Source organism: Thermobia domestica, chromosome 5 (assembly GCF_964235325.1).
Source record: "Thermobia domestica chromosome 5, izTheDome1.hap1.1, whole genome shotgun sequence".
Classification (NCBI taxonomy): domain Eukaryota; kingdom Metazoa; phylum Arthropoda; class Insecta; order Zygentoma; family Lepismatidae; genus Thermobia; species Thermobia domestica.
In genome coordinates, this window is record NC_137458.1 from 294180215 (window position 1) to 294468572 (window position 288358).

The following is a 288358-nucleotide window of genomic DNA, read 5'->3' on the forward strand; positions in this document are numbered from 1 at the left end:
GGAGAAGAACAATTGTTTAACTGAAAAATTAAAGTGACTTCATTAAGTTATATCTTAATTCATAAATGACTGGTAGATTGACTCAGTCCTAGCTATTGAAGTAGACAAAGTATCTTTCCCTCCCGAATCTCAAACCTTTTCAGACGCAGTCCGCTATATGAATCCGCCATTTTGAATTTTTAAATATTAATGTCAAATTAGTAAGTGTGTAATCAACAAAGTCAAATGCACCAATGTACCAAGTCCAGTTCGCGAATTTTACTTTTTCAAAATTTGGTCCTCCATTTTTTTAATTTGATGTCAAATTGATAATTAACAAGATCAAAAGCCTCATTATAGCAATTTTTTGTCCATTTTTACTGATTTTGAATTATGACCACGTTTCAAGCATTTGATCCATAGTTTATCGATCTCTGTGCGTCGCCCTTTTGGACCGTCGCTCTCCTGGCTGTCGCTTTCTTTGTGCGTCGCCTTTTGACCCGTCGATCTCTTGGCTAACGCTCTTCTGGTCGTCGCTCTTTTGCCATCACTCTCTTTGCTGGCGCTCTACTGTCGGTACACCCATGTTTATTACAAAACTCGATCCTGACGTTATTAACTATCTTCTCTTCAATATGTATGATGATCAGGGCCCGGATCTTGTTGACAAGTCAACTTTTTTCTGTTACGCATAGGACAAGGCAAGTTCACGTAGAAACGTTATCCCATCAACTCTAGGTTCTAAAAATATAGTTTTTTAGGGTCAACTTTTGGTCACTTTTTGCCGTTTTGAAATTTCAGGTCATTTTTTAATATTTTAAGGTGACTTTTAGGTCACTTATGTTTTTTTTATTCTCTTTCTTCTTCATAAGGAAATCTTTAAATGAACACGGTTTACGGATGTGGAAAAGACAAAGTTGAATAATCTCTTTTCTTTCTTCCTGACTATTGGAAGGAAAAACTGCATTCTTAACAAGCTAATGAAAACTAAGCTGTAGCTGGTTAACGAAAAGTGGGGGTTAGTAGGTGTCCAAACAGATAGTTTTGGGTTGTTGACCACAAAGGATGTGATCACGTGAATAACTAAAAATGGATTAGAAGGCGTACACAGATTTTAAACAGGTTTTTATCTATTATTCTCATGTAGTGTACATTTGGGAACTTTTATTGTTTAAGAGTGCTTCTTAGTTTCAGCTCGGGAGTGAATTGACGCTTTCAATACTTAGGACCTACAATGCCGCGCAATGGACTGATCAATAGAAATAAATGATCAATGGAGTGCAACTAACTGAAACAAAATTTTTTGAATATGAGTAGAAATGTTAATTAAAAATCCAATGGATATTAAAAATGTCAATGTTTAATGAAATAAACGCAATTTTAATTTAAGAAAACGCAAGTTTTAAGGTCAATTTTTGTGATTTAGGGCCATTTTACAGGAATTTTAGTGTCATTTTATAGGTTACTTTTTAGAAAATTTTAGGTCAACAAGATCCGGGCCCTGATGATGATACTTGCAAAAGAATACCATATCAATATCACAAATGTAAACTATGCGAGACCGCGAGAAGTCTCGCGAGACTTCTCGCGCGAGACTTGCTGAGGTCTCGTCTCGCGTTCTCGTCTCGCAAAAAATATCAGGTCTCGTCTCGCGTTCTCGTCTCGCAAAATATTATGTCTCGTCTCGCGTTCTCGTCTCGTTTGCGAGACGAGACGAGACGAGACTTCTCGCGTTCTCGCGTCTCGCGCCCATGCCTATTTGTGTCCGACTGCCCCAAAGGAATGTAAGATGAAATTGATTTCTCTTGGCTTTTCCATTAAAAAAAAAGAATCGTATTGTGTAGTATTTCAAACTGAACTTCGTGCTGTAGTGAGTTTAGTAGTCTCATCAATATGTATTAATTCCACTTCCGCTATTTGGGCACAAATTGCAATACATGCTAGAGGAGGATATGCCCCTCTCCTCATGCTGGAAAGTTGTCTCAGCTGTAGGTACGGGCACAAATTCCGGGGAAATGGGGAGACCTGTCCCCCCCAAGATTGGAACTGGAGGCTCTCCCAATAATCCGATTTGAAAAGTGCTTTTTGCAGATAACTGTGATGAGTTGTGTCCGACTGCCACAAAGGAAAGTGAGATGAAATTTGTTTCTTTTGGCTTTTCCATTATTAATGAAAATGAAGGCGTGCGACTGTGCGTGACGTAACCTGATATGAAATCTTATCTCCTCCTCTCCCCTAGGCCCTAGCACACGAAGAGTATATAGACTATCCAATGTCAGTAGAACCCATCTTTTCAGTAAATGTGCATTTAATCTATTTGTAGTATCAGCCTAGGCATCTACTCATGCTTCGTAAGCTAACTAACTCTATAGCCTATGGAACCCGGAGGTTCAATGCCGCGTTCACAAAAGCTTTCTACTGACTTCTATTCTTAGCCAACTGGATCCAGTTTCTACTTTGTATTCCTATCTCTGCGAGATCCATCTTAATATTGTCTTCCCATCTGCGCCTAGGTCTTCTTAATAGTCGTTTTCCGATTGGTCTTACCGCTAACACTTTGAAAGCGTTCCTACTTTCTTCCATCCTGGCTACATGTCCTGCCCACCTAAGCCTCCTAGACTTGATGACTTTAACAATGTTTGGTAAGCCGTATAATTTACGTAGTTCGTCGTTATGAAGTTTCCACCATTCTCCATTCCCGTTCCTCTTGGTCCGAATATTTCTCTCGGGATCTTGTTCTCAAATACTTTCAGTCTATGCTCTGCACTCAGTAAGAGACCATGTCTCGAAGCCATACAGAACTACAGGTATGATTATCGTTTTATACATTTTAAGCTTCAAATCCCTCGACAGAATTCGCGACGACAAGAGGTTTTGAACTGAATAATAACACGAATTCCCTGTTTTTAGTCGACATTTAATTTCTTCGTGAATATGATTTTCGTCTGTTAATATTGATCCTAGATATGAAAGTATCCACTTTATCAAAAGTATTATTTAATATTTTAACACATACATAATTTGCCGTATTACGGTCCCGACGCACTTCCATGTATTTAGTTTTCTCTGTATTTACTTCTAAACCCATGTCCATGCAAGCGCGTCTAATAAGACCTCTGCATTTCTTTCTATTTTTCTCCTATCATCCCCTACTAAATTTACATAATAAGCGTACGCATAACCTGGTGAACACCGTTCAGCTCTAGGCCCTGGTTGCTATCTTTGATTTTCCTTATAGCGTATTCCAGGACAAAGTTGAATAATAATGGCGACAACGCATCTTATTGTTTCAGGCCATTCTTAACGTGAAAGCTCGTGGCCAAAAATTTTCCTACCCGGACTTTACTTTGGGATTCATTTAAACATACCTTAATTGATCTAATTAGCTTTTTCGGTATTCCAAATTCTGTAAGAACGTTGTACAATGTTTCTCTCCTAACCGAGTTATAAGCCTTTCTAAAATCAATAAATAGTTGATGTACCGGACTACTGTATTCCCGCTTGTTTTCGAGTATTTGGCGAATGGTAAATATTTGGTCGATAGTTGATCGATTTCGTCTAAATCCACACTGATAATCTCCAAAAATTTCATCTGCGTATGTTGCCAATCTTGCTAATAGAATGTTTGAAAGGATTTTATAGGATGTTAACAGGAGAGAGAGATGCCCCGATAATTATTACAGTCAGTTTTGTCGCCTTTCGTGTGGATTGGAACAATGATTGATTCTTCCCACTCTTGTGGCAATTCTTCCTTGTTGTAGATAAGGAGAATGAGTTTGTGTATCTTGTTCCATAATTTTTTGCCTCCAGCTAAAATTAACTCAGCCAGAATTTCGTTTACACCCGAGATTTGTGTTTTTTTTAATTTCTTTATAGCGATTTTTACTTCTATTCGATTGGGTTCTGGAATATATGGTTCTGCGGTGTGTATCTTCCTTTCTCCACGCACATTAGTTTTTGGCTGCGTGTTAAGCAAATCGTCAAAGAAATCTTTCCATCTATTTAAAATGCTATCTGTATCAGTGAGAACTGTTCCATCAGCTTCCTTTCATATATAAGAACGAGGTTGATAGCCTTTCTTAAATTTGTTGATCCCTGTATACATATCCCGAATGTGTTTATTTTTACTATGATCTTCAAGTTCCTAAATTTTAGCTTTCAAAATATCGCGTTTCTTTGTTCTAAAAGTTTTGGAAGTTCCTCGCCTGATGTCTACGAAATTTTGTGTAGTTATTTCATTCGGATTTTGTAGCCAACGTAATTTTGCCTGTTTTCTCTTCTCTGCTAGTTCGAACCATGGCTTGTTCCTACGTATTTCCGCGTGACCCAATTTTTCTTTTGAGAGAGGATGTTTCGTAAGCAAAGAAAAGAATTCAATTGCTGGAATATTTTTCTCTATAATCTTAAGGTTACATCTGTTAAGTAAAGAGTATGACATGCATCAGATTTCTGAAACGATTCCTGTAATGTTATTGAGATTATAATCATTTTGCTCAAAGAGTATTGTTGCGTCATACATAATTGATATTCTTTCTTCATAGTTTTGGGGAAGTCGTCATTTATATTATTATATTACTATAAAACAATTTTAACGTGGATCTTTGTGGATGCCTAATTAGAAACATACCAATTATAAATATGCATGTATTCAGATTTCAGAATGTTTTCACGGCAGTGATTTGTAATACTGATATGTACTACTACTTCATCTACATCACCTAATATATAATATACTCTACAACAGTTGATCAGATTCATCTACCGTAATATGAGTTTCATCTCCCTTATCTAGAATAAGCCTCAAATCTGCCCTCCTTCCAATGTTGAAGCCACCCAATGGCGTATTTAGGATTTTCTTTCGAGGGCTATGCCCAACACAAGGAAGGAAGTGGGCAGTTGCCCACCTGAGTTTGAGAATTAAATATATTTTAATTTATGCATAAATTGAAGTTATAATGGCAAGAATTACAGATCGATAAATCCTATATGATATGATACAAAAATTTAGAAGTGAATCTAACCCTTTATTCTATTCATACAAGAAAAAGAAAGCATCCTCTTGGCCGTCCTAATTTCCCGGGCTAATTATTCCCTCGTTTTGATTTTCTTTAATTCAAACATTTCCTTCTTTTAAAAATAACTAAACGATATAATTGTTCCTTTGTTATAATAACTAAAGTCCTGTCATGTTGATATCCGCGCATGTTGGTGTGGAACACTAGTTTCGCTTATCAACTCCTCTTAGTTTTGGTGTTACTGATGACGGCCAACTTGAATCACAACTGACAACGGTCGATAAAGTATGATAGGCGAAATGAAAGTAGTAACGTCAAGAAAAAGAAACAGAAAAATAGAAAGGATGACAGAAAGAACAATTAAGGACGCAGTTCTTACATGGAATGAAATTTGACAAATACAGTATTATTTCTGAACAAAAAGCATAAGAAAATGAAAAGTCAATGACATTCTTAGAAATGGTAAGAAGGATTATTGTTGTACGTGGAATGCGTAAAACTAACAAATTATTTGGAGGGGAGAATGAGCCCGACAGCTTCCTAAATACGTCACTGAAGACAATTCTGCTCCCCTGATCCTTCACAGCATTGTTTTTCAACTTCATAAATATTTTGAACATTGCTTATATATATATATATGGGAACGTCTTACCTGTCCCCCCCAATGTTGAAGACAGATTTGCGCCTATGGACACTACCATTAGCGATGACTTTCAAATTCATCCACCGTTGTATGCGGGCCTTGGGTCACCAGAGGAAGGAATTCCGAGACATGTAAAAATAATCGAAAATGACCGATATTAATGTCAAATCCATAATTTTCGGGATAGTTGAGCTCAATGGTGAAACTCAAGACCGCGTTTACTTTCATATTTAGCCCCCATCAGCTAAGAAAGGGGGGCATTATAAAGGGGATCACGAGACATGTAAAAATAATCCACAATGACCGATGTCAAATCCGTAGTTTTCGCGGTGGCTGAGATCAATGGTGATACTTTCATTAGGAATGATTTTCAAATTTAGCCACCATTGTATGCGAGCCGGGAGTTACCGGGGGTGGAGAATTGCGAGACATGTAAAAATAATGGAAAATGACCGATATTAGTGTGAAATCCATAGTTTTCGCTGTCGCTGAGATGAATGGTGATACTTCCACAGGCGTTGACTTCCAAATACAGACCCCATCAGTTGTGGGCCAGAGGCATTGTTTTTTCAAAATTGGAACCTGAGGATTATAGGGACTTTTACCGGCATATGTAAAAAGTAGTAGAAAATGGCAGACGTTAGTGTCACATTCATAGTTTTCGCGGTATTGGTTGGGGGTTGGTGAGGGCCAGAGGAGATTTTTTCACAATACGAACCAAAGGGGTCTGAGGGGGGGGGGTTCACCGGGACATGTAAAAGTAGTAGAATTTGTGTCGAATCCATATTTATTGGGTTGCTCAGACGTATAATGACACCCCCGATAGTTTTTACATTGAAATTCAGCCCCCATCGGCCTTCCCAATGAAAACACATGTACGTTGTTGGATATATATTCACAAAAAATATATCAAATTTTAGAAATGTTTCTTAATTGTTCTCTCGTTGTTCAGTTTGTTTACATTGATATTTTATCTGATCCGTGCGAAGAACGGGCATAACAGCTAGTAGGAAATGGTAAAGTGTTTGTTATGGAACAAATTACAATGAATTCAATTATATAGATAATAATTATAATTATAATTAATAATTATTTCCTTGTTGAATTATAGATACTTTTCAGTGGAAAACTGAATAAAATTTAAAAGTCCCAAATCAACGCCCAGACAGCACAATGCACGTACAGTATCCGTATAGTACATGTACAATTGCACGGATGCAACATGTTCATCATCTGTATAAATGCACGCCTGTACATGTGATGCACATATACATGCCAGGTCCTATTCAACATCTTCACGTGCACAGAACATGTGCAATGCACACGTACACATCCTGCACAAGTGATTTACACCTACCGCGCAGGTGATTTACAAGTAGCACGTATTCGATTTACATGTAGTTCACAGGTGATTTACATGTAGGACAGCGGTGATTTACACGTAGCACACAGGTGATTTACATGTAGGACAGAGATGATTTACACGTAGCACGCAGGTGATTTACATGTAGGACAGAGATGATTTACACGTAACACACAGGTGATTTACATGTAGGACAGAGATGATTTTCATGTAACACACAGTTGATTTACACGCAGTACCCAGATGATTTATATGTACGATAGAGGTGATTTGAAGGAGTACCCAGATGACTTACATGTAGTGCACAGGTGATTTCCTCGTAATACAGAGGTGATATAAAAGCATATTCGAGATGCAACGAAAAAAAGGAGTTTATATATTTGGTGTCTTATGCAGTAACACCATCTATAACTGCAAAGACGTCACCTTCAGAGTATATAACAAGTAACTCATAATTGTCAGTGAAAATTTTAGTTATGGAGGTTATTATTTGCAACGAGCAAAGCTTTAGGTAGTATCTTTGACATGTTTGCCAAGTAACAAATAACGCAACATATTCTGCTGTAATAGGTCACGAAAATAATTTTGTAAACCCATGAACTGTCTGACTGTAGTTACGTCAGTACAATGCTGCCACCTGTTGATCTTGTATCCTAGCTCAGCGGACGTTATGGAGTTTTTACAATCATTCAGCTGTTATTCGTCGAAAAGTGTCTATAACACCGCCTGAAGGAAAAACGACACCTACTAAAAATGGAGGTTACTTTCTGTTGATGAGAATGAGTAAAAGAATGAAAGTAAAAGTATACACTTGCACGGTATTATGGACGTCTCATACACACGTGCAGTAGCCGTGCAAATACCCATGTGCACACAACGGCTTAAGCACCGGTAATTTAAATGTGCTTCATCCACGCAAATGCACATGTGCACATGCACGGCTCAAGCATGGGTTATGTACATGCGCTACATCCACGCAAAAGCACATGTGTACATAACGGTTACAGCACGGCTTATATAAATGTGTGCTTCATCCATGCAAATGCACATGTCCATATAACGGCTTAAGCACGGGTTACGTACGTGCGCTGCATCCATGCAAATGCACATGCGTACATAACGGCTTAAGCACGGGTTATATAAATATGTGCTTCATCCATGCAAATGCATATGTGCACATAACGGCTTCAGTACGGGTTCTATACGTGCGCTGCATCCACGCAAATGCACATGTTTATGTAACGGCTTAAGCACGGGTTATGTAAATGTGTACTTTATCCATGCAAATGCACATGTGCACATGCACGACTTAGTCACTGGTTATGTACGTGTGCATAACCCACGTAAATGCACATGTGCACATACACGGGTTATGTATGTGTGCTTCATCCACGCAAACTCACGTGTACGGCTTATGCACAGGTTATGTATGTGTTCATCATCCCCACAAATGCACATGTGCACATGTACGGCTTATGCATGGATAGTGCACATGTGTCGTACACGTACGTGTTGTCTGGGCGTAAAGTAGACCAACGTAAAGGAAAAATGATTAAATTTTCCATATAATTAAGCTTACAAACTTAAATGGAAATTTATCCCAGCCCCCGCCAAGTGAACTTTGTGGTGGACAAACACCGTGCTCGTGGGTTTTCTCGGGGTTCTCCCGTTTCCTCCCACTTTCTTCATTCCACCATTTCACTCATCTCTCATAATCACCGTCTCCTTTAGCCTAACTGGCATAACCGTGGGACGTAAAACTCAAAGATTTTAAATGGAAATTTAGCTTAATTACATGGACATTTTTTGTGTCGTTTTGTGCGCCTATTTCCTCGTTTTCTGCGTCACCGGAAATGGGTCAATGTTATCCTACAAATATGGCGGAACAAGTTAATGCTGTTCCGTCAGGAACGATTTCAAGGTCGTTTCCTTCACATCGTCTTGTGCGTGTTTTCTACCGTTTAGTAAGCCTATTTCCACGTTTTGTGAATCAATGGTAGTGGGTCAAAATGGGCATTCAATGTGGGAAGAAAAATGATCCACTTTCCCACCAGTATCGAATTTCAAGGTCGCTTTTTCGCATTGTTTAGTGCATGTTTTTACCGTTTCTGCGCATATTTTTACGTTGTGTAGGCCAACGAAAGTGGTTCAAAGACGACCTACAAATATAGCAGAAAAAGACATATTCATTCCACTTTCAAGGTCCATTTTGATCCTCTCCTACTGATGCACAAAGCGACACAAATCATGCATAAAAAATGTGAAGGAAACGACCTCGACATTCGATGGTGACGGAACAGCATTAAGTTATTCCGCTATACTTGTAGGCTATTTTGACCCATTTTCGTTGTCGCACTAAAGTGGAAATAGGAGCACAAAACAGTACAAAGCAGGCACTATACGATGCGAAAGAAACGACCTCCAAATCGATAGTGGCGGAACAATGGCTCTATTTCCTCATACACTGATGGACCATTTTGACGCATTTCTGGTGATGCTCAAAACGTGGAAGTAGGCGAACAGAACGGTACAAAATCCACACTAAACGATGCGAAAAAAACAACCCCGAAATTCGATAGTGGCGGAACAGTGAGCCATTTAACTCCCACTTTAGAGCCCCGTTTAACTCACCTCGAGTGATGCACAACACGAGAAATAGGTGCAGAAAACTTTTTAAAAAAGGCACTAAACGATGCGAAAGTAACGATCTAGAAATTCGATAGTGTCGGAACAGTGGGTCATTTAACTCCCACTTTAAAGGCCTGTTTAACTCACTTCCGGTGACGCAGAAGAGGAGGAAGTAGGTACAGACAACATTTTAAAAAATAGGCACGAAACGATGCGAAAGAAACGACCTAGAAATTCGATAGTGTCGGAACAATGGGTCATTTTGGTTACACTTTGAAGGCCCATTTTGACATACTTCTGTTGACGAACAAAACGTGGAAATAGGGGCACAAAACGTAACAAAACAGGCACTAGTCAATGCGAAAGGAAGGACCTTGAAATTCGGTAGTGGCGGAGGAGTGAGTCATTTTCGTCACACTTTGGAGGCCCATTTTGACACACTTCTGGTGACGCGCAACACGTGGAAATAAGGGCACGAAACGGCACGAAACATTCACTAGTCGATGCGAAAGGAAGGACCACGAAATTTGGTAGTGGCGGAGCAGTGGGTCATTTTCGTCCCACATTCGAGGCCCATTTTGACCGTCTTCCAGTGACGCACAAAACGTCGAAATACGTGCACAAAAGGGTACGCGATGTGAAATTAACGACCTCGAAATTCGATAGTGGCGGAACAGTGGTCATTTTCGTCCCATCTTGGAAGCCCATTTTGACCCACTTCCGGTGACGCACAAAACGTGGAAATAAGGGCACGAAACGGCACGAAACATTCACTAGTCGATGCGAAAGGAAGAACCTCAAAATTCGGTAGTGGCGGAGCAGTGGGTCATTTTCGTCCCACATTCGAGGCCCATTTTGACCGTCTTCCAGTGACGCACAAAACGTTGAAATAGACGCACAAAAGGGTAAGCGATGTGAAATTAACGACCTTGAGATTCAATAGTGGCGGAACTCTTGGTCATTTTCATCCCACCTTGGGGACTCATTTTAGTAGTAGAAAATGGATCGATCTGGCTCAGCGTTTAACAACTCACAAGCCACTGGGAAAATGACCACCGTGCACCGTGAGCCCACGGTCTTTTACGACCTCCATTTTAGGGGTGAATTTATTCCCTTTTATGACCACTTTTTAGGGGGTGTACTCGTTCTCTTTTACGAGCATATTTTAGGGGGTGAACTCATTCCCTTTTATGAGCATATTTTCCAACCCCTACGAACACAGCGAAGAGAAGATAACACACAGCAGAACAGATAACAGATAAGAATATGAAACATAGAAGGGGTGTATTCGTTCTCTTTTATGAGCATATTTTCCAATTCTTACGAACACATAGCAGATCAGATAATACATAAGACTACGTAACATTTCAAGGGTGAACTCGTTCCCTTTTCCAACCCCTATTTTAACATAGCAGATAGCACAGCTAATAAAAGAGCATGGCATATTTTTCAACCCTTATTTTAACATAGCAGAAATTACACTGAGACTATGAACACACAGCAGAGCATAAGAGTACGTAACACACAAGGGTGTATTCATTCTCTTTTATGAGCATATTTTCCAACCCCTATTTCAACATGACAGAGACTACGAAACATGGCGGACATAGCACAGGGGGTGTATTCATTTTCCCCACCCCTAATTGAACATAGCAGAAATTACACTGAGAGTACGTAACACACAAAAGCTCCATTTTAGGGGTGGACTCGTTCTCTTTTATAATTACTTTTCCAACCCCTATTTTACCATAGCAGAAATTACATAATTTTTTTTCAACCCCTATTTTAAGACAATGAATACCTATGTAACATAGCGATTCGATACGCTCTTTGAACCGATTTGGATGAAACTCGGCATAAGGGGGTTTTCGACCATGCTGAGTACGAATATCATACTTATTTTTACCTGGGTCCTATAGTTTATGTGGCATACGCCCTTTCTAGGACAATTTTAGCCGATTTGGGTGAAACTCGGTATATGGGGGTTTTCGGACATGCTGATTACGAATATCATACTTATTTTTACCTAGGTATTATAGTTTATGTGGGATACGCCCTTTGTATAACACTTAAAACCTAATAACTCAAAAACGAAGCCACATATTGAAGTGCTGTTTCCAAATCTAGTAACTGGTCATCAACTACTAAAAGTTTCAAAAATAATGGTCATCGAGGTCAAAGGTCAAACTCGAAAACTGAGCCACATACTCAGGTGCTGTTTCCACATTGAGTAATAGGTCATCAACTACTACTACAAGTTCCAAAATAATGATCATCGAGGTCAAAGGTCAACATACTTAAAACCCAATAACTTGAAAACGAAACCACATATTGAAGTGCTGTTTTCAAATCTAGTAACTGGTCATCAACTACTACAAGTTCCAAAATAATGGCCATCGAGGTCAAAGGTCAAACACGAAAACTGAGCCACATATTGAGGTGCTGTTTCCACATTTAGTAATCGGTCACAAACTACTACAAGTTCCAAAATAATGATCATCGAGGTCAAAGGTCAACATACTTAAAATCTAATAACTCGAAAACGGATCCAAGTATTGAGGTGCTGTTTTCCAAATTTGGTAATTGGTCATCAACTAGTACAAGTTCCAAAATAATGACCATCGAGGTTAAAGGTCAACATACTTAAAACCTAATAACTCAAAACCAGAGCCACATATTGAGGTGCTGTTTCCACATTTAGTAATCGGTCACAAACTACTACAAGTTCCAAAATAATGATCATCGAGGTCAAAGGTCAACATACTTAAAATCTAATAACTCGAAAACGGATCCAAGTATTGAGGTGCTGTTTTCCAAATTTGGTAATTGGTCATCAACTAGCACAAGTTTCAAAAATAATGGTCATCGAGAATGGTCATCGAGGTCAAAGGTCAAAACTCGAAAATGGTTCGAAATATTGAGGTGCTGTTTCCACATTTAGCAAGAGGTCATCAACTACTACAAGTTCCAAAATAATGACCATCGAGGTCAAAGGTCAAAACTCGAAAACGGATCCAAGTATTGAGATGCTCTTTCCACATTTAGTAATTGGTCATCAACCACTACGCCCTTTCTATGACAATTTTAACCAATTTGGGTGAAACTCGGTATATGGGGGTTTTCGAACATGCTGATTACAAATATCATACTTATTTTTACCTGGGTCCTATAGTTTATGTGGCATACGCCCTTTGTATAACACTTAAAACCTAATAACTCAAAAACGAAGCCACATATTGAAGTGCTGTTTCCAAATCTAGTAACTGGTCATCAACTACTACAAGTTTCAAAAATAATGGTCATCGAGGTCAAAGGTCAAACTCGAAAACTGAGCCACATACTCAGGTGCTGTTTCCACATTGAGTAATAGGTCATCAACTACTACTACAAGTTCCAAAATAATGATCATCGAGGTCAAAGGTCAACATACTTAAAACCCAATAACTTGAAAACGAAACCACATATTGAAGTGCTGTTTTCAAATCTAGTAACTGGTCATCAACTACTACAAGTTCCAAAATAATGGCCATCGAGGTCAAAGGTCAAACACGAAAACTGAGCCACATATTGAGGTGCTGTTTCCACATTTAGTAATCGGTCACAAACTACTACAAGTTCCAAAATAATGATCATCGAGGTCAAAGGTCAACATACTTAAAATCTAATAACTCGAAAACGGATCCAAGTATTGAGGTGCTGTTTTCCAAATTTGGTAATTGGTCATCAACTAGCACAAGTTTCAAAAATAATGGTCATCGAGAATGGTCATCGAGGTCAAAGGTCAAAACTCGAAAATGGTTCGAAATATTGAGGTGCTGTTTCCACATTTAGCAAGAGGTCATCAACTACTACAAGTTCCAAAATAATGACCATCGAGGTCAAAGGTCAAAACTCGAAAACGGATCCAAGTATTGAGATGCTCTTTCCACATTTAGTAATTGGTCATCAACCACTACAAGTTCCAAAAATAATGACCATCGAGGTCAAAGGTCAATCTCGTAAATGAAACCACATATTGAGATAACGTTTCCTCATTTAGTAAATTTGTGTGATCTATTCAATTTTGTACAAAGCAGAAAAAAAGTGAAGAAGGAATAAATTTGAGAACATAATTTTAACTAGCGCAGAATTTCTGTACCTTTTTGGGCTATTCAAAAGAAAGCAAAGATGCCATATTAACTAGCTGAGAATTATTTAAGCAAAACGAAGAAAGCGAACATGGACCATTTTTCTCAAATTTGGATGGAGTATTTATATTTGTATGAACCAGAAAAAAAATGAAGAAGGTTCAATATTTCTGTACAATTTTGTACTACCCAAATAATCACAAGAAAATCAAAGAAGGGTCATTTTAACTAGATCAGCATTTTATACCTTTTTGTGCTATTCAAATAATAGAGGGAACAAATTTCAGTGGTCTATTTTATTTTTGTACCAATCAGAAGAAAAGCAAAGATATGCCATTCTCAGACTTTTATACCATTTTGTACTACTCCAATAAACGAAGGAATACCAATCAGAAAAAAAAGAAGTGAAGATCAGGTGGATTATTTTCTTTTGTACCAACTGGAAAAGAGAAGAAGAGCTACTTTAACTAGCCCATTATGTACTGTTTAAACAAACGAAAATTGACCATTATGTAACTTTTGAAATACTGAAATGTTCTATTTTTGTATCAATTAGAAAAAACCGAAGAAGGGTCATTTTAACAAGTTCATAATTTCTGTAACGAAAGAATAATTTCGATGTTCTACTTTTTATACCAACGAGAAAAAAATGAACTAGCTGAATATACGAAATAATAAATTTAAGTGACCTATTCAATTTTGTACTACTCAAATAAACAATGGAGTATTTAGTTTTGCACCATTTTGGAGTATTCAAATAAACAAAGGAATTATAACTTGTGTCAACTCTAAAATTAATTAAACGAAGTAATGCATTTGAAAAACCGAAGTTGAGTATTTTATACCATTTTGTATTATTTCAACAAACAAAGGAATAAGCAAAAACAAAGGATCATTTTATATCATTTTAAACTAGTCTAATAAACGAAGGCATAAATATGAGTGAGCTATTTAATTTTGTAGCTGAGTATTTTAACGAAAGAACAAAATTGTACTAACCAGAAAAAACCGAAGAAGGCCCATTTTAACTAACTGAGAATTTCTGTACCTTTTTGTAAATTTGAGTGGCCTGTTTTTTGTACTAACCAGAAAAATCGAAGGAGGTCCAATTTAGCTAACTCAGAATTTTATACCATTTTGTACTACTCAAATAAACGAAAGAAAAAACGAAAAAAGACAAATTTAACTAGCAGCTCAGAATTTATATACGTTTTGTTTACGTGTCCTACTTTTTGTACCAGCGTGAAATGCCTTTCTAACCAGCTCAGTAGTATTCAAATAAACAAAAAACCGAAGAAGGATCATTTTAACTAGCTCAGAATTTCTGTACTTTTGTGCCATTCAAACAAATGAAAAAACTAAATTTGAATGGAGTATTACTTTTTGTGCCAAGCAGAAAAAGGAAAGAATTTGTACTGACCAGAAAAGGTGAAGAAGGATCATTTTATACCTTTATGTGCTATTTAAATAAACGAAGGAATAAATTTGAGTGATCTATTCAATTTTATACCAATCGGAAGAAAAGCAAAGAAGAGCCATTTTAACTAGCTGAGTATTTTTGTGATACACAAATCAACAAATGAATAAATTTGAGTGACCTATTCAATTTGGTATCAATAAGAAATACCATTTTAAATACCTCAGCATCTTATACCTTTTTGTGCTATTTAAATAAACGAAGAAAGCGAAGGAGGTTCAATTTAGCTAACTCAGAATTTTATACCATTTTGTACTAATCAAATAAACGAAGGAATAAATTTTTATGACCTATTCAGTTTTGAAAACAAGCAGGAAAAGAAAAGAATTAACATTTTGTACTAATCAAATAACCATATTAACTAACTCAAAGAAACGAAAGAATAAATTTTGAGTGGCTAAAGCAAAGAAGGTCAATTTGTACCTTTTGTGCTATTAAAACTGAGTGATCTATTCAATTTTATACCAAGTAGAAAAAATTTTGTTTGCAATTAAAAAAACGGAGAAGGTCTATTTTATGTACATGTTGTACTACTCAAATTCTACTTTCTGTACCAACCAGAGAAAAACAAAGAAATACCATATTCTGCTACTCAAACAAACGACGGAATAAATTTGTGTGACCTATTCACTTTTATACCAACCATGAAGGTCCATTATAACAAGCTCGGTATGTTTATATCATTTTGTATTACTCTATTTCATTTTTGTAACAATCAGAAGAAAACAGCTCAGAATTTTATACCTTTGTGGTGTTACATTTTGTATATTTTTGTGTCATCCAGAAAACAATTTAAATTGACTCACCCTGACAATTCAGTTGCCAGAGTCCAATGTTAGTTATCTATTAAATTCTTAATATTACAGTACTACAAATTGATCCAGTTAACAGTTCAAGTTCTTCTATTCTTACACAATCAAATGCATATGCTACAGTGGGCTCAGTGTTCATTTACAGAATTAAATAATTGTTTATCTTTCTCTAAAAAGATTTCTACTATTTTGTTGATATAATAATCACAATCTGTAATGTATTCATATACCAGATTAAATTTTTTCTCCAAAGTATGTGTTCTTAATATTACAACCCTTAAAATGCTTCTTTATATAAAGTTTATAGATTTTCTCTCTCATTTCACATTTAATTAAGATCGTCCACACCTTTTGCAATAATTCGTAATCATACTGCAGCAAACAGTTGTGATCTTTTTCATTCTCATTATGTTTAGAACATGCTTCACATAATAATACTGAATTTGGTGTATACTCATTAAATAATTGTATAACACATGTATGACTAATACTTTCACTAGTACACTCGCACTCATTAGCTTCCAGTTCAAAACAGGTTATATTTGAAACACTGTCATCATCACTTTCCGGGAGTATTTCATCATTATATCTATTATAGCGTCTAAAATAATACACTTCTTCCATTTCTTGTGTTGGATATATGATTCTCACTTTATCACGTAATTCATCTGGCAAATCGGGGTCACACGGGTGAATTAACAGTATAGGTTTTTCGTTTTCACGCTGAATTTCTTTTTCTCTAGGTGAAACATAAACATTCTCCATGCTCTTCAGCAAAAACAAATCAAATAAATAATTTTATACACATACAATAAAAGCATTCTATGCATTCTCCGTGTTTAATAATATGTTTCAAGCAATATAAAACATCATGATGTATGTTCTATTATTTTCCAAATATACTCTATAAACTTATATTCCATTATAATAAAATACATAAATGCAAAAATATATATTTGAAGTTTCATATAATTTACCTTAGACGAGGAAAATGTTTAAAAAAATAATTGAATCGTTGAGCAATACGCAGTACCTTAGGACTCTCATTATACTATCAATACAAACGTTAGGTAACGCATTTGTAACGTTGTTTAAATATCTGCAGCACTCTTTATAGATGGTATGAAACATGGAACTTTGAAAACTTCTCTTACTTTGATATAATCTCTTCTTCTGCTGTGATTCAAAATTTTCAAGTATGCTGTATCTTCTTTTTTTCTTTAGTACGCAAATTACTATGTAGTCTGTTCTACACAATTATGACTCAACTCTGGTTTGTTAAATCTCACGTTCAATATTTTATGAGCCTTTCTTATTGACGGGAGAGTCAATTTAAATTGTTCTCTGGATGACACAAAAATATACAAAATGTAACACCACAAAGGTATAAAATTCTGAGCTGTTTTCTTCTGATTGTTACAAAAATGAAATAGAGTAATACAAAATGATATAAACATACCGAGCTTGTTATAATGGACCTTCATGGTTGGTATAAAAGTGAATAGGTCACACAAATTTATTCCGTCGTTTGTTTGAGTAGCAGAATATGGTATTTCTTTGTTTTTCTCTGGTTGGTACAGAAAGTAGAATTTGAGTAGTACAACATGTACATAAAATAGACCTTCTCCGTTTTTTTAATTGCAAACAAAATTTTTTCTACTTGGTATAAAATTGAATAGATCACTCAGTTTTAATAGCACAAAAGGTACAAATTGACCTTCTTTGCTTTAGCCACTCAAAATTTATTCTTTCGTTTCTTTGAGTTAGTTAATATGGTTATTTGATTAGTACAAAATGTTAATTCTTTTCTTTTCCTGCTTGTTTTCAAAACTGAATAGGTCATAAAAATTTATTCCTTCGTTTATTTGATTAGTACAAAATGGTATAAAATTCTGAGTTAGCTAAATTGAACCTCCTTCGCTTTCTTCGTTTATTTAAATAGCACAAAAAGGTATAAGATGCTGAGTTATTTAAAATGGTATTTCTTATTGATACCAAATTGAATAGGTCACTCAAATTTATTCATTTGTTGATTTGTGTATCACAAAAATACTCAGCTAGTTAAAATGGCTCTTCTTTGCTTTTCTTCCGATTGGTATAAAATTGAATAGATCACTCAAATTTATTCCTTCGTTTATTTAAATAGCACATAAAGGTATAAAATGATCCTTCTTCACCTTTTCTGGTCAGTACAAATTCTTTCCTTTTTCTGCTTGGCACAAAAAGTAATACTCCATTCAAATTTAGTTTTTTCATTTGTTTGAATGGCACAAAAGTACAGAAATTCTGAGCTAGTTAAAATGATCCTTCTTCGGTTTTTTTGTTTATTTGAATACTACTGAGCTGGTTAGAAAGGCATTTCACGCTGGTACAAAAAGTAGGACACGTAAACAAAACGTATATAAATTCTGAGCTGCTAGTTAAATTTGTCTTTTTTCGTTTTTTCTTTCGTTTATTTGAGTAGTACAAAATGGTATAAAATTCTGAGTTAGCTAAATTGGACCTCCTTCGATTTTTCTGGTTAGTACAAAAAACAGGCCACTCAAATTTACAAAAAGGTACAGAAATTCTCAGTTAGTTAAAATGGGCCTTCTTCGGTTTTTTCTGGTTAGTACAATTTTGTTCTTTCGTTAAAATACTCAGCTACAAAATTAAATAGCTCACTCATATTTATGCCTTCGTTTATTAGACTAGTTTAAAATGATATAAAATGATCCTTTGTTTTTGCTTATTCCTTTGTTTGTTGAAATAATACAAAATGGTATAAAATACTCAACTTCGGTTTTTCAAATGCATTACTTCGTTTAATTAATTTTAGAGTTGACACAAGTTATAATTCCTTTGTTTATTTGAATACTCCAAAATGGTGCAAAACTAAATACTCCATTGTTTATTTGAGTAGTACAAAATTGAATAGGTCACTTAAATTTATTATTTCGTATATTCAGCTAGTTCATTTTTTTCTCGTTGGTATAAAAAGTAGAACATCGAAATTATTCTTTCGTTACAGAAATTATGAACTTGTTAAAATGACCCTTCTTCGGTTTTTTCTAATTGATACAAAAATAGAACATTTCAGTATTTCAAAAGTTACATAATGGTCAATTTTCGTTTGTTTAAACAGTACATAATGGGCTAGTTAAAGTAGCTCTTCTTCTCTTTTCCAGTTGGTACAAAAGAAAATAATCCACCTGATCTTCACTTCTTTTTTTTCTGATTGGTATTCCTTCGTTTATTGGAGTAGTACAAAATGGTATAAAAGTCTGAGAATGGCATATCTTTGCTTTTCTTCTGATTGGTACAAAAATAAAATAGACCACTGAAATTTGTTCCCTCTATTATTTGAATAGCACAAAAAGGTATAAAATGCTGATCTAGTTAAAATGACCCTTCTTTGATTTTCTTGTGATTATTTGGGTAGTACAAAATTGTACAGAAATATTGAACCTTCTTCATTTTTTTCTGGTTCATACAAATATAAATACTCCATCCAAATTTGAGAAAAATGGTCCATGTTCGCTTTCTTCGTTTTGCTTAAATAATTCTCAGCTAGTTAATATGGCATATCTTTGCTTTCTTTTGAATAGCCCAAAAAGGTACAGAAATTCTGCGCTAGCTAAAATTATGTTCTCAAATTTATTCCTTCTTCACTTTTTTCTGCTTTGTACAAAATTGAATAGATCACACAAATTTACTAAATGAGGAAACGTTATCTCAATATGTGGTTTCATTTACGAGATTGACCTTTGACCTCGATGGTCATTATTTTTGGAACTTGTAGTGGTTGATGACCAATTACTAAATGTGGAAAGAGCATCTCAATACTTGGATCCGTTTTCGAGTTTTGACCTTTGACCTCGATGGTCATTATTTTGGAACTTGTAGTAGTTGATGACCTCTTGCTAAATGTGGAAACAGCACCTCAATATTTCGATCCATTTTCGAGTTTTGACCTTTGACCTCGATGACCATTCTCGATGACCATTATTTTTGAAACTTGTGCTAGTTGATGACCAATTACCAAATTTGGAAAACAGCACCTCAATACTTGGATCCGTTTTCGAGTTATTAGATTTTAAGTATGTTGACCTTTGACCTCGATGATCATTATTTTGGAACTTGTAGTAGTTTGTGACCGATTACTAAATGTGGAAACAGCACCTCAATATGTGGCTCAGTTTTCGTGTTTGACCTTTGACCTCGATGGCCATTATTTTGGAACTTGTAGTAGTTGATGACCAGTTACTAGATTTGAAAACAGCACTTCAATATGTGGTTTCGTTTTCAAGTTATTGGGTTTTAAGTATGTTGACCTTTGACCTCGATGATCATTATTTTGGAACTTGTAGTAGTAGTTGATGACCTATTACTCAATGTGGAAACAGCACCTGAGTATGTGGCTCAGTTTTCGAGTTTGACCTTTGACCTCGATGACCATTATTTTTGAAACTTGTAGTAGTTGATGACCAGTTACTAGATTTGGAAACAGCACTTCAATATGTGGCTTCGTTTTTGAGTTATTAGGTTTTAAGTGTTATACAAAGGGCGTATGCCACATAAACTAGAGGACCCAGGTAAAAATAAGTATGATATTTGTAATCAGCATGTTCGAAAACCCCCATATACCGAGTTTCACCCAAATTGGTTAAAATTGTCATAGAAAGGGCGTATGCCACATAAACTATAGGACCCAGGTAAAAATAAGTATGATATTCGTACTCAGAATGGTCGAAAACCCCCATATGCCGAGTTTCATCCAAATCGGTTCAAAGAGCGTATCGAATCGCTATGTTACATAGGTATCCATTGTCTTAAAATAGGGGTTGAAAAAAAAATTATGTAATTTCTGCTATGGTAAAATAGGGGTTGGAAAAGTAATTATAAAAGAGAACGAGTCCACCCCTAAAATGGAGCTTTTGTGTGTTACGTACTCTCAGTGTAATTTCTGCTATGTTCAATTAGGGGTGGGGAAAATGAATACACCCCCTGTGCTATGTCCGCCATGTTTCGTAGTCTCTGTCATGTTGAAATAGGGGTTGGAAAATATGCTCATAAAAGAGAATGAATACACCCTTGTGTGTTACGTACTCTTATGCTCTGCTGTGTGTTCATAGTCTCAGTGTAATTTCTGCTGTTAAAATAAGGGTTGAAAAATATGCCATGCTCTTTTATTAGCTGTGCTATCTGCTATGTTAAAATAGGGGTTGGAAAAGGGAACGAGTTCACCCTTGAAATGTTACGTAGTCTTATGTATTATCTGATCTGCTATGTGTTCGTAAGAATTGGAAAATATGCTCATAAAAGAGAACGAATACACCCCTTCTATGTTTCATATTCTTATCTGTTATCTGTTCTGCTGTGTGTTATCTTCTCTTCGCTGTGTTCGTAGGGGTTGGAAAATATGCTCATAAAAGGGAATGAGTTCACCCCCTAAAATGTGCTCGTAAAAGAGAACGAGTACACCCCCTAAAAAGTGGTCATAAAAGGGAATAAATTCACCCCTAAAATGGAGGTCGTAAAAGACCGTGGGCTCACGGTGCACGGTGGTCATTTTCCCAGTGGCTTGTGAGTTGTTAAACGCTGAGCCAGATCGATCCATTTTCTACTACTCATTTTAACCCACTTCCCATGACGCACAAAACGGAAGTAGACGCACAAAACGGCACAAAACGATGTGAACGAAACGACCTCGAAATTCATTGGTGGCGGAAGAGCAATAATTTGTTCCGCCATATTTGTAGGCCCATTTTGACCCACTTCCGGTGATGCACAAAATGTGGGAATAGGCGCAAAAAGCGACACAAAACACGCACAAAAGATGCGAAACAAACTACCTCGAAATTCGTTGGTGGTGGAACAAGTTAATGACGCCGTGAGCACCAATATAAGTATATACTATAGTTCTTACCAGGGGGCGCGGTGGGTCAGTGGTAGAGCGTTCACCTCCAGTGCTTGAGGTTCCTGGTTCGATCCCAGCTCGCGCAGTTTGGACTCTGTGGTGGACAAACACCGTGCTCGTGGATTTTCTCGGGGTTCTCTCGTTTCCTCCCACTTCATTTTATTCATTTCCCATTATCACCGGCTCTGTAAAGACGAGTTATCGACTCGGCTCGATTGGAGCCAATGGCTCGAACCAGCTCCGTTGAAACGCGTCCATAGGCTGGGTTCGAGTCACCTTAACTGAGCCAATGGCTCGAACCGGCTCGGTTGGGGTAAGCAATCAGCTCGGTTCGGTTCGGCTCGTGTGAGCCACCGACTCGAGCTGGCTCGGTTGGATGAGCTGTTGGCTCGGCACACTTCTCGGTTCGGCTCGATAAGTGAATGAGCTGTGAGCGAGCCGCTTGAGTCGTTGACAACCCTAAACCCGGGTCGAGCAGTTTTAAACATGTTTGGCTGGAGTCCCATAACTTCTAACAATTTTTGGCTCGAGCAGCTTGAATACTTGCTCCTCCTGAACTCAAACCAAGAACCTCGTGACCGATGTCCTTGCCTCCTGAAAATTTCTTGACTACCGAGATCGACAGTCAACTAATTTTTAGTATTCCGATACAAACCACCTATATTCCATGTTTATACAAGTACACGGTGTTATAATAATAATTAGTTATAGTAGTAGTAGTAGTATCATTGATAATTATATTGTCTATGTAGGATACTTGAAGATAGTAGTACTTGGAACTACACAAAGGATTTAGCTAGAATTGGCTCGACTCGACTGGAAACTCGATCCGAATTCGAGTCGAGTTGGGGGAAATTTTTCGAGCCGAGGTCTCGAGTCGAACTCAAAGATGTCTGCTTCGAGTCGAGTCGAGTTTTAAAGAAAACTCGCTCGAACTCCCTCGTGCTCATTCCTATTGTATGCATGACGGGCATATAGAGTTCTTTCGAGGGGGATAGATCCATAAACATAATATATTTAAAAAATACTAATTTCACGGCTTTCTTCCCAGGGGGGAAAGGGATGGTAGGTATCCAGCATTTCTTATAAGTACCTTATTTGAAATATGTAAAACAGTAACAAATGGACAATACAATATACACAAATCTTCTTATCTTCAGTTTTAATTGCTGATTTCAATTGCAATTAACAATTACAATTAACAATTACAAGTTTCAATTGTCAATTGCAATTAACAATTGAATGTTTCAATTGCACCTTTTGCAATTGACAATTAACAATTAAAAGTTTCAATTGCCTGGTGACCAATTAACAATTAACAATTGACGAAAATTTATTTGCAAATTTTATGATTGAATTCAATTGCAATTGAAATTAATTGTCAATAACAAATTGAAATCAATTGCAATTGATTTTCAGAGCAATTACTTTCAATTGATTGATCAATTGCAATTGATTTCAATTGATTTTGCCCAACACTGCTTACAATTAATATTTTCAGATTGGGTACGATTTTTAAAGATCCCTCGTTACCAAAATTTCAAATTGGATGACACGTTACTTTTGGGCTGCTTTTAATTATCTGCATGTTATAACTTTGTAACTCTTGTGAGTGCACTATTTTGTTATTTTCATATATATATATATATATATATATATATATATATATATATATATATATATATATATATATATATATATATATATATTTTAAATACTAGTTTTAATGTAATACAATAAAAGTTTTCTTCATTGAGTATTCTGTTCCTAATGAACTATAGTTTTACTAAAACTAACATATTCGAAACTAGTTTAATTCTTGGTTTATTACTATTCAGTTTCAAGAGGACTAAACTTTTATTAAGTTTACAGTGTTACATTATCGCTGAGCGTCTTGCTGTTGCAACCACTGATTTATTTGTGGATTTTGTAGAAGGGGGGAATTTTTAGAAAGGATTGCTACTAAAACGTGAAGTTGAATTATTGTACTTTATAACAGATTATATAGCCTATGAAAGGGGTATTTACCCTGGGAATACTGAACTAAGAGACAAGGAAGTCAAACTTAGAAGGGGGGAAATTCCCAGGCTTCCCTGGCTACAAATAAATCCCTACTTAGGACTAATGGTTGTATTGAGCCTGTGTACACGTGAACATCACAGATTTAGAATAAGTGTTTAGTGTATTATCCATATTAATATAATGAGTGAGTGGAATGACAATGAAAAACTTCCAAAATTCATGGCTCCCAATTAAAGAATTTAGCAAATGACTTAAGAATTGATTAACAACAGTTAAAAATCACACTGAAACGTTGTAAAGTGTATTTAAGATCTCACAAAACTGACTGAAGCAAACATGTCTACTTGGAAATCAGAAAGATCGACCATTTTATATTATCACCGTTTGCCCAGTTCATTGCAGTTCTACTATTTCTTTCGTAATATAGAGTTTGGCGTAACACCAACGCCAACAGTTCAAAACCCTGATCGCCGACAACCGGCAACCATGACATCTCACGTATTTTCAACTCTAGGTACTTTCGTTAAATCGATATATAATTATCATTGTACATTAGGCCTACCTATAGGTGTAATTATTAAAAGTGTGGAGCTGCTAAATAATTCATTTTTATGTATGGGCTATAAATAGTTTAAATCCGATACTTTTAAAGCATAACCTGGGGAGCAAGAAATACTGGAGGATAAGCATCCATAGGAGTAGAGATGGGAGGTGTGACATTTTAAAATTGTCGGAAAGATCGATATTAGTGTTGAATTCATAAATTTCGGATCGCTAAGATGAATAGTGACAGTTTTCATCGAGTTCAAATTTATTCCTGGGGTGGAAATGGGAGTGTGAGCTTCTAACAGTAATCGAAAGTGATCAATACTAATGTCGAATCCATAGTTTTCAGGGACGCTAAAATGAATTGTGGCACTCTCGGCACTGTTTAAGAAGAAGAAGAAGAAGAAGAAAAGTGTGAAGATCCCTTTTGAGTTTAATCAATTTGAACTCATACACTAAATCCAAACTATAGGTGAGAATATAGAGTTTTTTAAAATGTGTTTTAAAAACATAACATTTCAACATTTTTTAGCAGCACAATGATATAGGCGCGCGCGAGAGAAATTTCCAGTGTTTTTTCAACATATTCTTAAACTTTTATAAGGATTTTGTTATGATTTACTTACAATTTTAATTTGTTCTGTACACATAACTTTGTAAACCCATGAACTTCAAAAGTAGGCCTATATTTCGGGCTGCGGTGGTTCATTTGTAAAGCGCTCACCTTCGGTGCTTGGGATTCCCGGTTCGACTTCTGCTCGCATCATGGGGCATTGTGGGGTACAAACAACGTGTGTATGGGTTACCTCGGGGTTCTCTCGTTGCCTCCCATTTTCTTCATTCCATCAATCATTCCATCATCATTCGTCAGGCTGAGTCAATGAGTCAAAGTTGCCGAAAGAGCTTTAAGTTCGAATTGAAAACTATATTCAATATAAGTGAATAATATAAAGTGAACATAAGATAGAGACATAAATGGAAACAGTAGACTGATCCAAAGTTGCGTGAAAGCAGTTTCAAGCTTCTCTTTACTTTTACCATACCACTGTTACCACATTGTTCCTCCAGAGGAAGATAATGTAGCTATAACAGTCTATTTCTTTCGTGAGCTCACTGATAACAAATTAAGAAGTAAACTAAATGTTTGCGTTAGGTCCAGGAAAATACCTTTGTTATATATAACAAAATAGGATGATTTGAAGCAACGACAGGTTAAGGAAAGTAAGAAATTGCTGCGCTCAACCAAGCAAATGAAGAGATACTCTTCAACATCTATTGCTATAGGAACGCAACTCAAACTTAACAATGGATAGGAGAGCACAGGTCGAGTAACTCAGCGTAGAAATCAAGGATGTTATAAAATAGAGGATCTGCCCATACGTATCTTCATCATATGAACTCAGTAAAGTCAAAAAACAACCGAGCATCGTCTAAGCCGGCACGTCTGATTGGCTACTCTCGTTTACGCCATGATTGTTGGCTCGAAACATTGCGGAGTGGGCAGAGTAGGTGTGGTGAAGCTGTGACGTATGGTTTCATGATTTTGTTGTATGGGCAGATCCTGTACTTTATAACATCCTTGGTAGAATCATTCCTTCCTGCCACATTTACTTGAACACTTGCTTAATCATGTATTTTTTCTGTTTGCGTGTAGCATTCGGATCATTCGTATGAACCGGGAAATTCCCAATCATGCGCTTTTCGGAGAATCCCTGATTATGCTGTCCCTGAGGGCAGACCCCTGGCAGGAGTTAAAAGGACTTTAGATTTCACACAGTTCAGTTATCGCTTGTTGAGATGTCGTAAGGTAATAGTCATACGTAAAAAATGAGGAAGGCGAACATTTGGAAGCATTTCAAACGTGAGAAGAATGCTTTAACTTCAAAATGTGTATACTGTTTTTCTGTAATTAAGTCTGGAAACAATACTGGTGGTCTATGGTACCACATGAGAGCAAGACATCCAACTACAATAGACGAAAATACAGGGACGACCAGAGTTTCTCAAGTTGAAAATGTTGATGATGTAACAGAAGTTGCTGAAGTGCGAAGAGCTTCAGATTAGGGATGACCACATTTTCCGGAAAAAACGGAAAACGCAATATATATCTTCCGGAAACCGAAAAATTTTCCGGAAAAGCGGATAACGGAAAATGTGATTTCCGGACACCGGAAAATCATTTTTCCGCAAATGGCCATCCATAATAATTACATATCCTCGCAATTACATGATTTAAGTAGTGTTGCCAACTTCAGCAATGTTTATAATATCTCCGGAATCGAAGTACTGTAAACGGCAAAATAATTTACACATCCATTGCAAATCACACAAGTAACTAGGTATGATACTTATCTAATAAAGCCTTTCGAAAAAAATCACCATATATATATTGTGTGTGTATCTAGAGAGAAAGGGGTTGGATAAGGAACTAACAATATTTTTGCAAGATTTCACCCAAAATTGAGCTTCTATCTACTTTTCTCTCACTATTTCTCACTGCAAGACTCTTCAGTAAAAGTTGATAACAGCCTTTTTTTTTTTTTTTTTTTTAGGCAATTCTGGACTATATTTCGTGGAAATCACTATATTTATGTACATTATGTTACCCCGCCCTCAAAGAAATCTGTATTGCATTAAGGAACAGAACTTTGCATATAAAATACTACTTTTAGTTTTGAATGTGCTAAGGACCCCATTCCGTAATGATTTGTGTCAACCTAACGCAAAATTAGAGTTTTGTTTGTGGTAATAGACAACAGACTGTGGACCTTATACAGAGTCGTTCTGACGGGTGATTAGTGTCCTAGTAAAGAGTTCGACTAACATATCTTTCCTGTAGTAGTCATAGCTTTAGTATGAAGCTATTATACATCAAAACGACTTTGCATAAGGCGGAGTAATTTATTACCGTTTTTAAACATTTTGCGTTGTTTCGCTCCTCGTAATTTGTGCGACGGCTGATACGAAATGAGTAGTAATGGTTCATCTTATCTAAAAGGCAGCGCACCCTAGTTATATTTTTATTGATATGCCTGCAAATTATATGATCGTTCCAAACAGTGGCGTATTTAGGAGGGTGGCTTCCGGGCTTAAGCCCCCCCCCGAAATCTTACTTAGTATAGTAAAGTAAATGAAATATCTTGCAGAATTTTCACATTTCCAGGCAAAGCCCCCCCCGAAAGTTAGCAAAGCCCCTCCCGAAACAAAATCGTAAATACGCCACTGGTTCCAAATATATATTCAGTTACTGAAAATGATTGAAAGGTCATTCAGTACTAATCTTCGCAAAATTGTGCGTAAAGCAATACAACGCAACGCAAAATATGCAAAAGTCAATTTCACTGCTATGTCTATTGTTCCTAATTTTGCGTTTAATTGACGCTTACGGAATTTGGCGGAATTTGTCCGTCAGATTCTGTATAATAATTATCTGGTTGAAATATCTGGGAGAAATATCTGGTTGAATTTACTGTAACAAAGGTGGGGCACTCAGAATTGGCCTGGTACCACTGCCCACGGGTGGTGTTTATTTTGTTATTTGTGAGGCGTTATTTTCAAAAGTTAATTGGATATAATAGAGAAGAAATATCAAGAAAAAAGTAATATTTATATTTTTAAAGAATGGATCCGTTCACTCAAGTAAGTTAGATGTTATATTTGTTCTTTTATATTATCAGTATGAATTAGTAGCAACTATAAGCTTAAAAAATTTCTAATTGTGTGTGTGCAAAAATTTTTCATCCACCTATGTATAGGCAGTTGTGATATACTCGAGCACAATGAAGAATGTTGGAATATATTATCGTCCTAATTAATTGACTATATTGTTTCTAAACCAGAAAAATTGTTTTCATGTAGGTTTACTTTGCCAGAGCAAAACAAGTTGCTTTCGTATGGTTTAATTTTGCAGGAACTTCCCTGTCGTTAGCATTCTCTGCGGTTACTTCCTAACGTAAATTTGTTAAAGGGCTAATCGAAGATTCAAATATTGCAATACGTTCCCAGTGTTTACTTGCCTTACACAGACTTGAGCAAACATAATGTAGAGATCTATTTTAAGAGTACCATTATGAATGTAACCTTATATCCGTATACATTAGGGTGACCAAACCGTCAACTAGAAAAAGGGCATTTATTCCAAAGTTGGGCGTCCGCTTTTCGCTGTTATCTCCTCTGCACACTTTGTGTAATTTGTCATTAGGTTCAGTAATCCGTGCTCTTCACAAACTTTTAAAAGATTTTGCTCGTTATCAACGTATTGCTTCACAAATGTTAAAACTGTTAGTTCATTTCCCTTGTACATTCGCCATGTTGATAACATAAATGCTCATTTCTTTCCCACAATGCAACTGTTTGGTTACCTTGCGCCAAGTAGTTCCCTCCGCTCGCCGTATAGTCCCATGTTTATAGCCGCATATATATAACAAATAAACAGATTTTTCGAGACTCTTATATACTATCAAGCACACAAACGATCAAATTATCCATATCTTTCCTGTAAATTTTAAAAATTTTGCTGGAAACGGACGCCCAACTTTGGAATTTAACCCAGAAAAAACGGGACACCTTTTATTTCTGAATAGATTCCTCCCCTAAATATATTTTTTACCCTCTCAGTTCTCTCTCTATATGTCTTTCTTTGTATCTCACAAAAAGGGCAAATTTACACTTTTTCGTTTTAAAACCTATTAAAAAGGTTGTGGAATTAATTAGATAACAAGTAACTATCAGCAGCTAACAAAAAATGAAATATTTGAAAACATTACTAAAAATATATGAGCGCTCAAATCTGTCACGACAGGATTTATAATTACTCTCAGCATCGGATTCCAACTCCTTTTATTTGCATTTTCTTACTTTTAAACATTATTTCACGTACAACTGATTTTCTTTTTACTTTCATAGTTCTATACCTTTGTTTCCCTTTCGTAGTGTGTTACATCTTACTCAAATCACGGAAACACTGTACTCGACAGAGCCTCAATGCGCCCAGGGAGTAAAAACAGGTTACATTGTTCTTCATAAGACTTTCAGCCCCTTGCACAGTCGTCTGCGGAGGAGGGGGGGTGGCTAGGAGGGAAAACAGTGCAGCCACTACATGCAATATCGCAAACGTCGTAATGACGTTGCTCAGTAATTAGACATATTCCAATATAATCACATAGCTTAGAAAAAATAATATAAATTAGGAAATTCTAGCGATTCGAAAGGTTTTTTGTACGAATGTAAGTATATACGGGACATTTTGGCGTTCCGAAAAATTCTTTCGGTACACCGAGAATGGTAGTGAAAAAACGGGACAATCCCGTTTTTATGGGACGGTTGGTCACCCCAGTATACACCCACAAAATATGATACTCTTGAATTGTGGAACAGGCAAGGTTTGAGAAATTTTTGTCCCAAACCAATTACAGATTAATTGTTATTGCGGGGGGCCAATACATACCATGAAGGTAAATACGGCCTTCAGAATCGAGTACCTTGTTTTTCTCTAAATTGTGATGAAGATAGAAAACAACGAGCCCTGCGGGGCTTCTAACCCCCTTCGCTTGCTCAGCTATATTTTGTGAAGTAATTCTGGTCCCCTATAATTAGAATTTATTCCTAATTACGGTAAGTCTTTACTTTGACTCCAACTGTGACTTTAATCGGTTCTTATAGGTTCAGTTACTTCCTGGAACTGTTTGTGCGTGAGTCACTTGTTAGAACTGTTCATGCCTTTGGTGTGACGTCTTAGTTCATATTTTTCCCACTAGGTGTCTGTGTAGTCATATGGTAGTTGGTTAGTAGTCACATGTTCTGTGTGCATGTATGTGTGCTGCTGTTTGTGGCATTCGAGAAGCGCGTAATTGAATTGGTTGAATTGAGTTAGAGAAAACCTATCATAGTTGTGGTCTAAACTGAAGATATTTTCGACGTATTCTAAAAGTGGACGTTTATTGGTTTCTTGTTTGTAATAATAGCAAGTGTGCTCGGTTTAATAAAACGACGTGTGTGCGGAAAGGAACATTTTTCAGTAATGTTGAGTATTGTGCATGTGCTCTTGGTATCTTATTTTTTCGTGTGTGGAATCAGCAGTTATGAGTTCATTATTCATGAGATTTCTCCTATGGCGAAATGGTGAGTGTTTTCTTTTTTTAATTCATATTATTTTTATTCTTGATTTGTTTTGCATTTGAGTATTAGGCAAAGTATTTGGTTTGCTGCTGCTTGTCCTATTGTCTTGTTGAGATGTAATTTTTTTTTCTCTGTCATGCACTGATTTATGATTAGAGACGAGTGTTTTTTTTAAATTTTTCCCTTCTTATCTTAGCTTTATAGTAGTGGTGTGATTATTTATTATTATTTTGGATGTTTTTATGGTACTTAAGCGGGGGGGGGGGCGGTAGCCCCCCATTTAGATCTCAAAATTCATAGTCACCGCTTCACCTGAATTGATGTTTAGTAACATTGTGGCCCTTGTACTTATAGTATAATTCTTAACTTCGTATAGTAACATTGTGGCCCTTGTACTTACAGTATAATTCTTAACATCGTATAGTAACATTGTGGCCCTTGTACTTATAGTATAATTCTTAACATCGTACATTACTTTCACTGTGTTAGTAATTGTAATCGATTCATGTGATCCGGTTCCGGGAGCAGTTTAGGAATGATTCCTAAACTGCTCCGGGAACCGGATCACATGAATCGGTTGAAGTCACAGTTGGAGTCAAAGTAAAAATTTGCCCTAATTACTTCTGGGAGAAAGGCTATTGTGTAAGTAACTTATTTATGCAGAAGATATATCTCTAACTGAAGTAGTAAATAATATAAGCCTTACCGTTACATAATTCTCCGTAAGGAATGCGTACTCGAACACTTTAAATTCACTTCCTTCACGATGAGCTCTCGCTCTTGCGCCTCGTGTTCATTATCTTCTCCATGGAAGTATACCCAGTAAAAATGACACTTGTAAACATGAAACACTGGTTTCCTACATTGTCAAAAAAATCCTCTGATAGTGTAGTTGGTCGGGTATGGACATTTGGGTTTCGGGTAGAATAACGATGGCTTTCGAAAAGGTAGTTATTGAGGGTTAACAATAACTGAAAATGTATTATTACGCAAAAGTAGGTGGATACCCCAGTTGGGTTCGGGGGTACCATGTGGTACCTGATTTCTGCATTTTTAAAATATTTCGAAACACATGTCTCTGAAATGTTGTAAAGTACGTTACAGATATCTGTTTAAGAAAACCGCAAATCGCTACATCTTATGGTTACCGAAATATGGGGAAATAAAGGGGTACAAAGGTGTGTGGTTTACGTACTAGATGGTACAACTTCGAAAAATTAATTGCTAAGGCCAACAACAAGCTCAAAAGTAGTTTCAATCCAAATCAAACACACATCCGTTTGGGGTTTGGGCTCGAAAGTCATCGTTATTTTACCCGAAGCCCAAAAGTCCATACCCGACCGTGTAGTTTACTATCCTATACAATCCTCTTTCATATGCATTCACTCATTTTAACCGTAAAATTACAATTTTTTATGACGGATATTCTTAATCAGTACCAAAACGAGTACTCACTACTGTAATAGAACAATTGTTTCTAAAGCATTAAGACAAGTTGTATAAACACAGTTTGGTAGTCATTATGTCGTGAAACTCATTCTTTATCTGTGGCAGCACGATGAAAGCAGTAGGTGATTTCCGTAAATGATATTTATTAATTACCTGGTAGGCCTAGATAGTTCGTGGTTGCTCAACTGCACAGGAAATAATTCTTTATTTTGGGTGTTTTAAGTAGTCTTGGTCATTGTTCTTTCACTCCAACAATTATTCTTAAATAAATTCATCATCAACAATAGAAATATTAGCAGAGCTACTTTACCCTTTCCATTTACTAGATATTTGTTTATTTATTTAACAATCACCAGGTAGCCCTACAGCTCAAGGGCCATTTTAATATTGGATATCTAACAACAATAATAATAATGGAAAGGATTTGGGAAAGTATTTGTCAGGGCCTGTTTAGTAGGTATCATCTCGGCATACACCTGGAAGGACAGAGGAAAATTGTGGAAAACCCCAGTCAGGATGGTTGGCAGCGGGAATCGGACCCGTGACCTCCCAAATGCGAAACCAACGCTTTACTACTTGAGCTACTTTGCTTTTTGTGGATCTCTGTGCTATGTACGTGAGTGTTGACCACCTCTACTTGTTATACAATGGATACTTAGAATAACGAATCCAATGAGGACTTTAAGTGTCCTAATTTTTATTTTTAAAAGTACTGTTATATATATATTATGAAAACTACGCCGCTCATGTTAATTAATTAGTTGCTTTGTAATAATGTCCTTGGACTAAATTCCGTTAAGCCCCACCACAGTTACTTAGAGCATGGTAAATCGAGCAGAACCTAATCTAATCTAACCTAAAGTAACAAAACGTAACCTAATATGTGTGCTCCTTCGTGGCTAAGCGGTTAGCGTACGCGCCTTTGGTGTGGAGATCCGGGTTCAATTCTCGGTGGGAGCACATGTGTTTCGAATTCCACGTTAATCAGTAGGTCCCCTCTCATATAGCTTCGCTGCTGAAAGCAATGTAAAACTCAAAATCAATTCAACTCAAGTAATCTAACGTGTGTTTTATAAGCTGGTGGGAGTTAATGGAATTTAGCCACGCCCTTCTGGCAGCAGTAAGGTTACGTATGACACGCCTGAACCACGGTAGCGTTCGAAGATCTCCCACCGGAAATGACCCGCTAGTCACTTGACCAGGAAGACTCGCTCATATTAATTTGCACTTTACATATGTCTTTCATCTCTGAGCAAGGAATTTTTTCTGTATATATTTCCAAATTGTTGTTCCGCTAAAATAAACCTGCATTTTTCTGAATAACACTTAGTGTTTTCAGTTGTGAATATTACAAAAGAATTTTCATCTTAAATGTACATGGTGATTTCCGCGTTGGAATAGTTAACGATTTAAAAACCCTATGTTACGAAGAGAAGGAAGCAGGATTCTCCCGTTACCCGTTCAAAACGGGATTTCCCTTAATCATCCTCTCCATGACACTCGTTTTCATAGCGTGCTGTACATACATTTGAGTCTTATATTGTATTATGATAATTATCTTCCGTAATCGAAATAACAAAAGAGAAACGTTATTTCACTTATTTTCACTTTAAATAAATTTATTTCGGAATTTGATTTAAATCAACTATTTTTATTTTAAAAAATTAAGTGATTTTAAATCTTAAATCTTGATTTAAATTAGACTGATTTAAGTCAATCCGCCGTGAATATTTAACTTAGAAGAATGATGGAATAACAATAAAAATCTGGACTGACAGAAACACGAATTTTGATTTTCGTCTGTCAAAATCTGATAATGCTTAAGTAGTGAAACGTCAAAAATTACAGAAAACGAGGTATTGTTTAGTATGTTCTCAGCAAGTGAGGAACTGGAGTTCGAATTGTCGCTTCTTCAACAGTCAGTTTTTAATATTATTCCGTGATTCACTTCTCAGTAGAATTAATAAATCTAAGACGTACAACAGTACTATCTAGCAGAGTTGGCTGGTTTAAACCAGCTGGTAATTAAAAATAAAAAAAAAAATGTTCGTAAAATCTTGATGAACACTCATTTGTGGGTCATCACGTTTCACTCTCGTATATTATTCGTATTATATTCAGTCCTAGATTCCCCATTCATTACTCAGAGAGATTATACTACAAAATCAACGTTTCTTTATAAGTTTACGAATGTTTCTTTTGTGATTTTTTATAGTTTATTATTATTGTTATGCAATTGCAATCAAAAAATAAATCTAAATATTGTTTCATTTTAATAATGTTTACTATTGAGAAAGTACATCGAAATGCCGTACTTGGAGGGGGGGGGGTCATACAAACCCCGCGAAAGGCATTTATTGAAATCAAAAGTATCTTTGGTATCTATCTATATATAAATGGGCCAGAGCCAAAACGGACTCAAATAATTCGTATCTTTATTTACTTTTCTGACTGATATGCAATTTAAGTCGTTGTATTTCTTTAATTTGGACTAATAAAAGTTGAAGTGAACTAACTTGGACTAAATTAGTGCTTCTATACTCTGCAATATTTTGAAATTGTCTATATGTAATAATGTATAATGGTTTCACTTGTGAAGCTGTTTACCTTTTTGTCCTTCTTAAATGACCCTTGACAATTATATTAACTTGTATGTAAAGATCAGTACAATGTATTTTTATCTGGAGTACTTCGTGAGTGAGTCGGCAGACTTATAGCATTTGTGGCCAATTAGTTCTGGTTTCGAGTTCAAATGGAGGACAATTTCTCTCGGTTGTAAGCCGAGATTCGGTTTGGATTCCGCTTTAAGGTTATGTGACCCTTTCCAGCATAACCCGGATGTTGCATAATAACACCAAGGCGAAACAAACTTATTTCTGTCGATATGTGATACAAATACATAGAGCAAATTATTTAAATTAAAAAAAAAAAAAAAAAAACTGGTTTAAACCTAAAAATCGAGTTTAAACATAAAAACCAATAAAAAACATGTTTTTTGCCAACCCTGCTATCTAGTCCTTACTGTTTTCTGAGTCTTTCTCTGTAAGGAAAAGCAAAGATTTAAAACTAAATTCATTAAAAGATTATTTAATATTAATTCGTTTTATAATTAAGAACTAGAATTCTGAGTTAGTGGAAAAACTTTAAAGCAAGGTCATTGTAATAAACTTAGTATTTTCCAAAATGGTATAAACTTGAACAGTTTGTTAGATTGTCTTTATTTTCCTACTCAGAGTAATTACTACTGATTAATTGTGTTTTGAAATCTGTGGAGATAAGCAGAGCTGATAAAGAATTTTACTTGATTAACGCATGACGAAGCAGCTGATGAATCATTTGAAAAATACGTTAAATGAAGCAAGGAAAAGTTAAACAACAACAGCCAAAATGTTTACTAATACATTCTTGAGTTTTGTTCCCATCAGTCGTGTTATTTTCTAGTGGGATAATTGTAGAGGCTCTGAGTAGCAAAATAATTGGCTTTCTGTGGAAAGCGTTTTTCCAATGTTTTTTAAAAGGAAAATTTTGTATTTAAGAAATATCAATTTAGTTGTAGATATATACAAAAAGTTATTTCGCCTCTCTTTTCGAATTATAAGACAAAAATGATATTTAATTACTAGATTTTGGAGACAAGAGACGAAATAACTTCAAGTATTAAAGAGAATTAGTATTCCCAATTTTTACTTGCCAGTAGTTCTGATTTTTATGTGCTTGGATGGATTAAAAACCAATTAAATATAGATGCAGATAGATATTGATATATTTATAAATAGTTATCAGGTTCAAACTCCTTTGAACTTTAAATATAGACCTATTTAATTAATTTAAATCAGTATCTACCTAGTACTGCCATAAGTTCTCTTCCAAATGTCATCTATATAGATACTATAAATAATTCTAGATGTTGCAATATTAGTCTGAGTACTAATATTCAACTTTATTTTGCAAGTAGAAAAGATTCAGTAGCATCAATAAATAAATTGAGTTTGGGAGCAAACGAAAACAGAACAACTACCGAACGTGACAGACCATCGATATTCAAGCTTCTGAGAGAGCCTGGACCTACTAAAGTTTTGTCCAGAGGACTATTGCGAGATTTGATGAAGTTGACAACCAACGGTGGGCCATTGTCTGGCAGACCATGCATTATGCAAAATCAGAAATGGAAAATGAACTGGTTCTTGTGAAAACGCTCCGGACCGGTTCTGGGTTGTAGCTGTTGTAGTGTTGTAAAGTCCTGAAAAAAAAAAAAAAACCGGAAAAATTGTGAAAAACTGAAATTTTCGAATATTTTACTACATTATGCTTTTGAAAAGAAAACTATTTTATATTTACTAGTTTACAGTTAAGATAATTGAATAGTTATGTTTCTTGTATTAGAATAGGGAAATTTTGTGGCAACAAATATATTTGCACCACTCCTTTAAAGTTATAGTGCGTCCAGTAAGAGAACGTCTCTGACAACTCGCAGTGACATTGCCACTACTCGCGTGTCAAGGTTTTTTTCGGTGCAACTGTAGTGGCAATTTAATTAATGGTATAAGACAGAGTGATCGTGGTTGGTAACACTGGTGTCAAAGTAGGGGCTGCAATGTCCCACCGCATGTGGTAAGAAACGTCAGAGACCATCTCTTGTTGGCCGTGCTATAACACCGTGATAGAATAGAGTTATGGCTACAAAACATACTAAAATATAATCCTAGTTAGATTAATTAATATAGAAGCATTTAAATTATCTTAAGTAATCGTATAAAATTACCGTTTTATAGCAGGGAAGTGTTAAATAACAGGACCAGAATCATTTTAGTTAAATACCAGTATGTTAAAATCAAATACATATTTTATGGGTACATATTGTCCTTGTGTTGTGTAAAATTTCCGGAAATTCTGAACCCATTAGAAGAAATCTTTTGTTCGGAAATATTGGCAAATTCGCCTAGTACTAATCTTATTAGCTGTAACGTGTCTGCGACATATATATGTATACAACGTATTTCGTTAGCAGGAAAAATACTTAAAGCAACAGCTTTTAATTTTACATTTTAGCTTTCTGATTTCTGATAAAGATCCCTCTTTATTATTTGTAATTATATTTTTCGAACAACTCAAAAAGAGAGATGATCTTATTTACATATACACACATACACAGCACAAGTGCGTAAATTTGAGTAGCGACAAATATATTAAAGAATTTAACATGTGAAATTTCCGTTCGTTATTATTAAATACTAACCAAATACCCGTTCTTCGCACGGGGAGAATGTTTCATTTTGGGTATAAAGGGCACCAAAACTATCACCAATGAAGTTAGGGACCCCAAAAACTATGAATTCGATACTAGTATCTGTCATTTTCAATTACTTTTACATGTCACTTTCCCCTCTTTAAGAGTAACTAATGGGGGCTGAATTTGGATTTAAACGGCATCGGAAGTGTCACTGTTCATTTCAGCCACCCCAAAAACTACAGATTCGACACGAATATCGGGCATTTTCGATCATTTTTATATATAACCACCCCTTCTCCCTCCCCTAAGTTGCGGCGCTGAATTTGGATTTCAACAGCATCGGAAGTGTTAATGTTCATCTCAGGACCCCAAAACCATGGATTCGCCACTAATATCGGTCATTTTCGATCATTTATATACATATATATTTCCCCTCTCTCCCGCCTCCAAATTACGAGGATGAATTTTGATTTAAACGACATCGGAAGTGTTACTATTCATTTCAGCGACCCCAAAAACTAACTATGAATTATATACTATCAGTCATTTTCGATCATATTTATATATCTCCCCTCCCCCAAGTTGCGTGGATGAATTTGGATTTAAACAGCATCGGAAATGTCACTGCTCATCTCAGCGACCCCGGAAACTATGGATTTGACACTAATATCGGCCATTTTCAGTCATTTTTATATATCTCTTCCTACCCAACTTGCTGGCCTAAATTTGGATTTAAACGGCATCGGGAGTGTTACTTTTCATCACAGCAACCCCAACAACTATGGATTCGACACTAATATTGGTCATTTTCGATCATTTGTATACCTCCCCTCTCCCATGCCCCCAGGTCACAGCGCTGAATTTGGATTTAAACAGCATTAGAAGTGTCACAGTTAATCTAGCAGCCCTGAGAACTATGGATTCGACACTAATATCGGCTATTTTCAATCATTTGTATATATATATATGTATATACCCTTTCCCCTCCCCTAAGTTGGGGGCCTGAATTTTTATTTAAACAGCATCGGAAGTGTTACTGTTTATCTCAGCAAACAGGAAAACTATGAATTTCACACTAATATCGATCATTTTGATCATTTTATGTATTTCCCTCCCCTTTCCCCAAGTTGCAGTGCTGAATTTGAATTTAAGCTTCATCAGAAATGTCACTGTTGATCTCAGCAACTCCGAAAACTATGAGTTCAACACTAAGATAGGTAATTTTCAATATATATCCGCCCTTTCAAAGTGAAATGGTAAAATCCATTTCAAGCCCGAACCTCATCTATGTTGAATTTTTTTTTTACCGAGATCAGTCTGTTTTTTCAAGAGTTGTTAAGTTGCAAATATAGTTACTTTCATTTTATATATGTAGATAATTTGTCGCATTAAAAAACAGGTATTTGCTTATACAAAATTTGTACATAAATTTTATATTAAAGTTTGTATTTGAATATTAAATAATAGTAATTATATGTCTTAGTGCATGAGTATTAGTGAAATTTGCCTACTGCTCTTTTTTTTAAGAAGTGATTTGGTTAAAATTAACAACATTTGATCTAATCAAAGAACAGATTAAGAACTCAGTTTCATTCAAGAGCCCTATATGTTGCAACAGAAACGCTTAATGATGGTAGATGTGTATGCAATTGTAAAATTTCTGTAATTAATGCACAACCAAGAGTAAACGACTAGAAGGCACATAAAGGAAATGAGTGCAAAGTCATTCTTATTAATTTTCAAGAATAATTAGAACAGTTTTATTTTCAAATGCTTCTTTTTTAAATATTCACAATATTGAAATTTCTCAATTTACATTTTTCACAAGTTCGAAAAAAAAAAGTCTAACCTAATGCAAAGATTTTTGTTATTTTCCCAATTTTTCCAACCTTTCCGGAGAGAAACCGGAAAAGCGGTTTTTTCACTAGCCGGTTCAAAATTTCCGGAAACTTTATAACACTAGTCTGTTGTTCAGGAACCATTCTGTTTTTTCTGGAAGTGGTTTTCGAACCAGTTGTAAGAGCAGAGAGGATCGGTTCTTGAACCGGTTCTGAGACATGAAGAAAATGAAGCCGGATCTAAGATGTTAGGAAAAAGTTCAAACCTCCTCTGGGAGCAGTTCTGAGTTTCGGCTGTCGTTCAAATACCGATTCACGAACCGTTTTCATATGAAGTGATTCTCGGCCCAGCTGTGAGAGTTAAGACAGGAGCGTTTCTTGATAGAATAGGATAGGTTCTGATAGAATAGGAAAACGTCAGACGGGTTCTGAGAGCTCTTACATGTTTGTCAAATATATATCGAAAAAGAATATGAGCCCTGTGATACTGATACTAGATTTCGGTATGTACCGTATACATTTATTGAGTGATAGCCCTTATTTTTAATATTTCACTGAATGTAATTTGTCTTCTATTGATATTATGCATCTGAAAATCAATTCTTTGCTTTATTACATTTTCCTTCTTTCTTTTCTTTTTTTTTCTTTTTGTACTATACATTCATGTGTTATCTCGACATGATCTTATATTGGAGCTTTATCACAAATTTACCTTTCTCAAATTACTGTACTTTTCTTTTTCAATAGTATTGCGAATCTAATATTTGTTTATTATTTCATCTATTTTCCACTAATCTTAGTTTGTTCTATTCTATAACGTTCATTCTATATATTCATTCACATATAACGTTCATTCACATATAATAATGTATAGTTAACTAATGCATGTATTTTAATTACAAACATTGTACGAGTATTATCCTATTGTACACAAATATCTCATATATTTATTTGTATGTAAACGTAAACTGTATGCCTTCTATAACTGGAGTTACATAGTCGACTTAGAGAATAATTAAAAAACTAAATAATGGAGGAATGAATAAATAAATAAATCAGTCCATCATTGCCTACAGAGGAACAACATCTGGTTGAAAAAGCAACGCAAGGTAGCACTAACTGTGATTGATTACCTCTGATGACAAGCATGTTTGAAAAATATGTGCGGTCAATTGATCAAACTGTTTGGTTGCATATAAAACAAATATCATTCACCGCCAATAAAAGTAACAGAAAGACTTGGTAAGCGATTAGATCTTGTAGGCTACAAAACGTAAGATGTCGTTTAGTCCTTTTGTTGGAAAGTGCGCTTGCACCATACAAACACCTGCCCTTTCTTCTGACTTCTCAGAAAGAGCATCAGAACCGGTTCTAGATTTTTCTTACATTTAAAAACCGGATCCACTTTTACCTTACATAAAAGACTAATACAAGAACCGGTCTCTGTAGTTTCTTGACATCTCAGGATCGATTCTGGTCTTTTCTTCATATTCCAGATCCGGATCCACAACCACTTCCTAGTAAACCAAACAGATTCTTGAGCCAGTTCCTGAACCATGGTCAAAACGCAGAACCGGTTTTGAGAGCGGTTCTTAAATGTAGGAAATATGTTGAACCGGTTCTGGTACATGGGCGTCATTTAGGGGGGGGCAGGAAGGGGCAATTGCCCCCCAAGAGTTTGAGGAATACATGTACTTTAATAGATTGTCTATTAATATACTAGTACGAAACGTGGTGCTTTTCCCCCCTCCCCTCAAGCGAAGTATGAAATGACGCTCCTGATCCTCCTCAACAATGCTTTATTTCAACGAATGAGTTTTTAAACTATCTTCGTAGTGCACAAGTTTCCTGTTTATAGTCAGTACTATTCTTCTGACAACGTTTGCAAATAATCTTGCACAACGGTGTAGAGAATATCACTGTTCTTAGGGAACTTTTTTACGGTGTACAAGAATGCTGTTTACCTACTTCAAACGATATTTTCAACGCATCACATTATTGCTTGAAAAACGGTGCTGCTACCTACGAAACACTTTTTATCAGTGTTGCTAACGTACAAAACTAATGATTTCATGAATACCTTATTTTTTTTTTTTTACCACATCGAGAACAAACTGGGTCGTTTCTCACAAACTGTAGTTGACGCATGAAGATGTGACTATACGTGTATTTGTTTCCAAGAGGTTTTGCCCTCTGCCACAAATCTAGGTAACAAGATCTTCCCATTCCGAAAGTGAGATTTTCTGAACAATTCTAGACAAAATGTTAGAGCACTTAGTTCTGCTAGTGTCTTTCCCTGGTGTATCTGTTTTTGAACCATTGTTTCGTATTATGTTTGTTGTTTCTTTCAACCATCCGGAGCTTTATTGTAGTACATGTTAGTATTTTTTTCTTTGTTTACGGGTCTCCTCAGAAAAGTTATGAGCATAGTAACAACTAATTTCATGTAGTGACTTCCAAATAAGTATATTTTCATTGTGCAACAGAGGTTTGCTATATGCAGTTGTCGTAACATCTACAACTAATATCTGGTTAAAATATCTCTGGACTTCTTGTACACCTGCAAAGAAAAGAACAAGATATTTTTCATTCATAACAAATTAGGAAGTTTGGTGAAGGCAGATGTCGGTTTAAAGCCCCACAACCTCGTCAAGGTCTTTACCTCTGTGAGGGCCTACTTTTGACTGGAGAGGGACGTAAGATCATATGCACCATACGATCTTACGCCGGAGAACCAGATTCTAGCAAATTCCTTGATATTTCACTTAGCAAACCCTTTGAAATTCTTTTAATGGTAAAGATTTTGCTGCGATACTTTATCAAGTAACTTGCTAGTGGATGATGATGAGATGAAAGATGAGGGAATTCTAACAAATTCTTTGGTATTTCACGACGTAAACCCCTTGGTATTCTTTCAATCCCAAAGATTTTGCTGCGATACTTTACCAAAGAATTTGTTATTATCAGAAAAAAAGGGGAACAGAGAATGATGAAGTAGAAGAATGCTAATGTGTGTGTGTAGAGGATTGTTAAGGATGAGAAAATAAGGAAATTTGAAAGAAAGTGTTAAGTGTAAGCTCGAAGAAAATGGAAATAAAAGAATGAAGTGCTGCTATGGTTATAAAAGAATATTGTTACAACAATACTTTTATTTTTTATTAAATTGTCTTTATCCAAAATTGCTTATCCACTTTTTTCTTCATTATTACCGTTAAACATTCTATGATGTAATTATCTTGGGAAGTTATAGTAATTGTCTGTTTATCTTGCTGTTAAGAACTGTCAAGAAGAAGAAAAAAGAAAAAAAAATCTTCCGAGCTATACCAAACATCCTCATTTCTAACGAAAGTGATTTAGATTTTGTTCTTCATGTTCTTTCTTATAAAGGATGTACCATTAAGAACAAACTTTTAAAATGCCCGTCATTTTTGTTCTAGTAAGTTGGCACCACTGAATATTATATGATTTTCATCTGTTGTCTTTTGTGGTTAATAGTCACGGAGCTCCGAATAGCACATGATCGTCATTTGTTTTTTGTACGAATGGAGCGCTTCACGACGGAACAACGCATTGTCATAATGAAAAACTTATTACAAATGTGATGAATGTTGTGACAGGGGCGTCATCTAGGTGTGGCAGGAGGGGGAAAATTCTCCCCCGTTCCCAAGAATTTGAGGAATACGTATACTTTAATCGATTGTCTACTAATATACTAGTACAAACTGTGAAAGTCTTATGTCGGTGATGCTCTTGCCCCCCTCAAGCAAAGTCGGAAATGACGCCCCTGTTCTGGTAGCTGTTTTTAAAGTTAAGAGTCTTCATCCCGGCGAAATTAAAATACCGCTAATTTTACAGTAATTATGTGATATCTTCAAATAGATAAAAGATAATTGAAATATGGAACAAGAGCGCCCTAGACAATATTATTTTACGTGAGGTACCGTTATTACAAGTCACCTAGTGGCTTTCCGTTTTCAGCTGTTTAGAAACGCGAAAATAAATGCCGATTTTCAAAATGGCTCGAAATCGAAAGCAGATAAGTGAGTCGTGATAACGGTTTCTCAGGTAAAATAATATTGTCTAGGGCGCTCTTGTTCCACATTTCGATTATCTTTTATCTATTTGAAGGTATCACATAATTACTGTAAAATTAGCGGTATTTTAATTTCGCCGGGATGAAGACTCTTAACAGAACAATAGAACCGGTTCTGAGAGCAGTTCTTAAATTCAACAAGACAATGATAGCGATTCTGGAACAAACAGTGAGGTTCTTTTTTCATCCCTGTGCAAAATTCACTTGCTGTTACAACCTTCAAGGCTAGAATCTCTCGAGATTCTGTGCGAAATCAAATATCTTTGCCAAACGAATGGATAAAAATGTTCCAAAAACAATGTCTTATTTTACCATATTCAGCTGATTTTAGAATGCGTGTCTATGATCGTAGAAGAATAGTTTCTAATTACAGCTTCAAGGCTCATAAGAGTAAAAAAGAAAATCTTGTTTGTCCGTTACGCTACGAACCTCTTTTGCCAGATCCTTTCACAGACAAAAATATTTTTTCGATGCTGAATCTTACAAATACCAAAATGATAAAATTTTTGCACCAGTTTCTAATGTTGCTCGAAGGATTCGAAAAGGCCATCATGAGGCTTCAGTGACGGAATAGTAGATTGTAGGTTATGAAAAAGTTACAAATCTCCATTTTTGTAAACAAATTATAAAAATATCGGCATATGTATATCAGTAAAATGTGTTTAAACGATGTACTGAAACCCCTTAGTTGTGCTCTTAAAAAATAATTGTTGGATGTTTCAACAGGACTCTGCTGCCGTGCACAAGGCCAAATCAACGTAACAGTAACTTGTGAACATGTTCTCCGAATTCTCCAGCTATGTGGATTGATCGGCTGGGATAATATTGTGAAGAGTCGGGGGAAAAGAAAGAGAAGGAAATTTGGGTATATTGTTTTTTCTATTTTTTACCGAGGTCTAAAAAAATTGGAAAAGACGAAAATTTTTAGCTTGTACGAGGGTCACTACGAAAGTTTTGAGATACGCATTGTTTTGGCACAGTATTTGAATTCCAACAACTGCGTTCGGTAGTGGTATCCAGAGCGAAGAAACGAAGCAAGTTTCAACTCGCCTCGCTCATCGGCGTGGCCGTATCGCCTTCACTTGTTTGTTGATGTGAGCAGTATCCGGCTGTCTAGAATGGAGCTCGAAAGGGAACATTTTCGGGCAATGATCCTTTACGATTTCAAAAGTGGTTTGAACGAGACACAAAGCCTTGACCGTTTGCAGGGGGCATTTGGGGACCTTCCTCCTTCCCGTGCGACAATTTTTCGGTGGTTTGGTGAATTCAGAAGAGGCCGGACATCGCTTAAAGATGAAGAGAGAGCTCGACGTTCGGCAACAGCTGTGTCAGATGAAAACATTGTCGCTGTGGAACAAATGATTCGAGAAAATCCTCGAACAACTTTCAAGGACATTCAATCTACAGTGAACATTGGATCGCCAGCAGTAACAAAAATTCTTCATGATCATCTTCGGCTCAGGAAGGTTTCATCTCGTTGGGTGCCTTACACTTCGAACACAAGCATTTCTTCACGCGTGGAATGGTGTGAAGAAATGCTTGCAAGATTTGATGGAGACAATTCTCGACGCGTCTCTGACATTGTTACTGGTGATGAGACTTGAATCTACCAATTTGACCCTGAAAATAAACGCCAGTCTACAGTTTGGATCTTTCCAGACGAAAATCCACCCACGAAAGTGAAGCGACCGCGAAGTGTGGGAAAAAGATGGTGGCAACTTTCTTTTCCAAATCTGGCCATGTTGCAACTGTTCCACATGAAGAACAAAGAACTGTTACTGCTCAGTGGTACACCACTGTTTGTCTAACAAAAGTGTTCCAGAAGCTTCGGGAACGGCGTCCAAGAACTGGATTGCGTGGGACCTTGCTTCATCATGACAACGCGTCCGCACACATGGCCAACATCACAAATCAGTTTTTAAAATCTACCGAGGTCAAACTTATGACTCATCCGCCGTATAGCCCTGACCTGGCCCCGTGTGAGTTTTTCTGTTCCCCAGGATTAAAAATCGCATGCGTGGGAAGAGATTTTACAGCCCTGAAGAAGCTGTAGTGGCTTACGAGAATGAACTTTCAACACTTGAAGAAAAAGACTGGCAACACTGCTTCCAAAAGTGGTTTTCGAGGATGCAAAAGTGTGTACAGTGTAATGGTGAATACTTTGAGAAAATGTAAGTGTTAAATTGATTTTAAGTATGTAAGTTATTTCACATCTCAAAACTTTCGTAGTGACCCTCGTATATATATATTTTAGCAGTACTTCGTGACATACAGGGCCGTCCGGATTCACGATTTTCTAACGTTAATATACCAATAACTACCACTAATTTGAACTAAATATAATTTTTTAAATACCTTTAGGCATCTCTGGTGTGAATGAGGAATATTGCTTTGCTTGGTGAATCCTTTCTCTTCAGCCTTCAGGAAATCGACATAAACCAGGGTTGGCAAAAACAGTTTTTTTTTTTCGAAAAAAAAAACAACAACAAAAAACCTGTTTTTTATTTAAACCATTTGCTCTATGTATTTATATTACATATGGACAGAAATAAATTTGTTTCGCCTTGAATGGGGTTATGCTGGAAGAAGTCACATAAGCTTAAAGCGGAATCCAAACCGCTTCTCGGCTTACATCCGAGAGAAATTGTCCTCCATTTGGATTCGACACTGGGACTAATTGGTCACAAATATGATGAGTCTGCAAACTCACTCACGAAGCACTCCTGATAAAAATACGTTGTACTGATCTTTACATACTTGTAATATAATCGTCAAGAGTCTCTTCACAAGGACAAAAAGATAAACAGTTGCACAAGTGGAACCATTATAATTTTATCGAGAAACAGCAAGTCCGCCACCATACGTTGAGTAGGTGAAGTCTGAATATTGAGTTTGTTTAGGAGCTCTGTTTTATTAAGAGTACGCACTGAAGGAACTCTGTTTGACAATGGCAAGAAAAAAGTTTTTTGGGTTGAATCAAAACGGGATAAGTTTGAAGCACAGGCCATATTCTATATCAGTGAGCAATATTCGATTTTAGGAGATACAAAAGCTTTGAAGAAAATTCTGAGTGATTTGAGATCGCGAATTTCAGTATCTCATGAGTCCGTCAAGTTAGGAAGATGAAACTCGGTATACAAACTTCCCATTAAAAATACGGGGATCAGTTGTTTCAAATTATCGTTTTAAGGGAAGAAGAAGAGCATTTTCTATGTATATTTCCTTCTCCACATTCAAATCGACATTGCCTATTGTTTGTGGTCTCGTCAGTGAAAAATGGTTAAGTAGTTTGAAATGAGTTTTTAAACATAGTATCATCTTCAACTGTTCCATCGGGCCTTGTTTCCATTTTGTACTAATACACAATAACACACTGAGCAAGGATATGTGATAATATGTATATAAAAAAAAAACACTGGAAGGCTGATGAAGACACAGTTATTGTGTTGAAACTGTTACGTGATAGTGGTATTTACATATTATCACATAGCCTTGCTCAGTGTGTTATTGTGTATTAGTATCTTCTTTAATCTGGGATTGTATCATGTGAATTTGCTTAAAGAGCATATCCTAAGGGAATTCAAAATTCATGCCAAAAGTGGAATATCTTATAGAATTTTTGTTATTGCACTTCATTGATATGCGTATCAGGGGGAGACGAGACTAAAATATTTTCTATAAACCTAGTTAATGTTGTACAAGGAACGGACATTTCGGCTATTTTGGAATAAAAATCAATGCGACTACATCACCTTTGTTTTTGTAGTATGTACATACTGCCTACCTAAACTATTGCTTTTGGAAAACGACGCTTTTTTTTCTTTTTTTTTAGCCTCAAGCGGAAACAAGACGGCAGAAAGTTTCGAAAAGTTACTATTTTCACTGCTAGCTTCTCATTTTAGATATAGGACGTGAGGTGCACTTGCACCATTGTACCTCCCCTAAATCCGGCCCTGGTGACATAGTCGTTGAAAAAAGTTAGAGCAGCAAATTTTGTTCCTGCATATAGTTGTATATCTACTCTTATTGCTGCCAGGGGCGAACATACACTCACATGCATGTGTTATTTGTAATTATAACAATTTCGTGTTCCCTGCTGTATAAAAACTTCAAGAGTTTCAATTTTTTTATTCTAGTGGTTGAATGTCGTGCTTTTTTGATGTTTAGAGTTTGTTTGGTTCGTTGAAGTTTAGCCTCCCTTTTTAGCACCGAGGCTATATGAGACGTGGACCTGTGGCTTCAAGTGGAATCCGAACCACCGTAATGCGTTCAAATTTCAATGCACTACTACTAGAAATCAAACTATAGTACGGCCGCTGTATTTCTGTCTCTGACAGCTATGCGAAAAAGAAAGCGAGGGTTGATACACTGATACACCCCTATAAGGTCCAATGAGTGGCCGAGCTGTCATCGCACTGGCATAGAAACCAGACGTTGTTGCCTTTCCGTATTCTTCCTTTTGTTTGTGCATAAAAGTGGTTTGAGATCGTGTTTGGTTATTGCAACTTTTTGTTTTTTTCTTTTCTTTTTGTGTGTTAAGAATAGTGTTGTTATTAATTGTATACAGACAGTATACAATTAATATAAACTATTAATATAAATTGTAATTAGTATAAACAGATAGTAAAATGTCTTTCTCCATCTATTGGTTAATTACAAATTGAGTACGCTTCACTTCTAAAAAGAAAATTACTAAAGATATACTTTCTCAACACTAACGACAATCAAATCGTGAAACTCCAAGATTCTTCTTGCGTACTTGGTGGAGTATGTGATGTATAGTACCATTGTCTTATGTTACAAAGGCCCTTTAATCGTAAAAACTAATGTAAGAAAGAAAATTGCAACTGAAGATGGGAAAGAAAAACCCATTTCCAACATTTCAGTTCTTTTTTTTTTTTTTAAACTTTTTTAAAAAAATAACGTCCATTCAATAGTTCTTTTATCTCTGCCTCTTGAACTTGACGGGGCCACTACCAAAAGGGCAACCCAACCTTTGTTAGGACGGTGGTTCGTGGATGTTGCCAGATTTTCGATGTCATTAGGTGAAAGAAGAAACAATTAGAAACAAATGAAAATCTTTGTTTTACGTCCAACGATTATGCCGACTAGGCTAAAGGAGACGGGGATGATGAGAAATGAATGAAATGATGGCATGAAGAGAGTGGGAGGAAACGGGAGAACCCCGAGAAAACCCACGCACACGGTGCTTGTCCATCGCAAAATTCACTTAGCGCGAGCTGGGATCCGAAGCAAGGACCCCATTCACCAGAGATGAACTCTCTACCACTGAGTCATCGAAGAAAACAAGTGAGAAAGACATAATGTTATTACTTTTTGTGATAAATTAAGTAAAAAAAAATCTGGAGAAGCATTTGGGAACTTCTTTTCCCCTTTCAAACCGAGGGTCTTCTATTGTTTTGTTAGATATATAGTCTGTTGGCAAGGGACAGGGCCATGACGGTGTCCTGTGGATTTCTAGGAATTGAGGTTTCCTTGTTCTGAAACCTAGCACACTAACCCAGTATTTGCCTGGCATGTTTTGAGAGAGACTAAATGAATTTTCAGTCACCGCGACTGGCTCAGGGGTTTGAATCTTGAGTCTAATACGGAACTTTATTCCTATTTTATTACCCACCTCTTTGTTACTCTACAAAATTGTCTACTTCCTCCTTTCTGAAAATCGAAATATAAGCGAGTGTCAGTGGTGCAAAGTGTGTCACAAAGCGCGGAGAGAGTTCCACTTATCTCCCCCTTTTTTTGTAATTTTTAAGTTTATTTCGATGTCTCACGATTATGCACCAAGACTAAGGGAGACAGTGATGATGAGATAGATGATAATGGTGGCCTAAGGGAAGTGAGAGGAAACGGGAGAATCCCGAGATAACCCATGCATACAGTATTTGTCCATGACAAAACCCACTTAGTGGGAACCAGGAACCCACGTCAGAGGTGAGCCATCAAGGTCTCACAAGAGAATCCAATTTTATGTGTACAATGAATGTTTAAATGGTATTTTAAGTAGAAATGTGGCTTTAAATATGCGTACAAACTTTAATAAAACCCAATTTTACCAAAAAAAACCCACTGGACTGTTTTTTTAAAGTTAGGTTTTTCCCCAGCGCTGGTATTATGAGAGGATTCGAATCCCGCTTAGGATATGAGTGTTATGTGTGATCATTAAACCATTCTTTTTTTTATCATTGCTCTCCTCGCTGACCTACTGGCTAAATCGCGTGCTTTTGGTGCACAAAGGCCTGTATGAAAACATCACACACATTACAATGATTCATATCCCACTTTAAGTTGCCAATCTTGTTCCATATAGCTTTGCAGCTGACAAAGGACGTGAATACCAGGCAGGGTTGGCAAAAACCATGGTTTTTATTTAAAAAACCAAAAAACCAGGTTTTTTTTGGTTTAAACCAGTTTTTTTTTTTTTTTTTTTTTGGTTTAAATAATTTGCTCTACGTATTTACATCACATATGGACAGAAGTAAGCTTGTTTTGCCTTAGTGTTAGTATGCAACAACCGGGTTATGCTGGAAAGGGCCACATAAGCTTAAAGCGAAATCCAAACCGCTTCTCGGCTTACACCCAAGAGAAATTGTCCTCCATTTGAACTCGAAACCGGGACTAATTGGCCACAAATACGATACGTCTGCCGACTCACTCACGAAGGACTCCTGGTAAAAATACGTTGACTGATCTTTACATATTTGTTAATATAATCGTCAAGAGTCATTAGTACAGAAGGACAAAAAGATAAACAATTGCACAAGTGGATCCATTGTACAGAATTACATATGGACAATTTGAAGTACTACAGAGTACAGAAGAACTAATTTAGTCCAAGTCAGTTCACTACGACTTTTATTAGTCCAAGTAAAAGAAATGTAACGACTTACTTTGCATATCAGTAAGAAAAGTGAATAAAGATACGAATTATTTGAGTCCACTTTGGCTCTGACCCATTTATACATAAATAGATACCAAAGATTCTTGTTATTTCAATAATTGGCTCTCGTGGGGTTTGTATGACCCCCCTCCCCAAATGGTACGGCTTTCGATGTATTTTATCAATAGTAAACATTATTAAAACGAAACAATGTTTATAATTTTCCTTTGGTTGCATAACAATAATAACAAACTATAAAAAAATCACATAAGAAACATCTATAAAGTTACATAAAAAAAGTTGCTTTAGTAATGTAATCTCTTTGAGTAAAGAATAGGGAATTTAGGTCTGAATATAGTACGAATAATATATGGGAGTGAAACGTGATAACCCACAAATGTGTGTTCATCAAGATTTTACGATATTAGTTACACTTTTACGGACATTTTTCGTTTTTTTGGTTTAAACCACCTTGGTTTAAACCAGCCAACTCTGATACCAGGCATTGAATCATCGTGTCATTTGACCTAATGGCCACACTTGTGAGACGGTAAAACTGAAAAGTAAATAAACATTGGAAGTATACAGTCCCAAATTGCGGGAGAAATTATTGGTGCTGCTAGTTAAGTTTTCGTGTAATAATGCAATGTGAGCGTTGTCCATGTGAGTTTTTTGCTATTGTATCAACTATGAGTCCGTTCCATCACTAAATAGGTTCCGTAAGTGACTGGTACGAATCGTTGATCCAGTCGTTAAAGCGTTAAAGTATTGTCAGTTCCGAAGGAATTTCAGCAGTATAGTTGGAGAAACTGTTGTAGTAGGCCAAAAGAGAATTGAAATATAACGTTTTTCTTCTGTAGTTTTCGGCTAAATTAAGTTGTGTTCATTTTCAATTGCGTGCTTTAATGTAGAATGTGTGAGTCTAAATATAGCACTTTTTTATATATATACATATTAGAATCATATTGATAATGTAATCAATATTCTTTCTTGTATTTAGTTATTGTTGATGTCATTTCACCTATAATTTCTGTATGTACACTTTTTAATAATTTTTATTTTTTACATTATACAGCGTATGCTTGAAAGAGCCCAAGCGAGAAGAGAGCAGCTTAAAGCCAACCTAATGAATATAGAATCACCAGAGGTTAAAAAAATGCGTAGTCCTCTGAAAGAAACTGCTTCAAATGAAGAATCTAAGAACACTACAGAGCCAGTTGAGCTTTTGCGTAGTGCTTCCAAGGAAGATAATACGTCGGTCGTGAGTGACAAAATAAATGCGGTTCAGTTTAAAGGTGAGATGAAAACTTATTTTATATTTCCGATTATTTATTTATTTTTTGTTATAATTGTATTTTAAGTGCATTTTGTAAATGTATTTTACTCAAGACGATTTGGTTGATTACCAGGGGTTAGCCGTATATTTCGCCGTGTTCTGTATACTTACTTCTCTAACTGATGTTTTGCTATAACGAAATAACGCCTTTAGAGGAAACATGCATAACAAAGGAAAATAATGTTTATTTGTGGTTAGCATTGTGTTCTGTGATTAAAATTAAAAATGCAAACAGTTATTTGTTTGATTCGGTTTATTTTTTGTAAAGAATTGTCTTTTTTGTTTGTTTGTTTAATTGATTTTAATTAGAGGTTGTGTATATAAGAAAATAACTGAGTTAATGAAAGGATTAAAGATAATAGATATCGAGGCTTTAATTAAGTTAGTAAATTAAAAAGGAAGAAAAAATTGGAGCATGGTAGGAATCCTCGATATCCTTATTATCTTTGATCCTGTCATTAACTGAGTTATTTTCCTAGTGAACAGTATTAAAATTTTAGATAGTTGATGGATAAGCTATGCCACAATGCCCTTCATATAGCGCAGAAACTGAGTCCCCGGCAGTTACAGCTAGGGGCTACGATATTTGGTGAAGAAACAGTACTGGAATTGGTAGGTGGAACAAACACCGTTTTTGGTGGAAATATGTTGCACAATCTTAATATTTTTGCACCAAATTCCATGCGTCTAGAGCAGGGGTGTCACGGTGACTCATTGGAAGAGCGCTTACCTTTGGTGTGTGGGGGTTCTTGGTTCGATCCCCGGCCAAGTAAGTTTGTGGTGGACAGCATCCTGTTCTCGGGGTACCCCCTTTCCTCCCACATCCTCATTCCACCAATTCTTCCATCCTTCTCTTGTCTTAATCATAATATTCCTCAGCTTGAAGGGCATAATCGCTGGACGTTAAACTGAAGTATTTCATTTTTTCCCATGCGTGTTGATATTTGATCACTTGAGAAATAAAATGTGTCTTTAATTGAAAATCGAAAAATGAAATGAATATCATAATTTGACATTCGATTTGTTGACATTTCAAGGCGTGGAAGAATGAAATAGAAATAAATTGAGTTTGACAACATTCATTGTCTCAATGTTGAAAAATTTCAAACTTTTTGTTTGCCAGGACTACTTTATACTGCGAGAAAGAGCGTTCAACACCTATAGACACCAAAGGAGATACCTTGTTTTCCGTCAAACTCAGGCCCGTTACTTAGTTTGATGTCTCGGTTTTTTTTTTTTTTTTTTTTTTTTTTAAACTTCTTTCAAACGTAGTTTTGCTGATTGCTGCAATCTATATTTGCAGCTTGAAATATATTCCATTGTTCCTGCTTGTAAACTCACTGTGTCTCCGACCAGTGAGGATTTCATATTTTCTGGGAGATGGAGGATTTCAGTATGTTGGGGTGAAAATAGTATTACGAAAATACTAGGAATCCACATTGAACACAATAGGATATATAGTCCTGGAGGGGGCATTTCGTGACTTCGGGCCACCCCTTGAAATCATCACTGCCTCCTACTTCGTTTTACAGTCGAAAAGTATTTTATAACCACGAACTTCATGCAGGTTCTTACTGGTGTTTTCTCCAGTTATAAGTTTCTAAGCATTGATCATTGACTGCTTCTGACAGATCAAGGTTTCTAAGAAAGCCCTTTATTTTATTAGAATTTCCACAATTGAATACTAATCGTCCCATCTTGTAATAACTAGACCTGGAGGATAGGTCCCCGTTGTTTCCTCATACATTCTCTTAACGGTGTAATGCGCATGGTATTCATGTAATATATCGCATTTTGCTGTACAGATAATTCCGCGATTGAACGTAGGCAGCATATATACTGCCTGGTCGGTTAGGTAAAGCAGACTTTGTCACTTTAATACTTTCTGGCCATAAAAATGTTGCAAGTGTCGTTCAACCCCTGCATCATTTGTACGGTTAGTTTTATCTATGCAATATATCAAAAACATTGGCTTCACCGGATCATCAGTTAAGGGAGCAACCAGAATACTTAGTACATATTTTTTCTTAGTCTGTCGTTTCGTCCAGAATAAAACATAGTGGATAGTCCCCAAGAATTGACTTGACCGATCACTTATTGTTATTATTTTCATTTTCGAGAAAAAAAATTCTCAGTAGTATGGTACACTTTATTTGATGGTATACAGCTTGCAGAATGGCAAAAGCTATATTTGTAGCAAAATTCAAAATTTTCACCTTGAACACTAGCAGAAGAAGTCAAACATTTATGTATGAAGACTTGTTTTCTAAATATAAAACTTGAAACATGCTTCGTACTTCGTATATGGCTACTACTAATCCTTGAGGCTTGGTAGTTCTCGCTCATATGAATCACTTCATTATATGGTTCATATTGCATTATTTCACAATCTGTAACAATTCCCTCTTTTTCAGCTCCTTTAAAAATCAATCTTAACTTGGCAGCCAATAGCTGAGGCATTTTAGAACGACAAAAATGCACCAGTAATAAAACAAAACACTCAACACTCTTAAATATATGCACATGATACTGCACTAGAGAACAATTCTTTCAAGGATGTAAAAATGAAATTTTGTGGCTGTACGTTCTCTAATTTTTTTTTTTTTTTTTTTTAATGTGAATACATTTTACTATACTGGATCTAGAACTATAAATGAAGAATATAAGAGATGTTAAAGAATATGTTTGTAGAGAACGTACAAATAAGTAAAAATACAAATTCATATTTAAGTCGATAGCTTTCACTTGTTTTTCTATGCTATAAAGGTTTCTGCTCGCCATTGATTCATTTGTTATGGATGAGATTTTTTCTAACATTGACTCTAGCTTTTTTTAAATATATATTTTTATCAAAGATAATTCGTGATTTTACTTGCTTTAATCTTGATTAACAAAATTTCATAGTTTCAGCAAGTTTTTACATTGTCGCATTAATATTTACATTCTTTTCATTGTGTTCTTACGTTTCGATATCTTTTCTACTATGCTTTTACATTTTAAAGAAAATTACGTGCTCTGTCGTAGATAATGTAAAAACGAAATAAATGAACATTAATGCTGTCAGGGAACGAGAAAGAACTGATACCTACGTTGGTACAATTTGTAAAGATAACAGGAGGGGGAGCACAGTGGCTCAGGGGTGGGGTGAGGTAGAGTGCTTACCTCTGGTGTGTGGGAATCCCTGATTGTCGATTCTCATACAAGTAAGTTTATGGTGGACAACATCGTGTCCGTGTTTGTTTGTTTGTTTGTTTGTTTGTGTGTGTGTGTGTGTGTGTGTGTGTACACACACACACAAACAAACACGGACACGATGTTGTCTACTGTAAACTTACTAGTATATATATATATATATATATATATATATATATATATATATATATACGTACGTACGTACGTACAACTGAAAGATTTCATTTCATTTTGTGTAAGGATAATGAATGAAAACCTTAAAAATTTGGTGCTTATTTAGTGAGAATTTCTTGATTGGGTAGATTTGGTTCATTTTGGTGGACACAGATTTCTAGCGTGGAACTTAAAAGTAATGTGCAAACTTGAAAACATTGTTCAGCCTATCGAAAAAGGTATCTGAAAATTACATGCTGCAGCAAAAGTCAAAGGAAATTACAAGTATATTCAGTAAAAAAAACTCTGGATACTAGCAGAACAGCCGTTCTTTGTATAGAAGTGGATAAAATTAGTGGAAAATATTTAAAAAATACACAATATTTTGGTTTTCTGGTCGAAAGTCGCAAATTCACAACAATAACGTTTCTAAAAGCGGGATTTAGTTAAATTGCTTTCTAGCGCCCGTAAAAGGAAAATCAATCAAGCTTTATGGAAGCTGCAGAGGAAAATCGGTATAATCCCTAAAGATTTTTCAGCAATTCTCCATTAACGTATCTATTCTGAACTCGAGGATGTAATTTATGTATCGAAAGGAACAAGAATGAAATACAATGTGGTAGAGGATTTCAATGCTTCCCACACATGAGGGTTTTCGGAATGAAATTAGGAACAGATTGGTTCCGAAATTAGAACGAGGTTCGAAAACCGGCACTTCTCCACAAGATTTCTAACGTTTTGAGCATATGAGACGAAAATACGATGATTCTGGGAACATTTGAAACATAAGTAAATTTTATAAGAGCTTAACTTATTCATTTTCGTTTGCGTACTTGTATGTTATTATGCTATTATACATTAATAAGTAAAATTATCATTTTTAGCCCACGCTTTATTTAATGAAATTTTAGAAATTCTTTTAACATGTTTACATCTTGTATCATTATAATTGTACAGTCTATCCAGTGGAAAAGGTGACCGACTTCTTTGCTACGTAACTACCAGCGCCATATACGAAGAAGTATATATACTACGTGCTGCAAATCGGTCAGAAAAGGAGCAATGGAGCAACATGCCAACGTTAAACTCTGTTTGAAATTGGGTGAAAGTGCAACAGAGACGCTTCAAGTAATTCAAACTATTTACGATATGATTAATTGAGCCGTAAGAACGTGTATAAGTAGTATGCAAGACTTCGTGATGGTTGGGAGAGCATTAAGACGATCTAAGACCAGAACCAGCGGTGACTGTACAAACTGATGCAAATGTCCAAACAACGGCGGAGATTATATACAATCATCCTTGTGTATCTGTAAGGCTTATTGATCTAACCGAAAATTTGATTTCGGTTTTTACATTGTCGCGTTGTTATTTACTGCAATCTAAGAGAAGATGGGGAACTTCATTATTTTTCCACTTTGTGCTTTCTTGAGCTTATGTTTCGATATCTTTTCTACTATGCTCTGACATTTTACAATTACATGCACTGTCGTAGATAATGTAAGGACGAAATAAATGAACATTAATGCCATCGGAAACGAGATAGAACTGATACCCACATTGGTACAATTTGTAAGGATAACAAGGAGAGCAGTTGTGCAGTGGTAGAGCTCTTACCTTTAGTGTGTGAGGTTCCTGGTTCGATCTCCAGCCAAGTAAGTCTGTGTTGGACAACATCGTGTTCGTAGGTTTTCTCGGAATACTCCCATTTTCTCCCACATTCTCATTTCACCGATTCTTCCATCGTCATACACTTACCTTAATCATCGGTCTCCCTTAGGCTAAGGGTCATAAACGTGAGACGTTAAACTGAAATATTTGATTTTTTTCTACAATATTGTTAGTCTTTAACGGTAAAACATGTCCAAAGAAGAGGCATATACAAATCAGTAGAGCGCATCAATTTAAACAAAATGATGTAGGTAATGTAATCTTCATGCGTAGTTTTGGAGATAAACAGTTGTTTGTAATCCTAAAAATTGATACTGTACGGCAATTACGCTACCTAGTAACGTGAACTAATACTGAAGTATAGTGTCATCAGAGTCTTGAGTATGGCACTAGCCAAGCGACAGTATACAGCTTGGCTAATGAGATATAACCCCAAATTATGATTTATTATAAGCAGGACCCGGATCTTGTTGAGTAGTCAACTTTTTTCTGTTACGCATAGAACAAGGCAAGTTTAAATAAAAACGTTATCCATCAACTCTAGGTTCAAAAAATATTTTTTTAGGATCAACTTTTGGTCACTTTTTGCTGTTTTGAAGTTTCAGGTCATTTTTTAAAAAATATAATTTAAGGTAACTTTTAGGTCACTTATGGTATTTTTATTCTTTTTCTTCTAAATAAGGAAATCTTAAAATTAACACTTTACAGATTTGAAACACACGAAGTTAAATAATCTCTTTTTCTGCTTCTTGACTATTGGGGTGGAAAAACTGCATTCTTAACAGGTTAATGAACACTAAGCTCTAGCTGGTTGACGAGGGTGGGGGTTGGTAGGAGCCAAAGCAGATGGTTTTGGGTTGTTGACCACATAGGATGTGATTATGTGAATAACTAAAAATAGATTAGAAGCCGTACAAAATTTTAAACAGAGTTTTTATCTGTTATTCTCGTGTATACTGTCTCCACTTGCGAACTTTTATTCTTTAAGTGTGTTTTCTAGTTTCAACTCGGGAGTGAATTGACGCTTTCAGTACGTACAATGCTGTACAATAGACTGATCAGTGGACCCAAATGATCAATGGGCTGCAACTAATTGAAACAAAACTTTTGAAAATGAGTGGGGTATGGTGACTAAAATTGTTTAACGAAATAAACGCTTTAAAAAACCTAAGTTTTAAGGTCAATTTTTGTGAATTTTAGGGCCATTTTACAGGAATTTTAGTGTCATTTTATAGGCCGCTTTTTAGAAAATTTTAGGACAACAAGATCCGGGCCCTGTTTAATATGGCGTTAATTTCTGTTCAACTATAACATTGTCAAAATATAACATATCACACAATAGATCATATCGAACTAAACAAAGTGACACTTAAAGGTAAATTCTCATGCGTAGTTTTCGAAAAATGGAGCAAAACCAATTTTTATGGCGCTAAAAGGTATGTCATTCATTGCTGTAATAATTTGATAGGTTTAATCCTGCTGGAATAGATTGTCTAATGTTGTTAGTCTTCTTGTAGTAGTGCGTACATACATATGAGACAAACACAGATACTTCTAACACTTAAGCACGTGCTACTTGTAATATATAAAGAACCAAAGTTCAGAAGATGTAATTAGGGAGACGGAAAATTAAGATGCCTTTCCCCTGGGATGTTTGATTTTTTCTTATTAAATGAATATCTTTCATGTAGGCGCATGAGATGATTCAGATTAACAAAAATTGGTTACTTAGCAACACATCCTCCCATGAGGAAGCTAAATATTCTCTAGATGTATCGGAACAACGAGCTAGCTCAGTCTCCAATAGTAAGGTAACAAGGGTGAAAGCGGGTGAGAGAAATATGGTATGGGAACAAAATACATACCACCAAAGAGCGTAACGTAAAAATAGGTACTAAAAAGAACAAGCACGTTTTATCAGATTTTATTGATAAAATCTGGCTACCTACCTTAGATGTGTGTTTGGTTCTGGCAACAGTGACATAGCATAGAGACCGCTTCTTTCAATCTCAACTTTTTCTTTCTTCCACTGTACTCTGCTCGTTCTTTTTAATACCCATTTTTTACGTTACGTTCATTTGGTAATTGCACGTTACGTTTATATTGCTAATTAATATTTTTTTGTTAATGTTGCTTTTTGTTTTAATTTATTTTTCTAAATAAAGATGTGTTAATTTTGTTGCAGATACCACAGTGGATAAAGTTTTCAGTGATGCGCAGGTAAACCAAAGCAAAGTCAATGAAACGGGTAAAGAAAATATGGGCGAGGAAAAGAAGAAGTTAATGTCAAGTGGAATCGTTCCTCTGGGCAAGACCCAAGTTACAAAGTCTATTCAAGGTAGACTTAAAAGACTTGCTGCGTTATATTCGGATACAGATTCTAATTCATATTCAGGTGGGTAAAGTAAAAGTACATTTTCTAAACACTTCTATTTTCTTTTCAATTCTTGTATTGTAAATAGTGCTGGCCCATTTAATGGACATAAAGCTTTTACTTTTTTTATATATTTTACCTCTCAACATTATCAGTATCAGTGTTACAGTGTTAGTAACGTCTAGGATGCAGAAGATTGAGGTTCGAGTCCCCAACCAGTGGTCAGATTTTTCTGCTTCCCTCCAAAACTTTGGAAAAAACATTACCCAATTTAAGAGTTATTATACGGATCCCAATGAAAAATCGGGTATTTATGAAATAAAATACAGTTGCCAAGAATGTTACATAGGCAAAACGAAAAGAAATCTAAAAGTCCGAGTAAAGGAGCATATTAGAAATTCAAAAGCGAAAAATCCGGTGTTAGGTTATTCGAAACATATAAAAGAAACTCACCACAGGGGAGAAGATTATAAAATTTTATTTGGAGCTAGAAATAAAGTAGAGAGACTGGTTTTTGAAAATTTACTTATTCGTTTAAAGAGAAAGACGAAATTAAATTTAGACAAGGGATGGTTGAGTGACGAATGGAAAGCGGTAATTGCAAAATTTTCACAGCATTGGCATGACAATAAAAATAATAACATGAATTGGCACCCTTCCAACAAGGAACAAGAAAGGTGCACAAATTGACTCTGCCATATTTTAGTCTGCATCATCTTCGTCTGGAGATTACTGACGTACTTGACATCGTGTTTCCATACAACACAGCTCTTTCCTTGGTAAGTCCGTTCCATTTTTATTCCGTGATGTTTCTGTTCTTTTTCTTCCTGTTTTTAACCTTCGTGACCAAGACTCCAAGGGAAAGTCGAAAGCTTGGATGTTTAAAAGAAAATTCAGGAATTACAGAAATCTGTAAGTAGGGTTATATTTTTATATATTTAATTATTTTCTAATGAAAGCTCTCTGGTTATTTACAATGCACGAAACAATATTTTAAATCTTTAAAAATTTGAAAAAGACAATCCTTTAATGTAGTTCTGTATAAAGATTTTTAAAAGCAAGGTGGCTAAGGGGGCCACGGTGGCTCAGTGGTAGAGCGTTCACCTCTGGTGCTTGGGGTCCTGGGTTCGATCCCAGCCCCCGCCAAGTGAACTTTGTGGTGGACAAACACCGTGTGCGTGGGTTTTCTCAGGGTTCTCCCGTTTCCTCCCACTTTCTTCATTCCACCATTTCATTCATTACTCATCACCACCGTCTCCTTTAGCCTAACCGGCATAACCGTGGGACGTAAAATTCAAAGATTTCATTTCATTTTTTTTAAGGTGGCTAAATAGATTTTTCTAATTGGAAAGCATATTTGGCAAAAGTTTTTGTTCTTGGTGAGAAGTGCGTGTTGTTCGGATCACATATTAAACTGTAGATCCACGTCTAATAAAGCTTTCAGTGTTGGAAGAAGCATTGAATATTAAGCAAACAGCGAGTTTTGTTGTTTATATGTACTTACCATATAACAACGTAAGCATTATCACATATAGTAAAGAAGTGGACTATAAACATTTTCGTTAAAATGCTTCATTAGGTAAGAAAGGAGAAGAGTTAAAGAAAGAGGAAACAATTAAAGAACAAAAATAAATAAATAAATAAATAAAAAATAAAATAAAATAAAATAAAAAGCTGTTTTCTGCTTTATGTCTTCCAGTCTGAAAATAAGTTCCTTCAGTGTGAATTTCACCATCAGTAAAGGATTCCTTCAATGTGAATTTCACCATCAGTAAAGGAAAAGACAGTCGCACAGCGTTGAACATTTTGCCACAGTTCGAATTATTACAATAGTGCAGTCGTACCTATATAATGACGAATTATTTTTCACTACTAAAATTATTTTCAATCACTACTATCGCATATATGAGAACTCATCGGTTCTACTAATGTAATTTTTTAGTTTTGAAGATAATTATCAACGCACAAATTAGAGAGCTTATTTTCCTCGCAACTTGTGGTGAGTACAACCGAAAAAATTATTCATCCATCTTTAATAATTTAAAGTCACAAGATTAAACATACATACATATATATATATATATATATATATATATATATATATATATATATATATATATATACACGCATTAAGAAGTTGCTGAAAAAAAATTCTTACATAACATACCATACTACTCTTTCATACTCCACTCTCACCAATTGTGCACTGCACAAAAATTTTGCTCCGAATATTAGGTAACTGTAAGCATTTGAAATGAAAACTAGAACAAAAGTTAAATTTTCCAGGATTTTAATTTCAATTAATTGATTAACAAATACGTAGGAGAAGAGATAAACTACGTTTATACTTTCATTCATGAATAATATATACTCTTTTAATAGAAGTTCAGTCAAATGAAAAAAGATCAATTTGTAAGTTACCAAATTTAACGCTATGACAAATTTTGTAATCCACGAGAAATCAAATGTGAAAGTCAAGGAATTAATATTATTTTTATTCTTTGAAAAAAAGAATTTAATTTAATAAGTTCGACTTAACTTTAGTATTAATTTCCCCTTTTAGAATGTAATTTATATTCACACTCACTCACAATAGTGCAGTGTACATAAATTCCAATTCAGCTACTTAAGAATTGAAAATAGAGTACTTACCAATTCTCCAAGGACACTTACTTCATTTATCTGAAGACAATAGAGGACTACTTGACTGACTCTACTCACAACACACATTCCTTTTAAGAATTTAATACAACCATTTAACAAGTTTTAGGTTTTAATTGAAAATTCGCAGATTTTAATTTTAAATCAAAATTAATTAGCAAACTTCTACTTTACGTTTATGCAGCTTTAAATACATTTTAGCTGAAGCAGTTACTAGAAACCATAATAACTGATTAATAACCACTTAATTGTAAAATCCTAAATTGTGATTTAGCGTCTCTCTTTTATGTCATTTTTAATTTCTTAGTTTTAGTGCCATTTACTCTAACCTTTACTTCAAAATTATTATCACCTCAAGTTAAACCTTTAATTTCACGACATTTAATGTCCCAACTCCAAAACGATAAACGTCCCCGTTTAACTCTGTGGCGATTAACGTCCCCGTTTTATGCAAGGCTTAAAGCACATTAAACCCAACAGAAAAATACAAGTTATAACATGCATCGATTAATTTGTTAAATGCGACTTAGATTTTCGTTTTCTCTAATCAATTTCCTTAAACAATTAATGTAAAAAACATTCAATTTAATTAAGAAGTTAAAGTGATTAATTTAATTTATATTAATTTTTAAGACATTTAGAGAATCTACTAATATAAGTTAAATAGGATTAAATTCTAACTACATAATTTAACTTCAAAGATCAAATGAAATTTAATTCCAAAGTTCAGAATTTTAAAGTAATCCACTAATCCCATAGAAGTACTAGCAAGGCGCTATTCATTAACTCCATTTTCTTTCCTGTTAAATTTCAGTCAAGAATCCATCCTACGGAAATGTATAACTCTTCACGTTCGATCACACAAAAGACACTCTTCTCCCTCCTGTTAAAGCAGCTGTTCCCATGCCGTAAAACTTCGGTCCAAGAATGAAGCTACCGTAGCGATCTTCACACACCACGGCAAAAGAGGGGAGGGGCGTGGTCGCACAACGACACACTATGCAGCGGAAACACTGCCATCTATTATCCGCAAAGCGAAATATTTGTAACTTACAACTTGATTTACAAAGATTTACAGAACTTCCCATAATTTTTGTCTTTTTAATAATTTTTGTGACATGCCACACTACACATTTATTTCACTTAAATAAGACACTATATTTCGCATTAATATCAAGTAATTTTACATTTGCACTACATACGTCTGTACTGGATAATGGCTGACTTAGGTATCATCATAATTAGCTATAAACACTTACATGACAACCAACCCATTACCATAACAACAGATCAGTAAGCAATTGCACATAGTAACGCAAAGATAAGACATCATCAAATCAACATTATTCATGACGTTAAAAATGACATTTCTTCTCCTTCTTCTTCTAATATAAAGCTTGTGCTTGATAGTATTGCACTTGTCCTCTAAATGATAAATAAAAATGAACAAAATAAATACATGATATACACATTATCGTTGTAAGTTAGACGTCTTCATTGTGCGCATTTTGAGATTATTGTAAAATACTCTTTTAGGGTAGAGGAGCCATTCCATGTCAAATCAACACACCCAATTTACCTCACCATTTTAGATTTTGTTAAAATTTGGTATAGTTATAGTGGGTGCTGAGACCAAGGAAAATACCAAATTTCAATGTTTTATCTCAAACATTTTCTGAAATATGGGGATGTAAAATTTGCAAATACTAGCCAAAAAAACGTGAACAGACTTTCTTTAAATCGCTCTAGGAACTGTAATAGTTGAGCTAGAGAGCTGGAAAAGGTGTCGTTTTGCAGCATTTCGTATGCTCTTTCCAGTGATATACAACACAACATAGGTTCTAATAAAAAATTTTTTTTCAAAATACGAATTAAAATTTTGATTTAAATTTTTTCCAAAAAGTACATAATTTAAAATTTTGAAAATATTTCCATAAATACTTGGTACTGTTGTAAATCAAATGGCAAAGTATAAATATGGGATGATGATGGGTTCATTGTTAAAAAAAAAAAAAAAATATTTCTGAAACCTGTTTTCCACTAATAGCCTATATTTGGGTATTTGGACCAAACATATCTTCAACAAATATGAATTTAACATAATAGGTACTAACGCTAATTTTTAAACAACTACATATAAAATATAAAGTAACAATAACTAACCTGAGGAAGTTTTGAGTTGAAAGCAGTTTCCCAAAAAAAATATCTCGGACCTTTACAGATTATATTTTGAAAAAGCCAATTGGGTTTGGCTTACATCACTTTCAACAAGAGTGTATGTTCTCCCAGTCGGAGTAAACGGATTTACATTTGTGAGAATATCCACAACTGACACCCACAGGACGTCCGCGTGTGTTGGGTAGAAGAATGATGTAGCTGGTCCACACGGATAAAGAAAAGTTATTTTCACTCCATCAAGTTCTTCTTTTTTGTCTAAAATGTACCCAAGCCACCAGTTGTTGTCATACACAGTGGTAACATAGCCTGATATATCTTGTAGCTTCAGTTTGTCCGGCGATGTAGTTACCTCCCTCTCCCAACCTTGCACATCATCTGAAAAGTGTTTCACTAATAATTTCGATGTAGTTTTGGGAATGAATGCATGAAATTGCTGTGTTCCTTTGATTGTTAACGCTGCTTCAAGCCGGCTTTTTAAGAACATTTCTGAAGCAACATAATCTTCTTGAGTGGAATAGGCAAAATCTATGTTTGTTATGTTATCTACTGCCCAATCAAATAGATCTCGTGGGGTTTGGATCTGGTTGTGGTACGGCCTTTGCAAACTTGCACGAGTTGCCAGTCTCTTCACGGAACCCCCTACTCCGTTGCAAGGCCCCTTCCCATGTGCTGTGGCTGAAAAGTGCCACTCGGCTTTGATGTTGAAGTCTTCCTCATGAAGGCAAAGGTTCAGAAAGTTTTTCTTATTTTTGTATTGAGCAGCAGAACCGTCTGAAAAATAGTAAATCTTTTTTGGAAGTGTCTGAAATTTGTTTGTTAGATATGAAATTAGCTTCTTTTGAAAGGTGTACACAGCAGTAGTATTGTGCTCTAGGCAATCAGAAACTATGACAAAGCTCACATGTTCAATTTTGTCTTCCTCTTTGTAATATATAACAAAGGGATGTATAGTAACCTGTTGGCTTGTCCAGTGGTAACTCTGAGCTTCATCCTGTAGAACTATACTATAATTTTCTGAAAAATCACATGTAACAACAAATTCCGATCCATTAAGATTTTCTTTTGTGGAGTTTAGAAACGCTCTTTGTTGCTTGGCAATAAAGTCATGCCGAACCAAAGAGGACATCTGACTGCAGAATAAATCTATAAATTCTTCGGACGTTTTCTGTACGATTTCCAGGTTACAACGGTCAACTGACACCCACTGGCGAAATTGAACTCGTTCAATTAAATTTTCATCAAGAGAGTCTTGTAAAAGTTTACGTATTACACTTTCTCCTGGGCAATATTCGCAGTTTCTTATGTTGCAATCAATTGATGATGGGTTGCAAAGCATTTTTGCAATGCATTGCTTGTAATTGCTTAAGTTGCAATTGGTTACTCTATTTAGTTTGGCGTTTTCTATCATTAATTTTATGTTTTGGTGAGTTGTGCACACACAAACTGAGTGTGTGCCACTCTGTCCTGCTAATACACAATGTTTTGGTCTCAACTCAGCAAATTTAGAGAAACCTATTTTTATGTTACGATACATGTCTTTAAAATGTTTGTAAGCTTCTTTAAGGTTACACAAAATAAGTCTTTTTGATACTTTTGTTTTACTTCCATTTGGTTCTGTAACCGTTACGCAATCTTTAATACCTGGCATTACCCGGCTAACTTCATCGTTTTCATAAAATGAACGTACATTTGTGACAGTTTCTATTGGTAAACACTTCCCTGGTTTTGGGTTTGGGCCTTCCATAAATCCTTTTTCTTTCAAAATTTGTTTGGATTATCGAACAAGGTAATTAGGAGCATTAAATTCGCGCATTATTTTCCTGATACCCCACTTTTCAGGTAAACTTGTTAGAATCATTAGTTTTTTTGCCCTACTTGTAGAATTAACAAAGTTAGTTTTGAGATTTTGGAGAACAGATTCGTCACAGTCTGTATCACTATCTGATGAAGTTTCAGCAGCAACAAACAGGTTACGTGTCATCGCCACGGAGATTTTTTTCACTTTTGATTTGGCATAGTGCTTTGATGTTAATTTTTTCTTATCAATAGGGGACTCACCTAGTTTTTGAAGTGATGTGTTAAGTGTTTCAACAACTATTGAATTTGTAGTGAAGTTTGGGTCTTTATCCGGAATGATTACATCCGACCCAGAAGAATCATCATCTTCAGCCTCACCGATTGGCCCTGTATTTTTTAATTTGCCTACATCTTTCCTACATCTATCACAAATCATGGAGCCATTTGGTATTTGTAGAAATAACTCAGTCATCCACGTTGTAACCTTTCTCAGTTTTTTTCTGTCTCTAATACAATGATTTGATTTCTTCAATGGATTACAACACTGCACTCTTATAGCACTGCACTTTTTAGTAGTTTCCACTTCCATATTGATACAAAACTCACACTCTCTTCTTCAATCAATTTATAGTTTTACTTGTAAATGAACTACTCAAAAATACCAAGTTCCGCTAAATTATATTAGATACAAAACTGTTCCATGTAAGGGTAATAACTGCTTTCCACTTATACGATGGTGTACTATAATGGCTTAGGAACACTAACAAGAACGTGTTTAACTATCCACCTTAGAAGGAAAACAATACAGCACACATCCTCTTAGCAAAGGCTCTAGACACTGAATGATTGTACAGCGGTGGACACTTCTAAATGGTACACCTTAGCCGTAAATCTCCATATGGCTGTACCATTTAGAAGTGTTCACCGCTGTACAGACAGCAACTGCATGGTGGATGCAGACTGTGCTTGTTTAAACTTGTTCCTGCATGCATAGACAAGCTAATTTGCTCACCTTGCATATACTGGCTCAAGTCACTGAGGAAAGGGAAGATACATTTAATATTACAAATGAGAAAGCCAGTAAGGTTGATATAGTAATAAAAGACAGCCATAAGTTTAAGCAATAGCATTATGTGAAACGTCAATACACTTGGTTTAACTTCAATTTCCAAATGCTGAAATGATTGACTGCGCAAATGAACTGACATAGCAATGTACATTTTGAATAATCTGTTTGGATTAGAAGTATTACATCAATACTTACACTTTTGTCATACCTTATTTCAATTTGTATTTATAGGTCCAATGTTCAATATTTTGTTTTACCAATTTATAGGCTATTAGTATAAAATTAAACTTGATCAACTTAATTTAATTATAGCATGTGCTGATTGGTTTCATTTTAAGATGATATTTCATATATATTGTTAGTTACCTGTCTGTATGTTTTAATTAAATTCTTATTTGTTGAAGATATGTTTGGTCCAAATTCCCAAATCTAGGCTATTAGTGGAAAACAGGTGTCAGAAATATTTTTTTTTAACAATGAACCCATCATCATCCCATATTTATACTTTGCCATTTGATTTACAACAGTACCAAGTATTTATGGAAATATTTTCAAAATTTTAAATTATGTACTTTTTGGAAAAAATTTAAATCAAAATTTTAATTCGTATTTTGAAAAATTTTTTTTTTATTAGAACCTATGTTGTGTTGTATATCACTGGAAAGAGCATACGAAATGCTGCAAAACGACACCTTTTCCAGCTCTCTAGCTCAACTATTACAGTTCCTAGAGCGATTTAAAGAAAGTCTGTTCACGTTTTTTTGGCTAGTATTTGCAAATTTTACATCCCCATATTTCAGAAACTGTTTGAGATAAAACATTGAAATTTGGTATTTTCCTTAGTCTTAGCACCCACTATAACTACCAAATTTTAACAAAATCTAAAATGGTGCGGTAAAATTTTTATTTAAAGTGTGTTGATTTGACATGGAATGGCTCAGAGCTTAAAATGGATCACGGGATTTTTTGGTCTTTCCCAATCACCTTTTATTATAGAAATCCCTCCTATGTACAATAATAACAATTATAGTCTCAAATACTAAGTCTTTCTTAAATGTTTTTGGAGATTCGTTTGGAGACCGAGCGTCATAGGATGATAGCATCCAAGACTCTTGTGGCCAAGGAGTGAATATAAAATACCTCTCACAGACCGGACGTCCTCGAGAGAAGGATAAAACTCAAAGACCAGGCGTGTTAGAGAATGGTGAGGTTATTGCGAGGACCAGGTGTCCAAGCGAGGGGAAACTCTCGAAGATTAGCGTCCTAGAGTGTGGTGGTGATGATCAGTCGGTGAAGATTGTTACCTTTTGCGGTGCTGTGTCTTCTTTCATCCTAAAATGTTAACTGGCTTCTTTGATTTTCATTATTTGAAGATTGTTGACATCTTCGTGGTTGTCGTCTGAAGTTGTTTACAGCTAGCTAGGGTGGATTGATTTAAATCAGTCTGATTTAAATTGCTAGATTTTTTAAATAAAAGTCCTTGATTTAAATCAAATTCCGAAATAAATTAATTTAAAGTGAAACAAGTAAAATCTCGTTTCTGTTCTGTTATTTCGATTATGGAAAATAATAATCATAATACAATGAGACTCAAATATATGTATAGCACAATATCATGTCATGCAGAGGATGAAAACTAGTGTCATGCAGAGGATGATTAAGGAAAATCCCGTTTTGAACGGGTAAGGGGGAAATCCTGCTTTCTTCCCTTCGTAACATATAGTTGGTAAATTGTTAACTATTCCACCGGAGAAGTCATCATCGACATTTAAGATAAAAATTCTTTTGTGTGCGCGTGTGTTTGTTCCCAGGTAATAGGGGGCGTATTTAGAGGAGTCCGATGCCGGCTCCGAAACTTAACATTTAAAAAAAAAGAAAAAAATATAACTTTAGGTAAAAATTATGTATTTCGTGCCGTTACGATCTTTGAAAAATATACACCCCTGCCAAATATTAGTAACTTTTGTTTAAAAAAAAAAGTGTTATGTTGATAAACATTGCTGTACTTTTTCTTTAATCCTTAAGAAACATTGTTTGGTATTGAAATAGGTTAACAATTGGGATTAAATAAAAATTTAATCTTAATACTTTCACTTAAATGGCATAATTAACATTTAATATTAATTCCTAATGTTTTTTTTACAGTTTGCGACTTATACGAGGAGAAAGATTTGATTTAAATAAAAATAAAAAATCAACAAAAATGATTTAAAAAAAAAATCATGATTTTCCACCCTGCAGCTAGCACGTGCTGTTGGGAGCACGTGTAAAACTTTGCATTATTATCCTGTAATGCAGCTATCTTGGAGGGGAGATAGTGTGGTGGAGAACGGCCTATGTTGTGTAAATTGATTTTACGTTATGGTTTGTGCGTCCACCATTTGCATCGGATTCAAGCCCCCAGTAATGATTCAGAGCCGATGTTAATAATAGTCTCTGATCTTCATAACTTGGTATTGCATAATGACGTAAACCACTAAAGCTTAAAACGTTTTCAGATTGGCAGAACCTGCAAACAATGCTGCTGGTTCATTGGCTGACCCAATGATGCTCCTTATTCAATCAGAAACACCATTCCATTGATATGAAAGAAAACAATGAGCATGATCTTCGCTTTAGATTTGCTCTCTGTGTCTTTTTTATTCGTAGTGATGAGAGTTTTCCGATGCGTGCCTTTGTGTCTTGCCACTAGTGATGATTCGGACTAAGGAAGTCCGGTTCAGCTGCCGGGACCATTGTGGCACTGAGTTCATGTTTCTGGAAGTCCTTCTGCTGCTGTGCGTGGTGTTTCGGTATCATTTGTACGCCAATCAGGGTGTCTATCAATCATGAAAGTCATGAAATTAGAAAACGGTGATGAAAGTCAAGAAATTTAACTTTTTGGGTCACGATTTTTAAAAATCTTTACAAATATAAATATGGACTGTAAAATTTTGTTCTATAAAAGATCAAAATTCACCACCAAAAATGTCTATGGTCGGCTTTAGACGCTACCAAATCGCAAGCAAAGCACGTTTTTATCGTAGGCATGAAAATTCGACCCAATCGGCTTTTGGAAAAGTTACTAAGTTTTATGTTTTGGGAGGAAAAAAATAGTCACAAAAAATCACGAAATTTAATTTTGGAATTTTAGTAGACACCCTGCCAATGTTCGGCTGACTGCTTAATGACAGGTTTACAACTTTCGCTCTGACGTGTCTCACTTTTAACTTTCTCCATGTTATAAATAACATAAAAGTCAAGTTTGTCAATCTCTGGTGAGAGTAGATGTTTTGATCTCATGTTAAACTGTAGATCGATGCCTTATATAGCCTCAATAATGATGAGAGACGTTGAAGTCCAAATAAACGAGTAGATATTTTATACTATTTCGCCTCTAATTATCCAGTTTGATCGTAATTCTTCTGTTATATTTTGATATTACAGAATTGATCGATACGTCTTCACCAGAGAAACGTCCTCTGACTGTATTGCCTACAAGAACTGAAGTTGAGGAGTGTGGTCCCGGGAAGCCTCAACCACCTGAAAGAATTGCTAAGTTTAAGGCTCTTGCATCTAGAATCAATCAATGGGAGGATTTCATTGAAAATTCCGGCGCGCAGAAGGTAAGCTGCTATTGTAAAATATATTTCAAATTGCAAATAAATCCTTACATTGTTCCAATAAATGTTTTGATTCCGTGGTAAGTCCAATTTTATTTATAAGATTTCAGTTATTTACATAAGTTATTCCCGACCTATAATGACAAAACACGAAATGATTGACGTCATCGGTCATTTAATTACGTTTGACCTGTTTACCTATAGGAGGTGTGTAATGGGAAGGCTACACAACGGCGTTTCCCGATGCCAAATGTAGTTACAGTGTCATAATCAAGATGTGCAGAGACCGTGAATTTATTGAATCGAGAAGTGGCGTAGTACGTATGGACAGGAAAGGCATCGAGTGGGGTGATTCGTGTGTGTCAGAAAAAAGATAATTTCCGTCGTGCTACGAGCTGTGCACCAGCTATAGGTTAACATTTAAAAACAAGACAACCTCCGAACCTGAGGAATGTAGAATTTTGGATGGTTATATATATATATATATATATATACACTGTGTATACTTTAACAGAAAATGGCTACTTGTAGTGTCCTTCAAAGGAAGAGAAGTAAACCTCAAATGAAAAGCAAATGAAATTTTAATGTTTAGCGACTAAATAAAAAAAAGTTCTACAGAATTTTTGTTCAGCTGGATAAAACAATTTCTCAGAGCTGCAGCGCCTCCAGAAAGCAGTGGCACGTCAACGTGGTAAATTTGAAAATGGATTCTATAATCCATGCCGAAAATCCAATGCAACGAATTATCGTAGACACTGACAAGAAAAAGAGTAAACATAGCATACATCTAGGAGACTACATGGAAGGGTTCAAAAGCAAAGGAAATAGGAAATGGATACAAACTTATACACACGGGGAACAACAGAAGACTGGCGTTGGAATTGTCTTGGATAAGAATAAAGAAGGAGAAATTGGTGGACGTGAAGAGAGTAAGCGACAGAATATAATCAGCGCCTGTACCCTACAAGTGTGATGAAGAGACAAAGCAAGAATTTTGTATGCAGCTAGATACTACTCTGCAGAGTTGTTCATTACATGAGAACCTTGTCCTAGCAGGAGGTCTAAATTGACATGTAGGACGATCAAGATCAGGATGTGGAAGAATACATGGAGGATATGGATTGGAAAACAGAAATAAAGAAGACGAGAGCATACTACAAGTGGCGGAACCATACGATCTGGCTATCCTGAATACCTTGTACAAGAAGAAAGAAGAACATATTATTACATATAAGAGTGGCACCGCAAGGTCTTAGATCGACTTCATCTTGTGGAAGAGACAAAACCTACATGATTCAAAGGACTGCAAAGTAATACCAGGTGAGAGTCTAATGGAGCAGCACCACCTCGTAGTAACCGATATCTACGTCGTGAAATTGAAAATAGGAAGGAAGGCGACAAAATTTTACTATTCGAACAAAGTGGTAGAAATTAGATGGAACATGTGTGCTGAAGAGTTTGCAAAGGAAATTACCACAGCCCAGGTACTGCAAATGAAGGAAGAGTTGTTCATGGAAAAAGAGTGGACCGTAGTATCAGTAGTACTTAGGGAAATAGCAAGAAAAGTTGTAGGAGAAACAAAGGGAAGAGGCCTCATTGATAAGTACCCCATCGTCAAAATATTTAGTTGTAGTGTTCAGCCAGGAAAAGGCGCGGCTCGGGTGGTATGTAGTACTTTATTTTTCGGTAACTACTGGCCGTATCTGAGCGAAATTTGCTAAGATAGTAGCCCCGGCAACAGAGGTTATGTTCCACACAGCTTTGCATGTCAAAAGTTCGGTTCATGGACTATGCTCCGCGTGTTAATGAACGTTTTACTATATCCATGTTCAAGACTTTTGTGTAGACGATTAATTTCTCAGTATAGATTAAATTTATCCGTTATCTAGAGCGTAAACTACCGCTCTTTAATTTGGTAGATTATGATGAGAATTCGCAATCGGTTGTAAACTTGTATGTGTTAGTTTCCTAAACACCTTGGTCTTAATAATATATTATATTGTGTATAAATTAACGTACCTACCTTTTCAGTTCTCATGGTAAGTTGAATTTACCGTTGAGAGTTGCCAATTAAAATTTGTAGGACCAGTGCCAGAAAGACAATAAAATGGTCATTGGCACTCAAAAAAGGTCAGTACAAACGGGAATTGGTATTTTAGTATTAGCCATCCAGCAGTATTTTTGTTCTATTCGATCTAATTTTGATCGGTATTTGTGACATGATTGTTCAATTTAGTTACCTTACAGGCGAAATAGGGTGGCAGGGAAGGATCATTTCTGTGTAAAATAACCTTGTATGATGATCTGTGCTCGCTCCTACTGCACCAGATTCATTTCCCGTCTTTCTTGTTAGGTATCCATGCAGGGGCGGATCCAGGGGGGGGAGATCGGGGCGATCCCCCTCAGAAGAGGAAACTTTCTTATTTTATATATATAAATAAAACACATCCCAAAGTTTGGAGCCCTTAAAAGTAGCATATGACAACCCCCTCCCCCCCAGAAGTCGGTCCTGGATCCGCCCTGTATCCATGTAAACTAGATCCCATCCTTGATATTATCTGTGTTGTATAAGGACTAAAGTAAAGACGTCAATCAAACAATCGATCTCATTTTATTTTACTTTAAAATTAAAAAATTGGAATTAGTACTCCAATACTCAAACCTATCGTAATGAACGATATTGAGGCACTCCATTGTGCTTGTTATCGTACAACAGGCTTACCCTTCATTTATCTTGGGTATCTCGATATAGAACTTACGTGGTTTCTGGTCAAAAATTGTGATACGTGGTTTTCACAGGCCTTTGAAACTAACTTAATACCATTTAGGGAGTTCTGCAGAGACCGAAACAAATCGTAGTCTGACAATGCCTGATTCGGGCTATACGGTAGATACACTAAAACCTCATACCCAAGTTTCCAAATTTTTGATAGGTCGTTAAAGATGTATGCGGTCTGGGGTTGTCAGCGTGGTATACAACTTCTTTTCTGTTGACCAGTTCCGGTCGTTTCTCTTAAATTGCAGATGCACTCGCGTTAATTGTCGACAGTACAGATCCGACTTTACCCTTCTGCCCAGCGACAGCAGCTCGTGGTACATGATGTCCTTGCAATCACACCAAACGCACAGCATAGTGGGCTTTGTCACAGACTGTGCAGATTGTCTTCGCTTCGCCTATGACCTTTTTCGCATATTGTTGTTAGATTTTATCATTCGTGGTCAACCGCTTTTGAAATGGCGCGATTTCTTCACATTTCAGTAGAAATTCTTAGATGGAAATTTGATCAAATAAATATTTTTGAGTTAGATCATGTGGCACCTAAACGTAGCCACCTTTCTCCATATAAGTTCCACACTGATGATAGATGTTTAGGTCATTGGTCATGTCATGACTGCTTACATGCCGGTCTTGCTCGAATTTTGCCAGAATATCATCGCGCCTCAAGTCAACATACCATGACTACCCGCAATACTCCACCAAATCGTAAGAGTTTCAAATTTACTATTACTTCCGGTTTCACTACTGATTTCGTTTTCCATAGAGGAAAAACGGTAAAAATATCAAGTTTTTTTTTTTCCCCAATGGATTCAGGATGCTAAAATAGGTTCCATCTGCGTTAACACTCTATACAAGCCGAAAGTGTTTCAAATTACCATTTCTGGTTTCCTCATATGTCCCCATAGAACAGAAGTGATCATAGATAGCGATAAGCCGTTTTCTGCAATCGATTTAGGATCTCAAGAGAATATATCATAACCTGCAACACTCTATCGAATCCGAAAGTGGTTGTAATTTACTCCTATTTGTGGTTTCAATACTGGTTTCCACAAAGAAGAAACGGTAAGAGGTATCGAGATGCAGTTTTTTTTGCAATCGATTCAGCTTCTTAAGAGCAGGTTCTATCTCCTCCCTTAACCATCTATTCAAACCGGAAGGTATTCAAATGACCAATTTCCGGTTTCAATGCTTGTTGCCCTATAACAAGAATGGTAGTAGATACCGACAAGCGGTCTTCTGCATTTGATTCAGGGTCTCAAGTGAAGCTTACTGTCACAACCCCCAACACACTACCGAAACCGGAAGTAGTTAAATTTACTACTATTTTCGGTTTCAATATTGATTTCCATAGAGCAAAAACGGTAAGAGAAGTTTTTTTGCAATAGAATCATCGTCTTAACAATAGGTTCCATGCCCTCCGGTTAACTCTATATTCAAACCGGAAGAAGTTGAAATCAGCGATATTCGTTTTCAACATTTATTTACCACCATAAAACAGAAACGTTAATAGATATCAACAAATAGTTTTTCCAATCGGTTCAGCGTCACAAGAGAATATATTATTGCATCCGCAGCACTTTGCCGACACCGGAAGTGGTTGAAATTTACTATTATTTTCGATTTCGATACTAATTTGCATAGACCAAAAATAGTGAGAGATCCGAGATGCGGTTTTTTACAAGCGATTCAGCGTGCCAAAAATATGCTGCATGCCCTCCGTTAACCCTCTATGTAAACCGGAAGTGATTCAAATTAATCATTTCCGGTTTCGTTTATCGTCATAGTACAGAAACGGTAATCGATACGAACAAACTGTTTTCTGCAATCGATGCAGTGTCTCTAAAGTATATATATCATCACAACAACTGTGATTAAAATTTACTAGTACTTCCGGTTTGAAATCCGATTTCTAGAGAAAAACTGAGAGATATGGAGAAGCGTTTTTTTTTTTCAATCGATTCAGCGTCCCAAGAACAGATTATGTTTCCTCCCTCAACCCTATGTTAAAACCAGAAATGGTTCAAATTAACGATTTCCTGTTTCAATATTTATCACCATAGAACAAAAATAATAAGGGATAGAGAAGAATCCTAGTGAGTTTTTGATATTGATTCAGCATGCGAGGAATTCGTTCTATCTTTGATCTAATTAATCTATTGCAACCAGTTGTTATAGATGTACTACTTCAAGTTTGAGTATTGGATTCGTATAGATAGAAGTCTACCTTAGTTTTACACTGTAAAACGAAACTCACTTGTTACGTTTGTTTTTGATTTTAAAGTCCCTTTTCAGTATTGTGGCTATATGAAATATGAACTTACAGTTTAAGGTAGAATTTGGTTCATGTGGACTTCCACTGGGATCCGAATCTTTCCTATCAAATGCAAGAACTCTTAATCTCTGATGCAAGGTGTCCTTGATTCGATCCCACACCATTTGTAGTGGACAACATCGTGTCTAATGCTTTTCTCGGGGTTTTCCTGTTTCCTGTCACATTTTTGTTTTACTAATTCTTTGATAATCATCCACTGTCATTAATGACCAGTCTCCTGGACTAAAACAAGATATAATGGGCCACCGTGACTCAGTGGTAGACGTTCAGCTCTGGTGCGTGGAGTTCCTTGTTCGGTCTCAGCTCGCGTCAAGTGAACTTTGTGTTGGACAAACACTGTGTGTAGCTTTTCTCGGAGTTCTCCCGTTTTCCCCCACTTTATTCATTCCATCATTTCATTCATTTCTCCTCATCACCCTTCTCCTTTATCCTAGCCGGCATATTCATGGGAAGTAAAACTAGAAAGATTTAATTTCCTTTTAAAACTAGATATTTAATTTTATTTCAGAAGCTTCATTGAAAAATGAGAAGCTGTTTTCCGCGTAACTTCCATAGTTCATATTTTCCTACGAGATTTATAACTTTTTAAACCCATTATATATATATTCTATAAATTGTGAAGTGTGTTGTATAAAAATTTATTTATTTATTTTTTCAATATAATCTTTCAGGGTACATCACCACCCACAAAACGCCAAATTACTACACAGAAGACACAAAGTCCAGTTCGTACAGATGTGAATCAGAACACACCACCATGGAAAGTAGCGGACTTGAAAAAGAATGTAGTAAATTCACAGTCAACTACTAATGCAAGTTGGGTTAAGTCACCTCAGAAGACCACCAATGCAAGTTGGATTAAGTCACCTCAGAAGACCACCAATGCAAGTTGGATCAAGTCACCAAAGAAGACCAGTGACTCACAAAATTTACAAACCAAAGAAAAAACACAACAGTCAATGGTGTGTAGATCGGAACTTAAACTTGAGCTGAAGAGTGACACTGCAACTGTAGTTACTTCAGCGAGGAGCGCCGAGTCTGACCCTCCTAGAGAAGAATCGAAATCGAAGTCTGGTGAATCCTTAGAAAAGCCTAACTTTGTGTCAAAACCACATATTGCAAGTACTCTTGCTGAGAGTATAAAGGGTGCTGATACAAAAGATGTATCACCTAGAAAACGACCATGGGCAGAGTTTGGATCACCGAAAAAGACACATACAGTTCAGCTTGACTTGCAACGTGAGCGCATAATAAATTCCAATGCAGTAGATAATAGCAAAATGTCAAATGTAAAAACCCCTCCAAGGAAAGACACTACTGTAAGCATGATAGCACCGAAACCATTCACGTCGAAAGTTGATTCTGGACCAGGGCCCAAACACTCCCCCGTAAAGATGACAACAGCCAGTTTAATTCGTGCCAAAGCATTAGAGCTGCTTCCTTCAACTGCGCAGCTTGATTCTTCTATTTCTGAACCTTCGACATCCTCAGAAGATTCTCCTCGTCGCTTGTATCCTGTCTTACCCAAAGAAGAAAATTCGCCTACGAAAGACCAAATTTTTGCCCGTCAAGAGAGGCTAAAGTTGGAAGAGCGTGTTTCTGCAAGATCTAGTACTGAAAGGTAAGATTATATGTATGCAGAGGTTTTCGCGGATGCTGGTATCCGCATCAACATAGGTTTCTTTGCGGATAAAATAGGGGATATTCGTGAAAAGACAGGAATATCGTGACAATTCTTCTTAGCACTACGTCTTTTAAAGATTCTTACTCTTAAAGTGATTTCCCTTTTGAGTAGGGTGACCATAAAATTTTCAGCTGGAAACGGGACAAGTTCCGGCTTTTTAAAAATCATGAGAAATGAGAAACAGGTCAGTGCGTACATTAGTTCCAGTTTACCTTAACAATACCTAATACATTTAGATTGTAATGTAACAGTGTATATAAGATATAAAATTAAAACAGCATTTAACTTACAACATAGTAGGACATGATGCTGCTATATGTAGGGAATTTCAATTCAATTCTTGCCTTTTTGTTATTATTAATAATTAATACCTTTACAAGGAGTAAAGGAACTGGGTTTGTTATTTACGTCTTTCACTTTCATAAAACGGGACAAATACTACTTTTTTCCATCTACTGACGGGACGGCAGGGCACGCTTCTAAAACTGCACTATCCGGTCAAAACGGGACGTATGGTCGCCCTACTTTTGATCACCAGAACAAAATTGTGTTTCGCTGGATTTACTTTTAATACCCTTTCAAATATTTAGTGCTAATATGGTTTTATGCCAATTTATTTTAGATGTCTTATTCTTCTTTCTCAAAAGCGTTTCATCATTTCACCTTTGCGTTCTCGATAAAGACACTCATGTCATATGAGTAATTGGATTAAAAAAAAAAAAAAAATGAATTAAAACTGCATCTAAGGGGACATTAAGTTAGAACTGTTTTTCCCATTCATTTCGTAATTTGTGTCTGCTCGAATTTTAATTTGTTGATTGCTTGATTTGAAGTTTCGCGTCTCGTTCAGCACCGAGGCTACTATATGAGATGTGGACATACTGCTTGATGTGGAATCCAAACCATGAGCTCCGGCGGAAATGTGTCTCTCCGTACCGAAGGCGCATGTGCTAACCACGAGGGAAAAATGAAATAATCCTTAAGTTTCACTTCCAACTTTTATGCTGGTTAGGCTAAAGAAGACGGTGATGATGAGAAATGAATGAAATGGTGGAGTGAAGAAAATGGGAGGAAACGGAAGAACCCCGAGGAAATCCACATGCAGGGTGTTTGTTCACCGCAAAACCTGGGATCGAACCAAGGACCCCATGCACCAGAGGTGAACACATTACACTGAGCCATCGCGGCCCCTTAACCACAAGGAGTTGTGCTTCAATTTTGTTCGTTTTGTTTGTTTATTCATTTATTTAATTTTTGAGTGTAATTAACTTACAATAGGAGAGATTGTATTTGATGTTTTGCTTGATTTTACAATTGGTATGTTCCTAACTATTTTTAAAAGAATACTTGTAACAGACAACTTGTATGTATTTGTTATCTTATTATCTGCAATGCGTATGCGGATGTGAATAAAGTATTGTGGATTCAGATGCGAAATAGAGGTTATACGAATGCAATAGTTTATATCCGCGCACACCTTTAATTATAGTATTTTAAACGATTGATCTTGCGTTCCATTATAATGTCTACCTGGACGCTTCTAAACCGGGAGCTCCTTCGTGGCTATGCGGTTAGCGTACGTGCCTTTCACGTGGGAGACCCGGTTTCTTTTCCCGACGGGAGCTCAGGAGATTCGGATTCCACGTTAATCAGTAGATCCCGTCTCATATAACCTCACTACTGAAAGGGACGTTAAACTCGAAATAAACTCAACTCACCTCAGCTTCTCAACCTTTTCTCTTCTGTATTTTTTCCTCCTCCTTCTTCTGTTACCAATTTGATGAAGCAATTATAATATACTTTGGTAGTGGGGTGTGATTGTTTTCACTATTGTCTGGTAAGTACTTCATTATATTTCAGAACAATTTACGGGAAAATGTAGGGTATACAATTCGATGTAGGGTTACAAAGGAAAAAAAGAAGTAAATAATGTTGATAAGCGTATCGACCATCTGCACGTAAGTGTCGTCTTTGATTATAGCTCCTAGAGTACAACGACTTAATGGTTTGATTTCAATTCAGTATGTGGTGGTAAATAATTCTGTACTAAGGTACAGGGTTCCATTCGCTCCCGTCCCTGGTTGTAATATACTTGTCGCTATACGTATTTGTACTAATATCAATTTTGTTCAATTTATTAGGTTATATTGAGAATTTGTAATTGTCTGATGTGATTCTCTTGTTTTTATGTATGAGATACATACATATACAGTATATATATATAATACATCTTTAATAATTCGTAAATATCTCGTATTTATGCGATTCTAAGACGCTCTTTTTCTGTCTATTTTTTGGTTCCAAAATCAAGGTGCGTTTTAGATTTAAGTTATACAAATTTAGGGCAGATTAGATGGAGTTTTGCCAAAAATTGCTAATCCCATTAGTCACGATTCTGTAAAGAATGTGTATTATGTGTGTATTTGTCCATCATAAGTGGAAAAGTTGAAAACGATAGTGATACCGATAAGGAAACAGATGATGAACAGTAACGTGTCAGTGTTGTTTTTGCGAGTGTGAATGCAAAACAAGAAAAGAAACAAGTTTAAATAATTGCAGAATAATTTTCTTTGTGTGTGTGTTACACATACTGGTATAATGTTATACATACTGGTGTAATATACTAATATAATATAATAATATGATACCGATAATTGATTGCTATAAAACTGACGCAAGCAAGTGTTGTACTGTAATTACATTAGGAAAAAAGTTCCAGCAGATGCACATGAATATACCGTAAATTTCAGCAATAAGTTCAATGTTTCTTTATTTTCCCATAACATTATTTGTTTCCCCATGTTTATTATTTTTTCATTAAAATTAATGTATTATTATTTTTTTTTTTTTTTCATTAAAATTAATGTAGTGTAGTTCTTTTCCATTTTCGCCAAGGGTGCGTCTTACATTCAAAGATTTTCCCTTCAAAAATTGGGGGTGCGTCTTAGATTCGCGTAAATACGGTAATTTTTTTGTTTACTGTGTAATATTTAATGTACGATTAACTGTACTGTTTCAGTGTTACCTGACACCTTCCTCAGCAAATTTGGGCAACTCATGCGCATCTATCACTTTTCAGAATTTCCTCTTGCACTATTTTGTTAATACGATAATGTAAATTCTTTGCAGTGAAGTCTTCTTCTTTTAAAAGTGTCATTGCTGTGAGAAAACTTACGCTGAAGATTTTAAGGAAGACTTGTGTAGATTTGCACTAGTTTGTAGAAATTTTGTAGTTAGTAGACTTTAAACAGGTACTTTGTGAAGGTGTTGTTACAATCTTAGATCTATGTCAAACGTTAATCATACATTAAACTTCGATGATTACCCACTGCTTTAATGTGTCATATTACTATTCAAACCTAATAGTAAATACCTTGCCAAATTATAAGTGGTAATACAACAGCATAGCCATAATAATGCACGATGATAAGCAGAATCGTGCTGTTTTACAACCTGGGGCAAAAGTAAATTGCGGTGCCAGTGTTAAAGCTGAGAATTCCGTATCTAACATGAGCAAATTATTTTAGATCTTTTTAGAATTTTTGATGACTATGATAGTAATATTTCTCTGTAATGATGCCATTTCATGACATCAATCGTATACATTGGTAAAGTGCTGGTTACAAGGCGTTGTAACACCAATGGTAGGCTCTAATAGATACCAAAAAAAAGGTGATCCGTCTATATGTGTCCGATTACACTGGTCAGCATTTTGAAAAAAAGTTCCGGTTGTTTACAAACTAATTGGTGATCCTAAATCATTTTTGGGTACTAATTACAGAAATGACATCCATTTACGCCTATCACGTCAGGTTTTCTTACAATTTGCAATCTTTATTTCGAACACTTTCATCATTTCAATATACGTATATAGTATTATATAATTTCGGAAGGCACGAATAATACTGCAGAACAATTCAATAAAACAATTTAAACAAATAAACTAGATTGCTTTGGTTACACTAAACAATGCTATACACACATAATACTATCATAAACCTTATTTCCTACAGTATAATGTTGAATACACTTATTTGCGCTGGCTCTCAAGTTCACTGAGAAGCCATTTATTCTTTTTTAAATGCACACCTCTTTGTTTTCCTACAATTTCTGTCGTAACTGTCACGATCCCTCTTCATCATCCAACAATAGTCTGCCAACATTGTGATATTCCATCTGCTTTGATATCTGCTCTCTATTTCAGAAATATCTTTGTGAAATCTTTCCTTTTGCTCTTCGCTGATCTCTCCAAGATTGGCAGGAAAAAAGTCGAAATGAGAATGTAGAAAATGTTTCTTGAGGTTCATGTTACACCCAAGTGCGCGAAATTGGGTCAACATATCTTCTACAATTGTTACATAGTCAGGGTGTTTCTTGTTTCCGAGAAAGTTACCTACAACATTTTTGAAACTTAACTAGGCGTTCTTTTCCAATTCGGTCATTGAATTTTCAAATGTGTCATCTACTAGCAGCTTTCTAATTTGTGGCCCTGTAAAAATACCTTTCGAAAGTTTTGCTGCACTCAGTGATGGAAAAGTTTTAGCTATATATTGAAAGCATTGCCCATTCTTGTCCACAGATTTCACAAATTGCTTCGTAAGTCCCAGTTTCAGATGAAGTGGTGGAAGTAGCACTTTATTGCGATCAATTAGTGGAGTGTGCATTACACTTTTCTTACCTGCAGACAAATCACAGCGCTGAGGCCACTCTCTCACATTCCAGTGCTTGTCTCTGGCCCTGCTACCCCATTCACATAAAAAGTATGAGTATTTTGTATATTCTGGCTGCATTCCTATTAGAAGATCTATGACTTTCAAGTCCCCGCAAACAGACCAGCCGTGTTCTTCACATTTTAACTTAGAAAGTATTAATTTCAAGGTATTGTACGTTTCTTTCCATGTAACAGAGTATGCTATAGGAATTGATTTAAGTTTGTTTCCGTTATGAAGAATAACTCCTTTTAGGCTGGATTTCGAAGCATCTATAAAGAGTCTCCAGTCGGATGCGTTATAAGAAGCACCCAATGCATCCACGACAGCTGGAATGTTGTTGCAGAACACTAACCGGTCTTCTTCAGAGAATAAGGAAGAAATTCTCTCTCTCGGTGTCTATACCATGAGTAAGTGTCCCACTGGCCAAAAGGTTTTACGAACGAAGTCTAGACTCAAGAACTTCTGCACTCTCCTTTGGTAGATTTAAATCTCGAACAAGATCATTAAGTTCTGATTGTGTAAACGGCTTCGGAATCGTGCTAGGGTAGTTGCTATCATCCTCGCATGGAACATCTGCTTCACTACTACTAGATTATGATAAAACATCCACAGAGGCTGGTGGATTGGGAATCGGTAGATTTTCACCATGAGAAACGGACCAAATTGCTGAAGCTATGTTATCCGGATACAGAATACCCTTTTTGTTCATTGCATTGTATCCTTTAACATTTATTGCACAGAAATAACAGTCATCATGATGGTTTCGAGGTTCCCTCGACACCATAGGTATTCCGAAATACATTCTTTTCTTTTTACCGTTTGCCCAGGATCTCAGTGTCTCTACACATATTCTGCACACACTTTGAGGTGGCCACGATTTATCTTGATGCCAATTAATACCAAAATTGCCTAATTTGATACCAAAATAAGCCAAGTACACTTTCTTTATGAAACTTGTAATAGAGAGTCTGTTTGAGCAGTGTAACTGCCACACACATAACAGAAAATATCAGAGTTATTCAAACATTTACGCGATGTGATTTTCGAACAATTAAGTCACCGCACTAATCAGGAAGACACAACACTACCAAAATAAGTACCAGCACATTAAAATATTTTTAAATAGCTAACTTGAGTCACCGCATGTTATCCAAAGAGGCACAGCATTGCTGAAATAAGAACATTAAAACATATTTGTTAACTAGTTTAAGTCACTACACATTAACTAGAACAATACAATACTGGCAAAATAAGCACAATAGGAAATTCTTTTCAAATTAGCTAGCTTCAGTCAATGCCCATCATCCAGAAACACCAAACACTGCTCAAATACGTACTTTTTATTTTTTCAGCCCATCAAAGAACAACACAGTACTCGCAAAATAACTATACATACCACGATAACTCATATAAAATAACACCCTTTCAATACTACTATGGATATTTATAAATAAATAGGCGTATAAACACCCAAAGTCAAAGTAGTTTAACAACAGCATGTCATCACAATACAAAATGAGTGTTTATATTATTTTTATTCACAATCAGTTACAAAATGAAAAGGTTTGTAACGTAAAAGTACATGTATTTTGTACATGTTTACATGGCGCCATCTATTGACAATATCTGAAATAACACTTTCTTTTCTTAAATTAAGGAAAGTAATATACTGTAGTTTTGTGTAAAAAATGTACGTGATAGAAACAAACAGTCTTCATTTTCGGAATGAGCATGTCAAAATTATTAAGAAACAGCTATTACCTTCGAGACAACCGAACTCATGCTGACCAGTGTTACATGCATATCTCTGCTCACAGAATCGACCGATTCGAATGATGCTAACAGCAAGAGAAGGCCAAAGGCCTCTAGTATCAAGTTCGCATGTGTGTGTGTGTGTGTGTGTGTGCATCATGGCTCCCAAGGTGAACAGATTTTAGGAAGGCTAGGACGTAATACTTTTCCACACCAAGTTTTCTGTGGCTCAGATTCAAAAACAGTGCAGGGAAAATGGATGTGCACTAAGGTCAACGATCATGAAGAGCATAATTAATCGACATGAACACCACAATGATCCAGCATTTCGTTCACTCAGTCAGGGGAAGTAGAAAGAGATCGTGTACTGCTGTGTACTACCTGTAGCTCTGAAGTTGTGGCGAATGACCCTACAGGAAAACCTTCCTACACAACGTGTTACAGCAAGACGATTGCACGTGGCACAGTCAACTGTGAACTGCAAACTACGTGGCAAATTACAATTCCAAATGGTGTTTAAAAGTCGTGGACATGTCCTTACTGCGGCCCATCGGAGGGAGAGAAAAACCCATTGCAAGCGCCTTTACGAATGCCAACTATCCGAGGGAAAGTGTAAGTTTGTTGCCACACTTCATGAAACATGGATTTATTTATCAGATTGTGGAACAATTCGAGCCGTAGCGTATATCTTACGACACACAAAAACTTGTCCTTATTTCATCCATCAGTGCAAAGCAAGTTTCTCGAAGAAATTTCTGGTTGTCGTAGAATACTGCTATGAAGGCAAGTTAACAAATCGTCAGGTACCTAAAAACTGGAAACTCAACTCCGCATTGTATCAGCAACATATCCTCACACCACTTTATGCATAAGATCTACCCCGTTTGTATAGAAATGCAATAAATCAAGTCCATATGCATATGGACAAGGCCTCATCATATACATCCCGTTCAATAAAGAAATTTCTGCAACAGATGGCGGTAGACACTGGCATCCAGGTTGTTCCTTTCCAGGACGTACCAGTGAAGTCACCTGATGTTAGTCCCTTGGTTTATTGTGGGTTTAGCCTATTGAAAAGAGCAGTTGCTTCTCGTCGTGTCACCACTGTCCGTGACCTCTGGAAAGCCTGCCAGGAGGAGTGGCTTAAGATTCCTGTTCCTATCCATCAACGGAGCCTCCTACAATGGAAGTTACGGTTAAGAGCTATTGCCAAGATATATGGTCCTCACATCGAGGGCAGCCAATGGTGGTTCCCCGTTTTTCCTAAGATAGGTGAGACGTCAAAATCTTAAACATAGGCGTATCAACCTTCTGTATGGCAGTTTAATTATTTATAAAAATGTTAAAAGTTTATTATCCAAAGACGATAGCTTTTGTAATATCAATGTACTTATAAAATACGACATTTATATTGCCGATGGTACATTGATACGATTAAGGGCGGATAGTAAGCGGATTTCCCTAAGGAAACGAGGGAAGGGAGAACTGCCATATAGTACTATTTGGGATACCACTAGTTTTATCAGAAACTTATTTAAATATTATCAGAAACATAAATAAAACTATATTATATTACAAATTTTTTGCTGACTATCAAACAGGAAGGAAAGTAGGAAGAAAGGAAATATTGAAGAAAAGAACAGTAATTGAGGAACATCTACTCTGGTGCTATATGTCCGAAGTTTTATAGTTTTGTCACATTGAAATTAAAGAGAGTTCAGTGGCGGAAGATAAAAGTCGTTGGTTGATTGGTAAGGAAAAATTAGAACAGTCAATGAAGAGAGAAAGGAACATATATATTAAATCGTAATAGAAATAAAAATATAGCCATCATCACATTCATGGCTTCAGAAGTTAAATGTCTGGAAAAACTTTTTTAGGATAGCTCTTTTACTTTCAGACCTCCCTGAGGATCTCCTTAAGGAAATTCAATATTTATTACAAAACAGGTACAACAGAAGATCGTGGGCACCCACCATCAACCAACAACAGATGCCACAACTGACAAATGGATTGGTGTTCCTTTGGTTCCACATTCTTTGGCAAAAAATCAAAATGATTCTGCAAAGACACATCATCAAAATTTGAGAAGTCCCTCCTAAATCCATAGACAAATACATAACAAATTTTAAGGTATCTTTTACTGACCCTCTACAAAGCAGTGGCGTCTATCGGGTGAAATTTCAGTGTGATAAAGTGTATATAGGTCAAACAAAAAGGAATATTTGCACTGGAATAACTGAACATGTTCGTACTTCGAAGTCTCAGAACCCGTAACAGCTGTCTGAACTAGCAATGCATCTTAGAGATTATAATCATAACATCACGGAGTAATGTTTAATTGAGAAAGCAAAAACAGCAACGGAATGAAAAATCAAAGAATCATATTACATCCATAAAGAGAAACCCATACTTAATTTGGATAAGGGACACATAAATATGATTTGGAGTAAACTTTTCACTACATACTTTCGCCATCTGGAAAGCAAGAAAAGAAAACAGTGAACAGCAGTATACAATGATAGTGAGTACCTATTACCATGTGTTTAATTTTTGACAGATTTTTTTTAAACATTTCTTAATCCTTTTAACCATTTTTTTACCTTTCCATATTCTCCGTCATGTTTTAAATCTTTTTTGAATTTTCAGTAAGCTGTTGAAGGAAGAAGGTTCTTCCGAAAGCGCTATTTGTTATATGTAGAAGAAAATTCTGATATATTGCGGTGAGTATTAGACTTTTTGCTTGTTTTTCAAAAATTAAGCCGTTGAAATATAAATATAAGTTATCAGAAATAATAAAAAAAAGTGCAGATACTTGTTATAATTGACATTTATTTATTTATAATATAGCTCAGAGGATGCAGAATCTGATACAGATCCAAAAGAGATCGGTTTGAAGGCTGCAGATGATTCTTCAGAGGAGCAGATAGAGGACGGTAGTTCTTCGGTATGTGAAAAACATCCTTTTTTAAAAAGCAATACTGTTTTCTTAGCATGTCGAATTAATGGTGTGGATGGAATGTAAATGGAAAAGAATATAAATGTAATTTAAAAGTCATTTTGTATTTTTGGACATATTAATTGTTTTGATTATGATTAAACTTGCCTTATTCTTTAGTGTCCTACTAAATATAGTTCAAAAAATAATGCTAAACGTCGAATTTTCGCTGACGCTCTCAGCATTGTCAAGACATAGAAAGTAAAGGTTTTATTTCTGAGTCTTGTATGACTGTTGACGATCATCAAGTTGTCAATGTTATTCCAACTTTTGTCCAAAGTGCTCATGTCGAAATTTAATTTTGAATCATTCGTTCGAATGAACAAGGTCCCATGGGAGCACTGTCGTTTAGTGGTAGAGCGCTTACCGCTAGTGCGTAGGATCTCTGGTTCAATCCCCAATCAAGTAAGTTTGTGATTGACAAGAACGTGCCTGTGGGCTTTCTCGGGGTACTTCCGTTTCCTCCTACATTATCATTCATTCCACCGATTCGTCCATCATCAATCACTTGTCTTAATAATTCGTCTCCCTTAGCCCAAAATGAATAATCGTGGGACGTTAAATGAAAATAATAATTTGGTTTCATTTGAACAAGATCTCGTAGGTCAGTCTTTCTATGGGTGATGAGGATCTTTCTGATCACTTTCATTTTACCGGCGTCATGCTTTGTATCTTTAATGTGTTTAAATACATCGATGTCGGAACATCGCTGTGTTTGGAAAAAACGAAACCTTTAGTTTTACGTCCCACAATTATGCCGGTTAGGCTAAAGGAGACGGTGATGATGAGAGATGAGTGAAATGGTGGAATGAAGAAAGTGAGAGGAAACGGGAGAACCCCGAGAAAACCCACGTGCACGGTGTTTATCCACCACAAAGTCCACACGGCGCGAGCTGGGATCGAACCAGGGACCCCAAGCACCAGAGGTGAACGCTCTACCACTGAACCACCGCGCCCCCTCGCTGTGTTTGGGATCCCGAGTATGTTCTATCAGTCGAGTGTATGTATTCATTTTCCTTATGCTTATATAAGTGTCTTGACTTGTACATCATATTTCAAAAAGGATTACCGCATTGATTATGGCTGTTTTGAGCTAAAATTTTCCTAAGTCCAGATTCGGGTTATCTTCAGAAACAGTAAAACCAAAGATGCCAGGTTCGAACCTCCAAGCCAAGCTTCGCAATTTCTGCAATATACAGATTTTCGATTTTAAATTTATCACACCTTATTCTTCTCGTGCGGAGAACGGGCACTTCTGTTAAAATTGTCTGAGGGTATGTTGACGCTTGTATTTGAATATTGTTACAGTGCTTATTTCCTCAAGCGTTTCGAATTCTTTGATCTTAATTACCCTGAATCTAATTAATAACCAGATTAGTGTTGAAAGTAGTCATAGTTGCGAAGCTATGAACTGTCACGTTAAGTAATCATTCGCTAAGAAAATCAGCTGTTTCGCATCTTTTAACAGTACCTGTATCAACTTTCGTAAATGGAGATAGTGGTTTAGTGATGCAGATCTCGTCTTTGGCGTTTAATGCAACAGACAGTTCTCCCCACTTGTCTAATGACTAGCACAGGGTCGTGGGTTCGATTCCTGGTGGAAGAGTATTGAAATTTGAACGCATTACAGTGGTTTGGATCAACCTTAAACTGTAATTCTATGTCTCTTACAGCCTCGATACTGAAGAGACGCAGAATTCCAATCTAATTAACCAAACCTAGTCACCAGACTAGCGGGAAGGGCTTTATATACAGCGTGTTTATAAAAATATTATCATACTTTCAAGTGGTATTACGTTCTTTTGGATAATCGTATTTAAATGAAATTGATCACATTTGAAAGAAAAACTCAAATATTTTTTACTATACCTCATAGACATTGAATGTGGGCTTTACGAGTGGCGACGCAGACATCAAGACGATATTCCCATTCATGCCACACACGCTCCAACATATCTGAGAAATGAACTGGATGGCAGCACTGATACGAACTTGCACTTGCAGGTTTTGAGGGAATACGGATAAATAGACACAATCCTTTACGTAACCCCATGAAAAGAAGCCACAGATCGGCAAGTGAGGCGACCTCGGTGGCCACTTGTAGAAGACATTATCATCATTTCCAGCACGTCCAATCAATCTTCCTGTAAGCCACTCATTCAGATGTTCTCCACGATCTACAAAATCACGGTACTACTTCAAAATTGACGTTTGTGTATGATGATGTACCTCCTAGAGTATGACGTCATTACTTAATACGTTGACCCCCTTCTGCTCAAAAACACAAAACGCGCTTTGTTGTGTGTTATGGTATACTAAAGGACTAACTATTTACAAAATTTCAGATTTTTCTATCCAGGCCCATTGGAGATATTGGACAGTGAAATATGCTAAATTGGCATAATTCCCCAACTCTACGATTTTTTTTTTTTTTTTTTTTTTTTTTTTTTTTTTTTTTTGCAGGCCTTTAGGAGCAGCTACAGGTCTGTAAATTTTTGTGTATTAACTTATGTCCCCGGCCTACATTCACATACAAATTCAGACCTCTACGTAAGTTGTTTCCCCTTCCCAAACATGTTTTCAATGTCCAAAAATGTTGCTACTGCAGACTCTGATTCCACTCCTTTCAAGTAGTTCTAGGCAAAAATGTTAAGAGATCAAAGTTTTAGCTCTGCACGAGTTGGAAACGTCCAGCAATTTTCAATTTGTTAGGACAAATACATGCTGAGATATTCAAAACAACGTAAACGCCTAAAATCGAAAAAACGCAAAATGGCGTCAGCCCCTGTGTTGCCATAGGATGTTATAAAAAATAATTAATTGTGGTTTTGAAGTACCCTGATATAGGACAAACATTCATGAAAAAATTAGATTTTTTGGAGACGGTCGAACGGTACATGCTTGATCACTTAGAACTTTTTAATGTTAAAATACCTGTAACTCATTCAGAAGCATTGTTTAAATGTTCCCAGAGACCTTTATTGATTGAAAAATATATAATGATTACTGCGGGTGGCAAAAGAAACCAACACGATAACCAAGCTCGGGAATCGAAGTTGGAATCCGTTCAACACCCATGTATTGATAGCTTCGCTAATATCGACCTGAATACAGATAAAGCTATCTACACACAAATGCTGTTCCCCTGATAATTGCGATGCGATTCAAACAAACGAAGTTTTGTTCCAACCTCACCACAAACGACTTCAATGAATCACTATATTAGAAGTTATAGAATAAGTAGCAAGATACGTTCACTGGAAAGAACGTAATATAAAGAAACCTATAATAGGCGAACTATGCACATAATAGACAACGAGAGAATCAATGAATCCAATGCATACACAATTCAATTTGAGTATATTTGACAAGTTTATAACAGCTACATACTTACGTTGTTTGCGTTCGGTTAACAAAATTAAATACAAAACGTGATACGAGTCCGATTACTCCATAGATACTTGAGCACAAAGATATGCAGGTCTTATTATTTCGTGTCCAGAGATGGAGGAATAAAGTATCGCTCTTCTCGCTTCTCTCAACAAGCCCCGCCCACGGGTCTAGAATGCAGGCGTAAAATATAATCTCGGAATTCTTACAGCGTGCATTTTTTTTTTTTTTTTTTTTTTTTTTAAATTTCGTCTGCATATGTACTCTCATTGGCTGGAGCCTTATCATAACGTATTAGCAGAGTCTGTGAGAGCACGTTATCATCTCTTTTCCTATGGATAAGGATTAAACGTGAACAAACAGCACATTGTATTGTGAAAAGAAGGAAAATACAGAAATGAAACGAAATACACTTCTTTAAGTCCACTGCACAAAATAAAATGAATGTTCTCAAGAATTGCTTCATAATAAAGATCATTATAAATAAAGGTAGACTTATCCATTACCATTTTACAACCAGTTCAACGTATTTTATACTACTAAAAAGTTATTTCTTCGATTTGATGTACTACATGTGTATGAATTTCGCTCTGAATTAGCTTAATTCACTGTTAAAATAAATCTATTATACTGATCCAGATTATTTGCAATATTAAGAGATATATAATTAATTGATTGCTCCTATCTTGAAGGGAATTCGTGAACTGTCTGAGGCTGAGTCAGCAGTATTAGGAGAAATAGATGAATATTTGAATGAAGCATTGAAGGATACATCTATGTCTGAAGATGGGCCCACTCCGCCGAAAAATATGAAAGAAACAATCTCACCAGTAAAGGTATAACTTTTTGCATTTTGTTTAAGATGTTCTTTCTTTTGTGATGTTTCCTCACTCTGTTGTTTAAGTGGAAATTGTATCTTTGGCTTATGTGAATAAGGAAAACTCAGGAAAAAACTCCCCAACGGTGACTGGCCTAAAATAAGTTATTACACCTTTTCGACCGAATGTCCACTAAAATGTCTCGTAGAGCTGACAAGCACAAAGTTTATGTATAGTCGCTAGTAAAATTATGTGCATTCACTCTACTTGTTCTTTTGCCAAGAACCACGAAACATATTAAGCATTTTGAGTGCATGCCTCAGCACGTTCATTACAGAAAATTACATTCGATGGGAATATTACTACTTACTTTCTGCTGCTTTTATAGAGGATGTGCAATTTAATTTTCGGTTTGACATTCGACTTGGTTAGTTTTATTCTATTGATCACTTCTATATCCGTTTGTTTGGCACGATTATTATTATACGTACTTTGGTTTAGTGATAAGCAGTTTAAGTGTGAGTGAAAGAAGATTCATAAAACAAATAAATAAATAAACCATAATATCTAGTTTATAAACAGTTTATCATTTTTCATCATTCCTGCAAAACTGACTCGTTAAATATCGTAGCTAATTATCAAAACTTTTGTTAAAAGAAACGTAAATTAAGTTTTATCGTCATGATGCCTTTCTTTTGCGTAAATTACACTTATACCAATATCAACTTTGCGAAAATTGGTCTTTTTCTCAATAGTTTCTTGTCAGGAAGATAAGAATTAGGGGAGAAGAGGCAGTATGCACATTGTTGCTGTCGAATGAGCATAAAATATAGTTATAAATTATTCATCGGGTTTTAAAATACTACAATTCTATTGTGAAATAATGAAAGCTGGCTTCTAACATAGCTGCACGTACTGTGAGTGAACAAAACCAAAGTAGGGCCACGGTGGCTCAGTGGTAGAGCGTTCACCTCTCGTGCATGGAGTCCCTGGTTCTATTCCAGCTCGGGGGGCGCGGTGGCTCAGTGGTAGAGCGTTCACCTCTGGTGCTTGGGGTCCCGGGTTCGATCCCAGCCCCCGCCAAGTGAACTTTGTGGTGGACAAACACCGTGCTCGTGGGTTTTCTCGGGGTTCTCCCGTTTCCTCCCACTTTCTTCATTCCACCATTTCACTCATCTCTCATCATCACCGTCTCCTTTAGCCTAACCGGCATAACCGTGGGACGTAAAACTTAAAGATTTCATTTTTCTATTCCAGCTCGCGCCAAGTGAATTTTGTGGTGGACAAAAACCGTGTGTGGGGGTTTCCTCGGTGTTCTCCCGCTTCCTCCTACTTTCTTCATTCCACCATTTCATTCATTTCTCATCATCACCGTCTCCTTTAGTCTACCTGGCATGATTTCATTTCATTTCAAAACCAAGGGAAGGGTTGTTCGCCACTCACTACAGCACTCTTCACGCTGTTGTGAATAATTGAATGTTGAATCTTGTCAAATGTTCGAATTATTATTACTTCTGTTGTTTGGAAATCATATGTTATAAATGATCCTGTTATGTTGTTACAATTATAAAATTATGACTTGTTAAAAAAAGTTTAACGTCAGAGCTGCTGTCTCCAATGACGTGGTAGCTCGAAAGAAAATGCTTCTCGGAGCAATGAAATTTTTCGCCTTAAGGTATTTATCCAACAGTTCTTATCATGGGCTACCAATATTTTCGCAGTACTAACATAACCACCGTTTATTGAAATTTCCCTGGAGGAATCTAAAATCATCACTGGCTGCCTCTATTATTGCAGTCTTTGGCAGCAACGAACCATGTGTTCTGTCCAACTCTTTGATAATACTGGTAGCTTTCTTTAACTGCACAACAATTACATGGATTGCACTCTTTTGTGTTATTTATGAAACAACAACGCATAAATTTTCAAATGCTGCTAATTGCTTCCAAGAAACATTCACACTAGGCAAAATGGTTTTATTCGAGGTTTATTTACAGGGGTTTTAAATTGAATTTGTTATCACAAAAGTTTAGAATATAAAAACAAAAAATAATTTTATAAATTAAATGATACAGAAAATTTCTTTATTAAACATATAAAAGTTGTAAAACAGAAAAAAAAGTACGTATTTTTTAATTGAAAATGAAAAATGAAATCTTTCAGTTTTACGTCTGAGGTCATGCGCTGTAGGCGAAAGGAGGCGGAGGGAAGTGTATGATTGATGTAAGGAATTAATGGAATGAGAAAGTGAAGGAAATAAAATCCTGAGAAACCTCACATACACACTGATGTCTACTACAAAGACCTGAACCATTGTGTCCCCATTCTTCAGTTGTAGTTAACATTATCATATTCCAAACCAATACTCGATTTGACTTATATACAATATTTCCGCCTATATGTGCATACGTACTATTCTGATTTTACTTCGTAATTCTTAAACATTTGAATTGCCAGGCCAATTTGTAAGTATTTGTAACAATAAAAACCTCGTTAGAGCAAAATCACGTTATACAAGGTATTCCTTCAATGTACAGCTATTCAAAACCTGATGAATCACGTGTAAAACTTCCGTATAAGCGATATGCGCATTTTCCATGCAGGCAACTAGAACCGTGATTGCTCAGTGATAGTGTGTTCACCTCTCTTGCGTGAGGTCCTTTGTTCGATCCCAGCTCGCACCAAGTGGGCTTTGTGGTGGACAAACATCGTGTGTGGGGGTTTTCTCGGAGTTTTTCTGTTTCCTTCTACTTTTTTATTCTGCAATTTCATTGTTCTCATCATCACCGCCTCCTTTAGCGTACGCGGCATAATCGTGAAACATAAAACTGAAAAAGTTCATTTCATTTCATTTTCTATGTAGACATCATGTTGAACCCATTATACAGAGTGCTCATTGTGCCGCGAAAATTTTGAATAAGCCATGAAAAACCTGGAGTAAGCCGTGAATTTCGTTACGAAACAATGAAAATCTGGATATTTTTTTTTTTTAAATTGATAGAAAAACTTATCGGAAAATAGTAAAAGTCGTTTTGAGTATGCTTTTATTGTTGTGCATCCAGTAAATGTTATTTTTATGAACTTTCCGACTGTGAAATTGAAAAATTTTGAACCTTGAAAATCTTTTAAAAGGCCGTGAATTCGATCATTTAGTTTGAATGGGAAACCTGTTATAGTTATCCTTACCTAAATTTTAGTATTCAACTCTCTTCATACATCTGTCTAGTAGTATCCAATAATTTCTGTGTATTCAAGAAAAATGCAAGAAAATGTAAAGGTAACCAGTATTCCTCTCTGCAAGTTAGCAACTAAGCATTATTATTTAGAGAAGTTTTAAGACTATTCTTTGAATATTTTACTAATGTTTAAAAATATGTTTAATAATTATATGTTATGGTGATTTATTTATTTTTCAGAAAATATATTCATCCAGTAAAGAAACTCCTGTTACATCAATGAATAATGGGTCTTCTGAATCTGAGACTCCGCTTCGGTGTCCAGACTTGGCATCGTACAGATCCAACAAAACAGGATCAACCCCTCTTATGCATTCGCTTAGCACTTACCGGAGACAACAACATCAGGTACGCAAATTGATTTTATATGATCAATTCTAAAATTTCAGTATTGTCCGATAATTTGGGGACACAATGATTTAGTGGTAGAAGGGCACTTTGGACTCAGGCCAGAAGTCTCATTCTACTACTTTTTTCGTAAGCTTTCATTAATCACCCGTGTCCTTCAGCACGTAGGTTATAGTGTTATAGGTAGTAGAACTATAAAGTGCATTACATTGCTTTGTCCCTTTTATTACTGCCAAGATGAGAAAAACATTTTGTAATATTTCGGTTACTTACTTTTCTTATGCGTCAAGTTAACAATAAAGGCTGCCTAGCATGCAAAGTGGAGGCCATCGTGTTGTCTGAAGCCACTTTTTGGCCGATTCTTGTCCTTCGAGGCGAAATAACTCCGCATTGTATCTACCTCCTCTTGGCTTTTGAAGCTTCGCCATTGCAGGAAGTGATTATGTAGCGGAACAAATAAGAATCCGAAGGTGCGACGTCCAGACTACATGCAGGGTGGTGTCAGTTCAGTTCCTTCAAATTCCTAAAGTTTATTTCGGTTCGTTAGAGAGATATGTGACTTTGCGTTGTCTTGCTGCAGAAGGACTCGCTTTGCCTTCACCAATGCAGGGTAGTTTTAGTTCTTAGTGACATTCATCCACTCCAACTGTTGGAAATATAGGTTGGCATTGATGATTGATCCTCCGGAACTATTATAGTGAATTACCGTCTCATAATTTCAGCAAACGCAGAGCATTATCATGTGTTCGAATTTCCCGTGTTTGGCAGCAGGTTCGGTACCTGGCCATTGTTTAGCCATTGTTTTGCACGTAAGCATTTCAGAAATATATCCGCTTTTCGCCGCACGTTGTTCTCTTCTGGAAACGCGTATCATGTAGGTTTTGCAGGAGTTACTTGAACATATACACACACATCTATGCTTGAACTGGTGTAAATTCGTAAAACAACATGACAGCTACAGATCATTTTCATCAAGATCGTAAAGATGATGAGCCACACTGGACTGTGAGATGTCGAGCTCGCCTGATAGCCCCCGGATGCCAGTCGTCAGATTTGTCTCAACGGCCTGACACATGACGTAGGATTCATGATTTTCGGCTTACCTGGCCTTGGCTGATGGGCGAGATTCTTGCAACCCGAGCGAGAAACCATGACTCTGAAAAGTGACGCTAAACTTATACAAACGAACTGAACGAAATTTCTGAAACCATCTAGTTATTGTGTCGTGAACAGCTGAACCTTTCGCACAACAAATGTTTTTTTGTTGCCTCCGTTACGTTATAGTCTACTTCTAACTTTAAAGCAAAAATTATCACATTGATTTTATTGCACCATTATCTTTGCGATTGTCAAATCACATTCAGAACTTCCAGAACACAAGCTTACTACTGTCTGTACCCGTGCTAGCGAACATCTTTGACAGCTTGATCTGCTTCGATCATGCAATATATATGCCACAAATAATGCATATATGCCAATATTATAAAACTTATGACTTACCCTTATAATTTAGTGTTTATAAAAAAATATTGTATAATTCAATGAACAGGCTTGATGAGAAATTTACTAAAATTAAACTGATTATTATATATATATATATATATATATATATATATATATATATATATATATATATATATATATATATAAATATGAAAGTAATAAAATGAATAAAACCTAGTAAGCAATGTAAAATAATATTGAGTATGAATATTATTGTACATTTTAGAACATAGAGACAACTCCTCGTAAACCACGAGTGCTGGAGAATCAACCTGTTGCCGAGAAGGCCGAGAGCTTACAAATTCAGGATGATATTCCCAAGAAAATTAAGAATTTTCATCAGGAGGTAAGTGTTTAATAATAATAATTATGATGTATGGACTTCCCTGATTTTTCTGTCAAATCAAACATGTTAATGTATGTAAAAGAATAGTAGATGCACTTTTATATATACACATCCATACGCTTTGGAAACAATAGATTTGAAATGTTACGAGCAATAGCCTCCACTGAAAGCCTTATCATTTATTCTGACTTAAGAAATCAGAAGTTCATGTAGAAGTCATGTTCAGAAGAAGTTCATGTACATACTTGCGTGGTCAAGTAAATAATGCTTGTGCTTTGTATGCGGCTAGCCACGGCTTCGATTTCTCGTGTGATGTGCTTGCCGTGAGCACCCGCGAAATAATTCGATTACACTGTAAGAAGTAAGTCCTTTTCATGTAGCTTCGGAGCTGGTAAGATACGATAAACTCTATAGTCAGTGATCAACCGGAAGTCATCACTTTAGGAAAACAGATAATAATAATAATAATATGTAATGGACCGGTTTGATCCATTACAGCATTTTATGTTATTTTTCTGTTTGTGCCCTTATTCTTACCAAAGTAATCTTCAGAGTAAAAGATGACATAAAATTTATCTGTACCATAGAAATGCTGGCAAAATTGACAGTGAAACTAATGCCTGTTTTTATTCTTCTTCGCATGACAGTTGGAAGTTTGATCGTTTTATGTTAGAAAGAAATAGTTTTGACATGTACAAAATAGGTGGTTGAAGTGTGTGATGCATAAGTTTCTTGTAAAGTGATAATTTTATATATATTGTTTCTGGATGAAGTGTAGTAATATAAATAATGTCCAGCTAAATCTAAACGAATACATGAGGATTTCGTGAATAGAATATATTCATTTCCTCGTATTCGTATATTTGATACATACTGTATCAAAAACTTTCTGTTTAATTTCGAATTAGGTCAAACAAATGGCGAAAGCAGTCACAGTTGTAATATCGATTCTCAGGTACTAATTCTACTGTATAATGCGTCGACTTTATGCGTTAATGTAATTTCATGTCTGATGGGCTTCATGCTATTAAAGGAGATCATCTATGAGATATTCCACGACGAAGAGTATTAATTATAATATATAAATATTTGAAGTAAATCGATGAATCAATGAAAATATATATGAAATAATATAGCTACGATAATTATATATATTGAGTACGTAACTTGATGATTCTCCTTAAGCACTTGATAGCCAATGATGAATGTAAACATGAGTTGTGCGTCACGCTTTCCGTAAGTATACCTTTAGCGTCTTACCTTTATTTAATCATATGCCGAATCAGAAACTGTTATCGATCGTAATCTAATTGAGCTAAATAAAGAGTGATCTATTTGTATCGTAAGTTGCTTTAAATCTTTTATTTTCCGTCTGTAATATAACTGCAACCACAAGTGAAGGGTAAGGGGAAAAAATAAGTAATGTCCATGTATGTGCTTTTTCGGTTCCTTTTTCCTATCTGTTGGTGAATCTTGGTACTATTTGACTGTATACGCCATGCATACGTAGATGTAAAAATGTCCATGTAAAAAGAGGCCAAAGATGTAACTAACCCTATTCTTCTTACGCGGTTTTCAATATTAAATCGCAGTTTTCTCGAAAATGCAGTTTTGTGACATTCCTTCTTTTTTCCCCTTACCCTTCAAGTATTCCTGATGTGTTACAATGCTTCTTCTCCTGGTGTGGGTTTCCTGCGTGGTGCAACGTATCTGCAACCGACAGTCAGATGCTTGCAGCTGATGAAAGCAATAACTTTGTGTTCTGGCATATCATCAGCCAACAGATATAAGAAATCCAGAAAGAGTAGCATTACAAATAAATAATAATAATAATAATAATAATAATAATAATAATAATAATAATAACTATTAAACCATAATCATTTATTCATGCATTCAATTTCCAGTTTTAATATTGATCTACATAGAGCAAAAATGATATGAGATAGGAGAAGTTTCTTTTAGTGGATCAGCGTTCTAAGAATGGTAACCATCTTTCTTAACCTTTTTTTTTTCAAGCTGGAAGTGGCAGAAATCATCTACTTCCGGTTTTATCGTTGACTGCCATAGAGCGAAAACGATAACCGTCCCTAGAATATATTCCATCCTCATTATAATATCTACTAAAATTGGTAGTGCTAGAAACCTATTGCTACTTCCGGTTTCAGTACTGAGAAAATATCACCATACAAACCAAACTCCTTTGTGATGTGTACACGTGACAGTGCTACTTGTTAAAATTAAATGTTTTAAAATGAAGCTGAAGAAGAAACTTTTGTATCCGTATCATGTTATGTCATGTCACTGATTCACCTAGGTAGAGTATTTATGTAATGACAGGTAGATTTAGATGTATATTTTACGTTATTATTATTTCCTCTGAGAAGTACTATCTTTCAATCACGCTAAACGTTTAGTTTTATCAATATTCTTCCTATTATTTATTTCTGTTTATTGTTTGTTCTAGGTTTTAGTTCAACAGACCATAATTTCTCAGGCAAGCAAAGCTATTAACATTTGCAATGCAACGAATGGAAGCTCTGGCTCAGCGCAAGAAGTTGAAGGAGAAAGGTTGCTCCTAATAGCAAGTAAGTGTTTTACTTTATTTTTTGTTCGTTCAAAAAAAGGGTTATTTTTTCACTTCAATGTTATATTATTTTAAATTTAACATATATACATTTGTACTATTATAAATGTGGAAAATTTTGAATAATTTTATTTAGGAGTAGTCGATAATTAACCATATAGCTTATAAAATCCGCAGAGAGAAAAGCTTGCCGCTGGCTAATAACACTCCACCTAAGATCCTCCATTCTTCTTGATCTATTCTAGTGGCACGGTGGCTCAGTGGTAGAGCGCTTACCTCTACTGCGTGGGGTCCCTTGTTCGATCCCCGGTCAATTAAATTTGGAATGAAAAATTAAAATGAAATCTTTAAGTTTTACGTCCTATGGTTATGCCAGCTAGAGTAAAGAACATGGTGATGGAAGAAAAATGATTGAAATATTGGAATGAAGAAAGTGGGAGGAAACGGGAGAACCCCGAGAAAACCCATATGCACGGTGTTTGTCCACCACAAAGTTCACTGTGCACGAGCTGGGATCGAACCAAGGACCCCCTGCACCAGAGGTGAACGCTCTATCATTGATCAAGCAAGTTTGTGAAGAGCATATCGTGTCCGTAGATTTCCTCGAGGTACTCCCGTTTCCTTCCACATTCTCATTCCACCTCTTCCATCATCATTCACTTGCCTTAATCATCCGTCTCCCTTAGCCTAAAGGACATAATCATTGAACTTTAAACTAAAAAAAAAATCATTTTGTTTTTTTTCTTGATCTACCCAAAAGTCTCGCAAAATAGTGACATGACAGTTCACTGATAAAACTGTCAACTCTGGTGCTAGGGGTCTTTGGTTCGATCCTAGATCATACTAATTTGTGGTGGACAACATCGTGTCCGTGGATTCTCCCGCTTCCTTTCACATTTTTTCACCAATTCTTGATATTCATTTACTTTTATTAATTGTTCTTCTTCTTTAACCTAAAGGGCATACCCATGAGACATAATAGATTTAATTTTTTTCTCTCTCGAAAAAAAAGTCCTAACTAGATCTCAATACATTCCTCACGTACATTCTTTTAAAGCGGTATCGCATCTCAGTTTGTTACAGAAAATCATATAAATGCAATACATCTATGATCATAATTTATTACCGAAATGATCTATTTTTGCGACAGATACTTTATATTCTTGCTCTTTCTTCATAACAGAACGATTTTTTAAAAAAATCATGTCCCTTGAAACCCAGACCTTTTCATGTAGGTGTTTGACGAGCGTTTTCAATAGCAATTCTTATGTTTCTATCTGTTTTCATTCCCGACAAGTACATTAAAAGATGTCGAATTTTGAATGTACTTTATGTTAAATATTTACTGATACTTCGTGAAGAACACAGTTGATTTGAAAACTTCTTACCTTAGGTGTTCGTAATGAGAAAATCAGTCGATTCTTGCTGTTTTCGTTTTAACCTAATTAGTATGGATAGGTTAAATTTACTATTGTCATTTCCATTAAGTGACAGCGAATCGCTACAGTTTTACTTGTTAACTAAACAAATTATATCAGTCGTGCGTAATTTACCTTTTTGTAAGTTCTTTTGTGTTGTCAATTGATGTGCAGTGTCCTGGGAGACTAATCCAGTTACGGTGGTAACGAATTTGAACATGGAAACAATCCGTGTTCTGAAAGTTACCTAGATGAGCATTATTTTGTTTTAAATGACGATCATCAACCGAAAATTCGCGGAAGAATGTGTAGAAATTAATTAATGTGGTCACCATAATATCAACGTACGCCACGTATATAGGTAACATTTATTAAGTTGTCTATTCCAGGGCTCATAGTGAGTCACTTTTTTAACTAAAAGTTAGTTTTTTTTTTTTTTTTTTTTTTTCAAGTTGGTCACTAAAAGTTACTTTTTTAAAATTTGTCACTAAAAGTTACTTTTTTGGGAAGTAATGTGACGTTTTCGGGTGATTTATGTTTTGCATTGGCAGTTTTCTAAGAAAGATATAAAAATAAATGGAAAAGGCAGAAACTTGTTACTCATTACTCTTCTGAAAGCTTCAGTACTTGCTGCCACATGTGAAACTGTCAGCTTTATTTTCACTTCAGCTTTTATTCTTTTTAAAGCACAGTGGATGGATGGTGGATGCTTAAGCTCTGGGATTGAGAACCCTTCTGTATCTATTCTTTCTTCTATCATAATAGTCTTTTAGTTTTCTCTCGTAATAGTTAACACTCCGCTCAACTTTGTGTGTGTGTGTTTCTGTGGTTCATCATGTTCGTCTTGTGTTATGCTTCTTGTATGTTCTTCTTAAGAGTAGGTAATGAATTTGAATATTTCACGGCTTTGAGAACGCTCAATACTAAGTTAAATATAATGTCTTGAGATGAAGAAATTCGAAAATAGGCCAGAACTGGTTCCACTTACCCAGAAGCTTCTTGCATCTGCTAAGTCTTGTTACCGTAACTACAAAGCATACTTAGAAAACCTAAGAAAGGAGGAAGCTCAAAAAGAAGTAAAGAAGAAAAAATGGAACAAAACAACAAAGAGAGAGGTGATGGAGAAATTGACAAAGGTAAAAAAAAAAAAGGCATGATGAGAGTTTGGTCACTTTATGGTCACTTTTTCGTGTGCTTTTGGTCATTTTATGGTCATTTTTTCGTGTTCTTTTGGTCACTTTTCAACTATTTACAAGAGACGAGACCGCTATAAGTCCTGCTATTCTGATCTTCTAACTTTTAAGGATAATAAAAATTGATTTCATTCCGGGCTTGGTTCGGCAAAAACTTGTTCCTTTTGTATTAAACTTGTACAATGATATCTGTTAACTTGGCCCCATTCTTTATGGAAGCTGCATTTTCCCATAAGACTTGTATTGCTTTTATTCTATATTTATTTTGACCACCTATCTAACTTGAAACTTGGCTGAGTTAAATCAGTGTTATTCTTATGCTGTTAATGCGAAATTCATCTCTGCATAATGGACACTTGCGTGATTAGAAACCCTTTCAGAACATCTTTTACTTTGTATGTTTGGGTTGATCAATAAACCCAAGGGAGAAAGTTTTTAAACTACTCATTGACATATTCCTAAAATAAAATAGATTCTACTGTTGTCACATGAGAAGACAAAAAGTGCTGCTAAGCCTTCCCATTCATATTGTGCATTGCAAAATACTTTGTAATTCAGTCCAGATTCATTGATCTATATGTGTTCTTTGTTTTTGTCACGTGTTCGAATTCCTTTTGCACACTTTTAAGAGATTGACAACAAATGACGACCGGATTCATAATGTAGTGTTGAAAAGAAAGGAAAATAACAGCATAAGTATTTTTTTTTCATTCATTCCTTTGTTCGTTCTGCTCCTTGTTAGTTAACATATGTAGCAGCTGTTTATAAATGAATGCCAGAATCACTTTTGGTGTTTCCCTACTATTAGGAGTGGATAGTGCGGTTATTGTGAGTATCTTCTGGAACTAATGATTGTGTCTGGATTTCTCGTTAGAGGTAAAAGGAAGAAAACAATAGAGAATGTGTCGTAGCATTTCGTTGTTAATTAGCGTGCCGAAGTTACATTTAAAACCTAGTCTGAAAGTGACAAACTGATAGTGATATATTACATACCTTGTTTTTATATCAAATACAGAATTTTGTTATATAGGGTGTTACAAAAATTGGTTACATTATTTTTGGAATAGATTTCTCACACCAGAATAAGAAAAAATGATTATATGGACCTGTGGTCGGAAGTGCATAGTTTCGTAGTTATAGGGTGCCGAAAACGTGAAAAAATAAACTTTAAAGGTCCATACTTCCACTACTATAGGACCGATCGTAGTCAAGACATCATTGAGGAAGTAGTATGTGAATTATAAAATATCTATCTTTCAGTACCCCCGATACTTGCACAATCATTTTTAGAGAGGCTGTTTGGGAGTACTTGATCACTCTCCACCTACCTCTCTAAAAATTGGTGTTCTCTAAAAGTACTGGTGCTCTCTAAAAGTACTGGAGCATTCTTAAACATGGATATTTAGATAAACATGGATAACTCCGAAACTATCCATTTTTGAGCACAGGTTCATATGAACTTGTTTCTTCTTTTGATGTGAGAAATCCGTTTCCAAAATATTGTGATACATTTCTGTAACACCCTGTATATCGTTTATAAAACACAGACTAATACGTAGATTATAATTAGTTACTGCAGAAAGGTTAAATAGTACTATCTATAGTTTTTGTTTTAAAATTTATTTTCTGTAACTTAGTCATTTTTCAATGGAATCGATGGTGGCCAACAAACAGGTATCATTATATTTAATAGATAGCCGCAATTTCCAATAGTTAACTTACTATGGACTCGCTTATTAGAAACGCGAGTCTTTTGTAAATAAATGGTACATACAAATTTTGAATCGTAAATCCCGTTTATTGTCCGGGCAATTGAAAAAAACAAAAACAAATCTAGTAATAACATTATGCTACTACTGAAATTACACTGTTCAACAAATTTTGATCGAAAGTATGTAAATTCTTTGAAATTGCGATTTTTACATTCATTTAAGCATAATATGAAAGGAAATGATGATAGAAGAATTTTCTTAGCTCAGGTTGTGAAAAAAACGCCCTTGTACAACAGTAGCTGTATATATACAAATGTATTAATATTTATAGAACATTTAAGCAAAATCCTTGTAAAAACCCACATTTCACTTTTTTTTTTTTTTTTTTTATCTATTTCACTGTGATGTGATAAGCTGGGGAGTTAAAAAGTACCCTAACCTATAGCTTTCTATATCCTTGTACTTCCTTTTTCAAAATTGCGCAAATACCAGTTTCACAGCGATACAGAAAATAAAGTAACCGTGGTCAAGTTAAACATTAACAATTCCGTAATAAAAATCAGTATTAACATCAAAACATGAAAAATATGTACAAATACCTTTTTGTGCAAGAACTACACTGCAATGTAGACAAAAGTTTCAAGTGATCCTTTGTACAGGATTATGTTTATTTTATTTTGAGCGTCTTCGCTTGGCTTGCCTTTGTAGGTTACATCTGGAGCATCCCTTGCAATAGTCCAACAGTAGTCGGCCAATATGTTAAAACTCCACTTTCCCTCATATCTCTTCTCCATGGCTGCAATATCTTGATGGAAACGCTCACCACGTTCGCCACTTACTGCTCCACAATCTTCGGGAAAGAAGTCTAGATGTGAATGAAGAAAGTGGAGTTTCAGAGACATATTGCAACCAAGATTTTCGTAGCACAATAACAACTTTGCTACCAGTTGTTTGTAATTTGTTGCTCGGTGTCTTCCCAAGAACTGTGAACAAACACTCTTCAAGCTTTCCCACGCAGCTTTCTCCTCACCTTAGAAAATTTCGTCGAACTTGTGACCTTTGAATAGTTGCCTAATCTGTGGCCCTATGAAAACACCCTCTTTAACTTTGGCATCAATTAATCGAGGGAATTGTCCTCTTAGGTACTTATAGGCCTTATTATCTTGGTTCATGTTCTTAACAAAACTTTTCATAAGACCTAATTTAATATGTAGAGGGGGAAGCAAAATTCGGTTACGATCTACCAGTGGTTCATGCTGCACATTTTTCACTCCCGGCTGAAGAGTTTCTCTGGTACTCCAATCACTTTTGCGGTAATGAGATCCATGATCTCTACTGTTCCATTCACATATAAAGCAACAATACTTTGTATACCCTAACTGCATACCTAGCAACAGTGCTATTACTTTAAGGTCACCACAAATGAGCCACTGAAAATCGTAATATTTAATGGCTTGAAGTAAACGTTTCAAGTTTTCATAAGATTCCTTCATATGAACTGCGTAACCTACAGGAATTGAAGGAAGTTCATTTCCAATATGTAAAAGCACTGCCTTTAAACTCACCTTGGACGAATCTATAAAGAGCCTACACTCCGTAGGTTCGTAATTAATTTTAAGTGCCCTCATGAGACCATTTACATCTGTACATGTCACAAGTGTGTCTTCCATAGTAAAAAATGAAGTGAACATCTTCTTCCTATTCCGATACACTGAAATATTTACTTTTTCCTGCAATAAATTCCATTGCTTTAAGCGTGACGCTAAAATTTCGGCTTTGCTTTTCGAGAGGTCCAAGTCTCTGATTAGATCACTTAGTTCCTCTTGAGTAAGTCTATGTGGTTCACATGGAGGTTCTTCTACAACAAACGTAGGGTCCTTCGAAGTACTTGATTCAGGAGCTTCAACTTCTTGATCATCATCAGAAAAAAGATCGTATTCTTTAGGTGGGTCAGGAATAGGTAGTCCTTCTCCACGTGGAACAGGGCGCATTGCAGAAGGAATGTTAGGATAGATCAAGGCCCGCTTCTTCTTCGTGGAAATTCCCTTCTTGACGGAAGGAACCATACAAAAATAACAGTCTCTGATGTGGTCGCTTGGCTCCCTCCAAATCATGGGCACTACAAAAGGCATTGAGCGCCCCTTCCCATTAATCCAATTTCTTAGATTGCTGGCAGAAGTGTTCCACACAATGTGGGGTGCCCAAGATTTATCTTGGTCTCCAATTTTACAACCAAAGTAATATTGATAGGCTTTTCTTATTAGTGGTGTTATAGTCTGCTTTTGTGAGGAAAATGTCACTTCTCCACACACGTAGCAGAAGCTATCCGCACTGTCTACACAATTTCGCGGCATTTTTGTTTATTGAAATCCTCAATATGTCACTTGAAATAGTTCCGACAACTATTTAAAAATATACATTCGAAATACCAGTATTTTTGCGTACTTGTAGTTGTATTTTTATGTCCTGCACTGCACAAACGTCACACCCAAAACGCTGATAACTGCACTAAACCTGTCTTTTCTAACAATAGCAGAACACTACTGAGATAAGGAACACAATGAAACTAAGCGTTCATATAGTTTCTGCAGTGTTGCCGGATCAGTGTAACATTTTACCCCAAATGAAGCGAATATATTTATTTTTAAAGGGTTATTATTAGACATGCCTGTAAAACGAAAAGTAGAGCTAATATTCGAAAATAACTTGCAAATTCGTGATCAGCACCACAAAATCTATAAGAATTAACTGATTTTGTTCAATTTACATTTTCGTTGTTGAACAGTGTTATAGAACTAATACATGAATTGATTCTTTTCAGCGCTGAAGCGTAGAGCTTTGTTAAGTGAAATTGAGCGCTTGTCGACGGAAACTGCTTCAGGAGATAGAGACATATCTAATGAGTTGTCAGAAAAAGGTTCATTAACTATCAGTGAAATCACTTTACCTCTCAAGAAGACGTATTTAGAACAAATGCATAAAGGTAAGTAGTATTGGAGAAAGACTTTTTTTTCGAATGAGAAAATATGTAAATTATTATAGTTTCAAGATATAAATTTAACATACCAGTTATGTACTAAACAGAAACATAACTAATTTTTGATAGTAAATAACGACAACTCTACGCAGTTAGAGCAATCGCTAGTTTTAAAAATGCACATTTTGATATCCTGTCCTTGAATTATTTTTAGGCGGTAGTTTAAATCTTCGCTTTGTGTGATTAAGTGGTAGAAACATGCTTAAAGTCAAGCATGTGTAATTCAAATTGAATTCATGTCTTCTCCATCAGTTCACTTTGCGGAAAGCTCCAAATCTAAAAATTTGTCTCCTTTAACACATGCGCATGAAATGTAAACGCTCGTTATTGCTTTGGCAGTATCTTTTCTCATAGGACTTCTTCCCAAATGCATGGAAGAACAGCCAACACTCAATATTCGGAATAATTTGCTGACGCTTTGGCTCAGTTCAGTTTCAAACGCAGCTGAATTCTCGTGAAGATTCATATAATACCCGTTACAACATTAACTTAAAGGATTATTATGGAACATGGTGTAAAATGCGAAGATGTTTTACGATTTTTTTAACGTGTGTAATCGTTTCTATAACTTTTTTAAACGAAAAAGTTTGCTACTTTTGCTCAGGTTAGATGTATTAAATTCGAAATTTAATGCTCAGTAGTATGGAGTAGAAAATGTAACTCATAAATATATAAGTTTTGAGAAATGATTCTAATTATTTTTAAATTCATAAACAGTATGATTCTCATTTTGAATGAGTTATTAGTAAATTTCAAATTTTTAACCTTTTTACTCCTTGGCATATACAGCTGTCTATGAAACGGCGGGCTTGTCAGATTGATAAATATACAACCTGTTGCAAAACGGTCTCAGCCAGCTACGATACGATCTCAGCCATTGATGTCTTTTTTCTGTAGTTCTAGCTTCATAGCACAGGGTGTCTATCGGTCACGAAAGTCATGAAATCAGAAAACGGTCATGAAAGTCACGAAATTTAAGCTTTTGGGTCACGATTTTTTAAATTCTGTACAAATATAAGTGTAGACTGGAAAAGTTTGTTCTATAAAACGTCAAAATTCACCACCAAAAATGTCTATGGTCAGCTTTAAACGCTATCAAATCGCAAGCAAAGCACGCTTCCATTGCATGCATGAAAATTAGGCCCAATTCGCACCTAAATTCGCTGTTGAGAATGTTACTAAATTTTATGGTTTGGAAAAGAAAAGGTCACGAAAAAGTCACGAAATTTCATTTTGGAATTTTAGTAGACACCCTGTAGTAATATATGAAATAACCTGTCGTATGCTGGTTGAAAGCTGAAGAAATAATCTTTCGAATGATATACATATATACTATAAAAATAGCATGTCAAGAGTTAACAAAAAATTGGTTACTTACCAATAAATCCTCCCGTGGGGAAAATAAACACTCTCCACACGTTTCGATACACCAAGTTAGTTTCGTCTTCAGTAGTAAGGTAACAAGGATGAAAACAGATGAGGAAACAAGGTGTAGAAAATGGAATAAATACCACTAAATGAATAAATATAACTTAAAGGATGCTAAAATACCACAAGCAGAGCACAATGCGAAAGAATGAGCTAAGTTGAAGGAAGGATCCAAAATATACATCAAGGGTAGGTAACTAGATTCTATCAATGTTGCCAAAATCCAGATTTAAAGCTAGTTTTATATTTAGGAATACAGAATGATTCTTTAGTCTCCTGTATTTCTTTGTTTTTGATGAACTCATCACAGTAACCTGCTGTATATTGTATGTTGCATGCATTCTTCTTGTAACTTTTTTTGATTGTATGATGAATGATTTTTGATTCACTTAAAACAATACACATATTGTTTATGTAGATTAAAGAAGGAATAATAATTTTTGAGTACAAGGTGAGTGCTTGTTATTTAATTATAAATTTGCGTCCTGTAGCGTTCATTACCAATAATTTTACGTAATTTAAATTCCTTGGTATGATGTCACTCTTTTCCGTCCAAATATAATTTGTGTCGGGAGAAATTCCTAAACCTTCAGATGCATTATGCCAGTGTTTCTCTGTGACTTTGTAGCTATTAACACTTCAGTGTTCGAAAATGATTCTTACAGCTAGGTACAGCAGTAGACTAGTGTGCTCATAGTACTGCTTGAATTCAAATAGGACAGTAAAATATTATGCTTATTTTTTAGGAATTACTTTTTCAATATTTTAACTGGTTCGACAGACTTGTTCACGAAGTAAGGATAATATTTAAAGGTTGTGGAGGAATCCAGTAAGATGTGAAAATTTTTAGTTAGTATTACTCAGAAGTCATGAGAGTTGTAATGAGCGTTATGTTAAGATGCCTTCTTATAAAAGAGTACTCAGATATTCTGTATTGTCAATCTTGTCAATATTTTTATTGAATAATGTGAAAGATTGGTTTGTTTGTTTGTTTTCTTGTTGAAGTTTAGCGTCCCATTTCAGCACTGAAGCTAAACTTCAATAGTTTAAGATTAGTGGATAAATAGTTTAAGGTGGAATCCGAACCATCACAATATGTTTAATGTTCTCCCACTGTAAATTGAACCCGGCACCAACTGCAACAAAGGCGCGCGTGGTTCCCACTACACCAATAGATAGAGTAATACTATTATGGATAACCTTGTTTTAGATTTATTATTGACAACGCTGAATTTATAATGATTATGTAAAGGAATCTCAAAGACAGCTTTTATCAGGTCTCTTAATAGTAGTCAACTGACAATTTCCCCACCTTCACAACCTCATCCTTACTTTGCAAATAAATGTGTTCAATATAGTTAAAATGTTGAGGAAATAATTTCTTCAAATAGAAGATTTAGATTAATTTTGCATCAGTTGTGCGTTTAATGAAGACATTCTTAAAATAGTATACTCTCTATTGGAGAATAAGCCAGTAGATCCTTGGATAGACAAATCGTTTAGAAAAACGTTGAGTTTCATATCTGAAAGTCTGTTACGTCTTCAGTTAGATACAGTGCTTTCTACTGTCACGTATTATACAAAATGTATGCACATTACCGCACCAACTAAAAATATCCTCGTGAAATACTACCACTCGCTCTCGACGTTTTGGCAATCATTGCCAACTGTTAACAGCTCTTATGTCCAGACTTCAAGTTCTCCAAACTGCTGAATATGTAATTTATAGCAGCTGGTATATTCCAATGATCACCGGATTGACAATAACAATAATCTAGCCAACTGACTCGCTCAGTGCTTGGATGTTAGTATTGATCTTTCACCCAGTCATCTCATCTTGTTTAGCCTAAGATAGCCTAAGGTACTAGGATCATGTGAGCCACTCGCGTGAGCGTCAGCTGATAGCTTTACATTGTCTTAAATGTACGCCTTCACACATACACTTCGGTGCAAGTGAGCCGCGGCTCTAAAGTGCTATGAAGATCACCCCGCCAGTAGCTGGCTCGAGCAGGCTGCTGGGAAAAAAAAAGTATAATAATACGCAGTCTTATGAGAGCCCTTCACACGTGAGCATAACTCAGTTGGAATGGAGAAAAGTATACTTATATTTGGTGTTGGAAATTTTCTCATTTTGGTGTTACTCTGATAAAATGCACACTTTATACTATTATACAATTTATCAAACGAAGATATAGAAATTCCAAAGTAACTGAAAATTTTCTTTCATCTTCTCTCAGTTTAGGAAACAGACTGTAAAATGAATATTCTTAAACTCTTGATCTATTTATAGGATGAATCTACATTGTTCTATATTTTCTTCTTCTTCTTCTTCTTTTTTTTTTTTCTTTCTTGCAATTTATCGCCAAGATTAAAGTTGCAGCTTATTCTGGCTCTAGCAAGTCTGCTATTTTGGTATCACGATCTTTTGAGCGGCTCAATGCCTTCACACTACAGGTTCACATAAGTAGCTTACAAGATCCTAGTGTGAAGGCAGCCTAAAGGTACATAATATATAAAATAAATTTTAAAATAACCAGATTAGTGATTACGAGTCCTAGTTCTTCCTCAACCATAGTTGTTTGTTGGTTTGATTTGATATTCAGTTTATTGTTCCTTTCAGCAGCCAGGCTATATGAGACGTGAACCTACAGCTTAACGTGGGATCCGTACCACATGAACTCCCACCGGAGATCGAACCTGGGTCTCCCATGCCAAAGATGTGTGTGCTAACCTCTTATCCACGAGGAACCTCTGTTGTTTGTGTATTGTTCGTATTTCGTCATCATAATTGATTTCTCATCGTCTCAGTGCGTTGACGTACATTTTCAATAATAATAATATTAATAACATACTTTTAGCACGGGACGCCAGGGTTCCATTACCGGTGGGAGCTCATGTGTTTCGGATCCCACGTTAAGCTGTAGGCCCACTTGACATACATCCTTGCTGCTGAAAAGGACGCTAAACTTAAGTCTAATTTTCAATAAAAATGTTATGAAATACGATTGAAAGAATAATTTAGCTAAATCCTAATAGTAAACGGCAAATGTCTGTCTGTCGTCACGCTAATTTCTACTAATAAACATAATAAACAGTCACACTAATAGATGTCGTTACCTGCGACGATCCTAAGAGATGTGCTGCGTGTTATCATTTGTTTATTCAATGATTTATATGAATAATTTGTTGTGTATAACAAAGTCATTGAATAATCGAGTCTGGAATTTGGGTAAGTTGATGAGCAAATTCAAAAGAATAAATGCGTTAAATGTAAACAATAAGAGCTTTCAATTAGGCACGTTTTTAACCTAAAGTGTACATCGGCCCGAAATCTCGTAGGGCAAATAATAATAATAATAATAATAATAATAATATCATCATCATCATCATCATTATTATTATTATCATTATTATTATTATTATTATCATCATCATCATCATCATCATCATCATCATCATCATCATCATCATCATCATCATCATCATCATCATCATCATCATCATCATCATCATCATCATCATCATCATCATCATCATCATCATCATCATCATCATCATCATCATCATCATCATCATCATCATCATCATCATCATCATCATCATCATCATCATCATCATCATCATCATCATCATCATCATCATCATCATCATCATCATCATCATCATCATCATCATCATCATCATCATCATCATCATCATCATCATCATCATCATCATCATCATCATCATCATCATCATCATCATCATCATCATCATCATCATCATCATCATCATCATCATCATCATCATCATCATCATCATCATCATCATCATCATCATCATCATCATTATTATTATTATTATTATTATTATTATTATTATTATTATTATTATTATTATTATTATTATTATTTATTAGGGTGTGAAGTTTGTCCTCAACTTGCTTCAAAGTATAACTTTGTAGTGATTTGTTTTCCCATTTTGTTTTGTTAAATGCTTCTTTTTTTCTTTTAAATATATTACAGACGAATTCGTGCACCATTTCGTGTTTGTTGTTACATATAAGGAACAAGTTATAGCAACGCAAACAATGTGTACGGCGTACAAAATTCACCAAGGGATGGTCACGTTTCCCGGCCAGATACAGTTAAAGGATCTGAGTAGTGACTTCAAGATTAAGCTCGATGTTTATAGTTTTCAGACAAGGAAAACTGGGCATACATTTGATTCGAAATCTACTCTTAAAAAGGTAAACATTTTTATTTTATTTTTATGTCAGAATTTCGTGTGGACTTTTATATACTCTCTTTTCTAAATAATATTTAATAAACAAAATAATCACGTGAGATATTGGTTCTTACCACTAAACAAAACTTCTTTGCAGGTTAGCCTCTATTGCCAAGTTCTGGTTTTTAATTTATCTATGTTTATGGTTCTTTGATTAATAATTCGTTGCATTGAAAGTAGATTTCCCTAAATGCTGCTCAGTCTAGCGTTGGAACTACAGGATGAGGCAAAAGTCCAGCACCATCTTTTTATTTTTGAAACGGCTTGAGAAAAGATGAAACTTTGGAAGTGGGTGATTGGGATGGGGGCGCACTATTTGGTACCATTTGTTTTTTTATATTCATTACTGATTAAAGTTACGTGAAAAATAACTTCAGATTCTTATTTCTGGTAAAATTCTAGCGTAAAAACATGTGTCGCATGCCCCCTTCTTATTTGAAATATTGAACCTGAACTCAAAATGCCGGATTTCAAGATGGCCGCCATGATACCAAATGACACCATCTGGTGCGCCCCTTCCCCAATTACCCACATCCAAAGTTTTGCCATCTTTTCTCAAGTCATTTCAAAAATAAAAGGATGGTGCTGGACTTCTGCCTCACCCTGTACGTATAATATAAATAAAAATAAAATCTGGCAATGCAAACACCTTTATTACTAATCTGTGTTAAAGTTTCGGTTATAGATCATTGCTTTTATCAGAGACATTAAAGTAATATTAAGGAATACAGAAGAAGTAAAGATAGCGATAAATCAAGGAGGAATAAAGAAGGGGGTAAAAACTTTGATGTTTAGTCTACGTAGATGTTAGAGCGATGTTCCCAAGCATAAAAAGATGCATTTTGAAGGTAGTGGAAGAGGAAATGAAGGATGAAAACAAGAAAGTGGAAGAAAGAAAAATGATGAAAGCCTAAAATAAGATAATGTGGCAGTGATGTAATGCCGAAACTGACACAGGTTAGTAATAATAAATGTTTATTTTGTTCAGATTTTATTTTTGTTTTAGATTTCCTTACTAACTGGCATATAAATACCTCCAAATTGTCGTGTTACTTCATGTTCTTATAGGCGTGCGTATAACGTGACAGCAGTGGGAATCGTGTTCTTTAGTTCGTAGACGAGAGGTACAAAAAGTAGAGTTGAGTTTAGTGTAGTTGTAACACTCCAGCTCATGCAGTAGCATTAGCTGGGCATTACTCGCCTCATGCGCGCACGTTCTGTGATACGAAAGGTTTGCATTTTGTTTAATTTTCACTTACTCTAGTTTTGTTAATTTTATGGAATTTGCTTCGTTTAGTTTGTTTTCAACTGCATTTTATTAGCAAGGTAGAATCATAGTTATTACACAATGGGCAGAAAGGTCTCATAAATTTAGCAACATACCGATACAGAAGAAGGAATTTTGCGTTAAAGAGCTCTCTCTCTTTCTCTCTCTCTCTCTCTCTCTCTCTCTATATATATATATATATATATAACTAACAAAAAGTAAGTGATTCTGAAAGTTACATCTTACTGTTTTATAGCGAATAATGTGTTAACTTACATAAATTGAAGGAATTTCATGGAAGATGAAAACAATGATAATTTCTATAATATTGAATTGAGGCTTGTCGTATACAACGAAAAAGCAGCTTAATCTGCTTTCATGCCCGAAAGGGGTTATATCTTTCTCGTAACACAATAGTCAAACAAACAATACCACCGATACTCTCAGTTATCTTAATTAAAGTAAAAATTCTAGTCGTGTAAAACAGTATGGTTTTGAGTATCTATTTACGATCGCATTCAATATGAAGGTAGCATATAAGTCATAATCCGTCTGTTATCGAACTCAAAACATCTGTATGTTCAGCGCGTTAAGTTTTTAACTGGTATAACGTTATATAATATGAATTTCATACTTGCCTAATCAACGTAAGCTAGTAAACATAATTAGGCGTTATATTATCAGTTTCTGGGGAAGAGATTAAGCACATTCTTAACACACATTTATATCTTACTCTTCTTGATGAATGTGCTTCACAATGAACAGTTAGACATAAGTGTATATAGAAGAGTTATTCAAGGTGTTTTGAACTAAATGTAATAGTAAATAATTGAATAAAGCAATCGAATGCTGAGGAATAATAAATAATAAATGAATAAATATACATAGCACGCGATATTAAATTGTCAGAGCATTGCAGTAGTATATTCGTCGGTAAGGTATGTGAGGTTCAATATCTATGTTTAGTAATGAGATCTACTCTGTTATTGTTATAATTTCGCTGGTGAATACTCACTTCTGGTTGAATGGTGAATGAATGGAATCTTCAACATCTTTGACTGCTGATCAAAGACTGACAAAATGAATTATGTGTATGTATCTAAATGTTACCGTATTGCGATGAACTGTAACTTCTATTTTAGGTTTCTCTTCCAGGCTAGAAAACTGATTTGAAAATGTTCATTCCAATTTTCTGGTATAATGTATGCATGTACTGTCTGTGCAAAATACGCTTTTTTTTTTTTCCTGAATTGTTATAACATTTTTTTTTTTTTTTTTTTTTTACAGCAGAATTAATTTACTGTAATCTATGTAATCGAATGTTAAGCATAGCATAACTCCATGGTAAAAGCTCTCCCAAGGTGTCTATTGGTCACTAAAGTCACGAAAGTCATGAAAAAGTCACGAAATCAGAAAACAGTCATGAAAGTCAAGGAAAGTCACGAAATTTAGCTTTAGGGTCACGATTTTTTTTATCTGTACGAATATAAATACAGACTGGAAAATTTTAATGTATAAAACGTCAAAATTCACCGCCAGAAGTGTCTATGGTCGGCTTTAGACGCTACCAAATTGCAAGCAAATCACGCTTCTATCGCATGCATGAAAACTCGGCCTAATTCGCATAAAAATTCGCTCTTGAGATTGTCCTACAGCTGGCATCATTAAGCAGTGGCGATGCAAATCGCATCGCATCGCCGAAACCACCTACGCATCTAACCAGTTTTTTCAATTGTGGGAAGATATCAACCTTTTATCAGTCCAAGGAGCAGCCTTTGAAAGTAGAGATATGACAAAGATAAGTGCTGAAGAATATAGTTACTGTTATTAGTTTTTGAGTGTTATGAAATTTTATGGTTTGATGAAGAAAAGGTCACGAAATTTCATTTTGGAATTTTAGTAGACACCCCGTCGATTTTGCTGCACATTTCGTTGGGGGTCGACATGTCCTGTACTAATACACGTGTTAGGAAACTGAAATGTAATTTTCCAGTCATTTGGATCGGATGGCGGCGCACAAACTTAAACCTATAATATTTTGCTGTGCGGGAGCTGGCCTCGCACGCGACAAACACGCGACGGAAAATACATTGCTATTTCTGAATACGTATGAATTTTGCAAGCCAAGCCACGTTGCATAGTTTTTGAAACAAAAACGTATTTACGTTGAGTGGATAAAGTTTAAAATTATCGAGGGGCTACGGTGGCTCAGGGTAGAGCGTTCACCTATGGTGCATAGGGTCCTTGGTTCGATTTCAGCACGCGCCAAGTGAGCTTTGCGGTGGACAAATACCGTGCGCCTGAGTTTTCTCGGGGTTCTCCCACTTTCTTCGTTCCACCATTTCTTTCATTTCTCATTTTCACCGTCTCTTTTAGCCTAGCCGGTATAACCATGGGACGTAAAAATTAAAGATTTCATTTCATTTTAAAATTACCGAGGAAGAATATGTAAGAGTTGTTCAATTGAAATATAGATTGGTATCTAGAAACTTAAACTGTATGGTTTGGACAACGTACACTATATCATGACTGATGAAATTTCGAGAAAATCGACAGGAGTCAATTCATATGATTAAAAAAAAAATTTTTTTTGGTTACGTGGATTTTTTTTATACATACATTGTGTATATTATCACGTGCATTGGCAGCATAAAACTCTTTCTTAAAAAAAAAATTAATTTCAGCCCATTTGTGAATTGCAGATATCTTTGTTGAGCAGCGCGTGCTAATTAGTAACTTCACAGACTTATATGCCTTAGAACTGGATTATTCAAAAATATTACAACGAACACTATTTTTCTCGACACTTTTTCTTTAATTTTATCTGTATGTCTTAGCGTGAAAAGCCTTAATCAAACCCTAATAGGTGAAAATTACTTGTTAAGTTTAGTGTCGAAAGTGAAAAACTCTACTTTTTAAAGCTGAAGTTTATAATGAAATTTTATTATTATTATTATTATTATTATTATTATTATTATTATTATTATTATTATTATTATTATTATTATTATTAATAATAATAATAATAATAATAAGATTATATGATTTTAAAAAAATGAAATTTGTAATATTTTCGAAGTTACTTTGCATGAGAGAAGCTAAACTTTGCACGAAGCAACTATAGGAAGGGGGATACCTACTCATGTATTGGCTAACATCACCGGATGAACAGTGTTACCAACTCAATATGAAGTTATGTTTTTTTGAAATGGATTGACCTAAATTTGATTTCAATATTCGAACTTGTAGTACATCTACTAGTTACAATAGAATAATAAGATCGAAGATAGAATATATTCCTCGGACGCTGAATCTATGTCGAGAAACCATTACTTGCTATCACATACTGTCTTTATTCTTTGACGATAATTGGCCTTCCTACAACGGATGCTCACTAAAAGTGTTCTCTTCTCTTCTACTTGTTTTAAAACATCTTCGTTTGCTAGTTTCTCTATCCGTTTTGTCTTCTCCATCTTCCTCCAACAGCACATTTTGTAACTCTCTTAATATTTCTTTTCTAACTTCGCAATGTCCAAGTCTCCGAACTTGTGTTATACCTTCAGAACCTGTGCTGTATATATATGAATTGAATAACAACATATATATATAATGTGTGTGTGTAAAATAATAATAATAATAATAATAAAATACAATAAAAATTATATCTGTTGTTATTTGTCTATGCCTGACAGTAACACACACACTACTTGAAATAATATGTGTTCGTTTTTGTTCTATTACAGGATTCAAGTAAACGCCACTTGACTCCAATGAGATACCTGAAACAAGATTTCGGAACACCGATTGAGAGTCCTGCTGGTCCGTCAGTTGTCCGTACACCAAGTTTTAAAGTCAGTGGTTCTGTGGTTTTGACCTTGTCACAACTCCAGGCCAAACAATGGACATTGGATAAAGTAAGTGAGCCTCGAGTACAAACACAGTATTTTATTGCATAGCAATATGATCTCTGATTTGAAATAGGTCCGTAATTCAAAATATATATATTGCGTTTTTAAAAAATCAATTTGTATTAAGGATTTGGGAATGTTTTGTATTTTTAATTACTTTCCTTTTCCATTCAATGATTTATATTTGCGTCTTTTGTCAGTAGTGAGACTAAATGCAACCAAACCAACCACCGGAAATCGAAACAGGCCTTTCAGTTAGTGTGGAAAAATAAAGGAAAATGCATTGATAAACTAGCAAGAAATCAAACTTCGGTTTTCCTCTTATTAGGCGGAAGTGTGAAATTCTATTCCCACCAGTGTAGCTTTCTTCCTTCTCTGTGTGATTTCCAATATTGGTTGTTGGAATTTAGCGTCCTGTTCAACACCCAAGTCTATGTGAGACGTGAACTTACAGCTTAACTTAGAATCCGAACCACACGAGCTCTTACCAGGAACCGAATCGGAGTCTCCCACGTCGAAGGCCCGTACCTTAACCGTATAGTCATGAGGAACTTCATTTTGTTCCACATAACATTAACGAGACAATTTTAAACATTTTTAGTGTCCGTAATTTAATGTGATACACAGCAAAAAATACGGTGTTGGAACAAGTTCCTGAGGACCACTTGCCTGTACTATTTTATTATACTTTGGATCGTCTGTGATTGCGTCCTTTATTGCACGACAGGCTTCCATGCGACGATCCCTTTGCTCTTTGGTGAAAAGTCTGGACACAAACTTAACAGCCACTCGTCACATTCCCAAATCGTCGTGCAAAACGCTTAATGGAGCTCCAAAATAACCTGATAAGTCTTTGAGTTTGTCGATCTTTCCTGATGAGATCACAGAGTTTGATGTTGTCGTCCTCGGTTCGCACACTTGAAGAACGACCGGAACGGGACTGATCTTCGATGATCATTTCCCTCCTTTCAAATCGGGCAAACCATTCGTACACTTGCGTTTTACTGAGGACATGCTCTGTGTAAGCTGTTTGCATCATCACAACAGTTTCTGCTGCGTTCTTGCCGGGTAAAAAACAAAGCTTCACAGCCACACATTGTTCCTGAGAATCTGCCATTTCTTCGTGTCACGAGTGCACTACATACATACACACACACACACACACAGAGAGAGAGAGAGAGAACTGCCAGAGAAACTACAATCGTCGTTGTCGGTTGACGCTACTTTGCATACTGATTCCGGAGAAATTCTTCCACAGCGCCCTAACGGCACAATCTCGTACTACAAGTATACGATGCGCAGGAATACGATTCTGGTTATTTTTGAGTCCCCCTTCGTATCTAATTACTGACGGTGAGAATTTGTATTAATTTTTATTTTTTGCTGTGAGCAAAGCTTTACGCGGTGTAACGTACTATATTTTATGTAATCCTTCGTGAAAATAGCTCTGTGAACGTATTATTTTTTTTTCTAACAGCATTTACATTAGTAGAAGAGCTACTATCTCTTATATTTATTTGTACTAGGTACGTATTCCACATAAGATGGTACCATAGATACTCATTCAAACAAGGGCGACCATCAGGGGGACAAGGTGGGGCGCTTGCCCCCTAGAGGAAATTGTACTTCAGAATATCGAAAATCCAATAGAATTTTTACATTAGTTACAGCAAAATTTGAAACTATTTTTGAAACGTCGCTTATACTTGCCCTCCCCTTCCTTCCTGGAAACCACATGGGCGCCCTTGCATGCACATGTCAAAAAATGCATGTTCACAATACTATTTTAATGAAGGATTACAAGAAATATAATACTCTATGCTTTTCTTAGTATAAATATCATATATACTGTGTAAAATGTTGCTTGTAGCAAAAAATAGTAACTAATACAAATTCTATCAGTTAATAGATATTTCTGATATAGGTACAAAAGTATTAAAAATAATACAATCAAGAGATATTCTCAGGGAATTGTTTTAATACCTTTTTACTGTGTAGCAAAGGAGACATACGAGTTATCAAGTTAGTAGGCGCTAATTGTTATTGTAATAGACTTGGAAATTGATATAATCACATACTGATCGTTTCCACAGTAATTACGGTTTTGTTTCCACCGGAACACATGTGGCGTTTAGTTAAACTCAGAAACCTGGTGTGTGACACATCACTACGTCAAATACTTTTCTTTTCTCATTGCTTAACAATAGTACGGTAATTTATTTTTTAAATTTTTATGGAATGAAGGAATTGTAAGGAATGAAGTGTTATCTGTTTGTGCGGTAAATGTTTCAAATTGTACACATACAAGTGAAAACTGCTCTGTAACTAAAATATTGGTGCACATAGACCACATAATATTCCAATGTAATTCGACAAAGAAATTCCAAAGTAGTTGAATAGGGTTATAATGGATATACCAAGGATAGGTCATTTTTCGATCAAAAACCTTCTTGCATTAGACATAAATTATTTCAATAAAAATTAATCTTGTTTCTGTACTGTAATAATTAGCGTTGTAAAATGTAAATTTTTGAAAAGATAAAATAAAATTAGGGTTTTTTTTACCGTAATTCTAGTAGTAAAAGTTTTTGTTATAAGGAAGTTGGATATTAATTTCCTTAATTAGGATGTATCTGGTAATTAACGCGATGAAGTCAGTACTGTTTCATGTTGAAATATGTTGATACTGTGTAGTGAGTTGTCTGAATATGATTTAGTGGCCGACATTGAAAGTCAGTTGTAAGGTTGGTATCGATAGCAATCCAGAATATGATCCTAAGTTGACGTAACAGATGATGATAATATCTTGATTGATTACTTACTTTAAGACTTGGCTTATATTTGATTCATTGCATGTTGTTATCCTGCTCTTGGTTTCTGTCCAAACATTTTGAAGTGTGATTAGCAAAAGTTGGTTGAAGACTGTGTATAGGTTAATACATGTTTAGAAACAAAATAGGTTATATATTAATTGTTTTTGTGTAATAATCGGATAACAGTTTTTTTAAATAATACTTTTAATAGTTGTACATTATTTTTCAATAGTTTTCTTCCTTTTTTTCTTCTCTGATTATCTAAACTTTCTTTTATTTGTTATTTGTAGGTGCAGTATTCTTCCCCTTTGCAAGGCTACTTATATATGAAACTGAAACCTCAAATAGATATTCACGTAGAAGAGAAAGGCTTCCTTACTATGTTTGAGGACGTTGGTGGTTTCGGTGCCTGGCAACGAAGATGGTTCGTTCTCTCTGGGCACAGGCTTTCCTTCTGGCGTTATCCAGACGAGGAAAAAATTAAGGTACAGTATGACCCCAATTATCCGAACTCCAATCATCTCGATCGACACCAAAAAAAAAAAAATAAAATAAAATGAAATAAAAAAATAAAAAAATAAATAAATAAATAAATAAATATGAAAACTGTATGTATACATTCGTGAAAATATTTATTTCGTAAAATTCATAAATTTTAGCATTGGTTCTAATATATTTAATCAGAATATATTAGAATCTAATATATATATATTGGAATTGTTTGTAGTAAAATTGATCTTATTTTCTACATACACTAGCAGCGTTCACCCCGCTTCGCTGCGGTCACCCCGGAACGCAATAAACTTTGTTACTTAGATAATTTTTACTTTTTCGCTTTCAAGTGATATGATAAAAACCATAGAAGATTGCACTAATGTTAACATTATATCGCCTGTCATTTATGTTAACCCGCCCCGCTTCGCTGCGGTCACCCCAACCCGCCCCGCTTCGCTGCGGTCATCCCGGAACGCAATAAACTTTGTTACTTAGATAATTTTTACTTTTTCGCTTTCAAGTGATTTATAGCGCCTGTCAGTTATGTTAACCCGCCGAGTCACAGGGTCATGCGGGTTGCATATAAATACGTTTATTTTTATACCTATGATGAACTAATAACAAAGGATTTGTACGTATGGACACCTGAATGGTCAATTATCTCAAGACACTGGTAATTGAAAATTAAAGTGATATGATAAAAACCATCTAGGGTCCACATCCTAACAACCCCCCAAAAATGAAAGAAATCGGTTCAGCCGTATTAGCGTGATGAGCGGACAAAGGATTTTTTTTACGTATGGACACCTGATTGGTCAATTATCTCAAGACACTGGTAATTGAAAATTAAAGTGATATGATAAAAACCATCTAGGGTCCAAATCCTAACAACCCCCCAAAAATGAAAGAAATCGGTTCAGCCGTATTAGCGTGATGAGCGGACAAAGGATTTTGTGCGTTCTCTTTTATATATATAGATTGGACATATCTTTTCACTAAACAAACTCGATTTGAGATATTTATTTATCTTACAAAATAACCTTTTTTTCTTTGATGATTTCTTCTATTATCCGAATTATCTTTAGGAACTCTTTAATGCGAATCATTGAAGTAGAATATTTTTCCTTGAATGTAACGTACAAAATTTCATAAATACTGCCAGAATAAGATTCATTTTGGACATGAAGTGCTAATGCGGGGTGAATTTGATTTAAACAGCATCGGAAGTGGCACTGTTCATCTCAGCGACCCCAAAAACTATGGATTCGACACTACAGTGCCCGAGAATTATCCTGGCAGTGACGTAGACTTCGCTCTTGCTCAAATGCCATCCCACTGGTTATAGCAGACGCTTCGTTCAATTCAACGTCCAATCCCAGGAAAGAGAAAATGCGCGAACACAAATACCAACTTAAAAGCATGCTCCGTTCTCTATAACAGGAAAGCGAAAGGAAATGAACCGAAATGGGAGATTCGTTTTTGATAAATATACTTGTCCTCTTTGTATAACGATAACTGGAGTTCGAGGAGACATAAATGCTACATTTTTTTTGCTTTTATATTTATATAACTTTCATGAAGAATATGGTTTATTTTATGTATGAATTTTATATTATAAGTATGTGGAAAATAATTTTAAATGATAGCCATTTATGTTTATTCTGTTCTAACAACAATCAGATTTCAACATGTTACAAACTTCCGTTCTATTGAAGATAGACACAAATATGCAGTGGACGAAATGGGAAAGGAAGTCCAAAGTTTATTTTAAAGAAACCCCCATGTCTTTACCTATCACGGCCCTTGAGTTAGAGGATGATATGTGAACTTGTTTTCTGGTCGCGGAAACAGCGTGGGGGTTAGTGAATGTAGCTTCGAAAAATATAACATTTACCAATAGGATATAAGAACAGCACTTCCAGGGAAAAGAAACAAATTAAAAAACAAAAGCGAAATGAAATGAACTGAAAAGCGCGTGTTTTCTTTCTGTAGGGCTGTACAGTCTGTGGTGACTGGTGAAAGTTGTCAATCCTTTGTTTTATTCTCGTTCTCGAAATTTTGTGTATAAGAATGGGTGATAGTACCTTAAAGAAAGGCAAGCCGTTGCATTGTGATGCAGGAGACATTGTTTTTAATGTTTACAACTTTTCTTGCAGCAAACAATAATAAATCTAACAGTGTTCATGAAACCTCCCGAGCAACATGTGTAAGTGGGAGATCCGTGTGGCGAATTGTGAAAGAGGAGGAGTAAAGTCTGGACAACCCGTTGCAACACCCTGTAAAGCAAGGCCAAATACACAGAAAAGACAAACAAATTTTGATTCTTTCGATGAAGTAGTAGTTCGTAGAACAATTCACAATCTCTATGCTGAAGGCATTGTCGCCACCTTAAATAAATTATTGTGCTAACTTAAAAGAAGCATTGACTTCAAAGGTTCTGAGTGAGCATTGTAACATATACTGCACAAGTTGGGATTTAGGTTTTTTAAAAAAAAAAAAAACTATTGGAAATAGAAAACTGCTTCTTGAAAGGAAATATATTGTCTTTTGACGACATAAATATAGGGTCTAATCTTATTTTTTCTTTTTTTGTCGTAACAATGCACATATATAGGCTATATATGCTAGTATTATTCAAATACATTGTTATCTAAATTCTCTCTAGTTCGCTACCAGCATTATTTTAAACTGTAGTTACGAACGTGACGTGCGAAGCGTTCAGTGCGCCATCTAAGCACTATTTGTGAATAGCGTAAGTTGGTAGCCTTGCAACTGAGAGCGTTGACGTCACTGCCAAGATAGTTCTCGTCGACTGTAGTATCGGTCATTTTCGATGATTTTTTTATATATCTCTCTCCCCTAAATTGCGCCGTCAAAGTGAGGTAGTGAAAACCATCCCAGGCCCGAACCTCACCTATGTTGAAAATTTGATCGAGATCGATCGGGTGATTCAAGAGTTATTAAGTCACAAACATAGTCACTTTCTTTGATATATATATATTGTAATGTCCCACGTGATGTAGTGAATAAACAATTCTATGGCAATTCTGTACCAGTTTTCTGATGACCCTCCTACTATTTGCCACGGAACATTAGGAGTAACCTAACCCCAGGCCTCTAGTCTGCTACGGGACTACGCCTATCCTATCTCCTGGCTTAGCCTGCTACGGGGCTCTGTCTGGGAATCCTAACCACAGCCATTTAACCTGCTACGGGACTCTGTTGGCCACTTAACCCTCCTCTGCTTGCTACGGAGCATTGGATCCTTAATTCCCCTCTGCTTAGCCTGCTACGGGGCTCTGTAGAGATCCTGTCTGCGACCTTACGGTCAAAGACTACCTTTTACTAACCTTGTATACTAGAGAGATTATTTGTACAGTATTTTGTAAAATTACTTTTATAGTGGAACTTTTATAATAAAAGCCGGTAGTGGAAGTCGATTCCGGACACACTTTTTATTAACGCTCTACCTATACCTATATGGGACAAAAGTTTTATATATATGAATAAGCTAAAACTAAATTTCCCAGTGTATAGATTGATTTTAAAGTAATAATTGTAGCATTTGGTTTAATTGCGTCTATAAGGGTTTCCGAAACTGTTCCAGTCATTTATTTCACTGGTCTAGTGGCTAGTGTGTGCGGATTTGGTGCACGTGGTCCTGGGTTCGATTCTCAATAGAAGAACATTAAAATTTGTGGTTCGCATCCCACTTTAAATTGTAGGTCTAGCCTCGATGCTGAAAACGGACGCTAAACTTCAATAAACAACAGCAATTTTTCAACATGCAACTCACCCACACGAAGATTGGTGCTCTTAATGAGAACATCTTGTACTTTTAGTGCAGGAGTATAAACATTGAAAAATTGACCTCTTTAATAACTGTTACCCCTGAAAAATTGACCTCTTTAATAAGTTTTACATCCCACGGTTATGCCAGCTAGGCTGAAGGAGACGGTGGTGATGAGAAATGAATAAAGTGGGAGGAAACGGAAGAACCCCGAGGAAACCCACGCACACGGTGTTTGTCCACCACAAAGCCCACTTGGCGCGAGCTGGGATCGAACCAGGGACCCCAAGCACCAGAGGTGAGCGCTCTACCACTGAGCCACCGTGTCCCCATTGATTGATTGGACTTTACACCACTCACCTATAAAGTAGCACATGAATCACTGTTCGGGTTTTATCCAATGCGGGTACCTTTACTAAGAATCGAAATACAGAGCATGCACATTTGGTCACAAATGAGCAATTCCAATACGTATCTTTATTAAAAGTTACTAAATACAAATAGACGAAGTAGTAATTCGTATTTGAGCATAATGCTTCGTTAAGAGAAAGTGGATCGCAGTTCTATGTAATCCTACTTATAGTTCTAAAGAAAACACCTCAGGTACTTTTTCCAAGAAGTAAAATGTCATTTTTTTTAAAAGGTAAAACCATTAAAACTTGAATTTAAGAACTCATTCGAGATTCTAACTGCTTTACATTGGTTTCAGATCATTCTGAACACTTTTCTTGAAAACAAATACCACATGTCTCAGTTTTATATAAATTATAACGTCAAATGAAAGAAATGCTTTTGAATCGTATTTGGTTGAGATAAAAGAAAGAAATTGTTAAAACACAGATCAAGGTAATTGAAAGAAAAGATAGTTTGGCAGTAATACACAGATTAACGGTTTCTCAAAGTTTATTAGTAGCTGTTTAGTCTAATCACATATGTTTTGTGCAAAATTATCACACCATGATTTTTTTATTTACATATTGCAGTTCTATTTATGAATTAAGCACTATTTCTTAATCACACATCCGAAAGAGAAAATCTGGTTATTTAAATACACAGGTAAAATTTACAATTTACGAAAATGGTAAATTATTTTTGTTTCTCAAAATGTTATTCGTCCGCGGTTATAAAAAATATATTACTTCGTTATTTCGTAGTAACATCTAGGACGGGACCGCAACTAGCTTACAAGCGGAAGTCGAGATTTGAGTTCTCGTCAGTCCAAGATCCAGGGTTCTGCGATGGTTTATTGTACAGCGGGGAACACTTCTAAATGGTACAGCCATATGGAGATTTACGGCTAAGGTGTACCATTTAGAAGTGTCCCCCGCTGTACCTACTGTTATTGTATCTACTGTTCCAAAAGTGTTTCATAAATGTAAAAATAGAGATTTATTGTTTTCTTCTTTTCATTTCTGAGATCCATGAACCGAAAGAAGGAGTAAATACATGTTATGAAATGTCACTCACGTTCTCTCGCAGCGCGCACTATTAAAATGTTTTTATCTGTTTGATAACATTAATTTCTTAAACGGAAGGAATAATCGTCTTTAGATGTAAAAGTAGCTTATATTATTGTTTACTTATTTATTGAAGTAATGTTACTATGATGTATGTTTCAGGATCCACTGGGTTTCATAGATCTAAAAATTTGCTGCACCAAGATTGTTGCTCCTGTATCCAGAGATATATGTGCACGAGCTAATACCTTTCTTCTGGAAACTTCAAGAAAACCGTGTCCACGGGACTCTGATTCATTGATCATGATATGCAAACCAACTTTCACTATTATCAGGTATGTTTTTTCTTTCAAGGAATGAGGCTGAGTTGAAACATTTTTGGCTTTTAGGGATTGTAGAATCCGATTTCATTTTTATCGTAGATTTTTGGTGCATAAACAATGGACTTCTGTGGACGGAAAGTCCTAATTGTATAACAGTCACCATGACAAGTGTTTCTTTTGGGCCTATTTCGATCGCGGGTTGCTAAGAATGATTGCCGCCAGAGTATTCCCAAACCTTCCCATCTTGGATACATAAACCATAAGTCGTCTAAGTTTTAGGACCGAAATAAATTACAAGTACCTACATCAAATAAATGGGGGCCACGAAGACTTGCTGATAGTGGTCACTTCTGATGCGTGGTGTGTCTGGTTCGATTCCAGCTCAATCCAAGGACTTTGTGGTGGACAAACACTGTGTGCAGGGTTTTCTCGGGGTTCTTCCGTTTCCTTCCACTTTCTTTATTCCACCATTGTCTTCAGCTTCATTATCACCATCTCCTTTAGCCTCGGTGCATGACCGTGTGACAAGCTAAAAAAAAAATGAAAAATATACTTTTTAAATTATTATTGTTTCACCTTCATTATTTCCTTTGTACACACTTGTTCGCACAGCCATATACTTGTTCGCACTTTTTGGATCTCTTTCTAGATATTCAGTAGTCAAAAAATAAAAACACTCTTTTCATTGAGTCCTTATTTCTGAAGAAAAAAAAAGTAAAAAGAAGATGAGGAAAGAAATATAAAAGTATAATCAACTAGGGGCCAAGTCTGGCGAAAGATGGTCAAATTGTCACATTTTCAAAAGGAACGAGTTGCCAGACTTCGTTATATCCTTCTTAGGAAGTCGAATTTTTTGTAGAAGCGTTTTCGCAAATTCGTCAGAACGTTAAACTCAGTTTAGTCAGAGTTCAAACCCTGCTCCCGCCAAGTGAACTTTGTAGTGGACAAACACCGTGTGTGGAGGTTTTCTCGGGGTTCTCCCGCTTTCTTCATTCCACCATTTTCATTCATCTCTCATCATCACCGTCTCCTTTAGCCTAACCGGCATAACCGTGGGACGTAAAACTCAAAGATTTCATTTCATATTTTTTTTTTTTTTTTTCAATTTTGTCAGGCTTAGCAAGTCGAATTCTTTGCTTAGCAGAAACCTTTTCATTAATTTGCTAGAACGTTGAACTCACTATTTGTCCCCGCGGAACTAATTATTTGTGAATTACACCCTGCCAGGTATAGAAAATTATCGATATGGTCTTCACCCGAGACTTCTGACGTTCTAACCTTTTTGATTACTTCAATTACTTTAATCTCACGCAGCGAAATAGTACTTGGTCCCCAAACAGGTGCTGTAATTTGAAGTGTTGTCGACTCAATTTATCCAAGAGAACCAGTGGGAACATTCAGAATTAATTTTGTGTAGTAGCTACTCCTACTCTTATTTGGATGTTGTTTATGTTGACTTGGGCAGAGATTGTGTGTATCCAATTAAGACAGCATCGTATTCATTATATTTTGTATGCTCAACTAGAATACCTATTCGTTCTTATTTTCCGCTAATATGTGAATACGAGTATTCAAGGCAAGGAGTTGAGTAGTTCCGGATCCAGGAAAGTTTCTTGGAACTGGAGATATATATATGAAGATAACACAAGATTTAATAAAAGGTCAGCTCCGGATGTCATAAGGGGTTAGGGAGGGAGGGGGGGGGGGAAGTAAGCATACTATTATCAAAGTAAACGCATTTTAAATTAAAATAATCAAGAGCAGTAATTCAGAGCACAGCAGACAGGAGTTTATTACGGTTAGATTTTCATTGTGTCATGAATTCTATTTAACAAAAAACTCATTCGTGTGACGATCAGTACAATTCCAATGAGATAGTTACGGAGAAGAGGTAATCTGGAACGCCACGAATCAGTTTTCAGAATGGAACACCGATTTCAGAAACGTAATAGGTATCAGATTTACTTATATATTTTCTACCTCTTTGGACATGTGTAGCGATTTATTCAGATTCAGTACAAGATGATACGAAATATATGATATTGAACACATTAATCAATATTATTATGAAGGCTAGTATGAGAGATATTCCAAAAATTCGTGCTCTTGGGAAGAAAAATTAATAATATAGGACCATTTTTTATATTTTCAGAAACTCGGTTTATTGGCTACTTCCCTGCATAATCACACGTTGCATTCACCCACACAAACTTTTGTAATCTATAAGTCCACTTAGAAAAACAGTCCTGAAATTCAAGAGGTATCTTTTTTTTTCAGTTCTGAATATACTGCGTTGATCATGTGTTGACAGTGCCACTGTTTCTACGTCATCGAAGGGGATGGGAGCTACGATGCTGTTCTTGCACATGGAAACTGCAAAGATGATCTTATCGATTTCTGACGTATATACCTCTTTCCCGGTGGTGCACCTTTCGTAGATCGGACTATGCTTTGTTGTTACATGAGAGGGTCCAGTTTCAATAATCATGTTTCATGACCCGTAACCAGCGTTGTCAAATTTCCTAGCCTGCTCGTAAAACGCTTGAGTAAATCTTTCGTGAATTATAGACGACGTGATATATATACACATATCTTTGCGACTTATATCTTTGGTATCATTGTTTGACACTTTATCATCCACTACTTGCGTTCAGCTGTCGCCAGTTGTCTAGTAGCATTCCAAAATTGTTTCCAGAGATCGAAGATAAACTTATGTACGTAGACCGAATCGATCTGGATAATTGTTGAAAACTTACCATATACCATATTCAACGGATGATTAAGTTTCTCTAAGAAGCAAAAGAAGCTATTTTTCATTGTGTGACTGTAGTTGAACAACACAAGTCGAAATTTGTAGTATTATGTTGGATTCAAAACACATGTTCGCTGCCGACATTGCACGCAAGATTCTGTAGACAGAAAGCACGCATGCTGGCCTTTCAGTATTTCGAGTTTCCTACTACGACAGTTGTGCTGCTTTCTTCGTTTCATTGCGTAGTTCAGAGGTAGAACACTTAACTTTGGTGCGAGGAGGTCGCTGATTCGATCTCAGGTCATGAGAGTTTGTAGGTGAACAACATCGTGTTTATGGTGTTTTCTCCCGTTTCCTCGCACATTCTCATCCGACAATCCTACAATTCTTTCATAATCACTTTCTCCTGAGTTTAAAGGGCATAATCGTGGGACGTTAAAATATTTCATTTTATTTCTGCGTTTTATTATTATTTTATTAGATAGGGGATTCATTTCTTTCTGTAACAATTATTCTTGTTAGAGGGCACTAAGTTAACTAGGGCTTAAATTATTCCTAATTATAACAATGTATCAAATAACATGGGGCGCGGTGTCTCAGTGGTAGAGCGTTCACCTCTGGTGCGTGGGGTCCTTGGCTCGATCCCAGCTCGCGTCTAGTAGACTGTTGTGGACCAACCATGTTCGTGGGTTTTCTCGAGGTTCTTCCGTTTCCTCCCACTTTATTCATTCTACTATTGGATTCATTTCTCATCAGAACAGTTTATTGCATTTGTTAAAATACTACCTTGTCTCTCGGGTGATTGTAAATCTATTGATGCACACTGTTCGTACCAAATGAGACCAATAATTATTACACATTAGAAGATTCCAACATTTGGACTAAACCATTTTATAATATTTGTTATGTAATAATGTTGAAAACTTCAATGTTTTTATTAATAATGTTATGATTTCCTCATTCAGGCATTTGTTATCTGCTGACACCAAAGAAGAACGTACTGAATGGTGCCAGGCACTGAACAGGGCTTTAACTATTTTGAGAACTTGGGGAACTTGTTCACAGGGCAGCCAAGAGTAACACTTCAATCGTTGCTTAGAAAGAGGAAAACCATAGACTTGAAGCCATCTAGTCACATTGAATAGGTTACAACTCAGAAGCTGTCGTGCAGTTCCTTAGCATAATCCAAACGCTAATTCAGTAATACATCGGGGAAAAAAATGAGGCATTCCAGCACTAGAAGAACTGGATAATGAAATAGAAAAGACCAACAAATTAAACTATTGTTTTTAGTATTTATCCACAAACTTTGTTATATTTATAGAACATATAAACATTGCAATATTATTAATCAATAACATATTACTTCTATCGATGAAAAATTACATATAGTTGGTACTGTTATATTGTTAGAAATGCATTCTATACGTAAAGATCATTGTGTCCTTTTTAAATTTTTTCTGTTGTAATTTTGTTGTAAGTTGGTTTCACATTATGATGATTCCTTTTTCGGACACACGCTTTAGAAATATATATATATTTTTTATTTTTAATAAAAAGGGTGAAAGTAGAATAGTGTACTAAGAATACTTTCATTTGTTCATATTATATGTATATATACATTCCATATTTCTTAAAATGGCACTTGTTTTTAATCACAGTGATTAATAACTTCATTTTCTGTGACTTACTAATCATTTTCTGTATATAATTTTAGAATCTCTTCTTTTCTTTGCTTTATATATATATATAAAGGTAGCGTTTTCATCGTTGTATATTATTAATATTAGATTGCGTAAGTTTTTATATCTTCCATGTAATCCAAATCCAAATTGTGCCTTCAAGAAACGCAGTATTTTATAGTTATATGGAATAATGTTCATGAGAAGATTACGAAAAATATTTACATTTTTATAATATAATGTAATATAAATTTGTAGCATAATAAGTCAAATCTTTTCTATAAAAGAGCATAATTTTATGTGTTTTATCTTCAGGGAACGCAGTTCCAATTATCTTTAAATTCTGAGATCATAATATTGTAAAAATCTTACACAATAAATTAACAAAGATAAAATTTGTTCTTTCATTTCAATTTGTGATTTTTAATAATTTTATTTTCTAGCGACTAGACAAAAGTTTTGATACACATGTTGGTAGTTGGTACGTACAAGCAAGAATGAGCATGGGCATATTCGATACAGAGATATATGTACTCTAGTCCAGTGCACAAGCAACAGGTACAGACTATTCAAAATATCCGCTGCGAATAGCCATACAGACGTGTAAACGTGTTGGTCGTCATTACGCACTACTTCTAAAGAAAACGGTGTTATGGCTCACACACACAAGCCTTCCAGGAACTTAAAATCAGTATGTCGCCTCAAGCAGACCTTGGCTTCCAATTTCGACCACAAATCAATAGTCTAAGTAGTTGAGATCAAGGCTGTCATCAGGTTGTTCGTCTGCCGTTATGAAGTTGGGAACATGCTGGAATGTCTTATGAGCCGAAGCTGAATCCTGTTTGGACATCCAGTGGGTATTGGCAAAGAGAGTATGACAGAACTTCATCTACAGGTGTCAGAACATCAGACTGGAAGTTTCGGCACGTTTTTACTCCAGTTTCGCAGAAGTGAAGCTTTGTGACTACGATATGAGACTCACTGTCATGACCCACATCATCACTATTGTGGGATGTTGTGCTCGTTCAACTTTAGGAGTGATCGCAGTGGGTTCCATGGACAACGTTGTATACATCCAGTTGTTTTGGGCATTCAGAGTGTCCGTAAACAAGATGTGATGTAAGTCACTTGTGAACCATTGAAGAAACTGTACTCTTACGACCGTGTTTCGCTGCGGAGTTAGGAAATGTCCTTTGCATCATTTGTAGGTCCGAACCCCTAGATTCTCACGCATTATCCGAGCTATGCTCCATAGGTAGTCTCATTTATTTTTCCCCGACACTTTGCTTCCGGCGCACGTTTCTGATGGCCTCTAAGATTTTTTTACGGTAGGTGGACGATTCGTAATAGTGAACGCCTGCTGGCATCTTTTATGGTCCGGTAGATAAACACACAAGTAATCTCCGGTGGCTGCAGGAGGTGGAATATCTCACTTGCCTCTTTGCTTGACTGAATCAGTTCACAACCGTTATTCTATTCTCGTTTGTACCTCCTCCATTCGAAACATTACGATCTCAAGCAATTTTACTTTATATTACCCCCACTTATCATGTCGCATGTTTACTTATGTTTGTATATTTGTTTTCATTGTCTTCATTCACTTTAACAAATATTTGCTATTTATTTTTAAAATTGGGGGTAAATCTAATTTTCTTAACTTTACATCTTTCTCTATGTAACCAGTTTCCCTTTAAGACAACTGAGATATTAAAAGAGTAACATCCATCTATTTATTTAAGCATTTAAAGATAAAGTAATTGGATAAGTGCATACGTGCTAGTTACTAGAGCTACTCTATATACATATACTCGTATAAACGTACACGTTCAAACATCCAAAAGCACAAAATCTGCCAACTCTTTCGAAACACTTCTCATTTCTTCCTCAATACATCTAAAGAAAACCTGACACACAAAACATAATATATATGATGATCTTTGTTTGCACATCTTGCAGAATAGAATTGATGGGTTATGTTTGTAGTTCGATAGTAATATTTCTTTCTCTTCGTGGTTTATGGGAAATGAAAAGTCCTTGGTATGTATTTCTGTGCAAGATCACAAGTAACAAACAACAAACGATTTTGTACTACATTTATTGAACGCTCGTGAAGTTAGAATTACTCAGAGAATTGACGATGTAATACACGTATAACTACTAAATGGATACAATTGGAGTGCATATCTATTAACAGTAGCCAGCTCATGGCGAGTTGCCTCTGTAGTATACGTGTGGTATACAAACACCGTGTGCATGGATTTTCACGGGGTTCTCCCATTTCTTCATTCCACCATTTCATTCATTCTCATCACCGTTTCCTTTAACTTCTATATCATGGCCAAAGTGGTGATGATCCATCAAATATTTCTTGAGATTTTGTGTCTCCTGAACGGACACACTGAGAGTAAATATATAAAGGAGATTCTGGTAAACCAAGCGCCTTAAAAGATAAAGAAAAGGTTTTGTGATATGAACGATGAGAGGGGTTGCTGGCTTTTCTGAGGTGAAGTAGTCAAGCTGCGTTGTTGGTTCCTTGCTTAGCTGTGACAGTTGAAAATTGAGAAGCCAGGTAATTCACGTTTGCTACTGATGTCTTTATTTTTAGTTTTGATCTTGTTTTCAATAAAACATGTTTTTTTTTTTAATATGACGAAAACAATAAATAAATAAAAAGTATCACCAAAGAGGTATATTAATTTGAAAATCTAAAACTATTGCCCAATTATGCATTGTGCCACCTTCAACTAGCAACCAACTATGTGATGTACGCTGCAGCTTGATTGCTTCAAGATATTAGGGAATCCATTTAGCTACATGTCTTATCATCTTTTGCATTTTTCCATCTTGACCAGTCTTACAGATTTTTGACACTAATTTTGGAAGCAATTAAAGTAAGATCTTTACTTCTGATTTCATTTGATATTTCAATCGGCAGTTTAAAATGGCCATGGGTTCTAATTAAAATAATGTCTTACCAGTATAAAATATTTTATTGTTGTTCAGAATTGAGCTAATATTACAGAATAATCGGAGATGATGATAATATTCTATTATACTTATATTGTATAACGAAGAACCATTATTATTGTTAGTAGCATTATTTGTAGGGGCTAGGTCTGCTTTTCTTCTCCATCCGACCAGCTAACGCTCGTATTTGCAAATCTGAAATTACAATATTAATATAAATATCTACTTTATCAGTAAAAAGTTAATAATATTAGAAATTATTTTTCCAGATTAAAGAAAATTATAGAAAAAAAAAAAATCAGATCCTTAAATGTAGCTTTCCTTCAAGTAAAAATAAAGTGTACCACATACGAAATGTGAACATTTTATTCCCGGAGTCGTCTGTAATGGGATGTAATAGCAGAAATGTTATTCATGAGCTCAACTTTGTAGTAGATGTTATGACAGAAACGGTGCTTCCATTGTATGAATCATGGGTTCAGTAGAGGATGTAGCCAGGGCCGGATTCAGGATTCTCAGAGCGGGCGGTGCACCAATAACTACCAGTACAATTGAATTAAATTTGAGTTTTTAAAATGCTTTTATGCATCTGTGACGTGAATGAGGAATTCCTTTGGAAATGCTAAGTGTCTGCTCTACATCAATTCTTTTTCTCCAACCTTCAGAAATTGACTGAAACTATTGATTTTGCAAAACTCACTGCTAGCTTCTCACTTTAGGTAGTGTATATTTACAAGGAAGGGGGGTGCACGTGCACCTTTGCACCCCCCTAAATCCGGCCCTGGATGTAGCCATTGGTGCAAATTCTTTGTTGACTTTGTTATCACATACAGATTGAGAATAGCCCAGCATGCATATGGCTACAAAATAGTACTTTTTTGGCAAAACTAATCTTGCACAGAAAGCAACAATAGACCTATAAGCACAGTTTAACATCCAGAAAGAAGACCGATTAAATCTTTCGTTGATTTAACTTAGTAGCTAAATCTTTAAACACTAGTAGCTAATTTCTTCATTTGAGGAATGAAACAAAAGTATCCGGTGTTGTTGAGCTCGTTCTTTTGAAATTAACAGTAAAGCTGCTTGTTATCAATGTTTATAAGAATTATGAAGTAAATTTTGTATACTTACATCATTTAATTTCTTTTTCTTGCAAAGCCATAGATTTGTAGCGTAGTCACAGCAATCACTGTCACCTTATTAGAAGTTAAACAAGAAAAATAAGTACATATAATAAATTTGAATAAGAATAAGCAATATTTAAATAGATAATTGTAATATTATTTTTTTTAGAATGAATACTAAAACAACGGAGAAAAATAAGGAATATAACTAATAATCTGGCAATAGGTTTGGGTACCTTTTGGGTAATTATAGTGGAAAATAAGTACTATACGGGCAAAAGAATTAGCATGTTTCAGATGCTGATATTTCGAACTTTCGGCAACTTACAAATCCGTATGGAAACAGTTTTCTACAAATGTTTATTAAAACTGTTTTGTTTATTTAGTCTTAAATCCACTTATTGTCCTGCCTTTTAGGCTTACAAACAAACCTATAATCACTCTACACTGTAACAAAGATGTTTGCAGAAATAAAAATTGACACTTTTCTTCGTAGTATTTTCTTCTCTCGCTAGATGGTGCTCCACAAGCCATTTTTCAATCGAGTCCCAGATACCCCTAAATATTTGATATGTCCTTTCACACCTCTCAGCATGGCTTTCTACCGAAAAGCTCAAGTCTCACAAATTTAAGTACTCTTCTTTCCTGTGCAGTTCAATGTATAAATAACAATACTCAATTAGATGTCATTTATTTTGATCTTTCAAAGGTCTTTGATTCTGTCAGTCACATTCTTCTTCTCCACAAGCTTTCCAATAGGTTTAATGTACATGGTAAATTTCTCTCTCTAATTACCAGCTATCTAAAGGGCCGTAAACAGAAAGTTGTTATTTCAGGGGCGACTTCTAACCCCCAACCTGTGATCTCGGGGGAGCCTCAGGGAAGCGTACTAGGGCCCCTGCTATTTGTCCTGTATATGGACGATCTCTACTCTCACCTATCAGTTAATCCTAGTGGCCTCTTGCTTTTTGCTGACGATTGCAAATTATATATAGAAATATCATGTTTCCATGACACAATTGCCCTACAGGAAGACATAAATTATCTTGTAGACTGGTGTGAAATATGGCAATTGAGACTTAACAGTAAGAAATGTGATGCCATTACAATTACTCTGAAAAAGTCTCCTGTTCCCACCAAATACAATATTAACGATTCCCCTATAACACATTCTGCCAGTCATAATGATCTTGGTGTCATCTTTGATTCGAAACTCTCGTTCTCTGACCACATCTCCTCAATAGTTAAGAAATCAATGCGTATTCTGGGGCTTCTTTACCGTTTCACTGAACTACGTACTGTGGCATCATTAACAACATTCTACAAAACTCTAATAGCACCCAAGATCGAATACTGCTCTCCCATATGGGCCATGGCCGCACCTACATATCTCTCTAGACTTGAGTCTGTTCTCAATTTCTTTATTGCAATAGTACGTTTTCGTGTTCCCGCACTTCGAATATTACCTAAGGAGGAAATTTTGTGATATCTTAATATCCAAACGCCGGAAGTACGCAGAAATAACTCTGATTTGAAGTTTCTTCATAAGGTTGTAAATGGGAACCTAAGATCAGAAACCCTAATTCAACAACTATCCTTACATGTCCCTTCCCGCAAAACCCGGAATACCCACCTATTCCATCTTGCACGCCCTAGGTTGACAATTATACAGAAGTCTCTTTTTCACCGAGTACCCACCTATTATAATAATCTAACAAGTGAGGTGGACATTTTTTCGAGCTACCCGGTGTTTGAAAGAGCAATAAAACGCATGCTGGCTAAATAATATTACTTGTGCACTCTTTGTTAATACTATTGATGTTATTGTTGTTGTTTATTTTTTAATTCTTTTTATTTTTTCCCGCTTGTTGACATTTCCCTGTGTAAAATGGCACAATTATGTTGTATCTGGGAATTTGTTCAATAAATAAATAAATAAATAAATGTAAAATGTTACTCTGTCGCTCTGCCCACGGAAACCGACAAACTCAGAGATAACTCTACTAGCCTACAAGCCCATTAGTAGGCTGTTACGACGGAGCAAACGTGAATACATATCGATATAAGATATACGATACTTGCTGTTGATACTAGCCAGCGGTTTCTACAGCGTTGCCATCTCGTAAGAAATCGAGGCGGACTACATACGGAGCTGATAACGGATATATCTTACTACGTATTTACGTTTGTGAAAAATTTTGAGGAACTTCTATTATTAAAAGAAGACCATAAGTTATCAACTTATTAATGTAAACTATAGTGTTACACCTATTAATTTTCTTTTATAATGTTGTAGGGCTACCATGGGCAGCTCTGGTCGTCCACAAAATAAGATATTGCTTTTTGCCCTAAGTAAACTTGTTATTTAAAAAGTAGGTAAGTTTATTGATCAAGAAGATACTTAAAGTATAGAAGTCTTACCTTGTGGAGTAGAACTAAAGCACTGTTTCGTAATTTCAATCATTTTGGGTCGTAACTCTTCATTGCCAACTTCCTTTTCTAGCATCTTCTCGTAAAGATCTTGTTCAGGACAGTCATCATCGTTTAGCTATTTAATTAAAAATGTTAATCTAATTAATTTAATATATTCAATATTGTTGTCAAATTTATCAAAAGTCTGGGGCTATGTACCAACTCTGTTATGATTTAAGATCGGGAGAAAATGGAAAAAGAGGAAAGTTGCTGGAAATATAAAGATAACCAAGAATGTTCTTTCGCTTTTTGTGGAGGTTTGTATTCAATCACCACTCACACCGTGAGTTGAATGCGAATGGAGATACGGCGAAGGCAGTTGTTGATATGGGTATATCCAACATCCTACCTGGTTGTGGCAGTTCAGTTACACCGTGAACTTGCGTCAGGACAGTGTGAACATGGGACCTCCACAGAGCGTCATAATGGCGTGTATACTGTACGAGTTCAAACTGGGGTCAAACGCCGCTGCAGCGAGACGGAAGATATGCCAGGCCTTTGGTGAGAGTGTCGTGACTACGTCGTAGACAGTGCAGCGGTGGTTTAACAAGTTTAAGGTCGGTGACGAAACACTCGACGACGCACCACGTGCTGGAAGATCAACACATGTACAAAATGAAGATCTTCAGGCAGAAATTGAGGCGAACATGTGAGGAACTGAGACTACAATTTAGTGTGAGTGGAGAAACTATTCGGCAGCACCTCCATGAACTTGGGAAGCACTACAAATTGGGTCAATAGGTCCCAAATGAGTTGACTCCAAGCCAGAAGGCAACGCGAGCAGACACCTGTGTTTCTTTGTTGTCTCGTCTGAGGAAGGAGCCATTTCTTGACATATGATGAGAAGTGGGTCCTGTAAGAAGCTCCACGGCGCTGTCATCATTGGTTTGCATCCCATGAACCGGTTTCAAAACAGCCGAAACCAGTACTGCACCAGCAGGTCCTCCTGGTTTTTGGTGGACTGCTCGCGTCATCGTGCATCGGGAACTGCTACCAGCTGGTCAGAGTCAATGCAACTATGTAGTGTCAGCAGTTGAGCTGTGTTCAAGAAAAACTCAAAAGTCTGGAGCAAGCACTTCTGAATCACAAAGGGGTTCTCCTGTTACAGAACAACGCTCAGCCCCACGTGGCTAGGATGACCCGGTACACTATTCTACGTCTTGGATGGGAAACACTATTGCATCCGCCATACTTCCCGGATACTGCACCGTCCGATTATCACCTGTTCCATTCCTTGGACAATCACCTTAGAGGACACCAGTTCAAATCCCTAGTAAAAGTACAAAATGCACTTTTGACACCTTCTTCGCTTCACGGCCCACCAAGTTCTACCGCGATGGAATCCATGGCCTTCCAGAACGTTGGCAAAAGGTCGTTGATGCTGATAGGAACTATTTTTGATCTTGCAGATACGTATTAGGTAAGATATCGATGTTCGAAAATGGTGGGTAAAAAAGCAACAGAATTTTCTTGGTTACCTTTATAGATGGTTTCCAATCTAAAATAGTTTTATTTTTTTCAATTGCACAAGCCGTTTGGGTTTCACACTAGTAAGGTGTCCTATGTCAAATAAAAAAAGCAATGTTGCCAGTTCAGCAGGCAGTTCGAACGGAACGTAAGATCAGTGCCGTTACAAGTCGTTTCTGGGGCCCCGGGTGCAGGACGGCATTTGTTAGGGGTCCCAAATTAGCGAATAATTTTCAAGAATAAGAGTTTGAAACCTGAAGCACGATAGCTATATACCTTACTGCATTAACAATACAGGAATTGATCATGTAAATATCTCAAAATAACAGGATAATTTAAGTATTCAGTATAATGATCGCAAGCAGTCGTGAAGCTTGACCTAGATCTAACAATTTCAGCACCCAAAAGAACACGAGGGTGTGTCCCGGTCGTCATGTTTATTTTTGTTATCGTTATTTTATAGTTTTGATATTATTTTCACTGTTTAATCCCAACAATTGTTAGTATTCGTGGTATACTTCTATAAGTGCTTTTTTTTTTTTTTTGCTGCTCGTTCGCCGTGTCTTCTGAGTTTGGCAACATTGTTGGTGCAGTTAATGCTGTTTCACGTTTCCTCAAGTCTGTTCGGAAGGCAGATCCACGAACCGTTCCGAATTCTCCCGATGCATCTCACGTGATGCCAAGTAGTTCTATGATTAGTGTAGTGCCGAGGCTTCACGAGTCACTATAGTAAGTAATATGTGCTTCAAGCAGTAGATATGAAACCTTTTCGTCCGAGAGTCCCGGTACATTGCGCCGATTGTTACGAACCTGCGTAAGGGTACGGAAAACGTGTACGTTGTTAGGTGAGGAAACTTCGAATCCATTTTCCAATAATAGGGCTACTGCATTGTTGTTATGGTGAGGGTCAGGCCGGTAGCCAGCCCAAAAATTTAGAGAGGGTCGATACAACCATATTATGGTTCATTTGCAAGCCTACCGTGAAAATTTTAGGGGACTAGCAAAAATATAGGGGGAGCCGGCTGAAAAGGGAAAAAAAAAGAAAAGAGAAAAAAAAGAGAAAGCTCTGTAACAAATGAGATGCATGGAGATAGTCGTGAGTGGGAACCCTTCACCCCTGGTGGGGGGATATTCATGAAGCTATCAGCTTATGTCTAATTATATATATATATATATATATATATATATATATATATATATATATATATATATATATATATATATATATATATATATATATATATTTCATTTCTTACTTTCGAACCTACAAGGTTCAACCAAAACGAAAAAAACTCTTATATCGGACTTCTGAAGAAAATAAAATAAATAAATACATGACCGTGTTTATTATATATGGAACTCCCAGTCACGACCCCCTTTTCAGTTTTATTAAAATAGAAGAAGAAGTAAAGAAGAGAAGAGAAAGTTGGGATAAGAAGAGAAGAAAAATAGAGAAAGTAAGAAGAAAAAAAAGGGAACTGTTACTGGATATTTTTGAGAAATATTGTAAAGGAAAGTGAATAATTATCGAATTGGGATTATTTCCAAGAGCTATTGGGTGAGTATTTGGTATTAAGGTGATCAAAGGTAGACACATGTCAACCCATACTTCTCAGACCTAGATCCATTTAACTCCAACTACCGAATTATCCCAATCTAACTCCGAGATAGATGAGAAAGTTTAATTTAACAGTTTATTAAATATTTCCAAAATTCTTGACGAGTATCCAGTACTTGAAGTATAAACGATGAAGCGGACGGCATGTTAGAATTGACCACAGAGAAGAATAAAAAAAATCAAAGTAATACATATATTTGTCGAAGATTTTGACTTTCAAAGTTCTCTCATGATGATCATTCGTTCAGGCTACTTCGGTCCTCTTTGCTTCCTTTATAGAGCCAACTTAAATTAAGTTAGTATTGACTTTCAACGACTTTAATTGCCAACTACCATTAATTATAGTTAAGTCACACATATATGTCAAAAAATTGGTGCACTTAATACTAAACCTACATTTCACTCACACACACATTCAAACAGGACAATGTATACTTCAGGTTGTATTTAGTTGAATTAAACTAACCTACCTACATCTCTATAGACATTTATTACATTTCAAGAAAAGAAAACTTAGTTTGACATAACAGAAAAAGTTTGATTCATGAATTTAAAAAAAAATTATATTAATAATAATACATAGGCATGCACAGAAATCTGTTACTTTCAACAATATCAAATAACACATTTCTCTTGTAGAGATATTAAAAAATTGGATTACATTTTTTAAAAAATCGACAAAACGAAAGACGAAGAGAGAAGGAAAAAAATCAAAATTAAACATTAAACATATTTCATGTTCAGTACAATGAATACATATCATGGTGAAAAAGAAAAGAAAGAAATATATAATTGGTTAATTAATCTTAAAAAAAATTGGTAGCATTTTATTGAGTCTCTGTCCCAAGAGGAGAAATTTCGACAATTTTATGAGTCTTTGTTCTCACGTCGATAGTAGCTCCTTTTTCTACTCTCTCTATTCACTGTGATTGGTGTCCATGAGAGTATTTAATCGTTTGTCTTAACGACAGACAAATAAATTAGTTTCTTCATATTATACATAAAATTTTCATTTCGTCACTTGACGCACTTGGTATAAAATTTCAAAATTAATTCAGATTAAAAAAAAACATTATCGAATCCAATCTCAGACATTGGGACCATATTTCCATAATACTATATGTCTCAATAGAGCTAGGTCTCTGGACCTATCTAGGTCCTGTATTCACATTACTAAATTATTGACCACATTTCAGTTCATTGAATTTAAGATCACTAAAAAATTTTTTTTTAGTATAGATCGTGGAGTCAAAAGGTTTTAGTCACTGAACTGACGAACGACAAATGATTAGGTTTCCGATCGTAGGGGAAGGATTTGCTTCATAGTTTACTGATAGAAGGATTTGTTGGTGGGGCGCACTGTTTCGAAGTTTACTGATTTCACTATGATCTCGCAAAATAAATTTGGATAAGGATTAGGGTTATTTTTACTTTTCTTACGACCTGCTACTTGTTCTATTTACATGCAATATTTAACATGGTATTAAAAAATTTAATAGTTACAAACATTACTAACAAATCAGTAAGGTGTTATTAATTATAAGTTATGCGGTAATACTTAACATCACAAATAATCGGTCAATGTCGGGTGTCAAAAATCTATGGCAACCTAAAACAACCAGGGTAAATACCGAGCCCTTTACATACATACTCGCATATATATATATTCAATTTACTCAATATAATAAATTTCACTCTAATACCAATCTTAGTATTTCGTCGACGTTTAAATTCTACATAACTTTTTTACATTCAACAAGTATTCACGCTTGTTTGGCTCAAAATAAACAAAAACCCTGACTAACAAATTTTTTTCTCATAAGGTTGCAACATTGAACTTTATATGTAAACCCGATAATCAATAATAATTCTCAATTTACTAAAGATCCGCGTATAAAGAAATAGTTGGTGTTATTTAATAAGTTGACATAAGAGGTGGAAATACAACAAATAGAGCAGGCACGTAACTTTTCAGACTATGTAAGTACATATATATAGATGTATATACAGAGAAAAAAATCAAGATTATTTGAAACTAGTGGGCCCAAACTACTAATACATACATACCATATAACCAATCAATAGAAAATAAACCAGAAATCAGTAGCAATGGATATAATTTGTACGATCGATGAATAACAAGTAAGTTTCTAGGAATCTGAAACCATGGTGGGTTGAGTATCGTGAAAACGGTCCTGAGTCGTGCTGAAATACCTCCACGAATTGTATTCCTCGATGTCTCAGTTAGCACATACGATCAAAATAAGTGATATGAGTTGAGTTGATTTTAGTTTAGCGTCCCTTTCAGCAGAGAGGCTATATGAGACGTGGACCTACTGATTAACGTGGAATCCGAACCACATGAGCTCCCACCGGGAATCGAACCCGGGTCTCCCACGCTAAAGGCGCGTACGCTACGGAGGAGCTCAATAAGTGATATGAACATTGTATGTTGTCATGAGTTTCAAAACGGGGGGGGGGAAGGTTGACAAAATAAAAAAAAACTTTAGAGAAGGAATAGAAGCATAGGTAAAAAGAGGAGACAGAACACTACAACTACGAAAGATAAGTGGTCGAATTTACGTATACAACATACTATAGCCAAATATTCTCTTTTATGCCAAAAGGGGTTCGGCTTACCAAATAGCCGAAAAACAAGTCTGCAACGTCGAGACGAGTCTGTGTCCTCGATGGGATTTTCGGAAAGACAAAGGCTTTAAGGAAATCCCACCACTCACCGTATCCGGTCAACGCCATTGCAGATCCCGGAATCCACCGGAAGGTTAGAGAAGGCGCTAACTTAGAATTTCAAAGAGAAAAAAAACCATCCGACCTCTTGGAAACTAAGAAAGTCCAGAATAGTAATGAAACTAGAGTAATAGGTAAGATATCCCTAATGATAATTTGCCAAAATAAAAAAAAAATTAAAATGTTAATGAATTTTGGATCGGTGATTTCAGTGACCAAACATCACCGATGGCTGCCCTGCGCAGACATGCCAAAGTCTGGGACGTCGTTAATTTCCATCAACTAATTAAACTGAGAAAAGAAACGAAAATACTTAAGAGGGTCATGGGTCGACGTTCGGGTACGCGATGGACATAAATATTAATTTAGGAGCGGTTGATTTGACCAGATAGTTCGATCTAAGTTGTTAGCTATGTGAACACTGCACGATAAATACGGTAAGCAACGAGAAGAAGAAAAAATCTCGGAGAGTCAATGAATGTTAAAGGTACAAATGACCAAACCTGTACTTTTCGTTGATCACCTGATATAGCAGTTATTTTTCTTAATTATCATTTCTGTCGACCTTTAAAAGTAATTCCCACATGATGCTACCATATCTGATGAAAGGCTTAAGATCCGGTGCTGTTAGTATGAGGTACTTAAATGCGAAGTAACATACAATTCCCAACTACACTTTACTATCCAATAGCAAACTCGGTTGGATGAATGTACTGGTGTAGAAGTCAAAACGCGAGAGATTTTTTTTAGTAAACATATTCATATTCTCCATATAGAATATACACTGGGCCTATTCATTTAAGTACGGGTGTCCTACCATCTCATTCATATTTTATGTCGTATTATTATTATATCGTTACATTTAATTATTATTTACTCATTTCCGCACGAAGTAATATTTTACAGACACTCTATTTCATACATTTTACACGCAGGCTATACACATATTTACATTACGCACTAATAAACACATAATTATCACGATCCGTCACGTTTAAACTACTACACGATAACATTCATCGAACCACGGACTCTTTGTTTCGCAGCACCCAAATTATATTTACTTCGCAGTTTTGTTTTAAAAAAAAGTCAGGCGTGCACACACTGAAAGTTAAATTGTCAACGATGATTTTATTTCTGATGTGCTGATAAAACTAAAGCAACAATGGAATTTTTCTACAGCCACGGGAAAAGAGAATTTAATATTACATTTTGAAACAAACAGTAACATCATGTGGGCTATTAAGAAAATAGGCGTTCTTGATTTCAGTGGATATTTCGATTACTACTTGACCTAGCGAGCTGTAATTTTCAGAACTACGAGATCTCATGCTATTTCATCAAAACGTACACTCATTTGAACCGAAAACCATGTCCACGGGATGTAATTTAGAAATAAGGGGCCAAAATCAAACAATCTAGATCACTAACTTGGGCGATGACGTAATGTCAACAAACAATTGATTAGCGAAAACGGACACGATGGCGCTGTAGTGGAGACATAATTTACCGTGTACTGAAATATATACTTGTACTTATGAATCAGAAATCTAATATTTACTCTCGTTTAGTATACTTCGAGTTAGACAAATGGTACTAAATTGACGCCGCACTCACACAGAACTACGAACTACACACCACTATAAATACTACACATAAATACTAACTAAGCAAGCATCATTTAATTACATGCGTATTGAGGAAAAGTACTCCTTTGTTGGTATATCGAGTTGGCTCTATTAAACTTTATGGGGCAAAATGAGAAGAGTTAACCCTAGGTCCAATTGACCTGACCAATTGTTTAAAACATATTTACTAGAATTTGAAGCCCTGGGGGCACTTTAACAAAGTTTATTGAGGGACCCTTCCCCTGAGAGGGGAAAAGGCCCTAAAACAAACAATAACTAACCCTTTTCTCCGCTAGAAATGGTTCAATTTGGAAAGAGAAATAGGAGCCCCTTTTTGTTAGCTTAAGCTGCCATTCTGCTGATTAGTATTACAGTTATGAAACCTACTAAGTACATGCACTTACTAAAAAAAAAAAAACACATTTACCAAATACAAGAAAAATATACACAAAACAGGTCGTATGTCCCTAATCCCTAACTGAATTTTACTGTTTGAAAGAAAAGGAAATCACTCTTATAAACTGTCTATGCTTCGGTTTGGATGACGAGCAGTATGGTGTCTGAAAAGGTGGTTCCTATTTCTCCTTTATTTTACAGTTCACTTAACGAAAAATGGAAGTTTGTCAGCTCCTAAATCATCATACGGCGTTTACTATGGCAGAGAAACTAAAATTTTACCTTACTTTCGTCGAAATCCTAGTCCTTTAGGTAGATATGTAGCCGTAAGAAAATATAGGTTACTCCTCTTAATGTGTCTTCGATTATTATGATAACATTGCGCCGAAAACGACAGGGATTGGAAAATTCCACCAATGAGGTCGGAGTCTTCCAGCCGCGGAAATTACAATGCGAATAGAAATTTGGCAAATCCAGATATAACCGGATCTGAAAGTGACTATGGACTACTGAGAGGGGGTGAGGGAAAGTTTAGGTACCTGGCTAAAATCTACATTGTTCTGAAATTAAGAAAATTTATATCCAATGACGGAACTATGTTTCGGTATGACGTCAGAATGGGAAACCTTGTAACTATTCAACTTGTATATGCGAAAATGGGATTTACAATTAATCAAAATATAAATAGATGTATTATTCAGTTAAAATATGATTACTAACGAAACCTTTCGATTCATTACATTTAATTTGAAGCAAGGAGAATAAATAAATTGTGTAATTAAACCGAAATCGAAGTAAAAAAAATACTAGGTACAGGGTGCGTAAAAAAAGTTGCCATTACTTTCAACTGTAATGGTACATTACACGGCCATCCTAGACCCCCCGTGGATACGGGCCTGGTGGGGGCCATCCAAGAAAGCTTGTTCAACTCGCAACATTGCTCTTTCACTTAATATAGGCCGCCTTACCAATGTTGAGTCGAAACAGATGGTGCGACTGGAAAAACATCTATAATTTTAGAGCGAAAACCGCCTATTTCCAATGACTTTTCATTTTTTCATGTCTTCACTTATAACGAAGTTGGCCTATGGAGCCGGATTTTCGATACACCCAATATATTTTCAAAAAACAAAAATGATTCGAAAATTAGTTTTATTTGACTTATTTACTTTTAAATCAATAATAATTAGAAATTAACATTGTGTGCAAGTTGGCACATTGTATTGTGAAGTGAAGAATTTAACTTCAAAATAAATATTTTAAGACTTACCGCTTGCAATTCTTTCATCACGCAATGCACCAAACACTGTGGAGAAAAATGAGAATAATTTAGATATTACATGGCAGAACATATTGAACTAAATTACACACCACACTATCTAGGTATTGTTTTCAACAGGTTATATGCAGTGACGGATCTAGGCCAGGGCCGGGTGGGCTTAGTCCTTCTCTCAGTTTCTGAGTGACAAAAAAATTTAAGCTATTATTTATATATTTTTGAAAGTTTATAGTAACCTTATCATGTACTTATCATAGTCTGTTTCCTGGCTGCCCCCCAGTTTTTACCTTCTAAATCCGCCACTGGTTATACAGACAAAAATCAGTCATAACAAAAATTCAAATTTAAAATTCTGTGACAGACAACATAGACCAGCAGCCGAAGTATAGATGCTGGTATCTGGAGGTGACATCTTTTGAGTTTCCAAAGAATCTACCAATGAGGATTCAGCTCCTAAATTTTAAAATGTGTTATACTACTCTCATAGACCTTTGATCATTTCAGAATAGTTACACAGAAGCTTTTGATTCGATTAAAGATAATATCCCGGGTGGCTAACAGAAAACGGTCCGCCACAGACAGGCAGACTGCGCATTATCATCTATTGTAGCGACAACTTTTTTTATCGTCTATTTTTGCAACAACGTTTGTGTAGTGTCACCATCAGTTTTCAGTCACCATCTGTAAACACTTCACGCGAGTCACTATCACTAATTCATGAAAGATTAATGGGAGAAAAACTGTCAGTAAAGGATTATGGCTGCCGCGTTCGCCGGACCTGACCACTTGTGACTTTTATCTGTGGAATAATCTAAAGGGAAAGAAAGTGTACGAAAATAATCCAAAAACATTAGTAGACATGAAGGACCATATTCGTAATAAGATTTTGGCAATTGATGCGGCAGAGCTGCGCAAAGTATAGATTTAGGATTTAGATTTCTGAGCTTTCGGCATCTATGGCCATTTAGCCCGTCACGTTTGAGGAATGACGTCCAGGCCCGTAGCCAGCCCAAAAATGTAAGGGGGACCCGATCAAACCATATGATAGTTCATCACCATATTATAGTTCTTTTGCAAGCCTACTGTAAAACTTTTAAGGGGGCAGCAAAAATTTAGGGGGGAGGCCCCCATGACCTCCCTGGATACGGGCCTGATGACGTTCTTCGGCGAGTACACTATCCGGGGAAAGGGAAGGAAGGAAGCGGCCTGAGACCTATAAGTTAGGTACCACCCCGGCATTTCCCTGGTGTGAACGAGGAAAACCCATAATAACTTGTTAGTGCGCACACAAAAATGCATTGAAACACAATATAGTAATTTTCAGCATCTACTGTAAAAGACAATACAATATCACTTTAGTAAATAAAGTAAGAAAGTAAGTAAAGTAAGTGCATTTCACTAACCAAACCTTTGCGCTCTGTATGTATCATATTTTTGTATATATGCTTGTGGCGTGCCAGATTGGTTTTTCGTGCGCCACCCGTTATGACGGAGTAGGATTGGAACTATGGTGACTCCGTGATAGAGAGTTCATCTCTGGTGCATGGGAGACCCTGGTTCAGCCCCTGCTCGCGTCAAGTGGAATTTGTGGTAGACAAACATCGTGTGTATGGGTTTTCCGGTAATTTTCCCGTTTCCTTCCATTTTCTTTATTTCACTCATTGTCATAATCATCACCATCTCCTTTAGCCTACACTGCATAACAGTGGCACAGTGGGCAAAAACAAAAGAGACATTAAAATTTGATTTTTATTATTTTTTTCCTGGACTAAGTCAATATGTGTTAGTTGCCACCTGGGGCCATCAGAACTCGAGTGTGAAAAAAGCTGTTCATTGTAAGACTGTGGGACATTGTTGCAGTATGAGAAAGTGTAGGAAAATTCTAAAATATTTAGTAAATTTTCATGTAAAAAAAAAAAAAAAAATGTTTCTTTTATTTTCTTGAGTTGAGTATGAATCTGAATGTTTTGTTCTGGTCAATGTACGGTGCGCGATGTCTTAGTGGTAGAGCGTTCCGGTGCTTGGGGTCCCTGGTTCAATTCCAGCTCGCGCCGTGTGGACTTTGTGGTGGACAAACACCGTGCACACGGGTTTTCTCGGGGTTTCTTCCGTTTCCTCCCACTTTCTTCATTCCACCATTTCACTCATCTCTCATCATCGCCGTCTCCTTTAGCCTAACCGGCATAACCGTGGGACTTAAAACTGAAAGAACGAGCTAGTTCATTCGCATTCTTGCCATGTAAATAATCGAGAGGACATGGAATGCATTTCTATGGAAAATCTTTCTCAGGATACGCATAACAATCACTTGAAGATGACGGCGATGACGCTGAAGATTTAGTAGATGATGAAATGAGTAGATCTGCCCATACCATCAAAATTGATTAGTACTAACAATGTAAGTATTTTAATATACATGTTCATATATTTTAATTAATAGTTTTGACAACATCGCTTTCGTTTCATATTTCGTCACATTATTATTACTATTATTTAAATATTCTTTTTATCGATGCAGAAATGGTCATTTCAGCTTAGCACCAAGAAGTAAGTATGTGTCGCTCATTATCTACATGAATATTTGGTTAAAAAAATATATTAGGCAAACGTCTGAGGAACTATTTATGATTTTTAAAAAAGATAATAGGGGAAGATGGGGTAATAAGAGGCAAAAAGTAATTTAAAATGTTAACAGTTTTCAAGTCACATTTCTGATTTTGATTCTGTTACTGGGCAACACAATAGAAAATTGTTTTACAATGTATTTCTTCCCAATTTACAGGAAGACTGCGTTAAAAAAAAAAAAAAAAAAAAAAAACAGTTGTTGTCTCTTATTACCCAACACGGGGTAATAAGAGACGCTGCCCAGATTTTTTTCATGCTGTGCCTTGTTATTAAATGGGCTTACAAGGGATATGCCTACGATGTATTCTATTGCCCTACCATTTTACATGTTTTTATTCTTGCTACTTTTCTGTCAATTGTCGTGTGAAAATTAAGGTTAGTGAAAGTCGTACTTGCATTGAAAGTTGAATGCTTTTAATTACAAACTAAACAAATTACAGCCTTTCACTCATTCTGAACATTTTGAAATGACAAAATTACACATTGTAGTCATATAAATCTTTTTTTTAATTAAAAAGGTAGGACCTACATCAGTGGCGGCGATTTGACGTTAAAAGTGGGGGGGGGGGCAAGACATGATCTAAATATTTGTATATCAATGTTATTTTTTCTGGTTGTTTCTAACACTGTTTGACGAAAAGTTGTATAATTAATAGGATACTATCTTTTTCAGTTAAAATACCGTATTGCATTTCATATTTTATTAAGTAATTTGACAAGAGCAACGCAAGTAGGTACTAGCCCTTTGTACTCTTGAACAACAAAACTGTAAGAAGAGGCTTGATTCCTTGCTCATGAACATCTTAGAACTCTGTCTGGAAAATTGTGTGACCAGATTATTTAATAACAAATTTGCCAAACAAATAAAGAGCAAGGATAATATCAATCACAGTAATGAACAATGAGGCTTGTTTTGTACTTTATAAGTTATATTAAAACTAGGAGATTAATGAACAACTTTTATATCTATGAAATTCCACACATGCCATTAAAGGTATGTTATTACTCTTAGAAAATGAGACAGTAAACACTACTAGCACATCCTACTACATTAAAAGAATTACGCAATTGCAATATTAATTGCTTTGAATTGCAATTAAAACGAAGTTCGTGTAGCTTTCTCCACGGGAAGACAAATAATCAATACGTACTCACGCAACGGCAAATATTATATGACACCATTTTTTTCTATGAACCAGTAATACATACCAAAACTTCACATTTCCAAATGAAACTATATACATTAAGGGGCCACTTCAAAAAATTGCGGGGGCAACTGCCACCTCTTGTCCCCCCTCCTAATCGCCGCCACTGGCCTACATTGTAAAACCATTTTTTATGCTACAGTGACTATACAAAATTAAATAGACTATACCAAAATGAAAAATAGCCTACGTGAATACTTTTAACAATAATGGAATGATACTTTAAGCCCTAAAAATAGAAAATAGGTCTAGACCAAAACTTTTTAAACCAAACATTCTCTCTTTTTAACAAAATAAAGCCTGTTAATATTGACAAGTTCTGCTCTTTTAACAATGAACGGAACATTTCCTAATAAAATTACAGGACCATAAAAGATAAACACTTTATTCACTTCCTGAGTAGCATCATGAGGAGGCCAGTGGAATTTTAATTTTCAGTTAGTGAACCTGGAAAGACCAAACGACTGTTTCTTATTATTCCGACAAAGAAAAAAAAATGGTGTAATAAGAGACACGCATTTTCTGGCAAGCTCATTTATCAGAGAAAAACTGGAATAATTCAATTTTGAAGTATCACTAATACTGTACAGTAAAAAAAAAAAATCTTCACGAAAAAGAATGACTTTAGGTAACAAAAGTTTTTGGTAGACACTTTTTGAAAGGGAGACGCGAGGGCAAAGAAGTTGCCTAAAAGCATTGAACTTTTTTAGGCTTGTACACAGAAAGGTACAGTAAACTGTGGAATTTTTTCCGGTTTTTCTGATGGAAACCAAACTACCAGTAATTTTGTCTCTTATTACCCCTGTATCTTATTACCCCACCTTCCCCTATGTGTAAAAATTTTATTCTTTTAAACATAATTATATCATTTATTTTATCAGATGTGGATATTTTTACGATTTTTTTTTTCTTGGAAGGCAATTCTTCATACATTGAAGGCATCATTAGAATATCGAAAATTAATTTTGAAATATAACACGATTTTCATTCTTTTCCACATTGTTGTTTCGTTATTCAACCTTTTAATATGACCATATTTTCTTGTCCGACTTAAGCATTGACACTCTGGGTGAAACTAGGGAGTATTCGAATTTTTTAAAGTTTCCAGTTCAATTTCTCTAAAAGATATTTAGTTTTGAGCATTTTTTTTTAATTTTTGCCCTACTATGTTTGCGTGGAACGTAAAATTGCGAAAGATTTTATTTCATTTGAAGTATACGATGAACTTCAAATTAGGAGTTTTGGAAATCTGTAACGATGCCAAGTTTTATTAAAATCCTAAAGTTGCAAAATGAAATTTCCAACTTGAGCTCTGAGAACAAGTTCTATACAGTACCACATCATGAGACTTTTGCATGTCAAGTTGTTTATGGTACAAAAGGTGCAATTTTCATTTTTTTCCAATTTTCGCATTTCAATAAAACTGAGTATCACTTCAAATCTCTGTTCTTTCCTGGCCGAACGAAGTGATAAATGTACGATAACTTAGCTCTATTTTTTCACATTTAGACCTATGTTTTTGATGGATCAGAGAATTACCTGAATTACTTCATTACAGTGGCGTATTTACGATTTTGTTTCGGGGGGGGGCTTTGCCTGGAAATGTGAAAATTTTGCAAGATATTTCATTTACTTTACTGTACTAAGTAAGATTTCGGGGGCTTAAGCCCGGAAGCCACCCCCCTAAATACGCCACTACTTCATTATCTAATAATTGTTAAGACATAAATCCAAGTTACATCATGAATTCATACAAATTATTAATAACCTACATTTTCTTACAATGAAGCTGAGAGAACGTGCTTATCGTTTTCGCACCAAGGACACTGTATCAAAATTCTACATTTTGCGCATCAGTATATTTGTTGATTGATTCATTGATATATCAAAATTACAATTCTTCCTCTGAATGCTGCTCACTGTTGATTTCCAGTATTTTCGTTGTACTGTACCAGGCCCGCAACCCAAGGGGGGCTAGGGGGACTGCCCCCCCCCTAAACTTTTCATGGACCCTCCAAACCTTAACACAAAATGCTATTATTAATACAAAAAAACACAATTTAGCTATTGGTAAGAGAATATTTAATGACTTGCCCTTCCTAACATATTCATGGCCCTCCCAAACCTCTGTGGCTGGTTGCGGGCTTGTACTGTACTACTTTTTACCCAAAATCTTCTGAAATCTTCACTGCCATAGACGGCATATCCGTGAGACATTAAATAACTTCATTTCATTTCAGTTCTTTCACTGAGAGTTTATTCTGAACTTAGACAAAGTAGCTTAATCAAAGTCCATCTCTTCTTTTGAATTCGGAAGAGATGTGCCTTTAACTTGCACTAATGTGCACTATGATTTATACTCACTCTAAAATATTGTACCGGTACTTGTTTATTCTTATATTTTCCTTTTTAAGTTTTAATAAAATGCCCCATGACATTCTCTAATTTCTTTTAAGGATTCCCTTACCTCGCCCTTGCACCACATTTAAATAGACATTAATAAAATCTACGAATAAAAATAATGAAGATTCTCTTCCAATCGACATTTTGTTCTTGACTTGAGACGTGTTTCCTTTGGCCTAAAGGGCGTAAACGTGGGACGTTAAACTAACAAAAATTCCAGTTAGGACAGTTTTCGCATTTTCCGATAAATTTCCGGCTAGTCTTAGCGCCGAAAAGAAGTATTTCTACATTCAAGTTGATCTATAGTTCTTACCATATCTTAAGAACTATACCATAGTGAGACCAGCTTTCGAACGTTTCGGCACTCTTTAGTAACATCTTGCATATACAGGGTGTTTCAAAACAACATCGACAATGTTTGGGAGGTGATTCCTGACACAAGATAAGACAAGACACCGATGTAGTTTTACCGTGAGTTTTATAGGTCATCACCATCTTGGACACAGTCCCTTGCAACACACCCAACATACTTGCCTCTTTTGTCACGCTAGCACTACATAACCGAGCACCACAAACTTGTCCTCTTTATAAAGAAGAGAAGTCGTCCATTTCACACTGTGAACGTCTGCTCAGCTCACTGCACACTGCTGTTCTATTACTCCTCACGTAGTACGGAATTTTCCCTAACACACCACATCAACAGCCTGCGCTGCGGTCGCTATCTGACCGTTGTCAGCCCAGACATCTAAAATGTTTTCAAGTTCAAGTGTTTCCATTAAATTGATAAATGTCTATGAATTCAGTGGTCCAAGAGTAGGTTTCAGGCTAGCAAACTATAAGATAATTTATTATGATATACGATAAATTGAAGCCTTAATGCTATATACGATAATACCCTTGCAATGACAGGTGAATATACGATAATTTTACAACCCATGTTTTGTTGGTTTTTGAATGTGCAAGTAAATTGTAGATGTGCATTGAATAATTATAAGACATGCACATTGAGGTTTTTAACAGTCATTTCCGCTAAAAATAAATCAATAATGATTTGAGAATTGGTAAATGGCAACACTGCATCAATTCTTTAAATTCAATTACGTTTACGAGGGGATGGAAATACTATTTGTGTTCAGAGGAGCGTTAATAAGGATTTTTAAAAATGGCGAGGACAGTGAGCCGAGTCGCAACTGAAGATTACTACATAAGTTTATTATATATTATAGCTATTATTAGTAGTATTATACTTGTTTCTATAATTATCACTACATAACGAATATACGATACTTTTTTTTCTAATAGGTCTATACGATAATTTTAAAGACGCAAATCGATCATTTTGTTCTCTGTGGTTGGCACCTCTGATAGGTTTCATGTTTGTCCTTATCCCATTTATAATACTTTCCATTCGAATGTAGTGTATGGTATACTATAATATATGTATTGTCATATTAGTAATTTCTGAGTTAATGATAAATCTATGATGATATATCCAATTAAGAAAGCTAGATCAATGTAGTAAAATGCTACTTACTTTTGGATTATTTTTGTTACCACATTTGTTGATTATATTCTCAACGTCCCGCTCTGATTGGAAGTCGCACACCTCATTCTGGAATATATGTATGAAGGAAAATAAAAATTTCAACATTAGAAAGTATAAAATATTCACAATGAATATGTAAAAATTATATAATAGACTAAGAGAATTTTGGAAAGAAACAAATAAAGTTATAATACACACATTTCTGTGAACAAGCAAGTTTCAGAAATGTGAAGATGCAAATAACAGACAGAGGCTGTGGTGGCTCAGTGGTAGAGCGTTCACCTCTGGTGCACGGGGTCCTTGGTTCGACCCCAGCTAGCGACAAGTGAGCTTTGTGGTGGGTAAACACCGTTTGCGTGTTTTTTTTTTTTTTTTTGTTCTCCCGTTTCCTCCTACTTTCTTCATTCCACACTTTCATTAATTTCTCATCATCACCGTCTCCTTTAGCCTAGCCGGCATAACGGTGGGACGTACCGGTAAAACTTAAACGTTTTTTTTTTTTTTTTTTTTGGCGAATAGCAGGCAGTTATGAGTAACACTAGAAAATGTATAGCTTGCTGAGATGTAAAAAGGCAAAAAAAGAAAGAAAAACTAGAAGAACCTAATAATTTATTTAATAATAGTTTAGAAATACTAGGTGGTTGATTTTCTATATTTCCAATGTTATAAATTGTATTTGAAATTCATGAAAAATATCAAGCAACTAAGCTTTGAGAAGAGGGTGGTAGTTTGAAATTAGTTTGCAACCGCTTCATTGTATATATTCGTAATCAACCAGTGTTTACGACGCAGAAGTTTACGTGATATGTACCACACTACTCACAAGTAAACCTTACGTTTGGGTGAATCGAGTTGCTGACTGAGACATATATGAGAAAGCAGTACTAAATGTGGTTAGTATTTCAGTGAAGTTGTAGGTGCGAAGCTCCAGGGGTTTAGGAGATACAGCTACCAGAACATCACATGGAAGTACAGAATAGTCTTCATACAGTTGGAGGTAAAAGCCCTGTAAGACCTCTTGTAACAACAAAAGGTGAATAACAAATATATGGGTACATATTAGGACTAGGGGGAAGTCATATAGTAAGGGTATACCTGACGGCGGCCATCTTGAAATCCGCCATTTTGAATTAAGTTTAAGTTTTTAAAATAGGAATAGGGTTATGTGATACATGATTTAAGGCGCAAATTTAATCAGACGAATAATGGTGATGTTAATTTTGATTTACGAGCAATTGGTAAAAAGTTACAGGGAAATTAAATGTTGTTGCAGCATTAGTCCTTTACCCCACCTTGTAAATTTTGTGTTAATGATAATAATTAAATAAAAAGCAGGTGGATAAATATTAATAAGTGACGTGAACATATGGCATCGTGATAGGTTCATACAACTTCAGTCGTTTACAATTTACCAGTTCAGTGCTCCTCGTTTTCGCAATATGATTCGATTCGCTTTCAATCAGGCTGGATATTTGAATGAAGAATCTGGACGTTGGATCGCTCCTTACGACTACTGCTTTGACGAAATTGTTAACGACAAATGTGTTAAGAGTAACGCGATTGCCTTTGTCAGGTGTGCTCACTGTGAGCAGAGCATTTGTGCAAGTCATGCACTCTTTTCTGAACTACATATTGATTGTACTAATTGAGGACTTTTCTGGAAGAAAGACCCAAGTTCAATTATGACTCAATTGTACTTTGCTCATTTTTCCTTAATTTAGCAACTTGTTTATGCGATAATAAATGCTGGTTAATGATAAAGCACGGTTATACCGTTGGATTTATGGTAAAATTTGCTATTAATAAGGTGTCAATGTTATGCGTTTTGTTTAAAACTTTTGTCTGATTCAAAATGGCGGATTTGAACATGGTCGCCATCAAGGCAACTCTTACCATAGACCTAATATTCATCCACCTGCTTTTTATTTAATTATTATCATTAACACAAAATTTACAAGGTGGGATAAAGGATTAATACATATGCTGCAACAATATTTAATTTCCCTGTAACTTTTTACCAGTTGCGCGTAAATCAAAATTAACGTCACCATTGTTCTTCTGATTAAATTTGCGCCTTAAATCATGTATCACATAACCCTATTCCTATTTTAAAAACTTAAACTTAATTCAAAATGGCGGATTTCAAGATGGCCGCCGTCAGGTATACCCTTACTATATGACTTCCCCCTAGTCCTAATATGTACCCATATATTTGTTATTCACCTTTTGTTGTTGCAAGAGGTCTTACAGGGCTTTTACCTCCAACTGTATGAAGACTATTCTGTACTTCCATGTGGTGTTCTGGTAGCTGTATCTCCTAAACCCCTGAAGCTTCGCACCTACAACTTCACTGAAATACTAACCACATTTAGTACTGCTTTCTCATATATGTCTCAATCAGCAACTCGATTCACCCAAACGTAAGGTTTACTTGTCAGCAGTTTTGTCATATATCTGTAAAAAAAATTCAAATGTATGACGAGCTTGTCGCTATACAGAAATCGTCAACTTACGGCGAAATACAACGCAATAACACAAAGTTTTTATTTTTGAAAGTTTAAAATTGCTCCTCTGTGTTTGAATATCTGACAAAGCGAGAGTACCACCATATATGAAGTTTATTAAAATTCATGGGGAGGAGATATAAATTTGGTTTTGGTTTTAGTAATGTACAGTGCTGTTGTATTTATTTCTATGTTCCAGATTAGAATCAGCAAAACAGTGAAAATATTGACAAGACACAGAACCCCAACACCAGTAAATTCCTGTCTGACCCATAGAATTATAAAACAACCATTAGAGACACAATCGGAATTTAAGTCTGTTAAAAACAAAACTTGTACAATGAAAAATATTACAGTCATTTGGTTTCGTTTGTATGATAAAAATAAGTCGCCTGTTGTTTGTTTCAGTGTGTAAGCAATGTCATCAAGTGAAAATCAAAACAAGATTTTTCACTAGAAGTCACTTAAAACATATCGATTATTCAAAAATACAACACTACTAATCAAGGGCGCCCATCAGGGGGGCAAGGTGGGGCGCTCGCCCCCCCTAGAGGAAATTGTAGATCAGAATATCGAAAATCCAATAGAATTTTTACATTAGTTACAGCAAAATTTGAAACTATTTTTGAAACGTCGCTTATAGTTGTCCCATCTTGGAAACCACAACATGGGCGCCCTTGCTACTAATGGATTACAAGAGCGCCATATTTTCGGAGTGTGAAATAATGCAGTGTTTTTATTGTTTTTATAAATTCACTTGAAAAGCTCTCTGAAAGTGGAGTTTTAAAAAAAAGCTATGCACATAAATACGAATATAAATGATATAAAGACATAATAAATATGCTAGGCTTCTGTACACCTCATATGATACACGCTGCTACGTGCAAGCAAATTCAGATTTAATTTGAGTTGTGCAGTTAATCTTGATAAAATGAAAAAATAATATATTTAATTGTGCCTAAGCGAAATATGTTAGTATGTTGTGTCTACGCAAAATATACTAATCTATAAAATAATTAAATAAAACACAATCTTCTACTAAATAAAAGAACATATTTTAACGTATGTTTTAACCGTCACGAATATTCTAAGCTTAATGTGCAAATTACCTGGAGGATGAGAGGTATTCTCCCTAACGTTGTAATTATTAATAATAATAATTCCCTAAAGAGTTCCACAAATTAACAATGTTTCTATTCCTAAATAGTAATTATGTCTTGTTTAGAAAATGAATTACGTCATTGAAAAAAGCGCAAGTAACATAAAAATTTTACTGGTAAGTTAATTATTATGTATATCGAGAAAACCTTGATGCATGTTAATCAAACCAAACCAGTATTTTAGCATCTAACCTGCGCGCGGTCAGAAAATAAAGCTTCTGGCGGGAGTTCATGAAGGAAGGACTGTTCCAGTTTGATTGATTGGAGGGATTAATGACAAGTTTGATTAGGAAACATGAATAGTTCTTAACTTCAAGTTTGATTAATGAATATACATTGTTTTCAGGAAATTAACTATCAAGTACTGTACATGGTCACTTAGACTACAAAAATTGGACTGCTCATGTTTCTCAAAACGTTAGTTAGAATTTTTGTGTTCAAATTCTTGATCTAAGGAGAATTATGATTTTTTTTTCAATCTTTAGCACGTAGAATCAGTGACAATGTCTTACCATTACTTTCCACTGAGCCGTTTATAAATAAAAACACACTATTAAATAGCAGTTATTATATACATATTTGTAACAGTGGCGCCGATACTACGTATAGATTACTGTCCGAATAACGAATAATAATTCGATTAATATGCAAAAAATAAATAAATAAATAAATAAATAAATAACTTAATCATTAATTTATTCTAATAAGAAGAAATATTGGTACTTACAGCTGACGAAATTGTACAAAATAACGCGATTGATCCTATGAGAAGAAAGTGTTTCATGGCACTTGCTTGTAGCTGAATAATGGGTATACACTGCCAAGATGTTTGGGTATAACTACAATAATGACTTCTGTTTATAAAATCTTGAAAAACGCATCAAAAGAGGAAAAAAATCCATTTACGTTAGTAATTGACATTGTAAGTAGAAAGATGCAGGTGGGAGGTTTTTAATTGGAAACGGAAAACCAAGATGGAAGATGAAACACGCGTCGGGTCGTCCGTGTGTGAAGGACAGTGATTAAAAGACTTCATAATTTCCTTGCGACAATAATTTTCCACTAGCAGTCCCAGACTCTTGTCTTTTTTCTTTTTCTTTCTATTAAATCCTATCCTATTGCATTATGATGGTTTTCCTTTTGACTGAGGAATTTTTATTTGTTCTGTGGCGTAATCATTGCAGTTATTAAGTTTAAGCCATGCATTGTTTTCTTTCATAAGATTCCCTATAAAAACAATCGAGACGAAATTGTTAAAGATGACATAGCAAAACATTTTCAGAAACATTCAACTAATTACTGCGGAATAGTATAATAATTCTAAAATATTCTCAAAGTTAACAAGGCACGCAGTTTATGAATCTGGATGTTTGTTGCAAAAGAGCAAAGATTACACAACAGTTTTTAAGAAATAAAATTACAGTGAATGATTAGAAAACAAACTAATGTCTCATAGTTGCTAAATTACAGATGCGTAATGTAAGGTATAGCTTAACGTTAGAACGTCTCTCCGGCAGGACGTACCGTCCTAAAAGTCCTACCATGTTTATTTATAAATTAGAGTATAAATTTGTGTACATCCACCAGGACAGAAAGTTTTCCTGGTGGAAAGAGTATGAACTCTAGTTTTAGCGCAAAAAAGATTGATTGATTGATTGATTTTGAGTTTTACGTCCCGTTCAGCAGCGAGGCTATATGAGACGTGGACCTACTGATTAACGTGGAATCCGAACCACATGAGCTCCCGCCGGGAATCGAACCCGGGTCTCCCACGCCAAAGGCGCGTACGCTAACCGCTTAGCCACTAGCGCAAAAAAGAATTAGTACAGTAAATGAAGCTCAAATTTTAATGAAGAAAGGAACAAATTAGTAACAAGCTAAAAATTGATACAGATGTAGGGAATGATGTTGAATTGAATTGAATTGAATTGAAAATGCCTTTATTCATGAGGCGAGGTTCAGCCGTAGGCTGCTCTACCACCTAACCTCAACAAAATTACAATCAGGAATGTCACATGAGAATATATATAAAAAATATTATACACGTACATATATAACGACAATAAACATATAACGTTTAGTTAACTACAAACTAATATTATATATATATATATATATATATATATATATATATATATATATATATATATATATATATATATATATATTGAATAAAACCAATATGAAGTAAGAATATAATAGTTTTTCAGGTACAAATAGGCCTAATACTCTCCTCTATACTACAATATGCATACAAAATTGGTTTATTTGCTGCAGGCTAAGGCGTAGGTGTTCAAGCTAAGTTTCTGTTGATGTAAAAGATGATCCTTTACCCTACGTTTGAAGGTCAAGAATCCTTTGCACTCGATTATATCGGAAGGTAATGAATTCCAGGCTCTCACGGCTGAAATAGAGAAGGATTTCGCTGCTTTTGTTAATGTATGCCGCGGGATGTCAAATGTACGGGAACGTTTTGTTTCGTATGGATGGATTTCATTTCGGAACGTCAGCTTACTTTTAAGATATAGGGGGCCATTATTGTGTATGACTTTATGTATCTGGCAGTACAGATGCAACAAACGCCTCCTTGACATTGTTAGAATGTTGTTTTGATTTAGTAAGGGCAGTATATGTTCACATTTTCGCGTGTTATAGATAAATCTCATGCAGGCATTTTGAACTTTTTGGATTGATATTGACAAGGATTTAGTAATGGCTGGTCCATATACAGAATCACAATAGTCGAACAGTGGAAAAATAAGCGTGTTCACTAAATACAGTTTTGTCTTCTGATTTAGAAAATCATTATATTTGTATAATAATCGCAGAATTGATATTGATTTATTAGATACAGTAGATATATGTCGCTTCCAGTTTAACTCACCATCTAGTATTAATCCGAGATTTTTTACTGAAGGTGAGTAATCTAACGGCGTGTCTCGAATGGAAATATTAATTTGTCCAGTTTCCAATTTCCTAAGATTTTCTCTTGTTCCCATGACTGTAAATATGCATTTACTTGCGTTTATTTTCAAGGAATTGGACAAGCACCAATCACTAAATATTTCTAAGTCCTCATTGATGAGGGCTGCACTTTGTAAGGCGTGCTCTGGAGACGTGGATAAGCAGAGTTGTGTATCATCCGCGTACAAATGTATTCTAGAGTGTAGCTTTGGTACGTCTGCTGTATATAGACAAAATAGCAGAGGTCCTAGTATTGATCCCTGTGGCACTCCTCTTTGAAGACTGATTCGGTTTGATACTGAAAGTTTAGGATCTCTTAGTACCACTCTTTGTTGCCTATCTGAAAGATATGATCTGAACCACTTGATCGTGTTGGTGGAAAAGTTATAGTATTTCATTTTAGCTAGGAGTAAGTCGTGATGAACTGAATCAAATGCTTTAGTAAGATCTAATAATACCAGAAATGATATCTGGTTGTTATCTAATGCTCGAAAAATGTCGTCAGTGATATGAAGTAGGGCTGTGGCAGTGCTATGTGAATTGCGAAAGCCTGATTGGTGTAGGGGTAAGATATTATTATTAATGACGTAATCATTGAGCTGATTATGCACAAGTTTCTCCATAACTTTGGACAATATTGGTAATAGGCTAATAGGCCTAAGGTCGTTTAGAGATGATACATTTTGCTTTTTCGCTATAGGCATTACAAAAGCTTCTTTCCAGGATAATGGAAAGGAGCATGTGGTTATGGAATAATTTATTATACCCTAAAATCTTAGGTGACCTTCGCCGCCATATTGGAAAATGGCCGCTGGAAGTGTCAAGTGAACAATACCCAGATAAAAATAGCAATATCTTCGCTATGGTTGAACATAAAGATATAACCTTAGTGTCGTTTTATAGAACATAAATAACATAATATTTTTTAAAGAAAATAATTTTTCATAAAACGCATACTTTTAGAAATATTTAGCTTTAAATTCTAAAATTCCGAAAACTACCGTCAAACTGTTTTAAAATTTTATTGAACTGGACGTCGCTGGCCACTCAACTGGACCATGCCGACCTATCCAACAACCGGGAAAGTGTTCATTGAACCATCGATTACATTAAGACCATAATGCCGCGGTGCCCCAACTTGTTGCCAAATGTGATGAAATCACCCTTCCTCGTCCAACAAGTGGCATAACAGTGTTTTCAAGCATATCTCCATATTGTGCAGCATCCAAGTCCCATAAATGAAAACAGGTCCAATAAGTTTTTCGCCCCATATTCCACACCACAGCATTACCTTACCTGCATCTTGCATCTTTGATGCATCTCTCCAATTAAGATTTGTATTATCTCAATACTGGACTTTTTGGTTGTTTATCTCACCTGTTACAAAGAAATTTCTCATCACTAAAAACAATGTTATGAGGAAACACTCGGTTACGAGCTATCTGGGCCAACGCCTACTCATAAAACTCCATTGGTCTATCTAAATCATCCTCTGGCAGTTTTTGTTTCAACTTTAAATTTTAGGGGTGCCACTTTTTCCTTCTTAACATTCTTTGAACAATTTTGACATTAACATTTTCATTTGATAGACGTCACACACTCTCCCTAGGACTTTTCACCAATCCACCCAACACAGCTGCTGATGTGTCTGGATCAGTTGCACTTCGTGGTCGTCCTGATCGAAGTAAATCATCATTTCCCTTTGCCATGAATTTGCGGATTAGTTTTCGTACAGCACTGTCTGTCACCGGCTCGCGATTAGGATGTCGCTCTTTAAAGACAGATGCTATTGCTGAACTGCGTTCTCCAGCCAAAGGAAAGATTTCGATTCTTTCCTATCGAGTTAGCATCCTGTTCCACTTACAAGAAAAAATGATAAAGAGTCAGTCGGTTCCCGTCTATACAATGTTCCACATATAACAAAATTTAAGTCTAAATCATAACACATTCTAGCCTAAATCCATTCACAACTTCAAAACTGTTGCAGATTTTGATAAAAAGCTTTACCGTAGGATCTCTCGGTATTGGGCAAAATGTTCGATACAGGGCTAATACAAATCTTAATTAGTTAGATGCTTCAAAGATGCAAGGTGCAGGTAAGGTAATGGTATGGTGTAGAATATGGGGCGAAAAACATATTGAACCTGTTCTCATTGATGGGACCTATTGGACCTATTTTCATTGATGGAACCTTGGATGCTGCACAATATGGAAATATGCTTAAAAATACTTTATGCCACTTTTGTTGGAAGAGGAAGGGTGATTTCATCGAATTGGCAACAAGATGAGGCACCGCATTATGGTCATAATGTTACCGATGGCTCAATGAACACTTTCCCGGTTGTTGGATAGGTTGGCATGGTCCAGTTGAGTGGCCAGCAAGGTCCCCGACCAAACTCTGTTGGATTTCTATCTTTGTGGGCACTTTAAAGCTATTGTCTACCAGTGTAAAATTATTGACATTGGCTACCTGAAAAGCAGAATTATTACTGTCTGTGAACAAATATCACCAACTATGCTTCGCAGAGTGCACAAGCACTGTGTCTCAAGGTTAAGTTGTGCATAGAACAGAACGGTGGGCATGCTGAACATGTCATGTGATTGTAATTGTCTCATGTGTTTTAGTTCTCTCTTTTCCTGGTTATTAAAGAATACGTAATGTGAGATGTTACAAAGCTTGCTTTTACTTTATCCTTCAATTCGAAACTTTGCACAGCACATTTCACAGCATTTCACATATAACATATCCTAAATCTATTCACTACTTCAAAACAGTTGTAGGTTTTGGAAAAATAACCTTACCATTGGGTTTCTCTTCGAGCGAGGATGTTGTATAATATGTCACACGACCATGTTGCCATTTAAAATAAACAAGTTGATTCCAAGATGGCGGAGGACAATCTTAAACACGTCGTAATGTTTCCCCCTTGCATCACCATTGATTTCAATTGGCTTCGGATCGACTGCATTTACAGTTTCTCAAATATTTAGCACGGTCCAGATTTTGTACTTCACTTAACAAAATATTATCTTTCAATTACTTCGGACATTTGTACATTTTCCAATATGACGAACGAAGAAGTTGTGGGATTTTAGTATGCCATTTAAATAATCTTTATTAACATCTATGTCAAATTTTAACTTGTTAATAATAATATCCTAAGTTCAATAAAATTTTAAAACAGTGACGGTAGTTTTCGGAATTTTAGAATTTAAAGTTAAATATTTCTAAAAGTGTGCGTTTCATGAAAAATTGTTTTTCTTTTAAAAATATTGTTATTTATGTTCTATAAAACGACACTAAGTTTATCTCTTTATGTTCAACCATAACGAAGATATTGCTATTTTTATCGGGGTATTGTTCACTAGACACTTCCGGCGGCCATTTTCCAATATAGCGGCGAAGGTCACCTGGAATTTCAGGGGACATTTTGTATGTTGTTTAGAACATCACTCCCTACATCTGTACCAATTTTTAGCTTGTTACTAATTTGTTCCTTACTTTTTGCTAATTTGACTGCACTAAATCATGTTCGTACGACTGTCAGTTGGCGAGATGTTTTCTAAAGATGATCGTGTGTACGTTTACGCTCCTTTGTTGATCCACCAAACGCCAATCATGTGTGCAGTATACACAGGGGCGTCATTTATGAGGCAGAGAGGGGCAATTGTCTTCCCCGAATTTGAGATGTATATAATTTTATCAATTAAATATTAGTAAATCAGTGAAAAACGCGAAATTTTACTTATATCAAGCGGTCTTGCCCCCCTCCCCCAAGCAAAGTCTGAAATGACGCTCCGGGAGTAGAGCGAGTGTGCGAGCGTGATAACTGGGAAACACTAAACCTAGTGTTATATTGTTTATTGTATATTTTAAAATGCGTACTGCTGGAGGGTTTCCGTTGTTCCGGAAGAACAAACTCACATTCTTTCCATTAAGGAGGTGCGTTCTGCCGGCAGGACGGCGGCTCGTGTACAGAAGTCCTTACGGAAGAGCCTTCCGGCAGGACTGAGGCGTGTACGTTCTATCGTTAATATCAAAATGATAGAAAAACTAAAATCCTGGCGCAATAACACTTAGGGAACCAGAGCCTAACAGCCGGCTTGTCGCACTCATCCCTGCTTTTAGGTAATGCGTAATCAGTACAATGCCTCCCCTTGCTGTTAATGCTAGTTTTCTAAACCAGAGTTAGCTACCTCTTTCTTCCGAGTAGCTCCCCAGTTATTCTCACAACGTTGGATGGACGCTGCAATACCATCATCATCTGGTGATTATCTGGTGGTGGATGTCACCCACCTTTCCTCTGGCCAGACCTGGCACTGCTTCAGTTCGCTAATCTCACGATAAATTGTATTTGAATGTGACTAGGGTCTTATGGCAAGGCTAGGTCATAAGTCTTGCAATATTTCCCAAACGCAAGCAGCAGGCGGTTGCACATGCCGTGGACGACAGTAATTACAAGGTCAAACTGGTCCAAGAGGTAGTGTGGCAAGTGGGCTATTTAACACAGAGGCCGCCACTCCGCAAGTATCTTCAGTAAGTTTTTGAGGAATCAAATGGTGATGCTTCCATATCCAATGGCGTAGCGAGAATACCTCCATGGGAGATCAATTGATAAATTTAAAAAATTAAAGTGGTGTCAATTTCGATTTCTTTGGAAGTGTTATAGAAAAAGAAACAACTTTTACAGGAAACACTTTTCGATAATTCCTGCAACTTATAACAACACAATGTGTATGTTCAAAATGAACTGCATACATACAAATAAAGTTTACTAGATAGAATAATGAAGCGAAATATAGTAAAGCTGAGACATGCCCATGTAGTATAACATCTTGTGGAGAAACAAGTATTCAATGCCTTATTAACTTGTAGTATGAGTAGGCAAGTAATTTTTGTTGTATGTCCCTACAAATGCTGTCCCTCCAAAAAATGTGGCATGAAAATGGAATGGATGTTATAAACCCAAATTAGTTTTAATAATACGTGTGAATTGAACCGATTGAATTTATCCCTGTTCATTATCCTTATTCTTGACTAATTTTCCACACCAAGCAACAGAAATAAATGGAAAGCTCTAAATATTTACTACATTACGTCAAAATAGAATATATATTTTATGTTGAAAATTGAAATCGATCAAGGATAAGGGGAATTAAAATTAGGTAAATTCAATATATTCCTTTAATAAAGTTACATTGGAAAATTCTTATGTTGTTACATTATGTATATCTGTAAATTTACAACATGGGTTGATTTTACTCTCCTTTATTCCCTTACTCTTAATGAATTTCATCCCCAAACAATAGCATTATTTTCTAAACTTGAAGGGCCACATTCTAAGTTTGATTGAAATCGAATACATTTTACGAAGGTTAAAGTAAAACAAGCAGGCAGATGGACGGACAGATTTCTATATGTTGAAAGGATGGAGGCCATAGGGCGTGAGGGACCATCTGCTTTATTTAAATGAGTTGGAACACAGGTAATTTCATAATTATGGAATTTATACAAAACATTTAATTTTTATTTTATTTGAGAAGAACACAACATGTAATTACAGTGTTCCTATCAGAGTTACATGGAATAGCTGTAGAACATTGAAGAAGTCTATTCTGACTCATATCGGATATATCTTGAACACTTTTACATTTACTCAGTTTGTTATACACTGCGCCCATCCTCCACGTTGTTCTTACAATGAAAGAAATTTCTATTGCCCACACGTATGTTTCCACTGGGTACTCTGAGATGAAAGGCAGAGACCAAATCCTTACTCTTTAATTTGTTATTTTAATTTATTTAATACTTTGTTTATCACTATTCTGTGATTGAGACACATTGTATTAAAATTTTCATTAAGCGAAGTACTATTATCATATCTGGAAAAGATACCTGTTCTCTTGAATACTAGAAACCATAGAAATTTGTTTTGAACTCTCTCTCTATTCTAATAGAGTCTTTCTTTGTGTAGGGGTTCCATATAATAGACGCGTATTCCAAGTTTGATCTAACAAATGAAATATATAATTTCAGTAAAGCATTTGACTTATTAAATTCTCTTCTCATTCTCAAAATAAATCCAAGATTCCTGTTTGCGTCATTTGCAATTTGATTTGTATGATGCTCAAACGATAGTTTGCTATCATAGGCTATATTATGCCCAAATCTTTGACAGTTTGTTCTCACTTTATTTGTTTGGCATCTATCTTATATTAAAATTTAAAAAATTCCGCTTCCTAGTGGAGGACACAGTTTTGCATTTATCTGTATTTATGTTTAACAAGTTGCCCTTGCACCACTCATTTACTCTGTCTAGATTTTCCTGCAAACTAACACAGTTCTGTGCTGTTATAATTCTCCTATATAATTTTAGACCATCTGCATAGAATAGTTTATAAGTGGTTTTAATAAAATCAGAAAGGTCATTAATGAATATTATAAAAAAAATAGAAGTCCTAAATTAGATCCTTGTGGCACTACAGAAAATTGAATGTATTCGAATGATCGATAGGATTTATAAACCTCATATTGTTGTCTGTCCATTAAATATGACTTTATAAGAGCAATTAACTGATCAGAAAAGTTGAGAAATTTAAGTTTATTCACTAACAACCTGTGGTTTACCTTATCAAACGCTTTCGAAATATCTGTATAAACTACATCGATTTGATTATTACTCTCCAATGTATTAACTATATGATCAGTGAAGATAGTGAAATTTGTTACGGTGGATCTACTAGGAACGATTCCATGTTGATAATCCGATATTATTGATTTAATATGATTTTCTATGCGCCTAGAAATTATGCTTTCAAATATCTTTGCAAATGAACTTAGAATAGAAATTGGCCTATAATTCTGAATTGTCTTACTGTCATTATTCTTAGAACTAGGGAAAACTTATGTAAGTTTCCATTTTGCTAAAAACGTGCTAGTTTGGAATATTAGGTTAACGAACTATGAATAGCAGATAAGGCACTCTACAAATACGTTTAGTAATAGAATATCCTGCAACATAGACCGGTTGTGGATACCACATAATAATTACTGTCATAGCAGCCAGGTGTTCTATTACAAAAATAGGCCATACTTTAGGAAATTGTACTTGTGCAAAATATGTCTATTATCACAAACGATGGCAAGAGAAGTAGATGTGGCGTGCACATACATAATAAGAGGAGTGTCAAGGGTAGGAGACCAAATTGGTCTAGGAACACTACGAATGTTGTTGCATTCATAAGAAACAAAATTGCGCCAATACTGCCCAAGCAATGGGATAAGTAATGTTGGCAACTGGAGAGCACCAAACCTAATATTCCACCGAAACATGAACACGTCTAGAAGTAAAAGGAAGGTGCCACGGACACATTTTCATTATATCAGGATATCGCTGGTTGAATAGAATGGTAAGAACTCGCTTACGCTTCCTTCAATATTAGTCTTATTAATATTGTAAAACTTTGTCTCATAGGTTTTGTGGGTAGAGCATTTAATAAAAAGAGCGTCCGGAATCGACTCTCAGTACCAGTTTTATTATAAAAGCTTCCACTATAAAAGTATTTTCACAAAATACTATACAAATTAATCTCTCTAGAATCAAAGGTTAGTTATAAGTGGTCTTTGACCGTAAGGTCGCAGACAGAATCTCCAACAGAGTCCCGTAGCAGCCTAAGAGGAGTGGAATTAAGGAACCAATGCTCCATAGCAAGCGGAGGCGGGTTAAATGGCCAACAAAACCCCGTAGCAATCTAAGCGGCTGAGGTTAGGATTCCCAGACAGAGCCCCGTAGCAGGCTAAGGCAGGAGATAGGATAGGCGTAGTCCTGTACCAGACTAGAGGTGGGGTTAGATTACTCCAAAAGTCCCGTAGCAGACTAGAAGAGGGTCACCAGAAAACTGGTATTGAATTGCCTTTGTCCATCCAATTTATAGGGTCCTTTGGGTGGCGGTGGCGCTGCTGCTTCGATATCGTCTTTTACTCCGTGGGACGGGCAAGAAGCCGTCGTCTGCATGTGACTATAGATCCATATGGTGGGGGATCCTCTTGCCAAACCACGTGGTGGTGTTTGTAAACACTGATGCATGGAATTGTTTGTTTACATCACATAGGATATTACACCCCTGGCTTGTTTAAAAAATAAGCCGAAGGGTTATTTTTCTTTATATGAGGGTCGGCAACACTGAGGTATCACACAAAAAATCACTAAAAACGTTAATAACACTTGCAACACTGAAAAAATCACTTATCGGAGCAGTAATAAGGTAGCGGAAGAAAGCACTAAACAGTTGGTACCTAATCACAGGCAGGATCGATACATTTTAATATGTCACTTCATTTCCCTCGAGGTAGGGCTGTTTTAAGCTTTAGCTTAATACACATATATTAGTTCACTTATAGTGAGTGGTGTTGGAGCCTGTAATGTCGGTTGCTCCTTAGTCAAATTATTGGTATTAAATGTGATAATCGGAATTGGAGGAGATATTTCTAAGCGAGGCGTTTTGAATATTTTTGGTATCGAGCGAAGACGGTGAGATAATATGTATAAAATAATAAGAGTTACAAATAGTAAAAAAGTTGCTAGTAATAGAGATATAAATATAATTTATATTGGAAAGTTCGTGATGCGAACGGCGTGATTTCTTGGTCACTCTGTATAAAGTGTAAAAGTTTCTAAAATATTAGTACTAAAGATAGATATTTCAATAAAATAATCCAATTTTAAATGCCAATGACGATGATAATGATGGTCCAGAATTCTTGGTCATCCTGTATAATGTAAGTGTGGTTCTGACTTTTGGAACATCCTATATAATATTCAAGTTGCATAATGTCGGTGACAATATGTAGTTCAAAGAGGAAAAGAAAGAAATTTAGATGAAAATGTAGAATTATAAGTTAGCTGTCCTTGTAAAGATCAGTTGCCTTTTAAACGCGGAAATGCAGATCTCAGCATTCTTTCATTCAGTTGCAGAATAATGAATAAGATTTTTATAAAACAAAGAGGAAATGAATGTTTGTATCGTTATGAAAAGTGTTTTTATTTGTCTGAAGTCTTGTCTTCGTATTTTCTTCTTCCTAGTTGTGAGTGCTTTAATTTTTTTTAAAGTAAGGAATGAGAATGATTAAAAATGTCTTATATTATTCAATGTTCTTTGCCAATTGAATTAAATAATTTAGATGCGTTTATTTAGTTACCTTGTTCTTTTCTTTTCGAGCTGCCAATTGAAAGAAGAGAAATATGCAAAAGATTAGATATTTCAGATCATATTACATATCTTGCGCTCTGCCCTGGCTATTATATACTTTTTTTAAAGAGTCTTAGCTCGTGTAGAAAATAAAAAGAACTTATTTATTCTTGTTCTATGTCTTCTGTATCTTCATAAAATGGCTTAATTCTGTCTACTGAAATCTCCTGTATTGTTTGACAATATGAGTCTGGAAATTTGATCTTATAAAGATTAGGGTTAACTCTCGATAATTTCTAGAGGTCCTACATATTTGGATGAAAATGGTTCTGGTTTCCCAATTTGACGATTGGGAAAAAATACAAGTACTTTCTAGCCCTTATCAAAATTAGTTTGTTGATGTCTGCGGTCAAAATATCTTTTCTGTTTATTATAACTTGCGATTAAATTATCCTGGACGATCCCACGTACTTATTTAAATGTTCTTTGCCGACGCATAACGTCGGAGTTGATGCTAATGCTATATCAGAGATGGTCTTAGGTTCATATCCATGCATAAGAGAAAAACTTGAATATTTAGTTCCGGCTTGTACGAATGTATTAATTGCGAATGTTATGTATGGAATTAGTTTTGGCCAATGATTTTTATTTTCCTGTACAAAAAAAATTAAGAGCGTTTTGTATGATTCTGTGGAATGTTTCCACTACACCCAGATTTTTGTGGTCATACGCTGGACAAAAGTTAATTGTAGAATTTTGCTGTTCTGCAGCCTCTTAGCGTTATGTACAGGATGTCTGTCCAAATACAGGTACGAAAAAGATCCATATGTAAGAATAATGTCATATATAAGAAATTGTTCAATTTCTTCTGCTGTGATGTTGTCTACAACTCTGGTGACACAGTATCACGTGGACATTTCAATAGCAACTAGTATGTGTTTGAATTTTCCATCTCCGACCGAGACTCGCCCAATTGAATCGTACTGCCAGGCAGTGGCAATGGGTTTAGATGGGTGATGCAGCAATTGGTCCGCTGGTTTAACTGGTAACTTCTGGAGTCTTTGACAAAGATTGCATGTCTTTATTCTATTGGCTATTTAAGCTTTCATATTAGGAAAATAGTATTTCCTAAGCGCCGAGAAGAGCGGTGCCATTGGGTTGTTATGGATAGCCTCGAACCATTTGCCTAGTAAAGATTTCGGTACGCAAAGTAAATACAGTAGTCCTAATTGAGGGTGTTTCTGAGTCCTATATAACAATCCATTTTTAAGCGAAAAGTATTTCACCGCACGGAGTGTAGATAATTTGTTAGGTTCTTTATATTCCAATACAGTAATGATGTCCGAAAATGAAGGGTCCTTCCTTTGTTCATCTGCTAAATTAGGTAACATAATGGATTGATCAATTTGAAAAGTGTGCTCCAAAGAATGTGAAGCAAAAACTTTAGCGTCTTCTGTGTCGGAGAAGTTATCAACTTCTTGTTTCTCGTCCTGTTGTATACCTTGCTTGTCTTCTAAGCGGCTAAAATGTCTGCGGGATGCTTCTGACTTTTAATGTGTTGAATTTCAAAATTGTAATCCGCTAGGAATATCTTATAACGACTAAATTTCCCGACTTTGTCCGGTTGGGTAGTGAGTGAAGTCAAACATTTAGCGTCTATAAATAATTTAAATCTCCTATTCAGTAAGAAATATCGACATTTTCGAAGAACATATATCAGTGCATATAGTTCTTTTTGCCATGTTGAGGTCTTTCTCTCACTTTTGGTAAAATGTCGACTACAATAGGAAACAACACGTTCCTGATTGGTTTTATCATAACAAGCCAATATGCCGCCTGCGGAGGTTGACGATGCATCTGAATATGATCGGATTTCCAATGACGGATCAAAGTGAAACAAAGATGGAGCTTGTATAATATCCGTTTTAAGTTTTTCAAATAGCTCATCATGCTGTGTTGTCCATTTGAATTTTGAATTTTTGTCCAAAAGAATTTGAAATGGTTCCACCTTTTCCGTGAAATCTTTAATATGTACCCTTAAATAAGAGCATAGTCCCAGGAAACTCTTCAAGGTACTTTTAGAGGTTGGCTTCTTAAAATTTCGTATTTTGTTAGCAATTTTAGGTGATATTTTGATCTCCTTTCCATTAACTGTGAATCCTAAAACTTCTAATTCCGAGTATAATAGATGGGTCTTGTTCAGGTTTGCTTTAAAATTGTGTTTTCTTAACCTTTTAAAGAGCAATTCCAATTCTGACAGTTGTTGTTTCCAATTTTTGCTCCCTATAACGAGGTTATCCGCAAAGGCTGTTACGCGCGGTGGTAGACCCTCTAAAAGCATGTGTACAGCTATACTTAGGGCAGCGGCGGACGAGGTGTGTCCCATTACGCAGCGTTGAAATTTATACGCCTTTCTAGTATGATTAAGCTCAAAAATCATGTATTTTTGACTTTTGGATCTGTATTTTTGGCTTGCAATCATAGCTGGAAATAACTGGATTTTATGTCAATAGTTGAAATACAAGATTTGTCTCTAAGTACATGTAAAATGTCTTCTTTACACTGGAACGGAATGCTCAAATATTGTGTAAATTTATTGCAAGCCTGTAAATTCAGAACTAGGCAGAACTCTGGACTATTTGGTTTCTTCACTATGAGAAGTGGCGAGGAAAAGGAACTGTCTCTTTAATAATATTAGCGTCTAAAAGTTGTTTACTTTATAAATCAGTCTGCGGTCTTACTGCCAATGGAATGGGAGGTGATCTCTGATGAAAAGAGGCTCCTTTATCTACCCTTATCTTATGCACATAACTACGAATGTAGCCAATGTCAGTTGGTGTATAAGAAAAGACATCCCTGTATCTAGAAAGTAGATCATGTACCGCTTTTTTCTGTTGACTCGTTAAATTTGGATTGATGTCGAATAACTTATCAAAAAGTGACTTGGTTTCTTCTAGCCTATTCTGAATTTCTTGTTCCGTTCTATAAAATGTTTCGTCATTTTGATCATCTTTTTGGTAACCACCCTGTAAATCTACTTCTTGAACATACTCTTCAATTGGGGTGCTCATTGTTTGTTTACAACATCACATAGAATATTACAATATTATTAGTAGAGCCCGGATTTCCATGCGCAAACAAACTCCAAAATATGCATGCAAATATGCACGAAAAATGTCAGAAATATGCACTAAAATATGCATTAAAAGTTAACATATGCACTGAAATATACACTTGGAAAATAAAATGTCAATTTCCTGCAAAAATATTTTAATACTTCTGTTGTAATGAACTATGAACATCTTCCTTAGGTTTTCTTCTGTAAACCTTCTGCGTTTGTCAGTGAGAAACGTTTTGTAGGTCGAAAAGTTCCTTCCTACAGCAACAGAAGTCACTCGTGCATTTGAAAAACACCAAATGTCTTTCTATGTTAGGTCCTCTTCCAATTCCATTTTTTCACCATTAAGTATATTTGTAATGTCACAGATTGTTTTGTACCCAGGACTTTTGCCTAATACTGGAGCTTTCATAAATACTTTCTTTACATTTGATACAAGTGCGTCTATTGCTGGATTTTGGCATCTGATTGTTTCTGCTACTCGATGAAGACCGTGTGCAAGACAAGTCAGGTGGACTAATTTAGGATACGACACTTTATTCTATTATTCTATACATTTTATTCTACATCCGCGTTTACAAAAATAATTCAGTTCACTTTAAATATAAGCTACTTTCTTGTGATATACTTTGAAATATGCTAGTATGCAGCAATATTAAAGTTCGGAAATATGCAGCATTCTGCAAAGTTTATGAAATATGCATGCATATCAAAATTCACTCAAAATATGCACTTATATGCGCAATCATATGCGTCTCAAACGAATCCTTACAAGTCCGTCAGAAAGAAAAAAAATATTTTCCATGCGTTTCTGCATGTTACTGTAAACATGCATTTTACATATAAATCCGGGCTGTAATTATTGGTGTCGTGTATTATAGATACAAACAGAAATGTTTTGTATAGGTTAGGTTGAAAATGGGGCCGGCACTAGGCAATCTATCGCCCCGTGCAATGTCATTATTTGCCGCCCCACCCCATTCTCCAGAAAGCACAAATCTTAAAATCCACAATTTTAAGTATGCTACCCTATCAAGAGCAACGAAGGAGAGGGAAAAGGCATTCGCACTCAGAAAGGACTAAATGCTACAAATAAATCGCATTGTATCTTTTTTTGAAAGATAAGGCAAACAAACATGCAAGGGAAAGATGGCAATCCTTTTTATAATATTCAATATCGAGCTTCGATCTCAATATGTCAGTTTGCAATTCCAGTGCAACTAGTTCTTTTATCTTTATTTCTTGATTTCCCTTCTACATCTGTTAAAAAAAATAAAAAGAAACTTGTGTCCACCTTCAATGGTAAGGAACGTGTTTGTGACTAGTTTTCATATTAAAACTGTGATAACTAACTAAATGAAACAGGCGTTCGCTGCTGGTCGAGAATTGGATTCTTGTATTTGACAACAATCAAGCATTTCATGTTGGGATTTATTTGACCATTTGCTTTAGCACTGTCGATGTGATCTTAAACTAATAGCACCTAAAGATGATTCAAATAGTATTCAAATAGGTCAGTTTAGTAAATTTAACTATCATCATCATGAAGTCTGTTTCCAACAAGAAATATTAATTTAAAATAATATAGTTATGACAGATTTTGCCACTACTCCTAACTTGCCGCACGGCAAATGTACGTGTTGCATATACGATAAAGTCGGTCCTCGTTGAAGGTTTACAACTACGTAAAGTACGAGGAAATTGTAGGCCTTCAGATCTAGACGGACGGTGCGGGGTAACAAGGGGGTTTATCTTACGGCTATTTTAATAACTAATTTAAAAATTAACAACTGAAAAGTTAGTTTTTAGATTTCAGTTCGGAACAAAGGAGGATGAATTAACCGTCTTCTCTTTATTTATAAGCTAAGTTTTTATTTTCTATTTTTCAGTATATAGTTTGGACCAGCGATTCACAATCGTTGTGTCAAAATTTTTGAACATAAAACTTATGAAGCATTTAGTAATTAGTTAAAATCAGTTTTGAGACAGGCTGTACCAATCAATGTCTCCAGTGGCAACAACAATTCTCAGTATTACAGTCACTAATTTATAGAAAATTGTAGGCTTACACTATTATCTTATTCAAAAAAGCGTGTCACGATGTCCTCAGCATTCATTAAGTGTGTCATCAGTCTAAAAAGGTTGTAAACCACTGATATGAACTATGTAGTACCTAATAGAAAGAGAAAAGTTATTTACAAAATTAATTATCACTTATGCACTATAGACGATTGTTTCAGGTGTTCTAAAAATGACGTCCACGGAGTTCAAAGTATTATTCTACAAGTCTAAACAAAGCGAATATAGAGGAAGTGCGCACAGTACCGGACACCTAAGGTGTTTTCGAATCCACGAGATAAGTAAGAGGTACATCGTGAAAGTAATGAAATCATATTAAGATTGAATGGACATGTATTACAAGAGCTGACATAAAGAAAAAATTACAACAATGTAGAGCATATATTTTTAAAATGAAAATGAAAATCAGGTTCAAATTCACACATCCACAAAAACGTTACCCAGTACCGGAAACTATATAAAATATTATACATTTGTTTCCTTTTATATACAACGAGTAGAATGATATATAAAAGTAAAACACGTCTGAAGACATTTCTGTAAATATTTAAGTAAATAAAATACATCTTGTGTTGTCATTACAGAAAATATAATAATACAAACAAAGAAATGTCAAGCCAAAATCCCAGTACTGCACAAGGAGTGTGAAAATATTAGTACTATCTCGCCTGGACACAAGCAAGCACTAAACAAACTTACACCGATCACATATGTAATAGTTAAGATTCTCTTGACTTGTGCATGCAACATGAGTCCATTTGTGACACAAAATACACTGCATCCACTCTTCGTCCACTGTCTCAGAACAAATGATGCATTCAATAATGGTAGCGACGTTTGATCCACTGTTGCACTCCTCTGCGCCACCGGTATCATAATTCATTTTTTCTTATTGTCTTCTTACTTTTCTGTGTCCCTGTCCACTTTCATTTGCTGCCTTTTCATTGAGTTCTCTTCGTTTATTTGAAACTCCATGCTCTTCAGTTTCGTTTCTTCTATCACTTGGGCTTCGCTTCCTGTTACGTTTCTCTTCTAATGTTTTCCTATACGGCGTTAATGTTAGAATTTGGCTGTTTCAATTCTATTTCTTCTCATTGTTAACCTGCTATTGTTTCGTTTGTGACTGAGTAGCTCACTTGAGTTATTGTCTTAAAGTTGACGACATATTAAGATAGAATGAAGACCTTTCTTGAGCTGAGCGAAAAATCTTGCTAACAGAACTGTGTATCACACCCTGTGAAGTAGGTAAAGTTATTTCTGAAGATGTTCCTGGAATGGGAGAAGATGACTTTCGGAGATCGGCATCTGGATACAGAGAAATGTACCGATGGAAGGAAATCCAAGTCAGTAAAGACATTCATATTCAAAGGATAAAGTCCGGTGCAGCTGAAAGCTGACCTTGCTAGGTCCATTCTGCAAATGGCAGTAAACTCTGTGTTTACCAAATCAGCCAAGTCCTTCACTGAAATTTTCAAGGGAGCATATTTTCTCATCCATACAGAACAAACCTCGTGGTAGGCTACTTAGAACAGTTTCATTACAGTTCGATCTAATGGCTGTAATCTGTGCGTCGTGTGAAGGGATATAATAATCACATGAATGCTGTTCTCTTTACCATACAAAACAACCAGATGGTCTTTGTGGGAAGAGTGTCCGTCAACAATTAGTAGGGCAGGGTCTTCCTTTGTTAGCTAGTAACAAACATTTCAAGATATTTTCGAAAAACCCACAGCTGTCATCCACTTTCTTCAGCAATGAAAACACTATTGGTTAGCGTATCTTTCTTCAGTACAGATCCTTTTCTACGGAAAGACGAATAACAAGGGAAGAAACTGATCACCAGTTGCAGTAATCGTGAGTAGTACTGTGATGTTTCTGCCTCTTTCTCTTGAAGTAATTTTTCCGACTCGTTTCTTTCCTTTCTGAGACAGAACTTTAGATGCATTATCGTGAGCCACCGACACTCCAGTATCATCACAGTTAACTATATTAGAGTTTTTGAAGTTATACTTTGCAAGTAACTCTTCATATTTGTCAAAAAAATAAATCAACGTGCTTTTTATTAAACCCCACAGCTCTCTGCATGCTCGTCGATTGTGGAATACGCAATGACAGTTCAGAATGACGTTTCATGAAACTGTAGTAGAACTTCTGTCCAGCATTTTTTTTTGTCTTTATTAAACTGGTGATTAATTTTGAGGTGTTCTGATAAGTCGAAAACAAATTTCAAAAAACCCTTTTCGTTCATTGGCAGCAATTAGTTGTCCAAGTCCTTTAGATGATTAACAAACTGTGTATACATTTCTTCTGAAAACGTTGTATGAAAACGGCCCATTTGAAGAGTCATTTCTATTGTGTTTCTATATTCAAGTCTTTCACTCTACCCCCTAAAGTGCTCTTAGGTAGCTGAAAGTTACGTGCTGCCACCCTCAGACTCATTTGCCTTTGCATGACTGCTTGCGTTGCCTTCCTCATATTCTCTTCCACCCACTTCCCCTTTTTCTTGCTTGCCATCTTGCCTGGAAGAAACAAGAACGAGAAACGCTTGTATTATAAAATTTCCGTAAGGACAACATTGTGTCCTTGTGTACTGGGAAGTGGGAACATACATACTGTCCGATACTGAGAAATTAATATGTTAACATATAATGCCGGATCACGTAGTAAAACTTTCCGTAATTCAATATTAATCATACTTGGGTACATCACACAACAAGAGAAGTCATATATGTAACAAAATGTTCATGTACTTACCCGTACAGTCGGCACAGTAGACAAAACTTAACACACAGCACCGACGTACGCAGCAATTCAGCTTCAGACACCAATATCTCGCTCCACACTGGCTTGACACAAGTCCAACTTGCTCAACTATACCTTCGACTTACACAATGATGATTATAACCAGTACGTGTCTGTCATCTATCGGATATGGACTCTACTACAACCGTCCGGTACTGGGTAATGCCCCGTACTGTGTGGACTTCCCCCATATAAAATTGTATAAGTTTCGGGTGCTCGTTTCGAGACACGAATTATATTGTTTGGCAACATCGCAGATAAAGAACCATTTAGTAGATCTACCAATCCATTATATAGTCATATGGATTGTTTCCAGATGGCAGTTAAAGTCGATGGATGTGAACATTATCACCATCTACTAGCGTAATAATTGATTTAACTGTTTGATGGATTCGTTATGCCAATGGTTCTATGCAGAGGTAAAAGTGGCATGACATCACGTCGTCCCCCGTGCCTGCCTTTGCCCATGTATTTTTTTAGGAAGTGGAGGGACGCCATAGATATATTTGGAAGTGAGGGGCGACGTCCTCCTGCGCTCTCCCTCACTTTTATCTCTGGTTCTATGTTAATCTACGAGTTGCCACATAGTAAAAATTTTGATTTCTCACACGGGCTGAAGGAGGCCCAATAGGCTACACCGTTATATAGCATTTTCGATCGCTTTGTTGCCATTTTTAGAACACCCAATATATGGTCATGATGAGATATTTCATTTGATACCCATTTGTAGGAAAAGAATAAAAAATCAGCTTAGGCAAAATGGTGACTGACGTTCGCCATATTGACTTCTTTGTGACGTCACCTATCCTATTTTACTCGGACTGTCACCACGATTCTAACGATGACTCATTTATTAAAATCGGTTTTGTCGTTTGAGTTCCATAATATGTAGGCCTAAGTCCCAAACAAGACACACCCTATATTTATTAAAAACATTTTATCTTTTTTATCATGGAACATATTTTTCTTTCTTTAAACTAAGTATGAATTCGGTCTTTCACGTTTGAGCGATACCAACCCCAATTATTGTGAGGTTAAGGAATGCTAACGTCTGCACATATTGTAAACAAAATGAAGGCGATGGTTATTCGTGAATCACTGTAGTACTATTTCACATTGTTTCTAGGCAGCCAGGGTCACTGATCGCGCTGGTGCCGGTAGTTGAATTTTGAGTCTTCTGTCAAATGTTTTAAGTAGTATTATTTTTGTTCTTTGGAATGCAAACGTTAGAAATCATTCTTCCATATTTTACGATTATAGAATTATGACTTCTAAAACGTTTTATGTTTGCCACCAGAGTTGGTGCCTCACTGAGGTAGAATAATTGGCAACAATTGGTGACTAACTGCCTAACGCTGACTTCTCTCCAGTGCACAGTAAAAAAAGAAAAAAAGAAAAAGAAAGAAAGAGAATTCACCCCCTTGCCATGACATATCCCCCCCCAAAAAAAAACAGCCACCATTGAGAAATCACGAAGGAAGCGTATACCGCATAATTCATAAAAATTTGATGGTTTCTGCGAAAAATTTCAATCCCAAATTATAGGGTTTATGTATTATGTCTAAGGCACACTGTTTCATTTTTAAAAATTGAGATTTTTTCTAAATTTATTATAGAACATTTTTTTTTTAAATGGGGTAACTTCACCCCTTATTCTTAATCGATAATACCTAGGATCCTCGAGAAAAAATGGTTCTGTTTTGTGGAGCTGCTGTGCAGGAGTAATGGCAATTGGATGGTTGAATTTTGCACCGTTTTGTTTGACAACTCAAATAGTTTACTGAGTGCACATACAAATGCAATGCTCTCAGAATCACTATAATGTGATAATATGTTAAAGCGTGTTTCCATGTCAGAATATTTCTTGTGGGTTTTCATCAAGGGCATTGTGTACCATGTTAAAATCGATAATGTGCATAACTTGAAAACATAAATCAACAAGGCAATTGGCACTGTCACGGCAGACATGCTCCATAGAGTCTACTGTAAAATCGATGATCACCTGGACACGTGTCTTGCTGTGAATGGTGCAACATAGAAACATACTGACATGCAAACGCACTTTAACAAGATACTCTTGTGTGTTATAGTATAATGGATTTTGGTAACAGGGCATGTTTTTAAATTGAACAAACAAGCTGAGCTGCTAAACAAAATGGTCTATCATTTAACTATCCAAATACCATAATTCCTGCACACCTGCCCTAGCACACCCCACATTCTTCCTCAAAACTCCTGTATATATATATATATATATATATATATATATATATATATATATATATATATATATATATATATATATATATATAAGTTATATCGAAAACTTATTTTGTCATCATATTACGTAGACGTGCAAATTCGCAACATGGAGTTAATTTTGTTTCTTCAGAAAATAATTTTCCACTATAACTTTCGTAAAATCTATTTGATTTTGATGAACGTTCAAATCAGTCAGAAAATTAGGATTGAGTTTACCCCCAATTAAGAAAATATTCTACATTAAATGTAGCAAGGATTTCGTGTATGATATGCATTTGTAGGGAATGGCTCAAAGAGAGTTGGCAATGCAATAGAGAAATTTACTTACTAAATGTTTTTGAAATAAAGGGGGCTGCCAAAAAATTCAATTGGGCTGAATATTTCCAAATGGATTGCATCTGAACTCAAATGGCACCAATATTGGGGGAGAGGAAAGCGTTATAACGTGGTTACTGTCGTCGTCCGTTATCTTTGCGGGCCCAACTTATCCTTGGATTCAACTTTGTTATTTCAAATAATAACGTGGCCATGTGATATAAGGAATGACACTCTCTGTCAACGTGAAATTGGATGGCGTAGCTTGTTTTAGGATAACTCTAACGATGGTGCATTTACGAACAATTTTAAAGTAGGGTTTGTACGCTGTGTGGTGTTCCGAAGGGATTATGTGCCGTACATACCTTATAGCACTCCAACAATCACATTCATTAATGTCATATTGAGTATTGATGCAATTCAGGGTTGCCAACCATACGATAATTTATCGTGATATACGATAATTTAATTCTTAATACGATATACGATAATGCCCTTGCGATAATAGGTTAATATACGATAATTTTAGAACGTACACTTTTTAGCACTTTTTGAATGTGCAAATAAATTGTAGTTGTGCAATAAAGAATTATAAAACACACATTTTTAACAGTCATTCTCGCCAAAATAAATCAATAACGATTTGAGAATTGGTAACCCTGCATCCATCACATTTACGTGGAGGTGGCAATATTGTTTGTTCATGATGACTCTATTATTCGCTCACGTGAATGTTAGCGCCTTTGTTTGGATGTGAAAAACAAAGAAGTTGGAATCGTTCTGTGGCAAGTGAAATTATGTATCGCGTAATTACTTGGCGTAATTAGGTACGATAAGGATAGTGACACCGATGTGGAGTTCGAAACTGAAGATTATTAGATAAGTTTATTATATATTATTGCTATAATTAGTAGTATTATACTTGTTTATACAATTATCACGCCTATAACTAATATACGATAATCTTTTGTAATATACGATAATTTTAAGGACGAAAATCGATAATTTTGTTCTCAGAGGTTGGCAACGCTGATGCAATTTGATTTCAGATCCAACTCGTACGCAGTTTGTGAAATATTCAGCCCGGTCCAGACTTTGGACCCCACTCTGTGTATCTAAGAGCATGACTATGAATTACACACAGGAAGTTGGGAGATACGAAGATAAAAGGAAAATAAACAAGAAAAGAATTATTCAATTTTTTCCTATACATAAAATCACCTACTACTTGCATAGTAATTGCAGGCGGAACGCTGTGTACACACATGGTAGGCTGAGCCTGAAAATAATAATAAAAATAAAAATATTACTAATAATGAAGCGCATATACACCTAGAATAGAGCTAATACAATGACTTGTTAACACCAATATTAGCCCGTCCCTAGCAATGTAAACAATTTATGAATGTTTTATTAATGTAAGTTAATTTAAGGACTTAAGTACCTGCACCAGCCTTGATTTTTGACTTTGCATCACATTCAATATTTTTAACGATAGTAGTAATGTTTGTGTAATTAAATCTGCATTTCTCAATATCAATTTGATGTAAAAATTGAAATTAATGTTTAACGAAACAAAATTTTGTTTATAATTACAATTGTTTAATTAAAGATTTTTTGGATATCACAAAATACAGTTAAGAATAATTTAATGAAGCAATGTTACGCCCCGCGTATTACACAGTAATAAGCAATACTTTACGAATTTAATCGATGTTACATTAAATTATACACTATTCTTGAATTCAATCCGAAATCAAACTTCGTAAATTTGCTATTCGGCGGCAGTAGTGAAGCGTACTATGAGGTTCTGAGGCCGGGCCTACCCTGTTTTCTACCATATATTTTCTTTATCTTTGGTTTCTTATAAATTAATTACTTCAACATTTCGTTTTATTGGGGGGGGGTAACAAAATAGTAGGTTGGAAAAACTCAGAGCCCCTTCCGTCTGAGCCTCACCAGCTCTCTACACAGGTTTACGGGCTTTGTTGCTCAGGAAGAGAAGCTATTATCGCTGGGGGTTGCACGCATCGTTGGGAAGGTGAGAAGGCTCGCCTCTGGGAGTTTAGTTTTAGCATTGAAGGCATCTTTCAGTGCTAATATGTTATAAAATATTATAAAATACAAGTTATAAAATATTATTTGTATAATAATATGTTATAGAATATAAGTCTGATACATTAAAGATATGTAATAAATGTACCAAACGCTACTGTCAGGACAAAATAATATTATTTGTGTGTAATTTTAGTTGTTTTCCATTTCATAGAATCAGTGGGGTAGTTAGAATTTTGTTTGGGCGGACTTTGCTTGTTTTGGGAAAGGCTTTACTAACTTTATTTCTGGAAATGTGAAAATTCTATAATAGCCCTCTCGGGATCTTGGGATTTTTGGGTAATTTTTAGACTTTCAATCAAGCAGCTACTGCTTCGTCACTATTTATCCTAGAGTGAAGGTTCATACCTAATTCTCTTCAGAATGGAGCTGGCTTTCAAATGGTACCACTTACATGCCCATACCATATACCAGGAGAGGGAAAAGTGATGTCCAAGGGAAAATTTCGGGGGGAAAACATTTTTTCACACTTTGGGCACCTTTGGAACAGCCATGTGTAAACGTAGAGATCTCAAAAAAAATATGATAAATAGTACTTGGTAGACTGAATGTGTGTGCCAAATTTCAAGTTTCTATCTTGAACAGTAAGGGCGGGACAAATTTTATCAAGAATCCCCACAATGCCCCAAATTACCGCAGAAGACCCTGATCTCAGGTAAAAAAATTCCTGAGACATCTCTATTTACCCTAGGACTATAATCCACCAATCATTCTCTTCAGAATAGAACTGCCTTTCAGACGGTACGACTCACGAGTCTCCATCATGTATCTGATTCGGGAAAATCCCGAAGAAATGGATTTTTTGGATTAAAATATCCTTTTTTTCAAATTTTTGCTCCTCTGGACCCCCTTTTTTAATGCAGAGATCTGAAAAAAATCTGATAAATACTACTAGTTAGGCTGAATGTTTATGCACAATTTCAATCTTCTAGGTGCAAAAGTAAACCCGCAAAAAAAAAAGTACCGAAAATGCCCCAAATTCCCCTATACAGAAGTATATTTTGATAAAAATTCCCTGTGACATCCCTAATTAACCTAGGATCATGATTTGCACATCATTCTCTTCAGAATAGAACTGCCTTTCAGACGGTATCATTTACGTGTCTCCATCATGTATCTGAGGCGTAAAAACAGTGAAAAAGGTTTTATTTTTGGTAAAAAAAAAACTCTTTTTTAACTTTTGCCCCCTGGACCCCCCTTCTGCTAATGCAGAAATCTGGAAAAAAAATCTGGTAAACACTACTCGGTGGACTGAATGTTTGTGCAAAATTTCAATCTTCTACGTGCAAAAATAAGCTCGCCAAAAAATAATGAGCATAGGCTTAATAAAAGAAAATATATTTTTAAAAATTATGACGTCGTCACCTCCTATGTCTCGACGCAGGAAGGTGTGAAACCATACGTAAGGTCTTCTACAATGCCTCTGGACTTGAAAAACAAAACAAAAAAAAAAAAAACGGACGAAAAAGCTCAAATAGGAGAGTTATAACGCAATGTACCATGAAACACCCGTATGGTACAAATTGTATCATAAGATCCCGAAAGGGATAGGCCTATATATATATATATATATATATATATATATATATATATATATATATATATATATATATATATATATAATAAAAAGTTGCTATACAATTTCGGTAAGTGCTTACGCCCGAAAGCCAGCCCCATAAATATGCTACTCCATAGAATACAATATTAAATAACTTACGTTGATTTAAATAAAGTTCCCTCTGAGCATTAACATTTCTAGTGAAGTCGTTATGACGTGATGTATTAATTAAATGCAGTATTGAATTTATTTTAAAGTGAGAGATGCAAGTAGCAAACACTTACCCAAGAAATTTGACAACTAATTAAATAATATGCTTTCTTTTTCTCTCCCTCGATTTTCAAATATGCAGGTTTCAGACAGGAGAAAAACTGAAATAAAATTTTTGAGTTTTACGTCCCACGGCTAGGCTAAAGAAGGCGGTTATGATGAGAAATTAATGAAAATGGTGGAATGAAGAAAGTGGGAGGAAATGTGAGAACCCGAGGAAACCCCCACACACGGTGTTTGTCCACCATAAAGTTCACTTGGCGGGAGCAGGGTTTGAACCCCCAGACAGAAGAAAGTATGAACTGCATTTTAAAATATTTGTAGTGGAAATAAATGGGAATATTCCAATCACACATATTGCGTGTTTTCCTCATGTAAATATTTGTTGAATAATAATAATAATAATAATAATAATAATAATAATAATAATAATAATAATAATAATAATAATAATAATAATAATAATAATAATAATAATAGATTACTTTCTATTCACTTATATATTCATTCCTTCTTGTTAAATTAAACAACAACAAAAACTATGTATACATGCACATAAATTCAACTCTAAACAGTGTTAGAAATACAGCTAAGAAAGCTCTTTAAAATAAGTAAGATTTGGTAGTTTTTTAACTCAATAAGGAATTAGAATTCTGACTGTAATTTTAAACATTTTGATACATTAAATGCTACTTGTATTATTAATTTGTCGATCCTACCCTACTTGTGGGATTACGCTTCGCCACTGTTCGGCGGCACGTTTTCAAAATTTTACTTACCGTAACAAGAACATATATGCCTTCTATAATAACAATTTTACAATATATATTTCTTAAACATGTGTTAAAAGTGATAACAATTACTAAACAATGTGCCAATTCCTGGAGATCTAGTTGGCTCGTACTGTTATTAACCGCCATTTTGAATCCTGAGATTTACTTTGTATACTAACAAAGGATCACGCTATTGGGCTTCGTAATATTGTAATGTTAGGACATACGTCTATCTGTTACTCCACATGAAAACTGTTGAATGAATATTTGAATTCCGTTATTTTCCATACACAGCTAGAGCCTCCGCCAAATTCATTAATGGGGCCAATCTGTTAACCTGCACAGTAGCAATGAAATGTTGATTGTCTACAATAAAAAGACATGGAATCACGTGATCCTCTTTAGTCTTCTAATAGAGTTTATGTTACTAAGCTGCGTAATCTTTTTTTTTTTTGTTTGTTTGTTTGTTTTGTTTTAAATAACTCTGGTCTACATCAATTTTGTTGACTGGAGGCTACCAGCTGTTCTTTAATAACTCGAGTGTGCTAAATCCAAAGAAGAAACCCGTTTTTCTCTATCACGTCAAGTATTTTCACAAAATGAAATTTTATCTAATATTTCATGTATGCTTTAGAACCATTAGTAGTAACGTAGTTCTAAAAGATGTCACAAAATGGAAGCACATACACTATTACGTTTAATTTTATTTTTACGAGTTATTGGAAAATATTTAAATGTAAGAATTAAAGAATATATTAAATAAAGTATAGGTAATTCAAAATCATGTTCAATTAAAATTATTTGTTTATGGGACAGCCGTGCAAGGAATGAACACTGTACGACGATTGTGGCCTGCCAGGGTAGATTTTGAACTGGGAGAGAAAAACATCCAGAACGAACCGCTTATTGATCCTAAGAAAGTGTTATTCCACCCAATACACATAAAGCTGGGATTAATGAAAGAGTATGCAAAAGCTTTGAATCAGGATGGTGCTTGCTTCAAACACATTTGCTCGAAATTTCCTGCATTGACACAGGAGAAAGTGAAAGCTGGTATTTTTGACGGCCCCCAGATAAGGTTGCTAATGAAAGATAAAGAGTGCTTACAAACCATGAACCCCATAAAAAGAGATGCGTGGGACGCTTTGTGTGCCGTTGTTTCAAACTTAATTGGAAACTTTAAAGCGGACGACTATGAGGAACTTGTTGACAATATGTTGGCCACATTTCAGAAGTTAGGAGTAAATATGAGTGTGAAGCTTCACTTCCTACACAGCCATCTTGACTATTTTTCTTCCAATCTTGGTTCCCTTAGTCGAGGGAACGATTTCACCAGGAAATCAAAACCATAGAGAACCGGTACCAGGGAAGGTGGAATGAGAACATGATGGCAGACTATTGCTGGTGCTTGCAGTGTGACGTTCCGGAGGCTACTTATTCCAGAAAATCAAAGAAATGAAGATTTTTGCCTAAGTAGGTAAGCACGTTGGGTTATTTTGTAGTGTGCATTTATCAGCTTGAGGTCGTAAATGACATTAAAAAATGTATTGGATTTGCTTAACTTTCTATCAATCTGAATTCATTACTAACAAATAGGTTCGTAAAACTAATCCATACGTAATATTCTGGAACCCTAAACATCATATTGCACATCAAATCGTATACTATATATGTAGTATAATATGTGTGGGTGGGGTCAGTAACTTTATCGTAACTTGTTCCGTATTTATATTAACCCTAGAACGGTCGGACTGGGTCTGTGAGACCCATCGACTTATATTTTAAATAAAAGTTTCAACTTAAAGTTAGCGGTTTGAGTTGTAACTTCCTATACCTTCCTAAAACGACCGATAAGAGATGCTAGTGTTTCAAACCAGTTGGCTTTATTGTTAGTTTGCTTTTAATAGAGCTCCGAATCTCGCGTGGGTCTGTCAGACCCAGCCCGACCGTTCACGTAACTTTTTCTTGCCAGTGTCAAAAATCTTGTAGGAAGTTTACTTTTTTATTGTGACTACCTATTCGACAATATTTGAGTGTGTATATACGAACAACATTTTGATTAGTATTTTGAGCAACTTTAGAATATAATCAAACGTGAAACAGTTTCTATGAGTGAAATTCATAGAATTTTATATGATGATGAAAGTGAACTGGATGATTCTGATGCAGATCCTTATTTTGAATTATTTAGTGGCCATGATAGTAACAGTAAGTGTAGTGAAAAAGATGATAAGAGTGAAGAATTGTTATCTGCTGCCACTGCTGAGAGAACTCCACTCACTCTGCTATTAGATAACAATCTTGCCAACAATGAAAATTTAAAAAAAATAACCCCCTGACATTCAGTAGTACATTTCAATATAGGTGCTGCCTTAGGTTATGTTAAATAAACTTCTAAGTTTCCTTTACAATATTATTTATCTATAACAACATGTAAGCAAGTAATCTTTTCTTCACAATTTTCTAGAAAAGCTCATATAATTTACTATAAAAATATGTTTTTAAAAATAAGCGAAAACACCATTTTTGAGCCGAAATGCTTTTTCCGGCATTAGAAATACTTGTAAATACATAAAAGAATGTTTCTATTAAGAAAATTTCAGCTACAAATTAATTATGCAGTATTATTTTCTTGGGTCTCTCAGATTCAGACCGACCGTTTATGAAACTTTTTTCCGCCCGACCGTTGTAGGGTTAATATTAAGACAATAATACAATATTTAATGTAAGTTTCTTACTAACAAGGGACATCACCCAATTGTCCGGCTCCGATTTCAATGAAATTTTTATTGCTGATAGAGGACATGTATTCATTACTTGTGATGAAAGAAATTTTTGCCATGGTGCATGTTTTCTATTTTTTAATAATTTTTAAAGGTTGTGATGTGGTTAATAGAGATTACTGCAGAAGTCCCTTACTACCCTTTGTAAACGAAGTGTTAATGAAAGAACAACCATGCAGATACGTATAGGGCATAGGGAAAAGTCGTATGGTACGTATGACCTTGACGGCAGCCATCTTGAAATCCGCCATTTTGAATTAAGGTCAAGTTTTTTAAATGGGAATAGGGTAATATGATACATAATTTCGGGCTAGAATTTAATCAGGAAGACAATGGTGAAGTTAGTTTTAAGGTGCGCCCATTTGGGGAAAAGTTACAGGCATATTAATTGTTTATACTTACTATGTGCGTAAGTCCCTTACCTCCGCTTCTAACCCGCATATTAATGATAATAAGTGGATAAAGGTTTCGGTAATATATATTATGGCTAGGGGGAAATGATACGATAAGGGTATCATTGACGGCAGCCATCTTGAAATCCGCCATTTTGAATTAAAGTGAAGTTTTGAAAAATGAAAACCATAGCATGTGGCACCTAATTTTAATAGTAAATTTTCCCCAAAAGCCAATGGTATGCTTATTTTTGTTCTATAGTTAACTAGTATGCATTTATGACTCTTCTAATGAGCATGAAACGTCCATTATTCGATTTTTCAAATTGGCAACACTCCTAATTTTCACCGCATGTTTTAAGATTCCGATTGACACTTTGCAATTGTTGCCATGGCTCATGTTTTCTAAATTTATTACATTTTTTTAAGAGTTGCGATTTGTCAGTACATGAATAGTGTTGGGATAAGCATCCAGCAACCTTTCTGAATTTTGAAGACTTGCCATGTAATTATTAATTTCCTAGTCAGTGTAATCATTTATTTTAACCCAGAGTACATGAGGACTTATGGGCCTATGTGACGTAAAGAAATACAAATAAAATTATAACAAATTGGTGTTACACGAACTCAAAATTATCATGAATTGTGGCCTACATGTTGCGCAAACGATAAACAGTATTTTTTTAAAATAAATACAACTTTAAAGGAACAGCAGCAATGATAGAAAATATCAAAGAGACATAATATGACTGTTTCCAACACACTGTTTGTACCATGAACAAAATATGAAAACAGGTAACTTGTTTATAAAGAGGTGTAACTTAATCGATTTCCCGATCAATACCGATTATAAATCTTACAAACATGAACCATCGACAACAACGGCTAGAAAACGAATGACTTTTTTGTCTGACTAGCTAAAATATTGCCATAGAAAATAAATAAATATACAATAAACAAATAAATACAAAACAAAACAAAAGAACATTGATTTACACAAAAATCATATTTCGTTTTCTTTTTTGAAGTGAATTTTCATTTGATTTCTCGTCTCATCTACTATCCATTACAAGCTACGTCTTCGGTATTACCTGAATGCAAAGTTGGAGTTCTTTCGTTGTGTGATGATTCATGTCAGTAAACGAGTTTTTGAAGGGCAGGTATAGGAAATAAATAATTACATTGCCTAGGAAATTAATAATTACATGGCAAGTGTTCAAAATTCAGAAAGATTGCTGGATGCTTATCCCAACACTATTCATGTACTGACAAATCGCAACGCTTAAAAAAATGTAATAAATTTAGAAAACATGAGCCACGGCAACAATTGCAAAGTGCCAGTTGGAATCTTAAAACATGCGGTGAAAATTAGGAGTGTTGCCAATTTGAAAAATCGAATAATGGACGTTTCATGCTCATTAGAAGAGTCATAAATGCATACTAGTTAACTATAGAACAAAAATAAGCATACCATTGGCTTTTGGGGAAAATTTACTATTAAAATTAGGTGCCACATGCTATGGTTTTCATTTTTCAAAACTTCACTTTAATTCAAAATGGCGGATTTCAAGATGGCTGCCGTCAATGATACCCTTATCGTATCACTTCCCTCTAGCCATAATATGTATCACCGAAACCTTTATCCACTTATTATCATTAATATGCGGGTTAGAAGCGGAGGTAAGGGACTTACGCACATAGTAAGTATAAACAATTAATATGCCTGTAACTTTTCCCCAAATGGGCGCACCTTAAAACTAACTTCACCATTGTCTTCCTGATTAAATTCTAGCCCGAAATTATGTATCATATTACCCTATTCCCATTTAAAAAACTTGACCTTAATTCAAAATGGCGGATTTTAAGATGGCTGCCGTCAAGGTCATACGTACCATACGACTTTCCCCTATGCCCTATACGTATCTACATGGTTGTTCTTTCATTAACACTTCGTTTACAAAGAGTAGTAAGGGACATCTGCAGTAATCTCTATTAACTACATCACAACCTTTAAAAATTATTAAAAAATAGAAAACATGCACCATGGCAAAAATTTCTGGCATCACAAGTAACGAATACATGTCCTCTATCAGCAATAAAAATTTCATTGAAATCGGAGCCGGACAATTGGGTGATGTCCCTTGTAAGATATGTGGTACAAATAAGAAGCTTCTGTCAGTGTAAGTATGATCCGATTGTGTAAAATTCTGACGTGATAGGCAAAAACTAACTACACCACTGGAATCAGCGACTTCCATTTTTTAAAAAAAAAAACAAGTCAAATATCTCAGTCAGCAGAAAAAAAGTTTTCATATGTAGACCAGTGTAATCAATCAACATGTATACAGCATTTCTTGTAATCAAATGTGATAGCAGTGCTGAGTACTTTCCAGCATTGGTAACGATGTTATCTGGAACTTCCTTTCCCAGAAATAACTGGATTAGTGTATCAGGATTTGTAGAAATACTATATATCGTGAAGGGATCAAAGTAGTTGAATGTGCATAGGATGAATCAGTTTTTGAAAAGGGAAATCTCCACTTTTCCCTTAGTCTTTTTCCTCCCCTGCAAAGATACCTGTGTCCATTTTGTTTGTTGTAAATATATTAATGGAAAATACCTCCATCTACAGTATGAAGGCTACAAAGCAAATGATATGGGTCTAGTAGCACTGCTGAAATGCTGGTGATCCAGATTGAGCACCATCGAAGTTGTGACCCGGAAAAAAATCCCCAGGTTATCTCTTACTTACGGTAAGACCTGTCTTTTCTTTTTTAAAGGCTAAGTCTATTGTAAGTCTTTTTCTCTCTCTCCCTTTCTCTCTCTCTCTCTCTCTCTCTCTCTCTCTCTCTCTCTCTCTATATATATATATATATATATATATATATATATATATATATATATATATATATAGATAGATAGATAGATAGATAGATAGATATAGATATAGATAGATAGATAGATAGATAGATAGAGAGAGAGAGAGAGAGAGAGAGAGAGAGAGAGAAGGTGTTAAAAAATGGCGCCCGCAAACAACAGAGTGCTATTCTACAGGTCAAAATAAAGCAAAAATCCTGTATGATGGTATACCTCCCGGTGTTTCTTTCAGCCGCAGTGGGGAATAAAGAAAATTTACTATGTGACAACGTCGTAGACTAACTTCGAATCATTAGTATTGCTCTAGGAACCCATCAAACAATTACATCGGTTGTTACGATAATAACTGGTGCTAGTGGCAACGTCTATTGACTTTAACTGCTATTTGGAAAGATTGGTGGGTTGGTAGGTCTACTCTGTGATTCTTTATGTGCGACATTGTGTTTCGAGACAAGGACACAAGAGGTATACAATCACATATATTTTTTCTGACAGCTAATATATGCAGTCATCATATATACAGTCATTGTCAAAAGTCTGAGGACATTACTGATCTGTGTCGATAACTAATGAGCAGACAAGTAACTTCATGCTCGCTTTGATGATACATCATTTCAACGACACCTAGTGGTGTCTGTATGAACCCTTATCAGTAGTCGTCTCTTTACTTCAACGAGCAATTGTGTATGTGCTATTCAGTCGTGTCGTAATATAGGCAAAAGTAGATGCAAATCTGTGATATGCGATCTTTACAGTTTTTATTCGTGTAAACCAGTTGAATAATGTGAAGAACATGTAAATGCTACAAAATCCGGAAGAGAAACCGTTAACTAGGAGTCGAAGCCAGGGCAGGATTTCCATGTTTTGCACTCATGGGCCCTGGCGAAATTGCCGCCCCTAACCACCAATAGGCCATCCCAAGCTGCCTACTGCCGCCCTTTTCAGCAGATCCACCAACTGATCAAACCACCAAAATAACCAGCTGACTTATGACAATATTTGCTACGACTAATCTGCTACAATATTATTGTAGTCACGGCCATTAAAAAAGGGCTTTCACTTATTTTATTGAGTCGTTGGTGAAATATGTGTTTTCAATAGTTTTATCTTGTTTTCAATATATTTTTTAAAAATCCCGTCCCTCAAAATTTGGCGCCCTGGTCCCGGGCACATATGGACCATATCTAAATCCGGCCCTGGTCGAAGCACTATTCAACTGTTTACTTTAAGAGAAGAGAGTCATTTTCTACGAATAATCCCTCAGCGATTAGGTGGGAAAGTCCGTCGGACTCTTGAAAGATAGTCACAAAGTGGTGTAAATATTGCACGAAATTCACTGATCGTCCAAAAATAACTTCTCTTAAGGACAAGTTCGCTGGAATAACAAGCAAACGAAATTGATGTTAACAGCTCCGGAAGAACCAACAGAACTATAGAAGACCCATTTCCAATCGGTATCAAATAGGACTGTGGTCCAGCGTCTTCAGATCTATGATCTTGTGGATAGGATTGCGGTAAAGAAACCATTCCTTCAAGCAGGAGATATTACAAAAGATGCTTCAGGGCAAAAAATTAAATAAAATCAAGACTGGAACGACGAAAAATGAAAGAGGGCACTCTGGATCAACGAATGTGAATTTCAACTTTTCGTCTTTCAATGCTAGAAGTTTGTGCGTGTCGTCTCGACCAGCGCTTTCATCCCGACCATATAATACCTAGAGCAAGACATGGAGATGGTAGCATCATTGTTTGGAAATGGTTTACAAATTATCAAGTTGCTAATTTAGTTCGAATATTAACGGAACAATGGACTAAAACGTGTTTTGCAACGTTTAAGTGAGACATTTAATTAGGGATGCGCTCGAGTCGAGACACACTTTGTAAAATTCGAGACGAGTCGAGACAAACGTATTTCTCGACTCGAATTTTCGAGTCGAGACACGAGTCGAGTCGAGACGGCTCTTAAAAATCTCGACTCGACTCGAATGTCTCGAAAATTTTTCTATAATTTTTAATATTATTTTGAAGAAAGTATTCACTCAGAAACAGCCTTGAAACCAATTCCAGCTTTTATTCCTTCAGAAAGGTACAGAACGCATAAAATTAATAGTTAATCTTTAAAGATCAAGATTTAATTTTCAGCTCAATTCAGTTAATTAGAACTAATAGTTAATGTTGTTGTATTTGGTTGTACTGCAAATATAATGATAATAATAATAATTGATTATCTAGTTTGTATAAAACTATTATCCGTAGTTTAAATCTAGTTTGTATAAAACTATTGCGATAAAGTGAACTTCATAAATTCTCTGAATGAGCAGTTGATAGTCTATAGTAATTTAGCATAGTTATAATTATTGTTTTTGTTCCCATGAACGCAATAGGGTTACGTAACTTCTGGATTATTCGCTTGCCCAACTATTCTGAGGCTTTAATATGTTGCAGCATATCACGAGCCACGGATAATATATAATGTAACATTTGTTGTACATCACATATTATGATACGAGACTATTTTACATAGTATATCTTATCTAATATAAATAAAATAAAGAGTTTGTTTGTGTGTTTGTCTGTCTGTCTGTGCGACCTGGGGACCAGACGAGTGGACCGAGAGTTCCCAAAATTTGGTCACGGGTACCTTAGTCCAGGCCCCAGATCAAGACGAAGCTTTTTTTTTTCGAACCAGGGGGGTCTCGGGGGGGACGTTTACTGGGACCGACCTGGGGACCAGACAAGTTGACCGAGAGTTACCAAATTTTGGTCACGGATACCTTGGTCCAAGTCCCAGTCTAAGGCGAAGCGTTTTTGTCAAAATTGGAACCAGGGGGTCTCAGGGGGGCGTTTAGCGAGACATGTAGTAAAAGTAATCCAAATTGATCGACATTAGTGTCAAATCCATAGTTTTCACGGTCGCTGAGATCAATGGTGACACTTCCATCAGCGATGACTTGCAAATTCAGCTACCACTGTACGCGGGCCGGGTGTCAGCGGGTGAGGAATACCGAGACATGTATAAATAGCCCATATTGATTGATACTAGTGTCAAATCCATAGTTTTCGCGGTCGCTGAAATGAATGGTGATACTTCCACAGGTGTTGACTTCCAAATACAGCCCCCATGCGAAGAATGGGTATATTAAGCTAGTATTACAATAAATGGACTGCTTGGATGCCAAGAACTAGTACAGATAAGTACCTTTCACTTCTGTGAATAGGTATTTTTTTAAAGGATTTTTGTAAACACTAAATTATAAAACAATGAACTACATACAGTAGTTATGGTTTTGGTTCCCAACATAAAAGAAATATGAATTGTTCATGAGATATTGAACTTTAACTTTCACTCCTGGAAAATTTCAATTTTGGAGTTAGGCCACTTGGCATCGAAGCAGTTCACTGTAAGATAAATACATTCCGCACATTAGTAACATAGTTGTTCAGGGGCCTTCGATTTCCATCCTCTCAAATGAAAGCTGAACGATTGCTTGATACATGCTGACTATATAGGAGAAATAGTGTATTAAGTTTTCGAGCTTTGGTGCGTATCCGTATTTACACTCTGATATAACTTTAAGTTCACACTCAAATCGAGCTAATTGTTTAATACATTTCGAAAGCTTTTGTTTATATGCAGCTCATTAAGGAAAATCTATTTCATAATCGTAACATTTATGTACTAAGATACTATGAACGTAAAGTGGACTCGACCTAGCCTCGTGGCTGCTGTGACTCAGTGGCACAGCTTTCACCCTTGGTGTGTGAGGACTCTGATTCTGTGTGTGTGTGTGTGAACTCCGTGGCTAGTGTACGCGTCTTTGTCGTGGAAGACTCGGGTTCAATTCCCGGCGCGAGCTCATGTAGTTCGGATTCCACGTTAATCAGTAGGTCTACATTTCATATATCCTCGCTGCTGAAAGAGACGGTAAAGTCAAAATCAACTCAACAATATATATGTGTGTGTGCTTATGTGAATTTCCTCGTGGCTGTATGGTTAACACATACACCTTGATCGCGGGAGACTCTGGTTCGATTTACGGTGGAAGCTCATGAAGTTGTTACCGGTATTCCACTTTAAACTGTAGATCCATGCCTCATATAACCATACATATAATATATATGCCTTTGATACATTTATTTTCCGACTTGGAAGCCATCGAAAATTTCCGGACACAGAGTCCCGTAGACCGAAAATGAGAAACATGGCTACAGAGTAAAACTGCCATAAAAATTTAAGCTTTTTAGGCTAACTTAATCCTTATATATAATGCAACTAGCTTGGCCAAGCTATAATGAAGGAAATGCTATCATTTGCAACACTCTGAGAATAGAAAATGTTCGCCAGGTATTACTATCCTCCCCTCTCCTGCAGAATGAAAACCCTGACTAAAACTCAATATTATATATATATATATACAGTGGCGGATCTAAGGGGGGCCTATAGGGGCTATAGCTCCCCCCCCCCTTGACGCTCGGGTATACCCTGGATAAAATGGACTTCAATCCTGCTTTACACTGGATAAAACGGAAAAATATGGTTTAGCCCCTCCCTTGATCATATCCTGGATCCGCCCCTGTATATATATATATAACTATTTTGTGTAATGTAACAAACAGTGGCGGATAGTATTCATGTTTTCTTGCAGAGGTCCTTACGAGGGTTCGCTTCCATCTTCCTCTCCCCAAGAACTAATAAATTAAAAATTTGCGATTACTTGTTAATCTTGTAAAATTGCGATTACTTGTCAATCTTGTACAAAGGACGCAATTAAAGTCCCAGTGTAACACCCCTTCACATTTAGATTTTTGCCCTGGAAGAAAACCAGTTATTATTGTTTCTTGATTTCTCAGTCTCACCTACATAAACATACGAATAGAATTAAAGGATAGGACATGTTTAGAGTGCTTGCACGTGACATCTAACTATATTTCTCATCAAATGTGTCACAGATGAAAATGTCCGTTTGTACTGCCTCTATTTTCTGGTACACATGTTTCATTTATGTTATGTTGCTAAAATTCGTTAGGAAACAAGTACAGACTGCGCCTGTGTGCCTGACAAAACGTAAATGTACTGGATAATTATTTCTTCACTTTCTTAAAAAAAAAGTAACACATCTCATGTCGGCTAACAAAAGGAGGTAGCGGACCAAAGATAGCCGTTGTTTACCTAAGGTCGTTACACAGCAGGGTTTTCACTCAGTCAGAGAGAAAAAAAATAATTTAAAGTTTCTACATTTGTTTTGAACTGCAATATACTTCTTCCTTTTATTTTAAGAACCATTTCCTTGTCATTTGTCTGCATCAGAAAAAAATGCAAAAAAATCACTAGAATGTGCCTATTTACCCAAAGTACGTACTAGATCACTAGTTCAATAGTAAAATCACTAAATCTAGTATTATACGAAATCATAAATGTGGCATCCCTGGGTTGGAGCGAAAGTAATGGTTGAAGTAAAAACTAGTCCGTATTTCTACTGCGCTCTGTTGTTGAATTCACAGAAATGTTCAAAATTAAATTCAAGAAGAAAAACACGATCCTACAAAAGACTGTTTACTTGCTCACTGGTTTTAGTATTGTGAACTGAAACTCAAGTCGCAGTCATGTTTAATACTTCTGTCCCTTTCTAGTAGTTTCTACTTTACAACTTGAGGTAGGATGAGGGTCGAGTCGGAAGCGGTATGTATTGTTTATACTACTTACAATGTTACCCCCCCCCCATAAAATATAAATTCACCCTTTCTCCCTTCCCTTTTTCGAATACAATGAACCGACTCTTTTGCTGAAGAAAGATGCTAAGAGAAAATTGAAACATCTGTGTCAAAACTTTCTTTGAAGCGCATTCTTTTGTATTTGTAGGGTTTTGCGAGTGTTTTCACGTCAATATGAAGAGATAGTTAGCCAAATCTTTTACCATGGACTCCTGCTGCGAACTGACCGTGAGTACACATAAACACCCGATCTTGCTGTGCTCAATTTCTCTCGCACACGTGAAATGGGTGTTGTTGTTTCCAAAACAAATAAGAAGTTATCTTGTGCTTTTGCATTTCTGCACGCACACAGGTACCATTGCTATATTTTAATGATCAGAAGAAATATCAAAACCATCCAATATATATGATACGAAACAGCTAACAGAGGGAGGCAAAGATTATAGTATACCAAGTTTTCCGCGTGGTACCATTATGGAGAATAAATATTTGATAAAGTCACGTAGATGCGCTTAAACCTATTCCATCTGTCCTTATAATTTTTCTGGTCTCATCAATTTCTCAGGAAAATACGTACAACATATGTCCAAATTCCATATATACTATTCCTAAACTAATGAGTAAACTCATTAAGAACACCAACTGATATCAATAAACAGGAAAGAAAACAATACTTTATACTTCTATCATTTGGTACACATCTCTATGAAGCACAGCTTGTTTCTTTTCGAAATAGCTCCTTCGTGTCACAGCTGTGGTTAGTTTTGTTTTGTGTTAGGATGAAAGAGAGAAATGCAACATTTGCTTCGCGGTGAAGTTATATATATTATTAAGATGAGCGGTGATAAGCGAGGTTTAACAAAGAGTACCTTTCGGATGCACAATTTAACGGGTAGTTGCAGTCCGTGTTGAGAATTGAACCAAAGCTATGTAAGACATGTCAATATTGAGCTCTTTTGTGGTAAAAGTGAACTTCAGAAACACACAAAAGACTTGAAACATCAAACTAATGTAAAGCAATTGAAAAATAGCCCACCTATCGCTGCATCTTTTCTGTGGCTAGGAACATGCAGTGTGTAGCAACAAGAATCGTGTTAAGGACTTTTTTTTTCGAACATAACATTCCCTTCCACACCATAAAAGACAATATAATGTTTGTTAAAAGAAAGTGCACATAATATTTTTAAATTTTGTTTGTGATCCTATCATGCATAATTATAAATAATTCCTTTCATACTACGAGAATGAGTTCAACTATACGTCATGGCCCCTCTAAAGCGGGGCCGCGGTGGCTCAGTGGTAGATCGTTCACCTCTGGTGCTTGGAGACCCTGGTTCGATCCCAGCTCGCACCAAGTGAACTTTGTGGTGGACAAACACCGTGTGCATGGGTTTCCTCGGGGTTCTTCCGTTCCTCCCACTTTCTTCATTCCACGATTTCACTAATTTCTCATCATCACCCCTCTCCTTTAGCCTAACCGGCATAACCGTGGGACGTAAAACTCAAAGATTTCACTTCATTTTTTCCCTCGAAAGCGATATCTTTCAAAATTATTTATTGTTAGATATTGTAAATTTACGGTATCTATTTTAGTGGACGGGAAATTTTGCATCTAATCGGATAATTTCATGGCTTCTAACAGGAATTCGCAGTTACGAAATTTGCATCACTGTCTTTTGAAAGGATGCCTAGAAAAAATACTACTAGAAAATAACTGAAAACACAAAATGGATTTGATAGCCAAATTCACGTCATCTTGGTTCGTCATCATTTTTCTTTAAATATTTGTATTTAGTATTAGATTAGAGTTTAGTGTCCCTTTCAGCATCAAGGCTATATGAGACGTGAACTTACAAATTAACGTGGGTTCAGAACCATAGGAGTTCCCATCGGAAATCGAACCTAGGTTTCCCGCACCAAAGACGCGTACGCTAATCATATGGACAAGGGTGTTCGATATTTAGTAATGTGTACATGAAGTTGTGAAATTGCGCTTGTATAATGGAATGCAATTCCTTCTACTGACATAAACCTTCACAATACTTAGCTGGACAAAGTATCTTTAAAAAGAAAATGTCACTCTTTATGTTTCAGTTCCTGGTTCGACTGAAGGATGGAACAAATTGCAAAGAGCGTTTTTGGATCCTACGTTGTGTAGTTGATTCATCATAAACTTGGTATTTGATACGGATATGAACTATTACACTTATTTGGTGTTTATTTCTAAATAAGTCCTAATACAATTTCATAAAGTTGTAATTCTTCTTTAGTTTGTATCACTTTACACAATGACAAATCCAAAAGGTGTGTTGTATCGGTGCAGTACCAGATTTTCACGTTTTTCAAAATGTTCCAAAACCCAAGAGAAATATCTTTAATTTCTGATATTTTAGTCGTCACAAATTACAATTTTATAATGTAGTCAATGTAACGTTTCGTTCAGCAGCGAGGCTATGTGAGACGTGGACCTACTGATTAACGTGGAATCCGAACCACATGAACTCCCACCGGGAATCAAGCCCAGGTTTCCCACGCCAAAGGCAAGTATACTAACCGTTAGCCACGAAGGAGCTCCACCATAATTTTAGTGGGCGATAAGAAATATTTCGCCAGTGCTTTTACAATAAATAAAATTTTATAAGTATTAAAGAATAGTGGTAAGAGATTTTATAATAGCTCTTTTATTTATGAGATATGAGTATTTAAAAAAAAAACAACTAAAGAATAGGTTGGCGGAACCACAAAAGACTCGTAAAATAAACTTTCTTATAAATACATACGCACCTTACTCACCTTTTATAATTGCTATGCTTACGTTCTCCATAAAAACAGAAATTCTCTTTTAATGATACTTTACACAAGATCATGAAGTGGGTTCAAATTTAATTAAAGACAAAATACAATACAATAATCCACAAATATTGCCTCAAGTGAGTTTAAAGATTTCTAAACACTAGTGCGAAACCGGGCTCTGCCGTTGCGATCGATTTAGAGGTCTTGAGACGAAAGTAAGAAGGGACTTACGCACACAGTAAGTAAAAACAATTAATATGCCTGTAACTTTCCCCCAAATGGGTGTATCTTAAAACTAACCTCACCATTATTTTTCTAATTAAATTCTAGCCCGAAATTATGTATCATATTACCCTATTCCCATTTTGAAAACTTGACCTTAATTCAAAATGGCGGATTTCAAGATGGCTGCCATCAAGGTCATATCTACCATACGACTTCCCCCCAGGACTTATATGTATCCACATGGTTTTTCTTCACTTTTCTTCATTAACGCTCCGTTTACAAAGGGTAGTAAGGGACTTCTGTAGTAATCTCTAATAACCACATCACAACTCTTAAAAGTTATTTAAAAAAATAGAAAACATGCACCATGGCAAAAATTTGTCATCACAAGTAATGATGCATACATGCCTTCTATCACCAAAAAAAGTTTCATTGAAATTGGAGCCGTACATTTGAGTGATGTCCCTTGTGGGATGTGATTGAACGTGACGTCAGAACACATCGCCCCCCTTCCCGGAATTTACGGGAATTAGGTGACCTGAGTGAGCACATGTGGTGCCAGCTCTCTCCAGCGACCTATCAAGGATCATTGCGTGTATGCCAAGACGTGTCGCCGTTTTTATCCATGCCAAAAGTCGACATACTGACAATTAGGTAGGTAGTCATGATGGTCTGGCTGATGTGTGCGTATATTTTAACTCGTACATTTTGTCTCGACTCGAATTTCGAGACGTCTCGACTCGAATTCGAGTCGAGTCGAGACACGAGTCGAGACAGAAACATATTTTCGAGTCGAGACACGAGTCGAGACAACATTTTCTCGAGACGAGTCGAGACAGGCTTAAATCTCGACTCGACTCGACTCGAATGCATCCCTACATTTAATCCCATCATGAACGCCGATTCGGGGCAGTAACTTTGTACTACTACCAGATTACCATCGCAAACATTCTTCCAAGCTATGCAGTAATTATCTGCAATACATAGAAGAAGCTTACATCAACAAATACCTAGAACTCCTCTGTGGCTAAGCGGTTAGCGTACGCGCCTTTGGCGCGGGAGACCCGGGTTCGATTCCCGGCGGGAGCTCATGTGGTTCGGATTCCACGTTAATCAGTAGGTCCACGTCTCATATAGCCTCGCTGCTGAAAAGGGACGCTAAACTGAAATTCAACTCAACAAATACCTAGGTAGAATAGTTACCGGCTTTGTCACCCATCGAGCTCTTATAAGATGAACTTCATAGGATAGTTCATAAATAGATGCCAACGAATACTGAAGGTCTTTCGAGGGTTCTTACTGGAGTCGCAGAACTTCGCAAAGTTGAATAAATTAATTTAAAAAATAGCTGGAATTTGTAAAGCTCTTAACAGGCTAAGTAAGGATCGGCATTTTATTGAACTAGAACATACTACTAAATTTGTCTCTGTGGAAACAGGACCATATATTTTAATTTTTTTTATATGAGCAATGATATTTATTTTCCAGAACAAGTCCAACAAACTGGAGTTTGTATGGGTATATGTATTTTTTTTTTTAAGTTCTGAAAAATCAGTAGTGTGTTAGTGTGCTCAGACTTTTGACCATGACTATATATATATGTATATACTCGGTGTTCTAAAAATGACGCCTACGGACAACGCAGAGCTATTCTTCAGGTCAAAATAAAGCGAAAATACAGGGTGTTTCAAACAACACCGACAACGTTTGGGAGGTGATTCCTGACACCAAGATAAGATGAAAAGTACAGACCAACCTGGATACACAAATGCTTCCTTTCGGAGTTACAGCCTGCCAAAAACCAAAATAATAATAATAATAATAATAATAATAATAATAATAATAATAATAATAATAATAATAATAATAATAATAATAATAATAATAATAATAAATAACTTTAAAGATTCATAGTTCCAAAACAATGGAATTTACCCCAGTCGGGTTAAGACTTTATTAAGGAACTAGTATGTGCCCTATCCAAATATCTATTTTTCAGAATCTTGTAGTACTTCCGCAACAATTTTTATTGAGGTAGATGGTGAGTACTTCAAATTATATGTCCGTAACCGAACTGCCTGCATAAAAATTGTTGCATGAGTACTTTAGGATTCTGAAACATGTATGTTTAGATAGCTCACATATTAGTTCCTAAGTGAAGTCTTGACGCGACTACGGTAGGTTCCATAGTTTTGGAGCTATGGACCTTTAAAGTCCATTTTTTCGCATTTTCGGCAGCCAATAACTCCGGAAGGAAGCATTTGTGCACCCAGGTTGGTCTAAACTTTTTGTCTTATCTTGGTGTCAGGAATCAGCTCCCAAACGTTCTAGGTTGTTTTGAAACACCTTGTATTCTATAATGGTATAGACCCTCAGGGGCCTTCTTCAACCATACTATAAGGAATCAAAAGTTTCACCATGTGGCAATGTCGCAGATTAACTTAGAACCATTAGCATTGCTCTACGAATCCATCAAGCAGTTTCATCGATTATTATGCTAATAGGTGGTGCTAGTGTGAACATGTATCGACTTTAGCTGCTAACTGAAAAGAATCGAGGTAACTGTTTGATAGATTAGTAGATTTGCTCTTTATCTGCGACGTTACCACATAGTGCAGTTCGTATCTATAGACGAGGAGACGAAAAATATACAATTATAAACATTTTTAACTTTATTTTGACTTGGGTATATGACTCCACTCTTGCATCACCAAAACTCCTTTGTTTTTTAGGTTATATTTTAGGTCGTATCCGAAAATGAGTGCATGCATATTTTCAAAGATCCGGGCCCTAGTGATCAGCTTTAAACCTGTTATAAAATTACTTTATTTGCAAACGTAATATTTACGAACTATCTTTTGTCATAAACCATATCATCATTTATTGTTTACGTGAATCAAGTATTGAAACTCTAGTCAATTGAGCACTGAAAAACTGCTAGTGCCAAGCGACACTGTATACAACATGTGATGCATCAGATAATAAATATTTTAGAGTAGTTATAATGATTCAGACACATCGATCCGAACTTTCAAACATAAGAAATTAAGATTCGTGAGCTTTTATAAATATTTTATTTCCAACTCATTGGAATTTAGTGGAATATTGATACAATCATAACTTATATGCCATTCCTAAGTAAATTACAAGGTACAGGATTTGCAATGCTTCAGTGAAATTTATTCCATATTGTTATTTTAAAGCACAAAGTTGAATTATCACTATACAAAGGATGTTAATATACTGTACAAGGGTCAAAGAAATATAAGCACAAAAGAGAATTATTTTATTAAACTGTTTTTTCCTAAACGTAGCTTCATCTACTGCTTACGTAGTAATTACGCGATGGGATATCATGGGCACCATATTTGTTGTTCTCAACCTGAAAATATAATAAATAAATAAATAAATTCTATGTCGAAAGACGAGACATATACAACTGAACAAAATGATATGCAAGAGCATAAAACCTCATGCGTAGTTTTTGAGAAAATGGAGAAAAGCTAATTTCTTCATAAACCTAAAAATTGATGTTGTACAAGAAGAATGCTTCTTATTGAAGCGAAACTGATATAGAAATATACTCTTATTACATTATTCATTACGATGCTAGTAAGAAGACAGTAAATAATATGGTAATCGAAATAAAATCTAAAATTATTATTAACTCTTAAAATTTTGATTTCTGTTTAACTGGTAGGTTGTCTAGACATAGGACATACAAGGTGTGTTCAAAAAGAAATAGATCTTTTAAAATAGCACGCCAACCGACAGTGGGAGCGCGCTTCGGCTAATGAGCGCACCTAGCGTCAGATCTAGATAGCAAATTGGCATTTGTCTCGTTTCGCTATGACCGTTAGCTAAACCCGCTGAAATGACCACGTGCCAAGGGTTTCTTTCGTCCGATTAATGGTACAATAACAATGAAAAAGCTTGAAGAATAATGTACGTGTGTGAAATTTTGCTACACATTTGGCAAAACATTTACAGAGAAATTTCAATTGCTTTTCAATTCATTCAGGGTCTCTTCGTCCAAAAAACACGCATAAGTCGGTCAAAGATCAAGGTGATTTTCATTGTGTTTTTTGATTTGAAAGGTATTATCCATCAAAAATTTGTATCACATGGTCAGATGGTAAATAAACAGTTGTACCAGGACATTTTAGTGTGGTTGAGGGATGTTGTGCACAGGAAGAGGCCTGAATTGTGGGAAAACCAGACTTGGATGGTGCACTGTGGCAATGTGCCTACTTACGCTTCGCATCTTATTCGCAGTTATCTGGTAAAACATCAGACTTCTATTGTGCCTCATTCTTCGGAGCTAGTACCACTTTTTTTTTCTGTTTCCCAAACTTAAAATCACTTTGAAAAGACGTCGTTTCCAAACCATGGAGGAGGTTCATGACATAGCAAAAAAGAGACCTGTGTTCCAGCAGGAACGATTTATTGCCAGTAGAGGGGCTACTTTGAGGAAAACAGTACTTAAAATGTTGTACAATGAGCAGTAAAGGTTTTTTTTCTTTTCTTTTCTTTATTTCTTTCTTTTTCTTTCTTTCTTTCTTTTCTTTTTTTTTTTTTTTTTTTTTTTTTTGAACACACCATTTATATCAGTCGATCGATTAGATCAAGCTGAACAGAATGGCATCCTTATCTGTAAGTCTTACGCTTTTTTTTCTTTAGAGAAACAAAAAAAAAAACTTTTTCTAAAAACTTGTTAAAAAGTTTCTTGTACTTTTTCAATAATGATTGACAGTCTTAATTTTGCTAAAAGAAATTTTCTCATTTTTGTACTGAATATGTAGCAAAATACATTATTAACAAACATATATCCATTGGTGTTTGTCTCTTCCTAACGGTGACACTACACATGCTCCTTTACGCGAATACTACCTGTAAATGGTGTCCACGTGCTTCTTTTAAGATTCACCTACAGACAGAACACTAGTAGTATAGTTTCATTTAAAAGGTCCTTTTTGGATCCAATGGTCATTTTGCACTACAAAAGAGCGTTCAATAAGCCTGCACAGATGGGTATAATATTTTTGTCAGTTAGAATATGTTAATGAAATTTTATGTGAACATGTTTTGATTCTTTTGGTTCAAAATTGTAATAATTGTTATATTTACTATTGTTTAAAGGTAAACCAAAATGAACACTGAAGTAGACATGAGGATCCGACAATGGTCAGTAATGGAATTCCTGTTCAAAACTGATAATTAATCAGCGACATCATATGCACAGGAAATTGCTTCTGGTTTATGAGGATCATATATTGGACTACGCCAGTACCCAAAGTTGGTTGCAGCGATTTTCTTTTTAAAAAATTCCTTTTCATATCAGCGCAGAAAATTATGGCTCCTTTTTCTGGGATCAGTGTGGTATCATTTTCATAGATATCTTGGAACATGTCAGAATTAACAAGAAGCGTTATTGTTTGTCACTGGATAACGCTATGACCGTTAGCTAAACCCGCTGAAATGACCACGTGCCAAGGGTTTCTTTCGTCCGATTAATGGTACAATAACAATGAAAAAGCTTGAAGAATAATGTACGTGTGTGAAATTTTGCTACACATTTGGCAAAACATTTACAGAGAAATTTCAATTGCTTTTCAATTCATTCAGGGTCTCTTCGTCCAAAAAACACGCATAAGTCGGTCAAAGATCAAGGTGATTTTCATTGTGTTTTTTGATTTGAAAGGTATTATCCATCAAAAATTTGTATCACATGGTCAGATGGTAAATAAACAGTTGTACCAGGACATTTTAGTGTGGTTGAGGGATGTTGTGCACAGGAAGAGGCCTGAATTGTGGGAAAACCAGACTTGGATGGTGCACTGTGGCAATGTGCCTACTTACGCTTCGCATCTTATTCGCAGTTATCTGGTAAAACATCAGACTTCTATTGTGCCTCATTCTTCGGAGCTAGTACCACTTTTTTTTTTTCTGTTTCCCAAACTTAAAATCACTTTGAAAAGACGTCGTTTCCAAACCATGGAGGAGGTTCATGACATAGCAAAAAAGAGACCTGTGTTCCAGCAGGAACGATTTATTGCCAGTAGAGGGGGCTACTTTGAGGAAAACAGTACTTAAAATGTTGTACAATGAGCAGTAAAGGTTTTTTTCTTTTCTTTTCTTTATTTCTTTCTTTTTCTTTCTTTCTTTCTTTTCTTTTTTTTTTTTGAACACACCATTTATATCAGTCGATCGATTAGATCAAGCTGAACAGAATGGCATCCTTATCTGTAAGTCTTACGCTTTTTTTCTTTAGAGAAACAAAAAAAAAAACTTTTTCTAAAAACTTGTTAAAAAGTTTCTTGTACTTTTTCAATAATGATTGACAGTCTTAATTTTGCTAAAAGAAATTTTCTCATTTTTGTACTGAATATGTAGCAAAATACATTATTAACAAACATATATCCATTGGTGTTTGTCTCTTCCTAACGGTGACACTACACATGCTCCTTTACGCGAATACTACCTGTAAATGGTGTCCACGTGCTTCTTTTAAGATTCACCTACAGACAGAACACTAGTAGTATAGTTTCATTTAAAAGGTCCTTTTTGGATCCAATGGTCATTTTGCACTACAAAAGAGCGTTCAATAAGCCTGCACAGATGGGTATAATATTTTTGTCAGTTAGAATATGTTAATGAAATTTTATGTGAACATGTTTTGATTCTTTTGGTTCAAAATTGTAATAATTGTTATATTTACTATTGTTTAAAGGTAAACCAAAATGAACACTGAAGTAGACATGAGGATCCGACAATGGTCAGTAATGGAATTCCTGTTCAAAACTGATAATTAATCAGCGACATCATATGCACAGGAAATTGCTTCTGGTTTATGAGGATCATATATTGGACTACGCCAGTACCCAAAGTTGGTTGCAGCGATTTTCTTTTTAAAAAATTCCTTTTCATATCAGCGCAGAAAATTATGGCTCCTTTTTCTGGGATCAGTGTGGTATCATTTTCATAGATATCTTGGAACATGTCAGAATTAACAAGAAGCGTTATTGTTTGTCACTGGATAACGCTATGACCGTTAGCTAAACCCGCTGAAATGACCACGTGCCAAGGGTTTCTTTCGTCCGATTAATGGTACAATAACAATGAAAAAGCTTGAAGAATAATGTACGTGTGTGAAATTTTGCTACACATTTGGCAAAACATTTACAGAGAAATTTCAATTGCTTTTCAATTCATTCAGGGTCTCTTCGTCCAAAAAACACGCATAAGTCGGTCAAAGATCAAGGTGATTTTCATTGTGTTTTTTGATTTGAAAGGTATTATCCATCAAAAATTTGTATCACATGGTCAGATGGTAAATAAACAGTTGTACCAGGACATTTTAGTGTGGTTGAGGGATGTTGTGCACAGGAAGAGGCCTGAATTGTGGGAAAACCAGACTTGGATGGTGCACTGTGGCAATGTGCCTACTTACGCTTCGCATCTTATTCGCAGTTATCTGGTAAAACATCAGACTTCTATTGTGCCTCATTCTTCGGAGCTAGTACCACTTTTTTTTTCTGTTTCCCAAACTTAAAATCACTTTGAAAAGACGTCGTTTCCAAACCATGGAGGAGGTTCATGACATAGCAAAAAAGAGACCTGTGTTCCAGCAGGAACGATTTATTGCCAGTAGAGGGGCTACTTTGAGGAAAACAGTACTTAAAATGTTGTACAATGAGCAGTAAAGGTTTTTTTCTTTTCTTTTCTTTATTTCTTTCTTTTTCTTTCTTTCTTTTCTTTTTCTTTTTTTTTTTTTTGAACACACCATTTATATCAGTCGATCGATTAGATCAAGCTGAACAGAATGGCATCCTTATCTGTAAGTCTTACGCTTTTTTTCTTTAGAGAAACAAAAAAAAAACTTTTTCTAAAAACTTGTTAAAAAGTTTCTTGTACTTTTTCAATAATGATTGACAGTCTTAATTTTGCTAAAAGAAATTTTCTCATTTTTGTACTGAATATGTAGCAAAATACATTATTAACAAACATATATCCATTGGTGTTTGTCTCTTCCTAACGGTGACACTACACATGCTCCTTTACGCGAATACTACCTGTAAATGGTGTCCACGTGCTTCTTTTAAGATTCACCTACAGACAGAACACTAGTAGTATAGTTTCATTTAAAAGGTCCTTTTTGGATCCAATGGTCATTTTGCACTACAAAAGAGCGTTCAATAAGCCTGCACAGATGGGTATAATATTTTTGTCAGTTAGAATATGTTAATGAAATTTTATGTGAACATGTTTTGATTCTTTTGGTTCAAAATTGTAATAATTGTTATATTTACTATTGTTTAAAGGTAAACCAAAATGAACACTGAAGTAGACATGAGGATCCGACAATGGTCAGTAATGGAATTCCTGTTCAAAACTGATAATTAATCAGCGACATCATATGCACAGGAAATTGCTTCTGGTTTATGAGGATCATATATTGGACTACGCCAGTACCCAAAGTTGGTTGCAGCGATTTTCTTTTTAAAAAATTCCTTTTCATATCAGCGCAGAAAATTATGGCTCCTTTTTCTGGGATCAGTGTGGTATCATTTTCATAGATATCTTGGAACATGTCAGAATTAACAAGAAGCGTTATTGTTTGTCACTGGATAACGTACGACTTGCTCTTTAGACCAAGAGACCGGAGCTACAACGTAAGATCATCGAACTCCACCATGATAATGCCAAGTCTCACACAGCCATGATGACACAGCAGAAAATCATGAAAATTGGACGGGAAGTCGTCCCTCAGCCTCCCTATAACCCGGACTTGGGTCCTTCAGATTTCTTCCTATTTGGTCGTCTGAAGACCCACTTGCGAGGAAAAGCATTTGACAGTGATAAGACCCTCATTTCTTGTGTGAAACAGTGGTGTAAAAGTCGGCCATCTTCTTTTTACCAAAGTACATTTAAGGCATGGGAAGAACGTTGGACAGAATGCGTCACAGCGGATGGAGGCTGTATTGAGTAACATGGTCTTCTAGCCAAAGGATCAAAAGTATGTTCAGCTAAAATTTCATTATGTTGCTACTAATAACAATGTTATAACCATTTGAGCAAAGCTTATTGAACACCCTTTGTGCTTAAGAATAATTGTTATTTAGGTACAGGGTTTAGGATTAGGATTTAGATTTCCGGGCTCTCGGCATCTGTGGCCATTTAGCCCGTCACGTTTGAGGGATGACGTCCCTCGGCGAGCACACAATCCGGGGAAAGAAATGAAATGAAATCTGAGTTTTACGTCCCACGGTTATGCCCGTTAGGCTAAAGGAGACGGTGATGATGAGTAATGAATGAAATGGTGGAATGAAGAAAATGGGAGGAAACGGGAGAACCCCGAGAAAACCCATGCACACGGTGTTTGTCCACCATAAAATTCTTAGTTGGAAAACTTAGTTAAACGAACATAATGGAAGGAAACGAAGAAACGCTTAGAAAATTCTTAGAATTGATATTATTTATTAGAAAGTAAGTTGATCTCCGGTCGAAACAACGACTTCAAATAGGATACTGACTCTAAGAATGGATTATTACAGTACATACCGTATATAATACAATAACATTATCTTTAAGATAATGCGTACTAATTCAAGGACTCTAACCGATATCTCAAAGTCAATGACCATTTTTTTCGTACTACAGAAGCAAATTACTCCATACCCAGGCCAGTAGCCAGCCCAAAAATATAGGGGGCCCAGTAGAATTTAGGAGGGCCCGATCTAACCATATTATAGTTCATTTGCAAGCCTACCGTGAAAATTTTTAGAGGGGCCAGTAAAAATTTAGTGTGGCGGCCCCTCTAGACTCTCCCTGGATACAAGCCTGTCCATACCAAACATAGCAAATCCTTTGTGAACTCGTTTTAAATTGAAATTCCATCAGAATTTTAATTTGATAACATTATTATTATTATTATTATTATTATTATTATTATTATTATTATTATTATTATTATTATTATTATTATTATTATTATTATTATTATTATTATTATTAAAGTTGAACTGCACAGCATTCATAAAAATTTATTAACAGAGACTATATTCTAAATACGTATTGCACTTTAATACATGCTTTTCTGAAACTTATACATTTATTATTACTATAGTTTGTATCTGTAGCAGTGTTCGTAGGCTTCCTTAAGAAAATTTCCCTAGACTAGCACAAAATGTTCCTTTTTCTTATCAAATTTTTCCTAATTTGTTCAGTGTTCAATTCCTATGACAGAAGTTATGTAAGATTAATTTAGCTATATTAGGCTCTTCGCAAACTACAACACATAAGTGCCAACCAGATTTGTTTTATTCATTGTTTTTTTGCTTCTACTTTTTTTTTACTTTTTTCTTCCCTTTTCTTTTTTACAAAAAAAACGCACACACAAATAAATACACCCTGTCACAATAGGTGCAAATTATGCCACTTTGAAAAAACACAAACTATTGCTAGTGTATTGATTCATTTCTGAACAAAAAATAATAATAATAATAATAATAATAATACAAATTTATATTGGTCAATAAGTGGATTTTCACGTTTTGTCAAAAAATTCCCTTTTCTTTTTTTTACTAAAGCTACCTACGAAATTTCCCTATATTAAGGAAATTTCCCTCAATCTACGAACACTGATCTGTAGTATGAAACTCAGTAACAGAAAGATAGAAAAGATACAAAAGACGCCCAATAAATACTTTAAAACTGGATACGATTTAAATGCTTTTAAGTAATATTAAACCTTGATACACTAAAAAATAGACAAGTATTAAATAACTAAAGCAATAGTAAAAAGAAAAAAATGTAGGCTGTATGTCTATTTCAAAACATTTTAATAAAGGTTCTCAGATTCGGAATAAGACAAAGAATGACATAAGTCAACAAGTTAAATAGGTCTCACCCAGCTAACTTTGTGGTGGACAAACACCGCGTGCGTGGGTTTTGTCGGGGTCCTCCCGTTTCCTCCCATTTTCTTCATTCCACCATTTTCATTCATTACTCACCATCACCGTCTCCTTCAACCTGGTCGGCATAAGCGTGGGACATAAAACTTAAAAGATTTCAAATAGGTCTGTTGCGTATACTCCGGAAACTATGGGGGAAAATAGCACTATAAGGTAAATCGAAATCTGTAAATTCAAATCTTTAATAATATTAATATAAGTAATCTAGTAAGAAATCTCAATTTCTTTATATCTAACTCAGGGATGCAAATAAGCAACACAATTTTACTCGTCCAAGAAAAAAGCTATTAGCCCACACCCCACAATAGAAATGATTTACTTACCTTCAGTATGATACTAAATACTCGCCCGCACCGATGAACCACTCGTCCCCGGCGAGTGCTTATTTGCATCCCTGATCTAACTGGTACGAAATTGTGAGAAAGGAAGTGAACATTTTCGTACTCTTGAAGTTCTTATAAATTTATTTGGTTATTAATCTGACCTACTGTTATTTTTGACTGATCCCTGCTCCTAGCACAACAAATAAATTATTATTATTATTATTATTATTATTATTATTATTATTATTATTATTATTATTATTATTATTATTATATAGTAGTTGTAGTAGTACTAGCAATTACATATTTATATCGTATCGTCTACCCTAATGAAGAAAATTTTCTTCTTAAAGCTGCCGTAACAATTACTGCAAACGTGTGTACTATACTTAACGTAAATTTAATGACCATACCTTACTTTATACGCCAAAATCTTCATTTTTCACTCCTTTTTCTTACAAATCTGAAACAAAATAAGCATAAATTAACTTCTGATGCAAGAAAGTGAATATAGTATTCATTCAATAAAGAAAAAAAGTACATTATTTGTGGATTGTTTCATGTTGCACTCTAGTGTTGTGGCTAACACAGGCTCGGTGATACCGATTTCACACAGAGATTGTGTTGAGGGGTGTAAAAATAACATTGCAGCGGTGTCGCAAAACTAGGTGAAGAACGCGGCACGAAAAGAGAACAGTACCACGGGAACTTTCTATAGGATACTACGCGTTGGTAGTTACATTTCAGCTAGCATGATGAATGCATTCCATTCCGATACTAATATGAAGTACTTTATTACAGTTTTCAATGATGTTTTTCATTTGCTAAGAACAATAACTTAGCAAAGTTATCATCGCAACCTCAAAATTCTGTGTAGGTAGATACACTATATTGTAATTTAACATTGTCTTCCAAGGATATCCTAAGTACCTAATAACTGTCATTAAGAATTTGTAATAAATCTTTCTATTTGCTATGCGCACAGAGAATTATGTTGTATATTTAACATTTATACCAAGTAACGAATAAGCTTTTTCTATTTGACATTTATACCAAGTAGCTTTTTTCTGTAATCTTTCACGAAAATAGTTTTGTGAGCGTATGAATTTTCTGGCAACACTTACATGAGAGGTGCTGCCATCTGTTGTCCCTATATTCACCACGTTCCTCTTCTTCACTGACTATAAAGTGATTACGAAGTCCTCTTACACCCAATGTATTACACATATGTTAATGAACTGTTGTTTCTTATTGTTGCAGATGTTGATATACATCTAGATCATGGCTGATGAATCCACTTACATCATGGAGGAACGGATCGTGATGAGCACGTGAACTCACGAACGACTCCATACAGGAAAATCTATATGGGATATTCAGCATGATTTCATTGTAAGGTTTCATAAACCTTCCCCTCCAAAAGCAATAGTTTTACGGCGGGAGAAATAGCTCTTTGCAACTGCTTGGATAAAAGATAAGCCCCGCTCAGGACGACTATCAACACGACTGGAAACGTGTTTGAAGGCTGCAGCGTCTGTCGAACGTTCGCCAAAACAAAGTCAATTCATAAGCGGTTATAGGAACTGGGTGTTCCATACTTGACATTACAAAAACATATGACGAAGGATTTGCAGGTAAAGACATTTAAATCTTCGTTCCTAAATGAATTGACTGATAGTGACGTGCAGAAACTTCAACAGGCTTGTGGGCGAATGTTGAATGTTTTTACAACTCTTCCTTCAAGGGGAAATATGTTTTTCTTGGACGAGTGTGGGAATATATTGCAGTACAAAAGGCAAAAACGTTTACTTCTGGAGTAAAGAAAGCTCACATTTTTATGAAGAACTTGAACACAACCCACTATATGTCATGATCTGGGCTACAATGTCTGCAACTCACTTGGTAAGTCCATATTTCTTTGACGGTGCTGTGAATCACATTGCGAATCTCACTATGTTACGTGATTGGTTTATTCCATATCTGCAAGATATCGGGAACTGCTCAGTCGTGTATGGTTCCAGCAGGATGGGGCACCAGCCCATTATGTTGTTGCCGTTAGAGAGTATCTCAATGAGGTATTATTTCCTGATAAATGGATTGGAGGTGGTTCTGTCCATTTGCCTGCACCTTTGAAATGGCCACTCCGGAGTCCTTATCTGTCATCTTGCGACAATGCATTATGGGGTTCATTAAGCAAAAGATTGCTGCCACATGTTACGAGACAGTTGACGAACTTAATTATGCTGTTCGGCGTGCATTTACTGCCATCACGGCAACAATATTGAGGAGAACTTCACATCGTACATGGAGGAGAATCATACTCTGTTGGGGCGGCGCGGTGGCTCAGTGGTAGAGCGTTCACCTCCGGTGCTTGGTGTTCCTCGTTCGATCCCAGCTCGTGCCATGTGGACTTTGTCGTGGACAAACACCGTGCTCGTGGGTTTTCTCTGGGTTCTACCATTTTCTCCCACTTTCTTCATTCCACCATTTCACTCATCTCTCACCATGACCGTCTCCTTTAGCCTTGCTGGCATAATCGTGGGACGTAAAACTCACTCAGATTTCATTTCATTTTTTCATACTCTGTTATTAAAACGATGGTGTAAACACAGACAATCTGGAATAAATAGTAAAGAATAGTAACACTATCTAAAAAGTTGCCCTCTGCTATGATCCCACATTAATACAATGCGACCATTCATGAATATGTGGATGCGCGATATTTAGTAACGAGACTTTGTGATCACTGTATATTTCGTTATTTGTAACCATTTATAAATAATGCATGCCACACTCTGTTATTCCTTATAATAGTAATGTCCGTTTACTAAAACAGAAAATGCTTTCTTTTTTAGTAGTGTTTAACAACTAACCTTTACAGGATGTTTCAAAAATGAACCTATGGGACCATCGTAGGCGGGTCAATACTTTACTGAGGAACTGGTATGTAAACTATCCAAATATCCATATTTAAGAATGTTCCAGTACTTGCCCACCAATTTTTAGAGAGAAAGATGGAGAGTGATCAAGTACTCCCAAACAGCCTCTAAAAATGATTGTGCAAGTACCGGAAGTTCTGAAAGATAGATATTTGGATAGTTCACATACTAGTTCCTCAATGATGTCATGACCCGACTACAATCGGTCCTATATTAGTAAAACTATGGACCTTTAAAGTTAATCTTTTCACGTTTTGGATATCCTATAACTACTAACAATGCACTTCCGACAACAGGTCCATATGAACATTTTTCTTATTTTGATGTGAGGAATCTATTCCCAAAATATTGTTACAAACTTTTGTAACACACTGCAGGCCCGTAGCCAGCCCAAAAATTTAGGGGGGGGGCGGTAGAAGTTAGGGGGGGCCCGACCCAATCATATTATACTTAATCACCATATTATAGTTCATTTGCAAGCCTACCGTGAAACTTTTAGGGGCCAGCCAAAATTTAGAGGGGCGCGGCCCCCCTAGCCCCCCTCGTGGATACGGGCCTGACACACTGCATATAAGATAACACCAGTAGTATATTACTCTCATCATGTACGATGGTTGATTTAGCGACTACCAGTTTAATACTTTACTTCAAAGTGCGATGGAGTTGAGGTACTACTAGACTTATTTCAAACCTTAACACTATTCGGGCAATATAGAGCCATTGTATTGAAGTAACACAGTCTTGTTTTGTACTATGTAGTTCTTGAAAACTTTACATTTTGCAACAAATTTTCCTTCCGGTGGTGGCAGAATAACAACAATGATAAAGATGATTCTTGATGTTAACTCATTACATTCGTATTCATTAAAAAAAAAAAAAAAAGTACAATTTTCATGCAAACACATTTTTCTGGGTGTTATTTTTCTTTTCCGAGGTAATATTGAAGAACTTCTCGCAATGACTCACAGATGGCAGCATTAGCTCTGAAGCAAGTAATATGTACCCATTTTCCGTTATGACAGTTTTGCATTGTCAGGATATTTGTTGTTAAAATTTTTTTAAAAACGAAAATAATACGGTGGTAATTAAAAATTTGCTGAATAAGCATATAGAGGCGACAGAAATACATAGACACGAAAATTGCTTTAGGGGAGTCAACTTCATCAATTTCAACTATTACTAAGGGGACACCTAAGTTTAACTCGTGAAAGCCTGGAAGATGACCCGCGAAACTGATGCTTGACTAAAAACGTTTCAGAATGCAACTTTTAAAGAATAACTAAGACTGATCAAGGAATCAATAGATTTTATGCATATATTCGTAACCATTGATGAACTATGGGTACGATTACACTTCAGAAGGACAATCGCCAAAACAATGTAAACATTCAAGAATGCAATATGGGTGTGAAATCTGCTCTAAACATTGGTTACTTTTTCTTTCTTTTTTCTTTTTCTTTTTTTTCTTTTTTTCTTTTTTTCTTTAACATAAAAAGTATTTTTCCCTGGTTAACCATCACTGCTGAACACTACGTGTACAACTTTTGGACATAAGAGCAACTACAGGGAAAGATCAAATCAGGGGCGGATCCAGGACGGACTTCTGGGGGGGGGGGTTGTAATACTTATACTTAGAGCTACTTGTAAGAGCTCCAAACTCTGGATCAAAACAGTTTTATGCATTTGAAATACACATTGACTTGAAATATATTTATTCAAAACTGATTCCACTTACTTCTGGTAAACGCTTCTTCTTACATTCCCAAAGAGCAGACGCATAGTCACAGCAACTCATGTCACCTGTTGAAAAATAAGTAAATATAATTTAGATTGTAATAGCGAAGATTCTAAAATTAGAAGTTTCATTAATAACTTATTCCAGTATTACTACAAGAATATCAGTAGAACTTTTTGTTAAAAATTCTGTGGTAAAATTCTAATGAAAGATTGACAAGCTTCCTGTCAGAACACCAATATTAAATTACAAAAGAAAGAAAGAAATATTTGGGTTTTACGTCCCACGGTTAGGCTAAAGGGGACGGTGATTATGAGAAATGAATGAAATGGTGGAATGAAGAAAGTGAGAGGAAACGGGAGAACCCCGAGAAAACCCACGCACACGGTGTTTGTCAACCACAAAGTTCACTTGGTGGAAGAGCGGGGTTTGAGCCCAGAACCCCAAGCACCAGAGGTGAACGTTCTACCACTGAGCCACCGCGGCCCCTAATATTAAATTACAGTGAACCATGATAATTGATATTAAACTAACTATAGTTCTGACTACCTAATTGTATGCATTGAAATGCCCGAAAAATCAATCTCCGCAGAAACATGTAATCTCCTTTCGATTAATTTAGGAAAGCGAAACTCAGTATATAAACTTATTAAAAAATAAGTGAACACGTCCCAGCGTTAAGAGGTCGAAGGAAAGGGGGCGTTTCTCTATATTATTTTCGCCGTACTGCAAGCGACGTTATCTTTTTTGTTTGCGTTCGCATCATGAAAAAATTATAGAACAATTTTAAATGAATTTTGAAACAAGATTAATACCTTCCTCGTGCTAGGTGTTTATTATCATGATATTTTGATTAAAGAACATATCTAAGAATGTAAGGAGTTTTATCATTACATTTTCATTCAAATGCCTATTCCAGGGAGAGAAGTTCAAATATTGCATATAAGTCTATTCTCTCCGTGCAAAGAACGGACGTTTCAGCTAGTACTAATATAAAGCTAAAGGAATTTTAGTGAATATTATTTTACAAACATGAGTATACTGATGAAGTGGTATATACTGAAGCCATATAAAAATAATAAATTTGCTTTCGAAGGGAGCATGGGTATGCTTGTCCGTATACATTTTGTTGAATAAAAGAGGTCCTAATTTAGAAAAAAAAAATGTAACACTGATGTAAGTGAAAGATTATGGGAAAATTCGTGGATTGAGAATGCATACATTGTATCATGGATAATTTAAAACCACTTTTTTGGTCATGTGTCTGTCGTCTCCCCCACTAGAAATGAAGACTCTATCACTGACCCCTAGATATACCTTGATTTTCAAAATTTTCCAAAGTAGGGGAGAGAGTGGAACACTTCTTTCGCGTGAGGGGCCGCGGTGGCTCAGTGGTAGAGCGTTCACGTCTGGCGCATGGGGTCCCTGGTTCGATCCCAGCTCGCTCCAAGTAAACCTTGTGGTGGACAAACACCGTGTGCGTGGTTTTCCTCGAGGTTTTCCTGTTTCCTCCCACTTTCTTCATTCAACCATTTCATTCATTATTTCATCATCATCGTCGCCTTTAGCCTAACCGGCATAACCCTAGGACGTAAAACTTAAGGATTTCGTTTCACTTTTTCTTGTTTCGGGGGTCTGGAAGGGGGAGGTGAGAAAAAGGACTTAAGTATTACGCCTAATGATTGTCAAGAAACAGGTGTGAGAAAGCATATTTAGCTAAGTGTTGAGTTTAGGAAATGCCATTTAAGTAGTAGTGGTCCGCGTATGGCTTAATGGCTCAAAGGTCAAAGGTCAATGACCTTGGCCCGGGGTCAATGACCTAGGGGTACCTAGGACCACCCCCTCTAAATTTTGGCAGGGGTACCTTGGCCCACCCCCTAAATTTTGGCAGGGGTACATAGGACCACCCCCCTTAAATTTTGGAAATTGCCAAATTTAAAAATTTGGTATGGTAGCCTAGGACCTTAGTATGTACCTCTATCAGTATTGGGTGTCTATGTCGTTCCCTTTTATGGGTAAAAAATTGCCAAAAATTTAAATTTCGGGGGTTTTTGACCTAATTTATCCCCTTGGATGAGGTGTTATTACCCTATATAGTTATATGGGCGTATACAGGGGTCCATTCCCTTTCATAAGACATGGGTATATTAATGCACCCCTTGAAAATTTGGGAGGGGTACCATGGCCCACCCCTTCATTTTTAGAAATTGCCCAATTTAAACATTTGGTATTATAGTATAGGACGCTAATATGGATCACTATAAATTTGGGTGGTCCACCTCGTTCCCTTTTAGGGGTACAAAATTGCCAAAATATAAACGTAAGCAATACGTTGTACCACGTGTTTGGTTTTCGACCTAATTTATCTCCTTGGATGAGGTCCTATTACCTTATATGATTATATGGTCATGTATAGGGGTCCATTCCTTTCATAAGACATAGGTACATTTGTGCACCCTTTAAATTTTTGGATGGCCCACCCTCTAAATTTTGGCAGGGGTACATAGGACCACCCCCCTTAAATTTTGGAAATTGCCAAATCTAAAAATTTGGTATGGTAGCCTAGGACCTTAGTATGTACCTCTATCAGTATTGGGTGTCTATGTCGTTCCCTTTCATGGGTAAAAAATTGCCAAAAATTCAAATTTCGGGGTTTTTTGACCTAATTTATCCCCTTGGATGAGGTGGTATTACCTTATATAGTTATATGGGCGTATACAGGGGTCCATTACCTTTCATAAGATATGGGTATATTTGTGCACTCCTTTAAAAATTTGGGAGGGGTACCTTGGCCCACCCCTTAAATTTTGGAAATTGACCAATTTAAACATTGGGTATTATAGCACAGGACCCTAATATGTATCGTGATAAATTTGGGCGGTCCACCTCATTCCCTTCTAGGGGTACAAAATTGCCAAAATATAAACGTAAGCAATACGTTATACCACGTGTTTGGTTTTTGGTCGATTTTATCCCCTTTGATGAGGTGTTATTATCCTATATAGTTATATGGTCATGTATAGGGGTCCATTACCTTTCATAAGATATGGGTATATTTGTGCACTCCTTTAAAAATTTGGGAGGGGTACTTTGGCCCACCCCTTAAATTTTGGAAATTGACCAATTTAAACATTGGGTATTATAGCACAGGACCCTAATATGTATCTTGATAATTTTGGGCGGTCCACCTCATTCCCTTCTAGGGGTACAAAATTGCCAAAATATAAACGTAAGCAATACGTTATACCACGTGTTTGGTTTTTGGTCGATTTTATTCCCTTTGATGATGTGTTATTATCCTATATAGTTATATGGTCATGTATAGGGGTCCATTACCTTTCATAAGATATGGGTATATTCGTGCACTCCTTTAAAAATTTGGGAGGGGTACTTTGGCCCACCCCTTAAATTTTGGAAATTGACCAATTTAAACATTTGGTATTATAGTACCGGATCCTAACATGTATTATGATAAATTTGGATGGTCCACCTCGTTTCCTTCTAGGGGTACAAAATTGTCAAAATATAAACGTAAGCAATACGTTGTACCACGTGTTTGGTCTTTTGGCCCAATTTATCCTCTTGGATGAGGTTCTATTACCTTATATGGTTATATGGTTATGTATAGGGGTCTATTCCCTATCATAAGACATAGGTACATTTGTGCACTCCTTTAAAAATTTGGGAGGGGTACTTTGGCCCACCCCTTAAATTTTAGAAATTGCTCATTTTATATATTTGGTATTATAGTACTGGACCCTAACATGTATTATGATAAATTTGGGTGGTCCACCTCGTTCCCTTTTAGGGGTACAAATTGCCAAAATATAAACGTAAGCAATACGTTGTACCACGTGTTTGGTTTTACCTAAGTTATCCCCTTGGATGAGGTTCTATTACCTTATATGGTTATATGATTATGTATAGGGGTCTATTCCCTATCATAAGACATAGGTACATTTGTGCACTCCTTTAAAAATTTGGGAGGGGTACTTTGGCCCACCCCTTTAATTTTGGAAATTGCCCCTTTTTACATGTTTGGTATTATAGTATAGAACCCTAATATATATTACTATAAATTTGGGTGGTTTACCACGTTTCCTTTGATGGGTACGAAATTGCCAAATTTTAGTACAACCACGTGTTTGGTTTTGGCTCAATTTATCCCCTTGGATGAGGTCCTATTACCTTATATGGTTATATGATCATGTATAGGGGTCCATTCCATATCCCCTTAAATTTTGGAAATTTTCCAATTTAAGCATTCGGTATCATAGTACATGACCTCAACATGTATCATGATAAATTTGGGTGTTCCATCTTGTTCCCTTTCATGGGTAAAAATTACTAAAATATAAACATAAGCAATATGTTGTACCATGCGTTTGGTTTTTGGCCCAATTTCTTCCCTTTGATGGGGTTATATTACCTTATATGGTTATATGGTCATGTATATGGGTTCATTTCCTATCATAAGACATGGGTACATTGACGCACCCCTTGAAAAATTTGGGAGGGGTATCTTGGCTCATCCACTCGGTTTTAGAAATTGTTTTAATATAAGCATTTGGTATCATAGTACAGGACTTCAATATGTACCACTATAAATTTGGATGGTCCACATCGTTCCCTTTCATGGGTAAAGAACTACCAAAAATCGAATTTCGGAGGTTATTGACACCTATTTAGCACGTTATATGGTTTATTACCTTTATATGTTTATGTTCCCTTTTAAATTTGGGAATTATCAAATAACAAAATTCGGTAAACGTTTTCTAGGACCCATTGGTGTTCCTCTTATGGCCAAATATTCAAAATTTAAATGTTATTGACCGGCTTTATTATTGAATAAGTACAGGATTTATTACTTTTTTCATAAGACACAGGTGTATTTGTGTACCAATCTTTAATTTTGGGAGGGGTACATTTCTTATTGTCATATCAATAATTGGTAATTGTTCTTTGGGTAAATCATTATGATCACGTGATCAGTTATTGACCTATGATGGGATTAGGAGTCCAGGACATTGGTACATTGAAACTTTGTAGGATAATTTGAGAATGCGTCATTGGTATTGATTATTACAGCCAAATATAAACGTAAGCAATACGATGTACCACGTGATTGACCTTGATGAGGTAGTGTACAGGGATACATAGCTAACCTTATTGAATCTTATGACATAGTCTTAAGGGAATACATGCTACAACACTGGCAAAGTTATTGTTGATGCAATTTGATTGGTTGATCACTATCTTTCGTGCAATCTGATTGGCTGATCACTATCTTTCGTGCAATCTGATTGGTTGCTGATTTTCAAATCTTTGCTGCATTCAGTTTTTAAGTTTTGTTTAACATTTAAAAATCGGTTTCGTTCAACATTTTGGACTCACTGATAAATATGATCAAAACCGTTTATTTGTTAATCGAATAGTTAAAAACCGGATAAAGTTTGACGGTTAACCGTGAAACGTAAATTTTTTTTAGTTTGAAATTTTTTGTTTTAATTTTTTTGTTTCAGAATTTTGTTTGAAATTTGTTTCAAAATTTTTTGTTTGAAAATTTTTTTGTTTGAAATTTTTTGTTGCAAAATTTTGTTTGAAATTTTTTTGTTTAAAATTTTTTGTTCGAAATTTTTGTTTTGAAATTTTTCGTTTCAGAATTTTGTTTGAAAATTTTTTTTGTAAATTTTTTGTTTAAAATTTTTTTGTTTGAAATTTTTTTCGTTTGAAAATTTTGTTTGAAATTTTTCGTTTCCAAATTTTTTGTTTGAAATTTTTTGTTTCAAAATTTTGTTTGAAATTTTTTTTGTTTCAAAATTTTGTTTGAATTTCTTTCGTTTGAAATTTTTTTGTTTGAATGTTTTTCGTTTCAAAATTTTGTTTCAAAGATTTTTGTTTGAAATTTTTTGTTTCAAAGTTTGGTTTGACATTTTTAAAGTTTGTGCACTCATTAGTAAAGAACCGGAACTGTTTAGAACTAAAACCTCTGGCAACATTGTGGTGCAATAGTACACGTTAGAACATGGTGCAATAGTACACGTCAGAACATGATAATGAAACGTCATCAGTTTTGCATCATCGTTCGCGTTAGTATTCATGATAACATCATCATGGCTACTTGTCTGCAGTTTCTAAACACGCGTGATGTGATGAAATCATTTACCAAGATTACTGATTTACAACAGAATGTACCTTATAGAATCTTAGCTAGCCAAATGATCCCTACAGAGTTTGGATTAAGAATCGTAGTGAAGCTTGAAAATGATAAGAATATAATTTTACCAGCAAGATATTTACCCATGGAATCATCAAAACAAGAAGAACTGCTGCGTTTCTTAAATACTGGATCTGTATCTTTATGTTACAAAGGATTCTTGGGTCGAAGTCATCAACTTGAATTTAGTACACAGCCAGATTCGTCAGCAAATCATGAATTCAAACGTCAGCACATTTCTTTCCAATGACGTCAGCTGTAGTTGTATGAATTTGGTTGGTCGGCATGACGTCAGCAACTGTGATGAAATCATGAATTCAAACGTCAGCACATTCTTTACCAATGACGTCAGCAATAACTATAAACCAGCAAATACAGTGTCATATCACGAAATCATTTGAGCAAGTGCTTTTCAGGAGGAAAGATGTGTACTTCTAACGATAAAGAGTTCATCTTCGCAAGCTATTATCCAATAAATATATTTCAAACAAAACATGTGATGATTGGTATCAGTGCTAGAACATTTGAACCTGTGATTCGATTGGGCAAAGCAGAACAATTTGGTGTACAACTGACCTGTGAAGAATGGCAAATATTATGTTCACGAATCGACCAAATGAACGATTATTTTCATGATGAGCTAAATGTGACCATAGTCAAATCATTAGGCTCAAATCATGAAGTGGTGCTGCGTACAGTCCTCGAAGAGAAGATGGTGCTGTTACGTAAAAAGAGTACATTCCATGTCCCTCGCAACATGGTGTATCTAACACAAACTGAATGGAACAAATTCATCAGCGTATTTCAGTGTGTTAAACATGCAGTGGAAGTGTGCAACAAAACTAGTATATTCCTGAAAAAGTACTATTTTGAAAAATGTGTTATGCATATTGTACAACATGTATCTAGATATTGTGATGGTTGTCAACATCGTTCGTGGGTGCATACATGTATTGATAAACAGTTTATTTGTGATCAAATGAACATTGACTTTCCACCAATTGATATTGCATTAGACCTTAAAAGACTTCAATTGGAATTAAAATTATATGCTAAAGACAAACTAGTGCAAGAAGTTCAAAATACATTGTATCGACAATATCCAGAACCGCTATCTGGTATGGATGTATGTGGAGTGTAATAAAATGATCCATTTCAATGAATTGTGTTTTTTCATTTCAAGTACAACCCCATATTCTGACGTGTACTATTGCATCATGAAAAAAAATATTGACAAAGGTTTTTGTTCTAAACAGTTCCGGTTCTTTACTAATGAGTGCACAATCTTTTAAAAAAAATGTCAAACCAAACTTTCAAACAAAATTTTTGAAACGAAAAAATTTGGAAACAAAATTTTCAAACGAAAAAAATTTCAAACGAAAAATTTTAAACAAAAAAAACTGGTAACGAAAAATTTCAAAACAAAAATTTCGAACAAAAAATTTTAAACAAAAAATTTTCAAACAAAATTTTGCAACAAAAATTTTCAAACAAAAAAATTTCAAACAAAAAATTTTGAAACAAATTTCGAAACAAAAATTTTTAAACAAAAAAATTCAAACAAAATTTTGCAACAAAAAATTTCAAACAAAAAAATTTTCAAACAAAAAATTTTGAAACAAATTTCAAACAAAATTCTGAAACAAAAAAATTAAAACAAAAAATTTCAAACTAAAAAAATTTTACGTTTCACGGTTAACCGTCAAACTTTATCCGGTTTTTAACTATTCGATTAACAAATAAACGGTTTTGATCATATTTATCAGTGAGTCCAAAATGTTGAACGAAACCAAGATTTTTAAATGTTAAACAAAACTTAAAAACTGAATGCAGCAAAGATTTGAAAATCAGCAACCAATCAGATTGCACGAAAGATAGTGATCAGCCAATCAGATTGCACGAAAGATAGTGATCAACCAATCAAATTGCATCAACAATAACTTTGCCAGTGTTGTAGCATGTATTCCCTTAAGACTATGAGTCATAAGATTCAATAAGGTTAGCTATGTATCCCTGTACACTACCTCATCAAGGTCAATCACGTGGTACATCGTATTGCTTACGTTTATATTTGGCTGTAATAATCAATACCAATGACGCATTCTCAAATTATCCTACAAAGTTTCAATGTACCAATGTCCTGGACTCCTAATCCCATCATAGGTCAATAACTGATCACGTGATCATAATGATTTACCCAAAGAACAATTACCAATTATTGATATGACAATAAGAAATGTACCCCTCCCAAAATTAAAGATTGGTACACAAATACACCTGTCTTATGAAAAAAGTAATAAATCCTGTACTTATTCAATAATAAAGCCGGTCAATAACATTTAAATTTTGAATATTTGGCCATAAGAGGAACACCAATGGGTCCTAGAAAACGTTTACCGAATTTTGTTATTTGATAATTCCCAAATTTAAAAGGGAACATAAACATATAAAGGTAATAAACCATATACGTGCTAAATAGGTGTCAATAACCTCCGAAATTCGATTTTTGGTAGTTCTTTACCCATGAAAGGGAACGATGTGGACCATCCAAATTTATAGTGGTACATATTGAAGTCCTGTACTATGATACCAAATGCTTATATTAAAACAATTTCTAAAACCGAGTGGATGAGCCAAGATACCCCTCCCAAATTTTTCAAGGGGTGCGTCAATGTACCCATGTCTTATGATAGGAAATGAACCCATATACATGACCATATAACCATATAAGGTAATATAACCCCATCAAAGGGAAGAAATTGGGCCAAAAACCAAACGCATGGTACAACATATTGCTTATGTTTATATTTTAGTAATTTTTACCCATGAAAGGGAACAAGATGGAACACCCAAATTTATCATGATACATGTTGAGGTCATGTACTATGATACCGAATGCTTAAATTGGAAAATTTCCAAAATTTAAGGGGATATGGAATGGACCCCTATACATGATCATATAACCATATAAGGTAATAGGACCTCATCCAAGGGGATAAATTGAGCCAAAACCAAACACGTGGTTGTACTAAAATTTGGCAATTTCGTACCCATCAAAGGAAACGTGGTATACCACCCAAATTTATAGTAATATATATTAGGGTTCTATACTATAATACCAAACATGTAAAAAGGGGCAATTTCCAAAATTAAAGGGGTGGGCCAAAGTACCCCTCCCAAATTTTTAAAGGAGTGCACAAATGTACCTATGTCTTATGATAGGGAATAGACCCCTATACATAACCATATAACCATATAAGGTAATAGAACCTCATCCAAGAGGATAAATTGGGCCAAAAGACCAAACACGTGGTACAACGTATTGCTTACGTTTATATTTTGACAATTTTGTACCCCTAGAAGGAAACGAGGTGGACCATCCAAATTTATCATAATACATGTTAGGATCCGGTACTATAATACCAAATGTTTAAATTGGTCAATTTCCAAAATTTAAGGGGTGGGCCAAAGTACCCCTCCCAAATTTTTAAAGGAGTGCACGAATATACCCATATCTTATGAAAGGTAATGGACCCCTATACATGACCATATAACTATATAGGATAATAACACATCATCAAAGGGAATAAAATCGACCAAAAACCAAACACGTGGTATAACGTATTGCTTACGTTTATATTTTGGCAATTTTGTACCCCTAGAAGGGAATGAGGTGGACCGCCCAAAATTATCAAGATACATATTAGGGTCCTGTGCTATAATACCCAATGTTTAAATTGGTCAATTTCCAAAATTTAAGGGGTGGGCCAAAGTACCCCTCCCAAATTTTTAAAGGAGTGCACAAATATACCCATATCTTATGAAAGGTAATGGACCCCTATACATGACCATATAACTATATAGGATAATAACACCTCATCAAAGGGGATAAAATCGACCAAAAACCAAACACGTGGTATAACGTATTGCTTACGTTTATATTTTGGCAATTTTGTACCCCTAGAAGGGAATGAGGTGGACCGCCCAAATTTATCACGATACATATTAGGGTCCTGTGCTATAATACCCAATGTTTAAATTGGTCAATTTCCAAAATTTAAGGGGTGGGCCAAGGTACCCCTCCCAAATTTTTAAAGGAGTGCACAAATATACCCATATCTTATGAAAGGTAATGGACCCCTGTATACGCCCATATAACTATATAAGGTAATACCACCTCATCCAAGGGGATAAATTAGGTCAAAAAACCCCGAAATTTGAATTTTTGGCAATTTTTTACCCATGAAAGGGAACGACATAGACACCCAATACTGATAGAGGTACATACTAAGGTCCTAGGCTACCATACCAAATTTTTAGATTTGGCAATTTCCAAAATTTAAGGGGGGTGGTCCTATGTACCCCTGCCAAAATTTAGAGGGTGGGCCATCCAAAAATTTAAAGGGTGCACAAATGTACCTATGTCTTATGAAAGGAATGGACCCCTATACATGACCATATAATCATATAAGGTAATAGGACCTCATCCAAGGAGATAAATTAGGTCGAAAACCAAACACGTGGTACAACGTATTGCTTACGTTTATATTTTGGCAATTTTGTACCCCTAAAAGGGAACGAGGTGGACCACCCAAATTTATAGTGATCCATATTAGCGTCCTATACTATAATACCAAATGTTTAAATTGGGCAATTTCTAAAAATGAAGGGGTGGGCCATGGTACCCCTCCCAAATTTTCAAGGGGTGCATTAATATACCCATGTCTTATGAAAGGGAATGGACCCCTGTATACGCCCATATAACTATATAGGGTAATAACACCTCATCCAAGGGGATAAATTAGGTCAAAAACCCCCGAAATTTAAATTTTTGGCAATTTTTTACCCATAAAAGGGAACGACATAGACACCCAATACTGATAGAGGTACATACTAAGGTCCTAGGCTACCATACCAAATTTTTAAATTTGGCAATTTCCAAAATTTAAGGGGGGTGGTCCTATGTACCCCTGCCAAAATTTAGGGGGTGGGCCAAGGTACCCCTGCCAAAATTTAGAGGGGGTGGTCCTAGGTACCCCTAGGTCATTGACCCCGGGCCAAGGTCATTGACATGCACCCCGGGAGGGGTACTTTGGCCCACCCCTTAAATTTTAGAAATTGCTCATTTTATATATTTGGTATTATAGTACTGGACCCTAACATGTATTATGATAAATTTGGGTGGTCCACCTCGTTCCCTTTTAGGGGTACAAATTGCCAAAATATAAACGTAAGCAATACGTTGTACCACGTGTTTGGTTTTACCTAAGTTATCCCCTTGGATGAGGTTCTATTACCTCCCTACCAAAATTTAGGGGGTGGGCCAAGGTACCCTTGCCAAAATTTAGAGGGGGTGGTCCTAAGTACCCCTCGGTCATTGAGCCCGGGCCAAGGTCATTGACCTTTAACCTATGACGTCACAAAGGTCGATTCGCGCATAACGGGGGGACTACTACTCATTTAGGATGATTTTGGAAATTTTGTATAATAACTCTCATGAAATGGGGTCAATGTTTCACTTTTGCACGCAGGAAATTGTTATCAAAACTTCGTCAGAAAATTTAATTAGTGACAATTGCTAAAATTCCCGAAATCAACCAAATTTAAACTCGTTTTCTATCACAGTGAATAGATAATTGTGTACTGTTAATATTATTTGCTATCAATCAAAGAATGGCAACCTATTTGTTATTTTGTTTGAATTGAATTGAATTAAATCATATCTTTAAAAAGAAAACTCTAGATGACTTTATAGAACGAAAAAGCAGGTTGTTTTAAAATGTGGACATCTAAGGCAGGGTTTCACAACCTTTTTCAACTTGCGGCACACTACGGATGTTACTTGGATTCTCGCGGCACACTTATAGATATTATTATTTAAATATTTGTAAATATAAAACACAGTGGTATTTTTTCTGTGATTATTGAAGATCTTCTCACAAAGAAGAAAGCTCGATCACTGGTTTTCCCCTATGGTCAATCATTATGCTTATTTTTCATTCTAATTAGAAAATAAAAAACAATTGCAATGAAATATTGGACTCCGGTTTTCAAAATACACTTTCTTTTTAAAAACTGTATCCAACCTTGTACTAAGAAGGAAGATCACTAAATAACGAACGAACAAACAAATCTCTTTTACTTTTAAAACACAAATGTAGGTAATTTGTCGAAAGGATTGAATGATATTTTAAATTTTCAAGTTACGAAATAGTCTGCAACAATAAAGAAGCAATAATGGTCATAACAATGATAACAATTACTATTTTTCAACATTAGAAATGTACAGAACAGTAACCCGGTTTGAAACTTAAAATTGTAGATTCATAGTAGAGGTTCATAGTAATCTAAAATACAAATACATTTTTTCCTACGTTTTGCAATTTGATTGGTATAAAATTAATAATTTTGTTTCGATTCCTCGCGGCACACCAGCGGCCCATTCACGGCACACCAATGTGCCGCGGCACACCGGTTGGGAAACGCTGATCTAAGGAATATAAAATAATTATACTTTACTCTAAATTATACTTATACATGCTGCATTCATAGATTTAAAATTTTTGAACTAGAAATATTCTTGAGTATCAAGCCTTAATGTTTGGCAACTAACACACTGGGATTTTTCACTTAATTTAGTGTGATTCATTACTATTTGTTTCATATTTACCTTTTGGCACCTCATCGAAGCAGTCATGTGTAAGCTGAATCAATTGCGGCCTCAAATCTTCGTTTCCAATCTCTCTTTCCAGCAGAGCCTCGTATAGATCAGGATTTGGACAATCATCAGTGTCCAGCTATAACAACAAAATAGATTGTTTATTGTATTATGGATGATTTAGGACCACTTTGTTTTCAGTACCCATCAGTGCGTAGCAAAGGGGCATTTCAAGGTTTTAATTCCCTTCCCCGTTGAGCAAAATATTATGCAACAATAAGCATTCACTAATATTAAGATACTTAAAATTACATGAACTTGGGAACATGACCCCTTTCCACTCGACGAACTTTTGCGTACGGCACTAGCTATTACAATACATTATTTAAAAGAAGAAAGAAAACGCTTTGAAGTCCTTAATATGAGGACAAAAACAAGGTTAGACAGATATACAGGCATATTTATTAAGTCTATTTATAGATGATCGTGTACGTATTTACGGTATCATTTAAGTTAAAAACTGTACAACCATTTTAATTTGGGTTTGAGTTTCGACGTGACAACAGAAACATATCGTCGATGTTTCCACGAACAGGTAAATATCACATTCACCATGAATCACGAACCGACGAATCTGCAAAATCTTGATTTCGAGAAAAACAACGTTGAAAGTCGTAAATTTTGCGCAACTTACGAATTACTTTAAAAAATATATTAGAGGCAAACTTAATGGAAACTTCATACGCTGTTAGAACAAAGTACGAGTTATTCGAATATAAACAACGACACAAAACTCAACATGTTAACTCTTCGCACATTCGCTAGTTCGTAATGCATGATAGTTGGGATGTTCGTTAATTCGTGTTCGTGAAAATATGGACGATATACACTTCCCGAGATGCTCCATTACTTTCATGATACATATTCGAGACAAGGCAGTGGCCCTGCGTTGCGTGGTCGCTAACGCTCTCGTATTTGGTGCGAGCGGTCCCGGGTTCGATTCCCAATGTTAACACACTCGGTCGAAAAAGTGTAACAGCTTTTTCAGGCCAGCCATCTTGAGTGAGTTTTTTCCTGGGTTTCCCTCATTTATACCAGAAAAATGCCGGGATGATACCTAACATAATGGTCCCTGGCAGCTTCCTTCCCTCCCTTTCCTCGGTTAGTGTGATCCCCGAAGGGCGTCATTCCTCAAACGTGACAGGCTAAATGGCCTTAGATGACGACAGCCCACAAATCTAATTTCCTAATCCTAATCCTAATCCTAATCTAAACAAGGCAGCCTGAACTCTTGTCTCGTAGGAAACTAGGGAAATATCACATAGCCTAGCCCAGCTTGTGTGCATCAGAGATGGAGTGGGTCAGTCAAGCAAGTTTTCAGAGTGGGTCAGTGGGTCGTGGGTCAACAGCATGTGACCCACTGTGACCCACCACCCACCATGACCCACTGCGACCCACCGACTCAGTATTATCTACCGACCCACTCTGCTCACTGCATTGTAGACAGTATCTTCTGAAGACTGGTAAATTTGTCTCCGTTTTACTTTCAAGACCTTCATTTCCCTTCCTTTTCCAATTGTTTCTGTCTACTTACCTGAGGTGAGTATATCTAACCAAGTGAAAAAAGAATTTCAGGCACTTTTGGATATTGATATTTTTAATTGTAATAATAGCAATAGGACTTATACTACTACTTGGCTTTTGAGACCTGTAAGTTTTTAGAGCTAACTACTGGAAAAATACATTTTTGAATCACTGTAATATATAAATTATTATATAAAAATTGAATGTAACTATGTGTGCCTGATCATCACGATCAAATTGCAAAGTCAAATGAAATTACTTTTGGTATATAGTTAGGCCTTAATCCAAATTGGAATCTTATATTGCTTTCATTATAATGCATAATATCCTAAGGAGGTAGTGAGGATCCGATTTTTTGAGAAAAAAAAAATGAGTATCTCGCAAACCGTTAAACTTACGGAGCTGAAATTCAGTGTATTAACTCTTTATTGAAAATAAACAGAATGTGTCCTAGCATTTTTTTTTTAAATTCTCCTTTATGGGTGGGGGGCTTTCTATATATGGAAAATTGGTAGTGAGTTGGTTTGTAAAAATGATCGAAAACGATCGATGTTATTTAAGAAAAAAATCAAACAAAAAATACAGTGCTTGGCTTCATATATCCATTGCTTTCTACTATAATAATTGCTGAAGCTTATGTTTATTATATGGAGCATTTACATCACAGGGCAATCAACCCATAAAGTTGTGAGAAAAATAGGCATAAAATTTGTACTGTAAGCTTAATTACACGGAAATTTTAAGTTTGGATTGTACGCATAATTATATGAAAAATTTTACACTTTTTTTCCTCTTTACGTTGGTCTTCTTACCTTGATTTGAACTTTAAATTTTCATCCTTTTTTCCACTGAAAATTATCGATAATTCAACATTATATTAATTTAATTGAAATTCATCGTAATTTGGCACATGGCAAACAGCAGTGTGGTAATTGAAGGGGAACAAGAAGGGAAATTCCCATTCACCTATGAACACTTTCCAGGAACCTCGTTCCCTTTCTCTTTCTGGACGGGGTAGGAAACTTGGTATTGGCATCAAACCTTCATGTGTAATTACAAAAATTAAAGAATTAAAAATAAGAAATTATCAGTTTATCAGGCTTTAATTAATAATTTATTCACAAGATTCCCTATCGAAGGCGTGGTAGATGAAGTTTCTGCTCTCCATGAATCGAAATTGCCAACTGACATGGTCGATATGGAAAAGATGTCTGGTGATAGAGAGATGATACTTCTTGCTGAGTATTTCAAAACTGACCAAGAAAAATCGTTATCAGACTTAAGTCTAACAAGCAGATTGTCGATGAGAAGTTGCAGAAATCGCTTAGAAGTATTATCAATTTCCACGACAGAGTGCGAACGGGGATTTCCCCTTATGAATTTGCAGATGATTGATATAGACTAAGACTAAGACTAAGAAATAGACTAAGTGCTCAAACATTGTCTAACTTGTTGTTCATCAATGTTAATGGCCCACCGCTAGACAAGCTCGAAATAGACGAGCTAGTCATTTCTTGGCTGAAGGATGGACATCATTCCGCTGCGGATGATTTACCACGAAAAAGTTACCAACAGGAAATAAACCCGATTTCAGATTTGTTTCAAGGTGGAAAATTACGAGTTACGGAAAATGTATACTTGTATTACTAATGGCTTACTTGTGTTATTCAACTTTGTACCTAATTTTTAGTAAGTTTCTTCTTTGCTTTAAGTAAATAACTTTGAATAAATATTCATAATAATTGCAATTATGCATATTTGTAACTTAAATTTAACGTGGTGTTTTAGTGATTACACAAATTACAATTATGAGCATACTTTATGGAGATGCTCTCAAATAGGGTACCCGAGCACCTTTATACACTATGAAAAACTGATTTTTTAAGTCTTTTGTGAGAAAAATACTGTGAACTGAGAAACCATAATCTTTTCCATATTGTACAGAGGTATTTTCCTGCGAATAGAAGTTTCTTGTGGAATGCGTTCAGAAATTAACACTTGCAAGAATACTCTCTTAGTACAAGTATATTTTAGGCACACACTAATTTCCCCTCACCTCGAACTGTTTCAATTTCCTCACTGACAAACACTTTACCATTTTATATCGTAAAGGTCAGATCCATCGTTATTGTAACAGATTGGTGCTCGAGCGATTGACTAGAAATTCAAACTCCGATTAGTGACAATTTCACAGTCTTGTTTTATTACAAGTGTAAACTCTTTAGTCAGTTCAGAAGAGGCCGTGGATCGTGTTCAGAGTTGATGACGATGGATTTTGGTGAGTCAGAGTAGGTCACAGTGGGTGAGAGTGGTTCATGGTGGGTGGTGGGTCATGGTGGGTCACAGTGGGTGATGGGTCACTGTGGGTCGTGGGTCACGGTGGGTGGTGGGTCGTGGGTCATGGTGGGTCGTGGGTCAGTGGGTCGTGGGTCAAGTTCTCATTGACCCACGCCAACTCTGATGTGCATATTTTAAACTCGATCAAGAAGACAACATATAATTAGCGTTTTCACATATGTATTCAGGAATTTATTTTGAGGGAGAGGCAAAAGCTTTCCAGAGGGATCCAAATTTAATAAGAGGATAAATCATATTAAAATTTATAAAATCGCCCCTAAAACTAGACTAAATTTACAGAAAAATCGGAATTTCTGCGACTCCATCCTCTCCGTACGTCCCAGATTGTTTGTATTTTCCTCTACAATCTCTTTCATTTTCCATGTGCACTGCTTTCCCTAGGTTTTTTTTTTCTAAAAATGAAAATTGTCAATTTTCACAAGTGCCAACTTATAGAATAATTAAAACCATATAGAATAACATAATTGATCCAGTGGCTAGCGTGTATACCTCTCGTGTACGAGGTCCTGGTTTCGATTCCCGATGGAAGAACATCATAGATTCTACTTTGAACTATAGGCCTTATCGTATGTATCCTCGCGTCCCGGGTTTGACTCCCGGTGGGAACAGTCGTCGAAAAGAAGTAACAGTTTTTCAGCCCAGCCATCCTGAGCGAGGTTTTCCTGGGTTTTCCTCATTCACACGAAGCAAATGCCCGGAGAGCACCTCATATAGTCCCAGGCCGCTTCCTTTCTTCCTCTTCAATTCCCTGGGCAGTGTAATCACCGAGGGACGTCATCCCTCATATGTGTGACGGGCTAACATGGCCATAGATGCCGAAAGCCCAGAAATTTAATTCCTAATCCTAAATCTATATAATTTCGCTGCTGACGAATGACGTAAATACAAATTAACCAATCAAACTCTTAAAATATGTATGCTCCCACAAAATTATAACCAACTTCACAGATAGGTTTTACTCTAAATGACATTCGATTGTCTAATTCCGTCCATATAATTTTGATTTTTGTATTATTCTTGGTGTTCCAAGTATGCCATTTAAAGGATCCAGCTACTAAGAAGAATCGAAGGGAAATTCCAGAATTATTTCGTTCATTTCGATTTAACTACGAGAAGACTGTCAGCTGATGAAATCACACAGTCTAACCGGGTTTCGGTACGTAGATGGACTCCATCCATTCAACACTTCGATATGTAAATCTACTATGACAAACTAGATCTGATAAATTAAATACTTTTTTTTTTTTAAATATAAAGATCCAAATTAAGGATGGTGTTTGTGAGCCATAGAAAAATATCAAAATTTATATCTTCTTTAGTTTAAATCAATACCTCACTCAACATGACTACAATACTGTACAAGGAATAGAGTATAACGTTATTCTTCATTCAGCATAATGCGTCAAAGCCCAAGGCTCATTACACAATGGACAAACTGGAAAAGGTCTAGTTCCAAATATAGGACCATCTTATTCTCCAGACATTGCGACATCTGATCATTACTTCTATCCTCAATTGAAAATTATTCTAAGAGGTGTGTTTTTGACGGTGAGATGCCAAAATCACTACTTACACAGTAGGTCTGTGGTAGAGGTCTGCACGGGCTCGGGCCGAGCTCGGGCCTACAAAGCACATATCACTTCGGGCCCGGGCCGGGCTCAGGTCGCGAATTTTTAAATACACAACCATATTTCTCGGGCCTTTTCGAGCCTAACTTTGTAAATATACTGTATAATGATATATATTGCACCGGAGAACTTTTAAAGCACAACTGCAAAATTAAACCTCTAATTGCTGTAAATAAAAATACAATTTTGCGTTAATTATTAAGTTTATGTAATTCGGGCTGATTTGATTATCACACGAGCTTGGGCCAGGCTCGGGCCTAAATGCTAAAACATATTTCGGACTCGGGTCGGGCCTCACATTGTAAATTCACGGGCCGGGCCGGGTCCGGGCTAAAAATTCCGGCCCGTGCAGATCACTAGTCTGTAGCCAGAGCAGTAAGACAGGGACGCTGAGATAATTTTTGATGCTGCTAACTTGACTTCACCTTACATTCATAGTTTTGTAAGTGCATGGGTGCTATTATTATGAAATACGATTTTCTTTAATGAGTTACGTAGAGACCAAACTATTTGAAATTCGTTGACCAAAGTTTAATGTTATTTTAGCAGCTTCCAAAATGATTTTCTTTTTACAACAACACACGTGAATTTCTGAAAACAGGAAATGACTAAATCCACCGTCCTTCAACGATACAAGAAATTCTTGTCAAGCCAATAACGGTAAAAATTACAACAAAGTGATCAAGTTAAAAGAAAAATATCCTTCCCTTAAGGAAGCCATGGGCTAGTAGAAATAACTATTTAAATTAGGATCTGTATCCTACCCAACAACCAAACTGAAATTTTTCGTTTGCAACGAAATAATCTGTAAGATTTTTCTTGACTTCTTATTCTTTTGAACATTTTTTAAATCTAAGTTTTAAGGAATACTGAAAGCGGTTGCAGAGGAGCTTACCCTTACTGTAGCTACAGGTCTATTATAAAATCTCTAGTTTTCGTATTAATCTTCGAACATTTGAGTGGTCTTCAAAAACCACGGCCACAATACCTTGAAAAGTAATTCCGTTACGAAAAAAGTAAGTTCAACAAATTACTTTGCATTATTGCACATTTTGCCAATTTTGTTGGTGAGGGTAATTTGTCAATCTACCTTCACGAAAGACCGCGTCTTTCACATTGATGCACGAACTGTGTGTTTAGATATCGTTTTCAGGGTCATTGGTAGACTGAAAAGAAAAGGAAAGAAAAGCAAAAAACTTACCCCTTTTAGTTTCCTCATAATACACTGTGAGATGCACTGAAATAGAGATAAACAGAATAAAAGCGTTAAAGTTTGTTTATGGTAAACATATTGCAACAATAATATAAATACCAATATATACACTAACAAGGGCGCCCATGTTGTGGTTTCCAAGGGGGGACAAATACAAGCAACGTTTCAAATATAGTTTCAGATTTTGCTGTAACTAATGTAAAAATTCTATTGGGTTTTCGATATTCCCAAATACAATTTCCTCTTAGGGGGCGAGCGCCCCCCTTGCCCCCCTGATGGGCGCCCTTGTATACTAATATCCATAAAGTATTGCCACAGTTTTGTTGATTGCGTCTCTGTGTTTATGATGCAAAGTACATCAACTTCGCGTCCCACGGCATGGATAAACTAGCGGAATAATTAATTGGAATGTAATCATAGGTTAATATGCCATTCTTTTTCCATGGACATAACTCATGTACCGTTAAGTTATCTAATTTAGACAATAAGAAAACAATCAAATATCTTTTCACAACACAAATCAATCAATCAAAAGTCTTGATTAAACACGGTGTTTCAAAACAACACCGACAACGTTTGGGAAGTAATTCCTGACACGAAGATGAGACAAAAGGTATAGACCAACCTGGGTGCAGAAATCCGTCATTTCGGAGTTATAAGCCACCGAAAACATGAAAAATGAACTTTAAAGGTTCATAGTTCCAATACTATGGAATCTACCATAGTCAGATCAAAACTTCACTTAGGAACTAGTATGTCCCCTATCCAAATGTTCATCTTTCAGAATGCTGCGGTACTTTTGCAACAATTTTTATAGAGGAAGTTGATGAATACTTCAAATTATATGCCCGTAGCCAAACTTCTTTTATAAAAATTGTTGCGTGAGCACCGCAGGATTCTGAAACATGAATTTTTGGAATATTATTATATTAGTTCCTAACTGGTCTTGACCTGACTACGTTAGGTTCCATAATATTGGAACTATGGACCCATAAAGTTAATATTTTTCATGTTTTCGGCAGCCTATAACTGCGAAATGACGGATTTCTGCACTCAAATTGGTCTATACTTTTTGTCTTATCTTCGTGTCAAGAAACACCTCCCAAATGTTGTCGGTGTTGTTTTGAAACACCCTGTATTATATGTCTGAATTCGATAAACCTCTCTAAATTCACCCTTCTCTTCAAACGCCAAATATTGAACCCGAATGTAAATGTGTTAGCAGTTAGGCTGCAAAGCAGCTTATGTTATATTGTAATGCTATTTGAAATTCACATTTTATGTGTGTACACAGTGAACCATTTAACTTGAATTTGAGTTGAGTTGAGTTTAACGTCTCGTTTAGCAGCGAGGATATAATAGACATGGACCTACTGATTAACGTGGAATCCGAACCGCATGAGCTCCCGCCGGGAATCGAACCCGAGTCTCCCACGCCAAAGGCGCGTACGCTAACCGCTTAGCCACGAAGGAGCTCTCTTTAACTTGAAATTGTTTGCCCTGTAATACCACTAGTGTCATTCTAACAGACAGTTGTATTTTTTCACTTTGTTGCATATTTCAAATCTACTCATTAAGCGGAAATTTACAACACTATATTAATTATTCACCGTTACGAACTAAGGACGCTATTAAGTATTTTGAATAAATATAAACGAAGTTATAAGGGATAGAAAACTTGAGTTTTTTTGAAAAGGTTTAATTTCGAAAAAAGTGCTTCGGTTCACGAACAGCGTTACGAAACAGATTCAGTTCTGACCCGAGGGTCCCGAGGGTCCATACACTGAGTGCTCACTGAATTGTGACCACCCCTTCACAAGGAAGTGTGGCCAGCAGCCGAGCTGATTACATAACCACCCAGACTAGTAGTATTTCAGAGAAAGAACACACTCGAGGCTACTTGTTAGCAGACAGTACTCTTTCATAATGGGAGGTGGGCAGGATTTACTCTCACTTTAATAGGGTATGATTGTGGGTATCCGAGCAATGGGTACGTCAATAACCCAGACAGTAATACTTGCCGGATGAGCCCGTTCCTATGTAATGAAGGTGTACAAGGAGTGGGAAGAAAATGGGGTAACGGTCTCCAAGTGACGGAAATGCAGTACGGAAGTTCAAAATGTGGGATGAGCGTAACGTCAAACAGCTCTTGATAACCAAACGAACCATTAGTGTGAGAAATTACGTGATCAATACAATGGCGAATGCACAACAAATATCCCATGCAACTATACAGAGTCACTGGCATGCATGGAGTTCCACAGCAGACGACCTACCCGCCACCCACTCCTTACGACTCGTAACCGCCGACTTAGTCGCGCTTGGGCACAAGAACACGCTAATTGGACCGTAGATGATTGGAAAATGGTGTGTTAGTTCGATAAATCAACTGCTACTTTGTGCTATTACTCTCGGAAGGCGTGTGCATGTGTGGCTCCAATAGCACGAAGCTATGAACCCCATGTACATGGTGCGTATTGTACAGGCAGGAAGGGATGGTTTGGGGATGCGTCTGCTGATATGAACTTGGAACTTTGGTGGGCATCCACCATAGCGAGACATCCGTTGTGTACCTGCATATGTTAGTGGATCACGTACACCCTACAATGCAACACTTTTACCCACACGAAGACGACAATGCACGGTGCCACCAAGCCAGAACTGTACTTGCTTGGCTTAAGGAAAATTCTACGAAGCTGCGCCATATGAATTGGCCTCCTAACTCACCGGATCTTAATCCTACAGAATATTTATGGGATGTTGTGAAACGAGCTCTTCGCACCATGACTCCTGTATCGACATCTGTGGGCTCATTGTGTGATGCCATCAGGAACTTATGGTGTCAGATCCCCTTGGAAACATATCATCCAACTATCAGAATCCATGCCACACCGTGTCTAAGACTGTCCTCTGAGTAAAAGGTGGACCAACACGTGTTAGGTAGGTGGTCGCAATTCAGTGAGTACTCAGTGTACGTAAACAAGCGTAACACATTAGAACTTCCTATTGGCTATATAAAGTTAATTTACATTGTGTATTTTAATTGAAAGCAAATTAGACCTGCAATCAACATAATAAGGAAGATAAAACGAGACTTACCTCACCATTGGTTTTACAATCTTTAATCACTTGCTTTGTTTCATCTGATATTTGGAAGTTGCAACCATGTGGCTGTAAGATAAATGATAAAATATCAATTAGCTTTAGTAATTTTATTTGTTATTATCTATACTAAGTAAACTATGTATTGTAATAAGTATTGTGTTTACATAACAATATTTTGACACAAGTATTCAAACAATATTTAATTTTATGTTGCCATCCATAGTAAATAGCACTTATTTAACTCTGTAGCTCTAACTTAAAGAATACAGTATGCATGACCAACCTAACGCACTCATGTTTCCTAGGTAGCACATGCAAAGTAGGAAGCGGCAGCAGATAACCATCATCCTCATAGGTATTCTGCCATTATTGGCAAGTCACTTGCCGCAGTTGAGAAACTTCAATGCTCCACAGTCTTTCACTAACCTCTTTATCTTCAAATACATTTTTTCTGTTTTGATGTTGTCTATCAACTATAGCCTCCTTCGTCCCCTCCCTCTCTTTCCTGCCACCATACCCTCTAGCACATCCCTCATGATACAGTTCCTTCTTAGCCAGTTTCTCTTCCTCTTCTTAATAATATCTAAAATTGTTCTTTTCTTTCCCACCATTTCTAACACCCTCTCATTCGTTTTCCACTCGACGCAGCTAATTCTCTTCACTCTCCCCCCCACACACATTTTAAAAACTTCCAGTCGTTTTTCATTATTTTATCATTTTCATCGCAGCAGATGAAATTACTGATCTGAAGTTCTTGAGTGGAATGTGGTTTTGTGGGCTTTCCATTCTCTTGAGTTGAGTTGAGTTGATTTTGAGTTTAACGTCCCGTTCAGCAGCGAGGCTACATGAGACGTGGACCTACTGATTAAAGTGGAATCCGGACCACATGAGCTCACGCCGGGAATTGAACCAGGGCCTCAGACGCCAATTCCATCCTCTTATGTAGACGGATGGCAAGGTATGTTTTACAAGTACTTCAATGGAAGAGTTAGCGATGCATAAAAACGATTATTTTTCTAAGATGATTTGGAGAAAAACGGAATAGCGCTCCAATGAGTGATAGATTTCAGCGCGTGAATACCACTTTGCCCTATCGACTTAAGAAGTTACCATATATTTCTGAATCCAAGATGACCTCCCATTTTTTTTTTTTTTAATAAACGATTATTAAACAATAATTTTAGGAATGATTTTTAAAAAAATGGATCAAAAGATTGCGATCTTGGCCAAGAATTTTAGGAATAATACCAAAATGCATCAAAAGGTTGTGATCTTGACCAATAATTAGTTTTTGGATCAGGGTTCACAAAATTTTTGAACGGCCTCTAAATTGGGTTTTCGTATTTTCTACGGAATAAGTACATCATACTGAGTTAAGTGATAGTTTGGATTTGGCTACACTATATGTAGTTCTCCAGATATAAGGCCTACAAGAAAATTTTTGATTGAAATGTAATGGATTTTTTATGCAAAATTAAATCAGGGGCCACAGAAAATTTTTCAACGGCACCTAAATCGAGTTTTTTTTTTTTTTTTAAACGGAATAAGTACATCATACTGAGTTAAATAACAGTTTGGGTTTGGCTACACCATATGTAGTTCTCCAGATGTAAGGCCTACAAAATAATAATAATAATAATAATAATAATAATAATAATAATAATAATAATAATAATAATAATAATAATAATAATAATAATAATAATAATAATTCAAATTTATTAAATCTTTTGATCCAGAAATACATCTATAGTACACTGAGAAAAATCCATTATCCGGACAGCGGTATATTGTACAAATACAAGGATTCGTTATGTTTACTAAGGAAATCTGTACGGAGCGTACTTTATCCATATACTACATAGGTACTGCCTTTTACCCGCTTAGATATTACATCATGTCTCTGCAGGATGTCTGATATCTAACAATCTTCTGTATTTTACATACGTATACGTATGTTAAATACTTCAGCTATACGTTATATACGTCCATCTGTGTGTAAGATCCAGACCGCCTATAGACACTCTTTCTTTCGCCATGGCTGACGTCATTGAACTACCGTCTTTTGCTTGCGAAACGAGGTTGTTTACAAACGGAACAGAAGAGAGGAAGGAAACCTGGGAAGCCTGGGTAAGTACAATAGTTAACTATTACTTTAGTTAAATATTCCCATTAATTATATATTCTTTTAGTGTAACTTGCTTTAATATAGTACTAAGTAAGTAATGTAGTTTATGACTACAATTCTTACTATTGTAACTCGTAAATGATTGAGGAGAATGGAATGGGTGAATCTGAATTTTGAAAAAACTTTGAATATTAATGTTTTGAAACATATTATGTTTCAAGGTAGCAAAATGAATGTTATGTGTTTATTCATTCCATTTTATATGTGACGATTTATTACTTGGTGCAGATTTACTACAGGACTGCTTAACATAATTGCTAATAAACCGTTTTCAGCGTGGAAATTTCCTTGTGTAGTGAAGATTTAGGATTTAGATTTCTGGGCTTTCGGCATCAATGGCCTTGTTACCCCATATGAGGGATGACTTTCCTCGGCGAGTACACTATCCGGGGAAAGGAAGGGAAGAAAGGATTGGGGAAGGAAGAAAACGGCCTGGGACCTATATGTTAGGTACCACTCCGGCATTTGCCTGCTGTGAATGAGGAAAACCCAAGGAAACCTCATTCAGGATGGCTGGACTTAAAATCTTTTGATACTTTTTCGACCGAGTTCTCCCCCGGGATCGAACCCGGAACCGTTCGCACCGAAGGCGAGAGCGCTAGCGACTACCCTACGCGGGACCACTTGTGTAGTCTAGAAAACTCATTTTTACTAGGATATTTGCAAATTTTTTTTTTTTTTTTGCTTTTAGTTTAACGCCCCATGATTGTACATCAATGTAAGAGAGAAGGTGACAATGAGATACATGATAATGGTGGAATCAAGAAAATGTAAGGAAACTGGAAAGTCTTAAGAATAACCACACCTACAGTGTTCACCAAAAGGCTATTTGTCGGGAGCAGGAATCGAACCAGGGACCTAACGCGTCAGAGGTAAGCGCTCTACTACAAAGCTTTCTTTTGTTTAAAGAACTTGTTTACATTGAAATATATATATTTTACGAAGATACTAACATATTTTACAGCCTCACTGAAATTAAAAAAAAAAAAAAAAAAAAGTAGTCAGGGAGAGTTTACTTGTCAGATTTTTATTTTTTAATTTAATTTATTTTTATTTTTATTTATTTTTGCTTTGTTATGTTCCCTAGTTAATTAATGTTTGGGTTACTGAAAATTAAAACCTTTTTAGTATTATTGTTATGTCATCACTTTGGAACCAAAAAAGTTAGATTTTTTTTCTTGTGTTTTCATATAGGAAGTTGGTAAGTTTGTGCCTTAGCATTGGTTTGGTTTCTAGAACGTAATTGAAGGTCATGTTGAGTTGAGTCTTGGCGGGTTTAGTGGGAGGCTAGTCGAGCGAGCGTTACCCCCCAGAGCGAACGCGGCCTAGGTGGCTACACGGTAATTTTAGTTTCACCAGAGTTGTAAATCATACTATGAGCCAGTCAGGGTTTCCAGGTCTTTTCTTTTCACTTCCCGCGCCAGAAGTGTAGAATGAGAATGAACTGCTTCAGTTGGTTTCTTGTGACAAGATATGAAGGTTATCGAAGAAGTATTGGTGTTAGCTGCAGTTTCTTCTTATGTAAAGAAAAAAAGATGCAGAGGAAACTAAGTGCAGACAAAGTAAACGACCAAAACAGCTTACTTTATCTTAATCAAACTTGGAAAACAATTCAGTTGGTGTTAGATTCTTGCTTTTTCAATTTATTCCTACATCCATATTAATCTGTGTATCTGTATAAAAAGGATGTGTATGTATGTTAGGAATGGTATAGAGACGAGGTGAAACTCAATACACTCTCGGTCTCGTCTCGAGTCGAAAAACATCGTATTAATCTCGGTCTCGTTTCCATCAATATATGGAGCTCCTTCGTGACTAAGCGGTAAGCGTACGTGTCTTTGGCGTGGTAGACCTGGATTGGATTCTAGGCAGGAGGCAGGGATGTGGTTAGGGTAGGGTGATCAAATCGTCAACTAGAAAAAACGAGACAACTTTTTACTTTTAGATAGGTTGCTCCCCTAAATATATATTTTGGCTCTCCCTTCTCTATTTCTTTCTCTTTCTTTCTCTCTCTCTCTCTCTCTCTCTCTCTCTCTCTCTCTCTCTGTATCTCTCACAAAAAAGGCAAATTTACACTTTTTCGTTTTAAAACCTATTGAAAAGGTTGTGGAATTAATTAAATAACAAGTAACTATCAGCAACTAACAAAAAAACAAATTTTGAAAACATTCTCTCTTCCAAGCGACAGAAAAGTTTTAAAATATCCATGTTGCCCACCAACCTATGGTTGAGGTGAACAAGAAGACTGAAAATATATGAAACACTCATCAATATGTCAACAACAAAATCTGTCACTGGCAGAATTTATAACGAACTACTTTCAACTTCCAACTAGCTTTATTTTCTTTTTCTTACTTTTAAACATTATTTCACTTAGAACTAGTTTTCTTTTTACTTTCAGTTTTATTGTTCTATACTTTGTTCCCCTTTCGTAAATGACAGTATATTATATCTTAGTTAAATCACGGAAAAACTGTACTGTTCTGATGACAGCGCCTCAGTCTTCCACCCCCAAAACAGAGAGTAAAAACAGTTTGTTTTTCATAAGACTTTCAGCCCGTTGCACTGTCATCTGCGCAGTGGGAGTCTTGAGAGGGAGGTCTAGGAGGGAAAACAGTGCAACCACCACATCCAATATCGCAAACGTCGTAATGACGTTGCTCAGTAATTAGACATATTCCAATATAATTACATAGCTTAGAAAATAATAATATAAATTAGGAAATTTTAGATTGGAAAGTTTCTTGTACCCAGTGTACGTAAATACGGGACATTTTGGCGTCCCGGGAAAATTTTTCGGGACACCGGGAATGGTAGTGAACGGATGGTTACCCTAGGTTAGGGTCCCACGTTGAGCTGTAGTTCACGTCTGATGTAGCCTCGCTGATATAGTCGAAAGAGACGGAGCAAGAGGCATTTTTTTCTAAGATATCCTCTGTATCGAAAACAAATATTAGACCCCAATCAATAAATTCCAACATTTACACTACTTTATACTTTACTAGCTATGCACGTGCCTTTGGAGAATGGGGTTCCGGATTCGAATCCTGTGGGAGATCATTGAAAAGTTTCAGCGCATAAAGGTTGTTTAGATTCCACCTTAAACTGTAGGTTCACATCTTGTATAGCTTCGGTGCTGAAAGGACCGCTAAATTCCAAGCCACCAAGTATAAAATTTACATCATGATATTTTGAACCAATTCTCTGGTTTAATCTTTTAATTTTTTTCTTCTCATGATTTAGGCTAATTCTGAAATTCTACCAATTTTAGCACCTTATTTTCAGTTTCAGAACAAAGTTGATAAAACACGAGCAGTTGCAGTTAAAATAAATAAATAAAATAAAATTACATGTCTTTCCCAGGAATATTTCTAAGCTGCATGGAAAGAAATGTCTGGAAACTGAAACATTATGTGTTTGTTTTACAAAACTAAATTTCGAAATAATTTGGCAACGTAGTTTTTCGGTCATTTCAAAGACTGGAAAGAGAATAAGATGTATTGAATCCCAATTTAAAATTATGGTCTTTGCTGTTTAAAACATTTTCGATATACCTAAGTACCAAACTATTAGAGATGGCATTTTCCGCCTTTCTCTTGTGAACACATCTATGGCTTAGACCATCTAAGGGCAATTGTTCCATCATCTAACATATCCACCCCATAAAATGCCGCATAGCCGGCCCTGACCCTTTCGGGCTGTTGCGCCTTAAGGTTTGGTATATATTAGGTATATTGGAAGTTGGCACAACTGTAACAAAGTAATTATTATTATTATTATTATTATTATTATTATTATTATTATTATTATTATTATTATTATTATTATTATTCATAGTGAACATACAATTTAGCTCGATGTAGCTCTACTTAACGTATTAAATGAAATCATAAAATAAGAATATTCTTCCTTCTTCATTCTGAGAATTCTGTTCCATTCCCTCCTAGTCTGGAACAAATATCGCAGCCACTTCTCTCCACATTTTTATTTTTAAGTCGCGATTCATGTAGTTCGGATCTCTTAAATTATATAGGCATGGCTTTTTTTTTATTTCGATTATAAGCGCCTCTGTGTTAAACACACTAATCATGATTGGAGATGTACACAGGACACGTTTTCAAACACAACTGAAAATTTCTCTTTGTGATTACACTTGTGGTTATCTGTTTTGGGTTGGAGTTCGAGCTTCGGAGATAGGGGCTCAAATTCAAGTTATTTCGTTGTTTCATCTTTTGCCTAAAGCCAAATATTTTGCTTATAGATTACCATGGCACCAGCTAACTGTCAATCAAGTGTATCACGAGAAATCACCGTTTTACATAGATTTTTCTGTGATTAGCTAATTTTTCGGAATTTCCTTCTATTTTTGTGAATTTTCTTTTGTTATACACACACATACATTATAATAGCAGAGTTCCAATCTCTGCACAAAGCGTCTTCCAAGCAGCTGTTTCTTGCTACAATCCCCTTGCCTGGCAACACGTCTTTCCTTTCTGTCATTCCTTTTGAAATCTTTTAAACAGCAGGCGGTCTATTGTTCCGACCCGCACCAAATACGCTGGAGCCGGCGTTTTCTCAGCAATTTTATTGCTTTCGCGTTCATGTTTAGCCGCTCAGATTTAAATACATGGTCAGCGTATTTCAAGCTTACGCATGAGCAATAAATGCGCTTTGCGATCGCTACAAATAGCCGGGGTGTTAGAGTTCGTGAAGTGTCAGGCACTGCTTGTGCCCCTGTCTTCTGTCTGTGATGTTTCCTGGCTTTGGGCTGTGAGGTATTTATGTTGAGGAGTACCAACGCAGGCCGCGTGATATACAGGTAGCTTCAACAGCTACGAGTACCAGATGTTCATCTTTCGTTACGGCGTGACTAATGCAGTATAGTACTAGGTTCAAATTCTATGGGTGGTAAAAATGGTCGTGGTGTGGTAAGAAATACAACGTAATTGTTATTAGTTTATTAGTGTTTCTTCATAGTATAGTTTCACTATTTCTAGAAGGAATTAAGTATTAACGAAGTAATAAATAAGCAAAAGCACACTTTGATTGGCGTTAACTATTTCTCATACTCCATTGAGAATGTTTTGATCCTCAGTTGCGCAAACATCCAGTGTGCGTTTTTTTGTTTGCTTACACTGCCTTATAGATGAGCTCCCTCGTGGCTAAGTGGTTAGTGAACACGCCTTTGGCGTGGGACACCCGGGTTCGATTCCCGGCCGGGGGCCGCGGTGGCTCAGTGGTAGAAGGTTCACCTCTGGTGCTTGGGGTCCCGGGTTCGATCCCAGCCCCGCCAAGTGAACCTTGTGGTGGACAAACACCGTGTGCGTGGGTTTTCTCGGGGTTCTCCCGTTTCCTCCCACTTTCTTCATTCCACTATTTAATTCATTACTCATCACCGTCTCCATTAGCCTAACCATCATAACCGTAGGACATAAAACTCAAAGATTTCATTTCATTTTTTCGATTCCCGGCCGGAGCTTATGTGGTTCGGATTTCACGTTAATCTGTAGGTCCACGTCTCATACAGCCTTGCTGCTGAAAGGAACGTTAAAATCAAATCAGCACTGTTTTACAGATGCAATTGTTCCATTCCGAGTTCGAATGAAGCTTTTTACGGGCAGGGGGCGACTTTTATATATACAATCCAAGGATTTTAGTTATTAGTCAGTGATGCAATATATAGACCTATATATATTACAAAATTGAAAGTGACTATGTTTGTGATTCTTAATCTCTTAAGAGCTACGGTGGCTCAGTGGTAGAGCGTTCACCTCCGGTACTTGGGGTCCCGGGTTCGATCCCAGCCCCCGTCAAATGAACTTTGTGATGGACAAACACCTTGTGCGTGGGTTTCCTCGGGGTTCTCCCGTTTCCTTCCACTTTCTTCATTCCACCTTTCATTCATTGCTTATCATCAGCGTCTCCTTTAGCCTAACCGGCATAACTGTGGGACGTAAAACTCAAAGGTTTCATTTCATTTTTTCTTAATCTCTTTGGAATCTTGTACTTAGGTTCACAGCGGAAGCGACGAAATAACTCGACTCATCCATTGTAGCTCTCTTCGCAACCAGTTTCCAAAATGTTGGCAATAAGTTTGCGAAACGGGATATGACGACTCCAATTTTGGGTGAAAAGTCGCTATAAAAAATAATAGAGAAATTCATTGTCTATAAGCATTGTTTTAAAGTTGTAGGTGTAAACTAAACAATATGTTCTACTCACTGGCGCAAATCCGTGGGGGGGGGATGACGGATACATGTCCCCTCCAATCTTGGAACTGAGGGGGACTTCTCCCCAATAATCCGATTTGAAATGTGTTTTTTGGGAGAAATTTGATTATTTTTGTCCGATTGCTACAAAGGAACGTGAGATAAAATAGATGTCCCCCAGAATAAGCCTCAAATCTGCAGCCTCCCAACGCTGAAAACAACTCTGATCCTCCACAACATTGTTTTTCAACTTCATAAGTATTTTGGACATCGTCAAAAAAAAGTATGGTAACGGTCTTACCCCCCCCCCCCTCCCAATGTTGAAGACAGATTTGCGCCGCTGGTTCTACTCACATCTTTGTAAATAGGGCGCAACCAATCCTTTAATTCAGGGATCATTTTTTTGTAAAAGAAAAAGTGCAGAATAATTAAAAGACCCCAAAGGACAAATATAACAAACATCTTCTTCGCCTTTATTCACGCAATCTATAGCTAATCTTGTTGCTATCGGTAATGATGTATTACGTGTGTTTCTCAACGGAAACTCTGCGAACTAAAGGACATCAAGTTTGTAGTTGTTCTTCGTTAGAGGGCAAGGGTAACATAACAATGCAGGATTGTGGGGCAGTGAGTATGCTGTATTTCCAAACTCTTCATCAGTTGCGCTGATTAAAACAAACAAACAGAAAAAAAGAACGTAAAAACTGTTTTGAACTAATAATGCTTCTCTACAGATGAACATTTTGTTTGGAGCAGAAAGTCGCTAAATGTGTAAGTAGGTAAATCGTCATTTAAAAATCACCCAAAAAAGTCTCCAATCGGAAAAAAATATTTTTTGTCGCTATCGTAGGGCGACCATACGTCCCGTTTTGACCGGGACAGTCCCGTTTTAGTGGCGTGTCCCGGCCGTCCCGTCAGTAGATGGAAAAAGTAGTATTCGTCCCGTTCTATGTAAATGAAAGAAGTAAATAACAAACCCAGTATCTTTACTCCTTTTAAAAGTATTAATAATTAATAATAACAAAGAGGCAAAAATTGAACTGAAATTCCCTATATTAAACATACTCTATAGTTCGCAGTACTGCTCGAAAGGCAGCAGAGGTTTTAGCAGTTGGTTGTGTGTTGAACAAATTTCAACGTGTCTTTCCTTTTTCATAAGTACCCGCTCTGTAACAAAGAGAGAGAGGAGGAAATCTGATATCAAGGCACTGATAAGAACAAAGGTAGATCTAAAAGTCTAGGGTTGCAAGAACCTGTCCCGTTTTTAACTGAAAATTTTATGGTCAACCTACGCTATCGTTGAGGTCGAATTCCCCTTATTTAGCGACTTTACCCAAAATTGGCAACATTGACCCCCACCGAACAACCAGGGTTGAATTCAGGGGGTAGCCCGGGGGGAATCTCCCCCCCGAAGAAAATTCATTCCCCCCCGGAGAAACTCCCAAAATTTCAGTCACAAAATGTAGAAATTACTTCACCCAATTATTTGCTTTTCTGTCCGTGTACGTGCAGACGAAATCCGATCTCTCAATATACATATAAATGACGCAGACCCATTCTATATAAATGTTAACATGTAACATCTAAGATAGAATACCAAATAGTGAATAAAACTTGTATTTCTTAACGCTATGACTGAGTTTGGCAGAACATGAAATTGTTAACTGTTGAAGAAAGGTTTGTATTTTAGTAGGTACTATACTCTCGCCCTATATTATATATTAGTAGGTAGCACTAGCACAGGTTGAGATACGAAAGGAAAGATAGGGAAGATCTTTCGATCATTCCATATAATCTCTCATGTCAGCAGACTTCAGTTCTTGAAAATATACAGTTCCTACATTATTTGAAATAGGGCGCCTAAATCCCATTTCTCGCATCGGAAGTAACAGACGTAAATGTGTTTTACGATTGTTAAAGTAAACACATCTTTCTTTAATTAAAAATAATTCAGTTAAAGGGTGAGATTCAGTGGGCGTCATTTAGAGGGATCAGGGAGGAACAGTTATCCCTCCTTGATTAGAGACTTATATAGAATTTATCAATATGATAATAGTATATAAGTGAAAGATTGCTATTGAAGGTGGCCAAGATCCTGCTCAGTGCCGTTCCATGGGGGAGGGGTAAGCGGGGCGACGGCCCCGGGCGCCGAAGTAAGGGGTGAAAAATTCGGGAGGGAAAAAGAAAAAAGAAGGAAAGAAAAACAGAGGAATGAAATACATGTGGACATATATAAAATGAAAGGAAAAAAGTAATGAAAAGTGCTCAAAATCAAGGAAAAGCAGGGTTTACTTTTTAAAATTTTCCCACCTTTGGCGGCTGGTCTGTCGACCTCACTCATATATACGGGGATGCTGTCGTATACTCTCGCGCCAAGCGCTGATTTTCCACGACACGGCACTAATCCTACTGAAGATTTCGTCAACTAAACTATTGATGTATATGCAGTGAAGAAACCAAGGCTAATATGTTTGATTTAGAATCAGAAGTGTGAGAAAGAATGATAACTTTTTATTAAGATATTCCTAAGTATGTTTGTTTTAGGAGAAAAAATATTTCAGTTAATTTAAATCTTTTTAAAAATTTTTACATTAGTAACAAACAGTAATTACTGAATATAGGAAATAATAAAAATAGTTACTGTAAATAGCAGTTAAAGTTTAGTCTAAACTATTTTTGCCAGTCTTTATTTAATGTTTTAGATGAAATCAAACGATTGTTTTCTTAAAATTATAATCTCATTGAATATTTATCAGCAATTAGTCTCAATATTAGGTAAGATGTGTATGTGAATGGAATTGTTAAATATGCTGCTTTCTTGAAAAAAATACAGAAAAATAACCCTCCCCCGAGCAGTTGACATTCCCCCCCGGGTGTAAATGTCTGAATTCAACACTGCGAACAACACCCCGTTATCTTTAGCCTAGCCAGCATAATAGTGGGACGTAAAACTTAAAGATTTCATTTCGAACAACACTCCCAGAAACCTATTGTTATACCATTCCCAAAACACCCTTTTGTACAGTTCTCCCTATTCGAAAAAAAAATTGTAAATAGCAGTGTTCATATATAAATATGGAACTCAATTTCCCTGAATTTTCCAGGTTTTCCAGGTATTAATTTTTCAATTTCCAGGTCTAGTGGAAGAAACTAATAGTACGAGAACACATAAATTTTAAGAATACTATATTTATATATTTGAGAATGGCCACCCTTCTCCCCAATGAACGATTGCAATTAAATATTGAGTCACAAGAAAATAAATAATTAAAATAAATAAAATTTAAGTTGAAAAATATGAAGTTGAGAAACCTACTAAGGGAATTATATAATACTTTTGTTCCATACTTGAATACATTCAAAATATACAAAAATATTGGCTTGGGGAAGAAAAAAGGGCCCGCGAGATTTTAACTGATTCTTATAGTACTCGACAACAGAAATAAATTACTGAAAGAATTTTCAAAATCGGCGCAGGTAAACATGCAGAAAATCGCATTTTCATGTACCGGTTCAAAATGGGGAAGAAAAGACGACCGCGAGATTTTAATTGATTCTTGTAGTACTCGTCGAGAGAAATCGATTAGTGAAGGAATTTTCAAAATCGGCGCAGGCAAACATAGAGAAAATCTCATTTTCATTTTCCGGTTCAAAGTGGGGAAGAAAAAAGGGCCGCAAGATTTTAACTGATTCTTGTAATACTCGACGAGAGAAATCGATTAGTGAAGGAATTTTCAAAATCGGCGCAGGCAAACATGGAGAAAATGGCATTTTCATGTACCCGTTCAAAATGGGGAAGGAAAAAGGTTCCGCGAGATTTTAACTGATTCTTGTAGTACTCGTCGAGAGAAATCGATTAGTGAAGGAATTTTCAAAATCGGCGCAGGCAAACATAGAGAAAATCTCATTTTCATTTTCCGGTTCAAAGTGGGGAAGAAAAAAGGGCCGCAAGATTTTAACTGATTCTTGTAATACTCGACGAGAGAAATCGACTAGTGAAGGAATTGTCAAAATCGGCGCAGGCAAGCATGAAGAAAATGGCATTTTCATGTATCAGTTCAAAATGGGGAAGAAAAAAGGGCCCGCGAGATTTTAACTGTTTCTTGTAGTACTCGACGAGAGAAATCGATTAGTGAAGGAATTTTCAAAATCGGCGCAGGCAAACATGGAGAAAATGGCATTTTCATGTACCGGTTCAAAATGGGGAAGGAAAAAGGTTCCGCGAGTTTGAACCGCTACGATGTATGTTCACGAATGTCCCCGTCTTCTCAAATTTAGTTAATTACTGTGACACTGAAACATGTGACACAGAGTCACATTGTGGATGACTGCAATCGGCAACCACTGCACATATACTCCTCCCGCCCCACAGTTTGATTATTTCGATCCATTCCTCACGTGCTAACGGCATGGTTCAACATCTGCAAGAAAGAGGTAAATGTAACGTTCAATTGGCAATAGCTTTTCACCAAATTAAGCTGCATGAAATCTGATTGCATATTTGACATACTGAGAAAATTCTAGTCCGTGGCCATATGTATCACATATCCCATCAATTCATAAAAATTTTGAACACAAAATTACGGTCGTCCGTGTGACGTACTCCCAAAAGGCCTAATGTGTATCACCCACCTCACATTCAATGAAACCACATCCGTGTAGAATTTAGAAAGGAACTTCTTATGATGTATACAGGATGTCTCAAACGTTCCCTGACATAGGATAACTCTGTTATTATCAGAGTTACAACAAAATGTAAGAGGAAAAACATCTCGAAATATGACGTTTTCAATCTAAAGTGAACACTTTTTAAAAAAAATCGGACGAGATGTTTGTGCTGTATACTCTTTATGCACCCAATTTTAAATGAAAATGCAACGTTGTCATTTACCTGGACCCACAACATAAGTGAATGAAGTTACTGTTTGAAACGGGGGCTGACCATCGACATGTTAGCGTAAAAGACAGTAACTTCACTCACTTACGTTGTGGGTCCAGGTAAATGGCAATGTTGCATTTTCATTTCACATTGGACGCATAGCGAGTGTACAGCGCAAACGGGTCATCCGATTTTAAAAATTCCTTCACTTTAGAATGAAAACATTATATTTGGAGACGCTTTCCAAAGTAGTATAATTTAGTTTGTTTAAATTTACAATTTAATACAAGTAGATTCGGATTTATATGCGTAGGATTTTGTATGCATCTAACTAATGAATTCTTTATTTTCATGCTTAACTTAGTGACTTGGCTTTGGACTGCAACTGATTATTGTAACCCATTATTGCTTGAGAAGAAACAAGATATCCGAATCTTCATTTGGAGAAATCAAACGTCTATTGGAAAGCTGGGGATTACAATCATTAATTTCTACATTTCAAGGTGCGTAAATTATATATTCTGTGTTTGTTGTTAAATTACTATTACTATTATTGGGTTTAGAATCAATCAAGCACTTCATGATATTTTATGGGGATCAAGATGGGTGCCGGATAGATAAGTATTTGAGCGTCAGGCTCTTATTTCTTTTCAATTTAATATTTAATCAATGATTATTTTTCTCCCTCATTATTCCACCAAATCGTATTCCAAGATCATATATCCATTTTTGATCGATATATCCATATTTTTGATCTCTTTCATATTTCTATATTTTCGATTTTTGATATTGTTTATATTTCGATATTGCTGTATTTTTCGATATTTCGAACAAGTTTCGATAGTTTGTCAATATCGATTATCTATATCTAAATTCGGATATCCCAAAGCCCTATCGAACCCCCTCCGAAATGAAGTTTTTGGCTATGGACCTGATTAGGGATGCGCACGAGACAAGACGAGACAGAATTTTTGTTACGAAATTCGAGACGAGATAGAGCTCTTCCAATAGAAACGGATCCAGTTTTCGAGACGAGACATAACTTTCGCGGCACCTTTTCGAGAGGAGACAATCTCAAATCTTTTCTCTTGCGCATCCCTACACTTGATCATGAGGTATCAAAAAAAAAAAAAAAAAAAAAAGTTAATGAGAAATACCGGTAACATGTAAATACAATATAGGTAGCTAAAACATTTTTGTTTTCATTCTTCAGTAATGCATTATTATTAATCTCAGGGGGGCGCGGTGGCTCAGTGGTAGAGTGTTAACCTCCGGTGTTTGGGGTCCCTGGTTCGATCCCAACTCGCGCCGTGTGGACTTTGTAGTGGACAAACACCGTGCTCGTGGGTTTTCTCGGGGTTCTCCCGTTTCCTCCCACTTTCTTCATTCCACCATTTCACTCATTTCTCATTATCTCCGTCTCCTGTAGCCTAACCGGCATAATCGTGGGACGTTAAACTTAAAGATTTCATTTTTTATTAATCTCTGTATTTTATAGTGTATTCTCAAGCTTAAGGTGATGTATAATTAAATTTTGAATTCAGTTAACTTATTTTGTTTCTCAGATTGTTTTTAAAATGTATGTACAAACGTTTATTTTCATTCTTGAGAGTTTAAAGTGACGTATAGTTATTAAACATAGTATTTAATATTGTGCTCTTAACGTGGAAGTGATATACAGTTAACTTTTGAATTCAGTTAACATTTTTCTCTCTGAAATTGCTTTAAAAAGTATGTAAAAACGTTTTTATTTTATTTCTTGAGTGCTAAAAGTGATGCAAAGTTATTAAGCTTACTACTTTATATTGTATTCTTAACCCTAAACTGATACACAGTGCGTTTTTGAATAAATTATGTCAAGTTATTTGAGTGACGAACACTGGTAGAAAATCCTGACTACTACTGGAACATTTTGATTTTAAGGTGACGACTAGTGCTGTCGAAATCGGTTTTTGAAAAAACCGAAAACCGGTTTTTGAAAAAAGTGAAATTTCATAAAACCGAAATGTCGGTTTTGAAAACCGCATTTGCGGTTTCGGTTTTGAAAACCGCATTTGCGGTTTCGGTTTTGAAAACCGCATTTGCGGTTTCGGTTTTCAAAACCGTTTTTGCGGTTTCGGTTTTCAAAACCGTTTTTGCGGTTTCGGTTTTGAAAACCGCACTTGCGGTTTTCGGTTTTCAGAAAACCGGTTTTCTCAAAAAATGAAAACTGCAAAAGTCACAAAAATTCGACAGCACTAATGTCAAGTAATGACGAGAAAACAGCAAAGAATCTTTCCCATCTTCGACTCACAGTTGCCAGATGGAGGAAAAAAATGCTCAAAATTTGCAGAGGGGAAAGAAGATATTTTTTCTTAAAATGTCTTAATGTGTAGGGAAATTCTTGTTTAGTATACTTTTACAATTGGCAGAATAAAAAAAAAAAAATAAGTTGCAGTTTCTCACAAAGAGGCACGGCTATCGTTATTGGGAAGTAAAATGATATACAGTAGAATAAAATATGATCGGCGTTCCCTTCACGTATGAACTATTGCAGGTGTCTGGGACTTGCGATAAGAAACCAGTCAACACATGCAAAACCACAACATTCACATTTATCGGAGTGGCAACAAATCAACAATAAAATTGTGTATTGCGATCTATTTTCTTCTTTTCTTTCTTTTTTTTAAGAAATGGAGGTGGCGTTTTTTTGTTAACATAAGAAAGAGTGGCAGTACTATTTAAAAACAAGGTGAAAGAGTAATGATAATATAAAAGATCTCAGTCTAAGTGGATGAGATTTCAAGTTGGATTTCATGAGTTGCAGGTGTAGTGATCTTAAATAGGGATATACCTTATTTTCTATTTAGCTTAGTGTTGTCATATTACCCGATTTTTGCGGGTACCACCCGATTTTCATGTTCTATATTCGTCCCTCGCTTAAACGTATCTTAATCACGAAAAACCACCCGCATTTTGGGATTGAAGAAAAATCTAAGACGACTTAATGGATAAAGTCTTGGCATATTCAACGTAAACCGCTACAACTCTGACAATCTTAACCGCTACACCTCTGATTTTTATATATTTCGTAAACTAGATCACAAGGAACACGAATCTGAAGGATTTTTGACATTCCGACTTCCGGAACTCGAGATATTAAAACTTTAAGTTTAATATAGATATATTCTCTATACGAAAAATATTATGTCCTGTGAGATATATAAAGGTAACCAAGAAAGTTCTGTCGCTTTTTGTGGAGGTTTGTGTTCAATTGATCCTCACACCGTGAGTTGAATGCGAATGGAGAAAAGGCGAAGGTCAGATGTTGGTGTGGGTATATCCAACACTCTACCTGCTTGTGGCAGTTCAGTTACAACGTGAACTTGTGTAAGGACAGAGTGAATATGGAACCTCCACAGAGCGTCATAAGGGCGTGTATGCTGTACGAGTTCAAACTTGGGTCAAACGCCACTGCAGCGGGGCGGAAGATATCTGAGGCCTTTCGTGAGGGTGTCGTGATTACGCAGACAGTGCAAGGGTGATTTAGAAAGTTTAAGGACGGTGACAAAACACTCACGAAAGACGCACCACGTGCCGAAAGACCAACACATGTACAAAATGAAAATCTTCAGGTAGCAATTGAGGCGAACAGCGGAGGGACCTGTGAGAAACTGGGGCTAACATTCAATGTGAGTGGAGAAACCATCCGGCAGCACTTCCATCAACTTGGGAAGCAGTACAATTTGAGTCTATTGGTCCCACATGAATTAACTCTGGGCCAGAAGGCTACGCGAGCAGACACCTGTGTTTCTTTGCTGTCTCGTCTGAGAAAGGAGCCATTTCTGGACAGGATGTTGACATGTGATGAGAAGCTCCATGGCGTCGTCACCATTGGTTAAAATCCCATGAACTGGTTCCAAAACAGCTGAAACCAGTAATGCAGCAGAAAGTCCTGCTGAGTGTTTGGTGGACTGCTCGCGACATCGTGCATCGGGAACTGTTACCGGCTAGTCAGAGCAGAACATTAATGCAACTATTTACTGTCAGCAGTTGAGCCGTGTTCAAGAAAAACTCAAAACCCTGGAGCCAGCACTTCTCAATCGCTAAGGGGTTCTCTCGTTACGGGACAACGCTAAACCCCACATGGCTAGATTGACCCGGGACACCATCCTACGCCTTGGATGGGAAACACTATTGCAACCGCCATACTCCCCGGACATTGCACCGTCCGAATATCACCCGTTCCATTCCTTGCACACTCACCTTAGAGAACTCCAGTTCAACTCCGTAGTAAAAGTGCAAAATACACTTGATACCTTCTTCGCTTCACAGTAAACCAAGTTCTACCGCGAAGGAATCCATGCCCACCCCGAACGTTGGGAGAAGGTCGTTGATACTGATGGGTACTATTTTTGATCTTTCAGGTACGTCTTAGGCAGGGATGTAGCCACGGGGGGGCTCATCGATGCCAGATCCCCCAAATGATTTCCTGGCACCCCTAATGGCCAGGTATAGTATTTTACCATACAGATCACAAAATAATATGGTATTTCTTCCTTATAGCCATCCGAAAATAGTATGGTATACTTTTTGTGACAGCAGATTACACAATTTACGGCGATTTGTATTTGACAGTTTGAAGACAAACGTTTTGACAAGGTACTATAAATTCTATCATAAAACAATGGTACTAAATCGTAAGTACATTATATTATTTATATGCTGTAATTAGTGTTTTAAGAAAACTTTTTATCAGATAGAAAATTTGGTGAAAAGCAACGTTTTTATTCAGTTTTTCAGTTTGGAATTCATTCCCTTTTTTAAATGCTATTTCGTGTAAAACAGTAAGTGAGATATAGCTGTTAATAAAATAATTATGTCTTTTTCGTCACGAATAATAAATAACATTTTTGTCAGAAAATCTTAAATAAATTAAGTGCAATTTCAAAGGAAATCAGTCTTATGTATAAAAGCAACCAAGAAAGTTCTGTCGCTTTTTGTGGAGGTCTGCGATAATTGGCCCTCACTGGCGGCAGGGTTTCGTCGAGTCGAAACATATATCTCGTGTCGGGGTGTTGAAGTTACCACCGCGTAGCAGCGACCAGCGAGAACTTTGTTTTGGTCCGCACTTCTTAGATTCTTTGCGGAGAATCGTGAAGGAACCAACACGAACTATCGCCAGTCATGTGCATGCGGTTATTATTATATATTATTTTTTCCTGGAGAATTGTTCCTAAAGTGAGCTCCGGGGGTCAAGAATAACCTCTGCCTCAACATCATGAAGTGAAAAATCTTGAGATAAGTGCGATAATTGCATGAATTTAGATGGCAACTGTCGTCGATCATTAGAAAGTGAGTATGGGAGAACTATGAAATAAAGTAAATAGACACGCGTGATTTTGTTACAAAATTACACACATTTTATCTAATTCCAAACAGTTATCGTCGAATATACACGGTTAAAGGAGCACTCTGATTGACCCAATTAAAAAGATCTTAACGATTTATCCCTTTACAAGCGACGGTTCCTTCATCGCCTTCGTAGCGAAGTAGGAAGAACACTTGCCTAGTAATCATAAGGTTGGTGGTTTGAGTCCCCTGCGGGGTAATTTTTTGATACTTTTTAAAGTGTTTTTTAGACTCACCTTAATGTAACTAAATCACACATATAGCCGATTTAACATTTAACGTTTGGGGGAGTAAGTTTGTGGTTCGTTGGCGCTTTGTCGCGTCAATGCCGCTGGTGGTATAATTTTCAAAACGGTAGAGGGGCCACCGGGAATCGTCGCTGCGCGCCGCCAATGTTTGGCTAGATGTCACTAATTGCCCATTTGTGGTCCACCGACGCTTACGGCATGGGGACAATTCAGTGTGAGTTGCGAAACCATTCAACAGCACCTTCATCAACTGAGAAAACACTAGAAGTTGGGTCGATGGGTCCCACATAACTTGATTCCGGGTCAAAAGGCAACGCAAGCAGACACCTGTGTTTCTTTGCTGTCTCGTCTGAGGAAGGAGCCATTTCTGGACAAGGTGTTGCCATGTGATGAGAAATGGGTCCTGTACGAAGTTCCCCGGCGCCGTCATAATTGGTTAGCATCCCATGAACGGTTCCAAGACAGCCGAAACCAGCACTACACCAGAAGAAAGTCCTCCTGTGTGTTTATGAACTGCTCGCGGCATCGTGCATCGGGAACTGCTACCAGCTGGTCATCGCATCAATCAACTGTGTACTGTCAGCAGTTGAGCAGTGTTCAAAAGAAACTCAAAACTCTGGAGCCAGCACTTCTGAATCCCAAAGGGGTCCTTATGTTACAGGACAACGCTAAGCTCCTCGTGGCTAGGATGACCCGGGACACCATTTTACGCCTTGGATAGGAAACACTATTGTATACGCCATACTCACTGGACATTGCACCGTCCGATTATCATCTGTTCCCTTCCTTGGACAATCACCTTTAAACAGTGATGTAATGCTAGAATTTTTTGTAGGTATACGCTTGATCGTTTTCAAAAGTATAGCGTATACGCAAGACTACTTGGCGTATACGCACCCAATATACGGTCATTCTTTCGTAAATTTAAGGTGAATATACGCTGGTCTATAAAAATTTTAGGTGGGTATACGCCGTATACTCCCGTATATGCCCCATTACATCCCTGCCTTTAAAGGATGCCAACTCAAATCCCAAGAAGAGGTGCATAATGCACTTGATACCTCCTTCGCTTCACGGAACACCAACCTCTACCGCGATGGAATAAATGGCCTTCCAGAATATTTGCAGAAAATTGTCGATGTATTCTTAATCTTCCAGATACGTGTTAGGTGACATATGAATGGTGGTGGGTGAGAAAGCGATAGAACTTTCCTGTTTACCTTTATAGATCGGTTCTGTGTATTGAAATAGTTATGAACAAAGGTATAATGTTTGGTTGGGGGCAGTAGTTCTTGGTTAAACATAATACAAACTATCTGTAATATAATTTATGAAATTATTATTATTATTATTTTGTTATTAATAATAATAGTAAGAAGAAGAAGAAGCAGCAGCTAAAACCAGTGTTTTTAGTTTTCTGGAAGAAAACCAAAATTTTCCAGTTTTTTTTCAGGCTTCAAAAGCACTAGCTGCAACACATCTTTTTTTTTTTAGATTGTAGCTCGCCCCCCTTCAAAAACGACGAGCCCCTCCTACAGAAACCTGCTGGCTACACCCCTGGTCTTAGGTGACATATCGATACTCTAAGGTGATAGGTCAAAAAGCGACATAACTTTCTTCGTTAATTTTATACATACTATGTAAAACTACTGTATAAGTTCTAGTATCTCGAGTTCGGGAAGTCGGAATGTCAAAATTCCTTCAGATTCGTGTTCCTCGTGGTCTAGTTTACAAAATATATAAAAATTAGTTTTGGTCCAGTTTGCTTCCGTGGTCACTTTATGTTCGAATATCTCGAGATCGGAAATTCGGAATGTCAAAATTCCTTCAGATTCGTGTTTCTAGTGATCTACTTTACAAAATATATAAAAATAAGGTGGGGTCTAGTTTGCTTCCGTGGTCACTTTATGTTCGAATATCTCGAGATCGGAAATTCGGAATGTCAAAATTCCTTCAGATTCGTGTTTCTCATAGTCTAGTTTACAAATTATATAAAAATTAGTTTTGGTCCAGTTTGCTTCCGTGGTCACTTTAAGTTCGAATATCTCGAGTTCCGAAATTCGGAATGTCAAAATTCCTTCAGATTCGTGTTCCTCGTGGTCTAATTTACAAAATATATGAAAATCAGGTGGGGTCCAGTTTGCTTCCCTGCAGCCGAAAAGTACATTGGAAGTGTCATCAAAGAAGTAACTTAAAAAAAAAAGTGCGAAGGATCCAAGGTCAGTATTTATAACACACAAGTTCACATCAGTACTTACGGTTTGGAACTCCCCACTTTTCTGACTTTAAAATACTGCAACCCTAATTTAGCTGTGACTTGTACAACCATCGAACAATCCCTTTCGCACAGTGCTGCATATATTACCATAATAGTCTTGGAGCAAATAAAAAGAGTTAAAACACGGACATAAATCAATACAATTGTCTCGATCGATAAATGCTTTCACAATTGTTAAAAGGTGTAATTAAAAACATCAAACATTGTTTCTGCTTTGAAAAGGATAAACAAGGTTTCGTTCATAAAACCGCAAACACGGTTTCGGGCGGCTTTCGCTTTCGAAAATAGCTTTTGCGGTTTCGGTTTTGAAAACCGCATTTGCGGTTTCGGTTTTGAAAACCGCTTTTTCGGTTTCGGTTTTGAAAACCGCTTTTTCGGTTTCGGTTTTGAAAACCGCTTTTTCGGTTTCGGTTTTGAAAACCGCTTTTGCGGTTTCGGTTTCGAAAACCGCATTTGCGGTTTCGGTTTTGAAAACCGCATTTGCGGTTTCGGTTTTGAAAACCGCATTTTCGGTTTCGGTTTTGAAAACCGCACTTGCGGTTTTCGGTTTTCAGAAAACCGGTTTTCTAAAAAACCGAAAACCGCAAATGTCATAACAATTCAACAGCACTAGTGACGACTACTGGTGCAAGGATTTTAAAATATTGTTTTTCCTCCAACGGCTACTCCTTTTTTAATTCTAACTACATGGTCATTATAGGAAGGATCAGTGAGTCTTTCCAACTATGGTACAGCTCCGACAGATTCACGATGCTCAGAGAAGAGACAAAATAGTATGTTTTCAACCTTAAAGTGAGAACCACTGGCGTTTTTACCCTGCTATGCAAAAGTAAGTGAGTACTCCAATGGAGTTCCAATGCGGTACTTAATTTCTGCGTTTTAGATATATGGAAATACATGTCTCTAAAATGTAAAGAACTGATTTTTTTTTTTTTTACTGAAAACTGCAACTCGGTAAGCCTTATGGATACCGAGGTATGGGAAAATAAACTATAGGTATGTGGGGCTTGCATACTTGACGCTACAATTCGGAAATTGAATTAAAATATGACTAACGGCTATCAAGATGTTGTCAAATAAAGGGAGGACCAACACAGTTAAGGGGTTTTCGTGTTAGACGCTAAAATTTCCGAAATCGGTCATGGAAAGTTAATAAACACCAGTAGCAATTTCATCTTAAAGTAATTAGATATCTTCATGGGGTGTTAGAACATCATGGAGTCTACCAAAATTAAATTTTAAAAGCTTTTGAAAATATAATCTGACATTTGTAAACAGTATTTGAAATATGTATTTACCCAAAACTTCCAGCTAGTACATCTAACATCTGGAGAAACACTGTGAAATAAAAGCTTGAAATTTCGGAAACAATTATTGGTCGCAACAAAATTAAATAAGATGGTACTTCTATGGGTTAAATCAGTACCTCAGTACAATTTCGATCGAAAGATTAGTTCAGTCCTAGGTTTTCTTCAGGCAATTCCAAGGGTTCATCGAGCTGTGCAAAAGAATGAAAATTCGCTGTCAATATCTAAGATAGTAAATAAGATATAAGGAATTATATATTTTATGACGTGAAAATAGAGATCTTTATGGATTTGTACTTTTGGGTCTTTCCTAAAAGAAAAAAATTCAGAAAACTACTGTATATACCTTAATAGACAATTCAGTGGGCGGGGACACAGTAGCTTAGTGGTAGGGTATTTAACTAATCTTTTTTTTTTTTTTTTTGCAGAAACTATTGGAGTATTCACTTAACCCATAGAAATACGATCATACTTAACTCCCTATTTAATTTTAAAATTAAATAAAAGGAAATATTTCAGTGTAGCGACCCACGATTATGCATTTTAGTCTCAGGGAGATTATGATTAAAGCAAGTGAATGTTGTTGACAGAATTGATGGAATGCAAAGGTGGGAGGAGAGTACCCCGAGAAAACCCACGAATACGATGTCCACTACAAACTGACTTGGCCGTGGATCGAACCAAGAACCCAATACACCAGAGGTAAGCACTCTACCACTAAGCCACTGTGCCCCCGCCCATTTAATTGTCTATTAAGGTATATACGGTTGTTTTCTGAAATTTCTTCTTCTTACAGCAAATACTCAAAAGTACAAATCCATGTGGGTCTCTATTTTTACGACGTCATAAAATACATAATTCCTTATATCTCGCTTGCTATATTAGATATTGACAAAAAATGTTCACTTTATTTCAGAGCCCGATGAACGCTTGGAATTGTCCAAAGAAAATTTAGAGCTGAATTAATCTTTCGATCGAAATTGTACTGACGAGTCTGAGGTTCTCACTTAACCCATATAAGTACCATCTTATTTAACTTTTGTTAGGATCAATAATTGTTTTCTGAAATTTCAAGATCTAATACGCTTTTATTGTATGGTGTCTCTCTAGCTGCTAGATGTACTAGCTGGAACTTTTAGGTAAATACATATTTCTAATACTCTTTACAAATGTCAAAATATATTTTACAAAACTTTTAAAATTTAATCTTGGTAGACCCCATGATGTTCTTAAACTCCATGGAAATACCTAATTATTTTAAGATGAAATTGCTACTGATGCTTATTAACTTTACATGACCGGTTTCGGAAATTTTACCACCTAACACGAAAACCCCATAACTATATGGATCCTCCCTTTATTTGACAATATCTTGATAGTCATATTTTAATTAATTTTCTAAATTGTACTGTCTAATATGCAAGCTCCACGTACCTATGGTGTCGCTTTTTATTTCACCATATTTCGGTAACTGTTAGGCGTACCGACTTGCGGTTTCGGTAAACACACACCTCTAACGTTCTTTAAAACGTAATTAAGACATATTTTAGAATATTTAGAAATGAGAGTTCTGGGAATATCATGGTACCCGAAAACCCCCATCAGGGCGTGTGTGTAGTGTATTTAATTGAAACTACTTTTGAGGTTGTTGTAAGCCCTCGTAATTACGTTTCCGAAACTGCACCATCTAGTACGCAAACTCCACAGTTCTGTAGTGTCGCTCTTTATTTTCCCATATCTCGATATCCATAAGGCTTACCGAGTTGAGGTTTTCGGTAAACAGATGTCAGTTCCTTACATTTTAGAGACATATATTTTCATATATCTAAAAAATACAGACATTAGGTACCCCATGGTAGCCCGAACACCATTGAGGTACCCACTTACTTTTGAATGGTAATACATTTTGAGTTGTTGTTCAGCATCAATAAACACTTCATAGTTTTTCTACGTGCAACCCAAAAGTCCATACCTGACCTAACAGATTTTGTCCATTTAATCTCAAAAATGTTAAGATACTTTGTATTGTTAAGTACAACCAAATTAAGCACACTGAATATAACATTTTAAATATTTTCTGATTTTTGTTGCAGGTATTTCGTGCATCAAACCAGGATTCTGCTTGAAAGACAGTCAAAAGAAGCAGTGTAGGTTGTGGCTAAAAGTACGCCCTTTCTGAAGACAGACTCAGTTGTACTTACATTATTTTGTACGAATATATAACCCTAATAAAGATACTGTACTACAAATTATTTCTTTCTTCCATAAATTATAATAAAATATTATCTCTGTTTAAAGAAAATGATTGTTAATGTTAAGTCATTTTAATTCTTTTTCTCTGTAATAAGAACATTATCCCTAGCAATATTTTTTATCTTTGTGCTATTGCGATTGGATGAAGTAAAATTCTATACGAAGCACTATTATTTCAGACATGCATTAATAACTAATGTATTGTTCTGTATGTAAGACAATGTGTATACTGAACATGTCTAGCGAAGGTGTTGTTTTAATACAGAATCTATAACTCAGCTTTTCAGTAGTCAACTTTATTGGGAATCCGAAGAAAGAAGTTAAAAAAAAAAAAAAAAATGTTGGACTTACCAGCGTGTGTGTGTTCGAATTCTGGACTAATCCAAATTATCCAGAGAAATCATTATATATTTCTTTGTTGCTATTTCAGATGTATCCTTTATCCAAGTCGTATGAAACGGAGACTTCATACATCGCTATACTTTGTATGAACTATGTTCCGTATTTACTTAATCACTTTGTAACTTTCTCTAGTGTTGACAAGGCCGCAGGTGTCAATCGAATAGTTTAGTGTTTCACTCATGTCACCTTGTGACTAAGGTACGTCCTGTCGGTATATATATGGTACTGGGTTCAATTAGCGATAAAATACATTTTTAGCGTTAAACAAATGCAAAAATCTATACGAAATGAGATACCGTGATCTCTGACTTACGGATAACACCAAGCAACTAATGGTACTGAGTGTGATTGAGTTTACTAATTACTATTTGGCTAAAATCAGTGTTCCTTTATCTATAGTTCTTTTCGTGCTTTGAATTGCAAAGTTTGAAATAACCGTTTTAAATTATTGTGTATATATATCTTCCGAGTAATTCTGAGAATCATTGCTCTTTCTTTAAGCAATGTATGAGACTGTTAAATTGCTCTTTCCTTAAAATGTTGCACTAAGAAGGATGCATCCAGGAAAGTCCAAATTTGCAGAATGTCTATAGCAGGGAAGAATAAATATGTTTAGTCGATGGCTGCACAACGCCTCCGCTGTCACCACGTTGTCACACAGCGAATACAGCGAACGTTTAAGAGTATTCTGCACTTACTATTAGGTATCGGCCTGGGAACTTTGGCGCATCTACCCAGTCTCCTTCTTGGTGTTTCATTTTTAATGGCGAGTACTGAGTAGGAATAATATTGTAAGCGAATGCGTTTCCGGCTGACACCACACTTTTAATTATTGCGACATTTAAAAAAAAAAAAAAACTGTTAATTAAAATGTACAGAGAAGTTATTTCTGGAAAATTCTATTCAGGCCTCTTGTGGTAACAACTGCACTTTAGTAGAAGATACTATTAAGGAAAAGAATGAGGTAAAATAATCTTTATATCGTACAAGCAATGGATGATAACAGCTTAATAAATGATTGTACGTAAATCTTGTTTGAGTTTGAATATAGGATTGTATAAGGCTGTGCATTTTGCATTATTATTGAGGTGCTGCAACTAACTAACTGCAAACCATATGATAAATTCTTACAGTAATATATCACATATTGATTTACTCTGTATGGAAACGAAAATAGTTTAATACATGGTTAACCTCCTTTGTGCCAGGGGCGGATCCAGAGGGGGGCGATCGGGGCGATCGCCCCCCCCCCCACAAGAGGAAACTTTCTTATTTTATATATAAATAAACCCATCCATAACAAGTTTGGAGCTCTTAAAAGTAGCAGTATTACCGCCGACCGCCCCCCCAGAAGTCCGTCCTGGATCCGCCCCTGCTTTGTGCCCATAATTTTAAAATTAACGCTTGTGTCACTTTTCAACACTTGACTTTGCAGTAGCTTTCCAACGAATTAGCAGGAAGCCCAAACTTATAGGACACCCTGCAGGTAAATACATTTCTTTGGACAGTTTCACTGCTCCAAACTAAGATTTGAAAAGTGTAGTATTGTTAATTTTATTATTATTGGCACAAAGGAGATCAACCATATTTTAAGCTATTTTTGTTTTCATACAGAGTAAAACAATATTTGACAACATTACAGTAAGAATGTATCATGCACTTTGCAGTATGTTGCAGCACTTTAATAATGGTGCACTATACGTACACTCTAGATCCTGCATATGTCCGATCCATACATTACAAGAAGGCAATACGTATTCGATACAGGTAAAATCTGTATATTTCATATGGACAACCTATTAGCTATATACATCCAATCTATACATTACATATGGCCAACCTGTACGCGACATACGTATAATCTATATGCTGCATGCAGACAGTCTGTAAGCTACATATGTGCACTCTGTATGGTGCATACGGATATTCTGTATGCTGTATCTGGACAAGCTGTGTGCGACATAAGGAAAATCTGTATAATACATACGTACAATACGTATACTGTATCTAGTCGTACGTATGGGGCACAAGTACAATATAGATGCTGTCTCGGGGTTGAACGCAAGAAACATACGTACAGAACGTATATTGCATACTTCTTGAAATCATGCTCCGTCCTGATAGTCAGTGTATGTCGTCATTATTAACCCACATGCTACATACGACCCTGACGTCACAAAGCTAGATATTACCTCCGTATATACTTGTTACTGCAGATAACGTCACACGAATGACGTCATTGCACTTGTGCAGACAGTACGTATAATACATACTTTTTCAGCTATACGTTTGCTGCAGGATGTTATATACGGTTGTACGTTAAGTCCAGAAACTACAGGAATTACGAATGTAACCTACGTTTTTAAGTATGCCACCTACATTTTTTTTTCTCAGTGTACCAAGTATTATTTATCAAATTTTTTGATATCTCTACGTTCACACAGGGCCGCTCCAAAGGGGCCCAAAGTGTGAAAAAAATTTCCCCCGAAATTTTCCCTTTGACATCACTTTTCCCTCTCCTGGTATACGTTATGGGCATGCAAGTAGTACCATTTGAGAGCCAGCTCCATTCTGAAGAGAATGACGTATGAACCATGATTCTAGGATAAATAGTGACGATGGAGTAGCTGCTTGACTGAAAGTCTAAAAAATACCCCCAAAACCCAGGTACCCGAAAGGGCTATAGATGCCTATACAGCAATGCTCTACTCAGAATTTGCTAACATCCCCCTGAGCAGTTCAGAAACGACCCTTCCAGTATATGCGTCATGTTCTGTACTCTACTGGTAACTCAGTACATTCCAAAATATGCCATACTGGATTATTCGGGGGAATGCTTCAAGTGAAGCTTCATTTAATGAAAAAACAGAATTACTTAATTTCGCAGAAATGCTCATTTCCTGCCTCATATTGTATGCAAAATGCTACTTAGATTCAGTTCCTTCCTTCATTTTTCTTAACGTACCGATCAAACTCCATCTCTTATTTTCGCCATTTAAATGAAAACAAGGTAAAGTACCAAAATAAGTATTTCAGGCGCAAATATATGGATTAACAAGATGTGTCATTTATTCACCCCTTACCAGGACTTGAAACAACTGTGAAAAGATACAAGGAGGAAACTGCTAAAGTCCCGTATTTTGTTCTACTGATCTGTAATAGCATTGACTGTTCTAGGGATGCGCACGAGACGAGTCGAGACAGGATTTTCCTGACAAAATTCGAGTCGAGACACGGCTCTTCCAATAGAGAAATATACATTTTTCGAGTCGAGACAAAGCACATTTTCGAGACGAGACAGCCACAAATCTTGTCTCGTGCGCATCCCTAATTGTTACAAAGAGAAGTAATTGCGTAAATATGCAGTTTATATGTATAATTAAAGGACATGGTCAGGGACATACGCAGGAATTTCTTTCGCGAGGGGTCCAAAGCTTTTCGGAGGGGGTTAAAACACAATTTCAGGCTAAATTACATTTAAAATTTTAAAATTGCTCCTAAAATTAGACTAAATTTACAAAGAAGGTTCGGATTTTAGAGGAGGGTCCGGACCCCCAGGACCCACCCCCTGCGTACGTCCCTGGACATGGTCAATAATAAAATAAATTTCATGTAATTTTAGGGAACGAATAGCGGATAAAGAGAACCACGGAACCATCAGAATGACCTATTGAGCCCAAAAAGAAAATAAAGTAGTTGGAAATATTAAACGCATAATCTGCATTTCGTAAAGGTATGTCTTTTAATTGTGCTCCAGAGCATATTCTTTAAATACCATATGACTACTGTTTGTGGAAAGTTTACTAAAATAAATAAATACATAATTGCTATTTAATTAGAATAGATTTACGTTTTCGTTTCTTTATTTTTCGTTTACATAGGTTTAGAGATGCAAAAAAGCCGGCTTTTTTGAATCGATGTTTTTTTTTCACATAAAAAGCCGGCTTTTTTGGGGAAAAAAACGAGAATTTTGGAAATTTTGGCTTTTTTCATTTTCATGATTTTTCTATCCAAATAACTTTCTTATAGTATATTCTATAGTTAGATAAGAATTCCATGACCTAAATGCCATATTTAGCTCTGTAATTCACCATCAAAATGGATGGAGCACATGTTTTTACGATAACCTAGGTATTACGTAAGGGTGTTAAGCCTAAACATACGAATCGAAACCAAATTATATATTTCTGCATGCCTGTTGTTTTATAAAGAAGCCAAGGTTGCTTAAATATATTGATTGAAATTGGTAAAATTTATCGATTGCCTACGTGGCTTCCAACATTAGCTTGGATAGGACTTTCAATGATATCTACAGACTAAATTTGTAATTTAATACCTCAATTTAGCGTGCTGATTATAATACGTTGACCTTTAAATTTTACATGGAAAGCAATAACAGGATTTTCCCCTTATTGTTTTACATTTAAAATAATGACGGGATTTTCCCGATGGATAGGGCGGGAGTTTCTCAATTTAAGAAATTTGCTGACCGGACTTCTTTAAGCTTATGGGACCTCTTCCAGCATAACACCGTTGTTGCATAATGACACCAAGGCGAAACAAACTTATTTCTGTGAATATGTAATATAAATACATAAAGCAAAATATCTAAATTAAAAAACCTGGTTTAAACCCCAAAAAAGCCTGGTTTAAACTGCCCCCCAAAAACAGGTTTTTGGCATTTTCAGAAACAACCATGATTCTTGCCCACTCTGCTTACTTTTGTATATGGGAGGTTAATTCTTTTTTATTATATACATTGGTTAATCCTTTGAAATTCATAATGTAAAAATGTTGAAGTAAAATTGTTTAAAATATCTTTTCGAAATTCATGGTTTATTTTCGAGTTTTTATATTATTATCGGCATCAACCACTAATTAAATGACTTTTTGTGTTATAGAGAAACGGAACAAAGTCTGCTTTATCAATTTAAAGCAGAAGTTTGAAAAAAGCCCAAAATTTCCCAAGCAAAAAAGCGAAGCAGAAAAAACCGAGCTTTTTCCAAAAAAGCCGGTTTTTTCCGAGCCCTTGCATCTCTACATAGGTTTACATGTGAATTATGTGAATAGAAATATTCGTAGATTTTTTTTTTCACCAAACTCTTCTGGCAAGTATAAATTAAGTTACGAACAAAATCCACTGTATATTGATCTATAAATATACATATTTCACTTGGTATTTTGACCTTCCTCGCCCTTCACAAAGTCTTATCTTTGTGTGTGTGTTTTCTGATATCAGTAGACGGAAACACTTATATGGTCTTCTCTCTCTCATGTGTTAGAGATTTTGGATTCCCATTCAGCGTTTCTTCTTTCATTTTCTGATTATTAAGCAGATATTGGTAGCCTGAACTAATCAAAACGTAAATGGTGTTGACATAACTAACTGTTCAAAGTTTATGAGTGTTTTCGTATATTATACTTAATTTTATTCATTTATTTATTTTGGTTTAACATTCCACGATCACGTCCTTTAGGCGAGACTGATGATTACTAAAAGTGAATAATGATGAATTTAAATTTTTGTGCTCTCGCATAGGGAATCAAACCCAGTACAACGTGCATAAACGGAATACGCGAAAGCTAATAGATCAGAGGGGATGTGCTTACCTCTTCGTCTTTCAGTAAAGGTCATTCCCTTTCATTATGAGAGGTTCTTGGTAAGGAACCCAATACACCTGGTTTAGTACTCCTCGTATTTTCTCTTATTTAAGCTCCACAATCAAAGGTATTGCGATGAATTAGTTTTCAGAAATCCATCTTCTCTAACTAACTAACTAACTAACTAACTATATATATATATATATATATATATATATATATATATATATATATATATATATATATATATATATATATATATATATATATATATACAAGGGCGGATCCAGGATATGATCAAGGGAGGGGCTGAACCATAATTTGCCGTTTTATCCAGTGTAAAGCAGGATTGAAGCCCATTTTATCCAGTGTATATCTGAGCGTCAAGGGGGGGCTATAGCCCCTATAGCCCCTCCCTTGGATCCGCCACTGTATATATATATATATATATATATATATATATATATATATCAGAGAGAGAGAGAGAGAGAGAGGTTGTCTGAAGCTTCGTAAGTGGGAAGAGAATAAGCCTCAGTTCTGATTAAGTGGAATGCATTGAGATGGGACACAGAACAGTATGTAGGTAGTTTAATTTTGAAAATATACCTACAGATGGTAGGGAAAGTTTGTTTGGTATGAGTCATTGCATTGTATGCGAATTGAACTTTCTGTTCCAATTTACTCGAAAGTTAGAAAATGTGACTCACCGTTGTCTTTCCCTTAGCTAGTAAACTCTGCAGTTTCGCACCTATATATGCTGGGCAAAGGCAAAGTCGAGTGCAAGAATACTAGTGATGAGCAATAATATTTTTTTTTTTTTTCAAATAGAAGATTCGGATATTTCCTTTCTTTTATATCTTCGAAAATTGAAAAGTGTTTGAAGGAAAATTTAAAAAAAAAAACTTTTATCAATGTTTTACATTTATTTTTGAATTAAATTTTAAATCCGTATTTTAGTGTGAATGTCCATTCATGGTTTACCGTGGTACTGTGGGAGAAAAATAAGTGAAATAACTCACAAAAGGTGGATCGGTAAAAGACGCTAAAGGAAATACGGGGAAAACGTGTAGAAACACAAGACAAGTTATATATACTAACTAAACGCATTGTTAGGTACATTGACTGTAAATAGTAATGTTACTCATGAGGCGAGAAGTGATAGTTTTCTTGAGATCTGAGACAAGAAAGAGGTCTTCCAATAGGTAAAATAATATAGTTTTCGAGACTATAATGCCCTTTGACGACTTCCTGTCGAGGCAAGACTGTTCCTAATCACGCCTCGCCGGCAACCAGTGTTGCCAATTTGGTGGAAAGTCGCTAATTCTAGGGAATTCGACTTTCAGAATAGCAACCAAAAATATTTTTTCCGATTAGCGACTTTTTAAGGTTATTTTTTAAATGACAGTTTGGTGACTTATTTATAAACCTAGTAACTTTTGACCTACGAACAACTCTTCCTTCTGGAATCAAGCACAATTAGCTTTAATTGGTTTAGACATATGTTTGTTTTCCTTTTGTTTATCTGAATCAGCGAAAGCCTCTACGAGCTGGGTAAGTACACAGCGTATATATATCCAGAATACAATTTTGATTGCTGTTACCTCTTGCCATCTAAAGAAGATTGCGCTTAAAGGCAGAGGTGGACTGGCTATGTAAAAAGGGCGCTGTCACATACTCTGGGGGGGCGCCGTCCATCCGAGGCTTTCGCTTGTATGGAATACCCCCTCCTAATAAAAGAAAGTGCCGGGGGGCTTCCCCCGGAAAATTAGTACATAAAAAACAACAAAAGATTAAGTAGCTATTGCAGTTAATCACGATAGAATTATACAAATTCAATATTTTCATAAACAAACAAAGAGAATTCGGGTACTAAATATATTAGGCCTATATAAATCTGCACACTTTAACTGAGACTACAAAAATCACACCAGTTGTTTAAATTCTTCGGCTACATTTGTTAACAGCCTAATTATAACTGAAGATTTGAGTTAAGTTTAGGGCTTATGCTATTTTTCATACTTCCGTCCTTTTAAAGCTACGTTCATCATAACATTAACTTATTTTTCATCTATTTTTAAAACCGTTGATTAAAAGTATACATGAAACATTTACTACAAATTAACAAAAGTAAATTTAGAATTATATACATACCTAGTGAAAAAGAAGTTAAAAAAAAAAACTGGAAAATGAAAGTGAAGTCACTGCTTTATGCTTGAAGGAGCCTTCGCATCTCCTTGCTTTTCTCACACATTTTGTCAATAATAAGATTTTAGTCTATTTTTGTCAGAATGTCTCTTTCTGAGTTCATCAAGAACAATGATTCCAGATGTTCATCTGTAAGTCTTGAACGGACTCTTGTTTTTATGTATCTGAGCTTTGAAAATGATCGCTCACAGGACACCGATATTGTGTTTTCGGTAATGTAAGGAGATACTTATAAACTTTGAATAATTCTGTGTAAAATCTTGAACACATATTGTACTGCAGAATCACATCGAAGGCGCACTTAAAGCAAGAATTGCACTTCAGTCCATCACATTTTATAGACCTTAAATCCACAATATCTTCAGTTGGCCCCAAATATTCCTCCTCATCATCCATGAAATATTCAGAAAACTTGTCCTCTTCAATCAAATCTTCAATCGTACGAACCTCAACAGCTTCTTGATTCTTTTCTTGGTTCTCATAAGGGGATTTTGAAAACTCTTCCCTCATTGATGAAAACGAAAGACGCTCTTCTTTAAGTTTTCCCTCTTTACAGTCAGGAATTAATTCAGTGATTCTTTTCAGTGACAACGAAGCCAGACTTAAACTCTTGAACTTCTTAGGATCAAAACATTCTAAATCCAAGTATAAGCTTTGATTTTCAGCAAATCGTTCCTGCATGCTGTTAGAAATTTGGTCTAGAACACAGTTGAAAACCGTTACTTCAAATCCGTACTTACTGTCTTCAATTACTTCATCAGAAGCTGATTCCCCTGCCATTTTCTTTCTTTTTTGTACATCTTACCTCAGGCAATTCTGTTTCCATAATAACTTGTTCTAGACTAGGAACATCTGTAATAAGTCCTTCAATACTATTTGACATTTCTGTTGCAAAGTGTTCTGCTGCTTTGTAGACTTTGTCAAACTGGTCCCTAGCTTCTTTCAACTTATTTTGAGTTAAGGATATCAGGCGCCATGCTTGGACATAATCTAAGTTTTCTGTTTGCAAGTAGTCTGATAAAAGTGTGGTATGCTGAAAAATCAATAAAAACATAGCCACAATGATAGTCTCAAAGGAGCACAACTTTTGAATGAGACATTGCATCATGTCTGACTTTGGAATTGAATTCTTGCGAGTTGACAATCACACTTAAAGCTGCTACGAGTTCCACATATACTGGTTTTGTTTTTCTTGGTCTGGCATCCTTTGAGTCGGGTGCCCAGTAATGAAAGTGTCCAAATATTTCTACATCAGCATTGCTTTTACTTCTCCATCGAGTTATCCCAATAGCCTCAAGACGGACACTTGGGTTTTGTTCCAAGTACACCTGAAGTCGTTTCTGGGATTCTTTCAAAAATATCTGAATTTCCTGGAGAAGAGCAAAGAAAGATATATAACACCCAAACTCGGCCAAAGGGCAAGGCCGGGTAAAGACTGGATCTGGGGGCGGAGCAGTGGGGGTGATAGGGTTGATATATAAAAATCATCCTAAATGATCGATATTAGAGTCAAATCTATAAATTTCATGGTCCCTAAGATCATTATAATGATTCCCGAGGTCTGGGGTGGAGTCCTAGCTGGCCAAAGGCTAGCGAATTTATAAAATAATTATGTAGCTTTTTTTTTAATGTGTTCAGAGAGGAAACTGTGCGCCTTCCCTAGGCTAAGACGAGTCTTAGCCCCTCCCGAGGAGGGTACAAAGGCACTGATGTGAGGAGGGCGCAGCGGCCATCGGGCCGGTACTTTATTATGGCTAGTCCACCCCTGCTTAAAGGCACAAATAATACAACATTACCGATAGCAAGCTGATTATCTGTGGAAGCGTGAGTAAAAGTGAAGTGAGTATAAGGTTATTTTCGTTGTAGACTTTTACTTCTATTTTCTAAACTCATTTTTGATTTCGTTGAAGTGAAATTGATCATGAAGTAATATATATCAGAACTTGATTTTGGGGGCGCGGTGGCTCAGTGGTAGAGCGTTCACCTCTGGTGCTTGAGGTCCCGGATTCGATCCCAGCCCCCGCCAAGTGAACTTTGTGGTGGACAAACACCGTGCTTGTGGGTTTTCTCGGGGTTCTCCTGTTTCCTCCCACTTTCTTCATTCCACCATTTCACTCATCTGTCATCATCACCGTCTCCTTTAGCCTCACCGGCATAACCGTGGGACGTAAAACTTAAAGATTTCATTTCATTTTCATTTCAGAACTTGATTTTATATATATACCAGGTTACCATAAAATAAATATCGCTGTTCAGAGAACTCTGGAGACGTAACCACTTGACAGAATGCAACCAAAATTGGTAAGAGTATATTAGGAAATATGCAGAAGCGATTGGTATAGAAAACAAAATTAGTTCCAAATTTTGCCACCAGATGTAATTGTGGCGCTGTACAACGTCAAGTAAGTGCAGCGTGGAAGAAAAACGACACTAGTGATGCTAAATGATAAGAAAGACTTCATTTATCTCTCCTGTGGGTGTCGCGGCATTGATTACCAATGCTATTAATACCCGTGGTCAGTGGCGGATTTACCGGAGCTTTTGGGCTAAAGCTCCTCTTAGAATTCCTGGGTATCTTACAAAAACGAAATTAAATGTTAGTCTTTCATTAAGTCCCCCCCCCAAAAAAAAATTACAGGAAAAGATTAGTGTCAAATCTCGCCTCCAGAGGCAATTGTGGTGCTGTTCAGTGCCAAGTACGGTAAGTGCGGTATGGAAGACAAATTATATAATTGATGTTTAATGAAAGAAAGGCCGGCAGGAAGAGGTCGTAAGAGTGAAAATACGAAGAAGTTCAAAATGTTGCTACTAATGTCGTAGAGAAATCCATGAGTAACAGTGGCTTGGTAAATGCGAAGGCAATGTAAAAACACCTGGACATGCCCTTTACAACTGTGTGGAAAAGTACTGCATTGGTACCCTTACAAGGTAACAATAAAACATAAATTGCGTCCCGCAATTGTCATACTCATATGACATTTGCATTGACATTTCATACACCCATGGAAGTAGACAGTGCTTGGCCGTAGAATATTCTATGGAGTGCTGAGGCTCACTTTTACCCGTGAGGGACTATGAACACCCACAACTGTCGCATAAGGGCTAGCGAAAACCTATATGAAATACACGAAGTGCCCCTGCACTAATCTAAAGTTACTGTGTGGTGTGGGTTTACTGACCAGTTTACCCTCGGACCGTACTTCTTTGAGGACAATGGTTCAAATGAGCCAGTGACAAGGTTAATCACTTCGCAGAGATATGCCAACATGCTTACCACATTTATCATTTTATTGTTGTAGGAACTCAAGTGTTTCGAGTCGACAAATTTCATGCAGGACGGTGGGACGCCACATGTGGCTCGTAACGTACAGGAGATTCTTCACGAACACTTCGCAAAAGATCGAATTCTTAGCCGTTGCTTTGCCTTTCTATGGCCAGCCCGATCACCAAAATTAACTCTATGTGACTTTTGTTTATGGGGTACCTCAAAAAGTAGTGTATCAGGGACACGTTCCAACTCTGAACATTCTACGTCAGAACATTATTTAGCATGTCCAGGCTATTACTGCCAATCAACTGCGTTCTGCAATTGACCATGCTGTAGATTGAATTCTCTTCATGGAACATCAGAACGAGCTCACATTAAACAGCATCCCTCATTCTGCAGATGCAGATTAAGCCGCGAGTATACTGTTTACATTGTGCTGTACCGTTATTTGCTGAGTAAAGTGCTTCCTTCCCAATTCTGGCTTTTGACTTCCATTTTGCTCACGTTGCTCTAATTACCCTGCTACTAAACCACGGAAATAGTGGAACAACATTTCACAAGCGACTTTGATTTTTAAAAAAGCTGGGATTGGAAGAAGGGGGGAGATCGACGCTTATGAGGATAAGAAACACTAACATTTACTTCGTTTGTTTTTTTAAGTCATCCCGGAACTTCAGCCCAAAATCTCCCCGTAAGTCCGCCCACAGGATGCCCACGGGATGTTAATAGCGCAACAATGCCACGAGACGCACAGGAAGGTTAATTATAGCTTTCATATCATTTAGCATCACTAGTGTCGTTTTTTTTTTTTCATACTGCACTTAGGCCGCGCCTCCATTGCTTCCGAATGCGATTGCGAATGCGAATGCAGATTTCCCATCACGAGTAAATAAATTGGAGTGCCTCGACTACAGTGCCCGAGAATTATCCTGGCAGTGACGTAGACTTCGCTCTTGCTCAAATGCCATCCCACTGGTTAAAGCAGACGCTTCGTTCAATTCAACGTCCAATCCCAAGAAAGAGAAAATGCGCGAACACAAATACCAACTTATAAGCACGCTCCGTTCTCTACAACAGAAAAGCGAAAGGAAATGAACCGAAATGGGAGGCTCGTTTTTGATAAATATACTTGTCATCTTTGTATAACGATAACTGGAGCTCGAGGAGACATAAATGCTACATTTTTTTGCTTTTATATTTATATAACTTTCATGAAGAATATGGTTATTTTATATTTGAATTTTATATTATAAGTATGTGGAAAATAATTTTAAATTATAGCCATTTATGTTTATTCTGTTCTAACAACACTCAGATTTCAACATGCTCCAAACTTCCGTTCTATTGAAGATAGACATGAATATAGAGTGGACGAAATGGGAAAGGAAGTCCAAAGTTTATTTTAAAGAAACCCCCATGTCTTCACCTATCACGGTCCTTGAGTTAGAGGATGATATGTGAACGTGTTTCCTGGTCGCGGAAACAGAGCGTGGGGGTTAGTGAATGTAGCTTCGAAAAATATAACATTTACCAATAGGATATAAGAACAGCACTTCCAGTAAAAACAAACAAATTAAAAAACAAAAGCGAAATGAAATGAACTGAAAAGTGCGTGTTTTCTTGGTGTAGGGCTGTACAGCCTGTGCTGACTGGTGAAAGTTGTCAATCCTTTGTTTTATTCTCGTTCTCGAAATTTTGTGTATAAGAATAGGTGATCTGGACAACCCGTCGTAACATCCTGTAAAGCAAGGCCAAATACACAGAAAAGACAAACAAATTTAGATTCTTTCGATGAAGTAGTAGTTCGTAGAACAATTCACAATCTCTATGCTGAAGGCATTGTCGCCACCTTAAATAAATTATTGTGCGAACTTAAGAAAAGCATTGACTTCAAAGGTTCTGAGTGGGCATTACAACAAATACTGCGCAAGTTGGGATTTAGGTTTAAAAGAAAATTCTATTGGAAATAGAAAACTGGTTTTTGAAAGGAAAGATATTGTCGTTTGACGACATAAATATAGGGTCTAATCTTATTTTTTCTTTGTCGTAACAATGCACATATTATGCTAGTATTATTCAAATACATTGTTATCTAAATTCTCTCTAGTTCGCTACCAGCATTATTTTAAACTGTAGTTACGACGTGATGTGCGAAGCGTTCAGTGTGCCATCTAAGCACTATTTGTAAATACTACTTGCCTTGCAACTGAGAGCGTTGACGTCACTGCCAAGATAGTTCTCGCCGATTGTAGTTCCGACCTGTGAATTGCGAAAACCGACGAAAAGGTGCGAATGCGAACGATCCCAACATGCTGGGATTGTTCGTCCGAATTCGTGCGAATGGAGACTCGTGTACAGAGGAATTGAGCACTACGTGAGAGAAGAAAGTTCTTTTGCGTGAAAGTAGACGACGTTGCGTGGTGCAGAGATAAAAGTGAAATTAAAAATGGAAATAGATGTTGATGTTTTAATAAATTGTGTTTATGATAAAGTTCTATTGTGGAACCAAGCTCATCCAGATTACACAAACGACACGTCGGGAACAAATTATGGGCAGATGTAAGCAAGGAACTTTAAGTGGGAGATATGTGTATTTTCTTTTGTTTTGTCTTTAAAATATGAATATTTAATTAATACACGAATCACAACATTTTATTCAATATATATTTCGTTTTTGTTCCTCAAATAATGATTTTACAAATACATGTAATTATTGACAAATATGTTGGAAATAGCAAAAACACGTTTCTTTATTCATGAAGAAAATTTTCTTAGAAAATAGGTTGATTCTGTAATCTCTAATTTTATTTAGTTAATTTATTTTAAAGTGAAAATAGTAGCTGTTACCACGGAAGCATAATAATAACGGAAGCGACATTCACCTGATTTTGCACACAAAGGAAATTAATAGATATTATTGTCATTTAGGCTCTCAAGATGTTAAGCTACGGATTTTCAAGAAAAAATATTTCACATTGAAGCTTTGAAAGAGACATTCCAATTTGATTCGCATTCGCATTCGCAATCATATTCGGAAGCAATGGAGACGTGGCCTTACTTAGTATTGTACAGCGCCACAATTGTCTCTGGTGGTGAAAATTGGAACTAATTTTGTTCTCTATACCAAGCGCTTCTGCGTTTCCAAATATATTCCTACCAAGTTTGGTTGCATTCTGTCAAGTGGCTACGTCTCCACACTCTAAAAAATGGTATAGCTGAATTGGCAATAAAAGCATTGTTGATGAGTATTGCTAATTGGTAAATTAATATTGACTATAGTATAGTTGATGTATAAATACTGATTTGTTATTTATACAACACCAATTTTTTTAGTATGGCTGTGGTAAGAAAAAAATATTGCTAATATTAGTATGGTTAATAATATCATGCATATTGTTTATATAACCAGATTATTTAGTATTGCTAAAATAGCGATAGCATTATGGTTAGAATGGCTATTACAATATAAAACTCTTGTTATGGCAACAATGCGAAATCCCGCCTTTTACGAGTTGTCATGTAGCAGACATAATGATGGATTGTATAGTGGAAAGTTTAAATTATCAAACTATTCTTAAAAACTGGGGTTTAGAAACCCTAATAATGAAATTTCAAGGTAAGTGGATAGTCAGTAAGTTTCAATATGTAAATTGAAGATATGTATTTCTAAATGTTTATTTGAATTGTATTGCGCACAAGCATCAAAAGTCCCTTGTACGAAATAGTGTATTATTAAGCATTTATGACGCTTCCAAAATATTATTTTTATTATCACCAAATCAAAATACTTCAAAATAGAGACACGATGTGTTCACGCAATTGAGGGTAAGATTAGAGTTTCTAGTCCGTTTTTACTCGGAATTACGATATTGGAACCTGTTTCAGTCACTGTTCTAGTCTAACTAAAGTCTTACCAGGTAACAACTAACCTAACCTAACAATTTTTAATGTTTTAACTGCATTTTTGTAGGTTGGAAACTGGAGGGGCAACTCTAAACTTAATCCCGAAAATGTACAGATGAAATTATATAAGGTATAATAATGATTTAAGACTTCTTGTAAGATGTTTGTGTGAAAAGTTGAGAGAAAGGTTATTATTAATGTGAGAGTTCGTACTATTTGGAAGAGGCTTAAGCTTTTGCAGAACGATTCGATGCTTGAGGATCATAGTGATCCTATGTTAATATTTCTGCGTTGAGTTTTACTTAATTGGGCATTTATTCCGAAGTTGGACGTCCGATACTTTTCTACCAAAATTGCGTAAAAGCTATTAAAATGTATAATTTTTCAATTTCGCGAGTTGGGAGAAAGTGTAGGTTAGGTTAGGTTACGTTAGGATCTATAATAGAAGTACCTTTCGACGGGAGCTTCACGAAATTCAACAGTCAGTTCACATCACGTATAGCGATTCGGTATATTACCCGCAATATTGATACTATGAATGCTCGTTACTTTCCCACAATGCAACTATTCAGTTACCTTGCGCGAGGTAGTTCTCTTCGCTCGCTTAGTAGTCCCATGTTTATAACCTATTATATATAACAAATAGAGAGAGTTTTGTTGTATTATCCTTATATATTATCAAGCATACAAACGATCAAATTATACGTATCTTCCGTGCAAGTTTCAAAATTTTGCTGAAAACGGACGTCCAACTTTGGAATTTAACCCCTTAATTGTTATACTTTGTGCCCTTATTACTTTCTACAAACAGTATAGGTGGGATCAAGAATTTTAATAATAATTCACCCTTAATTTTTACTAATTAATGCTGAACAAGCGACAGCGAGCGAAAGTATGGTTAGATAGGCTAGTTTAGGTATGTGTAGCAACAAGAAAACACGATAGGTTACGATTTAATGCTTTTTAAGTGTGCTTCTGTCGCTTGCAGATTATTACAGAAGGCCTCTCTCTTTGTGTTACACTGACACAACCTTTGCACTTTTAATTTAATTCATGATGGTGATTTCAAACTTCAAAGCACATAAATAACAGGTGTTGCAGAAACCATTTTCTTTTTAAATCCGATATTTTGTTTGAACCAGTTCATTTTTTAAAAAAAATATATTTAGGCTAAATTAAAGTGGAGTAAACAAAGTCCCTATTTAAAACTAAGTAAAGGTGGGGCGCTGATTGGATTGAGTGCTCGGTTTTGACCTCAAGAAGTGATCTAACCCGATCAGACTCGGTCAGAAGTCAACTAATTCCTCAAATGATGTACCAGTAGTTCACAAATTATTTACCAGTCAGCCCATTCAGCAGTACTGAAGCTTGACCTAAGTTTAACCATTCAGTACCTTCGTACAAGGGACCATGAGCTAATGAAACTAATATATGAACTTAGTTGATCTCACAGTTTACTGAAATTAGTCAAGTATTCATAATGATTTTGTATGTGATTGTTCCCACGAAATGAAGCTTATTTTGCTTTGGGGTTAACGGCTGTATCACCGGAACAGTTTTAGAAAATTTACCGGGTCAGTTGGAGATTTTTTTTTTTTTTTGTTTGTTTGTTTATGAGCAAGAATGAGTGAAAGTCCTATAAGGGGAATAGTAAAAATGAAGAAATTGGTTATTTTTGATGTAAGCGACACTGTATGTGGAGGCGGATGGACCATTTCGCGGAGAGATATAGTTGTTATGATGTAGTGGCGCGAAGAGGAGTATGAAAATAGCTCGTGTATGTCAAGGCTGTCACATGTCGTCTGTTACGTACATAGAACTGTTCAAAAATAACGAGCGACAGTTGTTGAAATTTTGTGAAAGGCCAGTATACTGAAAAGGTTGACGGTGTGTGGAAAATGTGGAAATGAATTGAAAATACAGAAAGGAAAGGGAGCGTATTATTTTACAGCGTCAGGGAAGAAGGAAAACCATTTAGAGGGCTATTTAGCTGAGTACTTGTTTAAGGAAAGATGACCCCAAGAAACTGTTGTTCACGATTTTGAAGGTAAGTGACTTCTGTTTCTGCAAGTAAAGCATTATTAGTATGATACCATGGCAAGTGCTATTGAAATGTATATGATTGCGGAAACCAGATGTTTTCAGTACCTTCGCTTACGCATGTACACATCGTCGCTGACGGGCCTGCTCCCTTCGGGCACACTACCGCGCTGGTCCGCTAGCTCCGCCCTGCCTTGGCTCGGTTAGATAGCATTCGTGCACTTAGTGGTCACCTAGCACAAGTTGTTTTTTTGTTTTTTGCACTGTAGTTTTTTATGCCCTTATCCCAATGTGAGGTAATCTAATGTAAGTTAATGTAATCCAACGAAATATAACCGTATACAGTGCATTTTAGTACTTTTTTTCGATTTTAATACTGGTCCGGCGATGCGGCAGTAATGCCTTAGCTTTGTAATAAGCGAGAAGAAAATATAAACGTCATAGAAATTACAAGGTTCTAGAACACATGTCCCACTTCCCATTTAGCTGTAATAAAAACAGAAAACAACATATCCTGCGGTCTTCTAACCCGCTTTCACTTGCTGACGCTCGCTAGCAATATTCTGTGAAATAAAATTTAAATTTTGGTACAGAAAGGAACCAACCTTGCTAACCTATATGGGGAACCTGTGTTCTAGAACTTCCCCTTAGAATTTATCTGGTTCACACGTTGCATTAGAGCGTACGTTAAGTTAGGATAAAAGCCGGAAGTTTCAAACTTTTCATCGTGCCATTTTTTTATAACCAATTAACTAATGCAATTTAGCTATAATTCATAAAATTACATGAATTAACTGACAAAAAAATTGGGACTGGCGGTTGACGTGGAAAGTTGAAACTTGGCATACATAGCCTTCGGAGAAAAATATACAGGATTTTTTTCTTTCTTTTTAGTAGGTGAAAAGGAAGAAGGAGTAAAAATCCTATCTTATTTCGGTGTACTTAATAAAAAAGAAAGTCTTAGGAAATTGTATTTGAGTAAAAACTTTACATTCGGTATTCATGTAGGGTTTTCATAAAATTAACTAAGTAAATCACCAAAACTATACATTTCCTAGTTCAGTGAGGTTGTTTGGGAAAGTGAAAAATCTTCCCTTGTTATTTATATGGAGATACCTTCTACAGCAAAAAATTATTAAAAATTATTAAGTTAAATGATATAGCCCGAAGGTTAGAGTGATGCAGTTTGGCATGTTTGTAGCTTTCTGGAAGTAACTCACAAAAAAATATCAAAAGTAAAAATTTTTAGTTTTTAGGGTAATTCTAAAATAAAAAGAAAGATTTCCGGTGCTATTTAAATGCATGTTTGTTTTGGACATAAAATCTCATGTTTTAGGTAATTGAAATTGGAACAAAAGCTTGAAATTCGGTATGCTTGCAAGCTTTTGATAGCGATATGCAATCTTGACCAAAAATAATATCTAATTATAGAGAGATTTTTTAATTTTTTTTATTTTTATTTATTTATATATTATTTATTTTAGAAAACTGAAAACTCACAATTATTTAATATCATATCTTCTACATCTCAAAATGCTTAGACTTTTCCTGAACATCTGCGGATGAAATTTGGCATACTTGTGGGTTTATAAGGTGCGAGACCGTAGTCGGAGTAAACGGTGATCTAGGTGCGAGACCTCCAGCTAGCCGAAGGCTAGTCTTCAGTAACACGTACAGCTGCTGCACATGTTGGAATTGGAAGTCATCGATTGCGAGGAAAACAGAGCTAGTTGACATTTGCCTTCGAGTTTGGCCGGGTTACTGTTTTTTCTTGAGGTTGAAATCGAGCTCAATAGCACCAGTACCCTCAAATTACTTTATTCATTTTTTTAAAAAAAAAATATTAGGGTCATCGTTATTCCACTTTAAACTTTATTTGTTGAGATTACATATTAATGAAAATGTCTGGTCCATATAACCTTATTCAACAGTAAGGTTATGAAGGACGGGAAATACAGTTTAAGGTTGGACCTGAATCACTACTCGGTTTACATCCAAGAGAAATTGTTCTTCACCTGGACTTGAACTTGGGATCCCTTGATTAGGAAGGCGATGAGTTTATAGACTAAACCTTAGGACACGTGATAGAAATATGTTTAACCGATTTGCATTCTTGTGCATATTTTGCGTCACTTCAGGACAAAAACATACACAACTGCATAAGTGAAATCACTTTACAGACTTATAATTGAAATAAGGGCCACAGTGGCTCAATGGTAGAGCGTTCACCTCTGGTGCGTGGGGTCCCTCGTTCGATCCCAGCTCGCGCCAGTGGGCCGTCTGTCGGACAACACCGTGTGCGTAGGCTTTTTTGGGGTTCCCCATTTCCTCCTACTTTCTCCATTCCACCATTTCAGTCATTACTCATCATCACCGTCTCTCTTAGCTTCGGTGTATAAACGTGGCACGTTAAACAAAATATTTCATTTCATAATTGAAGTAAATGGACAATTTCAAAAGATTATACAGATTACAGAAGATTACTTTAATTCAAGTAGTTCACTGCATCCGAAGTACAGCGTCCTAATTTAAATTGCTTAGAAGTGAATAAAGATACTAATAACTTGTGTTCACTCTGGCTGTGAACCATTTATTTTATATTTTTGGCTTAAACCAATTGGATTTTTTAAAAATTTAAACCATCTTGGTTTACACCAACCAACTCTGATAGATAATAATCAAAAATACACAGCTAGTTTTGTGACTGCTTCCTTGAGTTAGTTACGTTTTAATTATATTCGTTTCGTGCCTATTCATTATTGAGGGACTTACATATCCAGATAGTTTTGTGACCTCTGGCGTAGGGTAGTTACGGTTAAGTTATGCTCGTATTGGGCTGTTGCGTTTTGGGCTACCAGATAGAGATTTCACTTCCGAACCATAGTGCAGTCCAACTCTAAATGCAGTAAGATGTATTATTTCTACACTGCTTCTTACTGGGACACTAGCTCTTGTATACGGATCTTGAACAATCTTCCTGTACTTTACTGGAGTTCCATTTTCCTTTCATATACCTCCAAACTTCCTGACTTGGTACTCTGTCTTACGTCTTTGCCCATTCAGTAAATACTGCATCCTTATTGCTTTCCCTGACGCTTTTCCATTTTTTGCATTAATAAGATTGCATCTACGGGCGTCGTTAGCGTGACGGGGACATGCCCCCCCCCATAATTTTCTGTGTCGTGTATAAAGTTACCAGCTGGCCAGTATTTTATTTATTTATTTTTTTTTTATTATTATTATTTGCACTGCATGAGTTACGGTATATCATTAATTTATTTCGATAAAATTAAACCAAATCATAGTATGTAATTAGAAAATAACTTGCACATGTGAGATATATCATGTGTTTCTCCCCTCCTAATATTTAAGAGCTAATGACGCCACTTATTGTATCAGTTGTATTCATCTGTGGCATGGATTCAACTGTTGTTTTTCTATTTAATTTCCTTTCTAAATCTTCATAGTCCAAGTGTTTATTGTATGTGGCATCAGCTTGATTCCTCGGTAATTTTCACAATTTTGTACATCTTCCTTCTCTTTGTATATAGATACAGTACTACTATATCCACTGACTATACTCTCTCCACTGACTTGGCATTTTTCTCTTGTCTGTAAACTGTTTTCATTAGATCCCATAGTATGCGGTAGGACAACTTCTGGTCCTAAGCACCCATGTTTTAGCTTATAGTTGCTTTCCCTGTCTTCATTTTCTTTAAAGCATATTCTACCTCTTCTCAGCTTATTTCTGAGATCACAATACCTGTAACTCCCAAGATTTGGTGTTCCATTACAAAAGACCTGCCTTTGGTTTCTTAATTTAGCAGCTGTTTCTTTGTTGATTCTTCTCCATCAACATACAGGGCATAACCGCGGTACATGAAGCTAGATTTTATACTTCATTCCTGGTTACTCAATTAAAGATATTTTTGCAATAGTAATTATGCTTTCCTCATTAGCATTGACAGATCCTTCATTCCATTCACATATTGAAGTCATCAAAAGTAACATTTTCCGAAAGACCAAACAAATGAAGAAATAATATCAAGAGAAAAGGCACAGAACAGTACCTCCTTAGTTCTACTTTGCCTCTTCAGGACAGACCTTCAGTTATTTGTATCCCAACTTCCAAGTAGGATAAATACTTTTTGTACATGCAATCACTAAGCTGTATTTCCGAAGAGTTTTTATTTTAAGAGCCATTTGGCTTAAACAAGCTGACCCACAACTGAAAGATAGGAATATGGGAAAGATGTCGCTCAGGACCTATATTTTAAGATGCTAACCGGTTTGAATGACATTGAAGAAAATAGCTAAGACGTGACTAAAAGTTGAACATATTTGTATAATCTGCCTAATTTTATCATGTTTTATAAAATTAAATTGAAAGAATGAAGAGTTGCACGATTCAATTTTTTCTTATTTCAGGGAAGTTTTATTCATATTTCTTTATTTCCTTAGAGCTTCTTCACATCCAGTTTGTTTTGCCTAGCGCTTGTGGTGTGAGGAGTGACGGATTCGATTCCCGAAAGGAGCTCAAAATTTATGTTCACCCAGCATCGTGTACCATAGATTCCAACATAATCTTTATATTGTTCGTTAAATAGGAGCTTTGTGCAATCTGTGTATTTCATTGAATAAACATTTGTTATTATTTCAGAGGAAGAAATCGATGATGAGGCATTCGAAAATTTAACTGTGGATGCAATAAAGGAATTAATTCCTAAAGTTGGACCACGAATGAAATTTATATCAAAATATAAATTGTACAAGGAACAGAAGATGAAATCTCCTACTTCATCCCCTGTGTCTTTCCTGTCACACAGCTCAGAAGGCAGTACCTTTAGTGATAGCGAGGTAGAAATAACTGATATCTTATTATTTTTCTCAAATATAATCCTACTTTGTTATCATTGTACATGTAATACCTTATTCATAAGTGTATTGTCAACCGTATTACGATTTTAATCGGTAGAGAAAGTGTTGGGTATAATACTCACTATTTTTTCAGCAAAGTGTTTTACTTGTAAATATAAACACCTTATAGTGCCCAAATTAAAATATACGCGCCTTTGGCGTGGGAGACCGGAGTTCGATTCCCGGCGGGAGCTCATGAGGTTCGGATTCCTCGTTAATCAGTAGGTCCACTTCTCATATAGCCTCGCTGCTGAACGGGACGTTAAACTCAAATTAACCCAAATTAAAATATCTTGGTAACAGTTTCAATGTACTTCTGACACCATCCTCAAATAGAGGAATAGAATGAGAAAAGGCTACCAGTATTTTCCCATTCTATTCCCTCTCTGAAGATGGTGTCAGGAATATACCGAAATTGTCAGAGAAGATGTAATTTTAATTATTACACTTTAATGTTTTAAAATTTGTCTTTTGCGTTCAGTTACTTATTGTACTTGCATTCTGTAAGGATTAGTCCGTGTCAATGTGTAAGTGTAAAAGTTGATGCTTCGCAAAAGAAAGAAAAAAAAATGAAAACAATTTTGTACGTTTAATTCACTCGTAAAAAATATTAGCAAGCTTTTTCCAAACCCAGTCATACTATTACTAACTCAGAACAAAACAAGGAAACTAATGATTTAAATCTTTTCTTTGTTACCCTCCTAGTTTTTTCAAACTCGAGTGCACATACGAGGTCTTCAGTGCTTGTGTGGATAGTGACGCGCCTTTGGCGCGATAGACCCGGGTTTGATTCCCGGCGGAAGCTCATGTTCCGATCCGACATTAAGCTGTAGGTTCACGTCTCATATAGCCTCGCTACTGAACGAGACGCTAAACTTAAACCAAGAAATCGAATGCACATACTTTCTTCAACGGCAGTAAATTAATATTCTGAACGAAACGTTAAATTGTGATCCATTTCAGATGATTCCAGGAAAAAAAATCCGTAAAAGAGACAATGTTTAAAAATATAATAATTATCCATATAATAATGTTTGCAATTTAATACTTAAATTATAGCGCACAGTGCAGCAGTTTTACATGTATTTAAAGATAGCAGAAAAATGTAAATGTAAACTTAATTGTAAGTTTGGTAAATGAAAGAGATACAAGAACTTACGAGTACGAATATCATATTGAGAGCCCTAAATGTAGCGAAAGTCCCGAAATTACGGTTTGATTTGATTCTCTAACAGGTTCTTCTAGTCTTAATAAATATATCTCTGTTTTACCAAGGTATATCTCTGTCCTTAACTGTATTCGACTTGATAGATACCAGATTGTTTCAGAGGGTCAATCCTCTGAGAAATATATTATGTTTTCTGAAAGAATATCGGAAGCGTCGATGAAATACCTTCTGAGAGTAATTTTTATTTGGTTAGATAATATTGTAAAATATGGAATACCTATCAAATTTCTAGTTAGTTTACTTTCATTTTTACAATAACGCAAAGATTGAACAAGTTAATACAGCCAGTTTTTTTCAAGGTGCGGTGATCATATCAATTTTCATGCTCGATATATTGCAGATCGTGATTTTGGGTACTTAATGTAACAGCAATCAAAATAGTCAAATGTTCCTTTTTACTAAGTTGAAAGACATAGATTTGGCCTTAGTGTAAGTTATTTAGTTAATTGTAGTTAAATGTCCCATTTTAGCACTGACGCTATATTAGACGTGAAACTACATTTTAAAGTGAAATCAGAAACACTGTAATGTGTTCGTTGCTCTTCCACTGATAATTGAACCCGGAACTGCGTAAATTATTCACGCACTCTATTCACTAACAGGCGAGGAGAGCTTCAATGTAAGTTTTGGCATGATGTTACTAAAATGTATTGTATTCCTCTATCCCCTTTTAATCATTCTCTCCATCCATTCTTTATCCCCATCTCTTCTCTTCTTTCCTACGACTTTGTTTGTTACAAATATTACTACTTGCATCGACATGGTATGCAAATTCTGTCGGTAGTGAATTCAGTGTGAAATGACCTAATAGCTATTTTTCCACCATCCAGAAACCAAGAAAGTTATCTACGTAAAAATGTATTTCTAATTATATGAAAACGTATTCTTTCCACTGGTTATGGTTCCAATTTGGTGCAAGTTTGGCAACATAACCATTTTGAGATACGAAGAGAATTCATTTTTCACATCTTGTACTTTTCCTTTTTATAAGATCGCATGTCCCTAAAACAATCTATGCTTCAGATTTGAGGTTTTCTTTAGTCTATAGTACATCTACCATATTTATTTATTTCAAGTATCAGTCTACTAAGTTCACTTCATACACCGTTGTCACTCATTACACTTGCACAGACACACACACACACACACTTTGTTTTAAGCAATTTTTGTGAATTTTATGTACAAATTCTGCGCATCCATGGGAATTGATGACTAACTCTCTCTCTCAGGTAGCAAGTTTTGAAGTTTGTTAGACCTTTCAGTGAACAATGACGCACTTAAAAAAAAGTACTTATTGTTGCTGTTACAAGGGTTATTTTGAGATAGCCGGACCACAAAAGACTAATCTTCATTTTTGTGTCAGGTAACATTGGAGCAAAAGTTTAAACAAATTATAGATGGTGGAGTGGGGACCATTGGTTCACTTAACATGAAATGCCACAAACAACTAAAATGCATTAATAAAATTGACATGAAACTGGTTATGATCAGCACACGTTCAAGAAAAGGCATCTTGAAGTTGTTGAATCTGTGCGTTGTCATAAGATAAAAAATAAAAGTAACGGCAATCAACAGTTGTTAACACTTTAAGGGAAATTACGCGCGTACGCAGTTGCGCTATGTAATTATATGCATTTATATTTTTTAATCATTGTATTTAATGAAGCTAATAATAAACTTTTATTCCAGGTGACAACTATTTCCTTTTTCCCTAGTGTTGGTGGTGGAGATAGGATAATCAATG

At 36.0% G+C, this 288358-nt stretch overlaps 4 protein-coding genes across 4 annotated transcripts in view; 2 read left to right on the forward strand and 2 right to left on the reverse strand.

The window, feature by feature from the left end:
• Positions 1–27991: 27991 nt before the first annotated feature.
• Positions 27992–130590, forward strand: LOC145686709 (uncharacterized). The gene is made up of 16 exons (XM_081760285.1): positions 27992–28150; positions 51212–51431; positions 58674–58883; positions 69994–70172; positions 75952–76901; positions 86279–86375; positions 90509–90652; positions 94051–94218; positions 95948–96067; positions 98535–98655; positions 105799–105960; positions 111447–111670; positions 116719–116889; positions 119987–120181; positions 125601–125773; positions 129479–130590. The coding sequence occupies exons 1-16, from the start codon at positions 28133–28135 to the stop codon at positions 129591–129593; spliced, it is 3267 nt and encodes a 1088-aa protein (XP_081616411.1). The 5' UTR covers positions 27992–28132; the 3' UTR covers positions 129594–130590.
• A 2583-nt stretch (positions 130591–133173) lies between these two features.
• On the reverse strand, positions 133174–158305 carry LOC145684919 (uncharacterized). Its single transcript, XM_081757271.1, has 6 exons — positions 158065–158305; positions 153662–153739; positions 145886–145921; positions 136708–136834; positions 134294–134358; positions 133174–133357 (listed from the first exon to the last, which is right to left on the reverse strand). Exons 1-6 carry the CDS (start codon positions 158119–158121, stop codon positions 133337–133339), a joined length of 384 nt encoding a protein of 127 aa, XP_081613397.1. The 5' UTR covers positions 158122–158305; the 3' UTR covers positions 133174–133336.
• A 44320-nt stretch (positions 158306–202625) lies between these two features.
• LOC145685598 (uncharacterized) lies at positions 202626–242144 on the reverse strand. Its single transcript, XM_081757986.1, has 7 exons — positions 242139–242144; positions 238292–238363; positions 235181–235216; positions 228422–228548; positions 215535–215599; positions 211274–211323; positions 202626–202946 (listed from the first exon to the last, which is right to left on the reverse strand). Exons 1-6 carry the CDS (start codon positions 242142–242144, stop codon positions 211303–211305), a joined length of 327 nt encoding a protein of 108 aa, XP_081614112.1. The 3' UTR covers positions 202626–202946; positions 211274–211302.
• Positions 242145–277700: 35556 nt separating this feature from the next.
• LOC145686710 (uncharacterized) overlaps positions 277701–288358 on the forward strand; it is a 13178-nt gene continuing 2520 nt past the window's right edge. Inside the window, exons 1-3 of the mRNA XM_081760287.1 lie at positions 277701–278142; positions 285130–285326; positions 288304–288358. The exon at positions 288304–288358 is cut by the window's right edge and continues 36 nt beyond it. Coding sequence (XP_081616413.1) covers positions 278058–278142; positions 285130–285326; positions 288304–288358 — 337 coding nt within the window. The 5' untranslated portion in view covers positions 277701–278057. The remainder of the gene's footprint in view (positions 278143–285129; positions 285327–288303) is intronic.

Excerpts from the sequence above, each read along its gene's own strand:
- LOC145686709 (XM_081760285.1), top strand. Across the intron at positions 70,173-75,951 it reads AAAATTCCGGCGCGCAGAAG|GGTACATCACCACCCACAAA; the intron begins GTAAGCTGCTAT and ends ATAATCTTTCAG. Across the intron at positions 111,671-116,718 it reads CGAAATCTACTCTTAAAAAG|GATTCAAGTAAACGCCACTT; the intron begins GTAAACATTTTT and ends GTTCTATTACAG.
- LOC145684919 (XM_081757271.1), bottom strand. The coding sequence starts at position 158,121 with ATGAAACACTTTCTTCTCATAGGATCAATCGCGTTATTTTGTACAATT. Across the intron at positions 145,922-153,661 it reads GTAACAAAAATAATCCAAAA|TGTTTGGTGCATTGCGTGAT; the intron begins GTAAGTAGCATT and ends TTTTCTCCACAG. Across the intron at positions 134,359-136,707 it reads CTTTAGTTCTACTCCACAAG|GTGACAGTGATTGCTGTGAC; the intron begins GTAAGACTTCTA and ends ACTTCTAATAAG.
- LOC145685598 (XM_081757986.1), bottom strand. Across the intron at positions 228,549-235,180 it reads TTATGAGGAAACTAAAAGGG|CTGGACACTGATGATTGTCC; the intron begins GTAAGTTTTTTG and ends TTGTTGTTATAG. Across the intron at positions 211,324-215,534 it reads AGAAGAAGCGTTTACCAGAA|ATTTGTAAGAAAAAGGAGTG; the intron begins GTAAGTGGAATC and ends ATTTTGTTTCAG.